Raw genomic sequence first — 288,358 nt, 5'->3', positions numbered from 1 at the left:
TGAGGTGTTGGTTAGATTGGCAAATCCGTTTGATCAGTTTTGATAGCAGCCTAAGCTACCTAAGTCTGAATACTCTTATCAGTTCAGATTAGAGCAAGATGCCCAATTAAAACAACATTTTTTGAAGTTTGTGTTTTCAATTAGAAATAAAAGCACCTTCATATCAGTAAGACAAATCTGTAACTATTAAATTCTCAGTTAGCTTTTGCATACAGGAGCCCATCTGAACTTTGCCCATTCATCTAAGCATCCCTAATGCGGCAGCCAGTAGGAAGGATATTTCGGTGACTCTCCGCTTTGCTTATCAAAGTAACAGGGGTATGGCAGTGAAGATAAAAAAAAACAGCTCTCCTATAAGTATCCTGCAAGAAGTAGGACATCCAGAAATTTCTAGGAGTCTACTCGCCACTACCATCTTTCCAGAAAAAATGGTGCTGTACGGCCAGAGTAATAGCAAGGCAAAACACCTGGAAGAGGAATATGTGAGTGTCCCTTTTTGCTTGCAGGTAATTGACTTGGTGGCAATACAGAAAGAAATTCCCCTGGAAAAAGAGAATTCTGTCAATAAATAAATTTAAAAACCTATAAAGAGATACACAGGAAAAAAGAAAGGCAGAAAAGCTGTTAGTGAACACCTTGCTCCTCCTGACACAGGGATGATACAGACTCTAATTCTGTATTGTACTTGTTGCGCCTCAGTTCCTGAACTGATACTCCTGACTGTGGGATACTTGGAAAGTAATGGGCACACAGTGAACAATCCAGACTCGATAGAATTGATCAATTTGTGAGCCAAGGATGTTTTGTAGGCAGCAGACTTCAAGGATGCTTTGCTTGTGGACACATATTTAGCTAACGGTCGCAAGAGCATTCCAGATGCCTTTAGAAGACCTTGAACAGAATAAACAAGAAGACAAAAAAAGAAAGATGCCAATTAGAAGAACACAGGTGCGCATTCCACGATAAAGGGAACTTGGCAAAGAACCTCAATTCCACAGCTTATCTTGACCAATTAGACTGAGACAAGTTTCGCATGTTTTAGTTAATACAACCAATTATGCCTTATGTTTATGCGCGTGTACAGTGTTGTTATAACCAATCACTAGGTGTAACTAGGCGCGTGGACAGCTCATGCTAACCAATCTCTAATTTGCTTATGCGTGAACAGTAACTAGAATGAACATATAAACCGAGCTATCTTGGCAATAAAGTGGCATCTGCTTGATCATCATATTGGTGTGCTGTCGTCCGTCCCCGCACGGAATTTCCCTACACCTGACAAACCATGGTAGGCCTTTATTTCTTTTCTATATCCATACTGTAAACCTGTAACACAAAATGGATCTGCTATATGTATCTTGTCGATCTGGCCTCAAAAGCCTCTTTCCTGAAAACACTGCAAAATAGAACTCTGATTTAATTATGCATGGTAGTGCTCGGTAATGTCAGACATGAGCACAGCATCCAGTGATGATGATGACAGCATTATTAAATTTCTCAGGACAGACTTCCTAGATGATATGTTTACAAAGATTTTGACCCAGTCCTGTGAGACCACTAATCTTACTGAGGATCCTCACAAGACACACACATTCAGTAGAGACTACAAATGTATTGGAGGGCTCCTCTCCCATGCTTAATGGAGGTTACTTTTCTTTCTGCAGTCATTAGACATCTGCATAGGTAACTGGATTGATCTCCCAACCCCAGCCACTCAGGAAGCTGGAAAACGCACCAGTGCAACAGGACACTTGAATTTCCATTCTACAAAAGGCTGGTGTAGAGGTGGTACCTCCAACACAAGAGGCTCAATCCAAGATTGAATCCTCATTTAACTTCCTTTTTTTAACCATCCCTAAAAAGCTTCCACTGATTTTTAGTGACAATTTTGGTCAACTTAATTTCCTAGGAGGAGAAGGAGCCTGTGTCTGCATAAGCAGCAATTTTTTGTCAGCCTGTTAGAGAACTTTAATATTTTGGGTTTCATATGCTCACTTCTAGCTTCCCCCACATATTCTTACATTCAGACTTCTTTTTTAAAGCACAGAGGCATAAAAAATGTTGCACAATTATATACATATGTGTAAGGAATAACTCAGTAAATTTGCCATAATTTATAAAAGGAGCAGAAATAAGTCCGTGTCTCCCATAAGATATGGGAGACAAAGATACCCTGCTTTTCTCATTCGAGCACTCTTCAGAAGCTGGAAAAGAAACATTAAAAGTAGAAAATAATTCATATTTAAGATTAATACCTACATATTGTTTTAAGGTTGTAGTTACGTGGTTTATGGCTACAAGGAACTAACCAGCTATATGAACGCAAGGATGTCGGTCAGGCAATTTTCTCTCTGCCATCACTGATCCAAATGCACCAGGTACCCCTAAGCTTTGTTATCAGCCAGTGTTTGCTGCAGGGTTTGAAATGAGTGGTGGTACCAGTCCAGCTACCCAGAATAACAGGCCGTGTTGCAGGTTCATGAGGCCTTTTGGATCACAGTCTTTTCTCCTGGTGGAAACAAAGGTAAAAGGGTTTTTCTGGAGAAAAGCGCTTCCCTCAAGTTTCAGATGACTGACACCAGACCAAGTTCTAAGCCTTGTTCTGGCCTTTTCCCACAAATGAGGTTAAGCCTAGTAGGTTTTATGCTCAGGAATGTTGATACATAGCAAATGTTGAAGTATTCTTTGCAGCATATTTGGAAACTCAATTTTAAATTTATACTGGGAGAACATTTGCAGCAATGTTGTTTGGAGAGCTTATTCCTATTTTCCAATAGGAGAATACTGTGCCTAACCAATGCATTTTATTGTGCTAATGGAGGAGGAGAAGAGAGTTGGTCAATTACATTTGAAAGTTTTTAAAATTCACAGAAGAAAACAATAATACAGTTTCTAAAAAGTGGAATAAGCTCATAATTTGCTTGTGGGTATTCCACAAACAGGAAAGAGGCCAAATTCGTTTAATAAATGATTCACCATGAATCACACACCCAGTATAGACAAAAATAAAGTTCATTCACACAGCCACGACTCAGCCTTGATGGTTTCAGCTGTTGCTTTCTCTGTGAAGTGGTATTTCATTAACAAAAATCAATGAGGAGATATTAGGTCCTTTCTTATTATCTCTATGACTAGAGCAATACCATCTGCTTAGATCAAGGACCAGGAAGGAGGTAAGAAAGAAGGACCTGAAATGTAGGCTAGGAAATTTCAGTGCTCAGAGGTGAGGCAGGGATGCAAATAAACTAAAAATCATTCTTATACTGAAATTGTGTCTAATAATAATAGTGGACAAATACTGTCCTTTAGCCAATACTACAGAATGGCTAACAAGCTTACTATAGAATTACTGGGACTATTAATGGATTACTTCGTCTCCGAGATGCTCAATAGAAGCAAACAGATTATTAATGTTCCAGTTATAATAGCCACACTTCCTTTAATAGCGGGTCATTCTAACCTCACTTTGCTGATCACTCTTTAAGCCCCATTGTGGAATAAACCAGGTTGTCAGTAGGGTGAGTTTGTGTGTAAATTACTTTGGAAAAAGCACTGTGAAATAAACAGGAGGATATTAGCATCTGCAGACACAGAGCTTGGGGCTTGCCCAGAATTCTTGCACAACTGATGGACATTAACTTGCACAATTAAGGGTACAAGATCAGTTCCTGAAGAATATCTGTGCTCTGGATTTATAGAGGATGCATTTTCATTAAAGATGGCTGAGTATTAAGATGAAGACAGAGACAGTGATGGTGAACAAAAAGAACTGTGTATTTATCAAAAGGTTTGGCATAAATATGGTGCTGGTAGAGGGTTTCAGCTGTTTTATGTCTCAGCAACAGTTTAAACAATAACATTCATATCACAGAATGGTGTAGATAATATCTGCAATAAAACTGGGTCTTTTATGTTCAGAAGCAGACAAAGCCAGGAAAGCACATTGATAAATGAAGCTGAACCTTTGTATTTCGTTGTGGTGGAGCTCCCTCTAGCTTATGGCATTAACCCCGTATCTGTAAATCATATTTGCTTAAACTCATCCCTCCATTTTCAGGGTAGAAAAGGCTTCCGATTCTATATTCTTGGAAGCATTTATGACATTTATAATTCATCTGGAAAAAAAAAAAGCACCTAAAACGCAGCTGCTAGTTGAATGACATTAACAGGTCTGATGATAGTAAAGTTCATACTTTTAAAAAGAACAGTATAGGGAAAGATTTTCTGACATCTGGGGATGTTACTGTCATGAGCAGTGCTTTCTGCCTCTTCCAGCTTTATTTTCTTTTATTTTTATATGTACAAAAATGTATAGCTTTACCCACTTGGTTGAGAGAACTAGCCATTCCAAAATGGCAATGAGCAAGTTAAGTAGATTCTGCAAGGTAAATTTATTTGCTCAATGAATAATACTGCATTAAATAAATTAGTCTGAGTAATCCCAGTTCCTCAAAAAATTATCTAATCACCTTAATTTATTGACAAGAACAAATCATAAAAAGTGATTAAGAAGTATCTTAGTCTGATTAAAGGTAGGAGAGTAATCACCATGACTTTCCTTGTTCAGAATAAGAACATTCATTTGGTTTAGTTGCAGAATTCATACAGGTTCCCCTCTTTAGGATTTCTCTACTTTTCACGGCTGAATTAATGGTTGTAAATACTAACTGTACCTTTAAAAAAAAAAAGTGGAATGTATGGTGCATTATGGAAACATTGTTTTGCTGAAATGCTAATTTGGGGAGATTAAGAAGACATTTCTGAAGAACAATATCCAAAATCTGATGTGAAGCTTAAATAACTACTGAAATGATAAGCAGGCAGAGCTACAGGAGAAGAGTTAATTAAAAATCTCCAAGGCAACTTATATTCCTTTGTCACAAAATAAATGCTATGCTACTGATACTGTACCTGTAAACTGAAAACTCACCAGCTGCTGTAGCTAACCAGAGAATAGAAAAGGATTTACTGGTTAGCAATGTCCTAAATACCCTGCATTTTAAATGTATTTGGCCCCATTTCTTCATAAATATTGCTCCCTGGGTTTTCTATTTAACTTCATGACTACTTATCATAAGCTTCTTTGTACACTGAAAAATTAAGTTCACCCATGTTAAAATTAACAACAAAGAATTAACTTATTACAGACTTTGAATAATCTGATTCAATAGGAATGAATATTAAATTCACATTGAACACTGAGTGACAAAATAGATGCTTTATACACCTTGTTTGAGATACTAAAGCTTAATGAAAAACGTAGCTGTAAAAATCTTTAGGGCTGAAAAAGTCTATATTATTGCTCCCCCCATAAATTAATATATGAGATTCTTTTAATTTTTAGAAATTAAATATGCTATTTAGATGTTTTAGAATGCTGAGATTTTAGAAACTGAATGCTCTGAAAATTGTCTAATCAGAATGCTAATTTGTCTGCTAAACTACAGCATTGATAAAGAAATAAAATTTTTAAAATATGTTATCTGCTGAAGTTTACTCTTTATTGGCTAACAGAAAGTAATCCACCACAGAACCGGCTTTAATTCAAATTACATTTGAATGTATCTTAAAGACACGAGTGAAAAGAGAAAAAAATTATTTTGAAGGGAAACATTGCATATTTAGTTCAATTGTTTTTCTTTTTAAATATTACTGCTCTTCTCAAAGTGTTTTTGGTTTGTATATTATTTTAGAAAACACAACTTTAATCAAATTTATCTTCTCAGAGCTTAAAATCTTCTCTGAGTAAATGCAGTGTAATTTGAGTCATATAGGTGGAAGCACACAATCACAGCTGATTAGTGATGAAAAGTTAAAAGAAAGAAGGGTTATTTAAAAAGCATTTTTTTCTGTACCATGCAGTGTGAGTGTTCCTGTTTGGAATATCAGCATGACAAGAAACTGTGACAAAACCCTTTGATTTACTGTCCTAATTTTATATTAAGAATTCTTGCTTTTGAATGACTAGGTGTCACAATTGCATATACAGTTACATAGGCTTTTTGAATTACTTTTCCCAGATGCATTCCTATTACATGCTGAAATCAGCCTCTATCATCTAAGTTTGGAGGGGGTAAGAGGGCAAAAGTCTGACACTTGCTATCCCTAATAATTTAGGGGAAACGTCTAACTTAGGAGCATTTAGTCTGTATTTGATCTAATGAGATTCTTGTTACCTTCTTGTTTTAAAATATATCACACAAGGTAAACTTAATACTGAGTGCAGCTTGCTATGAGGATCAGTAAATACAAATTCTTTTGAAATGTGTATTAGACTTGAAACTAAAATCTTAAGTGCAAATAGATTTGATAGTCATGCATGGGAAGAATCCAGAGGCTCTTTTTATTAAACATGCTAATAATAAGACTTACGTTCCTTAAATCACACTCAATACAATTAGTATGGATTAGATTTGTAGCAAATTCCTAACTGCTAGCCTTTTTTAATGATCTGCATTATAACAGAAATTGCTCTTATGATTCAAAGAATGAAAATTAGTTATTTGAAGCCTTAAGTTTTTCCATAAAATATAAATAACATGATACATTGAAGTACTTCAAAAGCAGAATACAGAAGTCCAACAAAGATATGTGAAATTATACCATGGCAGTGCTATACATTACAATACTTTGCTTCCATGAAAATACCCTATTTTTTTAATTACCACTGCAATAAGAATGCTTTGCAGTTGATTAGGCAAAAAAAATGTTTTACTTTGTAGCCTATGCAGAGAGATGAACTTTTTATACACATGCTCACATTCAGCTTTAGTTTACTGTGAGCTAACACTAATTAATACATCAGAAAATTAGAAAAAAAACCATGAAAACAACAGACAAAATGTTGCAGCTTAAAATCAAGGGGCTTGGATTGGAACAATTTGGCACCATTCAAGTGTGTTTATTTTTTAAGGTTTTTTTTTCACTGAACATTTTCAGACTACGTACAACAGTTTTTATTTTTTTTCTTTAACGACTTGATCTGTATTTAGGTGTGCAAGTGACTTTATGTACAAAACATAATTGTGAAAGTCTTCGCAAGTTTATATTTTAAAAGACAACTGTTCTCACACAAACCAATATTATCATTTTATTCTGTATGTTCATTTTAAGGATTTCTTTTTATTTTCAAATTTCTGTTAACACTAAACCTGCAACTTTCTGCTTCTTGCTGTGTATTTCATCACTAAGACTATGGTGTTCCTGTGACTGAGAAACCTAGAGAGAAATGCCCATTTTCTCTTACTTGCTGTACTTCGCTTGCCACAATTATTTTGCAACTTCCACAGTGAATTTCTAAGCTATCCATAACACTGAGATATTTGCCCAGGGGATGACACAAACCAGGGCAAGATACAGCCTCTGAGGAAAGAGAACATACATGCATACATCCCATCAAGTATATTATTCATGCATCCAATCAGAGACACAGTAAACCTGTGAATAAACAAGAATATGGAGACCTAGGGAGAAAAAAAAAAAAAAAGAAAATGGAAGGACCACCAGAAGGGGCAGTCCCAGAGCTCCCCGGGGAAGGCAGGGCTCTGGGATGGTTAATCACAAGTTCCTTTATATCATCTGTTGCAGATAAGGGGTGCTTTGTAACTGAAGAAGGTAACTAACACAAATTTTTCCTTAGCTCCACAAATACTTTGCCCTACTTATGCCTTTTGAGGTGTTTGCCATAGGTAGATAAAAATTACCAGATCAAGCGGGATCAGTGGTTGCTCCCTCCAACACTGGCCATCACAGCCAGTACGGAGAAGCCCCCAACACTGTCCCACAGAGAAGCCTCTTCCCAGCTCCCCACTGATGGTCTGGCACATGGCCCGAGGGACAAGGTCTGCATCTCCTCTTGTGTTCTGGATGTTCTAGTTACCCACACACCTTTCAAAGCTTCCTCTGACTTCTGTAACAGCCCCAGGATCTTCCGGTGGCACTGAGTTAATGGGTTAATAAGATAGCTTTTTAAGAGATGTCACTTTTACTCAAATTTTGGCCAAGCCCAACAGGTAAAGCACTCCTGCCTCCTCAACAGCACCGGGGCAAATCCAGTGTTCCCTCCATCCGCCGCCCCACACACCTGCGAGCATTTCCCTTGTGACAGTGGGAATTCCCTCCTTTCAAATGGTGCCTCTTTTCAGGTTTTCAGTAATTTCTTTTTAATACAAATATTTAATACCTGCCACAGCCAGGATGTAAAACTTAGATTGTTAGACTAATCTGTGCTCTTACTTGGTGAGTTTCTTTGTGCTGGTTCATGGCATGTTTTTTATTCTCAAGTTACCTTGCTAGCTGTAAATGAGATTCTCCAGAACAGGGGTTTCTCCAGAAGGAGGGATAGAAACAGCAAAAAGTACTGTGGGCTGATATAGCTAAGGAGTCTGCCCGTGACTTCCACGGTGCAAAAGGCTCAGTGTAACGCTGTACCACTCATGGATGGAGGAACTATATTTGCTCTGCAGCCTGATTAGAAATATTGGCAGAAACTACTGAGCATTACCCGAGATGTGACTAGCAGGGAAACGCCTTCAGACAAGCACAGCACACTACTGGTGAGGGGTTTTTTTTGCAAGGCAAGGACCTGGTTGTTTAGTAAATCAAGCTGCAACAGCTCTGTTGGGGAAAGTTACTCTGCTTTTGAAACTGGAAGTATCTGTATGCCACAGAGAGTAACAGTTTTTGTGCTATTGCCTCAAATGTTTTGCTGTGTTCTTTGGACGTGAGAAAACATTTAATCTTGGAAAGACTTAACCTTTCTGGGTGCAACAAGTGTAAAAGGGAAGTTTTTGTACAGGGAAAATGAAGGGTTTTCATCTTGTGGGGAATTAGAAAAAACTGCCCTGAAAAACAGAAAAACAAACTTGACATCTCAGTTTTTCAGGTATTCCCATCAACTGGATGAAAATCAGTGAATTGTTCCATGCTGTTCTGTAACAGCAATAATTTTATATCTTGGGCTTCTCTAACTCTGGCATACAGTGGGAGTTAAACTGTTTGAACAACCAAAGCACTACCACTTTTTCTTTAAAACACATCTTTTAATACTTAAAAGCTAGAAAGGTCTATAGCAGATAGTTGCAAAAAGTATGAGGGGGAAATAGAGCTATAATGATGCAGTGAGCAAAGTCCGGTGGCCAGAGATACTGGGATATTTTATTGACTGATATCTGGGGAGCATTATTTCTGTATGTGTTTTCTGTTTGTATTTTGTGTGGCTAATATGGTTCCTTTTTCTCATTCTAAATTTTCTCTTTTGAATGAGACATTCGGCGGCTGTGTTTTAACATTCAACAGCATTTTGCATGTTGGAATAGTCAGAAGAGTATTCCTAAAAGGCAAGCATCAAACCCATACCTCATGCCTTAAATAAGAGACCCACTTTTCTGCTCACAAATTTTGACATCACCTATGTGCACTGCTAACTTAACTTTTCCGTGAAAACACATTTTTATGCCATATGCAGGTGTCATACATTCAGCAAAACTAGCAGGACCGTCACAGATTACATAATTCGCATCACTTATGGGTAATGCTTCTAGGACCCCCGGGGAATCTTTGTTCTTGGCTGGGCTCTTGCCCCACTTCATTCTCAGCTGCTTTGCTAACTGAACTATCCTGTATATCAGTTATCCCAGCTGGGTAAGCACAAGTCCTGCCCCTTCACATACTCCGTGGCCCATCCCTCAGTTTCTAAAAGCCTGTTGGGTCAATTTGTCCAACTATAGTTCATCACTCGGTTTATCCATAAAATTCAGGAAAGTCTGAGATGACACTGGGTGATCAGCCCACAGCACAAGGAATCGGGCACATCTGGGCCCAGCCCAGGCCAGACAGAGAGGCTGTCAGGGTGAGCAGGGAAGGCAGTCACAAAAGACTCCTTATTTTCACTTGCACTTACATCCCAATCTTAACAGGTTGAAGCAGTAATAGGCAGGTCATAGCTGAGCAACATACTTCTCTGCAAACATTTGCCTTAAGGGAAGCAGACTGATTTTTCTTGCATCCTCTGAAATGGGATCTGTTGCCACACAAAGCTGTACTTGAGTTCTTGAGAAAGAGGTTTGGTTTAAAACAGGATTATTCACAGGCAAATGCAACTTTAGAAAAAAACTGTTTTATTACAGGATGTAAGAAAAAGAGATGCAAGATACACTGACCTATTAGTCCTACCCAGGCTGAAAATCCCAGCAGATGAAGGCCAACTCCTGAAGCCAGCCAGAGTAAAATAACTTGCTTTGACTGTTCTTGATTAACTCCCTTTGAGGGCACAAAACATCATTTTCCTAATCAGCTAAAAGGCATTTTAAAAATGGACTAAGCTAATGGAGGAACAAGACTGTCTTGTTAAAAAAAAAATAATTGTGTCCGCAGAAGGAGCTAATCTTATGTGGGAAATTTGAAGTGCATTCCTTTATATGCATTAATTTTCCAATATAGTTCAGCAGAAGGAAGAGGTAAAAATTGTCCTCGAACTTTGTGTGACAGCTCCTCTTTCCCAGAACATCAACAGGCTGCAGCAGGCTATATTCCTTGCTGCTGCCGCCAGTGCTGCCCCAAGTATAGCCAGCTGACACCAGGGAAAGCCCCTGAGGTACCAGCCTGTGGGACACAGAGCAGTCACATCACAGCTGCACCCTAGCACTTTCTGCAAAAATGCAAGCTCAGAAGCAGAGGTTTACCTGTGACCTTTGAGGATTATGATGAGCTTAGCGACTGTAAACCACTTCCCAGCGGTATGCCCTCAGTGATGCTCTGGATGGGCTAAAAGGCAGCAGTGGGTGAGTGGAAGCATCTCTCCTTTCATTCCATAAATTCATATGCAACCCTCAGTCTGTGGCTTAGGATGTGATAATTGCTTAACTGAAAGATTACTGCTGGGAGCAAGGTAAGGACTGTCATTTCCCTAATGCTACTGATTTTTTTTAAAGTTTATTAGTATGTGTAGTATCATCTCTTTGGGTTATTTTTCCTTTGTTATTAAATTCCACATAAGCTAACAACTGAATTGTAAATGAATTTATGCTGCAAATTTGGCTTTGACTGTATTAGGCCATTTTCTACTCGGTGACAAAGAGAGCACTGATGTTTTACTCGGTGAGCGAGTGAACTTTATAATAGGTGTGCTAAACAAAGTTACTGCTCTATTTTAAGCAAACTGATGTCCTTATTGCTCTGTGTCAAAGTCTGCTGTGTGCTTAACTACGATATGCCTAAGGTAACAAGGAGTTGGAGTTCTGCTGTGTTAGGTACTATACATTATATCTTTTACAGTATAAATATAAGTGAAGTTTGGGTTTAAGAATTCAAATATTGGGAAACAAGTGAATAGAAGGTCTTTTTCCCACTGACATGCAGATTAGTCCAAACATATTGTAAAACAGTGTGATGGTAGAGCCAAGCGGAAGAGCAGGAAAATTGTCCCTTTGGAAAATGGTGAATCTTAATAAGGGACATAAGCTAAGGCGCTCCAGTTTTCGTACAGCTTTACTTTTTCTTAGGGAAATCATAACCATTCAGCCGTCTTCAGCGAAACACGCGGGATTTTGTGAGGAGTTTTTTTACATTCAGCAACCAGGACACAAAGCCGCGAGGTGCCCACTCCCGCAGAGGTGAGCCCAGCACACCCTGGCCTCCAGCCTTCGGCCTCTGCTGGGGGGGAAGGGGCTGCCCCCCCGCTGCCAGCACAGTGCCCAGCCAGCGGCCGGCTGGGGCTGCAGCACTGCTGCGCCCATGACCAGCACCGCTTGCTGGGGTGCCTGGGCTCTCTCCCACCGGTGGGAGCGGGCAGCTGCAAAGCATCCTGAGAACCAAAGCCAGTGCTTAATCCCCAGTCAGCGGTCTCCCAGGGGTGCCTGATGGAGAGGAGACCCCCGTGGATTGTGGGGACAAGCTGGGGCATCCCTGGTGCCTGGGCTGCCACCGCCGCTGGGACACGCTGGGGACAGGACTAACAGCCCCCGCGGGACTGGGGGTTCGTTCAGTGCACCCGTCGGCCTGAAACATTTCCCGGGTGGATGTCTCACCAGTGGGCTGGGGCACACACAGGCAGGTTCCTGGTGAGACTGCATCCCTGGACGAATCTGCAAGTGACAGACTAAGGCATATGCACTTGTGCAACATTTTTTATTTGGTGTAGGTTAGTATGGTAAAAGTCTCATGTCCTTGTGCGTAGGGTCACATCAGCCACTTCCAAAACGCAGCCACAGCTCAGACAGCTTTTAGCAGCTCTTTACTAACTGCAGCCTTATGGCAGACACCTCCACTCTCTTCAGCTAAATCGGGTATTACAGACACTGTACCTCTTAAATATCTCTCAGAAGGCAAAGCTTTTAAAAATAAACAATAACTGCTAAAAAATGTAATTAAATTTAATAAAATCTATTTCAAAATTTTGTTTCAGATTTGTTTCAAATCTGGGTGAAAGTTCAGTACTAGGCGCAATCTAACCTGATTGATCAGGGCATTTTTCTTTCAAAAATATCCTTCAGTATAAAGTTCAAAATGACTGTATTATCATAAATAATATGGTGTTTATTAAGGTGTGAATTATGATATTAATAAATTTTCATATATCATTATTAAATAAGTTGCCAGCACATTCTGGATGAAATTTCCTAAAAAACCCCAATGAAACCCAAGGTGAGAACACAGACACTGAGCTGGAAAGGTTAGGAAGTGGATTTAATCTCTCTTTTCCCTGGCAGTTCTACCTAAGCAGGGTGATAAACAGGAAAAAGACCCTTTAAAGACTCCCGTGACCTCTCTGTGCCTTACACACTGGAAAAGACAGCTGACCTGTGCTGGAAAGTGCTGTAGTTTTGCAGAAGGATGAGAATTCTTTGATACAACCTTAAAATCATACCTCAATGTTAATTTCTAAAGAATAAAGTCAAGAAGAATCAGTATAAATTCAGAGACAGTTCAGTGTGACTGAAGCTAAGAGATACTGTGATGTGTGATTTAAAGAGCTCATAAAAGCAGACAGCTGGCTTTAGAATCTATGGAAAGCAATAAAGCAGTTAAAAATTCTCCCAGTTGTAAGGCCTATAGATTTCCTTATCTTAAATTCTTTGGCTAAACCCCTGGAGCAAATTGCGGGGCTCGTGATGGGAGTTTTGCCTTTCAGCCTGGGGGCTCCAGGGGCAGTTTCCCGGCCCCTCTCTCTGACCCCCCTTGGTGCACAGTGTCTCCACTATAGGGGAGCTTGTCTTGGCGGCAGTGTCTAGACATTCCCAGCTACTATCCTTCCTGACAGTCTCATGCCAGTGGTAATTTAAAAATTGTTTGGGATAGGCTGTGCCTCATAGACACAGGGAGCCAATAATAACTCCCAGTTCAGTGACCCTGGTCGGAGCATCAAAAAGACGGTACAGGCAACCTCAGTTCAGCATTGGGTCAGGAATCATGACCTCCTCTGACCTTTCTTGTAGATTTAAAATTGTTTTGAGAAAGAGAAGAATAAAAAAGATACAACTCCAGGCCGTTCTAAAAAGCACTCCAGCTTCCTGTACTGTGCACATGCGTCTAAGTAACATGTTTAAACAGATGCAGCTCTGGCAGACCTGAAAAATTAGGATTTAGATACTTTGTACATTTTTTTTAAATGGAGTGCACATTGCTTGTATTTATTTTGAAAACTCTGAAGTGAAAAGACAGTGTATGAAAACATCATTTTCACTATATTTAATAGGAAAGCCAAAAAAGAAGGGCAGGTAAGATTATTTTTAAAAAATGGAGAATGAGCTAAGCAAAAAAAAAAAAAAAAATCACCTTATATGGATTTTTCAGATGTATTACAGAAAACACTGTCCGGTGGATCAGCTGTGTATACCAGATGAAAAAAATTAACACTGAGATTACTAGACAAATTGCCTTGTAAGAGTAAAATGCATACAATTGTAGGCTGGTTGGTTTTCAAAGGTTTCCTTTGTGTACACAGTATTTGCAGTCACAACCAATAAAACAAAATATACTAGCACTTTATTTGTGGTTTTGGTTTTGGAATTGCATAATGGTGACTAATATTTTCTCAAAACCTACTTTATAGTGTTTACTTAGCAGAATTTTCATGCACTGTACCTGGAAAGTATGAAATGTACTTTGTGTGCTTCCAAAGAGTTGTGAAGTCTCAGGAAGAGGTTTACCAGTTTATGGAAAGAGAGCAGAGAGTGTTTCTCCTCTCTGGGTTTTTATGCATGCTGGTACAGATCAGAAACACGTTAGCCGGGAGAGCGAAGGGAAGAGTAAAGTAACAGGAGCTCTCAAAGAAACGTAAAAGTATAGAGCGGGCAGATGAACTGCAAGCTCCAGAAGAACTACCTACAGAGGCAAACTCAGTTTACCACCACCAAGGACATCAAGCCTGTTGTTGTTTACAAAAGAAAAACATACAAATTTCTGTTACAGAAATGAGACTGTCAGCAAAGCTCAGCGCTAACATGTCATGTAGGGCCCTGGGCTCTGTGCCATTCCCAGACACAGCAGCATGTTCCCAGCATTCCCACTATGGAGGCGGCATGATCAATTAGCTTCTGATCATGTCCAAACCATCAGCACTCTTCTCACTGGCTGTGCACAGCTCCATCCTAGAAAGGCACAGGTAGCCTCTGTGAGCTGTTCATCTTGAACTAAACACTCCTTGGAAATATGTCAGGAGTTCTTGCTATGTCAAAGTTATTGCTTAAGACTCTCCTCAAACACGGGCTGCTGTCTCTATACTTTGAGACAGCTGATTATATTCCATTTATATTCTAAAGTTGTCTCCTAAAGCTTTAGAGATACACACTGATTCCATTTTTTGTATTGAAATGTTACAGCCCGATCTAATTGTGGGAGCACAGGAGACAGGGGCCCTACAGTCACATCTGCAATTTCCTAATCCAGTCCTGGCAAGACTAAACTTTTGCAGCATAAACCATTCTTAGAGGGCTATTCCTCACTGAATTCCTTTATTTAACTAGAGACAAGTTTTTCAGCATTCTCACTGTGAGGAACTATCGGCCTAGAGTTTAAGCAAATTTTGTAAAACCCATCTCTTAGGTAAAATTCCTGAAGACTTCCTATTCCCATAGACCAGGACAAGAAAGGGGTTACAAGGTCTGATGTCATCTCTGAGTGAGCTGAGACACGGTATTTGTTTGCGAGAAGCCATTCATATTGCAAATCCTTTCTAATTTTTTTCTTCTCCAGCCTCCTCTGGCAGCAGCAATCACTGTAGAAAAGCAACTCCAAGAAGCAGGCAATTCTGGTAACCTACCTTTCTTAGTACACAATCTGCCACGGGCCTGGATCTGCTCAGCTCTTAATGATGCAGAACTCACCCAGCATAGACCTTTGGTATCCCTTTGTAATCAGTAGCGGCAATTTAAAACAATAGCTGTATGGTTTTTTCCACCCTGTTTGAAGTATCACAGCACTAGCCTGCTCTTTGATGCCAGAGTATGTGCTCACTAGGGTGTGCAATGTCAGTAAACTGATCCAAACATCACAACTCTCAAAGACTGAATACAACTAAAAGCTCTGGTTCCCATGGATTCCTTGAAGCTGCAAATTAATTATTAAAGATTACCTGAAATAACTGTTCTCTGTGCACCCAATTATAAAGTCATATTGCCTGTCTGAGACAAGTACCACAGGAACAGAGCTCCCCAGCACTTTTATTATGAGGGTGCTTTCCTTCCCTTGCGACCTGTAGATATTGCCATTCTTAAATGGGAGTTAGGGGAGAAAATAACGGAATTCTACAGGCTAAAGTGATCACTGAATCATAAGGAACTCGTACAGGGCCTGTGTCAGGCTGCAGTCCAAGTGATGGCCAGCGCTTCCTCAGAAAAGGAACGAGAATCTGAAAACCATCAGTAAAAGGAGGAAAAACAGTCTTGAGTCATACATCTCCATATATGAGGACGTAGCACTGTGTGCTAAACAGAGGTTGCAGGGGGCTGGGAAGCAATTATGACTAGCGTCTGCAAACACAAGAAATGTGCTTCAGTGTAATAGAGCCAAGCAGGCACTGGTGCGCTGGGCCTCTGGCTGAGAGGCACATTCTGGCACAGGATTCATAAGCCTCACTCGTCCCCAAAGGTCTGTCCCAGGTCTCTCTGGGTTCACATCTCCCTCATTATGCTGAAAGTTTCCCCCCATGGCCGCATCAGTAGATGACTGAGATGATTTCTGAAAACAGAAGACAGTCTTTTGAGCAAACCAACAATAATAACAACAATAGGAGTAATAATAGGAGTTATGATGGCTCTGGTAACTACTGTGTTACTGGTGCTAATAATTAGTTGCTGTAATTTTAATATAGTAGTAGTAGTGTAAATAATTAAATCTGCACGAGAACATCCACCAGGAAACCCAGGCAACCAAAAGAAAATCACTTCTAAAACTTAACATCAAATTGATTAGTTTTTAAGGCCTGAATTTCTGCTTCCCATGGGGGTTGATATGAGAGAGAGAGGTTAGACCCAACTAGATGCTATTGTGTTTCTATGGCAACGTGGTGTTTCAAGTAGCCTCTGCCATTACCTATGATTGGTAAAATCACTAGACAGTGTATAAAGTGGCCAAGAGAAGCAGCAGCCAATAAATGCAGAAAATCCTTAAATCAAAGAGACACAGAAATAAGAGATGGAAACAACCTGTTAGATCATCTTGCTCATTCCCTGAGGCCCTGTGCAGTATTATTAACAGTCTCAAGAACCTTGAAAAATCCTAAAAATTCCATCCAAGACACTTGTAAAAACTTACTGAAGGGGAGAGCAATTTCTCAGGAAGTTATAAAAAATCTTCCTAATCCACTTTCAGTAAGTGTGCGCGCACTGTACTGAGTATGCTTAGGCGTCATGTTTTCTAGCATCTGAGAAGTGGGATGCATGGGAGAGGCTTCAGGGTACTACTTACCCTAACACAAGTATTTTTGCCTCCTTCAGTGTCACCTATATTCCAGAAAATTCTCCCCCCCCCTGCCCCAGAACAGCTTTCTACCCCAAAAGCAGAAGAACTGTTTTGAAGATCCTGCAAAAGCCTTTGCTAGTACCTCTCCATTTAAGCTGGTAGGTTCCATGTGTCACACTGATGAGCTGCAGAATAAATTTCAAATAGAAAGAAGACATTTTAGGCAAGTAGTTGTGTTACAGTTATAACTCTACATCTGCTTTTTAGTGACAGTGCAGAGCAGGATTAGACTACCTTGAACCTTGTGAGTCACGTGCTTGTCCTTTGTTTAGCCAGGATGCAGCAGCACCTTCTGGAAGCAAATGAAGGCCATGTCTGATAGCTTCTGACTGCCCCAGAAGTGCCACTGGAGAGTACAGATACTATGTTAATATGTAAAAGGAAGCGTGAAGTGCAAGGTATCAGTTTGAATCTTTAATTTTCAGGGCCACCTTACCCAAATGCACGGGTGGGAAAAACCCCTGGGGTCTTGGCCTCCATTGAGCACAGGTGAGCACACAGACAGAGATAAACATGCAATTTTGTTGTCATGAAGCCCACAGTAACACAGGTTTGTCTCTGTCCATATGTCACTCACATACTATATCCCAGGCCATCAGAATATAGCATACAAGATAGAGCTGGTTTCAGAGCCCAAACAATATCTCACCCACAATATGAAATAAAAGCCTAGAAAAAGGCTTACCAGCATCTCAGAGAATTCAATAATAGTAATTAATAGGTTGTTTCCATGCAAGACTGTATGTGCGTCACAGGAGATCCCCATAGCTGGACTAGTTTTACAGGGAGCCAAATGGGCCTGATGAAACACAAATAGCCCACTTCACCGAGGGGATGCTTTCTCTGTTCAAAGGCGGGTCTCTCCTCTCCATCCCAACCTACCTTCCTACTGAGGACAGTTTTTGACATGCTTCCTCGGGGCCATAGTTTACACTTGATGAATGACACCCCAAGGAAACATTAAAAGCTTGAGTGATTTTGGAAATTTTTGGTAAACCTGAGAGCTTGCTTTGATGTGTCATAATGCTCCAAATCTCTCTTACAATCTTATGAAAAATTTCTATGTGAGACAGGCAAAATGTTCACAATCAACTGCATCTAACAAAGAAACACAAGTCATTTTAATTGCAGAAATTATCCGCTTTGACTTTCTGGGGCAAACATGAGAATCTGATGAGGTGTTTACATTGCCTACCATTTCTATGTACTTCAGCTTCTGTCTGCCATGTATTTGAAAAAACCCCAACATATCCTTTGATTATCTCAAAAAATTTAAAACAAAAAAGAGGTCAGGGCACTAGTTGAAAAAAGTCAACCAATTGTTAAATAATGCAGACGAGAACCAGATCAACATAGCCAGTGATTTCAAGCAGCCAGCCAGAGAGGAAGAACTTCTTTGAACATACTGCAGAGAACTGTGATAGGGATCCTGTCTGGATGAGATCAATGCACTGATGTCATGCCAGACTTTAATTCTGTCATGTGACACATCAGCTGCAAGAAGAGAGTCAGGAGAAGATGACTAATAGGAAATAAGGGAAAAAATAATTAAAAAAAAAAAAGGAAAAACAACATCTGCATTTTTCTGCTTGGTTTTTACTCTTATTGCTTGTGCTAGTTATGACTTTGCTGTGTTACAAAAAGGCACTCACAGATTAACTAGGTTTAAGTAACATGCTGGTACTAACTTGGAGTTTTACAACAGTACGCAGTGGTGCAGCTTGCTCTGCTAATTTTAGGTTTCTATACCCAGAATCGTCTTGGTGCACAGGAAGCCATAGGGAATGCCCACATCTTCCAAGTGCCAAAGCATCCCAGTGTGCTGGACTCTGCAAAAGCACACACATTCCACTCTCAATAAAATAAAAGAAAAAAAATTCAAATGTATCATTCAGGTGGTATAAGACTGGAGAAATTTACAAATTTCTCATTATTGCAAAGCATTTGAAGGCTTAATGGTGGAAGACGGTGCCCTTCTACCAAGAGTGATTTAGACCTAGGAGGCCAAATACTGCTTTTACATAAAACTATGTCGCTGCAGAGTAATTCACTAAAGCCAATGGGGTTAATATATGTTTGCCCAGGTTAAGGGAAGATATGTCTCTTCCATAGGTATTATATGCTGTCTTCATACAGAGCTATGACTGCAAGTGTGATTTCATCATCAGCACATATAGATCCTAAAAGAGTGCTACCTTTATCTTGGCATTAGATTATTACTGTGCTACATAACACAGTTACCCAGGTAGCCACATTTTCTATGTCTATAGCTATGTATCTACAGTAATGGGTTAGATGTCACTATACGTTTGAGAACAGGCTGAATATTGGCAACATGAGGTAGGGGCAGGACTGTATCTCCTTGCTGCGCTCCTCTGCCTCCCCCAGCCTCTCCCTGACTGCAGGAGCTCAGTGATGTGCCAGGGCAGCACAAGGCTGGCTCTATTTTCCAGTGGTCTGCACCTCCTGAGTGTCAGCTAGGCTGCCTGGGTACATCTCACTCTTTCCCATCCTGACCAGGGCTGGCAAGGAAGAGGCCAGTCACCTCCACGCAGGAAGGTGCCAGGAGGATAGTTCTTCTGTAGCTGCTGATCCAAGCTATTAAATCTATCAACAATTGGGCAAGCAGGAATAATGCTCAGCAGCTGACACAGAAGTGCTGGCATCTCTGCACATGCTTTGTCTTCTTGAAACCACATATTGATCACACTTGGCCTCTGAAGAAAAGAAAATACGACATCTCATCCCATGTTTTTATTCCTGTATTTTATCCTATCTGCTGTTCTTTCCGAGTGTGGGACCCTGATTAGATTCATATTCAGGACTGACTCCTCTTCTGATACAGAAATGTGGACTTCGAGGCTAGCCCAGGCTGGGATCACATTACCAGGCCAGTTGCATTCCCAGTGGAAATGAGTCTTATTTTATTTACAGATAAAAAATAAAAAAGTAGTATCGTCTATTATCCCAAGGGCGTTGTTTACATTAATTTAGCAACTGCTTCCAAGGAGCTACAGAGTTCAAGAGCATTGCTAAACAGTGAGAGCCCATCCTGGATTGAGTTACTGACAGAATTACAGCTGACACTAAGAACTGCTTGAAATGTCTTGAGGGGAACTGCAGACAATGGGCTGTATTATTTAGCAGAATAAAGGTGAAGTTACAGGGGATACTTGAGACCAAGAAAGGCAGAGTCAGTGAGTCTACCACAAGCATCAGCTGTGGTTATACTAACCCAGATCAAGGAAAGGAGGAGTTAAACTCAAAGCAAGCCAATTTGCTGAAACTTCAGTGATTTTTATTCTTTCTTCTCCCAAGATTCAGCCACGCATTGGACTGTCAGACATTTTCTTTGCATACTGTTCTATCAATACCTTCCTTTCACATAAATAAAGAAGTTTCCAATGCAGAGAATCTCCTTCACTCTGAAGCTGAATGTCTTTCCCCAAAGGCTGAGGCTCTAGATAGTCTCAACAATCTTTACACCAGTCCTGCCAAGAGTGAGATAGTAGAGGGTACAAACTGATGGTCTCCTCTGGGAAATGGCAAAGCCTGGTATTAACACCATTCCAAAGAAAATGGTCAGTCTGCACAGCATTCCTGTACTAAACAACATTTTGAAGACACCATTTTATCCTCAGCTAACAAGGGCTGGGTACTCTGAGGTCAGACAATATTGTTGCAGATTTCACCAGGAGCAGCTCATTGCAAGCTTCTTAGCAAGCTCCCAGACCATCATTGCTCCCACAAGCCTGACATGCTCCATCATGGAGAAGTGCAGGACTGCAGGGCTGCTGACACTTGTGCTGAGAAGGGTGGGGAACCCACTCCAAAGCCATCCTTCCATCTTCTAAGTTCATGTGCCACAGGCACATTTATTCCCCTTTTGAATTTGCATGCAATAAACAGTCAAACCAGCAAGAACGTTTCTGGTGAGAGAACTCAAAACTACATGGAAGTGAACTTCCACGCTCATATGCTACAAGTCTTTGCACCGGATTTCTTAACTCAATCTCTATGAGAAGGAAAATTTAAAAGCACCACAGAAGCTGGCTGACCACTCCCTGTTAAGCAGCATAGCTTGAATTCCAAATATTTATAATAATCAGTGCAAAAGATGGAAAAGCATTTGAGTCAGTCTTTAAAAAACACAATACATTCGTGGTATTTCACAGGCAGAAAATAAGAATAAATTTGTCAAAAAAATTATTTGCTGGAAATTATTCTCTAGAGTCCTCATATTAGCTAAAGAAACCAGGCACAAAAATGCAAAAAAGAAATGAAAATGTTTAGTTCAGGTTCTGATACCAATGTTTATTTACCATGGGGATACTTTACAATTCTCCCATTCCAGTGGATGTGGTGAAATTCCTTTTCAAGACAGGTGCAATATTTTCTTGACAAGTATCAAGTGGAGTTAGTAATATGTTACCAATAGTGTTGAATGAATCTCCTGTCTGTAATTAGCTATTAAAGCATAAAAGTCTTGTGCTCTGCTAGTGGGAGAGGTTTATTGCATTGTGGGTAGGGACAGTGGTCAGATTTTTCCCATTTCACACATACATGTAGCTCTCAGCTAGATATATCTGCACTTGGCCATTTTGTGGAGCACTATATGAAATTTAGTCAGATGAGTTTCTTTTACTGCCCCCATGTCAGGGCAGTTCTCAGCCTCTTGAGAAAATCTGCAGAGAGCAGTAAAGCCCAATTGTCCAACCAAGCTCAGCAATTGTGTCAAAGCACTACCAGGGGGTTCAAAATCATTTTTCACTCAGTGTTTCTCATGAGTAGTCACTCTCTACTTTACAACTCTTCTCCTTTACTGCATATATGCACCGTTACTATTCTAGCACCGCTCAAGATTTCTGAGCAGAAGACAAGAATTGCCTAAATGACAATTCTGTTGCTTACTTCAGTTGGGGCATGAGCTACAATTAGCAAAAGCTAGCAATATGTCAGAATTAAGTACATGTCCCACAGCACCTCTCAGCAGAAAGAGAGCGCAACAGCGGGTCATGTGATCCCATTACAAATTACTTCATTCTCTACTTAACTGGCCTGATAAGGAAGCCATAAAAAGGTCTTAAAATCACAATTTTTTTCTTTTGCACAGAAGAGCATTTCCAAAAAACACAGAGATGGAGCTGAAGACTGAATTCCAGAACTGTCAGAATCAAGTAGGAAGCTGTCTGCTGTGGCTAGATTACTCTATAGAGAGGCCTGTGTTTAAAAAGCTGCCTGTTCCTACAGCTTTTTACAGTAAACCACAAAAGAATAAATTTGCACTAATAACCTTAAGGGTTCAATTTCCACCCGCTTATATCATGACGCTTATAGTTAATGCTGCTAGTTTCTTTTAACTTCCTGGCCCTAAACCTCCATCTGTAACTAAAGCAAAACCCAGGCCAAATAGAGCAGGCTAAGGATAGATGGATAAGACGGAAGGAACATCCAAATCCATGCAGTCTGCTCCAAGTCTGACTTTTCACCTCACTGGAATGTCTCTATTAACAGCAATTTCCATATTAAAGTCTTAACTGAATGATAACCTTCCCATATTCACAAATACAAACTGTAGCTGAGTATTTGCTGCTCCTCTGTACTGTGCCTTCAGCTACTTCAGCACTACCTCAGCCTCATCCATAGGATGAGCAGATACCGTGGTTTTCCACACAGATTTTGTGAATTTGCACTGTGGTGCCTGAAACTCAGGGGTTGGGCTCCAGCAGATGGGCACTGGTAAATGCAAAATCTTCTATTTTGAACCTAATTTCTATGCAATTTTTAATCTGAAACTTCACAGTCCTGGTCCCCATATTGTTCTGTACTGCGTTCTTTGTCAACGTAACCATTGCAAGTATCACAAAATACATGACAGCCTTTGTAAGTAAAAGTGGCTCTGTCCTGGGAGTCTTGCTGTCAAGTAACACCTTTACTGCCAGCCAGCAGCCACGGACAAGAGCAGCCCCTCTCAGTAATGCACTGCGCTTGTGCTTCATATGGCTGCTGGATCCTGGGGTGAGGCCCCTCCTGTTCAGCGCTACAGGAGGGAGGCATGCTTCTGGTAGCCTTTCCCAGGAAGCTCAGGTTGAACTTCTTTTCTTCTTGGAGGCCATGGAAAATGTGGACCCATTTTCTTCTGTTCCCTGCACAAAATACTGACAGGAGAGAGCACTAGGGAGAGCCTGCCCTGGCGACACCTGACTGCACCTGCTGCAGCCTCTGGCAACCGAATTGAACCTGCACAACCTGTGATCAGTATTGCACAAACACGTAAGCACAGATGCAACTGGTGTAACTCCTCTGCCAGCCTCACGTGCCAGGGTCTGTGAATGGGCAAAAAGCTGCACTTGCAAATACATAGAGTACAGTCAGAAAGGCCATCCTCACCCACAGCAGCGGGGAAGAAGCTGTGGCATTTGTCAGCAGCAAGTAAACCATTATCATCCTAACTGCTGAAAACCCAGCCTTTCATGAGTTGGGAGCAGGGCGATTGCCTTCAGAAATGCTTCCTATGTAGTTATGCTTCAGCAGCAGAAACTTTTCTCTTTGCAGATCACCACCCCTCCCTTTAATTCCTCCCTGCCTTTCCTCTTCTCTCCTGTCTTTTCCTTCCCCACCTTCCCACAGCAGGCCTCGGCTCTGACAGAACTCTGCAGGAAGGCAAGAAGGAATCCCTCCTCCCCTCCATGAGCAATGGGAGATCATTTCTCACGTATTTTATTCCATATTATTTTGACATTCTTAAGTTAAAACAAGATCGCTTGGCACTCGAGCCAGCAGAGCACCATCTCCCTTTGATCGCAGGTCACTGCACAGCTCCTGCTGTGCTGCCTCACAGTTTGTGTTCAGTAGCTGTGCTGGGAGCGTACTGAAACAACTCTGATTCCAGGCAGTGCACAGTACAGATGGTCCTCTGCGGAAGTCACACACAGCAATGAAAATCAAAGAGAAACAACAACGACGACAAAATCTCTGAGCCACACAGAGTGAAAGGCTGTTGAGACCAACTTGGTATTTCTGCAGCAAAACAAAGCAAAAGCCCCAGAATGTTTTGCCTTGCCGAAACTCCTCGCATCTAATATTGCTGCCTTGCCCAGCCCAACACTGTCCAATTATAATATTTTTACATAGAGACTGGTGAAACAGCAACTGCTGTGAACTCATATACATCATATCTGTTACAAAATTCTGGGAGTGATGCTGAAGAGTTGTCCCTCTACCTCCTGGCAATTCAAAGCAGTATTTGACATTTTCGTATGGAAATCATGTGCTGGATGTTCAGCAAGATTCAGAATTGGGCAAAACATTTGGGAGAGCTGGCAGGCATGCTGTGCTGCATGCAGCCCTGGCAGGATGGGCAGTTGCTCTTCCGCAGAAATGCGGGAAATCTTTACAACAACAACAGCCACGCTCAAGTTCGGCCCCAGCAGCCTGAGCCACCGGAGAGGCAGTGCGAGAGTTCGGCCAAAGGCTCCCTCAGCCTTCCTCCCAGGCTGCAGGGCAACGCGAGCAGCAAGGGGAAACACGGGCAAGACCTGAGCTGCCACGGCTACGGCGGCGTGGTGGGGACGTGTCTTGGAAGATGCTCAGGCCGGCGATGGTGTAAAACAGTCACAGAAGCTTGTGGCCTGACCTGACCCGCAGCGCCCTGCCCAAAGGCTCCTCAGCCACTGCCGCTGAGGAGGGACAGCCACCATCCTCCCCACGCCTCCCCTCCATGCTGGAAGGCAGCAAGTACCGGGCTGTCCACCACAGCACGGCCAGGAGCCGCCGGAGAACAGGACTCCTGCGCTGCCCCGCCAGCCCGCTCCAGTCCCACTCTGGGAGGGCCCAGGGGTTTTCGGTCAAATGAGAAGATATTTTACTCCCCCTGTTTATTTAAACACAATTATTTGACTAGGCCAACCTGGTGAGATCAATCTCTCATTTACTGGGATGACCTATCTATTCAGTACATAGGTCTTACGGAAAAGAGCAGGGCTGGCCACTGCAAATCTATGCTGCTATTGTGGTGTAGACTACCCGCTACCGTACCCACAGAAAACCTTCCAGATTTAGCGCACATGTTCTGGCATGCCATCTGATCCAAATTAGAGTAGGCCTGTGCTGGGTTCCCTTGCTCAGCACTGAATTCCAGCTGCGGTAAGCCACTAACGCTGTTACACCTAGTCTCTAATTTGAATGCATTTTACATTTCAATATATTATGTCTGAACGTTAAAAATTTCCACAAGAGGTGGATTTTTTCCTACTCCATCAAGTCAACCTGCAGCGCAGTCAGCCTATAGAAAGCCAAGATTTGATATAAATTGTCCCCTCTCCTGCCAAGGCCTATAGAAACAGAAGACACACTGGAAGGGAGGGTGGCCACAAACACAGGGCCTGTCTCTGCCACCGGGGACACAAGCTCCTTGTGGTCAGCGATGCTTCTTAGAAAAACTTTTATTATAACAAGACTTTTTGTCAAAAAGGCTGTTCTGATGAACCTTAATTTTTCTGTCAAGGTTTTTCAACTCCGAGGATGAAAACGTCCACAGAAAAACTTTCTTTTTAGAATTTTTTCAGTTTTGAACATTTTAAAAATTTCCTGTCAATGTTTTATAGAGCCTGCTTCATTTTTTTGTTATTTGCCTTTTTTGTTTTTTTTTTTTTTTTTACATATTTCATAGCACGTTAGAAGAAGTAATGTGCAACAAACTACCATCTGCAGGGCCTATAATGAACCAATTTGGCAACCAACCTGATCTTGAAAAATAAGAAAGATATTGTTTTACTTAGAAGTAAATAGCAACTGTCTTTAATGAGTTTAAAAATAATAGAAAGGTTCACCTACTTTATTGCATCATTATCACATCCTCAAAAACAACCAACCAAACGAAAACAATAGGGAGAGACAGCTAGAAGACCTGTGTGACATTTCAGAGAAGGTGGCCCAGCCACGAGGCTTTGTGGGTCTTTCTCTGACAGACACACAGGAGACCTAGGACATCCCTGTCCCATTCAGACCAGTTTTCTGTAAAAATCAGTAGTATCTCTGGAGCTGGATCTCCAAGAGCCACACACCAATGTCACCTTTCTCCAACATGCCAAGGATGGCATTAAGATTACTTAACCAGGTAAAGGCTTCCTTACCTCTTTCAAGACATATGCAGCCCACTGGATGGAGACTTTCAAGTATTCTGGTGCCCTGGGAAGTTTTGTTTGCTGTGGCAAAGTAGCTTTCTCTCTTACCACCATCCCTTCTGGACATTTACCTTTGCAACAAGCCCATGCCTTTCAGTTCAGGATTGTTGCTGTTAGACAGCCTTGGAGGAGTTTTCCCGGTCTGCTGGCCACAACAGCTCTTCCCTGCTAGAGAGCTCTTTGTGTTGATTTTGTCTCACTGCCCCCCAGCACCAGCACTCCTGAACACCTACCAGGTCATTCCTGGGACCCGGAGGCCGTAGGACGTCATTGGCAGAAACTCTTCTCACTTCCCTCACCTCCAACCCACCAGCACATGGTTGTTCATAAGTCAAAGACTCAGCAACTTGTGCCAGCCCTCTGAATTGTGAAAAAAGCTGAAAGTACTGAGGAAACACCTGGCTTGGCTGATTTACAGGTGCAAGCTGATTGCCTATGTGACTTTAGAAGCAGATTCCACACACCCAGTACGTACACTTGGTCTGACAGCCACAGGTTAGATTTTAATAACCAAATATCCATGCACTGCTCTGTGGAAAGCTCTAGACACAAAGTCTAGGTAAGATACTCAGAGCTTAACTAGTACACACACTCCCAAATTTATCTGCAGGCTGTATGGTAGGAGTGTCACCAAGAGCGTTCTCCTGTGCCGCCCTCTCCTCCCTGCCCAGGGCACACAGCTGGTAAAGGGTCTGTGGTGCAGATTAGCTTCTGTATGAATAACTCCATGAGGTGCCTACAGTACCACATGAAATTAAAATGGAAAGGCAGTCTGTAGAAGGTCAGCTTTTCGCTCAGGTCAAAGAAATATTAATGAGGAAGAAAGGTTAAAAGCAAAGTAAGGAACAGGAGAAATAAATGCCCATCTTCACAGAAGCTAAGGGCAATTGCAACTTACAAATTTCAGAACTTGTCTCAGATGATAATTAGGCTTAACAAAAGAAAACAATGAACTTCAAAGGAACACAAGTGGGATGTTAATTGCACCGTGCTTATCTAAAAGTAGTTTGTTTTCCTTTCAGCTGCCCCCTGTGCCCTCATTTAGTAGAAACCTGGTACTCCAGACAAAGAAAATATCTGTTGAGTTGAATCTCTCCCCATCCACAGCAAGGAGCTGTACTCTGACTCTGGTTAGATCTGGAACTGCACTGCTGGGAGTAATACTGACAGCAAATTCACCGAGTCTTCCTGTCCCAGCACCTTTCTTGTCTCACTTGGCATCAGGGTGGATTCACATCCTCCTGTTAGAGACGTGCAGTAACAACGCAACTGCTTCCATCTTTGGAGCATGCTATTGCCCCAGAGAAAGTTCTTGTTCACCTGCAGATGAAGTAACATGCAGCTAGTGATTTTGGAAAAGGTTCAAGAAAGAAAATCCTACACCAATGACTACAGCTTTTGTTTGGGTTTGGTTGTTTTTTGTTTTTTTTTAATGTTTGACACAGCCTAAATGTTCATCTCCAAATATGACATGCAAGAAAGGAAGCAGGTGCAAACCACACTCCCAAGTGATGTTTCCCCCATAGTCAGGGAACAAAGGGACAGTCTTACCAGGCTGCTGAGGCACAGCAGCCACTCACCATAGCATCAGCACAGCAAACTTCCTGGGGCAAAAGCTGAGTTAGGATTCCTAGAAAACTGAAATAGAAGGAACAAGTGGCACACAGAAACATCAAATTTAGGTTTTGGAAGTTCAGAGAAGCGTGTTTAAAACTTGCAGACTTAGAAGTCAGAGATAGTATCAGCTACACACAGCTGATCATGCAGCATGCATGTTTTGGAGACAACATGATGCAGATTAGAAATGTGGCTGGTGTCAAGAAGTACCAAAGGCCAGCTGCTTGCTAAGGGATGGGACCCAAGCGTGATGGCATGGCTGGCAGGTTAGAGACTTTTTTAGCCAAGGCCTGTCCTGGAGTACCTGAGCAAGGTGGGCAGAGCAGGACAAGCCCGGAGATAGCAGCCAGCATCAGCTAAGAGTCCAGATCATCGGGCAAGTCTGTGGCATTGAGGAAGTTCCAGGGTCAAGCCACAGAGTCAATCCACAGGTCATGGTCAGGTCCAGTGAAGGTAACTAGCACCAGAGACATACTTTCATCTGCATCTGCAAATTTCCTAGTGCAAGATACTTTCCGTATTAGTTACATTAATTTTGGGAACCTAAAAAAAGGGAAAAAAGAAATCACCCCCAAACTGAACAGGTTGTATTTTAAAAAATTAAACACAGGATAAATAAATAATAAAGAATAAATAAAACATGTGCTGATCACCACCCACTCAGCCCTCACCCCACTCCAGTCAGGGTAAGGGTCAGGAGAATGGCCAGCATGAACTGCACATAAAATGCTAAGACAATTGCCAGATCCTGCAAAGCTTGGAGGGACAAGTACAAGGATAAAAGTGATGGCATCTCAGATAGAACACTTCTTCCCACTCCTCTTCGCCTGTGCCTGTAGGTACCAGCTTTGCCGGAGCCAGAGGTGGCTGAAACGACTCATTTCCAGCACGAGGACTTTACTGAGCACTGTAGCACAGCATAGTGCTAAGCCTGCTGTGCGTGTGCCTGACCAGCTGGATCCAAACTCACGTTGTCTTTCCAGTCCCTAGCCTACCACGACACACACCATCTGCAGCAGCACTCTGTGCAGTCACACGAGGACAGAGTCTGTCCTCCCTGTGCAGCTCTCCCCGCAAAGCCAGTGCAAAAGCCCCTGGATCTGCTGACTGAGAAGGTGTGAGGGGAAGCACAGGGGCTGCCCCTTCAGCCAGATACCTTCTCCAACAGCCTGCTAGCTGGAGAAAGCACCGATCTCCAATGCCAGCTTCTTTGAGTCTGCAGATGATTGGATCTCTATTTCAAAAAGAAAATGACAGCTGTTTTTTTCACTCACTGCAGCTGAGTACTGCAGCTTTACGCTCAGCAGACATGCAGGAGGGAAAATAATTTTCCCTGACAGTGTAGGCCAGAAGAATGGCAGAAAATCTCTCTTACTAAGCAGCTTACTGGTTAAATGTGAGCACAGGCTCCAGGAAAGTGAGGCCAGCACGGTGGGTAATTCCCTGAGATAGGGAGTACATGACAGTGGCAGCAGCAGCAGGACCTGCTGCTGATACCAAGATGAGACTCACAATGTTGGGATGGCAGGGTTTATAACAGCAATCACAAGGACAGTGAGAGTGATGCGAGTGTAAGAAATGAGGGGATAGGACAAATACAAGGTTCTGGTTTCTGTAATTGCAGGTAAGCAAATTATAAAAATAATAGTAATTTTGAATGTTTCAAGAGGTTAAATCAAAGAGATAATATTTAAATCATAAAAATGTAGCTGATGAAATTTTACTTGAAAACTATAATGAAATCTTTGCAACCAGTAGCTTTTGTTGTATGTCTGCCAGTTATTCACATTGATCTGCTAATAACAGGATATGGAATGCTTTTCATCATCAGAGAAGCTGTAGTTATTAGTCAACCTTAGGGTTGTTGGTTCAGTTCATTATTCTCAATTATGCTAATGGGAAAGCTGATGTGCAGAAATGAGGCTGTTGATTTTGCTGGGATTGCTGGAACTGAGGAGTACCAGGCACCTCCCCAGGTCTTTGCTCTTACCAGCTGCTCTTGCTGAGCTGGTCAGAATGTCCCGGATCCATGGACAGGAAACGGAGAGTGCTTGTTTTCTCAGAAAGGTGAAAAAAGGTCCAAGCTAGGCCCAAATATCTTGAACAGTATCCCCCACCCCACCTGCTGTTCTTCTGAGCTGTACAGTGGAGTTTATCTAGGAAGCAGCTGAACCAAAAATAGCTAAGTCAGGGAACATTTGTTTTTTTAAAACCTTCCTGGTTGCAGCCAAAATTCTTTCAACTGACCCAGCTGTTCAGGTGCCTTTGTGGAACTGGGATTAAAGGAGTGATCAGGTGGTCAGCAGCTCTGAGTTTCATTCTGCTGTTGGTCATGAGCAAAGGTTCAGTATTTGCCTTGTTTATTTCATCCCATGAGCTGAGCCTCAGAATAAAGGAAACAATGCCTGCTGTCTATAGATGACGTGCAAAAAGACATCACATTAAGCTGTGTGTGTTGCTTGCAACTAGAGAGATTACATCATGAGCTTTATTTGGTCTACTGAATAATATCCATATCCTGTAACCACTGGGCAAGGGGGCAGACAATAACAAAATGAAAATCAATCAGTAAGAAATACAGGTAAAGAAGTCATTTTATTGTGTGGCATTCCTATCAGTAGGCTACAAGGCAAGGCACTTTAACAGGATTTAAAACGGGGCAGGTAAATTGGCAAAACCCCAAATAATATGGGCAAATACATAAGCTTAGGCAAAGATGCAGAAGAAAGCATGCTTTGATGTGTAAAATGACTCTCTGTGGAGTCCCTCCTGAATGCTGGTTTTCTGCAATTGGCATAAACTGCAGTGAGAAAGGTTAGGCGTAAGATATACACACTGGACAAGTGCCCTGGTAAGGGTGGGTGGCAAACCTAATAGGGCAACGCTTCTTCTGGGTCTGGCAGACAGCATCGTAGCTGAGCTCAAGTCAAGAAGCTACTGTTCTCTACCAACCATTTCAACAGCCAAATTCTCTTTTATTAAAAGTATATATATTTTTTTCATTTATTCCCACATTAGAACTTAATCTTCCCCTACAGATTCTTCCTTAGAGCTGTTCCTATTTGCATAATTAAAATGAGGATAGTAGAAGCTTTTGTGTGTTTTGGTTTGGTGTGGGTTTTAGTTTGGTTGGTTGTTTTTTTTTTTTTTTTAATAAAAGGCAGGGGCACCACCTAACGGTGAGTTAGAACCCTTGGCTTTTTCTTTCTGCAGTTGGCTAGTTGTTATACCAACATTAACGCTACAGATAGCAGAGAACAAAATCCAACTGTTTAATTGAGTTTGAACTGCCAATTACTAATCCTGAACATTGGCAAGGTTGATCAGGGTACCTTATATTATACACAAATGCACACCCCCATACCCTCAGCCCCTGCACATAACTGATCTTAAGAAAGAAAATAAAGCAAAGAGGGTTTTATGCCAACTGTATGTTAAATTAAACTTAATTACTTAGAAACTAAGTTATTCTAGTGCGGGACAAAAAAAAGCCCTGACTATAGTCCAGGATTTGTAGTGACCACCCAGCCTCTCCCTATTGTGCAATATTTCAACTGGAGACCTGCAAAGGGGACAGGCACAGGTCCTCTGATAAGTCATTAAAAATTTTAAGTTAACTTCAAATCGGGTGTTTATCTTGATAAATTATTTTTTCTCATGGGCTTCTAAGTTTAGCCCAAGGATTTTGCTTTCTGATGTCACAATAAAAACAAAGAGAAAACAAATTAAAGGAAAAATTGCTCAGTTAGTGAAATCCGTGTGTCACTTCTTACCACATAAAACTGAATCTTCTGCTTTCTAAGGCCACTAGGAAATAAAAAATACAGTCATCAGTCCTGAAGTCCCTAAAGGTGTAGAGATTGCATGGGAGTGGTGCTTTTGGGAGCTCTAGCATATTTGGGATTGTTGATTACAGTTCACACTAAGATTAAAGTAACTTCTAGATGAACATTCCTCACACTGATAAATTCAGCAGAAGAAAACCCTTAACAGCTCACCAGTTTAATTTCTGTACATGTAAAATATTCGGGGATGAGAAGGTAGCTAACATAGCTACCACACAGGGAAAGGAACAGCCAGGAGAATCCTTAGTAGGGCAGCCTTGCTCCAAGCATACTCTGGCTAGACTGTGCAAAAGGGGCACAGGAAAGGCAAATTTAGAAGGTTTATACCCTGCACTTACAATATATGGATCAGGAAAGGACCACAGGAGGCGGTGTATCTAGGACAGCAGGCATACTAAGCAAATGTTACAAAATTTGCACAGTCTGGGCAACAGTCACCCACTTTCACTGACAGGGCTCACACACGGCAGTGTTGTGCTGAACACAGAGCAGTGCTGTTATTTGTCCATGCTATAATCCTGTGATTGCAAAATCCACTGTTAGCTCCACAGTGGAAGGAATGAGAAATCGAGGACAGGAGCAAAAAATTTAGAAGCATCCTTAATGTCCTTAGAAGTTGCCCAAACGAAACAGCAAAGTTGTCACTGGTTAGCCAAAGAAACATGAACACCCTACTTACCTCAAAGCTGGTACAAGCAAAACAGAACTGCAACATGGTTTTTAAAAATAAAATAAAATAAAGCACAGATGCTGCCAAAGCTGGTTTCTGAAATAAATATTCTCTGTGTAACAGCTGCCACCCACAACCCTAGCTTCTCAATGCCCACTTCATCAGATGCAAGTGGAGAGAGGGAAAGGGGACCTAAGCTCTGTACCGTGCTGTCACCACCGAAGACAGGCCATGAAGGTGCACAAAGGCAATATTTAAAAAATAAAAATTGGATTTGTTATTTAAATAAAACTTCATTTAAAAAATATTTCTCAGTAAATCTGACAAAATTTTAATTCAACTGTAATGATGTCATTTATATTACAACCTATGTTTTTTAGAATCTACTAAAGATATATATTTTAAAAAAAACAATATCCCCACTACGTATGATAGCTGTGACAATTTTAATCAAATAATCAATCTGATGGAAGTTAGCAGAAGCCTTTTATACATGCTTCCCTAAGATTGTGGGAGTTGCTGAGTTAAAAAAATCATAATATTCTGTAGTAAATGCAGCTACATTTCAAACTATGGATGAAACACCTGTGCATGCAAGTATCTATGATATTTACATTTAGCCTAAGTGCAAATCCAGTGTGGAACACTGAGGGAACATAGGTGTTTCAAATTCAGACTGTGTAACAGTATCAGACATAGAATCATAGAATCATTTCTGTTGGAAAAGACCTTCAAGATCATCGAGTCCAACCATTAACCATGCCCCCTAAACCATGCCCTGGAGTAGCCTGTCCACTCGCTTTTTTAATACCTCCAGGGATGGTGAATCATTAAAGAGAGGGAAATATTAGCCCTCAGCTCAGGTTTTGGTGGTCCATAACAGAGCACCTGTATTTGAAGTCACTGAGTATCAAAGGACAGAGCATGCCTATTACATTATGACAGATTGATATTCTTGCATATGAACTGTACAAATCTCAGAGTTAAAGAAAGAGCATTCACTTTAAAAAATGCATAAGGACAAAATGTGGAACTCCAGCCCAAGCTGATTAATGGTCTGTAGAAGCCACAAGTTTAGAAGAAAAGTCATTGTTTTGTGTCTTTAAGCAATACTGTGAGGTCACTAGTTCTTGTTCCTTCCATCAGAACTGGTCTGCCACTGCAGAAATTTGCATTTCATCGTTTTCCTCAATACATAGGCTACCACAGAATAAACTGATTTAAAAGCTTGCTTTTAGCAAGGTGCAGTCCTCACAAGCGTCAAAGCCCATTTACGCTCACAGAACTACATGTGGTTAAGTAGCTGTTACAGGTTGGGCAGGATCAGGCAGGCTCCTCTTGCTAAATGCTGTATGCATGCATAGTGAGATCCTGTTCTTGCCCCAAGGAACTTTAAAGGAAAGTAAGCATCCAGACTCCCCAAAGTATCTTCTGCTTTAGTATGGAAATCAAGCTTTCTAACACCTCATCCTTTTTCAAGGTAAACCTATCGATTAGGGTGACTTCTCATAGGAAATGTTACAAGTCCTGTGTTTCTCTCTACCTGACATGTTAAGCAACTGGCACCTTCCCTGTATCATCACGTAAGCAGCTAAAGGAAATTCAGGAGCTAATCCAGTCTAATGCCATACACTGCCTTGCCTCCCTGGGTAACTGGCACCTGACTGCATCTGTCACAAACCAGGAGACTGCTCTGTCTCTCAGGGCTGGGCTAGAACAGCAACTTGAGAAGCTCTTGCAGTAGCTGCCTGTCACTATCTGTCCTGTGACTAGAAAGCATTCTGTCCGAAACACTTTTGCTTTTGTGGTTGGTCTTACATGTAACATCCCGAGCAGGGTAGATCAAGAACTCCCTAGTCCTTATTATTTTTCACAATGTTAGCAATGTTCCCTGCAGATAGTGCACAGAAAGGATGGGAAGGAGGGAAGAGCATTTCTCGTGCTTTTGTGAAATCCCAGTACTGGTAGATTATGTCTTTGGAGGACTTGCAACTGAGTAAGTATAATGCAGATCAAGATATTTAGCAGCAGAGTCTGTCTCAAACACAGGGAAAGTGTGGAGTAGGGAGAGATAGACAGTCTAAACAGCATGTTCTTCTAATTTATATAGGAAGGAATTTATTCTGTGCACTCTTCCCTTCAGCTTTAGATGAACCACTGTTTTATAGCATGCTCATGGGAAATGCAGAGATTACTCCATTTTCTATGGAAGTTGCGAGGCACAATTCATTTCGTGCAGCTTTGCCAGCTTACCATACACACCTTTACAGGACTGTTTGTCCCACTTCGAAGTGCCCCTCTTTGGGAGCTACAGGGAAACTCATACAACTAACCTAACAATTACATCAGTAAAATCCCATGAGAAAAAGGGAACCTTTAGGTTTTTGCATTAAAGGCTTTGGGTCACATTTTAGAATTTGGGAAGGAACGTGGTTTCTTAATAGTTTCTCACAAGTACTCATCAAAACCTTAAAAATAAATACCTCTTCTCCTTATGCTAACTGGGCAAGTCTAACTCTGGACAAACTTTAATCACGTGTAAATGTCACTAGTATAGCTGTGGTGGATTATTCACCAATACCAAAATGCTTCTTACACAATAGCCCTTTGCCACCCATATGCCTAGACCTGCTTTAGCTTCCCATCTTTTCATAGACATTACTCTCCAATTAACTTCTCCCTGTTGTGTGTGAGGTGTGGACAGCTTCTGTCAGGATCAGTAACTCCTGCATGAATCTGTCTAAATGTTTGTTCATTTTCTAACAACTTCAGTGGCTTTCTGAAATGCAGTCCCCCCATCAACCTCATTTATTTAGCATGATGTGCCAAGGAAGTGCTTTCATTTTGACGTAGTCTGAAATTCATAACAAAAATGTCAATTTTCTTTTTCTATAAATATGACATGGACTATTTAATCTCCGAGTATTACACTGACAAAACCAGCTGGGAAGTTCCTGTTGCTTTCTTCTTTGGCTTCAGAGATCTACTTGTCAACCAAAAGTAAAAAAAAGGCCATAACTCCCTATTACTGCAGCAAGCAAGTGCTTCTGGAGTATAGAGCTAGTGCCCCTGTTACTGCCGCTAAGCATGTCTGATCTGCTTTCTTTCTCACAAAACCTCCTTCATAGCCATGTTAAGATGATTACCGCCTGCTCTGACTGAAGTACAGTGTACCTCTACTACCTTTTCAAAAATGCCTGGCTTTGCTTGCTATATTTGGCAAACAGGGACCTAACCTGATTTCAGCCTCAATAAAGTAGAGGTATGGGCAGCTTGCTCTCTTTTTGGAAGAGGATTGGGGGACTCTTGACCTGATATGACCTTCAGTTTAGTGCTTTTTTTATAGCTTTATATTGCAAAACGAGTTTGGATTTAATGAATTGGTTTTACTACCAACAGGGTTTAAAATCTGCATGTCACCTGCCTGCACTGCAGCAGCAAGCAATGCTCTTCACTGCTGCAACAGTCAACTCAAGTTAGGTCACAGCAGGTCAGCAAATAATCTCCAAAGCATTGAATAATTTAAAGGGTAATTCAGTGGTCAACAAATGTCAGACCTTTATAATTCCATAAATCATCTCTCCAAATGATCTGTAAATTGCATTAAACAATGAATTTTACACAGTTTCGTGTGTCCTACATAAGTATGGATTTGAGGCAGGTAATTGTGCATGCTCCAATTGTTCTGATGATTTATATCACAAGGAAGCCAAGCTGACTATTGTCACTTGCATGCAAAACAATGTTTAACAGTGTCCTACCAAAAGATAATTCAGTAGGACACCATCTCATGAACCCAGAGGCTCCCACAGTTTGAGGCTGCTGTGTCCTTAGGGTTTGTTGGGAACAATTTGTACTAGATGACCTTCATTTTTTTTCTTGATTTGCTTTGAAAAAAGTGAAGAATCTTACAAGCATTAAAATCATGAGCTGCACGAGTTCTCTACACTGTGCAATGAGTTCTGTGAACCACTCATTCAATTCTGAGCTGAATCTGAATTTTAAAAGTATTTTCATCTAAATATACTGACACTATTTTGATTTCCTAAGAAGTTTTTCTTGAGCATGCCCAATGTTATGTAAAAGTTTCTTTTAACTAATCTTCTTTATATTGCTTCTTTAATCATCTGAAGTGATCATGTTCTTTTTCTGTGCTCTCTTCCAAGTAAATTAGTCTCCAACAAGTTACTGTGCAAAGTCACGGATATTGGGGTACAGACAATGAATGGGCAAACCCTGAAAAGAGAAACTCAGTGATACCATTTCCACCTCAAGCAGAGTAAAGGTGCCAGCCTCAGTGTCTCCTCTGGCCCTAGGCTACGCAGGTATTATTTCAGTCTAACAGTCAACAACTCTGCTAGCTAGTTACAGCTGATCAAGGCAGACATAACATTCCTATAGCAGAGTTTCCTCACCCCAGAAATGCCTACTGTCTCACTGGTCAGCACAGAGTCATTTTATGGGTGATAAAGATCCTTTTTTCTGAGGCTCATTAATAGACTCCACAAAGCGTAGCAGACAGTTCTTCATTCTTTTTCATGGTGCTGATCTTATGTTCCCATTGCTATTATAGAACAATGAAATCTAGAAGAAACTAATATATCCATTTATTTAACCTAGAAAACTGATGAGCAGATTATCCAAGGTTACTGTACCTGCTTCAGAGATTAAACATCATTTGGAAGTCAAAGGGCAACTATTTATCGGCTGCAATGTATTTGATTCAGAGCCTTGAGCAGGATTATATTTCTCATGGGTATTTGTGCTAATTTCAAAGGCTAGACTGACAGACAGTGTCTGAAAACAAAAGTATAGAGGGATGGATTTAAACAGAATGTTTTTCTTTCCAGAATCCAAAGTGGCCTTATTTTTCAGTTGCTGGACTGAAAAATACTTCCACGTCCTTGGAGGATCAAGGGCTATCAAAACAGACAAAAGGAAGATCTGTGGTTTAGTGGCATCACAGTTCACATGGTTCATATTTCTACTAAGCTCACTGTGCTGTTTCACAGACCATGTGGCTTGAGATTGCTTTCAGACACAAAACTATGCACGGAAGTACAGATTTAGATACAACCTAAGATACATCCACAGATATTTGGTGCTTCTGAACAATCTGTATTGAATCAAACCTGCTTATATTAAAGTATTAAGTACATGTTGTCTTTAGAAATTTTCAAAGGCATCTTTGGGAAGTTGTTATGTGGAAAATTTAAGTAATAGCTTTAGACCAAAAGGACAGTGTGCCATCTGAACAAACAGAGTCTGCATAGTATCTTTTAGGGTGAAGGACTCTTTCCCTTGTAACTACCATAGTAGTATCATTGGATCTTATTATTCTAGCACATGCTGCAAACAAAACACATTTTTCAGTTTCTTCTTCATTAAAACAACCATTTTTGCATTTATTCAGAGCTCCCAATGCAGTGTTGAAGAAAAAACAATCTGGAAGAGAGGTCTGAGATGACTTTGGGAGTAGGAGAAAGTAGAGAGTCTCTCTTGAATCCTGAGAGAGGACTGCAGTTTTTACCCAACAAATGATATGATGTGAATTGAAAGTCTCAGTTGCTGTGTCATATAAATGTTGTGGGTTAACCCTGGTAGGCAGCTAAGCCCCACACAGCCACTCACTCACTTCCCCGCAGTGGGATGGGGAAGAGAAGAGAATTGGGAGGGTAAAAGTGTGAAAACTCATGGGTTGAGATAAAGACAGTTTAACAGGTAAAGCAAAAGCTACATGTGCAAGCAAAGGAAAATAAGGAATTCATTCACCACTTCCCATCAGCAGGCAGGTGTTCAGCCACCTCCAGGAAAACAGGGCTCTACCATGTGTGCTGGTTCCTTGGAAAGACAAACACCATAATTCCAAACGTCTCCCCCTTCCTCCTTCTTCCCTCAGCTTTATTGCTGTGCACAGTGTCATATGGAATGGGATATCCCTTGGGTCATTTGGGGTCAGCTGTCCTGCCTGTGTCCCCTCCCAACTCCTTGTGCACCCCCAGCCTCCTCGCTAGTGGGTCAGTGTAAGAAGCAGAACAGGCCTTGATGCTGTGTAAGCACTGCTCAGCAATAACCGAAGCATCAGTGTGTTATCAACGCTGTTTTGGTCACAAATCCAAAACACAGCACCATAGCAGCTACTATGAAGAAAAGTAACTCTATCCCAGCCAAAACCAGTACAATAAAGTAGTTGTAAAATTTGTTGGCCAATCATATGCAGTCATAGTAGGTGCTAGGAGAAAATAGGGATTTCTAGGAGAAAATGTTAAGCAATTTGGAAATAACTTAGCACCTCCTCCCTGAGAACCTGCAGTGAACAAGATCCAGCCTTAGCCTCGCAATGCATATCTGAGATGGAAGCATTGTGAAAGCTTTGGCTAGATTTGAGTCATTATTCTAAGCAATAATAATCAGCGCTGTGAGCACTGCTTGTAAATTAATGACTAGCTAAAAGAGTTGGCTCAGAACATGAATTATAGCAAGTTATTAACTCCGTAAGTCCCTGAGTCAATGTCATGACTGCTACGACACTTTCAGGGTTTTCGTTCTGTTTAGGAGTAAGGCTTGCACAGCTCTATTCCGCAGTGTCACCTGACAGCAAAGGCAAAACTGATGGATGTGTGCATTACTGACACAGGCATCCTTCTCAGTTAATTCCTTCAGGTCATGCCAGTTCCAAAAGCTCTTTTGCACAACCTCTGACCTGATCCACTGCCAAAATCCTGGTCAGAGAGAGCTTGTGTCATCATTCCTTACAGTACTCATTACCTAGAGAGAAGTAACACTACAGCCAAATATAGTGCTCCAGCACTCTCATGCATCTTTTGTCTAGACTGTGAGCTCCTTGGAGCCCACATTCTCAGCAAAAGTGGAGGAGACAGGATTCAGGCACAAGGTTCTAGCTCCATAGCTAAAAAATCTTCTTTGGTGCTTTTCAGTCTTTTGCAAATTTTGGAATTCCCAAATCTGCATAATGAACAGTTTAAAAGGCAGAGAACTGAGTCTGGACTCCTTTTGTTTTGCACAAGAACTGCTAAAAGCTAGTGACTAGTCAAAGCCAAAGAACAGATTTATGCCGATCCTGGTTCTGGGGTGCTGGGGTGGAAGGTTTCTTCTTCCAAACAGCTCTGATCACAGTTGCAGAATTTAAGATGCCTTGTAGGATGCTAGACCACACACTATTCACATTTGAGCTCTGCCAGCATCACCCTAGATCTGCCCTCTGTTCTCTGCAGTGGACTGCTGGCTGTCACGAGAGTGTGCCATGTACAGCCACACACCTGCAACCTGTCAAAGTAAAGACAAAGCAACAGAGAATGGAATTTTTCAGTGTAACACAAGGAACAGCACTCTTCAAGAAACAGGCTATTGTAGGGTTTCTTCACCGTACCTGCAGAGTCCCTGCTCCTTGTTTCCATGACTATGGTGTCAGCCATCTCAAGAGAATCCCCTGCAATGCATTCTTACCAGCACTTCTGAAATGATGTGTCTGGAGAACTGCAGACTGGTTCAGATCACTCTAAAGCCCCCTTAGTGGTTAGTGCTGTGGGACATTAGTTCTGGATGACTAATTATTTGGTTTAAAAACAGGTCTTTTGTTTCTTGGGCTATAAAGACAACATGACCACTTTCTGTACTTTTGACCCCAGGGAAAGAAAAGCCACAGATAATAGAATTAAACCCTCATTTCACTTGAGATAATATTTGTGTAAGCTCCCTTAGTAAAATGTCATGTACACTGCCAAGTCTGCAGGTTATCACTTCCACAGTTTGAGTGTTTGGAGACAGGGCTTGGAAGTAGGGGGTATTTGGGAGAAAGCTCTGAGAATTATAAGAGCTGTAACCGTAGAACTTTTTTCCTACTCAGCCCAACGTTTCCTTCAAGACTTGAGCTCAGACGAAATAATGGTTAGGATATTTTTTATTGGCCCAACACAGAAACATTGTATAAGGTTTCAAGGCCACACAGACGATTTTCCCCCCTTTAGTAAGGCTCTCTGTAGTCTTTGCAGGGAGAAGTATCAACACATTCAACTGTGATTCCAATTGTGCTCTTCTTTCAAGGGATTATTTTAAAATTCTAAGCACCATCAAGCAAGAGTGTAAGTCCTCCCCATCAGCACTCCGACTTTTTTCCTCATAACTCTGAAATCACACCAACAATAATAAAGCTTCCTGGCCAAGTGTTAGTTTGAGACATGTCATTCCATTCCAGGGAAGAAATAAGCTCTCCCTCCCTTTTCCTGCTACAGTTCTGTTGTGTTTGGATGCCCATAGGGTTTCAGGTAACCAAGATCAGACTCTTCCATAACTTGGGAGCCAATCCTTCCATTTCATTCTCCCTTCCCCATCATGTTATCTTTCTTAAAGCAGTATCGCTTTGTAAATTGCAGTACACATTCTGCAAAAGACACTAGTAAAGAGAGAATTTCAAACTCTCTTTGACATAAGTAGCACTCTGAGCAAGTTGTGCGATCTGGTAATACGGAGCTTTTTAGAATGGTTTGACTTGTCCATAAGGAAATGGGAGTTAAGAAACTTAGCTTTTAAAAGTACAAGTCCATTCTTTAAATATTCATTAGATCATCAGTACTTCTTAACTGCAGAAGACAGCTCCAGTCTTTCCTGTGAAGGAATCGAAAATACCAGTTCTCTGTTATGCCTGTCCTCTATTGAATCTGAATACACTTTTTTAGGGTGCACATGTTCATTCAGTAAATATACCACAATATAATGTCTTCCTTAATTCACAGCTCCCCACTGTTTCTGCTTTTTTTTTTATCTCCATGCAGGAATTACAGAGGCAAACCACTGGACTGCTGTGTCTTCACGTACAAAGCTGGCTTTTGTGGGTAGGCTGGAGAAGGCTGCTGGAGCCAGCAGAAGAAAAACAAGAGACAAAGAAAATATTAGCTCTGCTTTGTGCCATATGCTTTGGTGTCTTGTTACAGAATAGTCAGTCTAGAGTGGAAATCAGAGTCCCCTTGTGATGCCACAACTGAGACAAACACCACCTGCATACTGTGTCATAACTAGGGCATATGCATATATGGATCCTCATTCATTCAGCATCCCCCTCACAGGCTGGTGTCTGCTTTGAGCAGCTCCAGAATGCTTGTTTGAAATACTTGTCCAAAACCACTGAGAAAGCGGAGCTGTAAATAGGCTCTGGGAACAAAATGGGCAAGGGTGTGATGAAGAAAATTTGTAGAAAGCAATTAAAGCAACCTATACTGTTATGACTAAGCTGCAGAATTCTGGGATTGGAACAACATGAAAAATACTGGAAGTGCAAAGATCCTGAAGTAATGCTGCTTAGGTCTTCTTGGAGTTTATTATGCTTCTGGTGGTGGCCAGTCCAGTATTACCTGCCAAAAAGCAATATGACCTCGCATACAGGAGACTGGCTTTGCTGCTCATGGCCAAGTCAAAATCAGAAGCACAACCCAAAAGTGACCAGGAACTAACTTTTATTCATTTCCATGAGAGATGGGCACTTGTCTGTCAAGACAGGCAAAGCCCCAGCTCTTGGGCAGTGGCAGCTGGAGTCTTTACCTTCCATTGGTCTAGAATGCTTGTGTTTCTAACCATCATGTGGACCATGTACTCCAAAACATTTCTGCAGTGACTTGATGCTTATGTACATATATGTGTGTATATATATATAGGTGAACACACACAAGATTTGTCTGGCATTCTCTCAGGAATTTGGATAGATGTTAACGGAAATTATAGGCTGTGCGTCACTTCTATTACTCCAATTTAAATTTGGCACACAGCCCACCACTGCACCCCAAAAGTAATTGCTAGATAGAAGAGTCTGTAATCTGGTAGGAGAGATGTACAATAGACCATTTTTAAGGACATAAGAAGGCTTCTGTGGTTACTTAACATATACTATGCTATAACAACAAGCCATACAATAATCTCTTACTAAAAAGGAAAAGACTAAGGATTGTTTGAACAGAAATCTTGAAAAAAAAAAACAAACTATAAAACTTTCCACAGCAGTTTAAACAGATTCTTTTTAAAATCATACTGTTAGTAAAGCTTTAAAATTCCACATGAGAAGGGTTATTCAGCCAAAATCCCAGAGAGCAGTTGTAGATAATTTCTAGTTGTCTTACTGTTCAAGCAGAGTCCTTCCCAAGGATTTCCACTACTCATCCTCGGTTTCCACCCCTCCAACAGAAAAATACATGAATGATGAATCTTCAGGGGGTTTTTTATATTCCAGATACTTAATATTGAGCAATACGCAGGATCCAGAAAAAAGAAATCTTCCAAGTCTTCTTTTTCAGCCTTAAAAATGCTACAGAGGATACAAACACTATTTCTTCTCTTTTGCAGGTCACTTGTAACAGACAAGCTGCTTGTGATGCATTCCATGCTGGGACCAGCTATAAGCCATGCATCTGCTGAATTTAGGAATAAAGAGCTAGTCCATAAAATGTGGAATCAGAGGAGTGGCCTCAGGGGCATAATGGTGCATTACTTCTGTGAGATCAGAGTGTTTCACTAAAAGATATATATTGTTACAGGAAAAGGGCTTCCATGTTTTTTGATTCTGTCATTATTTATTGTTTGCATTGCTCGTTCTGCTATGCTAGATCACACAGCAGAGGTAACCTGAGAGAACTCTCTGCATCTTGCTCTGGAGCTCACATTATTTGCCACTGCAAAGGAAACTTTTGCTATTAGAGTAAGTTGTGTGCAGGAACATTTAAGCTGTTGCTCATCTAAGATTCTTGGGTCTCCCAACAAGTGTGAAAAACATTCACTTTAGGAATAACCTTGCTCACAATAATATTTCCTCTGTGTCCCTTTCTCTCTTCACTAGAGAGACATTCATGCAAGCAAGGCCTTTGCAAGTAGCACTGTTGTTAACTATCCTAGAAAATCACTTTACAAAGAAAAGGATTTCAAACAAGTTTTCTCACTGTAGTTATAATGACCACAGTCTGTAACTAATTACTTATATCATTACTTCCCTAGCTGAAAAATCATTTAAAGCAGGAGGTCTACCCAACATGAACTAGAAAGACTAAAGTGATTTCTTTTTTTAATAAGGATATTTACTGATGAAATCACTATTTCTTGAGTGTCAGAAGTGCCACAAGCACTTGCTTTGCTTGGTTAAGATGACTATGATGACAGGACATGGCAGCTGCAAGAGACAAAGAAAGATGGGGAATACCTGAACAAGTCTCATCTTAAGTCTCTTACCAATTGTAAAACATCAGGGAAATCCTCTCTGTTGGCAAAAGAGCCTGCCTTGCAGTGGGACACTGCTGCTGCAGAGCTCTGCAGAAGGAGGACCTGGCTCTAAGGCTGTGCCCCCAAGGGCCTGCCAAGCAGGAGGCAAACCTTCTGGGCAGGTAAGGCACCAAGAGGATTGCACTGGTGTGCGAATGTCAAGACACAATTTCCAGAATACTTCCATACCTCAGTGATTTTCTATGTTGCTCTTTCACATATCCACTCTTTGAACTAAGACACCAGAATAAGGTATCCAGCCTCAGCTACAATGCCAAACACAAGGAAAATAAAACCTCGCCATTTCCACTTCAGATTCCATGTTTAATATCTGCCATGTTGTGCATGCTTATGACATTCTGCTTTCCTGAACAAAATGGCAGACAGTACCAAACCAGACAACATACTAGAGTCTGTTCTGCCCACATTGTTACTCTACCCAAGCAGACTACGATGGCTGTGCCAGAGTGGTCAAGGCTCCTTCTGTTCTCTTTTCCCCTGCCCAGCCACAGTCACTAGCAAATGCTAAGGGGAAATATATAGACCAGCCTTCCCCAGGATAAATCCCCATTTCACATCAATCCTCAATTATGGATTTCCATGTTTTCTCATAATAAAAAAAAACTCAGATAGTTGACAAATGTTGTTTTTCATAACCCAGGTGATCAGCATTAATGACAACTTTTGCCTTCTTATTGACTGAATCTCATATCAGTTGATGCAGATCATTCCTGTGACTGTTGCCAGGCTCACAGACCTGTAAGTTACCTAACTAATCCCACTTATTTATTACTTTCCATGTTGGTATAGAGCTTACTAGCTTCTACCTTCAGGTACTTCCCACAGAGCCTATTGTGGCTATTCATTCTGAGCTGGCTGCAACCTCCTTGCTTTGCTTCCCAATAAGTTCACAGACAGGCGTTGCTCCTTGCTACCTCTTCATTAAACAGTTTGAAGGAAACAAACAGAAAGAAGGAAGAAAAGTAGGACACTGAGTGACCTTGCCATACAGACAACATAATTTAACATTAGTCCCAGACATAGTTCCAGGTCTTACCTTTTTAATATCAATGAAGGGCAAATATCCATTCCATTCTGCTCAGGCCTTAATTACTAGAAGTCCCCAGGCCCTGGGAGGAACTACTAATCAGCTGACTGTTATCAGCCTTAATTATTTACTAGATACACCTGAAAACTGTGACATTTATAAAGCAAGAGACAGTGACCCCTTCCCTGTGTGGTTAGATTTCCTAAGCTTTTTCTTCTCCAAGGTTTCCTCCATAGTATAAGCTCATAAGTGTATCATTCCTTAGGTTTGTTGGGTAAAAAAAATATGGATTAGAAGCAGCTTGAATTAATTATTAATTAAACCATCGCATGGGATTTATGTCCAGAAATAGAAATATGTCTCTTTAGATTCAGGTGTCTGTATACATTCCTGCAGCCTGATTTGCAGCTTACTGCTAAGTGCCATTTGGTCTTTCAAATGCTCTTTGAATTGGTATGATACCTGCCCTTTCTGAAGCTGGCTCTGATAGTCAGGCTAGGCAATATGTTTCTGCTTAATAACTTCACACATACAAGCAGCCTTGTCCAAAAAGGCAGAGCAGCACTGAGTGACAAGCAGGGATGGATTCCGCATGTTGGAGGGTGTCACTTTTACTAGGTAAATCAATACCACATTTCCCTTCTTATCTTGAAAGCTATGGGAGGACAAATTACATTAGCATGGATCTCTGCTTTGGCTCCTGCAGAACAGCAGGCCGCAGTTGTACAAACCTTTGCCCTGATATGCTGTCAGTCAGCTATTGGAAAGGCTGTGGCAGGCTTGAACATGCTCTGCTAGAACATGTTTGGGGTATTTTTTGTGGATAAGATACAGAGGCAGCGGCTGCATGTACACTGGGGAGCCAACTGTGGATCTTACTGCTGGTAAGTTGTCCCTGTTGGTTTCAGCTGGCTGATGACAGATAAGACCAGTCTCACCTGAAGCTGGCATGACCAGAAGCACCATGAACACTAACTCTGCTCTACCTCTGCTATTTTTTGGCTCCTCAGAAAGTCCACTCATAGGTCAAGGGGGGATTTCTGAGCATGAATTCATAGTTTATCTCACTGCCCAGAGATGATTCTGGGAGTTACAAACTATGCCAGAAAAAAATTGGCAGAAAATATACAGAATGGGATTACTAGATAATAGCTAAATCTAATACACTGGTTTCTTTTGTCCCTTTTCAGCACTGGCTGAATTCTTTAAATTTAAATGTTTCTGTGAGGAGAAACCCTGTAACTTCTATCCTGTATTCCAAGTCCTTAGAAGATAGAGGTGTCAGTACAGTTTGTTCCCAGACTTTTACGGAGATTAGATTGGATTCAGTTATGCCTCTTAAAGCCTGGCAAAGCTAGTATTGTCATTGAAGAAGAAGGTGCCTTATGGAGATGCTGGTTCTGGAGGCACTGAGCAGCAGTGGAAGCACGATCACCAGCTATCATTATTGCACACCTGCAGTTGCTGCTCAGCATGCAAGCGAGGTGGTGCATGCCTTCCACCTTCATTGGGTACAGTGCTAAGTCCTGCCAGAAAAAGCAGCAGATAGGCAGGTGGATCTGCAGACTACGTAAAATGCCCAGGAGAGTGCATACTGGGTGGGTTTGTGCTACGGATCTAGTTTGTAAAGATGATACTTTCTATATAGAAAGCCTTGTCGCTATCACACAAGGTATCCTTTATTTCTTCTGAGCTGTACTTGGCATCTACAAACGGAGTTTCTAGGTAAGATGCCAAAATGAGCCTCATCTGTGTAATCCCAGATCAAGTGAGGGCATTCAGAAGATTAACGTAGGAATTTTCTCTACAGGGCTTCTCCTGGAAAGACCCAAAACACATCCTGTAACTCTGGTTTTCTCTCGTTGTTTAGGTCCCCCATTTTTATTGTGGGGCAGGCTGTAAGGAACAAGTCAAGAGGTGAAGTGACTTAGCACCACAGTACAAGTTCAGTCCACCATGCCGGTCCAGCAGTAGTGTCTTCTCACTGAGAAGATTGGTTGATCAAGGGCTTCTCAGTGGTGCCAGGTATGAAACCAAGCAAGGGTCCATTTGGGTTGGAGTAGCCATGCTAGGCAGGAGCATCCATCTTGGACAGGGAGACCACACGTGCATCAATAAAACACCAGTGACAATGGCACTAAGGACAGCTGGCACAGAGCCACCTGTGTCTGTACTATTCATCTCAGTCTGCAGAAACATTGGCCACATGGAAAATGCATAGTGGGAATGGTTCCCTAATTACATTAACTTCCAAACCATGCTGGGGAATTGAAGGGAGAATGCTAGCTGGCCTAAGCCAGAACTGTGCCAAGGACCACAGTTCAACAGTAGGTAGGAATGAATTCCAGCACCCTGAAGTGTTTAAATACTGGCATAAATGTAGCCTGTATTGACACTTTCCATCCCGTGTCATTTTTTCCCCTGGGTAAAGGGGACTCAGCAGCATCCTCCCCCAGAGGCAGCTGTGGGTACCTCCTACAAGCACTCATGCACTGTGCTCCATCTATGGCACAGCTCTCAGCCACAGCACAGCTGATGTAGTTGTGTCTAGTAATATCTTTGATGAAGAATCTTTGCCTTCAGTGAATATACAAGATGAGTGTGATTTTTGGAGGCTGTGGGAGTGCCATGGGACAGAACTGTTTCAGACTGAAAGTTATTATTGGAGACTGTGTGTAGGGTTAGGGGTTAAACATGAATTTGTATTTTATAAAAGCGCTTCTCCTGCACTGACTTGTCAAATATTGACCTCAGGGTCCTATATTTCCCATATTAGATTGATCATCTCACATATTCTGCTAAAATAAGATTTCAAAACCTGGTTTAGGTGCCTGTGATGTCACCAGGAAAAATATGGAAAATCCTAACCCCAAGTCCTGACTGAAATAGCAAAGAGGATATGGTATTTAAATCTTTCTTTTAAGATGCATTTACCATACATGCCTGCTGGATAAACAACATCTGAGATTTTATACTGCATTGGGATTCTTTGTGTGTTTTTTGGTAAAAGTTTCTGCGCCACATTTGAAGGCATTGGGTTTTTTCCCAAAACAGATATGGATGCCCGAATATAGTGCTAGAGATTTCACTGAGGCAATTCATTAATATGCTGATAAGAAAACAGGTTAGTCAATGCCTTCTTTAATACAAATGCCATATGAGAGGATATAAGACATAAAACCTGCATATATATATGCTTGATATTAAGTTGGACACTCAGCAAACTAGTCAGAAAATGTAATTGCAGCAGGGTGAAATGCAGAAAAGTGGTCTGTACAGCCACAGCCTCATCACCCATGGGGACATATTGTATCTGCCAGTCCTAATCCACTCCAAAAATCAGTGCTGAAAAGGCCAAGTCCCTTCTGGGCTTTAAACAAAGAAATCAGATGCAGAACGAGAACTACATCCATTTTGCAAAGATGAGTACTGGGTCATGGGTCTTTATATTTTTTTGTAAAGAAAACTTTCCTGAGATGGTTATTCCCATGAACAGCCAAAACACGCATCCTTCTGACAATATAATTTGAAACTCCAGAAACATCGTTCAGGATCAATCCCCTGTTTACATACAATCTTTATTTACTTTGATTTGGGGTTTTGGGGGGGGGGGGTGGTTTTGGTTTTGGTTTGGGTGTTTTTTTCTTAGCTCAAATTTTACAGCACTAAAAAAAAAAAAAAACCCTCAGTATTGATCCTTTAAGGTTAAGAACTTGGTGCACTTAAATTATTCTAACCCAGAGAGTTTGAAATTTATAGTCCCTCTTGAACCTCCCTGCCTCACCAGCTTCCTTGGGAGGACCCTGCTGCAGGCTGCACGCCAACTGCAGTAAAATTTAAAGAGGTGAGAGAGAAACTTCCCAGAAAATATAAACATTTCATGGAAATGAAATAAGTCTTCCCTTATAGGAACTCACCTCAGCAAGCTTTAGATAAATGGAAAGGTATTCAGAATTGTAAGTGGATATAAAGTGTGGTGTTTTAGATACATTTGTTTATGAGCAATGCAGAAATGCATATTGTCTTAAGACGGTAGAGTCAAAGAGCAAGGGGCTGTCAGTCCCCCTCCCCCTGTCCCGAGGTCAGCAGCGAGCACGAGAGCACAGGCTGCAGAGTGGGTTGGCTCTGGTTTATGCCTCCCTCCAGGGTGGATGGCAGCCGCGCACACCTTCGCCCCCCCGGCACCAATCCCCCGCTCGCTGTAGCCACAACACTTGAACTCATGACATCAATACACCCTGCGAGGGAGCCGAAATATTCCCCGAGTTCAGAGATGGGAGACTCAGAATAATAGCAACGAACAAGGCACTGGAAAGTACTCGCCTTCTGTGTCCGAGGTCTCTGGCTGACACAACACAGAAGGCTCACATGGCTGCACAATAACAACTGTGGAGAGAAATAAAGTGTGAGCATTAGAAGGGCTGTAAATTCCTCAGCCCCACTTGCTGGGCACCGGCTCCGGAGGCCTGCTCCTCTTGCAGCTTTTCGTGACCCACGTTTCCTCAGAAATCTCACCACGTCCGTGGAGGGGCTGGGAAGCTGCTGGGAAAATGACATGCTGGAAGCAAGAACAGGGATTTCAGAAGGGAACCTTTTTGCCTGGAATGTGCTGGAGAATTCAGGTCCAGTGATGGCTCAGAAATGCGAGGGGTTTGATGCACATCCAGTGCTGCTGTCTTCCTGAAGGTCTCTGTCATGACCTCAGAAGAAACCTGCCAAATGGATCTAAATATTGCTTTTCTGGCCGTCCTTCTCACACAGTCACTCGTTCATTCAACAGTGACTTATGCGAAGGTAAATATCATGTAGGTGTGTGCAGTCCCAGCCTCATGGGCCCGCTGCCAGGTAGCGGAGTGTTTGCTCACACTGCGCTCTACCCCAAGCAGCAGCTTTTCCTTGTAAATGCTTAACTGACTCCGAAGTGTACCCACAAGAAACCATACGTTCACTTCTGTACATGCACAGAAATCACAGATAAAGTCATGCCCTTATCAGGCTTGTCACACATAATAGGAAATATAGGAAGGGAAAGCTGATGCACTGGATAAATCATGCAGTTTTACCAACAGTTCCCAAGTTTTTAAAAACATTTAGCAAAGTCTCTGCAGTTTAATCCTTCTAAGGTTTCCTGTGTCACTCAGTGAATTTTAACTCTATGCTACTGCTGCAGACATTGCTTATGTGGATGTGTTTCTGTGAGAATTAACATCAGTGAAAGCAGAGAAGTGATGCTGCACTCCAAAATGCCATTGAGTGTCACAGGACAGGTGCTCGGGATGTTCTGACGCATAAAACAAGGTAATTGCTGTCCTTCAAACTCCAAACAGGGATATCAGCTAAGGAAGAAAGAAGGCAGAAGCTTCTGAAATACAGATCAAGCCAATGAGCCATGCAGTTTGGAGATGCCTGCGACTGAGCTTTTGGAAGTTTCTGTGTAGGAAGGCAGCATGTGAGAGTCTGTCTTTGAAATCAAGCTGGAAATTTTCTCCATGTTTCTTCCACAGTTGGAAAAGCTCTAACTATTTTCTAGTAAACACACATACACATACATACACACACCATGGCTGATTCTGGGGTAAAAGCGCTGAACTGGGAAGACAACAGTGAGTTCTGCTGTGGGCCCAGTAGCACCCTCTCCATAGTACTGGGTTGATTACTTCAGGTCTCATTCACATTTGAAAGAAATTGTGTGAATTTGACCTTGGTTGCAGCTGACTCTGTCTCAAGCTCTTAATCTCTGTGATCCTTGGTTCCTGTTCAGTCAAGCAACACCAGTTGTATTCTCACTCCTTGTCTTACCTATTTAGCTGCGCACCTCAGGACAAGGGACTGCCTTCTACTCCTGTGTTACAAATATCCAAGGACCCCTTTGTCTTGGTCAGGGCCCCTGAATTCTGCCCTTATTATGATTGCCACTTGTGCATTATGAGAGCCGATTAGGCCACGAATTGGATGTTAACGATGTAAAATAAAAAGAAGCAAAAAGTCACAAAGCCTGGCATTTCCACACATTGTAACCGACTGGAATGGTTTCTGAGGTTGGGTTTTCCTTTCCGAGTTGTTTCTACAAAAATGTAAAAAAACGATTCATTTAGAAATTTAAACCCATGCAATATTTGGGCATAGGGAATACATTCTGTGATTATTCAGCTCAGATTTTTTTCTAGAGGTTTTTTTTTTTTTTCCTTTTCGAATGTTTGTTTCTTACATACCAGCCCACCTCAGACAAGTCCTTGCTCAGCAATTGAAAGCTGGCTTCACGTTTACTGGCATGACTAAGAGTTTTCAGAAAGTTCTTTTTAAAGGAGTTTTAAGAGACAATAAGCAGCAAGCTTGAAGAAAAAGTTGTCAAAACACACATATGGAAAGGAGACAGTGTCACCCCACTCCTTGTGCATGAAATTGTGGGGAATGACCCTAGGGAGAAGCATCACAGGCCATAAATCTTCATTTTAATCTTTTAGCCAAAAGCCATATCTTTCTAGTCAGCTAATCGCATTTTGACAGGGTGTGCAGCTGAATTTCTGTAAAAGTGAAGTAAGGGATACTACAGGAAGATTCAGTAGTTTAGAGGCAAAATTCTTCACACCAATGCCTTTGAAATGGGAGCACTAGTGTTTTACGTCTGCTCTCTCAGAAAAGCTTTATCGTCCACAATTTATTTTAGAAGTTTTATGAGTGAAGTTACAGATCAAACAAGGATGTCATTGCTTTAGCCAAAAGCAGACAGGGTACAGACAGAGGGGTTTGCAATGCCCCCCTGCCCTCCCCATTCCTTGTACTTTAAAATTTAAACCTGCAGCCTCTTTGCAATCACAGTGCTGTCCCCAGCCTCCATCAGGGCTCTTTCACAGCCCTCCATCAGTCCTCACCGTACCAGTAGTTTGCATCCCGGGCTGCCTCCGGTTCTGTCATTCCCTGCACCCTGGACCACTACCTCCCAGTGGGGGCACAGCCCACAGATGCAGGTCTCCAGCAGAGACAGGCATGTTACTTTAATGGCTTGAATAATCTGTGCCTGTGTTGGCAAAACCCAGCTTGAGACCTGTGCTGGATGTCTGACAGCCCTCCACCTCACCGGTGTGACCTTCCCTGGACAAAGGAGCTCTAACAGAGAAGGGTGAGGACCCCAGTGCTGGCAGATGGGCACACAGACACCCAAACGCATGGCTAGCAAGGGTCTGTTAAAGAGCAGCAGCCTCAGTGCCTGAGCTGCCCACAGAGTCATAGCCAGAGCGGTACCTTTCCCCAAAGCCAATCAGCCCACTCATGTACACTATTTCTCTTGGCCTTTACTCCATGCTTATGCTTGTGTTTGTTCACTTTCTTTGCATTTCTTCTAATGAGATGGAGTAACTGGTTACCCTTGTGGGCCTGGCCCAGAGGGGTTTCCTGTGAGCACAGAGGACTAGACATGTATGGGTTCTCAGGAACATGTTTTAGCATTTCTGAGAAGTCATCACTTACAAATTCTACTGCGAAGGCACAGGCAACCCCTGAGTGTGAGCATTGCATGAGAGGTGAAAGAAGCCAGGGCTTGCTGTCACTGTTTAATGTATCTGCAGTATCCTGAAGGCATGCATGGAGGAGGCAGAGGGATAGCAGCAATGCTGCAGCTTCACTCTTTTTTTGTGACATATTACATCCAGAAGAGAAAGAATTGCCTTGTAGGGAGCATAAATCAAGGGCTGCTTTCAGCTTTTAAAATAAGGTAAAGTTTGTATGAATATAATTATAGCCTCTGATGCAAATAAAACAAGATGTGACAGATACAGAAGGCTGCCACTACTAAGCTACTGCTATAAAACTTCAGTAAGTGACTAGCAGTTGGCAGGAAGTTCAAAGAAGATTTTACTCTCCCCTGACATTGATATTGTGTCTAAGATGTCTCTTTTTAAAGCTTTTTGTTGAATTTTATATACTTTTTAAAACAATGATTAGTTAGGATTGCCTTGAGCTGCATCATTTAAGCCAAATTTATTGATTCCAAAGTACCAAATAACTTTCTTCAGTCACCAAAAAACAAAGGTATGTTCTTTGTGGTATTTGTTTCTTGACAGTGATGTTACATTTTCATAGAACAAACATATATTCTATTTTCCAAATTCAGACTAGTTGAGGTTAATATTTAACTTCTCCCGAAAGCCAGTCTTACTGAACCTCTCTGAAAGACTACTTTACTCTCCATGTCCCACAGACAAATACATGGAGCTTCTATACATACACACAAACATGTATGTTCACCCAGCAGCAATGAAGAGTTCAGTTCCCCCACCCCCTGAACAGCTCCCCATGGCTACTTGGACCCTAAGACAAGAGGAGCTGTCCTGATCCCCCCAGCTTGGGATGTCCCCAGACCACTATCTTTGGAGTCTGAGAAGGTACACCTTGGGAAGAACTGCTATTTGCGTGTTCTGGTCTTATGGCCTTTCGTCAACATCCATGACAGCCGCTGTCAGAAACAGGACCACAGCCTTTGGGTCCGATCCAGTATGGCTGGGCACCCCAGTGATCATTAGTGCCAGGCTTCCAGGCAACTGCTCTGACCAGTAGCCTTTATTTCTCTTCCATCAGCAAGATGCAGTTTCATATGTCTTTTCACGAAAATACTCGTCTATAATGAGGCATTTCAGAATTTGCAGCTGTAAATTCCAAAGTGTCCTTGAGTTTGGGTTGTTTTTTTTTTTAATAGCGTGCTTTCCTTATATGTGTTCAAATATGTGGGCAATGTTCTCTATAAGGTGTGCAGGTTTCATAAATAGATACAGCAACATTATTTATATGCCAGGTAAAGTAGTATCAGGTACACAATATCTAGAGGACTGTCCTGTCAGGAATTTGCAGGATTTAGGGATTCTGCTTCCCTCTCTGTTAGAAGTTACCCAACTGTTCCCCATTTGACTGCTAAGATACTTGCCAAGTAATCAATCACCATGAGTCCTCACAAAGATAACGTTCTGAGCAAGAGTAAATTATAATGATGAAGTCTCCAAGGGAGTATTTAAGCAAACTATAATTACAAAAGGTTACTATCTATGACACTTTCAACTGCATATTCCTTATCACCAAGTCTCCTACAATTTGTAACCTTAATTTATAGCCTCCTGGGCTACATTTGTCTTACAAGTTCCAAACTTCTCTGGTCTGACCCCTAAAATGCTCAGAAATTAGGTTGCCTGATATACATTCTATGTTTTGTAAGGCCAGATGCTGTAAGGATCATAATCACCATCACCATAGTGGTGATTTAATAAGCAGAGATGCATAATTGACATAGAGGTTTGCAGCCATGGGTTGCATTGCTTTTACTTCAATGAATATTTATTTTGTTGGCACACATTTTCCCCTTGCAAATAGAGCATGGCGCTGGCTGCATTGTTCTTCAGTAGTATCTCTCTGCCTCTCTGTGACAGCCTCTCTTTTTGTGTGGTAGATGACCTTTACATCTCAGGGATGTAACACACAGGTGCGCCATGCCGTGTGATGCCATCTTGGAAAGGTTACTTGTAGGCACAGCTATTCCCTGCCCAGGCCGTGCCATCTGCATGCTCAGAGCAACATAGAACAAAGCATCAGTTTTTGCTCCCTAAGTGGGGGAGTTCTTACTCTTCATCCTGGGACAAGGTTTTCTATGGTGAACTAATTCCAAACAGAACCCTTCCTTTTGTCACCTGGATGCAGCAATTCCCCACGTCACTAAAGCAGATCTTTCCATACAGTGTCATGCACATACGTCAGCATCAATTCTGCCCTAGCAAATTTCTCTGAACTGTTAGAATGGGCCCTCAGAGCTACACAGGACACAGAGAGCGCCTGCACAAAGCTATTTGGATGAGTCACTCCCAGAGGGGAATTAGAGTCTTGATGCCACTCAATGCAAATGTCAGCTTTTGTGCTGACAGACTAGGAAGGTGGTGCCTATAAATCTCTGATCAGAGACAACTAGAATCACAAATTGGAAGATCCTGCAGAAACCCATCCAGGCACCCACAGGCTTGACATTTCTGCTCCATTGCCTTTACTAGTGTTAACCCTAAAGCCAAACTCCAGAAGGCAGGTGTCTCACCTCAAGCTGCACAGCATAGTGGATGCAGGGAAGGATAGGAAAACTAAGAGCTTGCATGGGTCAACATGCTGGTTTAAATCTCAGGTATAATAGAAGCTGTATTGTTATTGTTTGTCTGTCTTAGGTCATTGCAGCAAAAGCGAGGGGAACATTACCATGTGAAAAATGGGATACATGACATAAGAGATGGTCATACCAGTTCCTGCCATTCTCCTTTATCTCTCGCTACTGCAGGCCATTTAGTCTTCACCTCCACTGCAATTGTGAGAGCCATCTAAATCATAGCTGCTTTCACTCTGACTAATATGACTTTCACCAAGACATTTGCTGTTTTGAGCATAATAAAGTTTTGCAAAATGCCCTTTTTTTTCAACCTTACTGAATAAGACTATCTAGTAACCTAATACTGGTCAGTGCCAAAGAGCAGGAAGTCTTCAGCACTGCCAGCTAAATGTCCCTCCCCACACCCCAGCAACTATTCTAGTCCGAGATGGTATCACAGATCTCCTGAAGGAATTAGAAACAGAGTCAGAGTGACAAAGGCAGCAGAGAACAGCCTTGGGCAAAGGAAAACAAGAAGATCTAATGCACCTACAGCATGACAGCTGGCAACAACTTGCCCGTTGATGCTGCCACTGCAGAAGCTGTGGGCCGGTGCTGGGAAGGCCATGTAGCAGCTGTGGTTCACACTGTTCAGTGAAACAATTAATGCAATCAATTACTTTCCAAGAATGTCTTGTCTAATGAATCACTGGGCCATTAACCTGAACAGTTGTAATGTATATTCCCAAAGTCAGTATTGCTTGAATAATCCCCAAGGGAATAATTAGAAGTACATCACATGAAGGAATGCGTAATGCATTACTGGATCCTAATAAATACAATGACTCCCTAGCATATTGTCAGTGATTTAGAAAGGAGTCAGTGGATGGAAGACAAAGAGGAAGATAGAGTGGCGAGATGTATGGGTAGCGATGTTAATACCTTGCTATGAGTTTAGAGAATTTGTGTATCTCTTTAATGGCATTAAAACTGAAGATGTGAAGCAGAGAAGGAAGGAAGTTATTTAAATTCAATGGTCAGATTGTTTCTAGATATGAGATTTAGTGCTCCCTGTGGCTAGCCTACCAGTCTGACTTGCTCCCTATTTATTGTAGATCCTGGTGTCTACATAATCCATACTTCAGTCATGATACTTCATGCTTAGGTTCCTTTCTAGTTAGCCAGGTAATTCCATCCTTGAAGCAACGCAAGCAGAGCTGGCTGAGTCATTCACACAAGGGATACTCCAGGCAGCAATTATGCATGAGAAAAGGCAAATTTCCCTTCCTCTGTCCAGGACAGGCTTCTAACACTATCCCAAAAGCCTCCATCCACCTTTGTGCCGCGGCACAAGGCACAGAACATTCACCCTCTATGTAATGTTTTAAAAATTATCTAGCCTCCCACACCTTTCACTACTATAGAAATTACAATTAGGTGGTTTGGGTCTATAGAGCATCCAGAGGAGACATGACCAACTTCTCCACAGTATGGATCGACATGCTCTTCCCCAAAGGATGCTAGCCATGAACAACACACACATGAGCCAGTTGACATCACCTGGGCTGGATGCCAGGGTCCTCTTTCTGACATGGCCCAGCAAATAGATAGAGTTGGACATAATAGAGCTATAGACACAGCAGAACGGTGCCTTAGTCTGTCTACCTCAGTTTCCCATCCTTATAAGCTATTATGGGTATTAATATTTGTATAGGTCAATATTAAGGACCAAGCTAAGCACTGTTACAGTCTGTATCCCTACACAATAAGAGCTGGTAGGCACAGTAGGATAGAGATAGGAGCAGCATAGGAGAAGACATGTTTATTTGAAAGCTTATTTGAAAATGGGAGAAGGCGGACACTGACTGGCAAAACTGACTGACTAGAGGTAGCGTCCCAGCCCTAATAGCAAGTGGGGTATGGCAGTAAGATGCTATAAACTGTGATGGACCATGGAGAGAAGTCAAGTAGCACACATCTGAGGCAGTGAAGAGAGCCAATGGAAGGATGAATAAAGAGCTCAGGTGAAAATTATCTTTGCAGCTTGGGCAGGGGGGCAGGAAAAGGAAGTCTAGAAAAGCAGGTTGCAGTATTGGAGTAGAAAATGATTAGAGCTTTAGTAAGAATTTTTAAATACTAAATCAAGTTGAAACTAATTAAAACAACAAGTGAATTCCTGCTATCTTTCCAGGTACCTACAAGTCTGCCTGTTAGGGCATCATCTTGTATCTACTTTTTTACAGTACAGGTAAATGATTTTCTGTCATCCTGTTTATATTCATTATGAGCCAGATGTAAAAAGTGCTGATGCCATGCCTGTCAAATTCACCAAACTATTCAGCAAACTCAGAGCTACTGCCTATGTGCATGGAGAAAACAAACTCAGTTCTGGGGGACTGTTCTTGTCTCTCAAATGTTCCATGAACTGTACACATCTGCTGGGTTTTCAAATGGTGATAGCAAAGTTCATTCCTGCTGAATGTTGGTACACAGTTGGATAACCAGCAGCCTGTTAAAGAAGCCTTATCCCACTTATCCTGCTTCCTTCCCTCTCTCTGTCCGCACCTCCCCACCCCCCCATTTATTTAATTTCAGATCAAATAGATCAATATGATGCTTGAGCCAAAGCTTTAAGGCAAGCACCTGGTCCTCCATAACAAGCAGAATCTTAGATGTTACTGTTGATATAAAGCTAAATCTCAAAGGGAGTTCCAACCCTAAAGGGCCTTTACCAGTGAGTTCATAGGATGGGGAACTGGTACCAGCTGAATGTCCAGGGCACATGAAAGGTTCTCCTACCAATGTTACTGGGGGGGGGAGAAGCCAAAAACAGGGAAAGAGAAAAAAATGAGGAGACATTTTTCAGCTGCTGAACTTTTACCACCATGTCTAGGGGAAAAGACATGTCCTGCCCTGCTCCATCAGACTTGCTCTGCAGTCTCCTGACTGCTTATCTCAAGGTGGTTAGAAATGTGGAGAGGTGCTGCTCTGGAACAACGAACACAGCTTTTCCTTGGAGCAGAAGCCCATGTCTGCACAGGGTCTGCCGACGATGCTGTGCTGGTGGGGCCTCAAAATCTCCAAGGGGAACAAGGTTGCCAGCCTAGCCCTGGGCAGGGGGCACGTCAACACTGTAGTCACCATTCCTGCACAATAATAGGGGGTGGGTGCAGGGACTGGAGCATCTGCATGTCCATGGCACTAGGAATCATTTATTACAAAATTAAGCTAAGCTGGCTCCTCATAAAATCCTTTTGGTGGAAAAGCTCCCTTTACACAACTAAGACTGTGAGAAGGCATAAATAATTCACTGTCCTGTATCTTTCTTACTGCAGAAAAGATTTCAGGTAATACTGACGTTATAAGAACATAAAACCAGAGATATACATCCACCATCCATGGTTTTTTCCTCATAAGGATGAAGAGTACATTAAGTGACCTTCCTTTCCAATAGGATAAGAAATCTAATGCCAGCTTAAGAAACTTAAAAGTTGTTAGCAGTTATATATTACTGGCAACATATTTTACACTAGGCAGCTATGAAAAAAAGTCATAAAAAATGCAATTAAATGTCTGAACTGTTGCTATTTTGGAAATTAAAACAACACACAGTATCCTTGCTGCAGCTTATATTACTTACTTATGACTTGTGCACAGTTATTTTCACCAGTTTAACCATGCTTCTTTTCCATAAAAGTCTGCTGTTAATAGGTCCTTTGGGAACCCTGAAAATAACAAGATCTGTAATAAAAAAATTAATAACACTGAGAGAAAACTCAAGTTAGAAAGGCTTTTTAGAGCACATTAAAGGTTCTATTTAAAAAAAAAAAAAAAGAAATATTTGCAGAGAAACACCCCAGTGCTCTGTAGCAGATAAATCTGAACTACCATTGCTGAGAAGTAAAAGAAGGGAAGTCCAGTCTTCAGGAGAGTGTCATGACTTTACTATGCGCGTGATTTTGTGTTTATTGAGAATACTACTAGACTCTCTGATGTTGCATTAAAGAATATTGTTCTCTTGATAAAATCATACATAATGATTATGGGGTGCCAGTAAACATCAGTCATGTTTACATTATTTCTACATATAAATTTTTCCTGTACATGAAAAATTCTGAAGGTAGCACTGCCCAATTCACTAAGCAGAAGGTAGAAATCAGATTCATTTAAGGTTACAAATATTCCAAATGGAGAACATAAACTAAGGGAGAGAAGGAAAGAGAATTATACAAACAAAACACATTACTGAATATTACCAACTGGTAGAATGCTGAATTCTGAACTTCTGTGGTTTCAAAAGATAATGGTTTGCCCTTCCCTGTTGTTCAGAATTTGTCACATATTTGTTTAACTGGGACGATGATGAAGGGGGTATATGTAGCAGGACTATGAAGAGGTCTAAAGATTTTACTGTTTCCAATGGAAATGGTAAACTGATAAGGCAGAAAAGGCAGCGTTCAGCATACATTTCTATCCCAAATGTGAGAAAAATTCACCAAAAAAGGTTATATTGATGGAAGGTGATGAAACAAATTTCATCAGAGTGAGTCTGAAGCTTACTAAAGAGCAATAATTGAAGTCAGATATTTTTAAATCAGCAAATCCAAATAATTTGCATCCAAGCATTCAAGAAGAAATAAGTAAAGATTAACTGGAACTTTCAATGCTAATTCTTTCAAGAGGCCTTTGAACCTTTGGCTGTCTGGAAGAAAATTAATTTTTTATTTAGAAACAGTATATGAAGTAGTCCAAGGGTTTGTAAGCCAGTAAAACCAGTCTTCAATTTCACCATTATTTTGACAATGGTTGAAAGTAGACTTAGAATCAGTGCCAGCAAAGTTAAATTTATAGAGAAAAATTCTGAGACTAAATCCATATTTTTTCCACATGGGTTGCTAAGATTGATACAAGTGCTGCTGAACAAGGCTTCACTACAATAACTGACTTGTTATAAGACAAAATTTTAATTTAGAAACAAAAAAACCTTGAAACAAAAGAATATGAAACATGTAAAGTGGATTGTAAATGGATAATGTCAAAATGTGTTTGTTAATAGGAAACCATTGCTTAGTAGGCATGGCTCTAGAAAGGAGCTGAAACTGTGTAAATTCAGGCTAAAATTAAGTCAGTCATGGTTTTCGGAGGTTTTTTTTTCCTTTTACTATGAGGAAAGCTAAGTAACTTATTGAGAGTTGTAGTGGACTTTCCCTAACAACACTTTCTTTCTATTGAGATTGTGTGTTCTTACTGAAATTAACTCTTTAGTTCTACTGTCATGACTTTCAGGAAGTCCCATGTCTTATGCTCTGTAGGAGGTTGAAGCCGTTGATTACCATGGTCCCCTACAATCTTTATAGATCGGTGACCAAGACACAGGATTCACCTGGCCAGCAACACTGCTACCTGTGTTTACTTTCCTCTGCTGCATATTTTCTTAGGCAGACATTTGCTTGTATAGTGGTCCTTCTGCACAGCAGTGCAAACATCAAGGACATACTTACAATTGTCATTCATGTCACAGGAGTCCAAAACATTCACACAACAGTGGTGTCAAAATACTAGCTTCTGAGAATAAAACTGCACATCACAGCTTCCCCACCACAGAGTTTTCCTGAAAGGTTTCTCACATACTCTCTCACTCATGGTCCACCCTTGCTGCATCCTCACTTGTTCCAATAAAATTGTCTGTAAGACTGCACCGTGAACTGAATCTTTGGAGTGACCTGGGTTAGAAATAACCCTCTTCAAAAAACATGTATAAAACAAATAGAGTTAAATTAAGGTTGCAATTGAATTGGGTAATTCCCAATAGCCCTCTCAGGGGCTACCCAAAAGCTGCAGTGTTACTTCCACCCCTTTTATCCTGACACAAACTGCTCCTAGCACCGGGGTTAGCTAAGGAGTAGCAGTCTAACTACTGCTGCATTTGGGAAAAGAGACAGAGGTGAACAGTTTTCTGTTTCACACTACTAACAAGCTTGGCTGGCATTTGTCTGGCAGACTGTGGTAGCTCTGGGATATTAACAATTACTTTCCCACAGACCATCAACACTTAATTCATCTACCTCTTTGCTGCCGATTCTAACCTAAGATTTCTGGATCTTCCTGGGAGTGTGGCAGGGGTTGATGCAAGCAAGCTGAATTATTTTGGCTGCTAATAAAAATTCTAACATTTGTACAAGTCTGCAATGATCACAAAAACGTACCTGCATAGTATATGCAGGAGAAAATAGAGCAATCTTTGATGGGTCTTCTAGTGTTGGACTTCATGGCTATTCCTGCTGCAGATACTGTTGCTGCCTTTCTCAGGATAGAAAACGTGAGCAGGATATGAGACAGGAGCAAAGCTGGGAAGTATCAGTCAGTAGGTCTCTCAGTATGCCCAGAGGAACCAGGGAGGGAATGAGATGCACTTAGAGAAGTGCTGGAAGCAAAATCCACTTCAGGAATAAATCAGTGGCCATTACAAAATGAGTAATAGTCTAACTACTTTCCCATCTCTCAACTGTTGTGGGAAACATGAGGCAGCTGTGGATGCATTACACATACTTCTTGTGTTTGAAGATTATGAGGATTTGTTACCACATCCTCCATTAGCCACTGAGGTTAACAGCGCTGAAAGCATGCAGGGAAACCCATGCTCTTGGTGGAGCGATGAAGGTGCAGCACTGTAAAAACACTCCTGTCTCATATGAGGGTGTGCAAGCCCTCTTTGTCCAGCCATTCTAGGGGAAAGGATCCCTCAGACATTTGAAAAACACGAAAAACCCACTGTAGAAAGGATGGTGTAACATGTTTGGAAAAAAAGTGATCTTCAGCAGCTGGGTGGTGAGAGGAGCACCACAGGGCATTTGTCTCCTCCTCTTCCCCAAAACGCCAAGTGCCCGTCCTGTCTCTTTTTGAAGCCAGAAGCAAAGCAAGGAAAAATCACATTTATGCTGGATCCTTTGGCTGTGGTCTGTGGTCAGGGTTTTGAAGCCTAGACAGACTCTATGTTTTATCATTCTTTTTTTTTTTTTTTTTTGCAGCCCTTCCTCTTAATCCAACATAACTACTCAAGCGATTAAAAATAATTACATGAACTTATCACACCCAAAAGAGGTCACTATCAGAAGCCAGTTTTGTTTATTCTTGTGTCATCCAGACTTTGTAATGTAAAACAATAATAGAAGAGCACTTTTGTAAAAGCACATGCAAACTCCTTGATGTGATGGAAACAACTCTGAGGACAAGCTGTAAAAGCCCAGATGTGTGAGAAGTCTTACTCTGCAGCCTTTTAAACTGCAGACTTTGGTGTGAGATATATTTTAATAACTAAAACACCCTCTGCAAAGATGAACAAAGACTAATAGACTACAGCATACTATACTGCCATTAAAGCTGCTATTTTTATTATTCATTATCCCAGCACCCCAAACGTGTCAGGCAACAAACAAATGTGAAAGAAAGTATTAACATACAGGTTACCCGAGGGAGAAAATTTAAGGATTGCCCTACTAATCCTGTTAAGCAAGAAACTTTATGTGATTTGAACTTTATTACAGTAGGCAATGAGAAGTGCTTACTAAATACTCATTGTACATGAGGTGGCCAAACATCTGGGTTTATAATTTTATAACCAAACATTGCTGGCAATGTTTATATAGTCCTGCAGCAGTGGCATCCAAGACCTAGATCTCTGACAGTTGATGTCAGCTTCTATGGACTCAGAGCAAAACATTGGTACCAACAAAATTAAAAGATTAAATGATCATGGGTTATTGAAACTTTCTCTTGTTCTAAAGAACGTTGTGTGTAGCTGAGAACTGCCTTGCTACATGGAGAAGCAAAATGGTTAACTAGTGAACTGACATCTGGTGCTCCAAAAGAGCCAAGAATGTTACTGCAGAGGTCACAAGGTGAGTTGCATAGTCCCCGAATAAAATGAACCAGGAGATTTCACGTACAGAGTATCACATTTCTGAGCATATTCTTGACATCTTGTCATATACACATCACCACTGTTATAAATGGGTCGTAATAGCAGTTCCCTTTGAATGCAGTGCTTAAACATACAGTATTCTTCCAACAAATTCCCTGGTTTTGAAGAGATTTGAAAGCCATATATTTTTAAAGCAATACGCTCAATATGAATGAATAACAAGTCCCTGCAAGGTGTAGACAATGACTAACCAATGGAGGCAAAGACATTTGTACAATTTCTCCCATCTTTTTATTTGATTTTTCTATTCATCTACACATCTACCTGGCAAAACTGACAGCAAGAGAGAAGCATTATCTATGGAAACTGTTTTTGAAATTATGAGGACGTAAATGCTCTTTGAGCTCTTAATGGTATTTAAATGGAAGAAATACACTCCATGTGCTGCAGAGCAAAACCAGCACACTGCAGAAGCCAAGAGAGAACAGACATGGCTTGGTGTGAAGGCCTTGGCCAAGAAGCACGGCTGGCAATGACAGTCACTGTCTGCCACCCCTTCGCCTGCCCTGTACCTCCCTGTGCTCCATGGGTGTCTCAGTCTGTCCAACAGCAACGGCTGTGCACCCATTAATACCCCAGGTACTGAAGTAAAACCAGCAGTAACACCACAAGCACAAGGTGAAACGCATTCATTTTTTCTTATGGGAGAAATTTAAAGTAATATATTTGGGGTTGCATTTGTGATGCACTGAGTGCAGAGAGTTTGCTGTGCTGGTTCTGCTGATATACAGTAATTACCTGAACTGCGATCATGTAATCATGTGACTGAGCAGTTTGTCTTATTTAATACGGGTGTATAAATACTAGGCTGTTTATAACCTAGCTGCTGGAGACAGCCCTCAATTATCATCTAATTTCACCTTTCCTTTTGTGACTAATTGCTGTGCAGTCACAGCTGGCATTCATGAAGAAATGCCAAGAGTATAAAAACCCCTTTCTACCCTGCTGATGAGGTGGCTGAAAAAACTTTCACTGGGTGGTAAGGAGGAAGAGAAGAGAGCACACTTCTCTGGATGGAACAGTGAAAGCAAAGCCAAGACTTGTAGTGCAAGATTATATTTTTTATTATATCATCTGATACAATAGGATCAGACAAGCTTCTGGGTACACAGGCATTCTTCATGTCTGAAATAGCAGCATATGAGAGACAACAGAAGAGAGAAATTCAAATTGGAGAGGAGAGGCAAGGTGAGGTGAAACCTTCTCCTCCATATGATTCTGGCAGTCGGACACTCCATGTGTCTCATCTGATTTTCCTTTGCAGTGCTAGTTTCTTCCTAAACACACTGCTTAGGGCTTATCCTACCAGAAGCAACAGTTTTTAATATCGCTAAAGATGTGAAAGAAACCGTGGATCTTATTTCTTTCACTGTTTAAAATCTGCTGAGTATCCCATGAATTCCATGGGATGACCAAGGCAAAAAGCCTTTCCTGTCCTCAGCTGCATTTGTTCTTACATTATGAGAAAGGATAAATGTGAGAGCATGATTTTCTGTGGACTTTTTTGACTTCTCATTATTACATTCTCTCTTCTTCATCTCTTCTCTTAACAAAACCAAGTTATATACAGTAAAATTGAACCCTTTTTGTTGCCTGCCTCTGGACTCATTGGTCTTTGTATTGTATCATTTTAAGAATGAGAAGGGGACAGAGTAGCCCTAGAGCTTGGATCTGAGTAATGCAATCATAACAGTTTTTAGTTTGTTTGCCTAATTTTTATTTACCATTTTTCCTTGACTAAGGGCTGCACTTTCTCTGCAGAATTTGCTCTCCCAAACCATCTGTTCTCCTTCTTGCCAGCAGCCAAAATATATTCTCACTCCTCTAAGTCTGAGGGCACCCAGGCATCCTACATCCACACTATCTGCACTTCCAGAGATTTTACATTGCACTGACTCTGCAGACTTACTTGAATGCCACTAGCACCTGGTGAGCCCTCCAAGAGTGTGATCATAGTCTAAACAACATCATCTCTCTGTTGTGCTTTTGCATCTATTTCCTTTGCTGTAAGCCTTCTGTCACTAGCAGCAGCAATGCCAAAGGCACCTTATCACCAAAGTAAATTGTATTTTCTCAGAAAGTATGTCAGTAGAATACTTCAAAGCCACATTCATTATAAAATTCATACTTGATCCCAGATAGTGTCCCTTAGGAAGTTCATGTGTATTTGTTCCAAATTGTCTTTTTAGTTCAGTTTCTCTGTAACATTTTCTCTGGCAATCTGACAACATCTACTGACCAGCAGTGACACTACAAATCCAACAAGTTATTGATGGTTTTATGAGTTGTAGCTAAGAGACATCAATTCAGCTAAGGTGTAAATAGCCTTCATGGGCCTCATAAAGTCACCTCTAACATCTGCTCTGCTTAATGCAAAAGGCTGAGGGGAAGCATTGCAGTTCCAAGCCTCTGTCACAGGACCGGGGTACTAGCCAGCGATGACTGCAATATGATAGATACTCATTTGCATATGCCAACAACTACCCTGAGTGCTGAATAAATGCTGGAAGACATGACAGGGCCGTTTCAGTAGAATGTCAGGGATCAGCTATAAATTGTAATTTGACTACTTTTCAGGCTTATGATAAGGGAGACTAGCTAGAATTTTACTCTGCTAAACACACCTTTCTTCCCTGTGATACCAATAGTGAACCACCAGAGTTAAACTACCCAGGGCAGTCTCCTTACAACAGGCCTAAGCCAAGAGTGACCAAGACTTGCATTTTGTGAGAAAGCAATGAGGATTAGACTGGACTCTTTCACAGCGCATCCATCTACTATCCATAAAAAACGTTTAGCAAAGCCTTTTTTTTTCAAGCTTACTAGCTATTTCATTCTTGCAAAAACATTTCCAACTCAGTAACTGCCTAAACAGAAAAAAATCTGCTATATGGTTAAAACAAGAGCCATGCAGGAAAAGCTATTTTTCTAGCTGCAGTGTGGCAGGAGTCCTGTTGGTAACATCTGTAGTTTTACCCATGGTGAAATGATTGGTTAAGGAGACTATGTGCCTGTTTTTTCCACCACAGTACAGTCCATTTCCAATCCACTCTGTGCTAAGATCTGAGGGTGCAGATCCCTCCCAGTGTTTTGGGTTTGTACTGGGAGCTGGCTCTTCATCACCACTGCTTTCTGAATATCTATTGTCAACGCTGACAAATGTGCAAGTCTGCCTTCAAACAAGAACTGGAAATATTACTGGGATTATCTTGCATGTCAATGTCACTATCCAGTCACTTAACAATCACTCAAAGAAATGATATAAAATATCACTTTTTTACATAGATGAATAATAGAGTGTTTGTCAGTCACTTCTAGGCTGACTGAGCCCCTTTAACTCTCTGAAACTAGAGTCCTTTTTTTTTTCTAAACCTCCCGAGAAAATGTTGACAAAACAGGCAATTTTCTGTAATTTCTCTGTGAGCTTCTGTCAGCACGAGAGGCAGTCAGAACCCGCTCATTTCAGATAACACCATGGGGTAACCTTTGACATCCACCCCCTCGCTGCCTTCGGAGGCTCCTCTAAGTGCAACAGTTGTGTCTTTCAGGTTGCAGGATGCAGGCCCACAATTTGGGCTCTTGTTTGCTGAAGGCAGCCTTTGTTTCCCAGCTGACTAAGAAGCTCTTATAAAAGGGATAAGAAATGTAGTTAATAGCTTGAGAGTGGCCTAATCATCGGCTGCTATTACCCCTCCAATATTAGGGAGGATGACAGACCTATCAATAACAGAGCCCCAGGTGAGGTACGGGAGCTGATAACGTGAACTTTGGCTTGATCTTTGCTCTGCAGAGCACAGCACTTATTTGAAAGAGAAGCCAGCATCTATTTTTTTCTTCATATTGTGCCAAAAATCATTCAGCTGAGCAGCTTTTGTTGTGTTTTTCTATCTTAAACCACAGTGATTTGACCGATTTCATTTATAAGCAAAGATGAAAACTTAAGAACTCTCCTATCAGACCACGTAAGCTGGAGATAACACACCTGTGTGCTTGTGTCCACTTACGTGATGGTAAAATGAGAAAGCAGGTCTCCATGTGCTCCTTGTCTTTATACACATGTGAGTGCAGTCACATACGTACAGAGATTTGCACACGCATGCATCACACACATACTGGTTTCCAAGCAGTTAGTGCTTCCTCGAGTAAACAATGTATGAAAGCTAAACATACAGCAAATGCACCATAATACCATTTTAGGGTCATGACAAACCAAAAACACAAGCAAAAGCTACAGACTAGTGCAACTGGATATACTCTTGGTTGAAAACAAGGCTTGGACACACTGTACAAGAGTCTCTTTTAGTATCATATAATCTCAGAAGTTATTAGCCTGGATCCAGTCTCCGTACATCCCAGTGGCCAGCACTGCCTGTTTAGGAGGAAGTGCAGGAGCTCTGCATTAAGAGGCAGGAGAGACATCGTATCTTTCTTGCTCCATATTAAGTCACATGCTACCCACTATTTAAAGGTACATCTTCCACATGGGTCTTTATCAACAATATTCATACAGCTCTTGTTAAAATCTGGATATGAAGAGCTTCCTGTGTTGCTGAGCTCCATACCCCTGTGTGTGTTCAGTCACAGTGAAAGTCTTCCTGTTCTGGAGATACAGGACAAGAAAGCCACATTCCCCTCCAGATCTTTGTCTCAGCTCCATGTTCTCATCTCATTCTTGGAAAGCATAGATCACAGTGCTGGACAATCAGTAAGTGTCCCTCAAAAACATCTCTTACTGGTGCTCAGGGTACACTGCACTAAGGCTGGAAATGGGACCTCTATCCTGGTGTCAGAGTGGGGAAGGTACATTTCAGAGTACGTTTTCAGTGCTGCCTGGAGAAAGCACCTTTATTTTGCTGTTTTTCCACTGACTGCTTTTGTCCCGGAGGCTGACAGCCAGCCAGGGACCTGCCCTCCATTCCACCCCCACATAAATGAGGTTATGAAGGTCTGCCAGCTTGGGGAGCTCCACTTCCTTGGTGGGGGGAAAAGGAAGAACGTCTGCTTCTTCCACACCTGGCTGGAAAAAGAGGGAAGCAATCTGATTGTAGTCCTGGCTGGGGCACCTCCCTAAGAGAGAGGGGACTGGGAGCAGTGGGAGTGGGGAGCTGAAGGTGCAGGGCTGATGGGAGGATAAGGGAGCTGGGGCAGAGTGGTGGAGTGGTGATTCACCAACCGCTCTCCTGGGTGCATTCTCTGCCCCCAGTCTAGAGGGGAAATTAGGATAGGCCCTCGTCACCACAGACTTAGTTCCAGCCCTGCGGAAATTGGTGGGAGTCCCTCCCCCGGTTGCAGTGAGCCTGAGGTCTGGGGCTGTAAGCAACTGTTGCTCAAGTAGCTGGTACTGGGACTAATTCACCTTTCATCACAACACTGAGAAACCCAGAGTGCAAACCACAGAGTCCTTAGCAGGCAGCTGCATGCTCCCATTATGTTGCACTGAATGAAGCTTAGTATTTAGAAGAGATCACAGCTAAACAGGTTTTCTTCTTTGTCAAACTATGTTTTGTTTGGTTTGTTTAAAAAAAAAAAAAAAGATTTCTGTTTAATCCTTGTCTTTTGAAATAAGGGAACCTATAATATAGCCAAAGTGGATGCTGTTTTTAAACAGATCCAATCTTTTGAGAACAGCTTTGTTTTCGTCAGGTATTTAACTGGAGTTTTGTTACTAAAGCTGGACTTACAGTAGCTAAAGCCAATATAATACTTTCCCGAAATATTACTCAGAACTGCTTAGGCTAATATTTCCAAAGCCAGAATTCTTTAAAAAGCTAAGGGCACAATCTCAAATGGCTCAGAGCCACATACCACAAAGTCTGACGCTAAAACTTTTTTTACTCTAGGCAAGTTCTGTGTTCTTAAACTACTGTGGCAATTCTTGCATCAACTTCTGCTATGGCAGCCTTTTCCTAAGCATTGGGCATGGCAGTCTGAAAAGCATAAGAATTTATAATCCTAACACTCATGAGAGGATGCAGTGAACAGATTGGGATCTAAACCCAAGGAAATGTGAGCCCAGGAAGAAATAATCCCTTTGAATGCCAGCAGCATGCAAAGGTGAAGGAACCAACCCAGCTGCACTCAGGGGCCCTCTGTGATTTCCTGGCTCAGAGGATTAAGCTGTTCTCTGCAGGGGGACTGCTTCATCTAGCTACTGCTGCCTTGGTCTAGCAGCATGGAGGAGAGCCATTTTGATCTGAAAGATGCAGCGGTTCCAGACGTTAAGGCCCGCAACAGCCGGGCCCTGCACGTAGAGCACCCCGACAGTCACAGCGCTCGCTGGGCACAGGAGTCCCATCTCGGCAGAGCTAGCCCCGGCCTCGCGTCCGCTGCAGCGATGCCTCAGCAGAGGGCCAGGCACCATCTGCCTTTTGGCTCTAAATGGGGCCAAAACCCTGACACACCAGAAAGGTTTAACACATGTGCCTGCAGCAACTCCTGCCGCCCCGCAGCAGCCTGGAGGTCCCAGTCCCTTGATGCGGAGCTTCAGAATGATATTGGGCCTGCAGCCTTGCCATGTACACAGCACAGCAGCATGCATGCAAACAAGGCGTGCAGAAAGGCACGGGTTTTTTAGAACCGAGGACGAGCAAGATGCTGACCGATTTGGCTGTGCTTTTCACACGCAGTTCAATCAACGTGCATCCTGGGAGCTGCCACATCTCGTCCGGCCTAGGATGTGCATTTGGAACATCCTCCTTTGTCTGCTAAACTCAGTCTGTCTTCTGTGAGTGAGGCAGGTTTGATGTTTCCATTGTGCTGCAGCAATGCCATTAGTTATATTAACTACCCTCCGCCCAGAAATGACAATCCAGCATATCTCCAAATTAGCCTTTTTATTGAAATCAATAAAGAAGAAAACACATGACACTAAACTATTTGGTGGCAGCTTTGTTATAAACTCATTACTGGAAAAACAGCAATTGGACAGACCTTTAACCACTGTCATTGATTCCAGCACAGCGAGAGTGATCTATTGAGTTAATCAGTGAAGTTACTGCGGTTAGCAGTGTGTGTATGCTACCCTGCTTAGGACGCAGCCAGACGTCTAGAAAAACTCCCCACGCGCAGGATAATTGTAGGCCAGGTATAAGTCTCACAAAAGCAAAAATTACACCACCACCACTCCCCAAACAGACTGGTTTTAAGGGCAGTATTTGACATTCTAGGGGAAAAAAAAAAAAAAAATTAAAAATTGCAATTCCAGTGCCCGAATGGCTGGCAACAGTCACTTTGGCTTCTATAGCTGTTTAGCCTTGCGGGTGACCTGCTTATGCATTTCCCCAACACCACGTCTGGCAGTGTTGCAGGAGTCAGACCCGCTCACCCTTGCGCTTGGGTGTTCAGCCGATGCCTTTGCACAGCCCGTAAGGTCCAGGAAGACAGCTGGTAGACTTAAAAAGCAGGCCCTGCATAAGCAGCTCCCAGCATACTCCGCAGTTTATGCAATTCTGCAGAGATGTGCTTTTAAGAATCCAGCAGAAGTTTCAAAGGATACATTCATATAGGTGATTTTTGCAGGACTGACCGTTTCTGACCCTCACTGCTAGTGCCACACCAAAAGTTTCAGCCCCTTGAACACTGGTAACTCTCAGGGCTATGTATCTAAGCAAAGGTTAACATTGTTTTTTTTCCTCCAGTGACTAGACTTTTAAGTTCCATTTGTGTTCCTCAGAATTCCTTTTTCATCAAGGTTGCTGAAAGAAAAGAGACAGCATCAGTATTAATACAATGCTCTATGTCTCATTCCTGGACTCATGACAGAATTTAGACAGTAAAACACTTAAAATTAGATTTGTTTCACAAGAAAGAATGAATTGAATTTTTACAGGTATCCAGTATCTAAGAGCTTTAAAGACCCAGCATCTGATAACAAATTATTCTTGCAGGAGCCTGGTATCAGCTTATTCCTAAATACGTATTTACTTGCAGGCATTTGGCATCAAGCTGCTTCTTGAAAATACCAGGATATGGCATGTGATGCCAAAGAGGTTTTTTACATTCTTTTTGTCCCTGGTGCTCCCAGATAAGCATCTTCTCGTAAGTGCCTGTGCAGTTAAAAAGAAAAACAACAAAAAAATTCAGACAGAAAGCAAACCCGTTGTGTAAAGAAGAAATGTCTGAGAATAAGGCACATTTTTTGAGACATGTGACACAGAATTTTCTTCTTTTCCCCCTCAGAAAATCTCTGTAACAACAACCACAATTTAGAAGTGAATTTCAAAGTGCTTTCAGCCACATTTACAGTTTATGTGCAGCTGCCTTTGACTTGCTACTGAAACAGGGTGGGACAGGAGAGCCTATCTCCCCTCAGCTTCTCAGCATGCTCTTTGGCATCCCACCGGCTCACATGGCAGTTGGGTCTGCTGCCTGCCCAAGACATGGGTTCTGTCCAACACCAGTGACAGGCAGGGCAATGATATATTTGCCAAAGATACCATCTCGACAACAAAGATACATGCTCCTCCCGATTGCTGTATTAAAGCTGAGCTAAAATATTTTTCTGCTTTATAGATTTTTTTTTTTAATGGATTTTGCCATACAGACACTAACTTCTTTTTACAGAATTTTGTGAGGATACTTAAATTCACCCTAGGGAGAATTTATTCTATTTACTCAAGTGAAAACCAACTATTTCCCTTGGGAACTTTCTGCAGTTTTCTCCCTAGGATGAAATTCACTATTTTTACATGAAAACATAGTTAACTGTTGCCAAAGTTGTTAAGTTGGTTTGTGTTTTACAAAATAACTATTTTACATGACAGTAATAAACAGCATTTTTTCCAAGAAAAACAGCAAGCAAATTGAAGCAAATCTGAGGACATATACTTATAAAATTTTCTAGAGATCAAAAGCACTTCAACTTTCTTATACAGGAATAAATGCACATAACCTCAGAACGCTCCTCTCAGAATGCCAGAGAAACTAAAGCAAGACAATTAATCAGACCAAAACTTTCCAGGAAGATTACATCTATTCCATGGACTAACAAGGGAGAGCCCAGCATCATAATAATACCAATTTTTTTCTCCCTGTAAACAAAAAAATAAGTGTCAACAGCCTCCTGGGCAAGACTAAAGGTTTTTCACAGAATTCTAATCACTGCCACATGGTTGAAATTTCTTACCCAGTTGAAAACACACTAAACTACACCGGTTGCTTTGGCAAGTCAACACACAAAACTGGAGTTACAGGAATTCATGCAGCCACACAAAATTGCCTCCAAAAAGAGACTAAAGTTGATATTGGTAGAATAGGAAAACATGCAAATCTAGAAGCAACAGTGTAGTGATTTTCAACTTCAATTATTTGAGCTAGTAGAAGTGCATGTGCAAGAGCCTCACTATTGAACATAACGAGCATCCTCAGCTCATCAAGATGCACTGCCACACTCAGGGAAACCTGATAAGCACAGCAATGTCATAGCCAGCTGCACACCTGGGGAAGGTCAGCAGTAATTTCATTTCCACAAAGGCAACACTCAACAGACTGGCAAGTTGTTCTAGGACCTGTTTCTGGATAGGTTTCAAAGAAGCTCATTCAAAATAGCCACTATTTATGAGAGGGCTTTGTAGACTCATTCTGTGTGAGCATCTGAGCTGCCTCAGCTTCCCCATGGTAGAAGACTATGGCAGTAGGAGTCCATCATGAAAACTGAACAAGTTTTCAGCTTTTCGGTACCCTTCCTGGAGCCAAACTTTCAGCATTCATTTAAAGAATTCAGTCCAAGGGAGGGAGTGCCAGACTCCAAGCGCTCCACTAAAAACTGTTCACATATTTTTTCACATAACCTTTTAATGTGAAATCTATACATGGACGACAATAGCTCTGCCATGAATTGAAAGAGAGCTGCTCCCTGTTAGCTTCATCTTAGCACTCTCATTCCTCTGCTCCGTTAGAAAGCACACCTGCCAGTCACCAGGAGAGCACTTTGGACCACCGCGGGGGAGGACTGCCCTGGTGCCCTGGCCCCATGGCTCTAACTGGGCCCCCGGGGAAGACAGGAGCTCTGCTGGATTCCAAAATGCCAAACAAGTGCTGACTTGGTAGTACCTTAAAATTTTGGTTTCCCTGGTTAAATTGATCTGATATTTTTTTCATGTTTCCGATTGCTAACATTTCAGATTTGCAAGGCTTCTGCTTATCATACAGAGTAGCATCTTTCTGCCACATAAGATCTGCATGGTATTTTTCCTCTACAAAATTCATACTTTAATGGCCTTTACAAATATAATTTGGATAAAAAGATGAGTCAAGATTTCTAGCACTCTAGATAGATAGCAACAAGTTCGTGACTCACAGTCAGGTCTTATTACGACTAAAGGGCTTTTCAGCTTATGGTACAAGAAAATCTTGCTCCCAGGCCATTCAATACTATACTGTGACCGAGGTACTGTAGTTTTCCGGTAGCAACAGCAACAGACAGTCTCTTACCCATATGTCCTGTGCTAAGATCTTTTTTTTTTTTCTCAGCCATCTGTGCATTATACTGCTCCTTCAAATTTTCTCGTTTCATATCCCCTGGCATTCAAAACTTTCAGTGGGATTCTTGTTTCTTCTTGACTCTCTGTCCTGAAATGTTATTAATTTAACAGTTTGATTCTGTACATCCTCAGTTCCCAGTGATCAAAGTTGCAAGAACTTAAGTCTGATCTGCATCGGACTTTTAAACTGTGAAGTGCTTTGGGATCCTCCAGAATCAGAGCAGATAGACCACAGCTGATAGTATCAGCTCCTGAATGTCCTTTCCTCATGCAAAACTACAAAACTTACAATGGAAAATAACAAGTTCTTCCTACTTTTTCCTTGAACTGTTAAACTGACCATGTTGCTGAACATCAGTATTTAGCAGATAGGAGGTCAAATAATTTTTTCAGAGCTTTATTTCACTCCTGAAAGGATGTGACAAGCAACTAGTCATATATTGGTCCAGTATTCCCTTGGATATCTGGGAAATTTGGGAAAGACTCAGAGGGTTCCCAAGGTCAGAAACACAGCCAACAGCAGCATACTGAACATCTTGTCAAAAAGTTCCTAAGCTACGTGTTTTACTTTAAAATTATATCCCAGTTTTCAAGTTCCAGGATAGTGGCTTCTCTGGAGACAGTTTGGGGGTGTCATGCTTTGATCCCTCTTTCAGTTCAGAGGAAAGGAAACAAAAGGCAAGGAAAGGATTTTGTTAAATGCCCAAGCCCCTCTTATTCCCATCATATTGCAGAGTCAACTACATCCCATTTCAAAGTGAAAGAAAGGCGATACTGCTGTAAAGTGCACAGACACAAACCCTCATTTAATATTGGAACAGGCTAATGTACTTATCGTGGGAAATAGATAAATACAAACCTTAAAATAGCTCATACAGTGCACTGTAATGTGAACTGTGTTCAGATATAAATATAAAAAAAAAGTGTTGAAAATACATATGAGGAGAAGCATACAGATACTGTGTATTCCAAAACTTCTAAATTTTGGTCACTGCATGATTTTTTATCATCGATCCCATATCCAGCAAAATTAGATTTACTGTCCTTGCTTCTTACAAAATTACACAGAGGCTGCTGCTTTATTCCTCTCCAGGACAGTAAAAAGCAATAAAATTCTTGCAGATTTCGACAGCAGGCAATTCAATAAAAGGCTATGTATATTTTATAAGTACAATAAAGACAAGTCTATAGCTGAATCATAAATGGGTTTTCATTTGGTTGGTTTGTTTTCTGTAAGCATCCTTGTTGGAGTCTGTTTTCAACACAGGTTGGTCTTCTCAACACACAGCCTTCCCTTTTTGGGGAGAAGCAGAATGAAATTTATATCTTTATAATGTATTATTTAAGTTTTGCTCAAGGGATTTTGCAATGTGTGTCTGTTTAAAATTTAAAGGTGTTGTGGAACTCAATACTTTCCTGTTCTTGATTAGTGCTATAAAATTTTACATATAATTTTTTGTTACATTGTAAAGTGTATCTATCTTATCATTGTGGCATTCCCTTTTTTATGAGCAAACAATAAATATTTGATACATACATAATTATTTCCTAGACTTGCATCAATGCTCAGATTTTTTTTTAATTCTGCAATAATATAAGATAACATGGAGATTAATGGATTGGTGTATTTCTGAACAACAGCACTACAATGGATTTAGTGACAGTGCCTGTCTGCTAAAATATAAAATTTTATACAAATGTAAACCACAAACTTAATAACATGCAAATGAACTGCCCTGCATAATTACAGATGTGTAAATTTTTTCTTGTCACTTGAAGAAAGAAATTTAAAAGCTATGAAGAAGCTGGACTCAGATTAAAGAAAAAATATGTTACCATTTCCAGACTCTAGGACAAGGTCTCCAGCACTGGAAATCAGTAAGAGGTTTACCTGAGCAGGGAGTGTGGCATCAAAACCCAAGTTTCCTGGAGAAGGAAACTTTTCTATGCATCTACATAGAATCCACAGGTACCAGAGGTTGCCCTTCTAAGTCATCTGCTAGTTAAAGTCTGACTCATACATCAAGATACTAACTATTGTCATCTTACTAGATTAAATGAGGATACAAACTCTCAGAGTATCTGAACACTACAGGACAGACCTAAATACATTTTTTCACTGTCATTGTGCAGCTAAAGTCCTTGTTGTGCTTACTGTAAGAACTGTATTTATTTATAAATAAAGTTGTTGTTATGTTTACCAACAGAAAGTGATGCAGAATATCTCTGTCTCAAAATCAAAATAAGTATGCTTTGGGAAGACACTTGTGTCAGCCCATGAAATGTCAAGGAAGAACTCTCTTTTAGTTGACTTATTAGAACATTGTATTTCTTATTATAACAGAAAAAGTGTGAAATCCACCACCTTAAAAATAAACTATTTAAATGAATCACAGCAGGGAGTATAGAGGAGGAAAAAAACACACTATTATTAAAAAAAGCATTCAAGGGAGAAAAATTCTAAGCTTAGAATGATCAAGACATGAGCGGGGGGAAAAAAAGAAAAGAATGAGAGCTATGGACTCATCTCAGGTTTCTGTTTCCAAATTGTTGGTGATTTGAAACCTGCTCCTAAATACCATCCACATCAGACCTAGTACTCAGAGCTTGGCATGTAAGTGCTAAACCCTTCCTAAAATAATTGCAGCCTTCTGCTTTCTGCCAAAATCTAATGATAAAATTCTTCTTTGGCATTGTTGTTTTGCTATTTCAAGACGCGTAATCTGGTGACTGTATATTTCTATATGTTTGTGACTTTGGTGGTTAAATGTTAGGGGTCTTTACATCAGAAGTGTTAGACCTAATTGCTTTTCTCCTTTCCAAATAATTTTTATCTATTCAAAGCAGATATACCACTGAAAAAACATTGAGTCACACTGGGTCTATACACGTACTGGCACTTACATACCATGCAGGACAGCAGTGATTCAGGCCCAGATCTGCGAGTGTGAGCCTTGCCAGAACATCCCACTAGCTGGCCTGAAGAAGCAAATAAAACAGAGCAATCAAAACTACACCTTGATAATTGGAAGACTTTCTACAACTTAATTAAATTTTAAAAGCATAATAACTGATAAATGGCATTTTGGCCCTCAGCTGATACACTGTGGGGAAAAAAAAAGAGGACTTGGTAAAAGAATGGAGAGTGCTTTGAAATTGCTGTCTTAAACGTAGCGCTGGGCACTGGAATGCATCACACACCATCTCCCCAGGGCAGGGGGACTCAGGAATTCGGTTTCCTCTCAAGGATGGTTCTTCTGCTCTCCTCCAAGAGAGGACAGGCTGACTGCTGGTGCAGGGACTGGAATGCTATAGAATAGGCCTGGCTACAGTTGTGCACCATACACCCTCGAGTACCACTGCAGACTGTTTTATACAAGTTACAAAAGTCCTGCAGACACAAGAGTTTCTGTCTTTTCAACTGTGCTAGTACAAACTCACCTTTCCCAAAGACTTTCCCACTAGAGATGTCATGGTATACCAAATGCAGGGTGCAGCTGCTTGAGAGACAGCTGTTTCTATTTCCTTTTCGTGTAAAATTTCCTCCAAAGAGCAAAACTTGACTTTTACTAGAAGGCTAGTATAGAACTGGACTCAAAGCTCTCAGCCCTTCCCTGTGACTGAGCAGTGGAACAAAGAAGCCTCCTGTGGCATCTGGGGAGCAGGGCATCCAGCTTCCCAAAGCCCTCTGCCCAACCCTTGAAACACTGGTGCCCACGTAAATGCTTTTGTATGGCATACAAAAGGTATAGTAAAACATTTCCTTAGCTATAGTGTTTTCAGCAGAGGATTTTCAGGCCATAGAAATGCCCCATGTAATGCCCAAACTCCCACCTCTTGGAACTGCAACTGCCATAAACCTTGCCCAGTCTGCTAGTGAGCACCTAGCAGAGGCATCATCTGAGCTGGGGAGCACTGTGTCAATTTGCAGCAGTTCTAAACTTACTCATTTTCACTGGACCAGCTCTTACAATTATTGATTCAAATTCATTCAGGGTTTTTATAACCTCTTACAAATGCACATTTCCAATACTCGGACATGGATATGGAAACAAGTTGTTGTTGGCAGTGTTACACTGAATTTCTCCTCCTCCTCAGATTTATCTTGGTTGCCTGTAGAATACTCCACTGCATTAAACAACTTGTATTCAGTGCACCTTTAAAAGCCAGACGCAAGAGGAGCAGTTCCAAATAGAAAGAACCAATAAAGCCGTGTCCTAGCAAGAAAAGGAGGTGAAAATGGGGGGAAAAAGCAAATAAAAAATCCTCCTCTATTAGTGACCACCAGACCATCAGGAGGTACTGTATATAAGCCATGAAATTATTTTCTTCAGAGCACTGATGAAAATGTGGCAACATAGATCCAGTCTGCCAGCTCAGTACACCTGCCCCGATAAAGATGAAACCTTCTGTGCCTCTAACGAAGTGCAATAGTACATGCCTTTCCTCTTTTCATTTTGTAATTGTACACGAATTGCCTGTCTCAGCTTGAAAATAAATGGATTCTATGAGATGAAGAACTGTCCGTAATGACTGACACCTCACACTAATGACTGACACCTCACACCAAAGGACACAGCTTCACAGAAGCACATGATTTTTCCCTACCTGCAGTTCAGCCCATGGGTCTAAATTCCATTAGTGAAAGATGGACATAACAGTGATTTTTCACACAGTATTCTCTCTCAGCAGTGTAAAATAACATCAGTGCAACTGCACGCCAGGACGCAAAGCCCTAATTCATAACTCACAGAGTCCAGCTTAGTCCAGCAATCTATGCCAAGCAACTAAGAGTTTCAAATCAGACTTCCCTTCCGGGAAAATTAATTGGGGGTGGGGGTGTCATTTTTTTTTTATTAGTTTTAAGAAACACTTATAAATTATTTGATTCTGCAGTAAGAGAATTTAATGAGTATTTCCTTTAAAGGGCTAAGCAGTATACTAAGTATACTAAGGAGTATTTCAAGTATTTGGCTTTGGAGATCACAAGCATCACACTTCAAAATAATTTATTTTGTACAGATATGCTGTTTCTATTTTCCAGTAGTAAAAGGAAATGCTGTACATTATTTTTGGATGGTTTAGAAGTAGACAAAAGCAAAAATTTCCAACTGTTCAATTCAATGTCAAGAGCGGCCAGATGGTGCCACATGGGAATAAAATAAGGGTCACCTCAACAGCACAAGCTTCTGGGATGGTGCAGCCAAAGCTCTGGGAATGACACCATCTGTGGTTTCCTGCTGACCTCAGTGGGCCCTAGAAACATATGTGACCATCAGGACTCAGCACATGAGCAGCAACCAGGCAGCATCCCCAAAGGCTGCTAACAGCAGGAACAGCCAACAGGCAAACATTCTTTTAAATTAAGTTCATTCTTCTTAAAAAACCATGAAGAGAAATAAGCTTATGAACCACCTGCAGCCGCCATGCAATTGGTATCCAAGGAATAATCAGTCTGTAAGTTGGGCCAGTTATTTTATCTCTGCAGAAGAACCTTGGTAAGAGAAAGAGGCCAGCTGAGTTGCCAACCAGCTTTTTAGTCAGCATTCTGCTTCTTGCGTTCTCAGTGCATTCATTTAGTAAGCACCAGAGGAAAAAAAAAAGAGCTACCAAAAACATCCACAACAAAACCAACGTGGATGGGAATCTGACACATTTATCAAATACCCAACTTCAGAAAGATATGAACGGTATTAGCACCACATTCACCAGAATCAGGAGGAGGGAGGCCAAATATGTGCTGCCAAATGTGCAAGCTCCAGTGCCCCTAGCTATGAGCAAACCTCTTCAGTTGGACCTCTTAACACAAACATCTCAGTAATTGAAGCTGCATTTTTGCGTAATACTTTACAATTCTATTATTACCATTTTAATGCTGGTCATAACAACCACTGGTTATAACAACCACTAGCGTTAGGGCCCTTGTTTATGCTGCAATTAAAATGCAAAGTAAACTTGGACATGCTAGTAATAGACAATAAAATTCTAGCATTTGGTTTGGTATCCACAAGGCTTTTATATTTTTGTTATGGCTGCAGATCCCGAACTGAAGCTTCACACTCTACAGGTGTCTGGAAACACCAGAAAGTGCCCAAAATGGTAATCTACTTGCTTATATCTATTACTTTGATCCAAACTTTTATAACCTCAGGAAAAAGTAAAACATACAAAAATGTAGTTAATGCTGTTTCCATTTGCTTCCTTTATAAACCAGAAATTTTGATTTAATAAAATAGCCTTTACCTTGCAGCTCTGCTCTTGGAGTCAGTGCGATTACACGGTAACTGCAGAACTGGTCACATGAAGGAAATCCAAAATGCTTTTCAGGCCATGCTCATGGTTAATCATAACTGGCATTGCAGGCAGATTTTACCTTTAAAAACATGGTTTTTTTCTGAAGAAAATGCAGGAGCAGGAAATCAGAAGCAGCTAGCAGAGTAGCTCTTAATTCCCCAAATCCTGCAAAGTAAATTATTACAGGAGTTCACAGCACAACAGTTCTGATACTAACGCCAGAAGTGAGTGCTGTCTGTCTGTTAACTATATAGAATGATTTTGTCTGTATTTCAAATCCTAATCGTATATTCCTCATACCACAATGCCCTTCTCCCACTTATTCCATCCACCAACTGTGCTGCAGCCAGCTGCCATGTGCTGCATCCCTTTTCAACAAATATTTGGGCAGGAACATCCTTTGTTTATTCATTACTCGGCACTATGGGATCCTGAATCTAACAGGGACTGCCAGTGCTAATTCAGTGTAAATGCTGAGCCAATATAATATTCCAGATCTTTCACTGACAGTGTTATGCAAAAAAGCAATGTAGTATACATTCCTTAAACGTGAAGAAAATGCAAGACTTCATGACTGGCAAAGAATCAGATGGGACAGAGGATAATGCTTTTTTTTTCTAAACATGTTTAAGATTCTGTATCACATAAATGTAGAAATAGAGATTTTAAAAAAATCCATCTAAAGAAGAGTTTAGTAGCATCCAAAATTATGAGGGAGAAGAAGAGGGTTTGACCTGATACTCTTCACCATGATCTCAGAATTCTACTCCTTAGTTCAGAGCTATATCAGACATGTATCCCATTCCAGCTGGCTTCTATTAGACAATGCAGAGTCAGAGTTCTTTCAAGGAAAGGGTGGGAGAGGAGTCTGGCAGGTGAATAATCATCAGCACCTGACTAATTTAGCAGAGAAAGTAGCAGGAGCTTTTAAGAATTTCACTGAGGTCCTGGTTTGTGGCATGAACCTGGCATTAGTCAGGATATCTTCTGAACTGTGAGATTGGCTGCTGTGGGCTTCCTGCTGGGGAATTACAGTGCTGTTGTAACCAGAGGATGGAGTTTGTTGAATCAGGTATCAATTGCATTTGTGATGTTGACTCTTTACAGAAATCTGCCATTTAAAAAGTGGAGTAGATGGTTGTTTTCTATCCAGATGCTTAGCAAAGCTACCTGGCAGGCCAAGCAAGGTACAGAGTTAATACTATGGTAGTCTAGAGAGAAATTCCAAAATACATCTCTACAAAAGTGGTTTGTGCAATCAGTTACAGTGGAAATTAGATTACCCGTATGGTAATGTTCTGAGGCTGTACTTGAATAGCTTGCCTACCTGTAGGGAGTACTTGACTCCCATACCAGGAGCAAACTGAATCCTCTTTCCTCTTGTCTGCATGCTGAATATAAAACAAGGACTGCCAGGGCAGCCAAGGAAGCCTCTACTGCTGTTTGTGCTGCTGAAGGTTGGGCTGAGTTCTTTTCTGTTGTGAGTTTCTTTCGCATCTGCTCTATGCATCCTTATTCGCTTTTTGCAATGCTTTGCACTTCTAACTGTGGGGTCACGGTGTCCTCTACACAGGCCAAAACATATGCTTCAGTTAGCTGTTTGCCACTTCATCTCTCAACTACAGTTTGTCATCTAAAAAAAACCCACTATGGAAGGTGGCATAAACTTGCTCTTTAACAAATTAAGTGTTTTCTGCTTGTAAACAAGGAAAGAAGTTTTTGCTTCTGTCATCTTGACTGAAAGCAAATTGTATCAAAAAAATTCTTGATGGGTAGTGTGAGGCGGCAGAACAGTACCTGACACTGCTTGTTTCAGAAGCACATACAAAAAGAGTTTCCAATAAACTACTCTTTCTTTTTTCTTTTTTCTTTTTGACTCAGAGCTGAAAGTGTTGGTCTCTGCAGCCAACATCAGGAATTTGGTCCAGGACAGGTGATTCACCACCTGTCCTGCAAAACCATAAGACATGAAGTCTTGAGATAATCATTCCCACTAGTTTGATCAGAAAAAATTTTTGGTCAAGCAAACAGCAGAGCAGATAACAAAGACAACTTTCAGAAGACATGACAAGGAGAGATAGGAAACTTCTATTAAAATCCATTTAAAGTGTTATCGATAGCTTGATAGCCTGTCAAAGGTGGAAGAACCCTTTTCTAATCACACAAGGGCCTGCTTTCTTGACAGGAATTTTCTCTCCAATGTACAAAATGTTAAGGAAAACCTGTTAATGTGATCTGTCAAAAGCACATGGAGCAACACTCTGCCCCTGGCCCCAAACTTCCCATCTGCTGTTAGCATGATGATTCGGTCCACAAGACTGCCCACCAGCAGCAAGGAGCAGCTCAGATGCAGCAATTGTCAGCTGTGTGCTGCAAAAATTAGAAAAAAATAAAAAAAAAAAAATAAAAAGGAAGAAAGGAAAAAAAGGAGGGGACAGGCATGATACATACTTAGGATCTCTTTTGGGCATCAGCTGAATGGACACACTGTATAAATTTGAAAGCTTTTAAGGCTTCTTCATATTGACTTTCTGATTTTTAGAAATACTGCAAATCCCGCATAAATTGGAAGTGGACTATAAGATTCCCCATGGATCAACCTTGTGTTAGACAAATCCAATGACAGTAAAACTCGAAGTATAGTGGTAGGGTCATGGTTTCTTAGCCTTGTGTCTTTAGTGGTTTAAGTGTCAAGTTAGGAAAAATGTCCATCTAGCTGGTAACTCTTCCGAGTTTAACTCTGATCCAAGAATTCCTTTTTGAGCAATTTCTATGATATTAGTATTAGATAAGGCTAACTATGAAAGTCTAACATAGTGAGGATCTTGGATTTGCCTGCTGTCTATTTCTGAACTGTGGGTTGAACATAGCCTTCTGCCACCAAGAGACACGATTAGATTATCAGGGCTTAGAGCCTGCCCTGAGATTGCTCTGGAAAGGAATTTGTCATAGCTCTCAAAAACACTACATGTAGGCATATGTTCTCAGCCAGCTGAACCCACAATAAATTTCTGTTCACAGGAGCTGGTTCTCAATAAAGGAGAATCAGCTTTTAGAAGAAAGAGATGGATGGAATGAAATAGGAATGCAAGAGGTGTACAGTTTACAGAGGTTTCCCACCTACAAACACACTGCTAGAAAATGCTAAGTAAATTACATTACTTCTATACATCCTGAAAAAGTAGAATATATTGCCTCTTTATGAATGAACATTAGGAAGGCAATGAAGAAGATGGAGGATGAACTGAAAATACTTGCAAAAGTAGGTTTTTTTATAACAGAGAATTCTAGTTTTGATATGTTTTTTGAATGCCCTTCTACTGTTCTCTTCTCTACTATTAATTATGTTTGAAATCCCTTTCCAGTCCTCATGTACAAAATTTCCTTGCTGAAACTCCTTCTCAAAACCCTTCTGGTGAAGACAGCATTGGAGTATATGCCTCCTCATTTCAGTAGCAAGGGGGCTGTTTCTCATTTTACAGGCTAGAAACTGAAGCTCAGAGGGGCTACATGGCTTGCTCGGGCAATCTAGTACAGCAGGGACTTGTTCAGCTCTGCTTGAGCTATGGGGCCACCACAGAGCAGCCTGCTCCGTGCAGGTGGCCAGTTTCAGACAGAACTCAGCACATAGCAACTGACTATTTTGTCAGATTTAAACACCAAGAATAATTTCTAGCTAGCAATTTTTACAGTCACTGGTGGGAAGGGAGGGGGAGGAAAAAAAGTCTGCAGCAAGCTTAGACTTATTTTTTAGTAAATGAAGCAACATCATATAGGAAAGTGATTCAGTAGCACCCTTGAAAGATAACCAAGTTCACTTGAATTGGTTTCAGTATTGTTTGCAATTATCCTATAGGGCAATGGGAAATCAAAACCAGTAACAAAAGTGACATTAGAGAGATGTCACTTTTTTAAATGTCAGCTTTTAGTTGTCACTTTGACATGTTCTTTTGTGTGAACATGAAATTTTAAAGGGACAGTGTCAAACCAAAATGAAAACCTGTAGCACTCTCAATCCTTTCCTCTCTCTCTGAGAGCTGTGAATAGTATAGGAAAATCAACATAATGATCAAAAGCAAGACCACTTGCCTTGCCTGCCATTTTGCCTATTTACTTTTTTTTGCATAGTGCAGTTCCCACTGGAGACAGTTTCATGGTACACCATGGAACATTCTGTCACTTTAACATCATAATAATAAACCATCATTAAAAAATATAATGGTATTAATATTTATCAGTTTTGATTAAGACATAATTCCATGTCTCTCTGGATTTGTACATGTGTTGCTTTATTTATAATTCCTACCAGCTCCACTTTGGACCAGATTGGATATTGACCCTATTTCTAAACCCCTCCATTATTAACCTGTCAATAAATTAGGATGTTTGCCCCAGTTCACACCAACATCCATCTAGGCTCACATCGCCCAGTGGGTCACTTCCAGATACATACTGCAGAGCTCCCCAGCACCCTGTTGCAGCCCTCAGCTGTCAGCAGCCCTTGGGTGTCCCAAGCCAGAAATGCTCTCTGTACTGACTGCATGACAGGCCTCTGGTATATTCCCTTCCTTGTCCAGATAAAGGCATCCTGATCTATTTAACCATTCTTACACAGAAACCACTCACTACCACTGAACATGTTTGCCAGCATCCTCTGTGCCTCTTCAAGATTTGATATCACACACAAGGACAAAACACCATGGTGTTTTCTCTTTTATTCTCTAGTCATTTTCTGAGAATTTCCAAACATCCTGTCAGTAATAGAGGTCTTGATTCTGCTTTGTGCATTAATCTTCAAAGACCCATCTATTATAAACTATGATCTGCTTCCACAGTATTAACAGTTACTGCAGAGTCCATAATTACATACGATTTGTTTCTCCTAACGGGTGCCACTTAAATTTTATCTACATTAAATTTTATACAAGATTTTATCACAAGTTGTTCAGTATCATGAAGTCTTTCTAAATCCCTTGCCTTGTGGGTCTTTTTTTTTTTTTTTTTTTTTTTTCCCCCGAAACTACCCTGATCAATTCAGTATTATCAGAAAACTTTGCCACCTCACTGTTCAACTCTTCTATACAATTTATAATCTGGCAGATGACAGATGCCTCAGCACAGACCCGTGGTGTCCACCACTACTGGTTTTCTTCCATTAAGAAAAACAACCAACTATTTCTACCTTAGTTTCATATTTAAACAGGTATTTATCCATGGGAAGACCCGATCTCTCCCTTTGTCCCTTGCCTGCTTAATTTCTTTAAAAGTTTTTGGTGAGGAAGCTTGATAGATGCTTTTTGGAAATCCAAGACTGTATTGGACTCATGCTCAATGACTTCTTCAGAGAACACAAACAGTTTTGTGAGGCAAAAGATACACTGATTTTTTCACTGAGACATATTCTTCTGTGTGTATAATAAGCATTTCATTATTGTTTCCACCTGTTTTCCTAATATGGATCTCAGATATATGTGACTCTAGCTTTCCAGATTTCTCCTAAACTGCCTAAAAATTGGTATCACATTTGCCATTTCTGTCCTTCTGATACTGAAGCTGTTTCACAAAACAGATTGCAACTGCAGTCAGTAAAGAATGAATTTCCTGTTCAAATTCCTTTAGAATTCTTTATTTAAAACTTATCTGGTTTTGGCAAATTTTTATTTTTCATTTTTTTTACCTGTTCTACAGCTCTTTCTAGGACTACAGGCATTTCAGATTGAGAGAGATTTTTTTCAGTACATCCCTTAAAAAACATGAGTTTAATGTGGAAATCTCCCTGATTGTCACAAAAAAATGTAGATGGAAAAAAAAAATCTAATTCTCTGCATGCTCTTAATCATTCATTGACACTGCAAAATCTATCAGCCTTCCTGCTCCTAGTGTATTGGAAAAGGGTTTGTTGCACCTTCTTTCCTCAATGTCTTTTATTTTGACCTGCCCTATTGTACTTTGAGATCTAACTGACCTGAGTTTATGATCTTTTCTATTTTTATCATTTGGAGATGACTTCAACTTTTTGAAATTAAGTCTTTATGAACAGCCTCCTTCAGTCTGCTGTTCAGCCCTGCTAGCTTTCTTCTGGTCCAATAGGGCATCTTTAATAACATTCATGCCACGTGGAAACATTTTATCCTTTTGAGAGTCGATTTTAGGGTTTTTTTAATGAGGATTTGGGCGGGGGGTGGTGGTTATATAATATTTTAAAAAAAAAAAATCCTTCTGTTACAGAATTTTTTGGTTTTAAGGTTCCTGCAAAAATGTGAAACACAAATGCATTTTGAGCTCCACATAGCAGTAGACAAACTTAGCAAAACTTAGCAATGGCATCATAGCCTAAGGTGTCATTTACTCAATCTACATGATGGTAGGAGGAATCACTGGTTGTTTCCTGCTCCTCTCAGCCAAATTTCCATCAGCATGTCGCCATCACTCTTACCGTCCTAATCACCCAGTAAGTAGTACAGTCCTGATGCTAGATTTTTCCTATCTAGATCCCAAATTTCAATACAGGGATTTTATATTGTGTTGAGACAGGTTAGTTTATCTGATTTGATCCTAAGCTATTTTTTATATATTCTGCGCTCATCTGTAAGTTCAACAGTTTTTCCAAAACACTGTACAATCACACTGTACAATGTTCCTCTGATAGGTTTCTAACTCAAATGTTCCAGGGTCTCTCCTACACCTTGTTTCACTTGTCCCCATTTTTATCTGCCCATCTTTAGTACTGAGGCCTTCTCTTTCCCCTACTCTGCCATTGTGTTAGACGTTCTTCTTCTGCAGCAGCTGCGATGTTACACAATTGTTTCCTTTTCAAATTTCATCTGAAAATAGGTCTTTCCACATTCAAAACTTCCTTGCCCTACTGCTTCTCATTCCCATATATTGCTTAATTTGCTAACGTGTTCTAATAATGACTACAAAGGACATCTAGGTAACTGTCTTGTACTAAACATTGGCTTTCCCTTTTCTCATGTCTGTAGTAAAGTTCTTATTAGGGTTCCTATTAATGTAGGAAGGATACAGACTTAAAAGCTGTGAATGTGCTCTATTAGACTTGAAAATACATGCACAGACCAAATTTTGTTCAGATATAGTACCTGATAAAACAGGCATGGTTTCCACCTCAAAGAACTCATTTAGACCCTCTGGAACAGCACGCGCTCTCTTCCCCTCTGTGTTTTAACATGTTTTCTTGCTCAAGCTAAGTCACAGAAAATGTCTCTTGTTTTAGCTTGGGTGAAATCTCAAGGAGACATGGGATGAGGCTTCCACAGGCCGTGAATGGACCGAATCAGCATGGTGCTGCTGAACACTCATCCTCGGCCATGCTCCGCTGGTGGTGCTTTGCCTTAACAGCGCAGCAAGTTTCTGGTTTAGAGCTTCGACCATGGAAATGGGAGACAGATGCAGGCTCCCTTACGGTGTGAGCGCAAGGCCCGCTCTGAGGGTACCCAGGACGTACTTCCTCCCTACGCAGTGTTCCTCCGGGTTGCTGCATTTCAGTGACTAGCCGAATCTAGCCGAAGTCTTTGTGGTGAATTTAAAGATCTAGATATTGTCGTCTGTTTAAAAAAAATAATAATAATTAAACATAATAAATACTAGTTTGGGGAGGTTTTATTCCGGGGGAAGAATCCCTGCCCCCGGCAGTGACGTACACGCTCGGCCCCTGCCCCTTCCGGGAGTGTGCGCCCCGGCCTTGGGCGCCACCTGCTGGGCCGGGGGACTGGCGGCCGCCCCCGCCCCGCCTGTGGCCCTCGGCGGTAACGGAGGGCGTGACGTCATCCCGGCGGGAATCACAGACAGGCAGCTGCCGTTGGCTGACAGAGTGCTAGAGGTTCCCGAAGGAATGGCGGTCGTATCCTAAATTCCTGTCCCCCTTTATGCTGCTGAAACATGACCACCTAAAAGAGATTTGGTAACTGGCGACACAAATACTGGCAAATTAAGTTCCCTGACACGAAGCCTTATAGACGTACATAATGGCAATTTCTTTTCCTTGGAGACTCTTTTGCAAGGAACACCCAGTACTATGTGTACAGCTAAAATTAAAATAATCATTATTTCCAGGTAAACTCAGGGAATTGAAGCAGGACAAGACTGGGAAGTGTAGAGAGTCACTGCTTATGCCAGGCATCTCCAAGACTGAAAATTATTTTGCTGGGGTTTCACTTGTAAAGCTGACTCCATCGTGTCTTCTTTCTCATAAAGTTGAACTGAATGAGAAAGTTCTGAAACAAAAATTGGTAGTACCCTTGCTCAGCTCGCCAGTTTCTTAGAGAGGCAGCACTGGTCTTTTGCTGCATCCTTAACAAGTGCAAAAAAATGCTATACCACCAAGCATGACCAGAGGCCACACCTGAACTCCCTTTCTGTTTCTTAGAGCAAGAGTCTCACAAAGTTTCAGTAGTTTACTTTCCCCAAAATGCCTAGTATTCAGTTGCCTCTCTTAGTGTCCTAAGATACTGTCCAAAACTGTGTTAACTTTTTGTTTTGAGACTTGATTCCTGATAGAAATAGAACAACTGGCTGTGGAGTTATGAATTCCCTTACTATGCTGGCACAATAACACCATCACAAAGGCCACAGACCTGTTCGGAGAGTTCAAAGTAGTCTTTGATCTATTTTTATCCTGTAAATCGTTCTTGTGGAATCTCTTCTTAATTTTGAAAAGTTAATGTGCTCGTGGCATGGCCAGTGGAGCGGTCTGACTGTGGAACAATTCCTGTCATGTAGCAGGTCAGGTATCTGACCTCAGCATGTGACGAACAGGAGTGAACAGCCAGAGCCCTGCCAGGACAGCAGAATCAAGTACTGCTCTCTGGTGGTCCCCTCCTAGTAGTGCCTACAGCCGCGTTGAAAAACTCATCCACAAAGATCAGTGAAACAAAGAAAAAGGAGGACTCTTCAGGGAAATTTTGTGGTGACAATATTATTCTTCTTGACTGCTTATATTAGAAAATACATCAACTCCCAAATCAAACCGTAGAAAGAAAGTAATCTTTAAAGCAATTATCCATTATCACAATCCCTGAGTGGCAAATGTATCTCTTTGGTATACTACACGTGATGCTGGCAACTTTCCTGCTACTTCTTTATTTTCCTGTGCTCGATTTTGCATTAAATTTGCTTTCTGAAGTAAGTGCAGCTAGAATTGAACTGCAGAAACTGAGCCCCCCCGATCATTGTCATTAAGGCCAGTTTTCAAGCAGGATTAAATTCAGTAGATACACTCTGGGTAATATGAGAAATTATACACAATACACTGTATGGGTATTCTTCAAATTCTAACTTAATACATTCTGGCTTTTCATCACTAAAGCAACTTCTCAATTCTGACAATATAGATAGAACAATACTTATCTAAGTGTATATAATATACCTTAATACCCAAAGCCAGCAGTACTATTGGAGGATGTAATGATTGCCCTTTGAATTTCTCCAGTCATCATACACAAACTTTGCTTGAAGCCTCCAAAAGGAAGGTATCTGTCCTTCCTTATATGTTAAGTTTGGAGAATGATCTGGGAATGCACATTTGCACTTAAACTTCAGTTAGAAAAGGAAAAAAAGAAAAAGAGTCCATTAACAGTCAAATTAAATGTTTAATTCTGAGTTAAATTAGAGCTCCTTCTTCATCATGCATGAGAGTATTTCTCCTTCATCCTGCTACTTGGGACAAAGCTACGTGAATCTGCTTTCCCTTACTTGTCAAAGCTCCAAGATGAACATTCACTGAAATGGATGGCAGAAGTTACCTTCTTGACCAGTCTATTGCTTTGACTCACTATTTCCCCCAATATAGCACTTAATTACACACCCAATATTGGTTCAAACCCCAATTTTCCAAAGATGCAGAAACAATTGAGTCTTTAAACTAATGTCACCAATGAGAGTGTTGACAGCTTGTTTTGAGAATCCAAGAATGCTGTCCCTGGGCAAACAATGCAACACATCTTCTTTATACCTCTTACACACATTCATGCTGCTGCTGGCACAACACAGGCATCTGTAATGCTAACACACACAAAACATGCCATCACTCTTCTTATTTTGGCTTGACTCCTATGTGCCTCCTTCTAATTCATAGACACTCTCTCTTTCTCTTAATCTACCTCCTGGACAGAAAGCTTGCAAAATAATGCTGGGGTGCCTGGCAGTTTTGCCCACGAGAGGATTCAGAATGAGCAGAGCAGCTGATTCTACATCCCTCCGAGACCACTTTCACAGCTTCTGCCTGCCTTGCTAGAGACTTGAAGTTTGACTCAGCTCTAAGACTTTGTTCTCATGGCCAGCATAGCAACAATGCACAGTACTTAGGGAGCACTTCCTGAACCATCTGTTTCCTCAGTTCAACTATTTCATCATTAAAAGAATTCTACAAATAATATTGGTCTAAACCTCGCACTGAAATAGTTTAGGAATGAAATGCACTTTACCAGGGTGTATCATATCTGTCCATCCTTATGTATCTCACACATACCAGTAGATTGAGGGCAGTCCAAAAAATATATTTTTCCTCTGCCAATATGTAAATGGTACCTCCAGTGTATATAGAGTGACATCACTCTCTTTTACACAGAACAATTTATTAACAGTGATTTTATTAGAGATGAGTTTGCTATACATTCATCTTGTGCCGCGTTTCTACACATGGAGTTCTTGCTGAATGATTCTTGGTTCTAGATCATGAGGAAACCAGAAAGGTGAACGCCACGTTAATCCAAAGAAACAGACTTGAAGAATGTGCAAATCATGTATTTAGAATGTAGGGAGAAGGCAATATGGGATTCAGACCCTCCTTATATATATGCGTTTAACTCCCACTCAGAAAATTACAGGAAGTACTCAAGAGTTGTAAGAAGTCTTAACTTTAAAATAAAAACATGTATTTTAATAAATGGAAAAATAATGCCTCAAGGCATACCAAAACAACTAGTCATGTGGTAGAAGCAGACTTAAACATAAAATTTTCTTGTGGATAAATTCCTACAAAATTGCATATTATATTTTTTACCCTTTCCCGCGAAGCACATTAACCTGCCAAGGAAAAGAAAAAAAAAACAGAAGCTGCACTGGGGAAGATTATTCTTCTGCTCCAAAATGTATCTATCTCCTTTGCTCCTTTTTAAGGCATTAGATTGCATTTGTTCTGTGACACGTGTACAGTAACCTGCTCTTGACGGCTTGTTGGGATTGTGCCTCTTTTCTTTATGTAACACAAACAACTCGTTTCAGAGATCTGGTGCTCGTTCGAGAGTTAATGCTTTCCATGATGTTGGTAACAAATCGTAGCGCAGGTATTAGTCTCAGCCTTGTATTTCTCAACAACTGAGAATTTTGATGAAATGATAATGCCCTCTTTAGTTGCTACTACCAAACGTTAGCTTAGATTTAGTTTTGCCAAACTGATTTACTCTCTGGCAGCAGCACCGTTTGGCAGGGCGGACCAGAGGCCCAGTGCTAGACCGTCTGCTTCCCGATCTATTTCCTGTGGGGCAACCAGCTAGGTGTTCAAAACCACCTCCTGTATTCAGAGCCCCGCTGAAGACGTGGTACCCCAGCGAAGCCATACTGTCATTTATTTCTCCCGCGGGGGTCTCGCAGCCCCTCCGGGGTTTCTCGGCAGCTCGTACGGCAGCTCTTACGTCCCGAAAGAGCGGCTGGCGCTCGCTCTCTGTCGCTGCTCCCGGCGGTACCCGCTTCGGCCCCCTGCCGTCGCCTCTTCGGCGAGCGGAGGCTTCACCGCACAGTCCCAGGGCCTCAGGTACCGGCCAGGACGGCCGTACCCAGACCCGCCGCCCCGGGCTGGCGAGGACCAGGGCCGCCCCCGGCGCTCAGGGGGTGCCCAAAGGCGCTGCGCGATCCAGCGAGGCGCCAGGACCGCCCGCGGGACCTGGCGCCGGGAGGGCCCGAAGGAACTCTCCCGGCAGAGGCGCCTTGCGTCGGGCGCGGCCGCGGCTCAGCTGGCCCGCCGGAGGGACGGCCGAGGGGCTCCGGGACGCGCCGCCTCACCGGCGCGGGAGAAAGGCGCGGGCGCGGTGAGCGAGGGCGCGGGCGCCGTCGCTGCAGGCGGCCGTGCGGCGGCGAGGGGGCGCGCCGGGGCCCCGCCGGGCCCCGGCCCGCCGGCGGCGCGGCCTCCCCGGGCCTCGGCGGCCCCGAGCGGCGCCGCTCACGGAGGCTGCGCCAGCAGGGGGCGCCGCCGCCGCGGGTGCGAGCGGCGCCCGGTGGCTCTGCCGCCGCTGAGCGGCCCCGGCGAGGGCGGGGCGGCCCCTGGCGAGCAGGAAGCAGAAGGGCTGACCCGGGCCGTCATGTGACCGGGATGCGGAAGCTCTCCGCAGGAAGGGGGGGGCTGCTTCCGGCGTCGGCCGGGCTGGGGCGCGGGGGCAGTGCCGGCCGCACCGAGCGCTGAGGCCGGGCTCGTATCCCGCTATGCGAGAGACTCTGAGGCCCGCAGGTGAGACGCGGCCCGCGGGAGGCCGCGCCGCCGCCGGGCCTGGCTCCGCGGGCCCGCTCTGGGGCGGGGCGGCGAGCGAGGCCCGTCCCTCTCCCCGCCGCGCTGGGGGGGGCTCCCGCGCCGCTTGGCGGCCGGGGCGGCCCTCGCCGGCGGACGGCGGGGCCGCGGTGGGTGGTCGGGAGGCGGGTGCTGGACCCGGCCCCGGCCCGCTCCAGGCAGCGTCGCTGGGCGGGGCCGCCCGCCGCTCGGCCGCGGGGGGCGCCGTCGCCGGGGCCGGGCCGGGCCTGCGGCCGCGGTCTGCGGCGCCTTCCGGAGAGGGCCCCGCCGGTGCGCCCGCGGCAGCGGGTGCTGTAGCGTTCGAGGTGCTGCCGTGGCAGGTGTAAGAGATTAATTTCTTTGGAAGCTCTGCGTGCGGTGAACTGAGGGAACTGCCCACTGGCGCTTCTTGAAGTAATTTTATTTTTAAGCAGCTGACGTGTGCGTTGTGTGTCTCGCTCGGTGTTGCAGCATGGAGGCTAATTATTTTTTTTATTAAGGGAAGTAGAAAGATTTTGCTCTTTATGAGCTGGGGATAAAGAAAATGCAGAAACAGAACAAGTAGTAAAAGCAGGAAGTGAAACCTCTTTGGAAAAACAAAGTTTTCTTGACATGTGTGGCTTTATTAGTAGAAGATATTTTACTTACGTTTTGATGGCTTTGGTTTTCATGAGAACTTAAAATACACAAAAGTCTGCTCCCGCCTGGAATTGTTTCTGTGGTGGTATGCCGATCCCTTGCTGAAAGATGGCAGTTTAGACTAGCAGTAATTATGTAAGGTCTGTAGACATGTCTCTCTTAAATTTCAGCTGAACGTATCCTGAAGGCTTATCTTTTTTTGGTAGGCAAGTATTGAAAAATATAGTCTAAAATCTGAGAATATTCTGAAAGGAGGTGAAGAACTGCGTCTGCATAATAAAAAAATAATTAATTTTTTTTTAAATGTAGGTATTATGTAATGTACACTAGGTGTAAGATGACTGTTTGAAATACTGAAATAACGTTGTCAAGTTGTTTTAAGCAAAGTGGTAGGAAAAATTAACAATTGAACTGCCAGGCATAGTATTCTGTTGCTCTCTGGGAAAACATCAGTAGCTGACTTGGTCTCCTGAAGTGGATTGGTTGTATGGGTCCATAGCAGGACCAATGCTTTGAGGAAAAAAACTGAGGGGTGCTGAAAACAGTAGATTTAGAGGTGGTCTTCTGCTATTATGTAGGTAACAACTTGAAGATCATCAGCTGAACTGCAAGCTTTTCAGAGATTCCTTTTCCAGGGAAGTAATTTAAAAATCTGCTGTTTCTAATAGTCCATTGGATTTACTAAATAAAATTCTGAATGTTCAGACTTCTGAACGTTCATACAGATTGTTCTGGGACTAGCTAAAAGTGGTTATAAATGTAGTAGCGTTCAATCCAAATTCCACATTCACACCTGAGGTATGACAGTTTGGTAATTCACATCTGGTGAGTTGATGACTGTCCCAAGACTTTTTATTTCACTTGAAAGGTGGAGAAATGGTCTTATTTTCTGTTTTGCACTTTCATGTGAAATTCCCATATACTTTTGTGAATACATCTCAAGAAGCTTGTTCAAGGATATCCATAATCATTTTTAGCTTGTCAAATACTTAAAGCAAGCTGTGAGGGCTGAAGTTGAGGACTCTCTGAGGAGTAATGCTTTGTGATAAAAAGGGCTTTCCTGTTTCTTAACACTGTTAGTCAAAGCACTTGAAAGTAGTTGTGTGCTAGATTTGCAAGTTTTAGTCTGTTTCCTCAGTTGATGCATCCTGGTTACTGTTTCAGCAGAATGTAACAGCTCACCCATGATTCACGTGAGGCAGTATTTATAGGAAAACTGCCTTGTGCCACCAAGTATTTTAAAAAAAAGATTAAAATTAGGACTGATTCTCATCTTAAATCTGAGGATCTCAAGGTGGTTGGTAAACACCTCTTAAGTTAACCAATTGTTTCAACCATTAAAACAGTAATGATTTATGAAAATGTAAAAGTGAACGTGATTGTATACAGCAAGTTATGGTGCTCAACTACAAAATTTTTCGTAATTTGACTGTCCCCCAATGGGAGCTTTATCCAGTCCTTTCAGTTCCTCCTCCTACCCAGCATTGGAAATTAGTGTAAGATTTGAAGAAGGAAGGAAACTGGTCAAAAAAGGTACCTTTTTTCTTTTGACTATTTTGCTGCGTTTATTTATGTTTACACATGGGTTTCATAAATAGCAGGTTATTCTTCCCAGTCTGTTTTCTTCATAGACCTTCATAAGAGAGTCGGATTGATACCATACTTCTATTGAAAAATTAAAAGGAAATTTGAAAGCATAATATTCACAGGTCTGCAGAAGATACCAGTTTCAATGTTTACAAGGAGTTTGGGCCTGTATTTATTGAAAAGTCTTGATGGCTTTCTGACTCCCATGCTCTCTCCTCTGTAGAAAACCTATCCAACTTTATGTAAGATAACAGTGAGAAGTCTCTGTTCACCTGTGCTCCATATGCTTGTCATCCTTTTCTAGCTCTGAAACTTTGGAGACGGAACACAGAGGTTTTTGGGGAGTGGGGGAGAGTTGTCAAGAATGTGAGTTGGAAAACAGATCAGAATGGTAAGGAAGGGATTATGCAACCATGAGCTGTTGATTAAACATTGAGTGATTTACATAATCACTCCTGTGTAGTCTGCCTTTTGTAAGCAAGCACTGCTGCTTTTTCTGCACTTAGTAGTCATACATTTGTGCTGATGTGCCAGCATTTTAACACAGTACACCAAATGAACAGTTTTCTTTTGATGGTTACATAACTGTACGGAAAGTACTATGGTTATTGTACAGGCGTCCTGTAGCAGGGATTCATAATCATATTTTCTAGATCCTGTATTCCATAGACGTACTTTCATTTTGGAGTCCTCCAACTGTTTGTAATGCAAATTCTATTTTTGCACTGTATTAACAAAGTGCTTTAAACTCTGTATGTATACACTATCTCCTAATTTACTAAGTATTCTCTCTCAGGTCTGCAGCCCCATCTGTTAAAACTTTGACACTTTCCCACTTAGGAGAAACAGAACTTGACAGAGGAAAACTGCTTGCTACTCCATGGCTCTTCTGGAATTCCATTGTATTCAATTTATGCATTATCAAATTGAAAAATTGCATGAGTTTAGCTTATTCAGGCAGCTAATGTTGGTCTTTCATAGTTGCATTTAAATTTCTGTCATTATTTCTAATGATAATAACATGCAAATTTGTCTCAATTTCAATTTAAAATTTAAAGTAGACATTTTAAAGAATTGTATTACTGCTTAAAAGACTTAACTTTGTAGTAAGACATATGGATCCTATGGGAATACAAACATTAAAATCTGTGAGCTCTTACCTGAGCTTCTAGCATATAATTGTTGCATTGTTACAAATATACAAGGCACACACAGAAAAAATTCTGTACAGCAGAGGTATCACTTTCCTGATTAACATCTTAAATTCTGTAAGGTTTTTCTTTAAGTAAGGAATGTTATAACAACATCTGAAAAAGCTCAGAATTAAAAGATTGGATTATAGTCCTACAACTGTACAAGATGTTGCTATTCCACCTTTCAGTTAATAAAACGACAGGGAAATACCACTAGAAGAGTCATAAGCCTCATTCTCAGTAGGTTCTGTCTATGCAGCCTTTGTCATTGTATGAATCAGTATGTTGGCTTTTGAAAACTTCATTTAAAGTGGAATATTTCATAAGAGTACAATCAGTCTTTATTGGGGGATCAATGAGATGATTTTGTTGGCAGTTGAAATGCAGAATCTTTCATGTGCTGTTATAAACTCTGGGACATCCTGGAGTTAGAACTCTACTGCTATAATTTCATTAAATAACTGGTTTTGTTATCCTAAACTCAGGCTTGAAATGCTTAATCTATGTCAACTGGGTAACATGCTGTTTGTAGTTCCTGCTATCGTTGCCGAGTCCTCTTGGACAGAAAAAACACAACTAAATGTGCTGACATAGCAATCTGTGGCCTCAGTACATCTTTCGGAAAAGAGAGTAATGAGGTGGGGTGGGAGAAATAGAAGTACAGCAGTAACATAGGTTCCAGAAAATGTTGGGTTGAGTTCCATATGAGTCTGCTTAGGTGTTACTTGTTAAAGAAAAAAGTGTAGAAGGAAATGGAAAGATCAATACTTTACTAAGCAGAATTTCTGTTGTTTTTGTTTTGTTTTTTTGTTTTTCTTGCAGCACAACACTAAATTTGTAATGAAATGGAGTCTGGGTCAAGCTCTTTTCGAGTGGAATTTCCAGATTTTTCTAGCACCATTTTGCAGAAGTTAAACCAGCAGCGCCAGCAAGGACAATTATGTGATGTGTCCATTGTAGTTCAGGGCCACCTCTTCAGAGCCCATAAAGCTGTTCTTGCAGCTAGTTCACCTTACTTCTGTGATCAGGTTCTCCTAAAAAACAGCAGGCGAATAGTCCTGCCTGATGTGATGAATCCAAGAGTGTTTGAAAACATTCTTCTGTCTACCTATACAGGTCGGCTGGTAATGCCCGCTCCAGAAATTGTTAGTTATTTGACAGCAGCAAGTTTCCTTCAGATGTGGCATGTAGTGGATAAATGCACTGAAGTGCTAGAGGGCAACCCAACAGTTCTGTGTCAGAAGATGAATCATGGCAGTGATCATCAGTCCCCGAGCAGTAGTAGTTACAATGGCCTTGTTGAAACCTTTGAACTTGGCTCTGGAGGACAGACGGAATTCCACAAAGTGCAGGAACTAAGGGATGGCGAAAATGAAGAAGAGAGCTCTAAAGATGAGCTATCATGTCAACTGACTGAACATGAGTACCTTCCCAGTAATTCTTCAACAGAACATGATAGACTTAGCACTGGAATGACAAGTCAGGATGGCGAAGAAGGAACTAGTGATAGTGCAGAGTATCAGTATACCAGACCTATGTATAGCAAACCCAGCATCATGTCTCACAAGCGGTGGATCCATGTGAAACCAGAAAGATTTGAACAAGACTGTGAAGGTGTGGATAATCCTTATGATGAACACCAAGTTTCTGAATCCATGAATGCCATTCAGGCGGATCATTCAATCCAGTCTTCAGGTGTTGAAGACTTTCATATAGGTGACAAAAAGATGGAAGCAGAATTTGATGAACAGGCAGATGAAAGTAATTATGATGAACAAGTTGACTTCTATGGCTCTTCTATGGAAGAATTTTCTGGTGAAAGGGCAGATGGAAATTTAAGTGCCCACAGACAGGATCTTATGATTGCAGCAGGTTATGGTGAAGGCATTGAAATGGCTACAGGAATTAAAGAAGAAACATCCCTCACTGGATTCTCACATGCTGATAAGCTGTATCCTTGTCAGTGTGGAAAAAGCTTTACACACAAAAGTCAGAGAGATCGGCATATGAGTATGCACCTTGGTCTTCGACCTTATGGCTGTGGTGTCTGTGGTAAGAAATTCAAAATGAAACACCATCTTGTAGGCCATATGAAAATTCATACAGGCATAAAACCATACGAGTGTAACATCTGTGGGAAAAGATTTATGTGGCGGGACAGTTTTCATCGGCATGTGACCTCTTGTACCAAGTCATATCAAGCTTCTAAAGCTGAGCAGAGTACTACTGAGATGAACTAAGACATTAGTGCTTACATTTGTTTAGTAGAGTAAGCAAAATAAACTAATTATGCAAATAATGTCTGGTACTTGCTATTGTAAATTCTCAAAAAACCAAGTTCTAATGATTATGCTGGTATAAGCAGACCAAACTTTTATTTTCCACAGTATTACTCCAGGTGTTCAATGTGTGAAGTGCAAATGGTTAATCTGAAAGGTGCTTGCAAAATGAGGTCTGTAAGGTCTTTGTGACATTGATTGTAATCACAACAGTATTTAGAAGCCCTGTTGTTTTTCTAAGTCTTCTAAACTCACAGTAAAACCCAGTTCTAAATTGACCCAAATCCTTCAAATACTTAGATGAAGCAGGAATTCAAGTAGCCCTACTTAGTGGAAAAGAGAACTAGGATGACTAAACCAGGTTATATGATTCATGTTTTAATGAAAAAAAATTAGAATTCCACCTCAAACTGGAGACTGCCAACATACTTAACGTGCATCATTAGATAGTGTATATCATTAAACAGCCTTTGCTGTATTGCTTAATGAAAGGCTGTGTTAAAGATGGTTTGGCTTTCCTTTATCTGTCTTCCATTTTTTTTATCCATCTTTAGTAAAACAAATGTCTAATTTTGTGCTGATTTCTATTTAGAATCTGTAAAGCACTTAAATATAGTTGAGCACTATATAAACTTTGATCTGTATTAAGTATAATTTGTCTTTGCTCCTCTAGGGTCTAATGCTGTATGACTCTTGGCTTGACTTGATTTTGATTGCTACATCGTGAGAGCTTCTAGAAGTGTGTGTAATAAGTATGGCTTGTCAAAAAAAAGAAATAAGATGTAACATTTGGAACTTACCCAAACCAATCAAACATTTAAACTGTAGTTTTCTGTTCAGATTTTTGTGGCTTACTACAGTAGCAAGTACCAAACTCTGTGGATTCACGAATTTACTTTTTATTGGTACAAAAACTTCTTTGAGAACTTCTATATAGTTTTAGAAACCTGTTTTAGGAAAATTATTTAGTCATTGATAGGTATTTATACTTTTAATTCTTTACTCTCTGAATAGTAAGAACTATAATACAGATTCTTGGTACTGAACTACTGTGACTAGTTACATGTGATCACAAGCAGCCAGAGTTGTTTACCTCTTCAAACAAAGTTGCTTGTGGGAAAAAAAGTAGAAAGTACGGTATTTGGATCTGTTAATGGTACTGCAGAACATGGTACCATGTTCACGTCCGAAGTCTGGATTTTTGCTGGGAAAGTGGCACTTCTGCTTCTTTAGGGTGAGGATCTATATGCTGGGCTCTCATTCTTGGAGATAGATGGAGGAGTGTTTGTAGTTCTGAGAGATGCTGCCAGCTCTGCAGGTAGAGTGAATGCATCAATTGTAAAGGTGGCAACAGGATTTTGGGGTTGAAAGCTTAATGCAGTCTGATGCAAAAGCAATTAACCCTTCTTTGTAGTTTACTGAAACATATTATAAAAAAGGAAGGAGCCTTTAGAGCATACAAAGACTAACAGAAAGGGGTGATGTCCAAGTACAGTGCTGGTAACATGGGGAAAAAAGTTAACCAGCATCGAAGGCCTAAGCCTCTCTGGCCCCAGTTTATGTTTTAGATACTGCAATATGCAGGATAATGTACTTAAACAGATGACCCTGTATGGTGACATTACAAGGAAAAACACACAAAGATAATTACTACTAAGATGCTTTTTTGAACTCCCTGTTACAAATTGTCTTAAGATACAGCCGAACTGTATCCTGAACATGAATGTCTGGTACAAGCGGGGGGTTTACTACTCAGTGGGCTGTAATTACTGTAACTTCTTTTCTGGCATTCTACTTACAAACTTTAATTTTTTTAAGAGGCTCTTAATTCTTAATCTTCTAATGCTTCAGATATTTTTCATATGGAATTTTGTTAAAACAGATATTCCCAAATATGATGAACCCATTGCTGGCAATGGGCATGAATGGTCAGCACCACAGAGTTCCTATTCTTAGCACTTAATTGAACTCTACAATATAGCATGGTGGCCATATATAACCCTTGTAATCAAGGTAACTAAACAGGGATTTGCTCACTAACACTGTAACCTGCTTAATGTATAGAAGCACTTTGTATTTAAAAAAAAAAAAACAAACCGTAAAACTTTATAAGTATGTTTTTTAAACTTAGAAATTATATTCCCTTTATGGTTTGTTTCCACACTGCTAACACTGTCTTTTTTAATATTAAAAAAAAAAAAATATTATAATGCTTGCCTGTTTACATGAGTGTAGAGGAAAGGGTTCTTGCACTCAGTGGCCCTATTTTTCCATTCTCCAAGGCCTTACTACATACAGGGTGTCATTTCTGCAAGTACCATCATCACATTTGAGGGAAGGTATTCTCATACTCATTTCAAAGATGATCTTGTATATTACATTAGTTCTCAACCCCTTTCAAATTGTCACTTCGGTGTTGCATAAAAAGGTTAAGGCTGCCTCTTCCCATTTAACCATAAGAAAGGCTGGTCAGAAACACCAGGCTGAAAACCATGGTCAAGCAAAAAATTATTTGTTAAACCCAGACCATCCTACAGAGCTGCCAGCAAAACTGTTTCTTTTACCAGCTTGGAATGACTTTTATATGGGACATTTCAAAGTTAAACATTACTCATATTTGCAGTTAGATTACTTTGAAATAAAGCTTTAAAATAAAATGTACTGCGAGAGACACTTTAAAGGTTTTATAACAGGTCCAGTAGATCATATTATAGAACCATGTCCTTTTTTAATGACTTAGCATGAATAGTAACTTTTTAATATTTGCCTATTACTGTTTTACCCCATATTATGACATTGTCTTGAAAGTCCAACAAAAGTTGCTCCACTGATTTTGTAGTGCTTGGCGTTCTGATGTTAATTTACATGAAACCAATTGATTGCAGGAAAATACTGATATGATTGTCATGAGATCTAGTTGAGAGAATTGATGATTTAAGGGAAGCTTGAGATACATGTCTAAAATCCTTACTTTTGCTTATTGCAGGCAAAACAGTTGACTTGTGGTGTTTTTCCTCAATTTAATTTATTGCCCTTTGACAAACTGCTAATCGCCGATTCAGGTATTGGGGGGGAAAAAAGGTAACAAAAAATTACTTAAACACTTAAGGAAACATCTTTCCTCCCCCTTCCTCAGGCTCAACTTAAGCCTAACACCTTTCCTCCCTGCTTCTGTTTTCCTTGTTTTCACCGAGAGTTGCACTCAGCCTATGCCAATTCTTTTAGTGAGGTGACAGATCACACAGGAGTTTGGGCTCATAATGCATACTGGCTTGTCTGATGCTCTTCATTTCTTAGTGGGTGTCCTCTGCTGCTCTGGGCTGGTCAGTGTCACTGTTCGTGGTGATGCTGGGCCATAGTCCCTTCAGGGATGTGCCTGTTCCAGCTTGTGTCTCCTATGGGCCTCGGTTACTTCAGAGGTGTACCTGCTCTGGCATGGCTTAGCTATAGGCCAAAGTCCCCTCAGAAGTGAATCCTCTCAGGCACGTAGTGAGTCCTTCTCTGGGTATGTCTCTATACGTGTCCTCAGTGTCTTCTCCATGTGTTGTCCCAAGAGCAGCTCTTCAGTTTCTCTGCATGTGTTTCCAAATGTGTTTCCCCAGGAGTATCTTCTCCTTATGTGTCTCCGTGTACCTCTTGCTAGCAGCTGCCACTCTTTCTTAGAGTATGTTTAAGCAGAGGCACTGTGTGAACCTCTGGTTGAAGTTTTGGCATGCAGTGGATTGTTTACATCCACTTCAGTGCAGGCTAGAACCTCTTTTGACTAGCACAGGTTGCAGTTCGCAACCTCTTGCCACATGTCACCCTTGCAGCCCCCTGCTACTGAAACCCTGCAATTTATGGCCAATACAGATGTACATAGTAAATCAAGATATGCAGATGCAGCTTCTGTCAGGCTCTTAATCTTGGCTAATGAAGTGGTCTTGTTCAAGATACAAGAAATTATTTCTTGTTTGTGGGGAGGAGGGAAGCGATCCTTATATATATATAATATGAATGCATATGTGTATGATGAATTTCATTAATCTTCCCTTAAGCTTCATCACTTTTAATGATATGGCCTAGAAACATCTGTGCATTTTTATATTGCTCGCTGTTGGCTGTAGTAAAGTGAATGTCTTCTGAAAAACAGAATTATTGTACACACAGGAAGCTTTCAGAATTTCCTGCTACTGTGAAGCCATTCATTGTCCAATCAGTGGTAAGAACACTTAATGATACTACAGCTAAGTTTCTTTTAATTCCATTTTGTACCTAAGATGTTAATTACCATGGAATCTGTGTAACTACCATTCTGAAAAATTCAACTATTAGCAGGGTTATATGTCTGCTTAGGTGTGTATCTGACCCTCTTGAGGGAGAAGGTTCCTGTTTCACACACCACTGTTGGGGTTTTTTGTTGTTTTGTTTTTTAAACATTACCTTATTTGTTTTATGGGTGAGCAGGTAGACTCTAGAAGGTACTGTCAGTACAATTTTTGGTCTTAGCTTTTTTTCATCTGAGGCGTTTCTGGGGTTGAGTAACTTTGTCCTGTATCAAAAGCAAGGCAGATGATCAAAGGCTGATGTACTGGGTTTCTCATTATAAAAAGAATATTTGATGTCCCTGTGTTACTGAGGCAGAAAGAAGGGAGACACGTCAGGTCTTGTAATCCCAACACTTTTGCGTTGGTGCCAGAAAGGTGACCTGTCTCTGAATTATGAGAGCCTACAGCAGTGTATTGAGTATTTTGCTTTAACAGAATTAGAACCTTTCTCAAAACAACAAAGGAAAGTTGTTGGGGTTTTTTTTTATCATTTAAATGCTTCATTGGATAGCTAGGCTTGTTTAGCTATAAGCTGTAAACTGTCAGTGCCCTAGGGGAAGATGCTGGAAAACAAAATGGTATATTTTTAATGTGATTAAATTGTAAGTTCCAATTTTTGCTTGAAGCCTGTGTCTGTTGATTGCTGCTCCTTTTTTTTATTATTCATGGGATTCCATATTTCTTCCAGAAATGTAACTGTTTATGCAAGTCAAGTGAATCTTCCTTAATGAGCTATAAGTTTTTATTCTAAACAAGTCATTTATAGTAAATTTGCATATCTTGATATTTTGTGAGATGTTATGCCTGTATTGCAGAGGTTGGATAGTTTTGTCTATAAATATTGCTGTCCTAATTGTACAGCATGGTTTTAATTTAATGTTACTGTTCAATATTTTCTTCTTATAGAAGAGTCCCATGCCCCTTTTTTGTATAACATGTTTTAATAAATGTTATCTGTCAACTTTGTAAATGTTTTCTTAAGCTTGAATGAAAGGAATGCATGTCTAGTACTAGTATTTAATATTTCACTTTTGCCAAAACGATAAGTGCTCAAACAAGTACAAATCCAAAAGTTGTTGATATATAACTTTATTAAATATATAAAGAAAAAGTGTATCTAGTAATGTGTCTTCTTGAAATATTGAGAACATGCCAGCCTAGCCTAAGAAAACACTAAACTAAAAACCGATTTTTTATAACACAGTAAGTTGATGAATTTGTGGAATTGGGCCCATTCCTTTGGTGCTTAGGTAATTAGTTCCCATGTTAGTCCAAATTTATCAAACGGGAGTTACTATAACAGTTTTTTGCAGAATGGTCATCTCTGAAGTTACAATACAGAATGTACAGGCTGATAGGAAAATTCCAGAACACTCGCTTCATAGTAGCAGCAACTGCATGCCCAAAAAGCCTACAGGTAAATTTGAAGGAGGTACAGATAACGTGTAGATTTTTTTTCTTGTCCAAGTATGAAAAATTTCATACTGTGAAAAAGTATTAAAGATTAAGTTTCCATTATCTTCCTGTGTGAATTCCTCCTCTCCCTGACTAAATTTAGGTACTTGAACTGAATGACTTACTTTGCCCAGCATCCATCTATTAGTCCTCATGGAACTGTCATAGCTGATGCTTCTTACTCAGCAGCTTAATGCTTGCTATCTAAACGAAAAATGAGCTCACTCATTTAAAGCATATTCAGCTAATTCCTGGAGAAATCAATATTTGTGTACACACTCCTCGGTCTTCAGCAACTTTTAAATGGAATATGGTACAAGCAAATTGATTTGCTATTGCTGTGGGTTACACTTACTGAATACACATAAGAACAAGCCCAAAGTACTCTCTCTGTTCAGAATCAGTCGTTTGATTTTCTTCGATATGAGTGAACAAATACCAATTGGTGCATCTGTTATTTAACTTTGTTATTTATGCCTTGGTCAGGATGTCGTCGTGTGTGTCGTCCCCCCCCCCCCCGGCTGCTATTTTATCCGACTACCATTCAGTGCCTCATTTCTGAAGACTGTCTTCCATATGTTTTATGGGGAGAGAAAGACGTACCTCCCGAAGACAAAACGTGATGTCCAAAGTTAGACCACGTGGATATCCCAGCGGTACCTACTGGCAGCAGTCACTGACTTTTATCGAGCAGCACGTGAACTGTCTGGTAAAACAGTGAATCGTTGCCCAACGTGAACTACAAGCATATGCAAGATAAGCTCAAAAAACACGTGCATGCTTGCTAAAGCAATTTGTGTAAGTTATAAGGGCAGTGTAGCACGGGTCAACTTTTTAAGTCCTCGCTTAGGGTGGTCAGTAAAGGTGGTAGTTCACAGCTGGGGGGTAGTCCTCTCCTAAAAGCTTCCTCGCTGCATCTCCGTGCGCCCAGACGGGTGTGCCGTCTGAGGCGTGCCCGAGGCCGCGGGACAAAAACGACCGGTCTCTCCAAAGGCGGGAGAGCGCGCCGCTCCAGAGAGGAACGCTTCTGGTGTCATGCTGAGCTGCTCGCAGTAATCTCTGACGCCTTTGTTCTCATTTGTTTTAAATCCTCCACTACCGGTACCTTTCTGAATGCGCGTTACGTTAGGAAGCCAAGCACCGTGAGAGCCCGAGGGACGGATTTGCCCGCGTACGCACCGATCGCAGCAAAGGCTTGAACTCCCGTCTGTCTTCGTGCTGCACGGGAGACGCCGGCCCTCCCCGGCCGCGGTGCGGGCCTCAGGTTCGGCGGCCGCCGGGAGCGCGTCCGGCCCGGTGGGCTCCGCGCCGCAGGGACCGGCGGGCTCCCGAGCGGCGCGGCGGCCCGCGGCGAGGGGCCGGCTCCCGGTGCGCGGGGAGCGCCCCCGCCCGCTGCCGGCGCACGTCACCAGGAAGCGGAAGCGCCGCCAGCGGAATCGGTTCCGGGTGCGAGTAGCTGTGGGAGCGGGCGGGAAGCGGCGGTGGGAGCGGGCAGGAGACGGGCCGGGCCGGGCCAGGCCGGTGACCCACCATGTGAGAGACGCTGACAGCTCCAGGTGAGCGGCGGGCGGGCCGGCGCGCCGCTAGCGGGCGCCTGGCCCGAGGGCCGACGCGGTGGCTGCCGGGCGGGACGGAGGCCGTTCTCTGGGAAGGGGGTCCTGGCGCCCTGACAGGGCCCCGCAGGGGCGGTGGCCGCGGGCCGGGCGGCCCGGTCGCGGCGCGGGGCTCGGCCGTGGGCCCGTGCCACAGCGGGCGAGGGCTCGGCTCTGCGGCCGGCCGGCTGTCGCGGGGGGCGAGCCGCGACGCGGGCCGCCGGGAAGCGGCGGCAGCGGCTGTGCTGCCGCGACCGATCCCGGCTCCGCCGGGGTTGCTCCGCTCCCAGCCTCCTCTGCCAGAAGCTGTCGTGCGTAACCCGAGTCTGAGTCTCTAGTGTAATTTTGGCTTGCTGGTAGGCAGGGCGAATGCGCCTGTGCCTCGGTCTTCTGCTCAGCCGAGCGAGGCACGAAATAACTGGCACGGTGGGCTTGGCCCGCTGAAGCGGGCTGAGACCGGCACCGTCTGTGGTGGTACTGCCAGGAGCTGGCGGGCCCTTCAGCGGCTGCTGTTCCCTTAGAGGAGCTGGAACCGCTAGTGAAGCCCCCATCTGTGTAATCGCGAAGGCCCTTTGAAATCCCTGCAGGTGTGCGTAGCACACAGGATTGGATTTATTTTAGAGTAAACCAGAGTTGAGAGTGAATTTAGAACGAGCCTGAACAGCCTCAGAAACGTTGATAAGGGAGAGCCTGGTTGCCAGGGGAAAAAAAAAAGCGGCATAGGACTAGCTGTACTACAGTTGTTACGCGTTACAGGATTCTCATAATCTGGAATCAGGATGTGCCTGTGCTTCATTGCCTGTTCAATGAGAGCTACAAAATGCTCAGTCTATCAGAAGTGACGGACTGGGAAAATTCTATGAAAACGTGTTCTTCAGGCTGCTTTAAATCTGCTGCAAAAAATGTTGCTGATACCTAGAGAATATAGCTATTCCATTGCTTAGAGGAAACATTGGAGCCAAAAAGTTATGATTTGATGACGAGGTTTAAAAAGAAAAAAAAAAAAAGAAAAGTAGAGGGATTAAAATGCGTAATACTAACCAAGTATTCCCTTGGTAGCACATCATTTATCACTGTAATAGCAGAAGGTACAAAAGCCCTCTCCCCCTCCTCTCTCTCCCCACTTCTTAAAGTTCTGGGTGTATATACATTGCAAGTCTAATGCTACCAGTTGGGGGGTTTTCTTTATACTGATAGTGGCTTCTCAAAGCATACATCTCAAAGATGTCAGATGTTTTCAGAAAATGTGAACAGTAACTATTTAGGATTACGTAATGGGTATATTATGAAATCTGTGCACAAAATAAAAGTTTGTGATCATTAACTGTAAGATCTTGCTGATTTAAAGTGTATGTATCATAAATATGCCCCTTTGTTTTATTTATTTGACACAATAATTCTGCTGATCTTGGCTATCTCCAGTTTGCCTCCTAGTAACTTTTTTTCTTCCACATTCAGAAATAGATACATACCTGTAACTCCTTTTGTAGTAATTTGACTTCTAGAGCCAAAATTTAGAGATTATTTGTATTAAGGCTTCTAATCGTTGGGTGAAACTTTGTTTATGCATCAATAGTTGTTTCATATTTACTCTTTTAATCACTTCCATACAGGCAAGCAATTGTAAGGAAGACAATTTGAGAATAAGGGACGAAGGTGGCCCTTGGACTTCAGTTTCACAACTGCTTTCTTTGGATATTTGCTCAAATAAGAGGCTCCTGTTTGTTTTTTTTCTATGAAATGCTAAATATGCAGTTCCAATAATTTCCCTGCTGCACCCTACTAAGTATTGAGAATAGGTTTGTAGTGTTATTGATATCAGCATGTGTGTATTTATGTGTGTGTATGCATATACATACATATAAATTAATTGTTTTCAATTTTGATGTTAAAATCATCCACTCCTTCAAGTGGTTTTCTATTCATCATGTTGTGAATGTTGGTGAGGTAAAAATAAATCCTTTTCAATTTTTATTAGATAAAAGTCTGAAGTTAGTAAAAAATTTTCTGCAAAGAGTGTTGGGGTTTAATGTATTGCTCACCCATGCAAATGATGGGATCATGTTCTGTGACGCTTTAGGAGTCTTTGCCTGACAGACATGAGTTTTGCTCTTGATTTCACTGCAGATGTTTAGTACTTTGAGTGGAGTGTTACCTCTCTGTCTGCAGAGGAGGGCTAACGATGTTGGCTTTCACTGTAGTGTTCTGATATCTACTGATGAAAGTGTGCAAGAACTAAGTTTTCTAGTAACTACATTTCAGCCTGTACTAACTGGCTTCAGTTTCTGAGGAAACTGGAGTTTTCCTGCATTTTTATAAGGTAATGTAATGAAGTTTCCAATTGCTGTGTAGTCTCTACTACTATAACAGATTCTGTATTTTAGTCTAAAATAGAAGTGAAGCAGACTCATTTTCAAAGCTGTTTTCCGATGAATAATAAGACATACACACCTTTTAATGTATGCTTTACTACACATAATTCACTATTTCAAGTTTTGGCCAAACTGTCTATATTTCCTTTGATTCCAATGGGCACTTTTTTAAGCTTAGTTCAAGCTTTCCCAAAACTTAACACACGTTGTGAATTAAATCTTTAGAGTGATTTGTGAATGGTTAACATTTGGAGGAACGAGGATTTGAAATCCTATTTTGTTACAAAAGGAACTAATTGCTTCCATAGCCATTTATTTTTGAGAGATGTGGTCATTTCCATAACTTTTGCATCACTGCTATTAGACTACTAGAAAGGTAGTTTAGTTTTCATTTAGGGTTTGGTTTTTCGTTGGGGTTTTTTTTGATGGCTTTTGAATCAGGAATCAACCATACTGTAGACTGTTCAAAACAGTACTGAGCTTAACAAAAGTATAGGCCAGGAGTGTATATGTAAACATAGGCTTGTGCTAGCTGTTTTTAATCATACTGGCAGTTTTATTTACTTGTCAGAGGCAAATCTAACAGAATGATGTGTTGAACTGAGGAGGAAATGGTTTTGAGATCACTGTAGATGTAAAAGATGCCGTAAATAAAGTGCATTTTATCCTGTTGGAGAAGCTGCAAACAAAACAAAACTTCATGCTGCAGCAGAAATATTAACAGAATTTTCTGTTGTGCTGTAGCATCTCTTAGGATCTGCATATCATCTCTTTGATGAACTTCCATCTGAGTCCATGACAGTCACTTATGTATTCTGAGATACCAAAATTTCATGTTAACAGGCGGCATTTTCTCTGGTTGTACTTTCCAGTGTGCCTAAGTTTAAATATATTTGAGGGAGTTTAAAAACAAAGACTGCAAATCAACCTAAGCAGAGATTTTGTTTGATTTTATTCTTCTGCGGATAATAATGCTTCTAGAATTCGGCTTTGTAATTCTTTGGAAACCAAGAGTTCACAAAAGAAGAGTATAAGTAAGAATGATTTAGGAAATGATCTTGTTTGACATGACAAATACTTGAGCAGTAAGTCCATACTTGTTTAATGTTCCATTCAAGGGAAGCTTTGAAAGAAGATGGATGAAACTGTCACTTTATGTGGTCAAGCAGATACTTGCAATTTTACCACCAATCTTAAAGCCTATTGCTTTGTGTCATTAATTTCTTTGGCTTTAGTTAACAGGCACGTGCTTGTGAATTACTGCTACGAGAGAACATCTAGGTGGCCAGATTCAGAAAGAGCAAAGTTTTCAACAATTTTTTTGCTTACTGTAGTGCTGTGGTTTATGTGATAAATGTTATGCTAAAGAGCTTTTAAATATTAGTTCTATGTAGTGCAAAGTTTAGAAAAATCTTGTTAGTACACAAAGACTTATTTTATATATCCCTTCCATTAAGCTCCAAGCATTAAGTATCAAGTGGAAACATTCCCGCAATCATCCTTTCTGTGGTTTAAAAGAATTGTTTTAAATTTATAAATACATATGTCTATGTATGTCTATGATTTTAGTGCATAAATTACATGGAGAAGTATGTCATTAGGTGTATTTTCTGTCACCAGGAGGATGCCTCTGGCAGTGTGTTGTGTATACCACAAAATAGACTGCATGGATGAGCTGAAAATATACAAGGCTCTACTTTTATTATTTATTGTGTGTGTTTCTGGAAAAACTTTTGGTGCAATTGATTTTTAAATCTGCAGAAACGAGTAGTATCTGATTATCTCACTCAAGATAAATATAAAATAATTTAGTCTCCTTCATGATCTTTAAAGGCTGGAGAGTTCTTAAGAAAATGGCTACTCGAATTTAGGAAGAATTGATGAAAAAGCAAATGCTATGTATTTACATAGTACTGTTTATATTATTATAAGTGTGTTGTAGTTCTGCACAAAACTATCTCAATTGTTGGGATAGTAGCTTTTTTTTTCTCCTTTTTTTTTTTTTTTTTAATGACTGCAATATTAAAATCTGTTTTCTAGCTGTAGGGAAGCTTACCATACTTTGGGGGCCAGATTTTCAGTGAAGCAGCAGTGCTGTGTGTCATGCTACATAAGGCCATCCAAGGGCACTATATGTTGACTTTTAAAAGAGAATATAATACTTTACTGTTATGAGAGGTATAAACTGGTAAAAAATTATATGATCCATTTCTTCCCTGTTTCCAAAGATTATTTAAAGAGGACTGTCTTAGAAATGCCCCTAGACTGTGACATATCTGATTGCAGTTTTTCTTTCGTACAGCTAGCATTAATTATTGTGGCTGCTGTGATCTGAAGACTAAGGCAAATACAAACTGAAAGGAGTGAGAGTGATGAAGATTTTTGCCCTAAAACTTCCATGATCACAGCTGATTGGGTTGCATTCTTCGGTTAAAATTCCCTTGAGTGGTGATACATTTTTGCAATGATGTCTTAAGTTCTCACAGATGGTGCAGTAAATACTGAATCCTACAAAATGCAGGGGAGGAGTGTGCTGATTTATACAAATACCTGTTTCTGTTCTTGCTTTTTCTCTGTATTCTGAGCAGTAATGTATGGAGTATCCATTCTTGGTGTCACGGAGCACTTTTTTTATTTTAATCTTAATTTTCTTTATGATCTTCCTAACTTTTCTATGTACTTTTCAGACACATGCTACAACAGTAATGATTTGTAATATGTTTTTTTCCCAAGGAACCCATGTTGCAGAACTAACTAAAGAAAATGCAAGGGATCTTTTCTCACACCTTTTTGTGAGTTAAAATGAGCATTATTTGTCTCATTCACCTGTCTGTGAGAACGGTGAATCATACATCAGTGAGTGAAAGAAATTAAACAGGTGCAGACTTAGAAGCAGAAACTAATACGACGTTGGCAGACATACAACTTCGTGTTGTAGTTATATGATGCTTCCCTGCTGCTACTGTATGATGTCAGTAAAATTAAATACCAAATGTGTTTTGTCACCATCTATTCTTGTTTTTTTAAGTGAAATAAGAGCTTTCATAGAACATAATTTTTAAAGTAAGTTTCTTTTGAAATCTAATGAGAAATGTTAAATGCCTATCACTCTCATGTTCACAGGTTACTTCAATGAACACTTTTGTTTGAAGATATAGGGCAGTGATCCACTACTAGTGAATTCGTACTATGGTCTACGTTTGCTGTATAAGACCCTGATGAATAAATGTAATGCAGATGCAAAGAGAATTGATATGATTCTTTTGAGTGTGACTGGATCATCTCCTACAGAAATAGACAGGAGGCTCAACACGGAGCCCTGCTACGACTTAGTGAACTTAGTGTCCAGTTCTGGCCTGTGCTTTAAAACTAGAAAGCCTTCAGCCAATTTCTTGGATACATAATATCTGTGAAAACCTTAAACACTTTGATCTACTTATGCAGGAAGGTTGAGGGAGGACCTATTCATAGGCAGGTGCCCAGAGGTGCACTTAAGTTTTACAGGACTTTTAACCTAACATTACACTATCCCACAGTCAGGGATGGAAGCTAAAGCAAGACAAAATGCATTACTTTTTAACAATGAGAGTACCTAACATTGCTATGAGTTGTCTTAGTTCTCACTACCCCTAAAATGCTTGAGTTTGTATAATACAAATAAAATTGTCTTCATTCTGAACTACTGTACTGTGGTCTTGGACCTAAAGAACACAGGTTACCTCTGTATGTACTGAAATATCATGGAAGGTACTGGATGTGACTTCTGACTACACATTAATTTTTTTTTTCTTCACCTCTGCTAATTCTATAAAGAATTGTTATGTGAATTAAAGTAATTACAGTCTCATTGCTTTGGGAAGCAAAGCTTCCTTACGACTGTCTGGTTACCTGTAGAGAGAATTTTTTTCATTAGAGCGTACAGTGGATGTGTCCAATGTTAATCTGAGTTTTCAGAGTACCTTTCTGCTTCAGTTTAACACTACTCACCTCACGCCAAAAGAGAAGAGGTTAGGGAGACATTTCAACTTGGAGGAAGCTGTTAAAAAATTGAGGGTTTCTTATTAGCCTTTTCAAACTGTAGTGATCTTCCAGGACTGTTTCAGAAGTACTTCAACCATAAATCGTATTGTCTTGAAAGAGCTACTGGCCTGCCAGCATTGATGAATAATTGAGTATTTTTATGGTACAGTACCCTGCTGAACAATATTTTGGTTAATTCTACTGGAATTTGATTATGGAACTGCTAACTTGATTCTGTATACAAATAAAATAAAACAAAACCTTCTTGTGTATGGGAATATAATCTGAAGATTACTTTTATTTTCTAGATAGTGACACTGGGGATTTACGTGAATAAATAAGATCATTCTTCTTCTAACCATTATTTATCAATAAAACATTGCTAGTGGTGCCTGCTTCTCTGATGTGTGTAATGCCCAGATTTTTTCCCTGGGTCTTGCCTTCCTAAATTGGTGCAAGAAAGTTGGGGTGCCCTGGTACTAACCCCAGCAAAATTACTGCAGTCTTAGTGCTGTTCCTGCTACAGTCCTGCCTACTCCTGAATGTGGTGTTCGTTGGCAACCTCGTCAGTTCCAGGACCTCTTCAACTAGAGATTTCAGAGTTTGGCTGAAAGCAAAAGAAGGGTTCCCTTCTGTCAAGTGCTGCTGTTGTTCAAAATTCATGTTATTTAACCCTAGCTTTCTACAGATGTTTTCAAGATCACAGGAAGCATGCATCTTCAAAGGAAGAAACTAAGGTGGAAGAGTAGTCACAAGTGTGTGCTGTAGCTTGTTCACTTTCTTTTTTAAGAGCAGATGGGTATAGAAACTCATTGTCCACTGCTTTTTGGGCTGTGTTTTGTGTACTTGATCTGTTTGTTTGCTTTCAAAGCAATACTGTATGTTCCTTTGATGCCCATTTCTGGTTTTTACTGCTTACCTGCTACACTTGACAGTGAGACTTACAGACCTTACTCCACCATCCTCTCCACTCACTATGAGGATTTGTGCTGTTTACTCCTAACATTTTAAGGAAAATAAGCTGCTTTGTTTCCCCAAAGAAAGATAAAACAACTCTGAGAACAAGGATGTGGAATTGCTTATAGATATAGATGCCTATGGAGATAATTAGATGTTCTAACAGAGTTGTGATGTGCAAGGATTGCTGAGGATCCCTTTCCTCTTGGTGTACCTCTCTTCCTGGTTCTCATGCTTTCTCTGGCATGTGTTCACAGTCCATTTTCAATGTGTGGCCATGTCCTAGGGAGCATGAATTTATCTAGAGATGCTAAGATGCCATGATCAAAAGAACATAATTTTTTTTCTCCATAGTAAGGCATAAAATGTCTGTCTTCTTTCTACTCAGGTGCCTATCCTTAATTCATTCCTTCTGTCTGGACTAGGGCTAGTGGTGACAGGTTGCATTTTAATATTCGGTCTAGGACTAAGTTTTTCCCCATTTCACTGAGTAAGAGCCCTTAGGGAAGTATGGGGCAAGGAGGAAGGCCGCTTTCTATGTATTGACAAACTTTCTGTACATTCTAGACTCAAAAAAAAACCGGTGTAATTTCTGATGGGATTTGAGTGAGGCTTGACCAAGATCTGGTTCCTCAGCTCAAGGATCCACAATGATGAAGGAATGACAAGTTATTGTTCCTGGGGACTGGTCTTGCAGTTTGTTCACAGTCCTCAACCTAGGTAACTTGTCAATTCATGTCACTTCAGGTCAACAAAAGCTCTTCCTCCACTTAGCAAAGAGAAGCTTAATCAGGAATGTCCTGATGTTGCGTCTGTGCATAGCTCATAAGCCCCACAAGTTCAAGGTAGTGACCTATGTTGGGTTTGTAAGGAAGCCTGCTGCCCTGTCAAATGAGAGGGAAGTTGACAAACATGTATCCTAACTGCTGAGACTTCTGTCTTCCCAATGGAGTGGATTCATCTGCTAGGGACTTGAACAGTGGTTCTTTGCACAACATGCAGGGATGCTCGGAATAACAAGGTTAATCTTGCCGCTTAACTACACCACTGTTAGATTGGGTTTTGTTTGTTTGTTGTAATGTTTGATTTCTGACCTATGTCTGACTTGCATTGGTTCACAAGCTCTGAATCATTTCGTAGCTTTGTTCGCTGAATAAAAGAACCATCCTGCCAAAGCTATCTATGTACAGATGGCTGCGATCGCATCACTTCCGTTAACCACCTTTTAGTCCTTATTTCCCTCATTGGATATAAGAGCATATAAAACGTCTTTTCACCTGCTTTTACATAACAACTGTAAAAACTCAGATGAAGTCTGGTTTACCCATTTTAATCTGTGACACATTGGTAACTTAAAGAACATGTTTAGCAACTCTGGTAACCTGATTTTGAATGCTCTGGGACAGTTTTTGACAGTTTTCTAAATCAGACATAATGTTAGTCAAGTCAGGAAGCTGGCTATCTTGTTTCTCTACTGAAAAGAACTTCCATTTGTGAAGATTATGAATGTTAGTTTTAAGTGACAGTCAGCTGATATAGCTCCAGTTCTCCCTTGTAGGCTTTTTATCATATTCCTACCTGTTGATTTTATTTTTAGAGTGCCTGAATTTTCATAATTTGATTTAAATTGTTCATATGTCCCATTACAGCATGTAACATAAGACATAAATAGAAAAAAAAAATCTACTAGTATGTTGTGATACATTGGACATGCTTCCTGCATCAGAAGTCAATGGATGATGTTGAGATCAATTTGTTCAATTGGAAAAGCAGGTACGGTGGCAATATTATGTGTTTAGACTTCTGCATTAATAAGAACAATAATAGCAATAAAAGTCTGAAGATTCTTGGGCGCTTGATTAGTGGCCCAGTCTCAGAAATGTGAGGTGATATCTGCTACAGATAGACACTCTCAAGGGAACAAGTGTGTGTGTGTGTGTGCTTTTTATGATAATACTCTATGAAACTGGTAAAGTGCTTTTCTTTAGATCTTGTTTTGAAATGTATAGATTTCTTTAAAGCCTCTTGGAACATCCTTTCCCAGTCTTTCAGGCAAGTTTGAGTAGCCATGGCTTTTGGGTTAGGTTAGAATTTAAATGCCAAATCATTTTAGCTAGGAAATCACTGCTGTGTCAGATGAGTATCGAAGTTCACATCATGGTTTATTTAAAAAAAAAAAAAATCACAAAAGGAAATTTAAAAAAATTGAAAGTCCATGGGTGGCGCAAACAGTTTTCCTTCAAATGCTGCCTTGCACATTGACACAAATTCATTATTCTCTGGGAACCGCTGACACACTGGGTAAATATCTTGGAATTGAGTCTGCACTTAAATGTTTCTTTTCACTAGGATTTCCTTGTTTTGTGATGTGACTGTTGAAAGAGTGATTTTTACTTTTCTTACAGAATGACTGAGATTTTTTTTTAAGGAGGTAAATGTTTAAACAGAAATGTCACTGGTATAGTATATTTATCTCCTCTGAAATAAATTTGGCATATCTAGACCTAAGGAATATTTTTTTATATATATATATATATATATTTGTGTGTGTGTGTATATGCACACACACACTCACATATATGTGCCTGTGGCTTTTCTTTAGCAGGTTTTTCAAACTTCATGAAGTACCTTCCAAAAATCATTCTTGGGCAATTTAACAATGCAGTTCCCTGCAAGTATCAATGTAGTATCTGGCTTGAAGACCTGCTGAAGTTTCTGAAGTTTTTAACTTGTCCAGTGACTATAAAATTAATATTCTTTTGGGAGGGTGAGGGTATTGTTCTGCTGTTCTTACCAGCGAGGGAAATTGCGAAGTTCCTTTTAGGACATAGGCTGTCCCAGGGAGCCTGTGGTGTTATTATGAGCAGTTGAATTGTGAATGTTGCAGTGGGATAATTCAAATTATAGAAATGCAAGAAATGGGTAGATTAAGACTCTATTTTTATTGTATCAAGTATTTATACTGTTTTGTTGTAATGCACCTTAATCAGATCAATGTGGTGATTTAACTTTAACATGTGCAAGCATTTATTTTTGAAATAGAAAACTCTGTATTCATTCTCAGTTGTAAATCTTCTCATTTTTCTTTCAGATTACTCTTTACATCAGTAGAAATGGACAGCAGCAGTTTCATTCAGTTTGATGTGCCCGAGTACAGCAACACTGTTCTGAGCCAGTTAAATGAACTCCGCTTGCAAGGAAAGCTATGTGACATAATTGTGCATATTCAGGGTCAGCCATTTCGAGCCCATAAAGCTGTCTTAGCTGCCAGTTCTCCCTATTTCCGTGACCATTCAGCATTAAGCACCATGAGTGGCTTATCAATATCAGTTATTAAAAATCCCAATGTTTTTGAACAGCTGCTTTCTTTCTGTTACACTGGAAGGATGTCCTTACAGCTGAAGGATGTTGTTAGTTTTCTAACTGCAGCTAGCTTTCTACAGATGCAGTGCGTCATTGATAAATGCACACAGATACTGGAGAGTATTCATTCAAAGATCAGTGTTGGTGATGTTGACTCTGTCACTGTTGGTGCTGAAGAAAATTCAGAAAATCGCAATGGAGTTAAAGACAGCAGCTACTTTGCCAATCCTATTGAGATATCTCCCCCCTATTGCTCTCAGGTGCGACAGTCAACAGCAGGCAGCGATCTTAGGATGGAAACTACTCCAGGCAAAACTCTGCGTAGTCGTCTGCAAGAAGAAGGGCATTCAGATCGGGGAAGCAGTGGGAGTATCTCTGAATATGAGATTCAGATTGAAGGTGATCATGAGCAAGGAGACCTGATAGTAAGGGAAAGTCAGATTGCAGAGGTGAAAGTTAAAATGGAGAAGTCCGACAGGCCAAGCTGCTCTGATAGCTCTTCCCTTGGTGATGATGGATATCATACTGAAATGGTGGATGGAGAGCAAGTGGTAGCAGTAAATGTTGGTTCCTATGGGTCTGTCTTACAACATGTTTATTCGTTCACCCATGCCTCATCACAGGCTACAGGTGTGTCTGAAGCCTTCGGAAGCTTGAGCAATACGAGTCCTTCAAGGTCAATGCTGAGCTGTTTCAGAGGGGGTCGTGCACGCCAAAAACGGGTATCCGCTGGTCACTTGCATAGTGATGTTCAGGGCTTGGTGCAAGGGGCTGACAGTGAATCCATGGTGAGTAACCCAGGATATGAAAATAGTCCACGGGAAAGAAATACAAGAGGTCATTGGTATCCATACAACGAGAGGCTAATTTGTATTTACTGTGGGAAGTCTTTCAACCAGAAGGGGAGCCTTGATCGACACATGCGATTGCACATGGGAATAACTCCTTTCGTGTGCAAATATTGTGGGAAGAAATATACCCGCAAGGACCAACTTGAGTATCATATTCGTGGTCACACAGATGACAAGCCCTTTCGCTGTGAGATCTGTGGAAAATGTTTTCCTTTCCAGGGTACACTAAACCAGCATTTGCGAAAAAATCACCCTGGGGTAACAGAAGTAAGAAACAGGGTAGAGTCTCCAGACAGAACAGAAGCGTTTGTGGAACAGAAAGTAGATAATGATGCTTCGGCTTCTGAAGCTATGGATTCTAGTATGGAAATTCATGCAATGTCTAACACATCTGATTAAAATATTACTTCTAAGTGCAACATAAACAAGCACATTACTAATGTATTTTTTAAATCTTTTATTCTTTTAGTAATCTTCAGTACAAGTATAACGCCTTTTAATTTTCCTGACCTTCTGGAAATCAGTTTGAAATGGTTTCTGGAGAAGACTACATAAGTATTCTTTGTTTTTGAAGGAGGCTGGGTTATTTGTTTTTTTTTTTACTTTTGAAGATGCTCAAAATATAAAAGGCAATGTACTGGGGAAAGGATAGGAAGATTCTGCTAAAGTGTCCCTACTGTTTGATCTGGCAAGACACAAATTCCAGTGGAGAAAGATATTAGAATAAGATTGACAGCTCTGCTGGATACACCAAGAAGCTGTAATCTCCCTTATTTCTTAAATCCTGTTGCTCGTAATGAGTTGCACAGCAGTAGGGAGAGAGAATATTATAGCTTTGATTCCTTCCTTGTGTCACGATGAAATCTGTTTGCTTTTACTAACTGTTTTTGGTAGTTAGTCTGTTTATATATATAAATTTGCTTTATATATATAAAATGCTTTCACTTTTCCTATTCTGGTTGAGGTGAATGTAAAAGTATGTCAAGGTTTATACCATGTACCACTCTTTCAACTGCTAGGTCTCCTCTCTGCTTAGGATTTAGGACTTCGGACTTTGGGAGGATGGTTTTGGTTTTAAAAGAATGTTGTTTGGTTTTCATTTTATTACACTATTACTTTGTGTGCAAAAGTGAGCAAAGTTAATTGTTTTAATAGCTTTGCTTTATAACATATGTAAACCAAATGCCATAAATCTATTAAATTATGGTTAAATTGTTGAGGGGTTTTGTTAGTTGTCTAGAACGCAAGCTGGACAACCTGTGGTGCTGACCTTTTTATATATATAGAGATAGATATATCTATATATATATATATATATATATAAAAATATTAGCAAACCTAAAAGTAGCATTGTGGTTTTAAATGTGTTTTTACTGGCCTCAGAATCTACCTTCATTTCGTACTGTAGAACCATACCAGGTAATTAAATTTAACTTCATCACTCTTCATGGTTGGTTAAAACCTGAGAGAGATGTTGTAGTTTAAACTACAGTATTTCCAAGCAGTGTTTTAATAGGTCTCTTTACAGAGAGCTGTTTTCAGGTGCACATTGACTTCCTACTTAAAGCTCCAAGTGATATGTCAGCACTTGGAATTTGTACTTTTTTTTGTATAAAAAAAACTAATACTCTATGGGAATTTCGAGCAATATGTCTGTTATTTCATGTGTGAGTATTACAGAGTTGCTATGGCTTCCCTACTATTTTCAGTGGTTGTTTTCTGCATAAAGGAACTACCAACAACTTTAAAAATACTCTAAATCTTTTTGTTTCACCAAATGTTTTTTTAATATGGTGCTAACTTCATCATTTAGGTCAGTATAATATATAAAATGTGAAATATAATGGTAACAGTTAAGCAAAAGCAAAAAAAACACACAAAAAAACCCAAACAAAAACCAACAACAACCAAACAAGCAAAAACCCACCCCAAACAAACAAACCACAACAAAAAAAACCCAACAATAGCTTAAGAGACCTCAAAAGCATGAACTGGCAAACACTACTGTGTAAAATTCTACCTGATGAACAGATTTAAATTAATCACACGCTTCTTTAAAATGCAGGTTTTATATAATTGGGCCTTATGTTTGTTTAGTAAATATTGAAAATACATCTGTGAACATGCTGTTTAAGTCCTGAAATTTAGAAAATAAAAGCTCATTCCTAAATTATGGGAAAGCAAAAAGGTAGGTTTGCTATCTTGTAAAGCTTTTTTGGCTCCTGTGAAGTCAGGGCATATTTGTGCAGTAACTTTATTAAATACACTAGTTCTTAATATTGTGACAGTCTGCAATAAGAATTAATTTCACTAAATACAGATTTACAGTATAAACCCCACCTGCTCCATTGGAGCAGTTTCAGTTAAATTCAGTACATAATTCGCCTCTTTGTCCTAAAACTGCGTAAATAAAGAGGCAGAGGGTGGGGAGATACTTCTCTCCTTGAAGCAACAATACAACTTTTGTTTCCAGTAAGGGAAAGTATGTCTGTGTCTAGGGAAGGTAGTCTATATGTTTACCCACTTAAAAACATGTTGGTGTTTCTGATACTGTTTTTTTCCTAAATGTTTGTTTTAAGTAATTAAATGCAAAAAAAAAAAAAAAAGTGTTTTGATAAATTAAGTTTGAGACATGCAAAATTCAAGAAATGTACAGTTATTCTTAACCCTTTATCTTGGACCTGTGCTGTGGTGCCTTTGGTGTGACTTTTTCCATGGAAGTATGAGTTGAGGATAGCAGGATATGGGTACTAATTTTATATTTCTTGAATTTCTCTGTGTCACAATCTTAACATTATTTAAATCTAGTTCTTTGTATTTGTAAATGTATTAAAATGGTTTGAGTTTACCAAAGAGTGACTTATCCAAAATTGTCTCTGACAAAAACAAACAAAAAACCAACATCACACTGATTGTACAGGTTCAGGTTCACAATATTGTAACGGGACTGTTAAGGGGCAGGAAATAATCACTTTTTCTACAAAATCATGATTCAGCAGTTTGCAAGTTCTGCTTGCTCCTATTCGTGTTGATATGCCATTTACCCTTTCCACTGCTAGCAGTGTTAATAATTATCAAGCCATAACACAGTACTGTAAAGTTCAGCAGTGCTTCAAAGGATGCATATGTAGGTGAGCATAAAACATCATCAGGCATTACATTTACACTTACAAAGTGTGTGACTCTGGTAGAAAACGAACTTCAAACCTGGCAACAGCAATTAAATTGTGCCTTGTCACATAATGGTATGCCAGGATTAACATTGTCATGAAACATGAAGCATTATCTGACTGAAGTTCATTTCACAAGTCCACCAAAACAGAGTATGCTGTGTTATTTTAAGCAAATTATGGAAGTACTGTACAGTGTCTTGTGTCTGTACAGTTTTAAGTTAGCACAGAGCTGTTACACATTTCATTTACAATAAATGCAGAAGTCAATAAAATATGTGAAGAAATATTTGACAGCAAAATAAATCATGAAATTATATAGGCTGGTTCATAATTGAGTCTCTTCTTAATCTACCTTTTTAATTATAGACAAATGTGAAAACAGTGACAGTGTCCTTTCCTCTAGATGTTTAACCTATTATGACAAACTGTGAAAATAAAGGATTTTATACCTTTGCTAATGTTTGTGGGTTTAAACAGTTTTTTAAGTTTTCTTAATCAGTTATCTTCCATATTATTTCTTTTAAACTTGTAAATACATTTAGGAAATAGCTTTGTAAATACTTACAGTATATTAAAAGTTCAGTTTGGTCAATAAGGCCTCAAGATTGGCTCTGCTTTTTTAGTGTGAAATCTTTCAATAGCATAAAGGATACTGTCAATTCACTGTTCAGCAGAATATACTGTAGGCCTAAATTGATAGTTCTTAATGCAGTCTTCCCAAGCATAAATTCATGTTTTATGCTGAAGCCTTTGGTTTACTTTTAGCTAAAACAATGAGGCCTCTTAATATATTTAGGCTGAATTATGGGAAGAACAGCAGGAATAAAATCAAGGGCTGGGAAAAGATTGAATGAGCTTTACCTTTAAATATATATATATATCTTATTTGAATTTTTGTATTAGTTTACTGTGATTCTTTTATTGTCATTTTTCTAAACAGGTTTCACATGAAACCATTGAAAGGGACTCAAATATGCAACACCTAATCTATTTTCCAAGGGAATTTTACCCTTGAATGGTGCTTTTTGACTGGTCAGGGTTATTTATTAAATTTTATATTTGAAAGTATTTGGGGAATTATGTAAATTCTTTATATGAATCTGTTTATTTCATGAATTGTAAATTTCATAATACTCAGTGATTGAATTGGAAGTTTAGTAAAGTCATTCAAAATGTTCAAAGTTTATAATCTGTGTGCATTTTACATATATTTTAACAAGTGCCAGAATAGTTGTATTTAATATTGTAGATTTAATACTACTTGCGCATCCCTGTGACAGCATTAACTTAAGTTACGCAAGTTTACATTTTAAAAAAAAATGCTAAACAAACAAGTAAGCCTGGGACATGTGTTCCTGTATTTCTTCAGGGGATGTGAAGCTAAGTATCAGTAACTGAGCAGGTTTGCTTCTAGTTTATGTAAGTAACTCCTGCTATGGTAGATACAATAAACTGCTGTCTCTCCCATTTACATATGCTATGAATTCAGCCTTTGGACTTGTATTGCAAGCCTCTGGTTGTATATCTGATTAGAGGTAGAGCTCTTGCACGATTTTAACAGTGTTTGTTTCTGACTGAAAAATTGTATTTTTAAATAACTTTTATTTGTATGGTTGTTTTTCATGATAAATAATTGAACAGTTTGAATGACTTGACTTGGTGTCATTATCTTGCAATATAAACCGGTAACCTCACAACTCCACACTTCATCACCATATGAAGTAAATGAAGCTAGCTAAGCTGATGCTGTAACAATTAATAACTTGCCATTAAGGATTATTTTATAGCATGAATTTTAAAATATTTATTCAAATGATATTTTACTCTTGTATTCACTTTGTTTTTAGATTTGTGACATGAATATTTCAGTGCTGCTTTATTTTGTTCTGATGAATTTGTTTCTCGCTTGTAAATTGCTTTTTTTATGGTATAAAGTCAATGGGAATTGCTGTTTGTAAATTAAAATGCTTCTAGAGCAAATCTCTGGTGTCAGTGTCTACATATAGATATTTAATTACCAAGGGACTTGCATTTTAGATACTTTTCCTCAAGTGTTGTAAAAAGTTGCAGTTTAATACTCATGTACCAACTAGGAATCAAAAATCTTTAGGGACAAACTACTCTTGAAGTTTCTCTTTTTTACCAGTATTGCTCATTGAGTTCTGAACAGACGATCATTTGAGTTTTGCGTTCCAAAACCTTGTCCAACTCTCAAAGCAAAACAAAAAACCTGGCCGGGTGGTGTCCCTCTGTCTTAACACCAAGCCAGAGCTAAGTCCGTTGGGTAGGGAGGTAATGTTTAATTTCCACAGCAGCATTTGCATTTTATGTTATGCCATACGTAGCAGTAGAGCTAATACTGTTTTCAGCAAGTGTAGGATACAGCTCCTCCTAGCCCACAAGCTTGAATTTAACATGAGTAGCCAGCAACTGCTTAGTTACTTCAGCTGATAGCACAGCCTTAACTTGTTTCTTGCCAGCTGGCTGTTAACAACTCTTTAAGTGCCTTTGTAACAAACTGCTTCTTGGAGGAGTTAATATATCCTCAACCAATTGTAAACTATCACTGATTTGCTGAGATTCCCAGGACAACTGGAATTTTGCAGAAAGATTTTTTGCTTTATATTCATGAAAACACAGCTGATACTATTAAATTTGGTTAAAATTTACCAACACTGTTGCCAGTTTTTCATTTTGTATGAGATGTGTGCCAGCAAAGACTTTTGTTCTATAGTAAAGCTGAATTAAATTTAAATGACTTTTAAACTCGCATGGCAGCAAAGGATATGTTTATATAATGCTAATGCAGCTGAAGGATATAGTTACCTTGACTGGCTCTGGGGTTTGGGGTTGTGGTTGGGGGGTTGGTTGGTTGGTTGGTTGGTCCCCTGAGACCCTATGGGCAAATTCAGAATTACAAACTATTTTAGCAAAATATCTGTTCAAATCCCCTTGCTTGTAAGGTCTGAAAACTCAAGTAATGCAGAATAGGGGTAAACAGGACATGACTGTTAGGAATAAATGCAATGTTGTTTTTACCCAGAGAGCAGAGAGACAGAACATAGCATACTTCTTATATTCCCCTCCACACTTTTGTTCTGTTATGTTTTGTTTGAGTTGGTAGAGTTGCTCATCTTGTCAGATAGCCATTGAGGTTAGAAATAAGATACAGCAAGGTTGTGTCCATGGAACTTGATGCAGTTAATTTTTCGAGCCAAGCTGCTCACCAGTTCCTTCAGAAAATATTTGCTGTGTTTCCTTCATTACATGTTTCTATGCACAGACCAGTAATACAAGGAGCTTTAGCTGTTTCCTGTGCAGACTTGTGAGTTGGGAAGAGTGTGAGCTGACATGATCCTCAACAACTGCGTTATAAACGTCATAGATTTGTTTACAGCAGAGTCTGCGCACTGGATGCTGGCTCAGATGTTACACAACACTGGGCACCTTGTGGAAATTGCCTTTAGTATGTGAGTACGCAGAAGGGGCTGCACAGCGGTATCAGTCACAGGCCCCAGTATCTCTTAGTTATTTCTGTTTGAAGGCAAGTGGAAAGTTTCCTCCTTGATATGGCTGGCTGCTTTTTACTTGCTTTAGTCAAGCAAAACAAACATGCTGTATTTTGTTTACAATGCTATGTAAATACAGTCTAAGTTCATAGAATCCTAGAATGGTTTGGGTTGGAAGGGACCTTAAAGATCACCTCGTTCCAAGCCCCCTGCCCTGGGCAGGGACACCTTCCACTAGACCAGGTTGCTCCAAGCCCCATCCGACCTGGCCTTGAACACTTCCAGGGATGGGGCATCCACAACTTCTCTGGGCAACCTGTTCCAGTGCCTCACCACCCTCACCAGGAAGAACTTCTTCCTTACATCTAATCTAAATCTACCCTCTTTCAGTCTAAAGCCCTTACCCCTTGTCCTATCACTACATGCCCTTGTAAAAAGTCCCTCCCCATCTTTCCTGTAGCCCTCCTTTAGGTACTGGCAGGCTGCTATAAGATCTCCCTGGAGCCTTCTCTTCTCCAGGCCGAACAAGCCCAACTCTCTCAGCCTGTCCTCACAGGAGAGGGGCTCCAGCCCCCTGAACATCCTCATGGCCCCACTCTGGACCTGCTCCAACAGGTTCATGTCTTATGTTGTTTCTATTGCTTCTTAAGTTATGGAGTTCCAGATAAATTTACCCTTTAGAACAGATACTGTTCCTAAGGGCACCAAACTTTTTGGGAGTGATGGGGGAAGGGGAAGGAATTAGGAACTTCTTTCCCATAGAAGCAGTACATGTCTGGTGCTTCTAGAAATGTGGTTTTCAGTAAGAATGGGATGTATGTCTTCACACCATCAGAGCACCATGCACGCATGTGTGCAACAGCATCTGGATAGCGTGCCCTATAGCATGAGTGGTACTGTGAATTATAAAAGTAACTTAAATTGTTAATGAAATAAAACATTCTTTCCTTTAAATTGCATTTTTTTCGGTACATTTAAAAATTGTATTCTTTTGAAAAGCACAAAATTGTAGCAATAGCAAAATGCAAATATGCCACTATGGGTAGCGGTAGACTACTGGTCCTGGTCACCTGTCTCTGAATGTACTGGAGTTTGGTCAAGGGCATTAGAGAAAAGTTGTACTTTTATGAAGGCTCATACTTCTATGTCCACCGTGCAAACTGAGCTTTTTTCCTAGTTACGTAAAAACTATGTGTATAGGAGCTAATAATGCTGAGTGGGCTCGAGATCTCCCTTTCTGCGAAACATCTTAAGTTCTGGCATCAGAAAAAAAGGGTAAAACAGTATCAGGGGAGATCTTCTGCTGTATGATAGAGTGTAGCAGAAGGCTTAGGGAGGCAGTACAGAGCTCTGAAAAAGTGTCCGTCTGTACTGCCGTGGTACTATAAATCAGACACATGTTTAAGAAGGACATGTTCCTACATGACTTCCCTAGAAGTCTTGTACTGTGTATAACAAAAGACAACAGATGTAGACAGGAGAAGAAAAGATAGAAGGAGTTTGGTCAGATGGGCAACTTGCAGTCACCCACAGTGGACTTTTTCTGACATTGAAACAAAGGAGGGTTTTAAAGGATGATTTTTTGAGGCAATTTTGCAAGGTTGATGGAGAATTCATCAGTATGAGGCAGTATCAGAGAAAGTACAAAGGTGCTTGTTTGAAAACATGGTAAGCAGGCAAAGGACAGTGACCCTGGCTAGATATAAGTGAAATGTGATGATAAGAAAATAGATCTATTGAGGATTAATGGAAGAGCCTGTAAAAGTGAAGATACACAATTGCTTTTGGAAGAGAAAACTTGGGAAAACAATGAAGGGGTATGACCAAAGCAACAAGATCAGAAAACTGTCTTTGTAGGTTTGAGTCAAAACTTGTCAAGCTAGTCAAATAAAGCTGAAATGATGTTACAATCAAATTTTCGCATTGCATAAAACACAGTGTCTATCACTTCAAGATCCATTCATAATACATCAGAAGACTTCACAGTACCTGAATAGTCTTTCTTAAGATTGGCTTCTCTCCTTTTATAGAGAGAAAAAATATTCTGATACAAAGACGGGGAGTTCCACTGTACTCAGATAGGAGATGACATAGGTCAATTGCCAGTGTAAACTGGCTGGTAGCTTCAAAGGACCCCTTCTTTGTCTGTTTTGTCCACATGAAGATGTAGAAATAAGAGGAATTGTGGTGGCGTATATCAGATTACTTTAAGATCTAAAAAATGTCTCTAGACTATCAGAATAATTCTGATATTCTTTGCACTTAACACTCAGAAATTATTCAGGTTTTTCTTTAACTCCCTTTTTTCTCGCTAACCTTAAGCTGCATTTTTGTTGCATTGGATTCTAACTTCATCTAGTTCTACCTAGGGATACACCATTGACCTTGGGTAGTTCATATTTGTTTAAAGTTGCAATCCATGGCAATAATTACAGTGCCATAGTACAGTATGTGTGGTTAAACTTCAACTTATCTGCTTGTTTAGAGTTTGTCCCTAATAACTTGGAAAATACTTCAGGCTATTTCAGCAGAGATATCCAATAAAAGAATTGTATTGCGTAAACTGAAGTAACTTATTTCCAAAGCATTAATTTGGTAAAACCTGAAAAAGGTTTTCTCTAAATCAGTTTCAAGCAATGCTGACAGACAAATGCACACACCAAAAAGTTTGGTTATTGAAACTACTTAATAGTTCATCCTTTTAAATAACACACAGAACTTCTTGATCCAAGATAACACTAAGCCTGAACTGCTTATCAGAAGTACTTTCATTTGTTTCATTTTTCCTACTTTCGTACATAGTATAACTTGCTTCCCTAAACCATGTCTGTAATTTCAGTAGAATAAATATTATAAGCAGGGACTTATGTTTTGTTTTATGGGTATCCACCATTCTAAATCTACTAGCTATTATGTATAGATGTTCTTGTAATATAAGGATTTACAGGATGTTGCTCAGGACTGCTATATATCTCCTTTGCTGGAAATTACCATTTGTGTAGCAGAGACAGGAGAAAGAAAGATGTGGCCATTCCCATAGAGAGCCTTACGAGGGGATGGGATAAATATCAGAGGATAGTAGAATTAAAAAGCAAGTAGAAATTTTGACAGAGGTTCTCTCAAAACCCTTTAAGATGCAAAGTTCTGTTACTCTGAATGGAATATTAATTCTGAATTTAATTACTGACAATTTCAGTGTCAATTTGTACTTATTTGCCCAGTGCCCGTGTATCTCTGATGCATTTTGATGGTTTGCTATTTATAATGCTATTATTAATGCTCTTTATAATAATTTATAATCCTCAGTATCAATACAGGCTGGGGGATGAAGGGATTGAGAGCAGCCCTGCAGAGGAGGACTTGGGGGTACTGGGGGATGAAAAGCTGGACATCAGCCGGCAATGTGCACTCGCAGCCCAGAAAGCCAACCGTATCCTGGGCTGCACCAAGAGCAGCGTGGCCAGCAGGTCGAGGGAGGAGATTCTGCCCCTCAGCTCCACTCTGGTGAGACCCCACCGCAGTACTGCATCCAGCTCTGGGGTCCTCAGCACAGGAAAGACATGGACCTGCTGGAGCGGGTCCAGAGGAGGGACACAAAAATGATGAGAGGGCTGGAACACCTCTCCTGTGAGGAAAGGCTGAGAGAGTTGGGGTTCTTCAGCCTGGAGAAGAGAAGAGCTCCAGGGAGACCTTATAGCAGCCTTCCAGTACTTAAAGGGGGCTTATCAGAAAGATGGAGAAAGGCTTTTTTAACAGGGCCTGTAGTGGCAGAACAAGGGGCATCGGTTTTAAAATGAAAGAGGGTAGATTCAGATTGGACATAAGGAAGAAGGTTTTTATGATGAGGGTGGCAAAACACTGGAACAGGTTGCCCAGAGAGGTTGTGGATGCCCCATCCTGGAAGTGTTCAAGGCCAGGTTGGATGGGGCTTTGAGCAACCTGGTCTAGTGAAAGATGTCCCTGCCCATGGCTGGGGGGTTGGACTAGATCTTTGAAGGTCTCTTCCAACCCAAACCATTCTGATTCTATGATTCTATGAATGCTCTGAAATACCTCAACTTTTCTCATCTTTGCTGGCACATCTGAATTCATCATCAAGGGAAAAACAGGCTCTGAGATTGAGTACTTGTTAAAAAGGTGTTATAATCACCACTTTTAGCAAAGCGGGAGATAGAAGACAAAGATTTTGTGAAGAAGTTATGTTAAGAAACTTAGGAAAAAAAATGGTTTAGGTTAAAAAGAAACAGTTCTGTTCAACTGATCTTTGCGTACATGCAGATACACTCCACATTGTTTAGCTTTTCATAATGCAAACTTCTTGAAAACAGCTTGAAGGGAAGCTAGAATGGCCAAAGAACATGACATATCATAGAATTTATTTTCTTTCAGCAATAATCATGCAGGAAAAATGGAGCCTGATCCCCTGGATGCTTCATTTCATTAACTATATGAAATAGCATATTACAATTGTATTGTGCATGGATTTAGGAAAAATTTAAATTGAATATTCAATCAAATGTCAGTTGAACTATAGACAGAAACATTTCATTAAAATTTTGGGAAATTACATGGCTAATGGCATTGCCTAAAGTGACATTATTTGGCGATCCATTTTGCCAACCTTTTCAAATAACTCAGTACAGCACAACCCTAAATCTCTATGCGGTTTTTTCCACCAGAGGGTGCTGGCCAATTTTTTAAAATGTAAGTTACGCAGGGATAATTTAAGGTGCTGTACATAGCAGAAACCTGAAACAGGAACTAAGAAAGAAGCTTCCCATCTTTGTTTATTAAGATAGCCTCAACAGGAGCAGCTGCTGAGTAATTCAGTTCTTAGCCGGGCAGTGTTTATATCCTCGATTTCAGAGGGTGTCCTGCTGTAATGCACAAGACCTATTTAGGCAGTGGACATTATCACTTTGCAGTACTTGAAGCACCAGTTTGGAAACTCTGACTTAGATTCTCGTAATTATTAGGATAAGAAGTAACTAGCTTTCGGATTGGTTTTTTCTGAATCCTTGTAGAAATACCAGTAGCTGTATTTTTTTTTTTTTTTTTTTTTTTTAGAGAGGACTGTAGCCCATGAACTGGAATGTTTTAATGTCCTGGCACAGTGATAGAGGACAGAGTGGAAATATTTTGCCAGAGAGTCCTGTACTCTTGCTCTAGCGGGAGCTGATGCTAGAAGTTTCAGAGGAAAGTGCACGTAGCTTAGCAATACCAATAGGATGAACTAGTAAAGAACAGTCTGTGCCTATGAAATGGCTGGAGATTCATATGAAATTAATTTTAATTCTTCGGCCATTGGGGGGTGGGAGGGAATGTAGGGAAAATACCTTTCCATATAGTGCATTTGGCTTTGATGTGGATATTGGGAGTTGTGAGCATCAGTATTCACAAGCAGATCCCAAACCTATGTTTAAAGTTATTTTTATAGTTTATTCTCAAACTGAATCTTTCTGCTTTGGAAAGAAAGCTCATACATGTTTAATTGGGATGTCTGAAGATGTTCAAACTGCTTTGAACTTGATAGTCATTGAAGACCTTTAGTAACTAGGAGACTGGAAAGACAACTTCTAAATGTATTGTGGACATTGTGCAGTCTCTCAAAACTTCCTTTGAGTAACCTCACTAAGCTTTTGTTCTTCCACGTACAAAACTTCAGTCTGGTGGACTGGAAAGCAGTCCTGCATGTAGCTACCAGTCCAGAGAGCAAGTGTTTTCCCTACGGGGATGCTTGCAGACTGCCTACTCACCGAATATTGCTTTTAGAGAAACTGTAATTCGGAGAAAGATGCGCCTTCCTTTTGCCATGTAGCTTCGAGGGCTGAAAGTCACTGTACCACGTCTAAAAGCGTTAAAGCATTTAGCACGTGTGGCAAATTGAACTGTACATAGTTTGGCAGAAACGTTCTCACTTCCAAGCATCTTCAAGAAGCCCGCGAAGCCCTACTTGATTGCCTTGGAAGAACACGTCGCTGTCACCCCAGGCGACTCCAGCACCATCGCTTGCACGGCAGCCCGCCCCGGGTTTGGTTTGGGGGTTTTGGGGCGTTCTTCACCGATTGGGCAGGACGAGTTACGGGCCGCGCGGCAGCAGGTGGCAGGCGGGTAAGAGACAGCCGATTTTTCGTCTCCGCGCACAGACTGGGCGGCGTCTCCTCGGGGAGCAGCTGGACTTGCGGCCCGCCGGCAGGCCCGAGGACGGGAGGGAGCACGGGCACGCTGCTCCGCGGGGACGGCGCTGGCCTCCCCGGGGGCCCGAGCTGCTGGGGGGCCGCGCCAGCGCCCTGAGACCCCGCGGCCCGGCTGGTCCCAGGGAGCCGCCGGCCGGGCCGGGCTGGGCCGAGCCAGGCCGAGCCGAGCCGCCCCTCCCGGCCCGCGGCCGCCCCAAGGCCAAGGACGGCGCAGCGCACCTGCGGGAGGCGGCTCCTGCGCAGTGCCTGCGCGCTCGCATGCTCCCGCCCCACCCCGCCCCGCGCCGATTGGCGAGCGCTCCCGTGCGAGGCAGCGGTTGGCCGGCAGGCCCGTCAGTCCGGCGCGCCCCGTCCCCTCCCGTCGATCCCCCCCCCCCCCCGGCCGGCCTGGGCCTGCGTCCTCGGCGGCTGCGGCGGGCGGGGGGCTCGGTCCGGCGGGTGGGCGGCCGGCTCTGCGGCGCTGAAGGCGCCCGCCCCTCCCCCCCCCCCGCGCCCCGGTGCCGGCGGGGTCCCCGCGCCGAGAGGGCTCGCGGGCGACGCTGGGCGCAGCCGTCCCCGGACAGGTGAGACGTGGACGAGCCCTGCTGTGCCTGGAGGATAGGTGGGACCCGGCCGCTCCCGCCCCGCCGGGCTGCGGGCCCGTACGACGCAGCCCCCCTCCCCCCCCGCGCCGTCCCCGCTTCGGGCGTGTGCCGCGGGCGGAGCTCTGCGGCGACGGGCCCGGCCGGGAGCCCACCCTCCGGGGGCGCGCCGCTTGTGGGAAGCCCGCGGCTCCCGGCCTTGCGGGGGGGGGGGGCGGCGAGCGCGGCGCGGGGCGCAGCCCGTCTCCGGCGGCGGCGCGCGGGCCCGGCGCGGCCCGCGGGCAGGTGCGCGGGCGGAGGGGAGGGGAGGGCCGCGCCGCGTCCTGCGGCGCGAGGCCCCGCCCCGTGGGTGCCGTTCCGGGGCTCGGGCCCCATCGGGCTCTGGCCGGGGGCCGGCGGCTGCGGCTGCCCGCGCCGCGCGGCCTTGCGGCGGCCGGGCCGGGCCGGCAGCCCCTCGGTGAACGGCCTCTCGGCCCGTCGCCCTGCCGGCGGTGCGCGGGCAGCCGCGTGACGTTCCCGCTCTGGGCCGTGAGCCCCCCCCCTCCCGCCGCCCCGCGGGCGCCGCTGGAGCGGGGAGGGGCGGGGCTGGTCCGCCGCGAGCCCCGCGCGCCTGGGACGCGGGAGCGGCCACCCCTTTACACAAGGGGCGGGGGACGCGGCGGGCAGCGCCAGCGGCCCTTGGTGGGGGGCGAGGGGGGGAGCGGGCGAAACCGACCGGGCTTGGCCGCGTCCTCCGCTGGGCTTCTGGGATGAAGGGGGAGAAACCTGTTTGCGTGTCGTGTGGGCGGTGGGGTGCAGGTGCTGTTAGGGAGCTTCGGTTCAAATGATGCTTGATCTGGCTTCAGCACGCCTAAGGTTTTTGGCACGTGGTGGAGAGGGAACTGTTGTTGAAATTCTCAGCTGTAGAACCGCAGCGTGCCTTTGGTCTGCAGTCTGTTGTTGTGAACCCAAGACAATGGAGCATGGGTAGTCTCTTGCCGTATTTATCATTGAAAAAAAAATTAAATCTGGGTTGGTCCCCCTCTTACAATGTGGTGGAAAGACACTCCTTGCCTTAACGACTTTATAGTTGAATGTAGCAATCCATGCCTTCTATGTCCAACAGATGCTTTTAAAGTCAGGTTTGTTTTTGTGTTGAAGGTTCACGCTGTGCTTAGTAGTTATTCCTCATGTGTGAGAACGGGAAGAGTATGTAACAAGGACGGAACTATGTGCCCTTGTTTGTTCATTTTCCATATGTTGTCTGTCCTGCGTGGCGTAGCACCAGTTTGGAAAAAAAAATATTGGAAAACTCTTACTTTAACCAAGTTAGTTTATTCATTTTTCTGTTTGTTCACCTTATTTTAGTAAAGGGGTGACAGCTAGAAATCAAGATGGACAGTAGTTATGAGCTTTGCTTTTTGTTCCATGTAAACTTTATTTCCAGGCTCTCAGCACATTTTGTAATCAAACTTTACATGTGGATATGATAGTATGTTTAAAAGCATTACTAATGAGCACCCTAGAAAATGAAAGGTATTTTAATTTATTGTGTATACAAATGTAAAATATCTTTAAAGCAAACTTACATAGGAAGCACAGCTTTTGTCAGGCTATGAGGCTGAGCAACTTATTCTTTAAAAAAAAAAAAAAAATCTTTAAGTGACCATACTTGCTGTATCTTCTATCCCATTCAGTGTTTTCTGTGACTAACAATGGTGAAATTGAATTCTGCTTGCTTATAGCTTTTCAGTCTCTTTGGTTAAAGTAATAAGTTGTATTGACAGCAAAAGCTCATCTTTCCTAACTGCCAAAAACTTATGTTTTTTTTAAATTAAACTTCAGTTTGCAACAACATTTCTCTAAAACTTTTATTCTGCAAATTTTTGCTCCCATTTTTCATCATACATGGGGTATTAGCCCATGTGGAAAGGGGGCGGGGGCGCAGTGGTCAACACAGAGATCATCCCATTTAAAAATCATGCGTTCCATTCCTATGACACTTGAGAAGAGTGACACTTTTCATCAGCAGCTCAAACTGACTTAGTTTCAAAATGGAGGTGTTTAGAAGCAAAAATGAATAGATAAAAATGGGAGTAGGGGAACTAGATAGCAATTGTATAAATTGGAATTTTTGAAGTACCACAGATAAAAAAGTAACCAAAGATTTTGGAGCCAGTTGTGCTTACTAGAAAGCAGGACAGCAAGTGAAAAATTGGTACCTATTCTGGGGGAAGCAGGGAGGAAGCCTAGCGATATGTTTGTCTATTGCTAGGCAAATTTGGGAAAATCATTAATGTCTGTATAATGCAGATTTTTTTTTTTCTTCTGGTAAGAAACAGGATGTCGTATCAGACAAGAACTATGAGATATTTTCCAGTACTAAATGCCAGACACTATCTCCTGAGGAGAAACGGTTTAAAAGTCTGAGAACCAGATTTCTTATTAAATTGCTAGATAGAAGTTGAGATCTCTGGCCTGCCAGTCCTGATTTTGAAGACTCAGAGTTCTAGTGTTGAGCTAACAAAAGGCAAGTGCTCCATGAAGCTTATTCCTCAATGTTACCTTGGTTATCTGTAGCGAACAAAATAACAGGGGAAAATAGGATGGGCTTTATTTAATAGTATGTTGAAGAACAGAAATATTGGGGTGGTTAGGCAACAGGGTTCTGTGAGAAATTTGTCTTGCTAACTAAACCTAACTTTGTTCTTGTGTGCAATTGTAGGTTGAATTGACCAAGGTAACTAGGTAAAAACTATAAATATGTTTACTCAATCAAGCACTCTAATACTGTGTGATACTCAGGTTTAGAAAATAACAATGTATTATCCTTTTAGTAACCAAATGCAATAAGCAGATGGCTTACTGTCTGTCAGCTGTACTGGTACTAGCTGCTTATGAAAGAACCATTTTTTATAAGAATATACAGGGAATTGCGCTAGGTCTGACGGTGAGTCCACAACTTCATCAGTGATCTGGCAGTAAATTTGTGAATGCCGTGGTTAACATTTGTAAATAACATAACTTCTTAAAAAAAAAAAAAAAAGAACAGTTAAGACAGCCAGTCTGGACAGGGTGAAGTAGACCACTGGGCATGCTATGTATTTGAATAGAGTTTGTGTTAAGGTCAAACAAACTTTTATGTTGAAGAAGATGAACTGTAGGCTTCGCTTAAGGTACAAGGGAAGGTGTTTTGAGGAGCAGACGTTCTGCAAATGATGCAGGCAGTCAAAATAGGTAAGCAACGCAACAGGAACTCTCAGTGCAGTGTTACAGGAAAAAAGGATTAATTCTATAAATAAATGGACAAGGAAGTAGTGAACAGAATTAGGAAGAAGATTTTGAGTTCTGAAGTGTTTTGTGAAAATGATACTGGACTGCAATGCACGATTTTGATATTCTCCTTTTAAAAGGAAGGTAAAAGTTCTGAGTGCCCCAAAATTAGCAGTAAAAATGTTTTAAGAATTTGTGATGAGAGACTTAAAGAGCAAGATCAGCCTAATTGATTAAATGCAGGATCAAGGAGGGTCTTGAATACGAGAGATGTTTGCTGCAGTCAGCCTCTTCAAGACAGGCAAGAGAGATATCTACGAGAACATCAAAGTGATCAGAAAAGTATTAGTGGTAGGGATTTATATGAGGAGACCAAAGAACAAGTATACAGTGAGTGTATGTCTTGAACAGTGTGTGGTGTTCCATCCCCATCCTCAGAAGGGTGTGAGGAAAATTAGAGAAGCTACAGAGCAGGGCAAGGGGACCGAAGTGAAGGATGTGGTTGACTTACAAGGAGTAAACTGTAACTTGACTAGGAGGAGCCCTCAGCCTACAAGAGGTGTCTGAGAGAGGGTATGGTATCCTTCTAACGTCATGACTGGAGTGTTGGAATGGAAGGAAACAGGTTCTTAAGGAGGGGCAGGCAGGGGAGACGAGGAGGGGTTGTCATCGTCTATGTCAGTGACCAGCTGGAGTGCATGGAGCTCTGCCTGGGGCTGGATGAGGATGTGACCAAGAGCCTGTGGGTCACGATTAAAGGGAGGGCAGGGACAGGTGACTTTATAGTGGGGGGCTCCTACAGGCCACCTGACCAGGAAGACCGACTGGATGAGGCCCTCTATAGAGAGATAGGAGCAGCCTCATGTTCACAAGCCCTGGTCCTCGTGGGGGACTTCAGCCACCCCGATACCTGTTGGAGGGACAACACAGCACAGCATAAGCAATCCAGGAAGTTCCTGGCATGTGTTGATGACCACTTCCTTCTCCAAGTGATAGGGGAGCCAACAAGGAGAGGTGCTGTGCTGGACCTTGTTCTTGCCAACAAAGAGGGGCTGGTGGGGAATGTGAAGCTCAAGGGCAGCCTTGGCTGCAGTGACCATGAAGTGGAGGAGCTCAAGATCCTTCGGGCAGCGAGGAGGTTACACAGCAAGCTTGCTAGCCTGGAGTTAAGGAGAGCAGACTTTGGCCTCTTCAGGGATCTGCTTGGTAGAATACCATGGGGTAAAGCCCTGGAGGGAAGAGGAGCACAAGAAAGCTGGTTAATATTCAAGGGTCACCTCTTCCATGCATCCCAACAAAGAGGAAGTCAGGCAAAAACGCCAGGAGGCCTGCATGGATGAACAAGGAGCTCCTGGACAAACTCAAACGCAAAAAGGAAGCCTACAGAGGGTGGAAGCAAGGGCAGGTAGCCTGGGCGCAATACAAATTGTCTCAGCAGCCAGGGATCAGGTTAGGAAAGCCCAGGCCCTGATAGAATTAAATCTGGCCAGGGACGTCAAGGGCAACAAGAACAGCTCCTATAGGTATGTCAGTGATAAAAGGAAGACTAGGGAAAATGTGGGCCCTCTCTGGAAGGAAACGGGAGACCTGGTTACCTGGGACATGGAGAAGGCTGAGGTACTCAATGACTTTTTTGCTTCAGTCTTCACTGGCAAGTGCTCCAGCCACACCGCCCAAGGTGCAGAAGGCAAAGGCAGGGACTGGGAGAATGAAGAATCACCCGCTGTAGGAGATCAGGTTTGAGACCATCTAAGGAACCTGAAGGTGCACAAGCCCATGGGACCTGATGAGATGCATCTGTGGGTCCTGAGGGAACCAGCAGGTGAAGTGGCTAAGCCACTATCCATCATATTTGAGAAGTCGTGGCAGTCCAGGAAGTTCCCACTGACTCGGAAAGGGGAAACGTAACCCCCATTTTTAAAAAGGGAGAAAAGGAAGACGTGGGGAACTACAGGCCAGTCAGTCTGAGCAACCTGGTCTAGTGGAAGGTGTCCCTGCCCATGGCAGGGGGGGTTGGGACTTCCGTTCCAACCCAAACCATTCGATGATTCTATGAATTGCGAAGGTGAACAGGAAAGATTGGTTTTTTTTCTTATCATCTTTAATGTGAGAACCAGAGGGCATAGACTTATAGTCAAATTTGACTATAGTCAAATAAGACTAACAATAAAGCTAGCTTTGGGAGCAGATATTTTTCACAAAACTGTTCATTTTCTCACAGGCTGCAGAACTTTAATGTTGTAGATGCTCCAAGATTTGCAAAAAACTTTGTATATTTGCAAAGCAACTGGATAAATTCGTAAGAGGGAAGTCTAGAGGGACTATTAGGTGCGAAGATTTTTATCTGTGACTTAGAAAGTCCTTGAACTGCAAATGATGATTGCAAATCAGGAGGGTCAGTTTAGAGCAGGTTGCTCAGCATCATCGTGAGTTTTGCATTTTGATATTCCATAACCTCTCTGGGCAACTTGTTCCAATGCCTAGGCGTTTTCATTGTGAATGTTTTTTTTCCTGATGTATGATTGGGGTTTACCTTCCTGTGACTTGCCTCTGTTGCCTGTTGTCTTTTCATGGCTTGCCTTGGAGAAAAATCTGGTTCCATCTTTGTAATTTTACATTAGGCCATTAAAGCCAGCAACAAGATCAGTCCTTAGCATAGTCATTTTGAGATTAACAAACCCAGTTCTCTCAGCCTCTCCTCTTGCATCTGAGCTGTCTCTTATTTTTTGTCAATGAAAGCCTAACTTTCAGCTGGCCTTTATGTCATGTATATTCTATTTCCTGAGTAATATGCTAGATACAGTCTTCAATCCAGATTTGTTTTCTGAAACTACATTAGGATGGCTTTCCAGAAAATTCTCTTATTTCAACAGACTAATGCTTGGTTTAATATTAGTTTAATATCTTCAGGTTTATCTTATAAAATGCCATCTTCAAGTGATAGTAAATGAATAGTGGAAAGGTTTAGGTTTTGGGTGGTTTTTTTTTATACCAATTAGTGTTTTCGGGTTTCAAATGTTGAGTGAAAATATCTGCAACTGGTATGCGAATGTAGACTTTTGTGTTCTAGCAAAGCATAGCTGATCCTTTACCAAAGGAAAAAAGATTGCTTAAATAACACAGTTAAATTATGCTGCTTTCAATGGTTTTCTTTTATGACTACATCTGTTGATTTCATAAGCAATCAGAAATAGATATTCAGAAGTATCACACCTCTTAAGTACAAGAATTTTTAACTAAAGAAGTAAACTAGTTTAAGTATGTTAAAAAAAAAAAGCGTGTATTTTCTCATGTTTGGATCTGAAAGCAATTTCGTATTTTGCAGAAATTTCTCCAAAATAAACATTTAGGTACGCTCTTATGGAACACATTGCACCAAAGAAATTGAGGAAGATAGGTTAACGGAAGCTTTAATACTTTCTTTAGCAAGTAATACGAAATGTAAGGCTTTTGCACTATCTTACAGGTACCTAAGACATGGTTTGGGATTATCTAATTTTTATAGGTTTTTTTCTGATTCATGTCATTCCTTCGTATATGTAGTCCTAAATACCTTGGCTCAAAGCTTTTCAGCAACTATCATGGGTAACCGGATTATTGTAAAAAAAAAAAAAAAAAAATTATTTTTTACTGAGTTTGTTGTGTGAAACACATGCTTCCACTTGAATGAATGTTAGTCTCTTTTAAAGTTTTTCAGTTAATTCGTGGTGAGGTGCAGAGGTCTTCTTTAATGCAGGATTCCAAATATTGATGAATTTTTCCCAACAAGAGGCTGTTTTCTTCCCTGTTAATGTTTTCATGGACTTCTGTTTGCTGACATCAGGTGGCATGTGTATCTGTTCCTGATAAGTTCTTTCTGTCTGCCTAATGATGTCTGCAATATCAAATGACCTTTGACTATTAACGACATAGGGGAGGTGGAGAAACAGGAAGAATTAATGCTGCCTAATTGAAAAGTTCAGATACACTGGAGACTGCCAGTGCAGAGTTTGGAAAGGCAATTTTTTCAGATGTATCAAATTTTTACTTGGAAAGTCAGTTTTCAAAGCCATTAAGAGTGAAAGAAGTAGATGGAATAGAGCGCATGCAGGCACACACACAAAACAAAAACTTAATTGCCAGGGAACAAATCTGATTAACAAAGCTGAGATGGGATGTGAACATACATTATGTCTGTAATTTTCATTGAAATATGTAAGTGGATGCTAACTCATTCATAACTTGTCACATCGATTCTTTTATGAGTGAGGATCTTTTGCTCATGCAGGGAGTGCCTGCTGTATGTATACTCAGAGTTTGGATGAGTTTTGCGTGTAGGAAGAGAATACTACTTTTCCACCAAAAGATGCGTGCTTTTGATGCCTGTAGGAATTACATGTATTTAAAGACTAGAAGATACACATTTTTGTAAGTGGAAGTTCCTTAACAATAGAAGGAGAATGGAGACTGCAGTACAGGCACAGTAGTAACACCATATGATCTGCAGTGATTTTTAACTTTCTCAAAGCAACATGGGCTTTAATGGGATTGTCATGTCGGTTTCCACATGAAAGTATCCATCTTTGAGATGATTTTCTTCTCATTTGGTGTATAATTTTCTTAAACATTAGCTATTACAAAAGTTGGTATAAGGCAAAAGAGGAGAAAAGGGAAGGGCTATGTCTAAATATCACCAAAGCAAGTTCCCTACGCAGTATTTTCTCAGGTTTGTTGCTGATCAAGTTTGGTGGAAGAGCTGTGGCTTAATTTGCTGATACAGAGAAAGAATGGTTGTATTTGGTTTTGCGTCCATTCTGCTTTGTTTAGTTAAGTCTTGAGGAAAGCAAAGTGAGAACGAGTAGCATTTACCATTCATAAAGCACCTTGAAAGAAGTGATTAAAACCAGTAAGCAAACCCGTATCAGCTTGGGCCCTGTGTTGACTGACAGAGTGAGGAAGAGTTACAGGTACATATTTGGAGAATATTTAGTTATGAAATTCCTAATACGTTGCTCTTCCCTCTGCGATGAATGCTTTTTAGTTCTTTTGAGTTTGGGAATTTGTCACATACCAATGAAACTAGAATGGGGAACTAGCCATCAAAGCTGGGAGGGAGAGCTAAGAACAAAAATACCAGAGTGCATGTTTCAGGTGAGGAATGCACAGCTTGAGAAGAACTGAGTTATATAATAAATGTCACCATAACCCTGTTTCCTGTTAATTTACAGGAATGTCATGCTTTTAAACAAGAGATAAACCTGCTGAGTAGCGAGAGTAGACCCAACAATGGACTGATGGAAGTGTGCAGCAAAATGGGTTGAGTGAGTGCAGAATTACCTTATTCCACTGTAAGTATGCAACTGTAATTAAAGTAGTAGGTATTTTCCTGTTTTCACTTATGTTTGATACCAGAGATGACAGAAGAGTCTGTCAGTTCTCCTCTGTTTAGAGAACCTAGAGTCGTGTTAGTATTATGCTGTAAGACAGCAGATAATATATTCCTTTTCCTGTGACTGTTTTAACTCTCCTGAACATGTATCTTGTCCTTCTATCCTATGCAAGTTAGCAGACTTGTTTGAAGGGTGATGGCCTTTGAGGGAGGACTGCTGGAGAGAGAGCTGCAGCTCCGTCTTGATACAGATCAAGATGGTACTGGGTTCTTAACTTGTGGGTTTTTTATCATTTATTATTTGTTCTTTGTTAAGGACAAGTATTGCTTTTGTAGTTACTGTTGTTAACCTAGATATATTTTTCACTTTGTTCCCTTCGACATTATGCAAAAGTGCTTTCTCCCTTTTTTCCTCATTTTATATAGTAATCTTTCAGTTTCTTAGAATTTGCTAGGATGGAGTTTGTGTTCATGTTTCATTTACATGAAGTCATGGCCAGTTAACATAGGGTAACTATGTTTGCATGGTTACAAAAGTTGATTTATTTTTTTTTCCAGGTGCCAACAGGCAGCCTCCACGAGCTGCTTTTGTAAGGGCAACTCCTGCAGAATATCAACTGCATGTAGTCTAAATTAAGATAATGTAATGCATCACAGCAAAACTCCCCAACTGCATTATGGGAAAGAAGTGGCCACTGAAATAGCAATGTAGTGTTCTTTCACTGTTCCGGGAAAGTAAGGCCAGCAGTTCAAGGACATTACTTCTAAAAAGTGTCAGTGGGAGGCTAGATTGGAAAATCTGGTCTGATAGCCTTCTTGAATTGATGTGTGTATTACAGTCAAGATGTCTTCACACAATCATCTGTTGGAATGAGGACTGCTTCCAGGCCAATTCATTTTAAACCAGTCTTCTGAGATGCACAGGGTAGTTCTCTATGCTAGATTTACTGTCAAAGTTTAGAGGAACCCTGAGACAATTGAAACTGGTAGTCTGATGTTCTCGAGAAGTGTCTTAGCTAACTGAATAATCAGCTCTGAGACCTGTACGCATAAAGCATTCAGATTCTTGCACTGAGTACTTTAAAATTTTGGAACGTGCATTTCTATATCTACATTGGATTAGCTTTCAGTTTAGCACTTCGATAGCTGATGCCTTAATCTTGCTTTCAAACTTGACAATATGACCATAAAGATGTTAAAGGATTTCTTTATCTCAAAGCTTAAGATATGATACTTTCTTTTAACCTCAGCAGGGTCCAAGACGTGGCTCTGTTGTGCCAATATACGTGCCCTCCTATAAACACACATCTTCATAGCTCTGGGGAGATAGCTTTTTTTTTTTTTTTTTTTTTTTTTTTTTCCCCACTCCCATAGCTGCTACTGCCCTGAAAAGCTGCTAGTACTGCATACCTGCTTGTGTACCTGAAAGCCAATTTGGAGAGGCTGGAGCTTTTCTCAACTTGATACATATTCTCTGGACAGTGTATATATCTATGTGGCTTGTAAATGGCCAGCCATATTGCATTCAGCGAACTATAGGGATTCTAGCATATGGAATCTAAATGTTCTGCTAAAATAGTTTCTCTGTCATCTAGGAGTATTTGGAAGTCAATTAGCAAAATGAAGCAGACTGAATTACTGGTCTAGGGTGTTGGGAAATTATTTAGCTACTAGATTACTGGTATATATACTGTTTAAAGCATTCACTGCTGAGTTTACTATATTGGATGTGGTGATTTCTACTTCTTTATGTCTTGTTTTTTTTTTTTTTTTTTTAAAAGGACAGACTTTCAGAATTCTGGGCTGTGTATTGTTTATTCTTCATCTCTGAACCATTCCCACAGCATGCAGTTATTTACACAACAAAATAATTATTTAATCTTTGTATTTAATATCTATTGCAGACGTCATGTCAGGTTGGCTTTGGACTATTCTTACTTTCTTTTTATTTTCTAGCTTCCACTATGTAAGTTTGTAGGGGTTTTTTCACTAGTCAGGGCTTCCCCCCCACCATTTCCCTGTCAAATTTTTACTCCTAGTACCATTTTTGAGATGGGTCTTGAGCAGCATCACTGACTTGTTTCTTTTTGTTTGGACTGAAAATTCCAGATAGGTTTTGTAAAAATTCTAAACTTCTAGTGCATTTGAACCTTGGCGTTCAGTCCATGCAACCTCCCTGACTCTTTTCTGCTGAGGCTAATATCCTTTTCTTAGTTTCTGGCCATCCCGTCATTAGACAACTCCTTGTTCTATAGCAGAGGGAAACCGATTCATCTTTTTCTCTTCATTGGTATGCTGTCACTTTCTCTGCTTTTTCTACATGGTCATATTCTCACATAAGTAATTTTCTTGCTGATTTTTCTGACCTTCACCATCTGTTTTTGGCAGATTTCTACAAACCTTGAGTTTTCTATATAAATTCTTTCCCTTCTCATGTGTGTTTCTTAATCCCCATCTGTACGTATCCCTGGCTTATTTTCCTGACTGCGGATCCTCTTGTGCATAAGTATATATACAAATAACTCTTGTCACATACCTACTTGGGTAAGTGTTTTGCAGTTTTTGTTGTGTAGTTTGGGTTTTCCTTCCTCGTTCTGTCATCTCTGTCTCTTCAGTAGGTGGTTCCTTCCTAGGTCCTCGTATTTAAAGATGAATACAGGAATGTTTGACTCATTCCTGTCAACTTGCAGCCAAGAAACACCATCATCGATCCTTTGTTTTACTAGACTTTAGTGTCTCTGTCAGCTTTTTTTGGGTACAGACTGTCTATTACACCTTCTTGGAAGCAGAACCCACTCTTGCAATGAGTGTAAGCCCTGTAACCAGTAATGATGGCTGAGCTGCTCCTGTATGCCTATCTTTTTTCCGAAGTTCTCTGTTGCAGGAGCCTCAGATTTACAGTTGGCTTCTGGAATATGTTAACTGAAATAAGTAGACATTTACACTGTGTAAAGTCTTTATTGTACTTAAATACTCAAAATAATAAACATCTCTGTGCTTCAGTTTGTACATCATTTGTGATCTTTGTTTAGATTTACACTGGGACTTGTAACAGTTAAATTCTCTGAGTCATCTAATCTTCCCTGTGCGGCAAGTGTACCGATTCTGCTCACTCCTCCTTGCCTTTCCCCCATCCAAAGAGAGCAAGTGTTCCTGTAACTGAACTGTCCCCTTTGTCAAGGATGTTCAGGATAGGCCTCATCAAGTGCTCAGAAGTCCATCACTCAGCAATTTTCTAGTTACCTACCCAAAGGATTCAGACCTGAAGAATTGGTTGGTTCTGGATAGCAACCATTATTTTGTTTGCTTAAATGAATAGTCATCAAAGCTTTTGCTTCACTTTCCCAATTTATTGCTCCCTGTTATTCCTAAGAAATAAAGCTGCAGTATTTTTTTCAGAACTCAGAAATGCTCATGTCACACTGTAGTCCTCTTCTGTTCTCTTATTTTCTTGTGGTCTGTAAGTCTGTCTGTTTCTTGTTTTATGCTATTGGCCCATTTCCAGATAGCACTGTATTACTTCTTGTTTTGTTTGTTGTTGTACTGTGCCTCATGGAAAGACTCTTGTTCCTTGGTCAGTGATGAAGGCTCCTAGGACTATTGTAAATTGACCTCCACCACCACAGTGCTCAGCATTAGTTCAATGAAAAAATGGGAAGGGGAGGAAAAGGGAATTTATTTCATCCATTTGTCTTCCATTAAGGCACTCTTCACTTTTGTCTTGCTTTTTTTTTTTTTCTTTTTTTTCCCCTGTCCTTCAGCAGAAGTTTTTAGGAAAGGGAAGAAAATAATCCAAATTCTTCTTAAAGATGGTTTTGCCATAAAATAAAGGGACCTGCATCTGGTTATTGGTTGGCTGCTGTGATACTGTGGGAAAGCATGCTGGACTGCCCTAGGAAGAGCATGGCTAGCACGTTGTAGGATGTGATCCACCCTCTTTACTCAGTACTGGTGAGACTGTATCTGGAGTGCTGTGTCCAGTTCTGGGCTCCCTAGTTCAAGAAAGTTACGGACTTACTGGAGTGAGTCCAACAAAAAGCCACAAAGATGATTAAGGAACTGCAGCATCTGTCATAGGAGGAGAGGCTGAGAGAGCTGAGGATGTATAGCCTGGAAAAGAGAAGGCTCAGGAGAGATGTCACCAATACAATATATATAGAAATATCCAATGAGAGGATGTAAAGGGGATGGAGCCAGAATCTTCAGTGGTGCCCAGTGAACGGAAGAGGCAATGGGCACGCATTAAAATAGAATAGAGCACTGGAAAACACATGGCATTCCACCTAAACACAAGAAAACACTTACTGTGAGAATGATCAAGCACTGGAACGGGTTGAGCAGAGAAGTTGGATCATCCATGGAGATAATCAAAACCCGACTGGACATGGCCCTGGGCAACCTGCCCTGTTTGAGCAGAGGCATTGGACTATATAATCTCAAGAAGACCCTTCCAGCCTCAGTGGTTCTCTGAAAAGATAGTTTATTAAGATTGTGTGTATTGCAGAGTCTGAGAGAGACAGCAGGCTTTCTAAACTGACTTTCTGCAGGTGAGGCAATAGTTGTGGTGCATAACTCTTCATGCTAAAGAGGGAATATTTATCACAGTCCTACATCATTGGAGTACAGGTTAAATCACAGGCAAGGTAGTAACGGAAATCGCTGCCTCCTACACTTTGCAAATCTCTGCCAAAATACTTGCTTTTTCAGCCAAAATGATTTGGCAAAATTAATACAAGTATGAAAGTAGTTTGGAATGATGGAAACTGTGAGGGATAAATTATTGTCTAGCCCTGAGTAAATTCTCTTCTTCAGGACTTAGGGCAGTACAGTGCAATCTAGCATTGTCTTCTGAATGAATGGCTTCACATCAGCCAAGTTGTGACACTTTTCTCTGTATTTATTTCCATTATTTTTCTAAGGGATGCTGTTCAATAGGTTCTCAGAGTAAAAAACCTAAAACCTAGAAAGCGCTTTTTTCCATCTTCATTTGTTAATCTATCAAAGATGAGTACCTATTCTTTTCTGAGTTATGATTACATGTTAAAACAGAAGATTCGAGGCGTTTTGAAAGCAGGCCTGTAATAACTTACGAGTCGCTGCCACCTAGTGGTACATTGAAAACTTTGACGTGTTCTAAAACTCGATTAAATAAGATTTGGAGAGGAGAGTCTACAGGTTTTTACGGTTGACACAGAATGAGAGATTCCAATTGCAAAGTAGCAAAGGCTACTAGATTTCTTTTTTTGGAGTAGCTTATAGTCATTATTCTTCATTTAAGAAATGCAACTTTTTTTTTTCTTCCCCATTTATGGTAGAATGTGTCATACTCCTGCTGACTTCTAACATTTGAATACAAAACCAGCTTATTATTAATGGAACACTCCGAAGCCACAAAGGTTGTCATGCTTTTGTGGCAAATATTGCAAATACTAGTCCTTGCTAGTTCCTCTCCATAATATATTGTTTATATACTATTTCAAAATATGTTAATGATGTTTTGTGTGACAGGCAGGGTGTCTTCTAATCTTGAGACTGGTACTAAATATGAAACTTCAAGTAGTTTTGCTGAGAAATTTAAATCAGAATGCAATGTTTGACTAGAAATTTTTATTTAAATAAATACATAAATTCAACCTTGATGTAAAGATTTCCAGACATGAGTAAAATTCTACAGTCTATGATGCAGAGTTCTTCAAATGGTTTCTAATTATTAGAAACCTGCACTCTATTTCTTGTCTTAATTTGTTTACGTATCTAGACTGAGATCTTTCTATTATGTTTACTTTGTAGGATGTCACTTTATTATGTTTCTTTTGCTTATACAAGTAGTGTTGATCATTTCATTACTACTTGATGCTGTAAATGATGGTAGAGATAGCAGAATGGAGGGAGAAGAAGAGAACGCTTAATAGTTAAGTTGCAAGTATAATAAATGGTCATAGAGTGAACTCAATTATCAGTGGATATAGTAAAGATAAGGGGCATAATCAGGATAAAAATAGCATTGCACATTCAAACCTGCGTTGTCAGCTTCCTGCTCTTCCATTGTTTTAGCAACTGAGGATCCTGTGAGATATTTAATAATTTTGAAATAAATTTTGACAGTTTAGGAGCATTATGAAGAGCCTTTTCGTTATGAGATCGTGCATACAGCTCTTAAACTATAAGGCTGAGACTTTGTGTTCATTATAATTTTGAAAAATAGTAAGACCTTATTTTATTCAACTTGTAGAATGTCAGCTTACCTTTTTGGGCAGTGATTGCCACAGATTTTTTTGTATCCAGGTTGTCCTATGACAGTAAGTTATTTTGAACATCCAGGTTTAGTACTGTTGTAGGGCAACCTGGCTATGACAAAGGAATCTGTGGCAGTCTAGTGTAACATGTGACTAGTGAAGTGGAGTGTATCATAAAAGCATGACCTGAGCTTCAGATCTCGTTTTTAACCTACTGTTAGGTATAAATCAAATCAGTTGTGTATTCATAAAACCCAAAGAATTTGGGACCTGGATTCTGAAGTTGTTTCTTAAACTCCTCATAGCAGCTGCTTCTGCCCTTGTGATAGAACTCATTTGAGTTTACATGCACTAGAGGGGTGGAAGTAGGAGAGCTGAGACAATTTCAGTAGGAGAAATCAACTTGAATCTGCTTTTCTGTGAGTTAGACTTGATTCATGGGCAGCTATTGGGAGGTGCTAAAAGAATCGGGTTTTTCAGCCTGTTTGCTCAGGAATGATGCATGTTATTGAAGAATATTTGCTTCAATGATTTCAGTTTGTGGTCAGCTAAATCAGTGGGGTTAACACGTAGTTAATCCACAGCCCCTTAATAATGTTTAGTGGTTTTGGTTAAAATCCTATTTCAATCTATTGAAGATTGACAGGTCTAGTGATCCTAAACCTGGGACACGCTTACTTTGCTAGTTCTGCTCAACTTCTGTATTTGTGCTGGTAGTATAACAGTGATTGGTAAAAACTGCTGCACTGAACTCTGGAGTGCCGTTTCCCTTCAAAAGGTATATCGTTGTTGGATCTTGTCACAGCCCAATATAGGCATTTATATACTAAATTATAAATATTATTTCCATTATGTTTTCATTATTATTCATTAACTATAGTAAGAAGTTTCTCAGAAAAGAAGTGCATCAAACTACTAAATTGTTCATGGCATATTTTATCTATAGGTGGTACTGTTGCCTAAAGCATAATGAACTATATTAAGGACTTATCTGGTGAAATGGATACTGAAAATACGCAAGACAGTTTTCACTTAGGAGGATGGTTAGTGATATAAATGTAATGGCTTTTTAATCTTATATAGTGTAATTGCTTTTTTTTTTCTTACTAAACTGTTAGTAGCAATTATTATTTAAATCTGGGCTTTTGAATACTTTCAAATTTTTCATGTTGTACAAAATAGCCACCAAGATGTAATGTTGAATTATTTCAGAAGGATGTTGGAAATGAAAAGAGCTTTTTCATATAAAGCATTGTGACTATTTAGACAACTGTCCAGTCTCATACGTGCGTTTGTGCATGGATTGTGTATATCGTGAAAGGGCTCGGATTGGCATACAAAAGATTGCTGTTTTCTGAAGGAAGTGGGGTTCGCATGGATCATTTCTGCCTTTACTATAGGAGATGTGCAGAAATCATAAGTGAGGGGATGAGAAATGGGGTTTGAGAGGTGATGTTTGACTGGACAGGGGCACTCAGGAAAGTGAAGATACGATGTAGCGTTGGAATGTAACTAAACTTTTGGCATGGGATGCTGTCAGGAATAAAATGGTTTTACACCAGTGTTGCTCAGTGCTTCTGAGGTTTGTGCATTAACTTTTCTCTAGGTTAGCAAGTATCCACGTGGCACTCAGTAGTTGCTTCTTTGAAAGATTTAAAGAACTTCTCTAGAAATCCTTCCAGACTGGCTTGCTCTGTCACTGCAATGACAAAACAGCTGTAAATTGCTCAGACTGAGAAGGATTTTGAAAATTTACTTTTTTTTTCTGTTTTTAATATTAAAATGATGATACTAAACAACAGATACTTAGTGAGGGGAAAAAAGGTATGTAAATATCTAGATATGGAGAACAAGCAATGCATGGGTTTAGATACCTTGATGCTAATTGCCTTTTCCTCTTTATTTGCATTACCACAAAAAGATGGGACTTTTTTCCACCCTTTTATCAGTCTCTGGGCTGAAGCTGGATGTGATGTAGATGATGATAAAAGTTTCACATCAGTGGCTGAATGCAAGCACAGGGGCACAAGTATAACCACATTATTGTTTCATCCTGTTTTCATAATACAGTCCCATTTTCCTCTTCCAATACATTAACTCTGCTGTGCTAACATTTTCTCATTTGTACTCTACGCCCACAGCATCTGAATATGACTTTGTTTGTGGTTCATCAAGGAAAGAAACATTCTAATGGTGAACATCTGGAGGAATAGTTTTGGAATGAAGAAAGAGGAAAATGAGTGCAATGATGAAAAACGATTCAGAATTGAATATGGAGCTCTATATGGTCTATTGTAAATGTGTCCTTAGGTTCAATTGCCAATGAAGTGGAATAGTATATTGCTGATCTTGCTGTAGGTAGGAAGCAGGATTCTTTCACTATTCTTCATTCCCTTATCTTGGTTGATGACAGCTAACCATTGTGATGTTTGATACCAAATTCTGGAAGGCATGTCCTCTGAGCAGCGGCTGAGGACTTTGGGTTTGTCTAGTTTGGAGGAAAGATGACTGAGGGGTGACCTTATTGCTCTTTACAGCTTTCTGAGGAGAGGATGTGGAGAGGGAGATGCTGAGCTCTTCTCCCTGGGATCCAGGGACAGGACACGTGGGAATGGCTCAACATTGAGTCAAGGGAGGTTCTGGCTAGATACTAGGAAACACTTCTTTACTGAGAGGGTGGTCAAACACTGGAACAGCCTTCCTAGAGAAGTGGTTGATGCCCCATGCCTGTCAGTGTTTAAGAGGCATTTGGATAATGCTCTTAATACCATGCTTTAACTTTTGGGCATCCCTGAAGTGGCCAGGCAGTTGGGCTAGATGATCATTGTAGGTCCCTTCCAACTGGAACTATTTTATTCTAAATTTATTTTTTTAAAAAAAGGAAACCCAACTGGTAACTTTCCTTGGTTCCAGCCAAGTTTATTAGTGCCCTGACAGGGCTCTAGTGATCTTTAAATGTCTTCACTGAAGCAGTTGTGCAGCTAATTTAAGCTTAAGAAAGATCAGTTATTTTTTGGTAGAGACTGTATGTTTTCCGAGAGAGAAAAGTGTGAAGAGAAAGAGAAAAGTAGAGACCGAAATATGTTTTCTTAAAAGCATGCTGCAGCTGTCAGTTCATAACTCAGTGATACTAGGAAAACTGTAATGAACTAACAAAAGTAGTAAGTAAATGGGGTTGGAAATCAGCTAAGACAGTTAGCTTTTGGAGCCCAGAATGGCCATACCAGGTCTGATCAAAAGCCCATCTAGCTCAGTATTTTTTTCCTCCAACAAGAAAATCAGTAAGAACAATAGTCATCAGTAGTTGCTTACATGGTTATTCTCAAATTTGCTGAGAGCAGTGTGAACAGTTAGTAACTTCCCCAGATTGCTCTGCTAGCATTCAGAAATTAGGGCACAGGGACTTCCTTGGCCAGGGGTGGTATCTGTGCTTACGAGTTTTTTAGTGAGTTTCCTGTGAGTTGGATAACTAGTAATGAGAATGAATTTATGGTCTTTGTAACTGGATTACATGCATATTACTAATAGCAATGCAAAATTTGCATTTCTGCTTTCAGAGAATGTTCCTTCTGTGCCATAGATGAGAAAACTTGACAAATGCTGGTAAAATAATGGTTATAGGGATTACTTTTGTGCTCAGTTTTGATGGTGGTGTTTTGGTTTTTGTTTTTTCCAGTTTAGTTGTTCTTGAACTGTCTTCACTTTTGCTTCAGAGAGAACTACATATCTAAATGGGTTTGTTAAGTTGGCAAAGAAGAACAGACAACCTCTGGTGGTATGTATGTTTGCATCCTGATTTATCCACTTTGCTTCTGGCAATCTATGAATGAGATCTACTGCAATGTACCCGTGAACCTTCCGTATGAACAGATAAGGTGTTTTCTTTGTTTTGTTTTTTTTTAGCACTGTTTGTGTAATGCATCATTTTAATGATTAACCTGCGCAAGTTGAAAGAATTTTTGAGAATCAAAAGCTATGAAAAAGAATTATATGTCTTTTTAGTGACGTTTTACCTTTTATTGCCAACACGTTGGACCTTTGATAATTTTCAGAATTTCAAAAAATTATTTTTAATCTTGTTGGAGTGAAATATTGCAAATATGGGGGAGTAGCTTTTATATTAATTATTTTTGATATCTTTCTGTATGTAGTCTGACAGCCTTTTGTTACAGTAGGCTTAGTAGTGCCTCCAGTGTTACTTAATTTGCAGAGTAATAACTTCTGTGATAGCAGGTGTGGAAATACTTCAAATCACCAGGTGATTTCAGAAGAATAAAAACTCCTCTTTGGATTTGAATTAAAAGGGTAATTGCTCCCTATGACTTTCCTCAGAGCAGCAAAACAAATGGGTGTGTAGAGAAGTATTTTTTCATAGGAGATGTGAATCTTGGAAAAAACCTGTGCACATAGGAAAAAGCAGTGCATTTTTAAAGTTTGTGTTATATTTGAAACATTTTGGGGGAAAAAATCTATTTTGGTCCTTTTTAGAATGAAAGTGTGTAACCCTGCAAGCTTTTTCTATATACTGAATGTTGAAAGGCAAAAGTTTCGTTTCAGATATTAAAGCACTTTTGTCTCTTTTTGGTTTAGTGAACGTAGAAACTTGGAGTACAACTGAGCTTGGACAGGGTACAAGATCACATATGGGATTTTTCTTTCCCCTTTCAGAGCATTTTTGAGCCCCCGCACACTGGAAAGCCTAGTCAGAAAGACGGAGAAGGAGGAGACGAGAATATTTTTGTGGCCTTGATGTAAATGCCACGTTTTAAAGAAATTACATCATGAAAATTGCTTTCCACTTCAGTATCTCTAAGGACTGTTAACAGGAGTACCTCCAGACCTAGAAATACTTTGCAGTCTGTTAGTGCTCAAAATATGAGTTAATTTTATCAGGACACAAGATAAAGAAAATTGCTTCTCGACTAGTTTAACTGAGGAGATTCTGGCATTTTTTGAAACATGGTTACTGATTTGTTTCATGCATGCCCGTGAGATTGTGGGGAGAGTTGTTGTTGTTTGTCATGTAAGGCCTTGAAGGGATGACAGGTGGGGTGAAGACCTCATCTTTCTCAAGGGAGTAAAATTAGAGGTTATTTTTATTCTCAGCTGCTTGCTTTTCCACCATTTTCCTGTTTGTGTGATCAGAGTGTTGTGGCAAAGGGTGAGGATGCAAAGGGAGATGTGGCAGTATCCCTAGCTGCATATTTGAGCAATTGCAGATTTTGCTAAAAGAATACATGTACAGGAGTCTCTGGCAATAGTTGCCCTGGGGTTCATCTGTGCGTGCTGTGGGGAAATGATGAAACAACAATGCTGTTTGTTTTCTCAATTTAAAGTGAATCAGAGCTTGAGCTGACTACTTGGTAATTCTGTAAGCAGTTCTTGGTTTTTGTGTGTGCACATGCTTATAGGCGTGCAGAGACACACGTGAATAGTTCTGCTCTTAGTTTGTATGTGCATGCTGTATCTGAAAAATTTTTACTAGCTGCCTGCTAGCAGCATGCTTGAAGCGTGTGTAAATTTTCGGCAATGTTGCCAGTTCTTCGCACAGTGAAACAGGGCTATGTGGTGTCTGTATTTTAACCTGTCACTAGCAGCCAATTTAGGTTTAATAATTAAAAATAGTCAGGTAGTTTATAGTTTTCACCCCATGGGCATAATACTGATTATTTAATTTGGGAGGAAGAGTTGCTCTTTCTTTTGATGAGACAGGTGTTTGGATTCAGCAGTCTCTTCTGTACAGTCCTGCGGGTCTGGACTGTGTTACCTTTTTTTATACCCATCTTAACAAGCTTTCACGTAAGGTTCCGTTAGGATTCTCAGGTGTGAATCTTGCAAAGCATTGCTTAGCTGACAAAGTGAGAGGCAGATCCTGTACTAAGACCTTTTCTGTAAAGAATGTTAGCAATGGATCATGTCGAACACTGTAACTTCAGTAAGACTTGTAAACATCCATGCCTGTCTCCTTGTTCACTTAACGAGCCATTTCATTGTAGTCCTAAGAGTCTGTTAATGTATTCCTGTAAGATTTTTACGATGCAAGAGTAGTCTTAGATTTGAGATTATGTGGACTCTGATTCATGATTCAATAAACATAAACTTTAAATATATCATTATGATGTATTAGGTGATAAAATTCTCAATCATTAAGATAAGAGCATAATGTGTCATGTTGAATGTTTAACTGAAGGACTTTGGCAGGTACTGTGTCATTGTGCTAATTGTCATTGGACCATTAATGAAAGCGGAGCTTTAACCTGTTAAGCTAGTGGTTAGTGTGGATGCCCAAAATGTGCCAAATACAGTATCTGTGTGAAGCCTGGTTTTGCTGTGTTTGAGAGCAGAATTTGAATTTTGGTTCTGGCTTTTACTTCATTTCAGATGAATACAGAGAATGTTTGTCTCCAAACAGTATCTTCTAAAGGAACAATGAAATCTCTTGTATTGTTGAGGTTTTTAAACTTTATTTATTTATTTGCATGAATAAATTTGCTTTGCAGGAATTCTGTTTTCATCATGTTGTCTCACCATTGCTGGCTGAGCTGAAACTTCCTGCGTCTTGGGGAGAGCATGTATAAAAGGAATGACCTCATGGCCAATGTGATGGTCACCTCCGCCACTCCAGAGGTACAGCTCCTTGGTTTTTGTTAGCTCCTGTATCGAAATGGACATTTTGGCTTATTTCAACTTTCACAGAAGCCCTTTCCACTACTAGTTGTGTCAGTCCTTTTTCTTACGAATGGTGTAGTATTTGACAACAGAGTAATTTTAGAACACTCCATGGCTCTTGGTGTCCACAGCCAATTTTTTTTATTGCTGTTGATGATGATTACTCATTTAGACTGGTTTTAAATATAATTTTTGACTTGTTACTCTATAACTTATGGCAGCCATTTATCATCAATGAGTTAAGAGCAATGTAATGTATCATCTAAATGGAGCCAGTGAGAAATATATCAGCTGATTTTTTTGGAATTTACTAGTCTACTAGTAAGAACGTGCTCTGCAAGATTTTGTTCATTTTAACCCTTTGTATCCTTTGGAGACCAGGCAGCTCTGTTGTGCTGTTTCCATAAACTACCTAGTTCCGTGTTGACCTGGTGTGTGCAGCTAACAGCCTTACTTTCATGTACTATTATGATGAGGTATTCTAAATCGGCTACAATAAAGCTTGCCCAGTAAAGCATACATTTTAAATGTATGATTGGAGGTACTTTTTGCTTTTTAAAAAGGGTAACACTTTGATGAAATTCTTCCCTGCTTGAAAAATTCTACTTCTTAATCTCTTAAGACAGCTGAAGAGCTGCATGAAGCAAGTTTTTCCATCATAGTGGTGCCTTTTGCACACACAACTTGATCCTATTAAAGCAGTTGTCCTGATTTTCATTAAGCAAATCAGCTGTTTCAGTAGTGAGCTGATCTTTAAAAATCTTATAACAAAATAAAAATACATAATACAGCTGTGCCCTGCAGAAGATCATTTTCTCAAACATAGTATGAATGACCTCAGACTAACAAAAATAGTTTTTCATTCTCTCAAGATGGGGGACATTTTGAATTGGGTATGTAAACACACAGTTTTGAAATTCCTCTTCAAAATAATTTATATATAAAAAAAAAAAAGACTTTCTGACACCGTTTTATCAGAACAGAAATATCTGTCATAGATCAGAGCATAAGAAGTCTCAGCTGTTTGCAACCCAGGGTCTTCCTGAGGGGAAGGTCCTGTTTGCTACCTCTCAATGTATTTGTTTTCTATAAATTTACCTAGTCCTCTCTTTGAATCTGTGTAATCTTTTAGTTTATACAGAATCCCACAACAAGCTGTTTTTCAGCTTAACTATATGCTGTGTGAAGACCTGTATCCTCTTATGCATTTAAAATCCATCTCTAATTTTAACTGATAACCCCTTCTCCTGGTGTTAGATGAAGCAAAGAGAGACCCTTCCTGTCTTTCCCCTTGCTTATTTTGTTGGTTATTGTACTTCCTCCCCACAACCCACTACCTCTTTTCTAGGTTGAAGATTTCTAGCATAGCCAGTCTTTCTTTGTAAAGAAGCCGTTCCATACCTGTGATTATCCTTGTTGCCTTGTTCTGAAACTTTTCCGTTTCTTTGGTAGCCCTTTTAAGATGGAGACTAATACTGCATATGTATTCCAAGTTTGGGTGCATCATGGATTTATAAAGGAGCATATGCATACTCCGTTATGTATTTTCTCTTTTCCTTTTCCAGACTTACCAAATCTTGTGAAGTCCCTTTTCAGTTTTTCATTGCCAGGTTTTTATTTTACCAGATTGAATAAATAAAGCAAAGATCCATAGTCATCAACAAACTGTCACCTCATTGTTCACTCTCTTTTCCAGGTTGTTGAATATATAATAATCATCACTTATCTATGCCTAATTCTCTGCTGATTCACATGTTCTCAGTGCTTGTAACAACTGTCTTGTAACTAATTATTTATCGTTGGAAGGATAGTCTCTGTGGTAGGGCTGCATAGTTTCCTTACTATCTTTGGAGTGAGGAACCACGACAAAAATCTTTTGGAAGTCCAACAAGACTGTATTAGTCATGTTCCTTTACCCACACGTCTGTAGATACTGAGGCAGTGTTATACTCTTTTCTCCTCTTTCTAAATACTAACTTGGCGATTTCTTGATACAGCATACCAATCTGTGTTTCTACTAATTCCCCTTTATTCTCTTCTTGGGTTTGCCCAGTACAAATTGTCAGGCTTCCTAATCAGTAGTTCCCCAGATATTTTGTAGGGAAAAAAAAATAATCATCATCTAATTTACCACCTTCTAGTTCTTTGCTACGAAGTCAGTTTTAAGTGACAATTATGTGTCACAGTTAGTTAAGATGCCAAAACATCTCGTTTTGACAACAGTGTTCCAGCAAACAAATAACCTCAGTGAGGTAAGGGTTAAGATTTTACGTGCATATATTTTTATTCAGTATGTAGTTTTAAGATTAGAAGTAGAAAAATAATGCTATTATTATTAAATCACGTTATTCCTGAAGAAAGGAAAATGAGTCACAAGGGCCTACATCTGAGCCCAAGGACAGAAACTTCAAAAGCAAGGCAAGGCACCAATTTTTAAGGCAGGACACAGTACTAGTCTAAAGTACCCTGGAACTAACATTGGGTTAAATTTCAGGACGTGTAAGTTTTTTCTTTTTTATAACGTTATGGATAGAGCAGCATGATTTGGATCTACCCACTCTTTACCTTGCATATTTAATTTAAAAATTTCCATTGAATATGAATCTTCAAAATCCCAACACGTTTCCTTTTGTGTGACAACTCTTTTATCTAGTCTCTGATTTTTAAAATGGCCTTCTAAAGCTGGCATTTTCATAGAGCTAAATTTGTATGTCACTGTAGTTTTTGCAGAAGAAAGTTAGTTGGAAACATCTGTGAACTGTGCTAAACTAAATTTTATAATTCAGTGTCTGAAGCTTTTTGAAGTTCATACGTTTTCTTGTAATTTCTTAGTATTTTTACACATACTTATTTTCTGAATTTGACATGAAATTCTGCAGATAAGCCTGCTATTTTTTCTTTGTAGGGTAGTAGCAGCTCAGATTCTCTGGAAGGGCGAAGTTCAGATTATGCCAATAAAAGCTACGATGCAGTTGTATTTGATGTGTTGAAAGTAACTCCTGAGGAGTTCGCTGTAAGTAGAAATGTTATTTTCGCATTTAAGCTTGTATCACACTCAGGGCTTGCAGGATATTAAAAAACAAATAAAACTTTTTCCTTAAAATAAAAATCTTTTAAATGAACTTCCACTGTTCTTGAAAACAAATTTCTGATTATATAAACTTTAACAAAATAAACATGTCATGGGATTTAATCATTCAGTACTGACCTGACAGAGCATATTTGTTTTTCTGTGTAAAGCCATTTGAATTTTTTCTAGTGTTTTAGAAGACCCTAGCATAGGTTTAAAGATGTTAGTTATCCACAGTCTGATTCTTTTTTTTTTTTTAATTGACATCACAAATACTCATCTTTTCTGCTGCAACATCAGTTTCTCAGACAAATCAGTTTCTTAAAAGCAGGAAAGAAGCTTGTAGAGGAAACAATTTGCATTCCTTAATAACAAGTTTTCAGTACTAAACTGAAAGCAGAACTGCAGTTTTGGCAAAAGTCCAACACAGTTCTTGTGCTTGCCCCCTTGTTCTTAATTTATATGTTAACTTGCTGGGGAGCAGGAGGAAGGGAGAATGAAAGCTACTGAACCTAGTGCAATGTTTTCATTAATGTTCTGGGCATCAAAATGATGTTTCCCTCATTTGGCATAAGATCGTATAATACCCCTTCACAAAAAAGTCCTGGAGATATGCCTACATTATTCCTATAAGTTTGTCACTTTGGAACAAATTCTGATGAGTCTTTTTTAACACTAATACGGTGTACACAGATGAGAGCTGTTGTTAGGTAAAAATATAAAACTATTTGGCTGGCAAATCTGCATCAACTCAGTTAAAAAATGGCCTGATGCTTTTGCTCCTATTCATCCAAGTTCGGATGATCCATGGCCAAGGACTACCTTCAGAAATGAACAGAGCTACAATTTAGACAGGCCTGTAAAATTACACAAAAATAGAGATACCTAATTTCATCAGAGGAGACTGAATATTAAGTCCAAAGACAGCCCAGAACATAGTGTGTAGTCTACACCAGCAAAAATGAATTTGTGGTGATCTCAGAACTGTATGTATTAAATGATCAAGTCAAGGTAAGATTGCTTGTAACTTAAAACTCATCAGTTTTCTATTATGTTCATAATTCCTACTGCTGTTGGTTTGAGACAGAAGCTTATTGCTGAGGGTGTTGATTTAATGGTACACTTTAAAAACACACACATACGCTTGCACATGCACCCTTATGTCATTGTAACGTATCTTTGAACTCTGAAGGCCAAACTTCTGTAAGTTGCTTTTCTCCCTCCAGTTCCACTTTCCGTCCGTAGCCATGAATCAAGCAAAGAAATGAAAAACGCACCAACCCTCAAAGAAACCAAAAATTGAAATGTGTGTTTGTAGGACTGGCAGTGAGGCTTGAAAAAGATTATATGTAAACCCTAGTGGTAGGGCTGTTTGTTTGGGATTGGTTTGTTTGTTGATGTTGATTTTAATATGGTCACACAAACTTTTAACACCAAGGCTTTCTTAGCCAGAGTAGCTATTCTCCTTGTGCCACATCAAAACATTTTCATTGGTTTACCCTGATCCTCTCTTTTTATTGACAGCCCAAGTAATGTTTACTGCTTCTGTTCTGTCCAGAGAAACAGATAATTTCTTTTTTCAGTAAATAATAGCAACCAGTAAATTATACATACCATTTCTTGTTACTCAAGACTGTAGTAGTTTGAGTGTTTCAAATAACTTGAAACAGTTCAGTTGGGGAGAATGAAAAAAAAAAAAAAACCCCACAGGTCTGGGTTTACTATGTTAGCACAATTTGGTTACTGGACATTAGGGCAGAGATCTGTAGAAGGTGGGATTGCTGTATTGAATATAAATATTTAGAGAAAGAGAATGGAGCTAAGTTAAGATCACTTCCAAATTTAGTGTGTTGCATTCCTTTTTAAAATTTAGAAGCGGCAGAGGAGAAATTCCCTGGTGGTAATCACATATATAACAAAAAGACCAGCAGCTTGTCAATACTACTGAATTTCATTTTCAGCTTTTTTGGTGATTTTGATTGAACCCATGTCTTGTTGAAATGATTACCAATTCTTGCTGAAAACTTCCTTATTAATGGCTTATAGTCAACTTTTTGTGCCTCTGCTGTCCATCTTATTAGGACACAATCAAGAAGCTGCAAACAAGCATTTGTGACTGCAGTTTTTCTAGAAGCAGAGCAAGATCTTAATGACATCTGAGTTTGTAAATACCCAAAAGTTACTCAGAAGTATAAATGGCAAAATTGAGTGCTGCTAAGAGTGGTCTGCTAGGGCTTCGTGGCAAAATCTTAGCATAATATAAAAGCAAGAGATGGTTAGAGAGTGTAGATTAACCATTTATGGAAGGAAATTTTTTTCATGTCTATCAAATTTTATAGGCCTCATTAACTTTTCTAGGCTCATGTCTACTAATAGTAGAAACCTTATTAAAACTACATTTAAATAGATAGTTATAATTCTTAATTGGTGGAATCAAATGAGCACTCTGAGAGGGGATTAGCAAGTTTTTGCTGTTTTGGGTTTAGCGTAACAAAATGGCCAGTAGAGAAGCTTTGCTGCGGAAAGATCCAAAGAAGTGTCCTTTGACACTTTCTTTTACATGTTTACATAACTTCCAAATATATAATGTCATTCGGTCACTGAAGCAATTCAAGTATCTTATCACTCAGGTGCTAAAAATGTTCTATAAATGCTTTTTTTGAAAATGATTGGCTTTGAAACAGTGTTACAATGTCTTATCAGGACATATTCATCAGTGACTGAAAATCTGTGTATGACGCCTTTAAAGCATATTCCAGTCATAACTAATAATGCCTCATAATGCTTTATTGCCTTTCAACCCAGCGAATGTAAAATGTATGCTGCTTTCTGTGTGAAAGGCAAATAATTCTTCCTGCCCTTCACTGGCATAACAGAAAGACTCTCAAACACAGGTTTTTCCTCTTAGACTGCTGCAAGTACTGAAAACCTTCACTTAGTTACAGCCAGTAAATGTAGGAGAATATAATGACATATTGCCACTCAGGATGGTGGAGTTTCTGCTTGTGGTGTGTCAGCCTGGACAGGGGAAGCCAAATTCAGGACTGGTCAGTTCTGGTCTATGGAGAAAATGTGACTGTATGGTTTGTAGTTACTAAAGGGCAGGTGTAAATACATGATTGTTAGCTCTTCGTATTACCTTATTTAAAATTTTATCTTTATTGCAGAGCCAGATTACATTGATGGATATGCCAGTATTTAAAGCTATACAGCCTGAGGTAGGTTATCTTAAACTGCTTACATCTTTGGAATTCAGTGCCTGAGGAAATATGGCCATTTAAATAATGCTTTTTCGTTCAGAAATGCTCAACTTCTTGCACTGCACTAATATGCGTCTAGGCTTATTCCTTGTTACCACTGTGAATCTGTAACCCACCCTGATTTATTTTGATTTGTCATCTATTACCAAAAGAGATGACTGCATTTCTGGAAGTCTTCCTGTCCTGCTTATGTTGAGTGTTCAGGATAACAAATGTCAAAATTCTCTACTCTCCCTTCAGCTCCTGTTTTCAGTTCACCTCCTATTTCAGCGTTTGACCTATGCCTCTAGTCGTAACCTGTATTTTAGGCTGCATCAGCCGCTTGGTAAAATTTTTAATTTGTACTATCATGTTTAAGATTGAATTCTGAGGGAATAAATCAGCCCAGACCCTTCAAAGTTAAGGTATTAGTGTCCTTTAATTTTTTAACCTTTTAAGAAAGACACAGAAAGAAACTTGAGGCCTGTTGAGAAAAAGCAATCGAAGTTAACATAGTCATTTGAAAATCAGAAATAAGAACTTCAGAAAAGAAGAATGAAGGTAGTTATCAGAATATGTTAAATTTCCATAAAAGTGATGTTATCTCAGTATTTTGATGAAATAAATTTATTTTCTGCAAAAGGTACAAGAATTGCATGTTTCCAGCCTCAAGTTCTTTAATATAAGAACATGTCCTTAGATCCATTATGGTTTATTGTCTTCTTTTGCCTATATGGAATATGATGAATACATAAAGGGCAAAAAAGCCCCTATAATATTAGCAAAACTGAGTTTTTGACAACATCAGAAAGGGCAGTCCAGTTTAGAAGGTTCTTAGTAGAAGCTCAATCCATCTAATTTGGTCACTAACAAAACAACTCGTTGTATATTACAGTGGTTCAGAGAGATTAGCAGCCTTCTATTTTGAAAAAGTATAGGAAGGAAAATAAAAATTCATCTATCTGGTGTCTGGCCTTCCTGTCAGATAAATTAATTTTTTTTTCAAGAACACCAAGACAGTTTTGTAGCTGAAAACACTTTCATGCTTCTGAAATTATGTGTGCTCTCCAGACAGTCAGGGAGTCTCTACTGGGCGGGGGGGGAATGACAAGTGAACAATGCAATAAGAAACCAGCAGTACCCGTAGAAAAATCTGTTAACACAAAAATATCGGTATTTACAAACAGATACATAGATACTTTTTCATGAGAAAATTTTGTTAAGAAAAACATCTGTTAGAACAAAATGGAGGTTTCACCAAAAGCAGAGGTAGTGTGATACTCTGAGGAGACGAATGAATACAAAATAAAGTACAAAACTATAGATGTTCATATTTAAAGTGAATTTTGCATTTGCTTTAATTGCTATGAAATATCTGTGCCATAGAATTTTATAGCAAAATAAAATAATGATTAGCTGTTCTTCTCTTCCTTTGTCATTGCTTCATTTCGCCTTTCGGAAATGAAATTTCCTAAAGTGCTACTCTGATTGGCAGATAGATGTAACTTAGTGAGAAATGATCAGAAAAAAACCCCTTATGTCATATTTTGAGTTTCTGCTAGAATACAGGTCTGTGTATAAGTAGCAGGTGCCACAAACTTTTAGTTTTTAATTGTATTTTCTGGCTTTCTTCTTGCTGGAATTACCAATTTAATTGTTTGCCAAAAATAACCATTCTGAAATTCTGCCAACTGTAGGACTAGGTTTTAAAGCAAGATCTAGTCTGTGTGTTTGTCATCTACCTGCCTCTTATTAGGTAAGTTATTAGACTAAGAAGGTTAAAATTTTCTGTTGGGATCAAATATTAATGTATAGTTGGTAATTGTCTGCATTTCTTTGAGGCCTGGTAGCCTTTTAAGTTAAGTTGGTGTATTTGTTCTTCTGTGTCCATAAGCTTGGATACCCTTTGATAAACTACCCCTTTGAGGCCTGCAGGGTTTCACGTAGATGACTGCTGGCTGTTGCATTATTCGTGGGCAGATGGTTGTCTGCCATTTTACACCGAAACTCTACCTTGTCAGTCTTCCTTTGGTGTTCCTGTGTTGCGTGGAAGAAGGAAAGGCCAATATTCTGGTTGAAACCTGTGTTTTGTCATGTCCTCGTTTTATTACGTCACTGGGCATGATGAAGGCAGAGTTATGGTTCCTGCTTTTCCTTTCATGCTTGCTTGTGCAAGGTGGTCACAACTGCTCTGCAGAATCAGCTTTTGTATGCAGGAAGTGATGGTAAATACGCTGGTAGGTGAGTAAGAGTGAATACATCCAGTTTCCTGTGCTAGAAAGGGGGTTGTGAATAAAGCATGGAGAGGTTGAAATGGTTTGCTAGATGTTGCATAGGTAAGTTCCAGGGCAGAACTGTGCACAGAGAAGGTCTCCTTAGCCAGCAACCGTTGGGCTGGTAACTCACTTTAACTTTACTAAGTACTTTACTTTGACTAACTTTAGTGAGTTACCTGTTGAATTTTGTGTTTGCAGGAAGAGCGTTATATTGTTTTTCCTTCAGGTTTTAGTCTTTAACATGAGCTTATGTGTGGATGGAAAGACTTAAGACTTTAGAGTTCTGGCTGCTCAAACACACAAATATCCTTTAAACCTGGCACTTGCTGAAGCTTTTTTCTGCTTTTTGTTTGAGCTATTACTAAAAAACACATCTGCATGTTACTTTGCAAGAGTTCAGTAAGAGGATGTCTGATTAACAATTCTATGCTCTCCAGCAGAAATAACTATGCTTACATTCTAGGTTTCTATGTAACCTTATTTATTTTCAAAGTCCTGGAAATTGCAGTCTCCACAAATTTCAGGGTTTTCTTGCACGCTTGATTGGAAAGTTTCTTGTGACTGTGTGCATTGAGAAAATTGCTTGCATCCTTCCATACAAAATGATGAAGTGTAATTCTAGAACACAGTACATTTTAGCAGTATTAAAAAAAATCAGCAGGGGCATGTTGGATCACTTACTCTTATCAACCTTCCTATTCAGTCCAAATTTTAAACCTAGTCAAATGATTTTACCATGCACGGGATTTTCCATTGTTGCTCACTAGCCCTCTGGCAACTGCTTAATATCCTTAGGTTACTGACCTCTTCCACTTTTCTGACAAATGTAAATTTTGCTGTCCCTAGTAGAGTGACTGAGATTTTTCCACATAAACATATAATTTCCAGACTCTTAAGACCAGACGTGCGCTGATCATGTGGAGAATCTGTGTCTTGACAGATGTGAATTGGCATTTTTGTCTGCAGAAGGCTTAAATGCTGGAAGATTGGGAAACAAAATATGTTTGGAACTGGGAATGCTTTTCCTGGTGCTCACACAGGAACATGCAGACCTCCGCATCTCGAGAGTGTGTTCCGTTTATCAGAATGTACAAAGTGCTTTTCAGAGGCAGAATTCTCTTTGGCTGACTCTGCCTTTTCATGCAAAGACATCTAAAGTTAATAGCGTACATTTGGAAAGTTGAACATTTTAATTGAAACAGAAATTTGTGGTTCTAGAAACAGAAGAGTGATTTAGAACTGGTGTTATGGAGAACTCATTTCCAGTATGTATGTATCTACTTGTCAGATCTGAATATAAGGACTGTATAGATATGTGGTAACTTGAATCTGTAGTTACAAAGAGCCAGGCTGTCTAAATATATTTAGAACTGCCTGAAATAACTATTGGAAAATGGACACTTTCTTTCTGGCTAAATCAAATTTGTAGTTCCAATTTCAAATGTCTTTTGATACATAATTTAACACAGTTTATTTAAGGAGAAAATAATTAATCTGCTTTTTAGCTCTTCTGTTTACTTTATACTTCCCACAGGAATTTCTACTATTTATTTTGCAGTTTAGGTGAAAGATTATTTTTTGCCATAGAGCACTGGGATTTGATTATGCATTGAAATTGATTGGTTGTGGTTACGGCTATACTACAGCATTTGTGATTTTTCTTCTTATTTTGAACTGGGTTGACTTTGAAGTAGTCGCTGTAATGAAAAAGCATTCAAAAACCTGTTTCACATACTGTGACTGAACTATGCAGCCTACTGGCAACTTTTTGCTTTATTAGCACCAAAGTACTAATCTATATTCTTAAGGACATGCCACACTTCAGTCAAGTCTGTCTAAACTCTCATGGCTTAAAAAACAGCCAAAAAAATAAATATCAAGGCCCAAAATAAAACAAAAGAATTCTAACCCCGACCATATGTCCACCAGAAGACCTTCAGATTTAAGACTGTTACTGTCCAGCCTTTTTCAAATGATAGATTCTCTCGGTCTGAGTATCATGTATGGAGATTTCAGATTTTTTGAAATTAGTTTGTAACTACTGTGAACAATAATATTACAGTTCCAAAATTGTGTTCTTCAAATGCTTTAGATCTCACGTTTTAATTTAAAAAAAAAAATAATTAGAGATTGAATATGCTAAACTGTGGTGTATTCATGGAAGTTTTACTAACTGTAATAATGAGGATGACATTCAGGAATAATAGCTAGGTTACCATCGCTAGTTGCACAGCTGAATTTTGTACTCTTTCACTACTTCCAGTGTTGCTTACTGATACGTTTAGCTTTAGCTTCGGTTTTGAAGCAGATAAGATTATGTACTAGCAAAGTCTTTACTCCTGTGTCTGCTGAGTACTCATTCAAGGCAACCCTGGACTGAAATAATCAATGCAGAATGAAACTTCAGAGAGATGAGTTTCAGCTGATTGCTTAGTCTCTCTGTATCTGAGCATTAATAATGATGTCTGTTTTTTCTAGTATGAGGAGAATATATACCAATCACATCATTTATGTACATCAGGAAAACACAGAAGTGTTTGGTTAGACTAGTTGTCATTGACTTGGTGCCTTGGATTGGTTTTAGTAGTTATCTGATAGATGCTTCTGTCATGTATCAGTTTTTACACTTTTAAATGTTTTTAAACATTACCAATTTTTTAAGGCAATTTTTAAATGTGTTTCCTAGGAACTAGCCAGCTGTGGATGGAATAAGAAAGAAAAACATATCCTTGCTCCAAATATTGTTGCCTTTACTAGGAGGTTTAACCAGGTAAATGATTTGATTACTGTGATGAACAGGTACTGTTTGACAGTTGACTTTGAGTATAAAGTGAAATAGAACTACTCCTATGAATTAAAACTCCAGAGTATTTTTCTAAATGAGAATTAAGATTTTAAAATGGCAGCTCCTGTTTTCAATTGCTTTGCCCACATTTTCGTGTTGTTCCTCTAGACCATTGGTTCCTAATTACTAGTTCCTAATAATTTTTGCTGATGTGTCATGGTACAACATTAGCAATTCTTTTCCTTCTTTTTCTGTGTTTCACCTGCTCATTCAGTTATCTTAATGTCGCCTCACTTCTCTACCTACTTCTTATATCCAGTGGTAATGCTTTTGGGTAATTGCAGCTATACAGGTGAGAACTCATGGGATCAGAACTCTTTTCTTTCCTTACTCTGTTTTCTCCCTGGAGCATAATGAACTTTACAAATAACAAAGTCCTTTTTTTGTAAATAAATTCAGTTATATCTGTTTACTTTATAGGTCAGTTTTTGGGTTGTACGAGAAATATTAACAGCACAGACCTTAAAAATAAGGGCAGAAATATTGAGCCATTTTGTGAAAATAGCTAAAGTAAGTGCAAATTTCTTGTACTATCATTCAAAATCTTACTTCCTTTCTGTTTGTTTCTGCACTACTCCTATGAACCATTGTTGGATTAGAGGGTAACGTTCTTTTTTAGCATATCTGCTATGTTGTACCACATGAATAAGATAAAGGCATGACATCTATTGTTTCTACTTGGTTAAATAAAACTACCCAGTTCAGTGTGACTTGTCTTGTACCTTTACCTAACAAGTTTAAAAGTGGTTTGTCTTGCTGATGGCCAGATACGTGTTGTCAACACTGAACATGATTGTAAACTGCTCTGGTTTTTTGTCTCCCCCCATTCAAACTTACCTCTTATGAATAGAAATCTCTTGCTTCTAAAACGGCTATTGTAAGACATATATTCCTACTTGTAACATGTAGGTGCTGAGCACTGCATTTTACAAGTAATTTGTAACTTTTAAAAAAATATATTTATTTTTAAAAATAATTTTCTGCTTCAAGACCTGTGGTCATTCTGTTTTGTATGACCCTGTGTGACACTTACTAATATTAGTAAGAAGATAGCACTTGGATCGAAGGCCTGAGTGCTAATCTTGTACATATGAAATTGCATGTGTGTGTAGGTAATTAGAATAATATTTTCCATGTAATACAAAATAAAGTTTTTTGGTATTGTGAGTATTTCCAATCAGTTTACTTAGTAGTTTTGTGCTTAGGCAGAAGAGAATGTATCTGAGTAAGTTCCTGGCACAAATGCATAGTCCAAGTACTAGGAGAGTGGTCAACTTGGAGGTGCTAGATTGTTCTTAGAAATAAGAGGTTTGGTTTTGGTGTCCGTCTGTCGTCTGTCCCGCCCCCCCCCCCCCCCCCCCCCCCCCGGAAAAGGAAAACACTGCCCTCTCTTTCTCTTTCTTTAATTTTTTTCCCTTTCCTTCTTTTCCCTCAATAACATCCAGATCTTCCTCAAATGCTCCTGAGCAATGAGTAAATTGATCACTCCAGCCTCCTTTTAAGACTTACGAAGAAGCTACATGACACAGTTCTCATTTTTATATCTTTCTGGAACTATGTTGTAGGAAACTTTATAATCTAAGACAGCTTTATTCCAAAGTATTATCTCTTTTGAGATCAATGTGTTTTGAGTAATTGTCAACACAGAGTGAATTTAAAGTATGTTGAGGTGAGGAAAATTTGTCGTGTAAAACAGATCACAAAATAAAAAGTTGTATTAATTCTGAAAGGGTCATCAGCATCTTTGGTTGATGTTTTTGGCTTGATTAAATTTTTAATCTCCAAAATGATACTCATTTTCAAGAACAATGCATCAAATACTTTTTTCATATTTTCTCTTCCTGAAGGGATAGCCTTGGAAAATAACAAATTCAATTTTTTTAAAAATCTTACTCTCACAACAGAAATGTCTATTCTTTTGAGGGGTATATTTGGAAAATTTGCAACTTCTAAAGTGGTCTTAAGAATTTTGCACATTGACAGAATTGGATAACATTGTTGTCTACAGTCATTGATGAAAACTTTGTATTTTATTAATGAAAAAATTGTATTTCATTAATGCAACTTTGAGATTAATTAATCTTGCTTCCTTTTTTGATGTGCTAAAGTTGTTATTCCCTTTTTTCAGAAGCTTCTAGAACTGAATAACCTTCATTCTCTTATGTCCGTGGTATCAGCACTGCAAAGTGCGCCTATCTTCAGACTGACCAAAACCTGGGCTGTAAGTTATTCCTTGACGATTGTCTTTTCTGTCTTGTTTGAATTCTGAGGCTTTCTGAACTCTTCTGAATTGTCAAATTGCATACTCTGGAAGAAGATTCTTCATATTCTCATTTTTGTGGTACCATCATAGCAGAAGTAGTGATCTGTTACATGTCTTGTGAAAGTAGAGTTTAAATGGCTGCATGTTTTTGAACAATCTTTTTTCCTGTAAGAGTTTCCTGTTTTCCTGACTAGGAAATCTAGAAGCCACAGATTATATGCTCAAGAGGACTTTAGTTGATAAGTAATCTTAGAAGACCCTCATATAGAGTGTGTATCAGTATCCCATTATCCAAATCATTGTGTGTATGTCATTAATACATTGCCTAAAAGGAAGGGAAGAAAAAAGACCTGTTACAAATGTAGAAGCATTAATTCTGCAATTATTGTACAATGCATTTCAGTTTTCATTTATTTCAGAAATTACAAGCATTGATAAATCCATTTTCAGAAATTAGGTCTCTTGAGGGCAGAATTTCTCATTTAAATTTACTGTAAGTTTTGCTATTTCTATAAAGTGGAATACACAATTACAATATAGTCCAGCTGTATGTAATCTGTAAATATACAAAGGATTAGGTAATTGTCATTAATTTAGTATTCCACCCAACGTGAATCACATTAACTGTTCAGAATTGATAAATAAAGATGGCTATACTTTAAATTTTCTACCTAAGTTTATTATGTCTTTAAAATGCCTGTTACTTTTTTATGGTTTGATTGCTCAGAATTAGGCTATAATCTAATAAAAATGTAACTGCCTGCTGGTTTGAACAGCTTGATGAAGTTGGAACTTAAATAGGGAAAATGGCTCACGTGTGAAACTAAGTGTGTGAATAATTTGACTTAGACCTAAAGAGGTGTAAGGCTCTTTGTAGGCACAGTAGTTCAAAAATACAATACAGTGCAGAGTCAGGGCCTCAAGGAGTTCTCAGTGCTGTTTAGAAAGAAAACAACAAAATTACTCTGAAATCTTTTCACTCTTGTTCCTTTTATGTTACTTTTTAGTAACAGCTGTTATTTAACTAAGATGTGGTTGCGCACTGTTCCAGAATTGCAAAGGGCCTCAGGGCTCCCATTTACAACGCTGTTTTACTGATGACTCCTGTCAAGCCCATCCTGTTCTGAGCAAGACTGAATGAAGCAGTTAACTCATGCATATCAATTGCAGTGGGTTTTTTTTTTTTTATAAAAATGGGCAGACTCACAGTTCTCTGGAAACACAGCAGCTAGGCTTATGAGCTCTGTAGTACAAGTGTTGGAATTTTACAGAGGAAGAGGTGTATTAAGAAATGTGCTATGGAACAGCTGTCTGTTGTCAGAAAGTACAACTGCAAGAAGCCACTGTACAGTGCCATAATTCTCCACTCATTCTGACTCAGTTGGCTTTTAAAATAATCTTTAGAATATTGCTGGTGTTTCTAAAAACAGCTGAAATCGGGAATGTGTTTTTATAACTACAGTTGCACATTTTATGTTTACTTTTCAATCTTCTGTCACTTTAGGATCTTCTGCATTACTAAATATTTTTCTGATCTTCTGCAGTAAGTCCAGTAATAGAAAACAGAGATTTAAGTATCATAGTGATTTATTTTCCTTATACTTTTTTCAAAAAAGTTTTGTCATACTTTTAATAAGGCACTGTTGAAATGGCACAATTTGCCTTTATTTGGAGCATTTTCCATTGCTATTTCTACTTTCAAATTCAAGAGGATTTTTAGCAATTCTGATAAACTATGAGAATGTTGGTGACTGTATAATAGTATATATTTTTCCTCTCAAAATTTAATATTGCTGAGGTTATTCATATATATATATCTGACGTAGTGATATGTGGATCCTTGATAAACTATTTAGAGATAATAATCATTTGTTCATAGCTTAAGACTTAGGCTGAATTGGCTCCCCCCCGCCCCCCTTAACAGCATGTTTTCAAACATTGTGCTGGTTTGGGATGATGAATTTAATCTTAACTTGACTATGCTTTCCTTTACTGTGGGCAATTCAACAAATTTTATTTGTTGTTGTCTTTGTTCGGATTCATCTTTTAAAATATTATTATCTCCTTCATTTTTTCTATGGAGCTTTTGAATCGCAAAGACAAGACCACCTTTGAGAAGTTAGACTATTTACTGTCTAAGGAAGATAATTATAAAAGGACACGGGAGTACATCAGAAGCTTAAAAATGGTTCCTACTATTCCATATTTAGGTGAGTGTGAACAATTATTTATCTGTAGCTCATTTTGACTGACAACTAATGTAGCATGTTGTGCACCTGAAGAATACTATATATAGAAGGTATGGTTCACTTCACGTTTAGAAAAATTAGTTCTGGTGGAGGTTCTTAAGCTATACACTGTTTAGGATCTCTGATCTCTGACTTGTAGAAATTTTGTGCATTTTGTTTACTGTCCTTTTGATGTCTTCAGAATTTACAAGAGCACTGGGTTTCAGAAGGGTCTTTGAGTACAACATGATTTAAGACCTTGTACCCATAGCTTTCATTTTTGTTGGACTGTTTTTTCAGATACCTCATAACTTGGTATCTCTAAACTGGAGTTGTTGGTTTGTGTCAGTTTCTTGTAAGTACTTTGAAAAGAGATACAAACTGAATAGTCAATTCAGTTGATTGGCTTGTCTTTCCAGTATTCCCTTGTATTATTCATGTAGGCATACTATATCATTATTTCCCTAGTGGCTCTTTTAACTCGCAATTCCTTCCCATTACTGAACTGTGCTAGCATTCCTGAGGAACACTGCAAAAACCAGATTCCTCCTAAACAAGGCCATTCAGACACTGTAATGTCTTTCTAGTAATGATTTTTTTAAAAGAAAGAGTTAATCTAAGAAGTATTTAACCATGTCTTCTATAAGCAATATAATAGAAACAGTAAGATAATTTATTGTAATTATTTTCTAGTGCCTAAGAAAAGACAAATACAGTGCTTTTTCTATAGCAGTCCACGTATGCAAAGCATGGTCCTGTTGAAGTAATTGTTTTGAACATTCTGTAAATATTTTAAAAAAATTCAACTAAGTCTGGAATTTCCATCACAGATATTCAGCACAAGTCCCTAACGTTTGACAAAGTTATAAGTAACAGAATACACCATAAAGAGATGTCTTAAACATTTTAAAGTATTGGTATAACCACAAACTCCACTTCTAATGCAAATTTTTTCCTCATCTAACATCACTCTGCCTTGTGCTTCAGCCACATGAACTTCACAAAATCAAATGTGAAGTACACCTTTACCTAAAATACCAGGAATGGCTGTTTTTCCTGACGTAGGAATTCCAGTTAATGATCTACAATTAGAGCCGCACATATGAGAAGAAAATTTAAGTATCCTAGGAATAATACATAACAGTTCTTAAAGAACTGTTGTATTCCTAGACAGCTTCTCATCATTGTGGTATTTCTTACTTTAGCATGAGCAAACCTGACACATTCACAGAATTTCAAAAAGATGTATGAGGAAAACTCTTTACTTTTTGCACAGGCTTTTTAGCGCCTCAAGCTTATTTGTAGTCTTAAAGTATTCAGGGGACTACAAAAAAAAACCTTTACATGGGTGTGTAAGCACTCAAACCAATCAGTAGCTTAATCTAGTTTGCAGTAGGCTTTTTAGAATCTTCATTCCTTTGGCTTTTTTGCTGTTTATTCTGTTGATTTAGTGCATATACTTCAGAAGAAATCCATGACACGTGGTATTGTGTTTATTTTAAATGGTTTGGAGGTAGTGTTTTGTTTGGGCTTTTTTGTTTGTTTGTTTGTTTCCCCCCCCTCCCCCAGCAAGGGGTACAGATCCATAAAAGTAAGATCCTTTCCAAATTGTCATTTGCAGAACTGCTTTTGTTCTTTACCAAGAGACTGTTAGAGAAGAAAACAGATTCGCCAAGCCTTGTTGATGAATACATTGTCATGGACAGCCTGATTTAAAAGCTGAAAAGGCAGTTTATTAGGTTAGGATGTAGAGGATATGAACAATTGCTGGGAATATTTTACTTATTGTATTTGTATTTATGAAGTGGAAGACTGGCATAAATTCAGGACTGTAAAATTTTCATCCATTTGTGTACGATTTGTATACAGCTGTCCTGCCAGTTAGTCTATTAAGCTGTCTTAATCCTTCTTTGAATGCATGAACTTTGAATTCAGGCTTGGTTTGATTTTAGTCAAAGTTAAAATCATAAAATGCTATATCTTTTCTCCTAATCTCCTCTTCAGGGTTGTTTGCATAGGTCCGTAAAGGCTATGTCTACATGACATACCAGAGCTCACCTCCATTTATTTCAAGCATGTCCAAAATTGTCATCTGGATAGACTTCTCATATCATGCAACCTCTTTGCATTAAGCTTTTCTGCATGACAGCAGTTTTCTTAGTGCTTACAGGTGATGGTTGCTTTTGTATTGGTTTTGTGTTTATGCTAATTTTTGTCTGGGTTTTTTTTTTGCCTGAAGTATATAAATCTTGGTAGCTTTAATGATCACTGAAAGCAGGATTTTGTTTCTTCCCTGTGGGGCTTTCTCATTAGATGTGCTCAAAATATACCTTATCTTTTATCTGCATCTGTAATGAACAATGTATAAGTCTGGAGAGCATCTCTAGCTGGAAGTTTAAGGGGAAACAAGGTCCTGGTTTTTCTGATGATCGCTAATGAATTTATATAGCGATTGGGACCATATGTTCTGCATGGATGAGATACATGCCAGATAAGAATTGTCCCAGGTACCCCCCTATATTCTTGTACTCCAGCATCAACTGTAGTGCTGCTATGAGCATTCTAGTAGTCTCTAAGATGTAACTTGTTTTCTGTTGATGTTGTGCAACTGAGGTACATCAGTAGGTCCTGTAAGGTTCCAACTCTTGGATCCCTGAGGATTCCAGGACCCAGATTAGGTGGTGCTGTGGCCTGAGGGAAGATTTTAGAAAACTTTAATGGTAGCTAAGATAGGTCTTAAACCCCAGAGTTTATTACACCACATGAACATGCTGTGGGAGAATTTTAATTTTTCCTGCAGAAAGGTGGAATGATTGCTTAAAATTTGTACGTAGTCTACAATAAATATGTAAGAATTTTTTTAAAAAAAGTATTTATTTTATAAAGCAAAAAATGGGGTCTATTTGCTTTCTTTCCGTCCACAACAAAACCGAAAGTGTGAACAAGAGACCATGTCTTCACAGGCATATAGGTGTTTAACAGCCTTCAGAAAGTATCTAAGAGTAAGATACCTGTATTTCTGAGAACCCGCCTAAATGATGCTTTTACTCATACTTTTTCTTCTCTACTGTCCTGAAGCACTAGATTATCTACTAGATCAAGAAAGTGTGCAAAACATATTTAAAAGTAAGACTTTCAACAAAGACAAAAAAATGAGGCTCTGTCATTGGTATAGCGCAGATTTTGAAAAATATGTGCAATTTGCATTACCAAACAGACCTTTTAGAAAAACAAAAAACAGGAAAGGGTATCCATGAGCACTTTTTTGTACACAAGAGAAGACATGTACATGCTTTTGGAATGAGTATTTCTCTCGGGTGCTAAATAAATATATGTGTAGTTCAACTTGAAGATATATTAAAAAGGAGATGTACAGTTAAAATCCTGTCCAATGTTGATAGTTGCCTTTTCTTTTGAGACATCCACAAAGTAGCCATTTGACGAACTGGTTTTTTGTCAGTATTTCACCTGGGAATATTTCTGCACACAGGTCGTTGTTAGTGAATGTAGTCCAATATAATGAACTATTTTCTGGCTTTATTAATAATTTAGGGTGATGCTAAGCTGGACCTAAAAAGGGTAAATGTTTTTAAAGCACTGAACCTGGATAACTAGAGCTCAAGAATTCTCCATAGGCTTTCTGGGCCAGAATTGCTGTCTCTGTATTAGTGACCCTCAAGGGATTTCCATTCCATGAACTCATGCACTCTCTCTCTAAACACATATAAACTCCTTGCATCCACAGAACCCAGGTGGGAAGGATTTCCTCAGCTCTGTCCAGTACCACGTTCTTTTGCTTGATTTGAACATAGCATTTTCTGCCTTCAGTAGATAAACCCTACCTTGTTCTTCATGCAACTTCTTGAGGCTACTTCTGACGTTATGGACTTCAGTCATTATCTCTGTTGTCGTCATGCTAAATATTCAGTTACCTCTCTTCCAAAAGGAAGAGTCCTTGGATTACTTGATCGTGCCGTGTACAGGTGCCACTTGGCCTTCTTGACAACCTTCTGTGGCAGTGTTTCAGTTCTGTATCTTTTTTTAGGGGAAGAGAGTGCACATGGACTGCTCACAAAGTTCAAGATAGACGTGCATATTAGATTTATACGGTGACTTCAGAAAGTTTTTTGTGTTCTGCCTAATAATTCCTAACATTCTGTTAGCTCAAAGTTTAGTAGCCATCAAAAAAGCAAGTTGTTTTCAGGAACTATTTCTTGTAATCCTAAAATCTTGCCTTTATTGGCAATTACTTGCTCTTTTCTTTTTATATGGAAAGTCATGACATTTTTTTCCCCTGTATGTATCACTGTCTATAGATTTTTTTTTCATCTTCTGTCTTATTGTCCAAGCAGTCTGTCTCATAAATCAGTCTGCAGTTCCTCTCAGTCAGCCCTTCTTTTTGCTCCCCTCAATTAGTTAATATCATCAGCAGATTTTTGTTCCATTGTTCACTCCCATTTTCAGGTCATTCATTAATATGTTGAACAGCATGAGTCCCAGCACAGATTCCTGTGGATAACAGGCAGCACTGCTTATGTAAAATATTTCTTATTAAGTAAATTTGATGGCCATCCCTAATGACTGTATTTTAAAAAATGTGTTTAAAAATTGGTATGAGTTATTGAAACTTCTCTGAAAATAATTTCAGGTTTGAAGGGATGTTTAGCTTATCAAAGGAGAATATTCAAAGGGGACTTTGTTTCAGTGAATAAATATCTTCTCGGGGGACACAATATTAGGAATGGAAAAGCTGCTTTAATCTGTCTGTTTAAATGGACAAGTAGACTGATAGATCTATGTTAGGAGTAAATAGTGAACTTAAAACACTGAATGAGAGTGACGAAGCCTCTGAAGATATGCAGAGTTCATGGGGCTCCCGTTTCATGCTGTAGAGCCTCTTGTCTCTCACTGCAAGACAGTTACTTAGTCATGAGATATCAGTTCTCATTCTATCTGGGGCAGTCTGAGATTGTTTGAGATGTGCTGGAGAACATGCTGGGAGTTAAACAACTGCTTAAATTGTCCAAATACTCTGGTTTATAGAATTGGCTCACAGCCTTGTGTAAGAAATGCTTTAGTACTATCCAGTTATTGGGACATCACTCCAAGTCAGTTTTAATTAAATTTAAAATGAAAATATTTCTGAAATGGACAAAAGTGTTACAAGCCTAATGAGAGACATGGGTAACAAAAGCGGAAGGAAAGAATCCGCATGTTGCTGAGTTACAGGGTTGAATCTCAAATTCCTACTGGTGTCTAGCCAACCTCCTTTAGACTTCCTGTCCTCCTGCATATGTTGTACCTCAGGTTTTGTACATGACAGAGAGCCTGTCCCTGGTGATTGCAAAGACTAAGCAGTGTTGCTGCTCTTTTAAAGTAAGCAGTTTTTTAAGTCTTTTAAAGTGCAGCTGAACCTTTGTGTAACCAGATGAATACAGGAGACAGCAACTGGTATGTTTACAACCTCAAGCTATGAATGAGAGATTAATATATTCCTTACTATGCTTAAAACTACTATGTTAAAACATCCAAAAGTTGTTTTCTTTTCAGACAGATCTTCTGAGTTTGGTTTGGTTTTTGTTTTGTTTTTTTTTTTAAAAAAAAAAAGAAGAGGAAAAAAAAGAGATTGGCAAGGCTGTGGTTTGGACTGTTGGAAGCATTTAGCCACAGTGTGATCTAAGAAAAAATAGCAGTCAGATTGTTTAGAAAATTCATGGGTACAGTGGCTAGCTACAGCTTTTTCCTGTCTTGACTTTAGGTGATCTTTTAGGTTGTATCCGTATGTTACAGAAAGGACAAAGATGGGTATGTTCTGTTACCATCTACAGGTTTCACTGACTTGTGCTGTTTTGTTGGGTTTTTTCTTGCAATATAACAATGGGGATAATGCTGAAAACTTTGAATGACAATAGAACAGTTTCAGGAAAGAACTCTTCTGAAATACGTGTATAAGAGAATAATGAGTTGTCTTCTGGAGTAACTTAAATCTTGTGAGATAGCCTTTTGTCTAAATGCTATAGGTGGAGCCCCACTGTTTTGTTCCTGATATACAGATAATGCATTAGTTAACTGCATTTTCTTTACTGTTCTGAAAAAGGTAGAGATATTTCAAAAAGTCAGAAGAGCAACCTAAGTTTTTAGGAGGTTTGCAGTTGCAGGGCGATTTCTACAGTACTTTTTGAAATGAAGCAGTAGTACAGGAGAATCGAAGCTGTTAAAACTCTTCTCCATTGGGTTGCAGTTCTCTCCTGTATAAACTCGCCTGATGTGCTTTTGCTAATGATAGGAAAATATTTTGTATGTGATTTTTTAGACAGTGTAGTGTTGTCAGAGATGTACTTCTTTGGGGAGTGATGAAACAAGAATGTAATTGAAAGAGTTGGAAATATTTACGGAAAGAGGGGAAAAACTAGGACCTTTTGCAGTTTGTAGTACTGAAATGCTGGGTCTAGTGCAAACTGAGTTCTGTTGTGTGAATTTGAAAAAAATAGGCATAGTGAAATTTTTCAAATCTGTGATTCTGCCAGTATACTTGCCAATAACTTAACTTTACTGTGTAAGTTCCAAATTCCCTATGCTTAATTGGTTTTGATGTGCCAGCCTCTGGGTTTGTTTAAAATTATTTTAGACAAATTTTATGCAAAAAAATGCCATGTTAAGCATTGGGATGTGGGTTTTGGTTTGTTTTGGGGGGTGGGGGTTGTTTTTTCATATTCTAGAGGGCTTACCTGACCAAGCCTTAGCTAAATTATGAAATAATGATATGGTCCTTACTGTTGTCCTACTTCAATGGTCCACACTGAGCCAAGCAAAGATCCAATTGGTAAATACCTTTTCTGAATAGAATCTGGGTAGTAACATAGACAGCTTTTTCCAATGCCTTTAATTTCAGTAAATCTGTATGTTTAAAACGTTGCCCTACAACACTTTTGGAAAATATTTTATTATGATGTAAATACAACTTTTAAAATATGATAGGAACAAACTCATTAGGTACAACTGGATGTATATTCTTGTTCATTTGGACCTTGTTTTCTGCATCTTTTCCTCTCCCTCCTTCCCACCCCCAATTGGTTTGAATGTGTCAGATATCCTCAGTTCTTCTTTGTCAGCCAGCTGAGCCACAGTTCTTGTTGTGAACGTCACTCTTAGCCCATGATACAACAGCACAATTTTTTTTTCTCTCCTCCATTTTCTAAACTATTCTGTTCTCCAACTTCTTTTTGCTAGTGAATTTGTTAAATATAAGTGTAGATACACCAAATTTTCTTGTTCTACCCTATCACCACAAATCCTGGTTCTTTCCTCTATTGTAAGGCTTTTGACACTGTTTCCCACAGTCCTCAGTGACAAACTTGTGGTTTGGTATGGACTAGATAAGTGGATAGGAAGGTGGACTGAAAACTGGCTGAACTGCTGGGCTCAAAGGGTTGTAATGAGCAGCATGAAGTCCAGCTGGATACCATTGGCCAGCAGTGTGCCTCAGGGCTCAATACTGGGTCTGATATTGTTTTAATGTCTTAATTAATGACCTGGACAATGAAACACAGTGTGCCCTCAGCAAATTTGCAGATCATACAAAACTGAAAGGAGAGGTTGATAGACAAGACAATTTTTCTGCCATTCAAGGGGACTTCAACAGGCTGGAGAAGTGGGCAGACAAGAATCTCAGAAGTTCACTGAAAGGGGAGGAGTAATGCTATGTACCAGTATAGGCTGGGGGCTGACTGGCTGGAAAGCAAGTGAGTCGGAAAAGGACCTGGTGGGTGTCAACCTAAGGTGGCCAACAGCATCCAGGGTTGCATTAGGGAAGAGTGTAGCTATCACGTCAAGAGGAGGTGATTTTTCCCTCTACTCAGCACCAGTGAGGTCACATCTAGAATGCTGTGTCCAGTTCTGAGCTTTCCAGTACAAGACATGAACATACTGGAGTGAGCCCAGCAAAGGACCACAGAGACGCTTAAGGGACAGGAACATCTGTCATGAGGAGAGGCTGAGGGAGCTGAGATTGTTTAGCCTAAAGAAGAGAAGGTTTAGGGAGCAAATATCAATGTCTGTAAAAATCTGATTGGCAGCTGTAAAGAAGATGGAACTAGACTGGTCTCTGTGGTGTCTAGTGAATGGACAAGAGTCAATGAGCCCAAACTGAAATACAAGAAATTCCATTTAAACTTAAGGGATAAAAAACATTTTTATGGTGAAGGTGGTCAAACACTGGAACAGGTTGCCCAGAGAGATTGTGAAGTCTCCGTCGTTGGAGATATTAAAAGCTTCACTGGATAATGCCCTGAGCAACCTGCCCTTGATGAGCATGCTTTGAGCAGGGAAGCTCGACTAGATGATCTCCAAAGGTCCCTTCCATCCTCAGCTATTGTGTGTGACAAGTACTGCATGTCAGTCAAATGCTTTATTTTTGGGAACTTCCAAGGCTACAGGCTGCAAAGAATCTCAGGATACTTCTTAGGTAGATCACTCAGCCTCTTCAGATCCAGGCAACTTTAGCACTCTCAGTCTGTTTCTCTGTATCTCTTTTCTCTTCCTCAGAAAAGAGAAAGAGGCATCTTGAGCTAATGAGAGAAGTGACCATTTTTAGATGAAGACTTTAAATTAAAATTTCTGTGTAAAGTAGACCAGAGATTTTTTTGTTACTTTGGTTTGGGTCCACCCTACAGCTAGTCTATCCTTCACCCATCTTTAGATGAGAATTTGATGATTTCTTATGATCCTAGTTGCAGTTTTCCTCTAGCTATCGTCTGTGTTTCTCAGTGGTATTTTAATCTGATGCTTATTTTCCTTACAGGTTAACTATTCAAGCTTACCATTATATGGTCTGTCCTTCATCTTTCATTGAAAATAGCATCTGTGAGTGGTATCATATTAGCTGAAAGTGTGGGGGAAAGTGAAGTCCCTATGACCAAGCATTCTTTAAAAGGCTTTTTCTTCCTCATATTCTTTTCCAGGGAGGAGGGGTCTAGCACAGCTAATCTCATTTAAGAACTTAGCTTGCCTAAGTTCTTTTCTCAGACATGGTATCTCCAGGTCATCGTACACTGACTTTTGTGCACTATCTTTTTTTAATTTCATGGACAAGACTCTAGGTAAATCACTCACCTTTTAGGTAGAAAGGTTAAGAAGTACGGTTATTTTAACAAAAGACTGTCAACCTGGACATGGGTTTAAAGCCTCTCATGAGTGTATACTATGGAGGTGTATCTGTAGCCATATCTCCTGCTACAGAAAAGCACCTGTAATAGCTTTTCCAGGGAATGCCCCATTCTTGAGATCTGCACAATGGATACCTGAAGTTCTATGCATTCCTTCACCAAGCCAAGCATGAAGTAGCACTTGGAAGAGTATCTTTAATTTGCAATCTTCATACAGCTTCTGACAATCCTTTTCATGCAACCTGTGAGTGCAGGGAGGTGATGTTCATAGTGATCCATGTTTTAAAAGTGGGCAAACACTCCAGAATAGTTACCAGTAGCATGAAGTTCTTCCAGACTAAGACACATATGGCTAAAACATTTTTTTTTCTGCCCCTGTATCTTACTCCATGGATTATGTGTTGTGCTGTACCTGGATATGCTGTGGTAGCATGTTACCAAAGAAGCGCAAGAAAAGGGTGGAGTATGAATGTGACCTAAGGATATTGCTATGCTAAAGAATTTTCAGGAAGTTTTGATTATGTAGTTATAGACATGTAATAAGTTGAATGTGCATACATACACACCATGCACATTGAAGAACTCATAAGTGACTCTTGTAAGGTAGGCGTCACTGTGTGTGCATTTTGTTCTGACAAAACTAGTGGTTAGTTGTAGATATCAGCAGGAATTTTACTGCCTTAATGCTACAATCCTAACTGTTAGAGCATTGTGGCCAGGCTCTAGAGCCAGTAGATGCATTTAATATTTCTTACCTAAAACTTAATTGTTTTCCCAAGTCCAGTAGATAAACCAGTGGAAGATGAAGTTTGAATACTGTTTGAAAATTTTGGGGTTTTCATATGACCTACAAAAAGTTCTTCCCCCTTGGGTTGTGTAGAAATTCAGTGTTTTTCTCAGCTGAAAATTGCTTTGCTTTTGATGTTGCAATATTTAGACACTTCACACACATTAATAGTAGTTGTGTGTAAGAGTTGATTTGTATCATGAGGCAGAGTTGTGTGACGTTAAGTATATATCTTCTTTGCTATGAGTAATCTGAACTAAAACAGGATGAAATCTGAACGTGTCAAAATAACATTTGTTGCTTTATTAAAGGATTACAATATTACAGGGGTAATCTAATATATTAATAACCCTACTTTCAGTTATATACAACACATGCTACATCACACATCAGTTTAATGCACATCATACTGTTGTAAAGAAGTGATGAGGTAATAAGGGAAAAAGTGTGCAAGCATGTGCACACAAATGCACAGTAAGTATCATACAGGCTTACTGAAAAAAAATTGAACTTCTAGAGGCTTTTGCTCTCCCTCTTATATGCATTCTTTAACATATTTTTCATAGTAGCTGCTGTTTTGAAATGGGTGTTATAACAATCTGTTCTAGAAACCTGTCTCAGAAGAATATTAGAATTATTCCAGTCTGTGTTTCATAGTTGTGACTGACCTCTAAATATAGATGAGTAAATCTGTTTAATAATTTGACAGTAATATGTTATAATTGTGAAATATGGTAAATATAACTTCTCTTGGCTACAGGTAACTTCTTTATATAATTTTCATCTACTGGCTAAGGATATTAAATAGCTTATATATTGGTATCCATCATTTGCCTGCAAAGTTGGATAGTCCCTTTAATTTATATCCAGCCATTTCTGATTACAGAGGCTACACAGCAGGTAATGACTGAAGTCAGGTACAAAATACTGTGACAGTTGTTGCGTAGTATAACATGTTGGCTATACAGCATGTTATATCTGTTGTAAATCTGGATTAATTTCCATATGCAGGTAGCTACTTCATTTTGGTAAGAAAAATCATTAGGGTTTTTAATCTAAAATATTTGAATCAAACGTAAATTCTGATTTATAGGAGCAGATTATTAAAAATGCTCAAAGTGAAGGGGAAAGGCTGGATTTATCACAACAGTAATGGTTTGAGTATCTGCTCTCAAAATCAAATTATATAGTACTACCTTTATTCATGGCAGTTAACAAAGATTAAATCGGAATAATCACACTAATGTACATATACCAGCTACACAGTTCAAAGGATACAATTTCCTGTGTCAAATGGTTGCTCATAATAATAATAATAAAACTCTTGCTGTACAGTTTGTAATATTTCCTGTATTTGAGAATATTTATACATAATATAACATACAAAAATATTTAAATGTTGTGGCAGTATTTTTACCATCCAAACTTAATTTACAGGGAATAAAAACTGGAAAGTTATCTACAGTCCATCTAAACTGCCAGTTCTAAAAGGCTTAATATAACTACTTTGAGTACCAAGAGGTGTTCTGAACGTTACGTCATTTCAGTTCCTTTTTTTTCTTCAGCTTTTTTTCCCTGGAATGATTCTTGAAAATATAATATACAAGCCCTCACATGTTAGCAATAAATGTACAATATCTTACATTCCTCATTTCTGAAAAGATAATTCCAGGTAATAACATCATAGCTTTACATGATTTTTAGAATAAGACAGCAAACCAAGAGAATTATTTCAGTGGAATGTGTTGGGGTTAGGTCTTATCATCATAACAACTTTCTTTAGTGAATATGATCCCCCCCGGAATTCAGCCCAGTATACACCATCCTGATACCGACTGCGGTAGTGTCCTCCACGATACCAAACTCCATTGAGATTTGAATGAGCACATGCATTGTACCACCATCCTCCCTTCTGGTAATGAGCACAATTACCTGCAAAAGAAAGCTCCGATTCAGTCTTAGGAGTAAATGAAAATTCTTACAGCAAGCAAGCAAGCAAGCTAGCAAGCTAAGCACAAAACATTTTTTTTTTTTTTTTTTTTAAACTGTGTGTTTATACATGTAGATATTATGTGGTACGAGGTGAATTTAGGCTTCTTCAGGAACTAGCTCTGTAGTTAGGTTCTACAGATAGACTCAGTAGTGTTACTCTCCCTTGCTGGAAAATTTGTTTGCATTACTGTCTCAAATAACTCCCCATAGCATATTTTACAGAAATGATAAATATTTCAATGAGAATTTTTGTTTCAGTGTTAGTACATATAAGGGTTGACACATCAGTTTGTGCTTCATAAGGTACTAATTGACAAATCTCTAAAAATGTAATTTCTTTTTTGTGTTTGACCATAAGTATTTTTCCTTTTTAAAAAAGAAGGGGAAAAAAACCAAAAGGGGGCGGGGAGGTGGGAGCAAAAAAAGCAAGGCAGCTGAAAGGGACCTTGTACCTGTGTATACATCATGGTCCCGGTCCAGCGTGGTGAACTGTTTACCATTGTGCCAAGTGAAAGAATCTCCCGCATTGCCATTGTAGCGTCCCAATCTCAACTTGTAATATTCGCTTTCTGGCTCCAGTCTGAAGCTAGCATACTCAGCAAATACTTTTCGACCTGACCAGTCTTCCATTGTTATGAGCAGTTTGTAGTTGCCTTGATTTGTTAACCAATAAATATTTTCTAGTCCGAGCCAATATTCTCCATCTATATTACCGAATCCTTGCTGTAAAGGAAGCAAGAGAAGCATGTTAATATTAATATTGTGCATCTGTTTTAGTGGTAAATCTGAGTGTATTCTTAAGTAGAAAACCACAGTAATTTATTTTATAGACTTCCTCTTCTTGTGTGGAACACACAAGTTCCTTTTCAAGTAAGCTGTTGGCCAGACTCTAAAATCACCTTTTAAATTAACTTTACCAATAATTTTTAGAGGGTAGAAAACATTAAACTGCTCACTTGTCCTAACCTTGTATGTCTCCCAGTTCCTGAAAAAGTTGACAGATCCATCCAGCCGTCTCTGAATGACTGTCCAGCCACCAGGGTCATGCCGTTGATCACACCAGACCTGCATAAGCTGGTTTGTGTTTTCTGGTTTTACAAGATAGATGGAGCTTGTATCATGGCCATCTTCTAATGCTTGTAGACAGTCTCTCCAGGGCCCTGTGTCAAAACAGGACTCTGCATCAAAAGGCAATCGAGCATATCTTTAATGCAAGGCAGTATTTGAATTGGTAGCTTTTTACAGTAGATTTGCTTTTGCTGAATAGTGCGTTTGTTTTTCCTCTTATTGAAGGTGCGGTGTCCACTAAGTGTTTTCAAACAGATTAATTTGTCGTAACTTTTATTTCCAGAACATTTCACAATGAATTAGTGATAAAGGTAGATTTAGTTAGTTAGTTAAAAGCAGCTGCACTTAAAACATTGATTATATCTTCAAAGAAACTAAATATAAATGACTCCATGGATAAGTATGAATATTAATTAATTAATATTAATAATTTCCTTTAGAAATCAAAATGGTAAGTTTGACTTTGTTTCTGTCTTTGAGAAATTCAGCTTTTTAGATCCCCAAAAATGTCATTGGCATGGACATTAGCAATGGAACCAGCAACATAAATTAAGAATGTAGGTGTTACTCTTGCCACCTTAATAAATGACAACACAAAATAGAAATGTAAGATTTGTAAGATGGAGTGCCTGCTTACATAGTGAGAGAAATTTTAGATAAATGAGAAGATAAAATACTTCATATTCACAGGAATTACAGATAATGCTCTCCTGTTTTCAGGAGAATGCATTTTTTTCCTTGAGTTTAGTAGAGCCCATAAAGAGCTTACTCTTTTTGAAAGTATCTTACGTTAATGATTTTTAAAGAAATTTTATCCAATGGGAAGATAGTTAGATTCCATTTTTATGAGTCTGAGAAATTTAGATATAAAAGATTTAGGAGTCTGTGTTGATATCTGCAGATAGTCTCCCCCAGCTGCTTCGCTGCCGAAGCAGAAGAGTGAAGTCAACAAGAATCCTCAGTATTAGAGACCCTTGATTGATTTTTACCCCACACACAAACACTGAAGGAGGAAGGCTTGTCAGATCATCTCGTGAGGAGTCTTAATGAAGCGTATGTTGCTACCAAGAGTAATTTCTCTTGTAAATTATTTCAGTTCATCTACCCTTTTTCATAATTCACTGTCCAACACCTGGCAATGGTAGTGCTACCCTTGTACTCAGTAAATGAGTTAGTAATAAATTTGTTTTATAGAAACAACCTTGGTGTTGTGGGAGGTTGGGGGTTTTTTGGTCTTTTTAACTAGTTAATCAAAAAATCAGTGTGCCAAGAGGCAATCCAAGTTGTTGGTCTGTGGCCATGCTGTGTTGTCCTTGTTTCCTTAGTCATATTCACAGACTAGGAGTGCTGCTTCTAAGCCCCTTCTACATTTCTGTTGTGGCTAACTGTTCAGATTTCTGGCAATCTAGATGTAGATGCAGTACTCAGTGACACACTTGCATGGCTTATTATGAGAGGTTGAAGAAGATAAATGTAATGAGTGCTGGTAATTTAAATTGCTCTTGTTTATTTTATCACAACGTGTACGTAGTGGCACTTAACTAAAAACAAAAAAAGAACTTGTCTGTTCAGAGTCATTATTGAAGAAACTCCTAAAATAGTCAACCACAGATCTTTGATCTTGTCTTCATAAAAATAAATATATAGCAGTATATGATGTAGTGTTTACAGCTTTCTAATCTTGAAGTTTCTTTCTAGGCCCCGTGGCAACAGTGCTCTACGGTACATGATTCTTTTCTCTGAAAGTGCTTTAAGATGAACATAAACTATTATAAATACTTCAAAGCAGAGTTTGCTACTACTTTTCCATGACAGATGTTTTTTCGTCAGATACTAAACTTTCCAAAATTTTGACTAAGGTGTTTAGTCTAAGATTTGTCATCTGCCGTCAGAAATGAAAGGGAACATACTGAAGACAACTGGCCCCAGCACAGATCTCTGTAAGACACCACGGTTAACTCTGCCTCATGAAAAAAATACTTAATAATTAAGGGATTTTTATCATTTATTTATGTGAGGCTCTTTGTACTTTGTAGCAGCTTTATTTAAACACCTTTAGTAAGAAACCTGTTCAGTGCTTTCTGGAAATACATAGGGACTGTATATCAACCAGAACTCTATCTGCATAGGCACTGAGCCCTTCAAATATCTCTAAAAGTGATATCAAATTGGTATTACAAAACCCAAGTTGATTCTTATTCAGGGTGATTGGATGATGGTACATAATTCAGATTTGTTTACTGCTTGTTATACTGTTCTTAGCATATTTTCTATCAATTAGTGGATTTTTTCTTTTTTTTTCAGTGTCACATTTGCCACCTCTCATTCCTCACATACTAAGGCAATTTTTGGTGAGAGACTACACAGTAGTTAATTGTTTCGTATTCGGTTTCCTTTAGAACTCTTGGGGAATGTGCTTTACTCTCTGCAGTTTGTTAGTATTCACTTCTTTCATTGGCTTTATAACCTCTCTACCAACATTTCAGTTTGAGATAAATCCTGCAGAGTATCCTCTTTGCCATTAACCTAGTCAACACAGGAACCTCAAAGTGTCCCCTCAATGAATACTCATATCAAAATGAATTTAGATTTTCAACTGTTGCCTTAATTTCTCTGACTATATCTTTTTATCTTTCCCTATAAACTTCTAGTCACGCTTCCTGTTCCTGATGTGTTAGAAAACAGATTTATTATGCCTTTTTTTCCTTTTGCAAGTCGTTCTTAAGATTTTAATGTGTCTCTATATTTAACCTGACTCTCTATGTTCTTTTCTTATTTCCTGATTTGTACATGGCTTTAGTGCTTTGATGTTGTCTTTTCTTACAATACTGCTCTTTTACCAAGCTGCTTAACCATGACAAGATTTGCTGGTCTTCTCAAAGTCTTTTATTTTTGGATGGATGGATAGGTCTGAATTTCCAGTAGGGTATCTTTAAATAGTCTCTATGGTACTTGAAAACATTTTACCTTTTCAGTTAACACTTCTAGTTTATGCATTGGTGTTACAATATTCTGCTATTTTGTGTCATTTGTGTCTCCAAATTTCTGATTGGCTATCAAATCTTGCTAACCCCCCCAACTATCTAGTTCTTGGAAATTTTTTTTGTTTGTTTTTGTTTGTTTGCTTTTGTCTCTTTGGGTTTTGGGGGGGGGGGTTGTTTTGTTTAAGTGGTAATATTTGTTTAGAAGCATATATATGTTTGGCTTAGCCTCACATATATATTTTGGTCTAATATTTCTGTGCCCTGTTTAAATAATCTGTCTTTCAGATTACACTTCAGCATTTCTTACTTGAATTTTGTCCACTACTCCTATCCAAAGATTTTACCTGATGGTACAAAATCTGCGTTACTTCACCTAAAGGGTATATCAGTTTAAACCATCTGCTTCATTAAGCCATAATTATCAGTATGAATATATATTGTCTGTGTTCTTATTATGTATGTTCATTTTTGTATACTACTAATGCCTTTTTTGAAAAACTCTGTGACCATATAAAATTAGCAATACACTGTATGTTAATACTGCATTGACCTTAGCATTACTGTTTGCTGTTTATTATTTAACTATTTAACTTTATTTTTTATAATGCAGCATGGATTTAAAATGTTTACCTAAAGGTTTTATCTGGTAGAGTATAATAAACTGGTTGGTGTGCATGTTTTCCTAGGAATAATGTCTTCTATAACAATTGCACAAGAAAACATACATTTCGTAATTGATATAACTAGCTACTAAATGTTTTGTTCCCAGAAAAAGATTGCTGGGTAAGGATGATGAATCAAATTCATTCAGTTTTCACGTTCAACTTCCATTTGTCTTGTGTCTAGTCATCTTCCCATGTTGCATTAGCAAATGTATACAAAGCAAGAGTTTTTTGATAAGCTACTCATGTAAGTCTGTTTTATACAGCAGATGTAGCAGTGCTTCACATAATAGTGTTTGTCCTGTTGTGTGTAGAATTCTGCACTCTAGTAAATTGTTTTTCAGATCTAGTTTAATTTTTGACACTGTGGGCTAAACTTTTTGATGTTATAAACTAACACTCATTGTAGATAAACCACATCTGCTTTTTTGCATGGGCATATTAAAACTTGTAGTCGTTAAGCATTAATGTGTAAAGTAGTTGGGGTTTGGTGAGTCATAGCCCTACATCCCACCCCAAACCTCTGGGTAATAACTCCAAGAAAGGAGTTGTTGTTAGTGTCACAGCTAAACTATTTCATCCTGAAGTCTTTTATTAGGCTTTTAGCTCTTTCATGCAAGTCTGAGGAGCAATGTTCCTCAATAGGACTATAGAAATTTTACTTGGAATTCATATTTTCCTTAGTAGAATGGAGTAAAATACAATTGTAGTTATTTTGAACAATCTCTGTTGTTGACTTTAGGTGACTTACTGGCTATTTACTGATTTTGTTGTTAATTTTTCTGTAGAATTTCAGTGTTGCGTACATGTTCAGTTTTGCAGACAGAATTAAACTTACCTAACTTATTCTTTGGGGCATGAGTGGGAAACAAGAATGCAGAAATAAGAATTCGCAGCAAACTATTTATGCATAAAATTTCAAATTCTTCTACTCGGAATCAAAACCAAGTATTTTTTTACGTTTTCCTTTATTTTTGCAAAGAACCAGCAACAGGAACGTTGGGGTGTTTTGTGTGCCTCATAAAATAAGACTTTCTGGGAAATGCGTGGATCAAAGCATGACACTAGTCCTTGCAGAGAAATTAACTTGTCTGTTACAGAGTGTGTATCTCTCAAATTACTTTATATCCAGTGATGATGCCCACATTTTACAATGCATTCTTTCAGTTTCTTTTCTCTAGAACATTTTACCATGAGACTGAGGTTTTTTAATTTATCTACATCATGTTTTTATGATTTACTGCTAATGTTGTTATGCAGTCATCAGCTTTTGTCATCTTGGAGGCAATAGACTATGATGTCTCTGTTGAAATATCCAATGCTTCAAATATTCCTAATAAATTTTTAACAAGACGCTAGCTATTCTTCTATGCCTTACCTCTCAAATCTGACACTCTATTTTTTGTTATTTGGCTAGTTGTTTTGGCTTACTTTTGTGAATAAGGAGAAAATATTCAGTTGTACATTTAAATCACGCTACACAGTAAATTACAATAGCAGGTAGGGAAAGATACTTCAGACATAACAGGGAAATACTTCTACATGACTGTCTTGTTTTAGATCATAGTCATAATAATGTTTTGTTCTGAAGTACCTTCCTCTGAGTGTAGGCATAGGAGCCTAGTGTCCTAGGATTGCATAAAGTCATTACCGAAAGGGCCACTGCTCTGAAGATTTTAAATTATAAGTAACTTATGAAGTAGGTTGTTTCAGAAGTATTCATGTAGAAAAAAGATGAGCACTTTATTTTATGGTAAGTGATGTGTGTAGAACTCTCTTAAGTTGGTTAAATTCATTTCTGTGGCAGTTCTTATGCTCTCCAATTCAGATTGCTGTTTTGTGACTGAGGTAAATGTGACTGCCAGTCATATTATTGGTTGGCCAGCAATAACAGATATTGCCCCTTTTAAAAAAAAAAAATTGGGGAGCAATTGTGTAAAATTTCTCTATAGTGTATGTGCTGCTGTTAGGAGAAAAGGACAGTTCTTTTACTAGATACATCTGTCTGGTAATTAGTGTTTTTATAATAATAAAATGTAAATCTTCCTTCTGAAGTATAAGCATACTTTACAAACAATGGTCATCTTATCTTCCCTTGAAAAAGTGAGAGCATCCTGACTTTCAGATAGGTAGTTTTGATAAAATCACCTCTAGGGAGTCAGGCAGGCCTTTGAGACATAGTACCTTTGTAACCTGAACAGTACCTGTTCACTGGCACAAATGTATTTAGCTACAAAAATACTTTTGTAGTATTGGATGTACAGGATGAAGACAGAGCTGTATAATGAAGAGACCACACATTTACGTTTACTGTAAAGACCAGAATAGGTTTTGATAACCGATTGTGTGAGGTGTATTGTATCGCTTTGGACTTGCACCCACCTTTGCCAAGTTGAAGAATGTGAAATAAGTTTTTAAAATTGTGTCTGTGATTTTGCTAACCCAAACCACATGATTACTCTCCCAACCCTGTCTTTTTGTCTTGCATCTCCTAAATTTCTGTCTTCCGCAGTCATTAATTCTGTTTGGATTCTTTAAAAAATTCTCTAATCGTATTTTATTTCTTGACCTTAACTCAAACAATTAAGTTGTACTAAACAAAATATTTTCTCCAATTTTTTTTTTCATGTGTAATTTAAAAAAAAGAAAAGGGAAGGGGGCTAGGATTAGAATCATAGAATGGTTTGGGTTGGAAGGGACCTTTAAAGGTCATCTAGTCCAACCCCCCCCTGCAATAAGCAGGGACATCTTCAACTAGATCAGGTTGATCAGAGCCCGTCCAACCTGAACTTGAATGTTTCCAAGGATGAGGCATCTACCACCTCTCTGGGCAACGTGTGCCAGTGTCTCACCACCCTCGTCGTTAAAAATAATTTCTTCCTTATATCTAGTCTGAACCTACCTTCCTTTAGTTCAAAACCATTACCCCTTGTCCTATCACTTCAGGCCCTGCTAAAAAGTCTGTCCCCATCTTTCTTTTAAGTCCCGTCCCGTCCCCCCTTTAAATATTGAAAGGCCACTATAAGGTCTCCCTGGAGCCTTCTTTTCTCCAGGCTGAACAATCCCAACTCTCTCAGCCTTTCCTCACAGGAGAGGTGCTCCAGCCCCCTGATCATCTTCATGTCCCCCCTCTGGACCTGCTCCAACAGGTCCATGTAATTGCTCTTATGAATTAGAGTTTCATCTAATTCTGCTTTGCACTGATATTTTCACACTGCATAATGTTTCACAGAATGAGATGTCATATTCCAAGCTCTTATATATGTCTTTTATGGATTTGGTGAGACTCAGTAATCATCCATAGTGCTTAATGGGGAACAGGAAGCTTGGATCCTTGTAGCTTTTAATTAATTTAAAATCATTAGTACAAATCAAAGGGAAATGAGATTTGGTTTAAAACAGTGAAGTAACTTAAGCCTCACTTTCTCTGCAGTTTATGTGCATAATTAACTTAAATGTTGTTTGGTTTTTGATACTTGTTGCCTGCCTCTTCCAGTGAGTTACCAACTTCCAACTGTATCTGTTGGGAGAAGAATACAGCAGATAAAAAATATATAGCAAGCTTTTGGAGTCTGTTAGGGATAGGTTTTTCATAGATATCTAAAATAGAGAAAGCAAAAAAACATGGAATAGATTACATTTGATCCTAGTAAGTAGGGAAGAACTGATTGAAAATGTGAAATGGAAAGCAGTGTAGGTGATCTTGATCGTGAAGTAATGGAGGCCACAGTTCTTAAGAAAGGAAAGTGAAAAGCAAAACAAAGAAAATGAACTTAAATACAATAGACGTCAGCAAAATCAGAGAATGTGCAGAGAAAATGCTTTAGACAGTTAGTCCAAGAGAAGAGTTTACAAGTTTGTTAAAAAGTCTCTGAGGACATTGCAATAGATTTTGCTATTGTAGAAGGCAGCTCGGGAAAACGGTAAGAAACTGACCTGGCTAAATCATGACCTTTCCAGTAGCTTTGAAAACATGAAGAAAGCTCAGATTAAGTAGATGCTAGCTCAAAGTATTAGGCATGGCTGGTTGTTCGTGGGGGTGGTTTGTTTATTTGTTTTTAACAAAACAACCACCAAAAAAACCCCAAAAAAACAAGTGTGGACAAAATGTACAAAATGAAATAAAGCTACTGAGAGTAGTAAGACTGTAGTAAGTCTGTGATCAAGGGAAAATACTGGTCTGCTACTTTGTGAGGAAGGAGAGCTGTCAACAGATTAAACTGAGAAGGCATTTAATATTTTTCTTCCATTTTGCTTCAGTTTTCATTGCATAGGTTGGCTAGGATCAGATGGTGAGTACAGCCACGAGCTTTGGCAAAGGTTGAGAACTCAAGACACAGTACAGAAAGGATTGGATAAAATATAGGTGGATTTTTTTCCAGTGGCTGGGCAGTTGTGGTGGTGGTGAGTTTTGTTTGGTTTGTGGCGTGTTGGTTGTGGGTATGGGGGGCAAGGGATGTGTTTTTGTGGGTTTTTCATAGTTCATTCCAGACACCTGGCTGAACCATCATTTACAGCATTAATTGTGGAGAGGGATTCTGTTTGAGATGTGCTTTGTGAGTGAAGAACATTCTGGAGGATGAGGAAAAGGTACTAAATGTTCCTTGCCCCAACAGAAAGGTGGGGAGAGGGGAGGAAGATACCCTGGAAGTGAAAGGTTAAATAGCTTAACTTCAGTTGCTGGAAATTTGCTTGAACAAATCAAAACTGCTGCAAACAAGAAAATAAGGAGGGAAATTAATATTATAATGGATTTGTGCAGCAGAAATGTGGGACTTCTTTTTCTGGTTAGTTATATAGATAAGGGAGAAGTAGCAGATGTCAAATCTTATCTTAGTCATGGACTTTGGAAGGCATCTCTGGAGATCAACATGAAAAATAACTGGATAAGCAGCACTTCCTCAGGTGAGGGTCTAGGGGTTCTACAGCGTTGCAAGTTGGTTATCAGTCAATGTTTTACTTTGCAAAGAACGAAAATGCTGTAAAAGTACTATACACATGAAGTAACTTTTCTATTCTGCTATGTGATGGTGAAGCCTCAGCTCCAGTTTGGGTACTTAAAGGAAAGAGGAGGGTGTGGACCAATTAATGAGTTTTCAGAAGAGTGTAAGAGGAAGGGGAAGGGTCTTAAAAGAACACTCGAAAGACATTTCACTTACAGAAGGGTAGGGAAATACTGTACTAAGCTTGAACCTACTTTGAGATCAAAGTCAAAATGTAATTATTGAAGAGGCCATCCTGTAGTGTATTGCTCCAAAGAAATTGTAGTAGACCTGATTTTCTCTTGATTAACATAGAACATTAGAATCATGATATTTTTGGCTGAGGTTCTGCATGCCACAACACAAGCTTTGGTGAATTAATCTCTGGCAATATTGTGAAATAACTGCTTTGTAGCAAAGTGTTTTAGAGACTGTGTTTAGACTGAAACACCTGCTCAGGTTTCTTTCATTGTGGATATTTCCATGGAGAGATGTTTTTTGTTTTTTTGTTTTTTTTGTTTTTTAAATGTGGCAGTTGCATTATTTGATGATTCTTAAGAGTTTGACAATGTCCTTTGGAAAATGTTACAAATAGTCTTGGAATATATTCTGAGTGCAGTTCATGAGCTTTAGTTTCAGATGTCTGTGGGTCCCCTATCTTTTTCTGAAGCAAGTACATGTTGCCCACACACTGAAGAACAGAATTCTCTTGTATGGGACACATAATACTTGAACTATTTTTTTTAAATATGTGGGACCATAGGTGAAACTGGATTCTTTACCTGTCATTTCTTTATTATGTAGATCAATTGATCTCTAATGCGATTTCAGATGCCTCTAATCTTGCTTATGGCAGAACTCCCAAGACTCTTAATGAGGGCTGTATAATATCCCTTACTATTCCACCACTTGCTTCCCTTTGCTCATGTCTTAAGAGTGCAAGTGCCCTGTGTGAGGTACAGAGCAGATACGTATTCCTTTTTGAGTTACACAAGCACAAAAATTATCACATGCTAGATCAACAAACTTGTAATAACTTCATAAATCTTTACACAAAAAGTGTCAAACCCCTTCAGATGTCATGAATTTTAGCAGTTTGGTCTTGGGCACAGGTGAATAAAATTTAGATGGTTGACTGTTGATTAGTAATAGTTTTCTGCAGCTCCTTTATCTCATACATGTAATATAAATGGTGGGTTGGTCTTGGCAAAGTAACATGAGAAAACTCTGTGGGGCTATTGTGTCCGAATCTGTTAGACATTCAGAGTTCATTTTTTTGCTTTCTTTTTGTGCTTGTACTACAACATGTATATTAAAAATACACAAGATAGATACACAGACAACGTCAGATCTAAGAAATCTCAGTTAGTTCAAAGTAATTAACTTGCATTTATTTTGCTAAATAAATAAATTCTGTCTGCATTTTTGATATTACAATTAAAATGTTGTCCACTGCATATTAGCATAAACTAATGTAGACATATCAATAATATTACTTACCAGATGGTTTATCAGTTGAAGTTGGAATACTAGTAACTGCAGGCATGGTTGGTAAGGTAGGTGGCAGAACCTTTAAGTTCTGATCACTCTGAATCTCATTAGTAGATATCTGGTTAATAATGCGATTGTAAGTAGGAGGCTGGTACACTTTATTTGGTGGCTGTGGAGTTTGTGGCAGTGGCTTTACAGATGGCATTCTTTGACAGTGTTCTTCCAGTTGGGCAATTATTATTGACTGATTATTGGCAATTGACATCAAATGTTGGTACTTGTGCTCTAAGTCTTTGTATTTGTTTGCAAGCTGCAACATATCTGCAGTTTGGTTCAAAATCTTATTCTCAAGCTGAGAAAGTTCTAAGGCATTGTCACGTTTTCGGATAATTTCATGTAGTAACTGCATATAGAGTTGTGTGACACGAGAATTCATATTTCTGCTCTCTTTTCTTAAGAGTTTAACCTCATTAACAATCCCACCATCCACCTCTACCAGTTGCTGGAGAGTTTCTATTTGTCTCTTTTGTTTAAGTAGTTCATTGTTAAGTAACTGTAATTCTTGTTTATTTACCCTGTTTTCAAGTAGAACTTCAGGCTCCTTAGAATTAACACAAATGGCACCTGTCACTCTCTGTTGAGGTACAATAAAGGTGTAAGTGCATTTGTCCTGTGGGTCACTGGAACGCTTATATCGGTTCATATAAATGAATTCTTGTTCTGTTTCCTCGTCATTGCCTTCAAATTCCTGTGTTTTGCTTGCAGTAGCTCCCACAACAGTTATTAGCATTAAACAGATGAATCTTCTTGTCATCATGATCCTCTAGTTCTGGTCAAATATTCTTCTGCAAATAACTTTTTAAACTCTGTTTTAAAATAAATTTAACAGTAAGTAACAAATAGGAAATCAATGCAAACTTACAACTGATAATCTGTTCTAAAACTTACAAAATATTGCATAGCAACTAGCATGTCTGTGTACAAATGAGATATTTTTCTTGTCCAGCATGAACTTATGTTGGCTGAAAGGGACATCATGGGGAATAGTATCATTCTATGGCCAGAACCGTAGTTACTAGCTGATAGTTTGTCTAAAGCCTGCCAAGAACCACAAGAAACTAAGTAATAAATACCACGATTTGAAGAGTCCTTTCTTCCAGGCAAGTACCACAAAACTTTCCAAGATTGGTGTTTCCATTTAAATATGAATTACATTTTCATTTCTTACAGTTACAAATATAACCTTTAAATGTAAACAGAATGTAAGTTAATATGTGCTGTTAAAAGTTCTAAAAATATCAAATAGCTCATTTGCAGTATTTTATAACTGCATGCGTATTGCAGGAGATATAGCTTAGGTGAAATGTAACAATTTTACTTTAGTCAGCAATAGTGAACCTCAGAGTTTAAAAAAAAAAAAAAGGAAAAACTTACTCTACATTAGTCCTTAATAATCATAAATTAAGAACTCTACTGCCCAAATATCACAGACAGTAAAATCTGTTGTTTTTCCAGACTAGTAGAATTTACAACTAAAATATTTATCGTGACTCTCACTGGACATTGTCTTTACACTCAGCCTGGTCATTTCACTTCATAGTCTCTTCTTGGAAGGGGAGAAACACATGCATATGTGCATGGTGGACAAAGAAGACCCCAGCTATTAAAATTAGCTAGTAGTGTTTATTGACATACTGCAACAGTAGCCTTTTGGTGAAATTACGCTTAGTTCTCAGAGCAGATTCATATTCAAGGTGGAAATTTCAGGCCATCACAATCTCTTAAAAAATAAGTCAATACCAGAACTTCATAGGCAACAGTTGTCTTGGAAACATGAGCTTAGCATTGTCACTACTGCCAGGAATGCCCTTATCACAAATCACTCTCTTATCAGCTGCTTGAACAGCACTTTGATATCGTGTATTTCTAACAGCTTTTTGTTGTTGAATTTTAATAGGCATGTGTATATATAACCTAGTTTTCTTAAAATAAATAAGGGGGGGGGCAGTATGGAGCTTTTTCAGTGTATAAAGCCTGCTTGATACTTTTTAAATCAAGGTGGTGTTACCATCATATTTTTCTTTGCTTGTAAAACATTGCATGTGGAATAACTATTCAGTGTTTAAATAACTGTCACCTTACTCCTTGGTCATCTTCAGTACAATGAAATTTTTTAAATGATGTGAAATGATAGTAACAGCTGTGAGAAACTGGCATGACTCCAGCTGAGCGCAACCAACATGGATAGGTAGATGCTGGCAGACATGATGTATGAGGGGCAGCAGAAAGAGCTAGGTTTGTTTAGCCTCCAGAAGAGAAAGTGAAGGAGACATTTGACTGCTGTCTTCAACTACTTAATGGCTGTTTTTAGAGAAGATGGATTCTTTTTGGAAGTGTGCAGTGACAGTGTAATGGTCAATGGATACAAATTGCCTCAGAAAAAATTCGTTTGGGTTTTTAGAAAAAAAGAATTTCACAATGAGGGTGACCAAGGACTGAGCAGTCACCAAAAGAGGTGGTGAAATCTCCATTCCTGGAAATATGTAAAGTTTTGATTTAGGCAAGGCTCTGAGCAGCCTGATCTAATGTTGAAATTAGCCATGCTTTGCAAGACAAAGGTGAGGTCCCATCCAATCTGAACTGTTCTATGATCCTAGGCAGCTGCTGACTTCTAAGAAATTTTTTTTAGAGTATCAAGGTAATGATAGATATGCATGCTTAAATAATTATTCATACTAAGAAGAAATACGGTTGTCAGTCATTCACATTTTTCTGTTGTTTTGAAATAAACCATAGAAGTTTCTGTAAATGCTTCTGTAAATGATTCAAACAAAAGTGACCAGGACTTGATCCTTCTTAAAGTTTTTGGATATACATTTTTGCCTCAGTTTCTTATTTGGAATAAACTCATTTTCATTTTGCAAACGAAAAGAAATTGTGCTTTACAGAACTTGTCAAGAATCTTGAAAACTTGTCAGATAAAAGTTGGGAGTTTGACATGGTTTCTGTAAGTAAAGGAATGTTATTTGGAGCCCTGGAAAACAGGGAACATAAATTCACCCCAGACAGCTTTAACTTGCATAATCAGCATTTGCACAGCAGGTCACACTTAGAAACCCTGGCAGTTTTCCAGGCCTCATACTTCTGCACAGATGGACTGTTTTTGCAAATGTCTCACCTACATATAGGTGTAAAATGGGTTTTATTTCACTGTTTGAATTGAAATATCTCTTTCCCCCCTCAAAAACTGTAATTATTGTGACCACTGAAAAGAAACTGATTTTTTTCTTCAGAGTTCACTTGTGTCTTTGTTACAGCATCTCATGTCTTTAATTGAGCACAGGATTTGGGGTGCACGTTCTTTTCCAGGCTGAAGAAATAGAGTAACACATAACAGTTTGATTTTTTTTTTCCTTCAACTTTTTTAAGAACTGTTTAAGAAAAAAATGGAACAGAGTTCATCAGCCTCATCTTAACACAGCAGTTCAAACATCTTTCACAATAAAATAGAATAGACTATTTCTGTTGGAAGGGACCTACAATGATAACGTAGTCCAACTGCCCGACTAATTCAGGGCTGACCAAGTTAAAAGCATGGTATTAAGGGCATTGTCCAAATGCCTCTGTCCTGGTTTCAGGACGACAGCCTCTTAAACACTGACAGGCATGGGGCGTCGACTACCTCTCTAGGAAACCTGTTGCAGTGTTTGACCACTGTTTGCAGAAGGTAAGCCATCAGTGAATGACATCAGCATGATTAGACTGTGCTGAAATGCTTCTCTCTCATGATCTTGCCTGCATGTCACCTTTTCTAAGGTGTTCTTCCTATAAGAAAAAACATTGGAAGGAAAAGTACATTGGTAAGAGAATGCTCCTGTACAAATAGAAACAAGAACCATAGTGTCTTCAGATGTCCTTCTTCCTGCAGAGTCTGTTTATGAAGTGATCTCTTAAGTCTTTTATTGTCTGTATTTGTTCAGCTAAAAAATAAAGTGTTCAGAATGAGGCCTATTTGTTGCATATTGTGATGGACTACATAACATAAATGGCATTTCTTCTTTTCTGCAGTTGGATTCAAATGAAGTTCAACATACTTGTTTGAACAATTCTCAATGATTAATCTTTCAGGGAGAAAAAAGCTTGCTGGAGGAAGTGGGGAGGGAAGCCAGAGAAACAATTTTAAGGAAGGACTTAATGCTTTTTAATATCTCCCTCTTCTTTTTGAGTAGGAGAACATCAGATTCTTAGGACATCAGAATTCCTTCCCATGGGAGAGGAAGATCTTATTTATTTGATGGCTAGCACACTAGCTTTCAGTTTTCTTCTGTTGCACTTATGCCAAGTAATTGCTCATACTCTTCGTACTTAACTAGTGCCGTTGCTTGCTGATCACTCGGTTCTTCCTGTTTCTCTGGCTTGGCCCCCCTCTTCCTCTCCCCTTCTCCCAGTAGCTCTTCTGCAGTGGACTGGGAGGGAACGATATTACTGGGGCCATATTTGTCCCCAGTGCAAAATTCCACTTGGGTAGCTGTAGACTTTTCAACCTCACCATTGCACAAAACTACATGATAGAAAAGCATGCTTTCAGGTTTGGTACAAATTTTCTTCATGACTGGAATACAGCATGTCTGTCTTTTATCCTTGTGCACACTGACAAAACTTCAGCAAACAAGCATACAAACAAAAAACGGGAGAAGTGAAAGCAGCACACTTAAAAAGAAAGATAGGTGTCATTTTAATTAAAAAATATTGAAGTAATTTCATTTCTAGATTGTGGCTGTTCAAGATTTGTGTACTCGTAAAAGCACTTTTCATGGGAGTTGAGTTGGGACAAACTTGCCCTAGTGCAGATGCACCTAAACCCAATTTTGTGTATGTTTAGCCTACCTGGCAGTATATATTGCTTTATTCAGGCAAAATAATATTTTTTTTCTGTTTGTCTTTTGCCAGTGTTTAACTGCATCTGTATGAAGACTTTTGGCGGCATTGTTGTGTGGGTTATAATCATAGTATTTTTCATACTCCTAGCCAGCATAAGCACTTTGGTTAAAATTTCAGTTTGTAGACCAAATGTTGGCCTATCTGTGTATATAACTGGAAGTAGGTAATAATAAGTTGGTTTGTTTGCTCATTCATTGTTTCCCCAACTGAGGATGTTCCCATGATCTGGTGAAAAAATGAGGAAATAAACTTTCTGAAAGGGATATCGGATGTTTCAGCATTTGATGTTTTTCCTGTCCCTTAAAGGGAAAAAGTAAATAAAATCTTTCTTCGGCTTTGCTTTGAAATATTTTTCTGTCCTGTACTCTGTCATGCTTATATGGGACTTTTGGTTAGTCAAAATATATTACCTTTTGATTGTTATGAATATCTTGAAATTTATATGTGATATTTCAACAAGACTCGAGTATTTTACCATTTAAAATTATACAGGTGTTTCACATCCTGTAGTTTAATCACCATCGTGATCCTGTAATGATAAAGGTTAAAAATATTTCTATGTGCAAAGTATTACTGTTTGGCAAATGTTCACTTTTTTTTTTAATCAGCTTGCCTTAAAAGGAAGCATTAAAGGTAGCAATGTCAGCATATGGTCTTTTTTTTTTAAGCTACCTATAACAAAATACACATTTCATTGTGGATATTCCAACATGTATACCTTTTTTTATTATTTGCTGGTTCTGATGCCATGCTTCAGAGGGTCTAATTTTTACAAAATAGACTGATTAATTATCTCTTTCATGTTTTATGAAATGTTTTACCTATCCTTGGGATTTTTGTGTATAAAAGAGAATGAAGGTATGTCTCCATCAGATGAAGAATATGACTTATGATAACATAATAAAGTATCATTAAGCTTACTTGAAAATGCTACTGGTAGCCTTTCAATGCTATGGCTGTTTCTGTTGGATGAAATTTGTTCATAAAATAGATGTTTGTAGTATTACTCTGGAAAGAAAGGAGTTTATGAAAGCCTGAGTATATATTGTCAACACTATTGTATCTAGATCTAAAGTGGTTTTGCAATGTTGAGTCTTTCAGCCGCTGAGAGACTGGCATCTTGTCTCTGGGAGTTTATACTATGTTCTTTTTGCAACTACACTTTTCAGTGTTGTGCAAAAAAAAGAGCTGAGACTATAGGAAGACCACTGGATGGTAGCTGAGCACTGAACTTTATTATGCTTTACTTTGGATTACAAGTCAGTTCAAGGAGGAAGTGTTTTGATTTTTAAGGAAGACATCACCTGTACTATAGCATTTTAGAGAAATACAAAAGCAAAATAATGACCTGTGTAAATCTTGTGTGGAAGACCTTAACTAAGACAAATGTGGAAAATAACTGCCTGGATTTCATACCAGAATATAAATTTTGTATCTTAAATCTATTGGTATGGGTTACTCCTACAGATAAGGAACATAAAAGAACCCACTAGGTAAACGCCATAGAATTGCTTCTTGTTGCCGCTCTTGTTTTTCTATATATAGTAAACTGTTATTAAGCCAGAGGACTGTTGGTATGAAAGTGTGATGCACTGAGCTATATAAATGCAGGTCTTGTACAAGTGAGACATGACACTGTGTCTACCCTTGGAGACTACTTTACAGAGAAGGCAATTTTCTGTGCTAAAACTAGGATGTTACACAAGGGGATTTCTGGGGACTTCAGTAACTATTTGAACTGCAGTATAGTTGAATTTATTGCAAAGATAATCTAATTAAAAAAAACACTACCAATTTGGTTTGAGGAGCTAATACATCAGAACCTGGTATATGATGAAGATAGCAGCAATTCTCACTTCAAAAAGTTAGAATAGATTTTTAGTGTCTTGTATGTTGCAGCTCAGGAACTAAGGAGGCATTTTTAGTTCTCTTGGGCTTCAGTTATGATAATCATTGCAAACAAGGTGAAGGAGTAGGTCTCCTGTGCGACTTTTTACACTTAAGCAGGAATGCTCAGTAAGCTGTCAAAATAAAATAGGAATTCTCCATTTAAGTCATATCTTTGGGATAACGATTTGTTGTTTTTACGACAAACTGCTACCATTTTCTATCATTGTCACTCAACCTCCCTAAAAAGGCTCCCAGAGTATTATATCCCTTAGAAAGTCGATGCCAGAATTTGGGGGATTATTTTTTATTATTTCACTCTATTTTCTGTATATAGTTTTATTTCAGTGTCATATTTTCTTGGGGTTTTGGGTTTTTTTTTAATAGGTGACTCATCTCCTTAAAGAGTGGATAGGCAAGGTCCAGCACTCACAATTTATTCCCATCCTTGTAAATTGCTCTGACTCAAGGGTTTGTAGTCTAGAGGTTGGATTGTTAAGAGTGCGTGCAGGTCTAACATGCCAGAATTGAATGCACCATAATTAAACTGATACTTCAGAGCCTTTTAGAAATAACCTAGATAGGTGAAAAAACACATATATAAGAAGGATGAGATATGCACTTTTTGCACAACACTGATACTTTCTAACATTTCCCTGTATGGTTGTTTTGACTTAGAAGAAAAAAGTAGCAGTGATATCCTACATACAGATGAGTTTAGCATAGCAAAACAAATCGCTCTGTTACAAAATTCAGTTCTGTGGGTTAATCAGTTCTTGTGTGCTGGTCATATCTAATATAATGAGGCTAGCAGTCATTTGATGGGCTGGGATCGCTTTTCCTACATACCTTACATGCTATGGTACCTTTTGCGCAGATTCCTCAAGCCTTTAGATATATAAATGAAGGCACATTCACAAAAGGCATAGTGTTAGCTATTACAGCATTTATTCTTGAAAAGATAAACTATTTTATTTGATTGTGAATTCACACATAGTTTGGTAATTGTTCATTCTAAAGAAGGAACATGAAAAACTAGCAACAAATCTTCACTGTTTCTTTAATACTTTTGTCTTTGGTATTAAAAGGAGTTTTTAGATTAGTGCAGTTTTACATTTTAATTGGATTATAAAAGCAAATGGAGCAAGTGTGTCAAAAATGTAAAATCCTACTATAAAAAGATCAGAGGGTTTGGTTTTGTTTTTTGTTAACAAACATTAGTTTTTTGCTTCTGCAGAGTCCTTTGATAGTCAGTGTTTGTGGACTTACAGTTAGCTGGCATGTTCCAGGCACCAGGCCAGTAATATGATCTGGATTTCACAATACCATTGTGATAAGATAGAGAAGCATGAATTTTCTGAAGCTGCTTTCTTTCTTACTCCCTGCCCCTCTTCTCAGAGCTCATGCTCTGTTCTTACTCCTTCTCCCAAACATTCTGTTGCATGGAATTATATTAATCCATCCTCTCAATTTTTCAGGTAGTCTTCATATTTAATGTGATTTATTAATTTTTGCTTTTTCCTAAGGAGAGGTACTTCCACTGGTACAGGTTTTCTTTTAGAATTAACTCGTGCAGTTTCATTTTTAGATGAAGATTACTGCTGTGAAAAACCTGAACACTGATTTTTTTTCAGCTTTGTTAAAAGGAAACAGCAATTCACAGTGAAAATATAGCACAGTAGTATCTATGCCACATGTATTAGGAAAAGCTTTAAAGTTTTGTTTGAAGTTTTAAAGTAAATATAATAGGGGATAGGGAAGGGCTGACACATAATAGCATGCAGTTTCAGTTATGAAAACATGATGTAAAACTAAGTTGAAAAAATTTAACTCCAAACTTCTGGGGGGAATAATGATTTTTGGGTTTTTGCCACTAGTTATTTGATTCCATTGTAAGCAGTGCCACACTGACAGAAACCAATTAATTGCTTAGATACTTTTATTATAATGCATTTTATACTCAGTTTTTCTGTCCACTTAAAATTGTGGTGAAATTCTGGTTCAAGCACTAGTTCATTATTCTTAAAAGGAAATACTTTTTTCACTGAGGGGAATGGATGACTAAAGAAACACTTCAGAATGTGAGAGTTATCTTAATTAGGTCTTGGAGAACTTTTGTTTTGAAATACTATGAAGTGCTGCAAAAAACTTCAAAAGATTATGTATCTTTCGTTGCCATGTAACTTTTTTCAAGTTTTGGCAAAAGATAGGGGTTTTTTAGTTACAAGAAGTACAAATTTTCTTTCTGGATTACCAAGAATTTTAGTCATGTTGTTTGTGGATTGTTCTTTGTGCTTTACTAAAGTTCTGTCATAGATGTGGAATGTAATTATTGAGAGAGCGCACTGCTTTTGTTGTTGCTTCCCTCAACAGTGGCCTCACCTTATTTTCACTTAATCCAATCACTACCAAAAAGTGCTCATACTGTGTGTGCTCATATGTGTGCGTGTACATTGTCCATAACAGCCCTTAAACAGATTCACATTTTAATAAATGTGACTCATTTTGCCCATGAAAAATAGTAGTTAGACCATATAGTAAATATTTAATGCTTACACAATGGTATTCATACATGCTAGGCTCTTTTTTTAAATGAAATTTTTACAAAATCTTTCAAATATTTGTTTTATAGACTCTGTTGAAGTTCCAGGAACTTTTGTATCTCCTTGATCAGACATGAGTGTAAGAAAGACTGAATGGAGATTTCATAATTTTTAACACAGGTAGTCCTTTAGAAAAGTTACCACAGAAATTAGTATGTCCTAGAAAGTCTGTTGAAAAGTATATGCGTTTTCAGTGAGTTTGAGGAAGCGTGAAGCCCAAAGTTACATGTAGAATTAAATAAGATTAAAAGAAGATTTCATATTCTTGAAAATAATGGCAAGGAGGCTTTTCACTGCCTAGCATCATAAAATGTCTCAGCTATCTTTACGGCCATATTTTAGTATGTTTTTTCCTTCCCCCCCCCCCCCCCCCCCCCCCCCCAATAAAAAATGCCCAGGCTTGCTGCGTTCTGTTAGGGAGCAGTAACGACTTTGACAAGCTTACACACTCGCTCCTGCGAGAGTCCGGCTGGCTGGCTTTGCAAAGCAGTCAGTCTTTGGACCCTGAACGGACAAGACCAGCTGCATACTTTAAACGCAATCCATCGGTACTATCCGTGCTTACCCCGTCTCCTTTGGCTTCTTTCTTCGGTCCTTTACAGTCCTCTCACCGAAGGTTTCCAGAACAGCTCGTCCACAGGAGCTGTGACATCTCTCTTGGCTGGTCGTGTCAAAAGCGTAACTCGTCAGTGACCTGACGTCTACAGCTGGGCAGCCCTGTGCGCCGTGCCGGGGTTAGAGAAGGGAGTAACGAGGGGCTCTGCACAATTCCTTTTTTTCTCTTTCTCCCTTTTTCTTCCTCAAGACTTCTCACAGCCTGGCCGCCCGGGCTCGGCCCCGGAGGCGCGGGGAGACCTTCCGCGGGGGAGCGGGCAGAGCTCGACGCTCGCCTTTCAAAGCCTGGAGTCCATCACTCCGCGCGAGGCTGAGGCAGCCTTACTTGAACTTCAGCTCCTTTGTGGCAGGCTTACGTCCTGGTAGGGGAAAGAAACGCGAGCCCGCACCGAGCTGACACGTTCTGGTTGGACAACCTTCCTTCCTCCTCCCACAAGCGCCGGGGATCCACCAGCGGCAAGCGCCCTCGGGCTCCCCCCGCCTCCGACCCCGCCGCCGGCAGCGGGGCTGCCCGGGCCCGGGCGCGGTGACCTCACGGCTGGCGGGGGGCGGGGCCGGGCGGCGGCGGCGGGCGCTCCTCCGCGCCCTCCGCGCCGAGGGGAGCCGGGTTCCGCCGTCGGCCCTGTCGTCACGGCGCTGGCCGCGCTGAGGAGCGGCTTGGCGCGGGGGTTTCTCTCGCTGAAGCGCCGTCGTCGGCCGTCACGAGCTCTGGCTCGCGGCACGAGCCGGAGCGGCGGAACGGCTGTGCCGCTGCCGTGATCGGTGACGGTCCGGCGGGAGAGCCGCCTGCCCGTTAGGTGTGAAAACGTTGATCTGCAGAGTTAGGAAGAAACGCTGGAGAGCCTGTCTGAGGAACGTGGGTTTGGTGTTTTAGCTGGAATGCGGTGTCAGAATCTGTAACTGCGTAGGATTCGTCCCCAAAACGTCCGCGGGGGGGGGGGGGGGGGGCGCGGGGGGGCAGGGCTACTTCCTGCTTAATAATCGCTTCACAGTGTGCTTACTGATGTAGAGAGAGGGAGTGTTTTTCGTCGCAGACGCTGAAGCAGTCTCTGCTAGTTTTTACTGACTGGTCTGGTCCTCCTCAGTGTGAAAAGAGAGACACAGCAAGGCTGCTTTATTCAGGGTAGTGCTGATGCTCTCCATTTTTGCCACTTCCTAGGTCATCCCTAACAGGAAACGGCATGTTCCCAGACATAAAGGAAAACAGAATTGTCCAAATTCAGGCAAGCTCTTAAAACAATCTAATGAAGATTGAGAGTCCGCAACTTGGGTTTTTAAATATTTTATAACGTTTGCTTGCTACTCGCATTAGTAATGTAAAGCATGTTTCTTATTTGATTGCCGTGAATTCTTACCATTTCCCTAGAACCTTTCTAAAAATTTGCTATTACAGAACTTTCTGTGTGTAGAATACTTCTGGTTATTGGCTATCACCTCTGGTTTTAAAGAAGATTTTTTGAATTAATGTAAAATTTGTCTTTAAGGTGTATTTATAACTCACTGGGAATGTTGCAAAGAAATTACCAAAATTAGAAGTGAAACTTCACAATGTAAAGCTGTTCACTTTTTTAGCTACCTTTCATGAACAGTTCAGCAAACCAAACTGTTGTTTCACTGTTGGTGTATATCATAGCCATCTTTAGAAAGCTACACCATACTGAAATAATGTACTTGTTCATAGTTTTTCAAGCAGTTTTAAAGATCTTTGCGTTTTGAAAAAACAGAAGAAACCAATATGAGAACACTTAGATTAATCAAAAGAGGTTTAAAAATACGGGATTAAAACAAACTCGATTCCTATTCAAGTTAAAACGTGGACAAGTAGTGGCTATTCTAATAATTATTTCCATCTTACAAGTGAGTGTCTACTATGTCAGAAAAAAACACATCTAAATATATTACACTAGGAATTCAGTATGCCTTGGGCTTAAGTTTCTTGTACTTTTACTGTATGGCCTGGGATTCCTACAGGGAATATTACCGCCTCTTAATTAGTTACTGTTCTTACATTATTATTTTCTAATTTAACTCAAAAGCTTGCTCCTTTCTGTATGTAAAGAGAGAGGACACACAACTAGGGACTGCAGTGGTCATTTCAGTGCTATTAAGTAGTGTAGTCTGGATACTTAGCATTAAAGCAGTCTAAAGCTTTTCCAATGCACTATTAGAATTATTATAATAATTAATATTAATTATTAATAATATATTAATTGGTGCATAATTAATATATGCACTATTATTATATTCAGTTTTATACTGAAAAAGCTGGTTTAATTGAACCAGAATGTGATAATTCTATTCATTTTTGACAGATTTAGCAATAGGCCCATTAAATTTTCTTTCAACTTGCATATGATTCACACTCCTTCATTCCCAAGGCGCCTTTTCAGCTTACAGCTGTAGAGAGTTTCTCGAGGGAAGCGGGGAGCAGGAAGAGTGCAGGGTGCGGGTTGCTGTGAGTGTTTGCCAAGATACTGAGGTGGCTATTTCCTGTGCTGATCAATTTCTCAAATTCCTGACTACTTACAGAGCTAGGAAGGTGATTCCCTACCTAGATTACTACTTGAGTGTTTCATTTTCATTTAAAAATGAACACTTTCAGATTCTTTGCTTTTGTAGAAAAATACAGGTTCCTAACTTGCTGTTATGCCCCAGAGCACCAAGATTCTTGGAAATACAAGAGTTCCCAAGGATAAAGTTCTTTATTTAGGACCATATTTATAAATCATCCATAACCACTTTTAAGCTCTTTAACGTATACTTAAGCTCCATTGATTTTAGGGTACTTAAATAAGTGCAGTTAAATGCCTAAAAATTTTAACCAATGAAGGAGACTAAGTAGAGACTTCTCTTGTGATGTGTTTTTTAGTCATTAATGTTGTCTTACGGATAATCATGTTATAAATAAAAATATTTGAAAGATCAAAAATAGCCAAACCCTTTTGCTTTGATCGTCGTCTTTTCTGAATAAGAAACAACATATTATTACACAGATAAACCTTACGATTAAGTACTGAGTGCTTTTTTGTCTTTTTAAAGCTGTCGGAATAGCTTGTTCCTGGAAACTTTTGTATATGGGTCATTCCAAATTTTGTATCACAAAGCCGCCTTATTTCTTCAGTCTGTTGCAGGTTTGTCTATTGGGAAAAATAAAGTTGCGCCAACTTGATAGGTGACAGGAAGCTTTTATTTGGATGTGCCAGGTGTTCGTAGGATATCTGAATTGTTTGGATAACACTAGGTGTTTGTCCTTTGGGAAGGCTTGAAGAGAAAATTGGAATTAGCTCTCGTGGGCATTCTGCTTGGACCAAATGGGAATGCCTTTTCCTTGGATTTGTAATACTATGCAGCAGAGTTCATTGCTTTTGTTAAAGGCTTTAGGCTGAATGACGTGATTTCAAAACATTTCGTAGTTGTTCCATTTGCTTTTGATACTAAGAATTTCAGAGATCAGCTTATATTTAAATCCCTGATTGGAGAATAACAGATCCTACTAATAGCAGGATACTAATAGCCAGTTATTTCTGGCTGTGAAAGCTGACAGTTGTCTTCACCAGAGTAATTCAGTCAGCAAGGAGTGGTCTAATGTTAGACTTGGCTTTGAGAACTGGTGAAAATACTGTAAACAGCTGGTCATAGAAGTTAACTTTGAGTCAGTGATCAGAGCTCAAGGTAAACAAAATAGATAAGAATGTGCCAATCTTAAAAAGGCAAACTTTGAGAAATCAAACTGATTAGTTTTTCAGACAGTGTGCCGTTCAATTGCTGAATTCATTTGCCACAAGATCTTTTGAAACCAAAAATTAAAATTAAAAAAGTGTGTGTGGAGGAATAGCGGGAAAAAGAAAAAGTGAACAGGCAGATTCAGAGCAAAACGTTGTAAAGAAAAAATACCACCCAGACTTAAACACAAAAGTGTTTATACAAGATCTGTCTCAGGAAGTCCCTAAACCACACAGCTCACTGCTGACAGGAAGCTACATCTGGAAAACAACTATTGTACCTTTGCCTTTTTCCTATATTCTTTTTCAAAGCATTCTGTGTTTTCTGACACTGGATAGTATATATTTTAAAATGTTGAAATGAATCATTATTACAATATTTAATCTTCTGTAATATTTTTTTCCTGATTCATGGGAAAAGCATTAGGAAATAGTTGGGGTTTGGGGAAAAACGAAAAAAAAAAAATACTGGCCGTTCTCTTGAGAAAATCTGGTTTGTTCAGAGGGAAAGCTTTGCTAGGAAGCTCTAGACAGCTTCAGAACTTTTTAAATTGTTTCAGTGGGTAAGAGAATGATTTGCACCTGTCAGAGGTGATTTGGGGCATAAATTCCTGAACATAATTCCATCTGAACTGCTGGTAACTTTTTCTTTCACACACTGGTATCTTATTTTGAAAGTTGCTTGGTTTATGCTGCACTTATTTGTCTTGGTTATCTATATTAGGCTTCATTGCTACAGTGACAAAGGTGGAATGATTAATTCCAGTGATCCATTAGGGTGAGGTTATTCAGGAAACACCATGGGATTGTTTCCTTCTTTTAGTTTTGGGATGGCTAAGTACGAAGCAATGATAATACTTTATTTGAGTGGCTGAAAGTGAGTTAGTTGAGTTAAGCAGGTTTCTTTGGTGTTCAGGTAATAGTGACTTTGAGAAGTCTCAAGTGTTTAGAGACACCCTTGAGTGGCCTTTTTGATTAGCAGCCCTGCTTCTAGAAGATTTTCTCTTGAGGTCACCAGTGTGCTTGAGTGAAGAAGAGTAAAACTTTATATAGATCAGCAACAGTCTCTGTTTGCATGAGATGCAACATGATGGTAGGCTGCTCAGTTGAGGATTTGATATATCAAAAGGTAAGAAAGAATGTCTTTAGGAATTTGTTTTCTTTGAAGCACTTTAAATCAGCTGTAAAACTGAAAAGTCAGTTCACTGAAATTGTATTACTTTCATTTCCTTTAAAACTTGTGAATTCTTACCATGCTGAAATGTCACTGTAGAAGCACTAGTATTTCTAGCTGTCTCTGCCTAGCACTGGTAGAAAATGCCTGTCTGTCATATTGGGTCACTATTATATTCTTTGTATTCTTAACAGGACTGATGTTACCCCTTAGTTTAGTTTAAAGTCTCTTTGGAGAATAGGACTCTCTACAAAGAAAGGCTGCCATGGTAGACCTGAGAAACCATGGGAAGGTTAATGAAGTTTGAAAAGGCTGTTCTGTAGCTGTAACACTCATAGAAGTAATACCACTGCAATTAAAAGCATTGGCACTTTGTTAGTGACGTATCCTTCACAGGAAGACTATTTCTTTTCCTTTATTTCTAGAAAAAAATTCAAAACTGTATAGAACAATGTTAAATATGAAAAATGAAGTGCAATTTAGTGATTTAAGTTAGCAGAGTGCTCTGCCTGAGGTAAACGTTTCAGTGTTGAGCTTTTGATTAAAGAAGCAAATTACAGTTATTCTTCTGATCAGCAAATGAAGCTCAGGAACAGAAAAACTTCCATCCAAAACTACTCAGTGAATTAAACTCAATTCACAAATAGTATGGGGAAGACTAAAATCCCATTTTTTTACTAATTTATTGTTTGGTGAAAATAATTACTTAACTCCAAGCTTACTCTTTCTTATTTCATGGTTGTTAATACTTAAAAGAATTGAAGAGTTAGATTGAACATTTTGAGACACATGTACTTATCTTGTGCTTTGGCTTTGTTCTTAATCTTTGTTCTTATGACTCAGGACACAAAATAGATATGACTGAGAAAGAAAAATGTAAGCATTATACAATCACATTTGTGGATAGAGCTATAATGAGGAACAGGCCGTTGTCACACACTTGGACCAGGGAAAAGACTGATTCTTTCTAAACTCATCCAAGAACTAGAATGCTCACAGCTTCCAGTTTACCAGCTTTCTCAGAGAAAACTTCAGTGAAAAAAAGTAATTTTTTTTATGCGCCCAGTGAATCTTCAGTAACTTGCCTTATATATCTATTTTCCTTTCTTCTGTTTATTTATTGTAATCTTTCACTTCTAACATATCATAATGCTGTAGTATAGCATCTAGTATAAGATACTTTTGAACATCTCAATTAAAGATCTGCATTTCAGAATGTACAAACGTATGCAGGTTGATAGGGTAGAGTGAACGAGCAAAAATGCTTAGTGGAAAGGAAGCAAGATATTATATGGCCTGGAAAGGATTTTTGTGTTTTAACTGTGAACCTTTTGTTAATAGAGTTTTCTAAAGACTGTTTTACTTATTAAAAATACTTAATTACAGAGCTAATAAGAGACAAGAAAACAGCTCTTCTTGTACTAATGACTGCATGAAACAGATGTGGGCTTCAGGCTTAAATATCAGTTGGCTGTATGAATGTTTCCTCATTTCTTACAGCTCTCATTAATGGGACTAACTCAGGAACTAAGTCAGGTCTAGAGACATGACACGCTTTGTGCGGCCATAGTTAAGACCAGAAACAATTTGATGAACCACCCAAATGAGCAGCTCGAGGAAGCTGCCTTGTTAAAATGTATTCTTACGGATTTGATGCATCTTTTTTCTGTATGTTAGTCTCGGTTAAATGTTGGTTTTCATTGATACTGATTACAGCTTTTCTGTAACAAAACACATGCACCTTATTACAAGATGCCCATTTATTCTTTGACTCCAAAAACTGAGAGGGAACTTTAGGGTGGGATTGGATTTTGACTAAGCTAGACCTCTAGAGCGAAAGGGGTAGACTAGTGTTTAATTTACTACTTAGATTCTTTTTGCTGTTCCTGTAAATTTTGTGAAAATAATTGTTTCCTTTTTGGTGCACACGTTAAAAGTAAAATTTATTTCACTGCGTTAAGAAAGAACATGTTCTTGTACTGTGCGTGTGTTTTGTTTGCATGTGCCGAAATGATTCTCCACAGCATACTTAGGTTTTACCTAAACACATATTTTACAAATAGCATTTTTCACCTTCATATTACTGTCAAAAGTATAGTATTTAGTAAGGGCATAATTTGCTAAAGTACCTGTCACAATTGGTATTCCCTACATAGGTTTCTGTCAGCATGCGCACAGTACAGTACACAGGCCAGTTCCATAGCCACATCAGCAAGTTACAGGGGATAGGAAGAAAATCACATAGAAAATGGGGCCTCAGGAGGTTCAACCTCCTACTCAATGCAGGGCTAACTGAAGAACTGGATTAGGTTACTCAAGACCTTGTCCAGCTGAGTTTTGTAAACCTCCAGAGATGGGGATTCACAGCCTTTCTGGGCAATGGTGTAGTGCTTGACCCCTCTTAAAATGGTTTTTGAGGGGTGGTTGGTTTTTGTTGTGTCGTCCATCTGTCTGTCCCTTCCACCTTCTAATTGGAATTTCCGTTGCTACAGTTTGTGTCAGTTGCTTCTTGTCCTGTCACAGTGCATCGCTGAGAAAAATCTGTCTCTGTTCTCTGCAACTCCCCCACATGCTCCTTTTTATTAGGGAAATAACCACAGCTACGTTCTGCGCCTTTGGCCCCATCTCTTCTCCATACTACACAAGCCCAGTTCTTTAGGCCTGTCCTCATCCGTCAAGTGTTCCTGCTCCCAGGCCATTTTAGTGGTCCTGTGTTGGCCTCTCCAGTTTGACCTCTGTCCTGTACAGAGGTGCAGCGGGACTGTATGGCAGTATTCCAGATGTGGCCTCACTGCTGCCAAATAGATATAAAAAACTTATCTTTAAAACTTTTAGGAAAATGAACTGTATTGTGTTTGGTTGCCACCTGTGTGCACGTAGTAATATTGCATTTTATAAGACGGCATGCTACTAAGCAACATTTCCTGGAAACTGCATGTTATAATCTACCTTAAAGGTAAATTTGTGATGTTGCTTTCTTAAAAGTCATAGATGGCTAGAGAGTTACTTTTCTCCTTGTAGGTCAGATCAGGGATATCAAAACAGTGGATGTATTCAAGCTCACAGCTAAGGCTTCAACGGGTGTTGCAGCTTCTGAGAAGGCAGTGTGATCTGAACTGTTTTTCTGGAGCTGGTGATCATTATTTCTCTTTTTAGGTGTAGAAGGAGCCAAAAGAAACAGGGCAGTTGTCCTGGTTTCGGCTGGGATAGAGTTCATTTTCTTTCTAGTAGCTGGTGTAGTTTTATGTTTTTGATTTAGTATGAGAAGAATGTTGATAACGCACTGATGTTTTCAGTTGTTGCTAAGTAGTGTTTAGACTAAGTCAAGTCTTTTTTCAGCTTCTCATGCCCAGCCAGCAAGAAGGCTGGAGGGGCGCAAGAAGTTGGGAGGGGACACAGCCAAGACAGCTGACCTAAACTGGCCAAAGGGATATTCCATACCATGTGATGTCATGCCCAGAATATAAACTGGGGGGAGTAGGGCTGGTGGGGGGTGGCAGACCGCTGCTTGGGAACTAACTGGGCATCAGTCAGCAAGTGGTGAGCAATTGCATTGTGCATCACTTGTTTTGTATATTCCAATTCTTTTTTTTTTTTCTCTTCCTTCCTTCCTTTCCTAGTAAACTGTTCTTATCTCAACCCATGAGTTTTACTTTTTTTCCCCAGTTCTTTCTGCCATCCCGCTGGGTGGGTGGGGAATGAGCGAGCAGCCGCATGGTACTTAGTTGCTGGCTGGGCTTAAACCACAACAGCAGTATAGGAGATGCTATTGGCAGAGGGTGGAATTAAACGTTGTATCAGTGCTGGAATTTTGTTTCGATTTTTCTTGAATGAATGCTTAATTTTAAAGATGCTCATGCCTTTCAAGGGACTTGTTTAGCAATAATGTAGTTACTCATGATATCCCATTGTTGAAGCTATTGCTGGTGAGTAGATCTGCTTTGGCACTCATGCACATACTATAATAATGACAGTGTAGTTTCCATTACTATTGTTACCCATTTTTTAAAAATGTATTTGCCATTACTGTAAGAGTCGGTTGGAACAGATCTTTTAATACTTTATGGAAGTACTGTCTTTTAAAAATACAGCTACAAACTGATTTTAGATTGTGTTCTGACAGAGGTAACAGACTACAACTATTTTCACTTTTTTTTTACTAATTGTACATAATACCATCTGTTATTTGCAGTTACATCTTGTTTGCCATGAAGTAAAATAATTTTCAGAACATTCACTCCAATTATTGAATTATTTGTGGTTTTGTGTTTGATTAATGGAGGTAGAGTTGTATATTAGAGTTATGGTATGCATAGGTGTTACATTGACACAGTTTTTGAACCCATGAGGTACATTTGCCTGAGTGATCCCTAAGTTTTATTCAGGTGAATACTGTCTACACTGAAAACTTACTGAAGTAGTTATTCCAATGAATGTCTCAATTTGGATGTGATCATTCCTGAGGAATGCTGGGCCTGTAATAGACTGTCTGTTCCAGAGTAAATATTCCAAAATAGTTTGTCTATGCTTTCCAGGTATAGACAAGCCCAGAGTGGTAATGTGGCCCTTCAGTAGTGTTTTCTGGTTCTGAAACCAGAAAAGAGAGAAATTGATGTTTGTATAGTAAGCATATGCATGATTATTGGTATGAGAAGTTAGTTTGATTCAATTAAAAAATTACATATAATCTAGAAAACAGCCCGGTACAGAACATCTTTGGGGTTTTGGTTGATATATTGCTATTTCAAGTCAAAAAATGCTGCAGGCTTGCATGCTATGCATACAGCGCTTTTTATGCTCAGCATAAGAGGTAACACTGTTTCGGTTACAATATTGGTGTTGATTATCTCTAGTTAAAATAATTATTAACGCGTTCTTGCTTATTCACCAGACTAGCTTTACAACATACTTAAATGTGTGTCCTACCAGCATCAAATTTTAATTTTGTTAGTTGATGTTGCGGAGGTTGATCGAGCCAAAATCAGGTGCTCTCTCTAGCTGTACATTTTTATAAGGTCAGTTTTGCTTATATCTTATGATAAAAGAGATTGCTTGAAGTACTTGCTTTATTTGCAGTTAAAATCAGTGGCAGTTGTCTGCTTGTACAGGCATAGCTTTGCTACAACAAATTAGTCCATATAACTGCTGTACTCCAAACTGTCCTACAATAATACATGTGTAGGCATAGGCTAGCACATTTATAACATTCATCATAGAATAATAGAGTCATGGCTGGAAGGGACCCCTGGAGATCATCTGGTCCAACATTCTGTTGAAAGCAAGGGCATAGGTTACGTTATCTAGGGTCCTATAAAACCAAATCTTGAATATTTCCAGCAAGAGAAGTTGCACTCCTTCTCTGGGCAACCTATTCTAATGTTTAATTGTTCTCACAGTGAAGAATTTTTGCTTATATACAGACAGAATTTCCCCCATTGCCTCTTGCCTTGTTGCTGTGAATCACTCTGAAGAGAGTATTTCCACCTTCTCTATAACTGCCTTTTAGGTACTGGAAGACTGGTTAGATCCCCTTCCTGCACCTTCGCTTCTCTGTGCTGAACAGACCCAATTCCTTTAACCTTTCTTCCTCTGACAGGTTTTTACAACCCTGTAGCCATCTTGATGGTCATCCATGGGACCATCTCATAATTGTTTAATGTCTCTCTTGAGACATTTTAATCATGGATACATTTCTGTGTGCTAATGGAAACAGTAAATAAGATACTCACTTCAATAGTTATTTGGATTTAGTTCAGTCCATGTTTTAGTGTTTGTAGTATTAGTGTGGATTTTGCCAAGCAGCTTTGCTGTTCTAACAAGAAAATGTAGACAGAGGCTATACTCTAAATCCTTTCCAATGAAGCCGTACTGGGGACCAGTTTTGAGATTCTGATTTAAATATACATATGCAAATCTGCATCTGCCTCCCTATTGAAAGTGTAAATAATAAGCAGAGGTTCTCAAGCCTATCAAGAGCTGAAAAGTTAATTAATTGTATTGTTTACAGTTTCAACATGAAAACAGTTGTGGTCCATATTTTCATGTCAAGCTACTACTGGCAACTCTCATTGTAGCAACCATCGTTAAAATGCTTTAAAGCAATTTAAATAATTATTTAAAGCTCTAATTAATATATTTGTAACTTATTTAAGAAAGGCATCTATTTTTAAAGTTTCCCTTTTTCCTTTACTTACATGAGGATTTGTATAAGGAAAATTCTCTTCTTGGTGTGTTTTTAAGGTGCTTCTCATTACTCTCTTTGAAAGACAAAAGTTTGAAGCCATAATTATTTTCCCTTTCACGTAGATGAATGTTCAGAAAATAACAACAAAAAAAAAGACTGGCAAATACAGAAAATGTATCTTTCAATTCATCCTTTTGTTGAAGAATTAATGTTCCAGAAAGCAATCATATTAGCTAATTCCTCTCTTAGTAACTTTCTAGCAGCATCATTACAGGCATTGCTTTTACCTGTGTTTTTGGAAAAAAGCTTTCGTGGTATTGTGAGTACTCTCACTCTCATTAGACTGATGATATGCAAGGGAAGATGCCAGAGAATGGCAAGAATGGCTGTTTTGGAATTTGGAAGAATCATACAAATCTTTTTAATTGAGAATGGTTTTTGTCTTTTTGAGTCAGCCTCATTACAGTTCTGTATTTGTGCATGTGTGTGATACTGATGCTATGTTCTGGCTAGGTGGCATCAGATAGAAATGATACACCTGGTCATAATCCCACCTTTACTTTCCCGTGAGTGATCCCATTCACTTGGCCAGTGTGCTGGCAATATGTATTACAAATCACATGTTGTTGCCTTGGCAAAGATTTGTCTTCAGTTGTTTTTAGAGTACTCGAGTCCTACCAAGGTTAACCAGTATATACATTTGGTTTTGTAGAAAAATTTTCCAGCCCTTAGTCCATGGAAAATATCCAGTCTTCTTGAAACCAATGATACCACAAAACTGTTGGCTCTTCTGACTATGAGCTAATCTCCTAAGAATGGTGTCTTTGGTTTTACAGGCTGCTGACTGTAGTGATTTGGACTTTCTACCACTTAGTTAATTGATAAGTTGCTTTCGCTCTGTCCTCTGCTTTATTTAGTATGATACAACCACAATACTGTATGTGGGAAAAGGCTTTCATAAATACAGCTGACTACAAATTGGAAACATATTTTTTGTCTCTTCTGGTTTTCCTATCAAATTAGTGTCATTATTCAACTTTGGGGGAGAAAAAAGGGAAAATAATTACTTTTCATAGGTTCCCTTCTGTTAGGCGTGCCATTTACTGCATGTCTTGTAGGTGCTGCTTCCTGTACTAAAAGAATGCTCTATACCCAGACATCCATGCCACACTGCAGCGTATGTGCGTTCAGGGGCTTCTGGGTTGTGAATATCTAGGGAACTAAATCTGTTCATTAAAACATTTCTCTTTTTGTTATTGTTCTCTTACAGCACATGTTTGTGGTTGTCACAGTAACAGTACAATTGAGCAAACAAATGTGGAAGATTATTATAGTACTTGATCAAAATGTTAAGTAAGAATAACAAACTGAAGTCCCCAGGCTAATCTGAAATACTTCCCCATCAGCTAATTATTTTTTGCTGCAAAATAGTGAATGTCTGACTAACAAAAATACCATACAGAAGCTGTTTTCTAACAACTGCATTTGCAGAATTGCACAGACCCCTAGGAGAGCACTATGCACTAAAGTATATGTCAAGTATACAGTAGTGGTGTGCTTTAACCACTTAATTTTGGGTTTGTTAGCCCTACTATTTCACAGGATAGTTTTATATCCATTATAAAAAAGAATAAAAGAAAAAAAAAGACACAATTGAGAAAGATAAAGATTGAAAACTTGTATCAGCACTGTTTTTTTACAATCAGTTTTGCAACAGCGTGTATTTGTGAGACAATTCTGGGTACTGTAAGTTTTGGATTACACCTTGTGCCTGCAGATGGCCATAAACCCCCAAAAGAGATTTGAAATTCTGAATTCTTAAGAATAAATGGTGCTGATACTTCTACAGGCTGCACATCATTACATATTTTGTATAAGGAATTTAAACCCCACTTTTGTTAAGTCCTCCCACTCATAATAATTATTTTCATGAGGTCTTTCTGACAGGGAAATGCTCGCTCTCTCACTGAACTTGTGGAAAATAGAGGATAACAATAACTTGCCCAGGTCAAAGAAATCTCTAACAGAAAATTTGAACTCAGATTTTCTGACTTCCAGGCAAATGCCTTAAAAAACAGATTTCTATTTGTTTCTGCGGCTGTGGTTTAAAGTAATACCATCCCAGCTTTTCTCTTTGGTATAACTTTGTACATGTGATTTACTGAACTGAAAGTATTTTGTCTTTCATAGCATGTTATGTCAGTCTGTCTTAATGAGGAACAAATCACACACCACAGCTGTTAATGAAAATTTTAAAGCTTATATGCTTGAGTTGTTGTTCATCAGAATTGGGTGAAGCTGAATAAGCACCAATTTCAGAAGGCTTGGGATTATTTTTCTTAAGAGCACATTGTTAGCACCCATCAACTCCAAAGTGTGCTTATTTATTATCTGCCTCAGTGCTATTTTCTCTTTCTCAGAAGCCTTGAGTATTGAATAAAGAAATACTAGGAGAAGCTTAACTGTGAATTAGGACACAAATGTACAGACTTAGGTTTGCATCCTGCTGAATACTGCAGTTCTCCATAAATACTTTTTCAATGAAATTTAGACTTGGAAGTTGCTGTCTGGTGGATAAAACACTCAAAATGCATTATCTGGGTGTCATTGACCACTACATTCCAAGGTGACTTTTTTGTTGTACTTTGGTTTCCCTGTCTTTAAGCTGTCAATAATATTACTGCTTTGTTTGAGCTCTGCAATAAAAATTTAAGAGCTAGGTGTTACAGTTCTTTTTGCCAATTTAAAAATAATCGGTCCCCTTTACACAGTGTGATTTCCATTGATAAATTTAGTTCTGGATTATTTGGCCATGCTTTTCCTTAGTCTGTGTTATTATTTCCATGATACCGTAAACTAATGAATACTGTGTTGTCCGCATACAATATCCAGCTGCAAAATTAGTTCTAGTAACAATGGAGAAAAGTCAGTATCATTGGAAAATGTTTTGCCTGTGGAAGCAGCTGCCCATGAGCTCACCCTCTGGAAAATATCCTGATGGCTTCACATCTTAGAGAGCTTTTTTCAGTGCACAGTAGCACAAATGTAAGCCAAGGTTTGAAAAGCTAGTGCTGTGTGTTTTCTTTGGCATATGGCAACCCTGAGCCTTTCCTTTGAGAAGCAGGTCTTAAAGTCTTTTGCTGAAGGGAATAATTTTGTGATTCTCTGAGCAAAATAAACTGATTCTCATCTATTCCTATTATCACATCATATATGTAGAAGAGTTCAAAATGCCACTTCCCAGATGAAGGCTGGTAACACTGAAAAAAAAAATCATAAAAATCTAACCATCATTCTTGCTTTAAAAGGAGGGAGGGAGAGGAACACCATTGAAAAGGTGTAGCTTGATGTGTATTTACAAAGAATTATGTTCTGTTACATTCCAGAATGTTACATTCAGTTTAATTTTTTATTGGCATCCATTAGTTTGGTTTCTTTCTACCTGTAACCCACTACGCACAAAAAGCTCATTTCCTTACACTTTTATTTGGAATTTACAGGACCTGTGCTAACCCCTCCCTCATCCTTTTTGTTGCTCATGTATCTTGTTGGTCCTCATCTGTATAGTGTCATGGCAAATTTACTGTTTGTCCTGAAGAAATGCTTACAACTGCTGATACAGATCAAGAGGGTGTTTATACCCTCGATATCAATGAGAATAGCTGCAAACTTGCTCAAAATAGCTAGAAAGTAGCCTTGAACCAGGGTGCCATAAGGCATGTTGCAGTGTAGAGGCTCTGAGCAGATAGAGTTTTTACAGCCTTTACTCAACATTTTGATGTGCCACTTGGCAAGAGGAGATAGTGAAGAGCTGCTATATGGAATCTAAATCTAGGTAGGAACTCCAGGTCATGGAGAAATCTTGGTGACTCAGTCTGGTTTTACTTGGCATCGGACTGCTACAGAGCCATTCCAGTACTGGGGAAATTGGCGTTCTTTCCTTCATTCTGATGTGTAAGGTGCCTGGTCCGTGTTGACAGTGTGTAAATGTTAGAAACTCTCGTGTGTTGGATGATGGCTGAAGCAGCTCCCAGTATGGCTGGACCCCTTGTGATAGGTAAGTTCAGAAGAGCTGAAAATAGTAATTTAGGTTTGGGTGTCCCCACCCCCCAAAATAAATGTAAGTAAGACTGGGATATGGAAACAAAACAGATATAAGCAGAACCAAGGTGCTATTTGTGCTTATCTAGTTTATGATTCTCTAGTATGATGTGAAATCTAACATGAGATGTGAAATCTGAGAGATGTGAAAGCTACTGTGAGATGTAATAAACTTGTATGTGTACTCATAACTTTCACAAGAGTGAGAAGGGAAGAGCAGGTGCTGCTGATCTTGACAAACCTGCAGGAAATTGGCTTCTAAACAGATGAAGTCTTTTTTTCTTTTTTTTTTTTCCCCTCTGCTTTCATATATACTTTGTTAACCCAGACATTCTTATAAACAGCAAAGACCAGTCAAATCCAAACCAAGAAACCAGAAAGGAGAGTGAGAGAACGGAATGAGCATACAGAAGAGGGACAAGCTGTGTTCAGGCCACACTGGGGACGACCTTGTGCCCAAAGGAGAGATTATTTCTTCTAGGTTATTTTTTTAACAATCAAACTCATGTCATTCAATAGGTTACTTACGGAGTAGATGTACATGCAGTTCACTGACTTGCTGGCAGAGACTGCTAGTCTTCCTGCAAAGCTGAGGAAATATGGGAATGTGGAAGCTAGGCAACTTCTAAGGAGTGATAAGTGGAAAGAATAACGCTGTCGGATTTTTAACATAAAGGTGTCAGCAAGCACCAGCAACCATCAGCAATAACTCTTGTTATAGTTATCAGTAGGCAATCTGTTGCAGAATTAACTGTGATCTCTTAGATTTAAAATATTGTCCATGATAATGTATAATTGTACAAAACTAACTATGATGGCCTTTTCAGCTAATATTCTTAAATGAAAATCTAATTTTCTGCGTCCAAGCCTGTGGACACAGAGACAAAAATATACTGCTGTAGGTAAGTTAACAGCTGTACTCAAAGCATACAGAGAAAGCAAATTCAGTCACTCCCTCTTCCTTTAAACGTCACTCATCTTTTGGCTTGTGATATTATTGTAGTTGAGGGAAGCAGAAGCGTATCAGCATACTTAATCCATAGGCCCAGAACCCCAAACTACTAACACAGATTACAGAAATGGACGCTATTTTTGTTAGAACAAATAAAACAGTTACTGAAAACATACATAACTTCTAATGATACACAGTTCTATGTTTCTAGAGATAGAAATGTGTAGAGATGGAAACAAAGACAAGTTCAGAGTGGTTTTTACAAGGTACTTTTTGGGAGAAGTCAGTAAATAGCCCAGGTTGCTCTTAAGCTAAAAGCATTAAGACAGTCTGAGGCATATGAACCTCTCCTTTATAAACTGTACGCGTGTCTGTGAGATATATTACTTCTTCAAGAGAGAGCATTTTTAATATGGGAAGAAGATTTTTAAAGGACTGGTCTGGACCAGTGAAGGAAGTTAAACTAGACTGTAAAACTTGACCTGATTTCTAAGCATCTTTTTTCTTTGTTTTCACTCCAGTGTGACTGGAAATTCCATTTGGCTTATATGTTGTTCTGTTGTTAATCCAACTCTATTCCACTTATTTACAAGGACTAAACATCCTTTTTGGTTTTGGTGGGGCTATCAAATTACCTTTGGCCACTGGAGCACTCTCCTATCTATCATGTCAGTGGGTCTGACAGGGATATGGTTCTTTCTTAGTCCAAATTCACAGGTTGGTGGGGGCTTGAGAGACAGTTTAGTCATGGCCTTATGGTTTCCTAGCAAAGCATTAACAGTTCGTAATGAACTGAGTTTGTTCTTGCTTATCACTGCCTCTATGTCTGTTTCTTCATTTTTCAATGACAGTTCATGTAATTTCTACACCCATTCGTCCCTAAGCAGTGGAAGGATTTTCCAGAATGCATGAATGAATAGGCTAAAAACTAAAGAAATTAGATAGGCACTTGCAGCCTGGCTAATGCTGGACATAATCCACCGTCACCCAATGACCCATTTATTTGTCAAGGTGGCAGAGATCTGAAGAAACAGGTGTGTAGCAAGCACAGCACTAGTGTGAAAAAGTCTTGCAAGGGATTTCCATAAAGTATTCCGAAGTCTCAAGGTAGAAACGTTAATGGAGAGCTTCCAGACAGCACTTGAGAGATGCAAAATTCCGCGGCAAGACTGAATCTGAGCTATAAAACTATGTGACAGTGAAGTATGGGGTGTACTCAACATGTGAATGAGGTTTTGCTTATGCAGATACTCAGTACTTACTAAAATCTTAACAAAATTGCCAGTCTGTCTTTTTTTTTCATAAGCTGTAAAGAAGAAAACCTTAGTAAGCCACATGGCTTTTCTTAAATTTGCTAGACTATTGCTGGTGGTCTGTAACTTAGAGCTCTACATGATAGTAATGAGACATTACTAGAGAACACATAAGAACATTTTAATTTCCGGAAAGAATTTATATTTTCCCAGATGGAAATCTTATTTCCAGGGTTTTGGTTTTTTTCTAATCTGAGTAAGTTTGAGGCATACTTACTACCAGGAGATTACATAGAAATAATTTGTTTTCACTGCACAAACTTAATACACTTCCAAAGATCTGATTATTATCAGTAATTAATGCAAGCATACTGAAATTCTCTCAGGAGCGTGTTGTTTAGGTGTGCTCCATGCATTTCATTGTACTGGCTTTCCTTCCCTTTTAAAAAATTGCACTTGACTAGCATAGTTGCACTTCCTGTTGTTTTAATAGTTGAAATTTATTGAGAAAATTTAATGTTCTAAAGCTAGAAGAGTGAAAGTGAGCCAGCTAGCTATTTTCCTGAAACTAAGAGTGCTATTTTCAAGGCAAGGCAAGAAAACATGGAGTGAAGGGGGAGTCATTAATTATAAACATGCTCAAAAAACAGTATGGAAAATCTAATGTGGAAATATGATAGATTTTTATGCTGCACAAGTTATTTTCCTGCTCAAAAGAATGTTCCTTTCTTTGTTATGCAGCAAAGAAGGACTAACTTCCCTGCAGGGCTCACAGAATAGTTTAGGAATATATTAAATTAAAGTCTGCCTTTCAGCTGACCCTAAATGTTTGAGCAATCCTTTAAAGAAAAATCAGACTGAGATAATGTTTTTGACACACTAGCAATAGCTGCAGTGATCCCTGAATGGAGCACATACAGTGATTTCTGTTCAGTCTACTTGAATACAGCATTCAGAGCAGACTCAGTACATTTTGTACAGCACTTTCTCCCTGCATTCATAAAGGGTTTGCCTTCTAGGACCACTGAGGTCAGTAAGATTTATGGAAAATATTTAATCTGTGTATCATTCATGCTTTCAAAAGATACTGTATTTACTAATCCTCCTTCTCAAGCTTTGGAAATACGCATTATCTCTTTCAAGGAAAGAATTTGGAATTTATATATTAGGAGCTTCAGGCTGGCTTCAAGAGAGGTGGAAGAGCAAATAGCACAGGAATATCAAGTCCCTGAGACCTGTTGGCAATCAAGTACTGGGAATATGAGTCCCAAGACTTGGACAATCTATAATAACTTGCAGTCTGAGCAAAATACGCTTATACAAGAATCTTTTCTCTAATGGGTATTTTATTTTGGGCTGCTTGCTAACTTAAGAGGAACTAAAAACATCTTTTTTGTGTATTTTCTGAACTGGAGTAGCAACTATAAACTTGCAATACTTTTGTACTCAGGACTTATACAAATGGTAAAAAGATGTTCCTGAAAAGCTATGGTTGTTTTTGCAAAGGATAAAATGCACCAGGTTCCATCCTCCCTGCAGAGCTTCACAGGCACGTTCTGTTTCTGAGACCATCCTGCCCATGTCTGAGATGCACTGAAATGCTGTGCTGTTGTTACAGATCACAACACAGTTCTCCTACAGAACTGAAGTTTTATCATGCATTTCTGAGGAAGTTCTCAGCTGAGTTTGATGTGTGGAATGGAAAACAACAGTATACAATCAGAAAGATACCGGTAGTGCTTGCTCTTATGCCAGAGAATTGTGATAGTAGGTTGCTTACATTCACCTGATAACGGATTTGCTGAAAAGCCAGAAATGTTAGTGAATGTCAAGTTCTCAGGCTGACTTACCTTTTTCTTCTTGAAAAGGTTTTGTGAAGCTGATTTAATTTTCTATTTTATGTTGTTGTTTAGAACATGCAATTTTTCTGTTCTTACTCAGTTTTTTAAACTGGTAATTTTGATGCTGTGGAAGAACCTGTGTCAGGTTCTAGATTTCACCCATTAATCAGATGAGAAGTTTTTGTTTCATGCATGAGAGTTCATTAGTGCATTTACTTCTGTGCAATAGAATTTCCCATTTGCTAGTCTCCTAATTTTATTTGGTAGCAAAATGAAGGGCAGTTCTCCAGCCCTGTGCATCAAATTCATATTTTGTTGTCAGGGAGGGGCGGCTTATAAAGAAGACAGGCCATATTCTTCTCAAGAGGTGCACAGCAAAAGGACAAGAGGCATTAGTCACAAGTTGTAACATGGGAAATTACAACTAGATATAAACAAAAAGAAAAAATACTATCAGAATAGTTAAGGAGTACTGGATTAAGTTGGATCGGAGAGTTTCCACCCCTAAATTTACAAGGCTATTAGCAACCTTTTCCAACTTTGATTTAGCCCTGCTTTGAGCAGGAAATTGGGCTAGATTGACCTCTGGAGGTCCCTTCTGACCTAAGTTATCCTATGATTATTTGTGCCAGCACAAAGCATGCGTAAAATGCCACCAGATTGGAATTCTAACATTCTAATTCTTCTCTCAAATAATACCATTGTCCTGCTATAAAAAGGTCTTAGAGCATTTATAGATGTGATATGTTTTTACAAACATTTCTCTCATCATTCTTCTTTTCTGAGTTTTAATTTCACCCACCTTCTCTGCAGACTGAGATCAGAAAAGGAATTATGTATGTGAACTAATAATGGTATGAAGGAAAAATAAATGTTATTGGGATAGAACTTTAATTTGGGGTGTTCTGGGAATGTTTTAAAAAATCATTATATCTGGTTAGTCCAGAAAGAGCGAAGTTATCACTCACAGGAAATACTGATTTTTATCTGAAACAATTAATATTTCTGTAATTTTTAGCTCATAGGAAAACAGTATCTTCTACCGATCACTTAGTAACCCCTAGTACATAAGATGGTTTGCAAACACATAGAGCACTCTTCTTAACCCAGTCCCCAACACATACATAGAGGATTAATATAGTCTCCTGTTTCTTTAATCTACTTCTTTTCTTCTACTAGTTGAATTTGCACCCAAAAACCTCTATAAAACCAAGACTTGCATCAGGTTAGCTTTCTGGGATCACAGTACTGTGTTTGGGCTTTTTCAGATCTTGTAGTTTGGTTTTGATTTCTTCTGTGATTTGGAGGAATGTGTTCCAGGGGATATTTTGGGACGATGTGGATGTTGAGTCAGACTTCTGTGACACTATTCATAGCTATTCTAATATTTTAGTTAATATTGGTGTTCTGTGATGTTTTAAGACATTTTTCCATAGTTCATAGGAATAGAAAAGTATAAATCTTAGTTTATTGTGGCAAGTGTCGGAAAGCATATTCTGACAGTGCTGTTACTGAACTGTTAGAAGAATATGTGAATTGAATGATAAGGTGAAATGTTGAAAAAGCTGCAGTTTACAAAGCTGTCTCAAGGGCTTATGCATTACAGTTGCCATGTGCTATTGTTTCCAGTGGATTCTGCCTCAACAGAAACTTTTTACAGTGTAGTTTCAGAATGATTCTATTTCAGGTCTAACAGAAGATTAGAATATTTCTACTTAGCTTGTATTTAAATAAAATAGTTCTTGATGGAACATGATCTGTTGCTAACTAATGTTTGGTGTCGATAGCCATGAGGTTTCAAGATACGCAGAGAAAGGAGCTGATAAGAGTGGATTTTAATAGACCCTTGTCTCAAAACAGGTAAATAATATGTAGCTACAAAATACAGTTTGGCCATGTTTGTATCAACTCAAAAAAAATTAATTAATGTGTCCCCACCTTTAGCTAGCAGTCTTTATACGATGTGCAAAAATCAGATAAAGGACTACTGCTCTGAGCTGCCTCCGTTGGTCCAAGCTTTCATGCTATGTGGAGTGCTTAGTAGAATCATAGCAAGTGACACGCATCGTTGTGCACAGCTTTTTGGGGTTGTTTTTTTTTTAATTCATACAGAATCATTAAGTTTTGAGATGCAAAAAGATTGCGTTAGTCTTTCTAGAACTTAGTTATATTTTGCTCTAAGTTCACTGTGAGCTGTGGTTTCCTCTTTGAAATGTACATCCAGCAGAATCTGATCTGCACTTCATTTTGTCAGTAGAAGTAAGAATATTGAAGACTGCATGTTGAGTGGTATTACAGTATTTGGGTTGCATCCACTTCATTATTATTTACCACAACTGGCAATGGCTTTGTGTTTGTGTAAGTTTTGTATAAATTGCTTGTAAACCTGTGTTCAAAGTTATAGGATTACAAATTTAAGCACATAGTATTTCCTACAGGTTAGGCGTGCAGTTATGGGATTTTTTTTTTTTTTTTTAATAAAAAAAGTAAAACCTATATTAAGAATGGATGAAGCTGCACTTTTTTCTTTCTTGTATTGTCTAGTTTGGGTATGTCTGGCTGTTGCATGGCTCCACGAAGAGGCAAAAGAGCATCAAGTCTCCTTTATACGGTGATTGTCCTCACTTACTTCAGGAGGTCTTAGTCACGGAGCGCCCATGTGGCCAAGGTCACACTGGAGATGAAAAAGTGTATTGCTATAACTCTGCCTCAGCAGACTAACTATTCCACTTCCCTGAGAGATGAAGTACTGTGCATTATGACTTTGTTCCTTCCTATGGTCTGCACCCAAGGTCTGATCAACAGAGAGTATAGCTGGAAGTTCTAAAATAAATTAATTTTACACACACACTCAGAGCTTCTGTACTCCTTCCCTGCATTCATACAACTGAAATACTAAAACTGATTAAAGTATCCTCACAAAAGGCAAGAGTGTTAGTCTTCCTCATCATTTAAATGCATTCAGTTAATTACTGAAGTAAATAGATGAGCCTTGCATTATGCTTTCATAGTAGCTTTCATGAGTTTTGCAAGACTGTGTTGCAGAATTATCTTTCAATTTTCCAGATTTAAAAACTAAAACTTTCTAGGCAATCTCAGTGATGATTCAGTTTTCTCAAACTTGATGATTGTTTGGATTGTATGGAAGTATGTAGTATGTACTTCCTGGGCAGTATTTTTCCTTTGTGATTGCTTCCTAACTGTTCTAGGGCTGTAAAAGAAGCCCACTACAAATCATAATGGTATGTGTGAAACGGAATGGCATGTGTTGATAAAAAGCAGCAGGGTGCCATGCAAGAAATGTTACGCTGTATCATGAACTCATTTCAGCCTTAAGCCTGCCTTTTTCTTTCTTACATAATTTGTAAAGGTAAAAGTACTGTTCAACAGAGACTAACTCTGCAAAATACCTGCCTACCAAACATTGGATATAGGTGTATTTTTTATGATGAAGATAGCTGACATCTTGTCACACACAGCTTCTGTATATAATACACTTCTTTACCAACCAAAAAGTGACGTTTTGTCTAGTCAGCCAGTGCTTTGGAAAAGTGCAATACGAGTAAGAGCAGTCAGCATTTTTGGCAACTACAATAATCACCATCTTTCTGTAATTACTGAGAAATCCGGGCCTAGGCAAATAACTATGCCATTTTTTCAATTACAAAATTCATAAATAAAACCCTTTCCTTTCTGCTTTTTTAAATCATCACATAATCGAAACCTAGGTATCATCTCCTGTTGTCTTCTAGCAAATGCAGCTTGGAGCCTCAGCCAAAACATGCAGTAATATCTTAATGTAGTAAATAGCGGCAGACCTGGAAGGCACTACAGTGCAGCGCTGAACTCTACTTGTTGTGGCCAGACGTTGTCGTGCTTGCCGCCAGCTCCATGCAGACTGCCTGTACCGTCATCAGGGGTTTCTGGCAGCTGTCAGTCTTTCTTTTTTTAGCGTCCTTTTTATGGTCCTGCAAATTGCTCAGCCTATATAAGTGCACGAGTAAAATCTTTTCTGTCCTTTTTTAAGAGGTGTCATAGAACTCAAGCACTAATTATGAATTTTTTCGACACGCAAATCCCAAGCTGTCCTTTGTTTAATGGGCCCAGACCATAGTGGAGGTAAATAGTTGCTGGCTGTTATATTCATTAAAAATTATGCAACTATTTCTGTTTGAAACACTATATCAATTGGTTGATTGATTTGTCTGTTTCAGGAATTTATCTCTTGGATTTAATCTACATTGATTCTGCATATCCCGCTTCAGGCAGCATTATGGAGAATGAACAAAGATCCAATCAAATGAACAATATTCTCCGAATAATAGCTGATCTGCAAGTCTCCTGTAACTATGGTTGGTAAATCTTGTTGTGCCTATTAAGCCTAAACTAAAATTTCTTTAGTACAACATTGTGAAAGCGGGTTTCAGCCCTGTGTAAAGGCAACACGAGAGGCTAACGTTGGTAGAATTGAACACTAGTAAGTGGTATAGCTTCCGATTCTGTGCAGTTTCAATCTTACTGGTAAATTAGGTAAATAAGCATGTATTCTAAACTGTAAGAGCTATAACAGAAGTTGTGCAGAGTTTACAGCTACATGTGGACTACAAATAACATACTGTCAGGTACAGCTATTGCATTTGGGTTATATTCTGTTTGCAGCAGAGGCAGGTAGAGAGAATTATCTTAATATCTTTCCTTTCCTTTGCAGTAGATGCGATGTCTTTGGAGTGTAGAATGTGTTAATTTCATTATCATTTTATTGTTAGTATCCTGATGATACAAAACAAAATACAAATATTTAAATCTATACAACAGTTGTTAAATTGTGTGTTAAGCTTTTCCACACACCTCACTTGTCGATGAAGTGAGGAACATGAGGGGCTGCTTCTTTTTGTTAACAAGATTTTACTCTAAAATTCATTTCTGCAATTCTAGCCTGTTAGTGAAGCCTATGTCAAGAAATGTGCTGGTTTGGGGGTCTTGATGAATACTCAGCGTACTGTTGGTGACTTAGCATGACTTTTCATTGCTTAAATGTGAAACAAGCTGGAAAACCTTGAGAGCAGCTGTACAATTAATAAATTGGGAACATTTAAATGCTACGGTTTGGGGGAGTTTTGAATAGAAAAAAACTAAATGTTAGATGTGAGAAATTACTTGTGTATGCTTAAGTATCCAGCCCTTGTCCTTTCTTGCCAGCTTCAGTAACACAAAGTATTTAAAGGTGGGGACCAGGCATAATAATGGATGACTCTGAATAGCTAGATTATTCAGCTATCATGTTCTTATTGTGAGTTTCATTTTGTCTTTGAATATTTCGAATGACAGAGAAACCTATTATTTCACTAACCCTTTCCTTTTTTACAGTTTTGGCAGCTTTTTGCATTGCTATGCATTAATTTTGAATGCCTTTGTTAAAGTCAGAATGAAAATTAAAATATGGCCTTGAATATTCTGGAATAATGGGTGCCTTATAAACAGTTGTCTTTACGACAGCATAAAAGTTAAGTTAGATGCTACGAGGAATGTTCCTGTCTGTGCACCGTGCATCAAAGGATTTTTCTGTCATTCTGAACTTAGTGTCTTTCTTTCTTGGTATTCAGCATTGTAATTTTTTAGTCTCTTCACTTCATTTTCATATGAGAATCACTAACAGCCATGGCTGCAGGCTTTAAATTCCCCCAGAACAGTGAGCACAAAATTCAAGCAAGGTTTGCAAATAACTCTTTTCCACTTGTGAGAAAGCATATAATAAAATCCACTAGCTTTCATGATGATGAAATGCATCTGTTTTCTTTAACAACTGAGCATCACTTTTGCTCAATCAAATCTTTTTAGAGTCAAAGTAATATTTCTGCCTGATTTATTCTTTAGGAAGGTTCAAATCCTCTGTTTTCATTAAGATAACCATAAGAACCAGAAAAAAAAAATGAAAGAATAACTAATTTTGGATGACGTGAATGTTCATCTTTTTTTTGTTTCAATGCTCCACAGATCATCTCACAACACTGCCCCATGTGCAAAAGTATTTGAAGTCTGTCCGTTACATTGAAGAACTTCAGAAATTTGTAGAAGATGACAATTATAAGTAAGTACTATTCTTTTCTTCAGGTTTTGGGGAATTTAATGGAAAGATCACTTGGCTGTTAGTTTGATTAAGAGTTGAACAAAAAGCCATTGGCTGAAGATGTTTTGGGGTTTGTCTGGTGTTCTTAATATTTTATTAATAGAGCTGATAATACCAGGATGCCTGAGTAAAATCGAGAATGACAGTCTTCCTTTATGACTCTAACCAGATTTCCAAAATTAAATATCTTTGTAAAAGTTAAAAGCAGATGAAAATCTAGTCTTTATTCTTGTGTTGGTTGTATTCTGGGAATTTGTTCAGGAATCCTAAAGCCATCTCCAAGATGTCCAGGGTTGACTCTATGCTATTGGAAATAATACATTAAAAACATCTTCCAATTTCAAATCACTATTTTTAATAATCTCGTACTTAAGATATAAACCTGACAATTTGGGGGGTTTAAGCATGTCAAAGCAATGCTTACAAAAGAGCTGGAGAAGAGCTAACCCACACAATGCTGTGAAATACACACCATAGAGCACATTGGTCAATATGTGAATGTGCTGCAGTTAAAGGAGGTGATAATCCCTGGCCAATAATTCTGAAAGAACTTAAATCATAGGTCTAGCAGCCAAGGTTTTAAATAACTCAACCAAGGTAGATTTAATGCTATAAAATTAGCTATTGACAAATATAGTACCTCTGTTTAGGTGAACAGAATTAAAAGTATTCAAAGCAACCAGATGTTCAATAATACGATGGTGGTGTGAAAGATTTTAGAATATGTTTTGGAGAGCAAGGTTGCTAATGAACTTCTTTAAAACCAGTCTTGTTACCAGTTTTATTACTTCAGTTAAGAACTTTGTCTCAGAATTTGTATCTATGTAGACCATACATTAATAAAAGTGTTGCAAGGGTTCATCGAAGTACAAGATGATTTGGATATCACAGAGGAAGAATCAGATGGCCTGATGACTAAAATTATAGTGATACAAAAATAAAAATGTTACATATTTATTCTAACAGTAATTTATGGTGTTGATCAGTAGATGTCTGTCAGAAGTAAGATACAGGCATGAAAAGACAAATTCATCCCTACTCCCTATCAAATATAGTGTTTCTATAAAAATTAAATTTTTAATACTGGTTCAAAAAGGAGCTGGTGAGACCTTGTGTGGAGTACTGTACGCAATTCTGGCCACCCATGCTTAGAGTGGGTTTAAAAAATTGCTGGTGCAGTCAGGTGAATAAAGTCTGTTTTGTAACACCAGACTTAAAGAACTATGTTTGGTTTTAGCCTAGAAGACAAGAAGTTTAGGTAATAGAATCACTACGTATAAACACAATTGGGAGAAAATAGGGAGGGTAAAGAGCAATTTAAACTAAATTGTAATGGTAGCACAAGGATAAATGAATACAAAGATTTAGAAGCTAAATGTTGAAATATGGTTCCTAACCATCAGAGTAATGGAATTTTGGAACAGCTTCTTAATCGGAGTAGTGAGACAAATAGTTAAATAATTTTTAAGTTGAAACTTGATCAATTAATGAAGTGAAGGCTACCAGTTAGTGTTTGTGAAAAGAAAAGAGCAGATTCAGTGAATCAGAAGACTGTGTGTTACCAGTGTGGGGTCATGTACATATGAGCATAAAGAATGACCTACCGTAACCGTTCTACATCTCTCTGCAATTATAGCTGATATTGCTGGCATACAGATGGAAAATCCTACTGAGACAGTTCAGGAAAAAAAGGTGTCACCATAACAGAGACAAAAAACCACATGTTTGAGCACAGCATGAGTCAAGCAATTTGTCTTTTCTCTTTGATTTTGAACATAACTGCAGTTGGTGATAACTCCAGCTGCCAAAGCTGTTCCACTTGGCTCTGGTTCAGGCCACTGTGCATACAGTACTATTCCTCAGCCAAATCTGTCGATATGGATTCTTGCAATAAATGTGTGTGGAACTTTGCTTTTCCTGAAAGAATAATTCTAAAAGTAAAACCATCCAGGCAAGGTATTCTTTTGGAACTTCTCCGAGTATTATCAAGACAAACTTCAAATAGAGAGAAAACGTCCAAAATTTGTCCCCTTGCTTAGGGTAAACTTCAGCAAAAGAAGCTGAACCAACATTGGGTAGTTCACTGCAAAAGATCATACTTGGCTATGGTTTGACAGGTTTGTGCTTTTGTGTCTGGTTGATCACAGATACTAAGAATAGTGATGTTTCTGTAGCAAAATTATTCGGGGAAGAAAGAATGTGTTTGTATGATGTTTTCATAGCAAAATTTATCTGCTTCGTGGAATTAGAATTCCTGCCAGAGTACTGATGATAGAATGCGCGTGTTCTTTCTCTTCTCAGTCTCATGACTTTGTATATGTTTCACAAATAGAGATGCATTATGCAACAAATGCACATTGAACATGAACATTGTGCACAGCCTTTTGAAAAGCTCAGGCAGTCCAAGACTTGTTGTAAGGGTAGTCTGAGATTTAAATCTCAGTGGTAAGATTTAACAAATGGCCATTATTTATTAATTTCCCACATACTTCCATCCTTCATTAAAGTCGCAAACATAGAGCAAAATTAAACTGAGTAGTAATTGGTAAAGGTGAAGAATTGTAGTTAGTATAGGCTTTACAGCCCCTGGATTGGATTCAAGAAACTGGTCATGTTGCTTAATTTGATTTTTAGATGGAGTTTCCTGATAATGCCTGAATGTTAACATTATATATATGATAGCTTTCATGAACTGTAATATCTTAGGAAAAATAGATTAAACAAGTGGTTTCTATAATTATATGATACTATAACATAATATTTGGGAAAACTACAAGTCATGAGTAATTCCAGTTTAAATTTGAAAATCATTTTAACTTTAGCAGCAGCCTTGCTAATAATGCTGGAAGGTATTTGATAGATCTTAAAGATCATTTAGTACTTTTTCTTGTGATTTAGTTATTTGTGAGAATATTTCAATCAAATCTAGCAGTTTTCTTTCTAGGCTTCACTATGGCAAGGAAAAACTGAACAGAAGTCACAGAAGGTATTAGAAAGAGGGAAAGATTTGATTCTTAGCAAAGTACAATTGCTGCAATGTATACACCTTGGAGAACTTTGACCTTTTTTGACCATGTTTGTTTCATCAGGATAAAGCTTTAAATTAAAGTCTGTATTCATCAAAACACATCACAACTACCCTTAAAGAGAACTCTCATTCCTCTTCCATCTTTGTATTTGATAAGAAGGGTTTGGATTTTGTTTTGAATATTTGATTTCACATTTTCCTCTCAGTTTTCCCTAATGGATCTTCAGTTTCATAGCATTTTCTGGTCCCATGCCAGAAGAAACTGTAAGCCTTAAAAAGGCAAAGAGTGCTAAGTTTTGTTATAGTGGGAAAGAATCTCCTCTCTCTTTCTCTTTCCCGTGACCATTCTTTTTGAGCCAGGGACAGCATTAGTGTACTCTGAGGAGATGTGTGCTTGACCTTTTTCCGGGAGAACAGAACTATCTCAGTACCAGGCTGTCAGGGAGAGAAGCTTAGATGGTTGCCCTAAAATGTTTTGGCAGGATCCCAACACAACATTTTGCCAAATGAGAACCTCAGTTACACTGAAAAGGAAAATTTGGCAGCCACTTTATATAAACAGAGCTTTTCTCTACAATTTTTTGTGCCAGTCCAATTACTTGCTTTAGATTCGTGCTTGTCAGCAAGTAGGACCACTCCAGAAAACCCCTGACAATGATGTCATATCCTAAAAATAATAGATCTTTCTTGCTCAGCCCCATATACTGTTCTCTGCAGAAGCTGAGAAATAATATTTGCTAGGTACAAGACTAAGGGGACAAAAATAGGACCTAAAGCATCAAGATTCCTTCCAGTTGTACCCAAAATGTATTGCTAATCATTGTTATCTCAGGGCATCACTGGCAGCCGGTGGGCTTCAGAGATACCATGATGCAGCTGCTGCAGGATGTTCTTCCTCCTCCAGGAGTGTAAGAAGTGATCTGAGGAGAGTGCTTGTCCCCAGGTAATGCAGTTTTTCCCTGAGCTGGACAGTGCTATCCAAACATGGTGGCACCATGCCACGTCCTTTCCTGACCTGCCACGCCTTGCAGTGGTTCCAAAACAATTTTTTGCTGACCTTTTGGTATCATTAGGTCAGGCCTGGTATTCTCCTCAATTGTTTTTGGTCTAAATTGGCCTTGGCATTCTCCACAGTTGTTCTTTGAGTAAAGCCAGTTTGAAGACTATTGTTTGTATTGCCGTGTTATCTGGACAGGACCATCAGGATTGGAATCCCATTCTGTAGACAGCTATCTATCTATACATATAATTCAGTTCTTCAGAGCATATTAGGCAAGACACTGATAATCCAATTTACTAGTAAAATGATTTACAGAAAAATCAGTTCAAATTTAGATTCAGATAGGCAGGATGCTATGGGAAAGCATCCCAGAGAAATTAATAGGCAATTAAAACATTATACTGACTCCTAACAATGATGGCACTATGAAAGTGCCAGCTGCACCATATTGGTTTTAGCCTTATGATAACAGGAACTGTATGGCAGGTGCTTAAATTATAAGAACTTATAACAGTGAACCTTGGCCACAGTCCATCTTAAATGGGCCTCCCAGGCAGCTATATTCCCTGGACCTTTTCCAGGAAGATTTGTTGTCAGTGGCAGGGGTAGGGGGAAACCTTCACTGTTAGCCTGAGATTTGTAGTGATCCAGTCGCCATATGGATCAATAGCTATAGTTGTGACTTGGCTGCCTCTTCCACAGGACATTCTCGGGGACAGTGAAGCTTCCAGAAACTGTTTGACCTACTGTTTAAGTGCTACACAGGCAGCCCAAAATGTTTCAGATTTATCAGACCCATTTTGCTTCATACACAAATACTGGTCAGAAATGCCCTGAGTGACAGCTTTGAAGACTGCACTGCTTTATTGCAACTTAGATCTTCCTTGTCTGAAGAAAGATGAGTAAGTTTTGTTCAGCCTCCTCACGGAGCAGCTACATTTCTTGTTCATGTAAGGCTACTCTGTCTTCATTCACTTGCTTAATATTAGGGGAATTGAGTAAAAGTAGCTTTACTGTCCTAGCGGTAGTTTCGTCCTGTACTGGAGAGCATACTCCCATGAAACAGAACTATGTTCAAGACTGGCTACCTATTTTTTCTGCATTATGTTAGGTTCCTCTTTTCCTGCTTATCAGGAAGGTTACTCTTAAATGAGCTATATGGTGGCAATCAGTAGAAAAGTGTTATTTAAGACTAGGTTGGGATAGAGGTCGAGCTTACTTTACAGAGCCTCCCAGCCCTAACACGTTCCAGAAAACATTCTGAGTATCAGGCTTTAAAAAAAAAAAGATACTGTTTATGTCATCTTTTTAGTATCCAAGATCAAAGTCTTCACATACCCTCGCTATGCCTTGTTCTTTAAAAGCTTTGTCTTAATTCCCAGAGGTAAATTGATGGTTTGTTAACTCAGTAAATCTCTATGCTGATTTTTTTTCCTAGAGATTTTGCTTCTAGTTTTTGTTTCACCTTAGATTATTAATACTAACTCCTCAGTTTTGGAATTTCAGTTTCTAATGGGCAGTTTCTGAGGTTGATATCTAGGATTTATCCTGGCATGTGTCTCAGCTAAACTCTTGCTGTATAATTTTGGAATGTGGAAATTTCATACATCAGCACTTAGACCTTGCACTAAGACTAGGCTTCCTCACCATGGTAAAGCAAAGATTTTGGTTTTTAAAAGAATTGCTGAAAAAAAAATTCTAACAGTGCGGTGACATTGGATGAATATAGTGACTTACGAATTTCTGATCATATACAGGTGCAAACACAAAAAAAGAGAATGTCTTCATGAGTTATGAGTGGTTTATTAGGTATGCTGGAACAAAGGTAGTTTTTTACTTGTAGTAATACTAGTGAATATCATTGGGGACAGCGAGCTGTGAGAATATAATTTGGTATGTGATGGATATGAATGATGAATATTGGTTGTAAGCACATCAGGTGTCAAAGTCTGCACAGACCTATTGATAGTATCACGCTAAGCCTCTGAGGGGCCAAAGATTCTGACTCTGTGAGTGCTGTTTGGGCGACATTGCTCATGCTGCTGGCATAACTATATGCACATGTAGCAAGGTGAGAGCAGATGAGCATGCATGTGCATGCATGTAACCTGTGCTTCTCAGCGGAAAATGCAATGTCAGAGGAATTGCAAAAATGAATTTGGGTGGTGACAAACAAGCCAAGACTGGTTGAAACTGTACTGACTGCCGGTATCTTTTCTTTGAAATAAAAATGTTTTTTTCCCAGCCTTCTGCGGGAGAGGGGGAGGAGGAGAGAAGGTGGTCCAGGAATGACATCTCACTGTCAGAATATACTCACTTTTCTCACAGTTTATTTTAAGTATTTTGTTAAACATGTCAGCATGAGTATTTTATATCTACCAAAACTCAAATTTAGGCTCATATTTATTTGTTGTTCTTTTAATAAATCCTGTATTTTCCTAAGTTGAATAGCTAAATTGCATTTTTGTTATTTTCAAAACATTGCAGAATTCTGGTATTGTTGAAGTCAATGACCAAACTGTCAGAGACTTAGCAAGGGCAAAGAGTTCAGAGTGTACTTTAACATAACCAAACAGATAAACAACATTATCTAACTTCACATTTTCTAGAGAGATGACCAGTGGAGAGTGATGTAATCTCATTTTATGGCACTGAAGATTCACTTGTTGCTCTGTCAGTGAACTTTTAAGAGCAGCACACACCATGGGTGCTTTCTAGATTGTATAATGATACCATGCCTCTTTCTAAAACCTTGTTAAAAGCATAAAGGTGTTAGGTCTTACTTTCTGGTGTTATCTTCCCCTTTTCTTCTTTACAAGAATATTTTTAAACAGAAAGGAAGAAACAGTATAGCACAAGTAGTTGAATGGACGTTGATCTTACTTTTGTCAGATGTTCTGGTCACTAAAGAAGGTATAAGAATGTTCTTGCCTTAAATCTGATAGCAGGTCATGGCACTTCCCATTACGTACATATTCATAGGCAGTATTTCACCTGTGCTGTTTCTCAAACATGTAAGTCTTGGAGCTTGTTACGTAGTAAGCTAATTAAGTTGATACAAAATGTGAAGTTGGACAAGTGATTTGTGGCCTCCTCAGGTATATGAGGTAGTCCTGCCACAATTGCTCTGAAAAATACCTGATTCTGTAAATAGTTACCTGAAATGATAGACTGGACATGTTTAATGAGCACAATTCAGTTCAGCACGCTTAAGAACTGGAGTCTAGTCTGTAATCCTTACATATAGATTTAAATTCATTTTAGTCTAACAAAGCAAGACATTTTCAGGAGGATCGCATTACAAATCACATCATTGTAAAAGGGAGAAGCTGTTTGCTTACATGGACTGAATTGCAGTCATATCTTTTTGCAATGGGCCTATGAGACAGATGTTTCCACAGTGACCAAATAAATTGTGGCTGTTGCCACAGGGGACTAATAAAACTGAGTAACTTATTTGTTAACAGGATAAGGAAAGAGCATCAGAGATGAGTTCCTCAAAGCTGACAAACTAAATCATGCAGTTATCACGTGTGGGGAAGGATAGGCAGCAGCTCCCTTGTACAGACAGAAATAGAAGAAAGAAATTAGCAGTTGTGGAACAGTGACAGGTTAGCAGGGGAAGGGTTGTCTGCTTCTGTTGGAGAGCTACTGTTACGTGAAACAAGTTGAAATGAGTGCTCTGTTTTGCATAAGGATTTTGGTTCGTCAAATATGAGCTAACCCAGTATAATGAGCTTAATACCCAAGTTTCTCAATATCTGTAAATAGCACAGTTCTGCAGGAGATTCTTAAAACAAACAAAAAAAAATTTATAGCTTTCTGCACAAAAATCAAGCTCACAGCATGGGTACAATAAACCTCTAATCGTGGGGAACAGATCAGCCTTAAAAATGAACAAGAGTACCTACTGTGCAAGGGATGCAATTGGAACATTTCTACAGGCATGGAAGATAAATTCACAACAGGGCCCTTTTTACAGGGAACAACTTCATTAAGGTTTTCTGCCATTTTTCCATATTGAAAGGAATTCCCATATGATCAACATTTGAGTCGTGCACTGAGTTATATTATTGTGACCTTCTCATTGTCAGCTTCTAGGAGAGGCATGTTGCCACTTCCTGGTCACGAAAATCATGTTGACAGAAACAAAAGGTAGTCTGGAAAGGAATGATTCATTACCTACTTGAAATACATTACTTTGGATAGGTAAAAGAATCTAGTACTATCAGAAGAATAGAAATTCTGAAACATGAAAAGGGACTGTAGGTTTATTAAGTAACTTCACGCTAAAACATAGTTGACAATGTTTGAATCCTGTGGAGAATGGACTGGAAGGTATTCCCTGTAAAACTCTGTGTACATGGAAGACAAAGGTGTAAGGAAAGTGATAGTTAAGGCATATGTGATATTTTGAAATGCTTTCATAGGTTGCCCCACACACACCCCTTTTCATGTTTTCATCTAAAGTTAAAAAGACTTTCACTGGTGTTTGTATACAGTGGACTACTGCAGTGTAGCTTGAAACTTTCACAACTTTTTGCGTGTTTAATGCTGTGCAATGACAGCTGTCGGGGAATGCAGCAAATCTGCTGAATGCCTGACAGTGCATGAGCAGCGTGACCTTGAGCAGCTCGTGGTGTATCCTTGAGAGTCTGGAAAGTCCCGAACAAGAAAGTGATAAGAAGAACCGTCTTGGCGAATGCGCAGAAAAACCGTTACCCAATCATGAATTGTTAGTTACTAACTAAACCAATCATGTATGAACACATACCCTGAAGAAGGTTATAAAAAAGGCTTGTTAGAACAATAAAGCAGCCATTTTTTGGCACAATCTGATGTTTGTCGTGTCTGTGTCTACTGCGACAGACAGCAGTTATTTCTTTTGGTTTTATGCCTATTCCATTAAAATTTACTTAACATTGTAGTCCTCCATACTTTTTTGTCAATCTGGTACAGAACAAAGGACCCATGAATGTCAAGTTAAGAGTGCATAAGCTTGAGGGGTGGCAGAAGTCATATGCTCTGGAAGATCAAGATGTGTTGGAGTGCTGAGATAAGGCAACAGTGAGTGCATCATAAAACACATGGAGTGAGGCAGAGGGGCGTATAATATAACTTCTAATTATCTTCTTTTATTATTAAGTGTTGGTCATTTTACCCCCTTATGCTCCTTTTCTATAAGTCATAGTAACTAATATTTCTAAATAGCTATTTCTGAGGGCACATTTCCACATCATAACAGAATAAATTCACTTTTCATGAACAGAGGGAATAAAATGTTTGCTGTCAGGTTTGTATCTAAATTTACTAACTTTTGGAGGGTTTTTTTCAGGTGAAAAAGTATATGAATTTACATTTTTACACTGATAGGGAGTATAAAATACCAATTTCCGTTTCTATTTTCGTAGACTTCCCTCACAGTTTCTTATCAAACAGGTAGTGATTTACTTAAAAAAATTTATTGTTTTGTTACATAACAAAATAAATAACTACACCTCCAACAAAGTAGAATTCCTGCTTACCACTGCCAAAATAATTACTTTCTTCAGTTTCTTTCAACTTCTATTGAGAAATTTTTTTTGTTAATTTCTCTAAAAACTTGTTTTTCCAGATTATCATTAAGAATTGAGCCAGGTAACAGCTCTCCTCGACTGGTTTCCTCCAAAGAAGATCTTGCAGGTATAAAACTTCATTTGAAAATTTGAGTAAGGAAATAATTTTAATTACAGAAATCCTCCACTGAAGTGTATGGGAAGTATGGGAAAACCCATTTTATATCAGAGGGGGTTTGGAGGAATTGATCAGTATATGGGCTTTTGTTGCAATTACAGAATTATCTTGTAAGGGCTATCAGAGAATTGATTCCTTTCCATGCATATGCCCAGTTTCAGAACATCCTTGGTCCAGAACACCACCTCTCTGATAGTTGTAAAAGATCTGAATTTTATTGCAAATTTCTGCATAGCCAGCTTGTACTTGGGTTAGCAGTGTCCTTTGTCTTAAATAGTTTTCTTCCTCTATGATAGTCACCCTTGGAGGTTCTTACAGTAACAAATTATATCCCACATATCAAGACTGATTTCACATATATCAGCATTCATTTGACTAGGCAAAACAAATCCGTTGATCTTAAATGAACGAAAAAATCTGACTTCAGAAGTAAGACTTAATTTGCAGAGATTGTAGAGGAGCAATGTACTGTTATTTGACTTCCTGGGTAACAGGTTTACCTGGATGACAAAGAGGAGCGTTTTTAAGATGATTTGTTAGTAGGTTACACATTTTTAATAGGTAGCAGGAAACCTATTGGACTTTCCTCTGCTGAGATTAAAAACCCAGCTAAAGCACATGTATTGGCTTTGTGTGGCAAGGTTTTGGTAGCGGGGGGGGTTACAGGGGTGGCTTCTGTAAGAAGCTGCTGGAAGCTTCCCCTGTGTCCGACAAAGCCAATGCCAGCCAGCTCTAAGACGGACCTGCCACCGGCCAAGGCCGAACCAATCAGCGATAGTGGTAGCGCCTCTGGGATAACATTTTTAAGAAGGAAAAAAAGTTGCAGGACAGACAGAAATGGCGGCCAGAGAGAGGAGTGAAAACATGTAAGAGAAACAACCCTGCGGACCCCCAGGTCAGTGAAGAAGGAGGGGGAGGAGATGCTCCAGGCGCCGGAGCAGAGATTCCCCTGCAGCCCGTGGGGAAGACCATGGTGAGGCAGGCTGCACCCCTGCAGCCCATGGAGGTCCACAGTGGAGCAGATACCCACCTGCAGCCCATGGAGGACCCCACGCCAGAGCAGGTGGGTGCCCGAAGGAGGCTGTGACCCCATGGGAAGCCCATGCTGGAGCAGGCTCCTGGCAGGACCTGTGGATCTGTGGAGAGAGGACCCACGGAGCAGGTTTTCTGGCAGGACTTGTGACCCCATGGGGGACCCACGCTGGAGCAGTGTGCTCCTGAAGGACTACACGCCGTGGAAGGGACCCATGCTGGAGCAGTTCGTGAAGAACTGCAGCCTGTGGGAAGGACCCACGTTGGAGAAGTTCATGGAGGACTGTCTCCCGTGGGAGGGACCCCACGCTGGAGCAGGGGAAGAGTGTGATGAGTCCTGCCCCTGAAGAGGATGAAGCGGCAGAAATAACGTGTGATGAACTGACCGTAAACCCCATTCCAAAGTCCCCCTGCGCCACTTGGGGGGGTAGGTAGAGAATCCAGGAGTGAAGTTGTGCCCGGGAAGAAGGGAGGGGTGGAGGGAAGGTGTTCTGAGATTTGGTTTTATTTCTCATTACCCTACTGTGGTTGATTTGTAATAAATTGAGTTAATTATCCCCAAGCTGAGTCTGTTTTGCCCGTGACGGTAATTGGTGAGTGATCTCTCCTGTCCTTATCTTGACCCACAAGCCCTTTGTTTTATTTTCTCTCCCCTGTCCAGCTGAGGAGGGAGGAGTGATAGAACGGCTTTGGTGGGCACCTGGCATCCAGCCAGGGTCAACCCACCACAGCACCATACGTCTGAAATTAATCCCTGGAATTGACCAGTGCAAATTGCCAAGGTTGTCAGTATTGATACCAAGTCTCCCACTAACCTTGTTACCATATCAGTCTACTGAGGGACCATGATTCCAGGTAGTATTGCTGTGAGCTTCTTTGTCCAGAAGCCAGACCTGGTAATTCAGAGGTATTATCAATAGCATGAGTCATCAATAGATTGCTGATGTCTACATAAACAATTGCAGTTCGAGGGATAACACAGAGTGTTTGTTAGCATTGGAACAGAAATTAGATTGTGTGGTTTTTTTACAAATGCTTGCATTTTCATTATTATTTAATACATGAAGAAGGAAGAGCACTCCTTCAGTACAAATGAATCAATGCACTGAATAACATAGGAAATTCTCCTTTCAGGTTTCTGTGTGAACTAACACATAAATTTGAGACAATTTCATTGTGTGAAGTGGGAGGACAAAAGATTTGTAATAGCTTTTAGCAACATATAAAAAGCTACAGTACCATCCATAAGTTGACCAAAACAAATCTGCTGTACCAACAGTTTGTTTCTATGAACAGACTAAACAAACGTCAGACTATGTGAAATGTGCTTACTACTATAGGAACCATTATCTCAAAAGCTGTTCTATTTTAATCTCTTAAACCCAAATGGCTTATTTTCTGTCTCATTATGTTAAACCATGTGTGAATGTAAAAATCCCAAGGAGTCCAGACCATATCTGACGTTTGGCATTCAAAATGTCTTTTCTTCTCACCAGATGAGAGACAAAATGAATGAAAGAGGGAAAGAAAAAGGAAGATGCTAAATATGAAAGGAGAAAAAATAAATAAGGGTGGTTTTCCTCTGCCTCCCAGCTCTAAATGTTGGCTGCTGTGAAACCCTTTCTAAGTGTCAAATGGCCAGTCATTTATAGGGAACCTCTTGTTTGTTTCAGGATTGTGAATGCTCTTCCCAGAGTCAGATAAACATTTGACCTGGTCTTCAGTCCCTACAGTTCTAAGGAAAAAGGAATAAAATCTATAGAAATAATAATTTGCAATAAAAAATTCTTCAGGAAGGTGCTACGCCTCTCCCCCCTCAATGCTGAGAATTATTAATTGGTGTGTAAAATACAAGGAGGTAGTTCACAGGAGGAATTTTTTTTTCTTTTTGTAACTGGGTAAATTCAAAAGGAGTTCTTAATTAACACTTTCTTTGTACAGACATGTGTATTGGGTCTGGCTGGGATGGAGTTAACTTTTCCCATAGCAGCCCTCCTAGTGCTGTGCTTTGTACTTGTAGCTAGAAAGGCCTTGGTAAGGCACCAGTGTTCTGGCTACTGCTGAGCAGTGCTCACAGCATCAAGGCTGTCTCGCCAAACCCACCCCCTGCAAAAAGGCCAGTAGGCAGGGGGTGGGCAAGAGGTTGAGAGGGGACATAGCCAGGACAGCTGACCCAAGCTGACCAAAGAGATATTCCAGACCATACGACGTGCTCAGCAATAAAAGCTAAGAGAAAGCAGGAGCCGGGGGGGGAGCATTTGTTATTAAGGCGTTTGTCTTCTGAGGCAACTGCTCTGAGTGCTGAGGCCCTTCGTCCCAGGCAGTGGCTGGGCATTGCCTGCTGATGGGAAGTAGAGGATACATTCTTTTTTGTTTTCCTTTGCTTCTGTACGCAGCCTTCACTTTTCTTTATTAAACTGCTTTTATCTCAACCCACGAGGGGTTGTTTTTATCTTGTTTTCTCCCCTCCTGTCCTGCAGAGGAGGAGGATTGATAGAGTGGCTCAGTGGGCACCTGGCAGCCAGCCAAGGTCAACCCACCACATCATGTAATATTTGATTTTGCTTTTGTGAGAATTTGCTTATTCATACTTAAAACTAAGTCGTTGCTTCTCATATGATTATATGTTACATATGTAAAGCAGACATGCGAGTGAACTTTTTTCTCGCTTTCACTTTGTATTGCTCACATTTAAATGCTTCACACTAGGGTTTTGGTGTTAACATTTCATTAAGATGATTGTGGAATTTCTAACTTCAGTCGTAGCAGCATAGTATGTGATCATCACCAATACTCTGTAATTCTTAATCGAGGGCTTAGACTCTATTAGAGCTGTAATGGAAGGCAATTAAAAATACAGTTCCAAAGTTGGAAACAAGAACTTTGAACTCTCCTGAGCCAGGCAAGTAATATGGCTTTATACTGCAGTGAGCTCGGCTGGAGTCCACAAATATTGATCGGGACAATGTTCAGTAGTACCTACTCAATTTAATTATGCGATTGTATACTATCTGACAGTATTAGGAGAGGGTGAACTTTCCCTTCTGAATCTGCAGTGCCCCTATATTCTCTGTAAGGTTGCTTTTTTCAGAGTGAGAATTAATATGATGACTAGAAACCAAGTCTTGAGTCATTCCTATTGCTCCATTCTTCTGTTAGTTATTTCCTTTGAAAGCTTGACACACTTGTGGACTGCTGTATTTCTTGCTGAGCTAGAGGGTTCTCACCTACTGCCAGTTAGACAATGAATGCCACCAGCATTTTGTAATATCCACATGAATTTTTCAGTGACCTGCACCTATGTCACTGCAAAAATGCTACTAAAGGGAATCCAGTGTACTTTATTGAAAAAAAAAAAATCATTCCTGGAGAAGGTTAGTTAAGTAAGTTAGCATGAATTCAAATTGAAATTTAACTAAGCATGAAGGCAATAATTTATTGTTTATTTCACAATATTAATAAATAGAAATATAGCCATATGTTAGTCTTGAATAATTCTGAGCTAAAATACCCACATACCAGTAATGAGATATTTGACCATGGAGAATTAAAAATAGCACATTCAAAGGAATTCGAGTCAACTTTATATGGATTCAAATTATAGTTTGAAATTATTTCCACCTCAGTCATTGTGTGCCAGGAGTAAATCCTTTGCAGTCAGCAAGCTATAATGATAAGAGATGATCTCAAATAGTTTAGGCAGTAGTTTAATGTTCCAGTCAATAGTTTAAGGCATAGGAGTCTGAATGTAGTGATTTTAAGGTAAAATAAAGGTCCTTGGCCCATAAGGGCAGTCATCAGTTCAGTTGTCCTGATAGTCAAAATGTTAATATGTTACTAAGAGCAGTAAGTCTAAGGCATGTGACATACTGCCTTCTTATAGGTTGTCGTGTGTTTCCAAATATGGAGAAAAAGCTCGGTATTGTGGTAATAATTCTAAAGTCTATAATGGACTTAAGTGCAGGGAATAGTGTCGTCTTCATGTCCTAAAGTATAATTACTTGGGTTGATGATGGAAATGGATTTTCCTTCCCAGTGCTGTGACTTTATCTTCTACCCAACTTCAGTTTTCTCTTTTTCAAAAGAAGATTAACAGTTTACTCTAGCCAGGGACATTGTGGGTTTCTTTTTTTCCCCTTAAAGTATCTTTATGAGTGTGAGGCTCAATAAAAACAGTTAAACCCTTCAATATTTCTGTTTGCAAAGTACTGGAGAAAACCATGTGTCCATTTTCCACTTTGGTTGCCAACTGGTTTTCCAGCAAATTCAAACAGGAGGCAGACATCTGATTAAAGTTAATGTCTCACAACAAGCTATGTTTTGTATATTAGTGGCTAAGATGGTCTCATTTAATTACCAAATGCATATATAATTGTGAATAGTGCTTTCACAGGAAGATTTCTTGCCTTCCATAACGCTGCAGAGTTCTTGTCTGTTGCAAGTCGCATTTAAAAAGGAGCTTTAAACAGTTTAATTGTATGCTTTCAGGAACTGTGTGATTCACACAACTTCCTTGGCAGCAACTTAAGTCTGTTCATTCTGCCTTGCTGTGGTTTGAGAGAGAGAATGTAGCTGGAGAGCTTATAGTATGCTAACTGTTCACAGTTTCCAGTTGAATTAGCTGCAAAAGACATCTGTGTTCCTGTAGTGTTGGCTAGGAGGTGCCCAGCATTTATGGTACAGCTATTAGATTGTTTTGGAAGGTATAACTCAATACATTTTCCCAGAACAAAAGAAAAGATTTAATGTAATATATGGTAAATAAGTTAGCCGCCTAAGCAACTGAAGTTCTTTAGAATTTGCACACTAACTGTAGCTCAGTATAGAAAACTTTATGCATGTTCTTTGTCATCTTAATGTTGTTTTGAAGAGTTCAGGGTGCAGTGCTAATCAGAATATAGAAAATGGTTACTCCTTCTCTGAAATATAACGTGTTTATCCTGTCTTGGGAAACAATATAAAAAGATAAAATAATGTTAAAATAATTTCCATATCCAGAACATTATATCTAACACTAAGTGACTCAAAGACTGGTCTTCATGATTCTGTGATTTTTAAGGAACCCCTTCATTGAAGTTAGCATTTAGAAGTCCTTTTTAGGAACAGCCAGGCCTCAGCTGTAGGCAGCCCTTATTCTGGGGGTTTAATTGTGCAATAGTTAAGGATGGACCCTCACCCCCTCTTTTTTTTTTTTTTTTTTTTTTTTTCCAAGTAGGTCTTGGTATAATTCTTGAGAGGAGAATAAGTAGACCAGAGGTTTTATGTTACCACCCTACCAGGAATCTGGAGTAATTAATCTGAAACAGGTGTATTCTCTTTTTTGTTATTGGGGTGAAATTCGGCCCATAGTGCTGAGTCCATTCAGTTTTGCGAGCTGCTAAAGAACTTCTAATATTTATCTTAGTTAATCGGAAGCAGTAGATTTATCAGATGTAAAGTATGTGATATGTAGGAGTTAAAAATGTAGAAAATGTAGAAACAGAAGGAAGAAAGACTGGGATGTTTGCACATTTGTAACCCTCTGAAAGTAGGTATACTACACTACTGACGTCTGTACAGCAGTCCCAGCATTTTAGAATTAAAAAAAACCCACACTGTCATTTTCCATGTAAACACTGAGTTTGACATTTAGTTTTGCCTTTTGTTTTACTGGTTGCTTTGGCAACTAATAAATAGTTTGTGCTAAGTGCTTTAGCAGCCAATCGTTCTCTGAAAATGAGGATTGTCTAATCCTCCTGCAAGTGCTTGGTTATTGCTTCATGTGCATAGTGTCTGCTTTTCTTATGCTATATTTAAGGTAGAAATGGAAGAACTTAAAGTTTTCTTCACAAAAGTTTACAGACCATCCAGAAAACTTTGCTCTTCAGTTTCAAACTTACACTCATTTCCAATCTCTTCCTCTGTGATACTTTCCCTGCAAATTTTTGCAACTCGTTTGACTATTTTTGAAAGAAATTAGTGCCTGACAAATGTGTGGGATTCACATGTTGTTATCAACCACTAAATCCAGCCAGAGTTAGTGCGCTGTGGGTTTTTTCTTAACAGACCAAAGCTTCACAAAAATTGTAGAAGAATATTCTGTCAGAGCAAATATAGTTATCAGGGAGAGAATGGTCATGCTCAGTTTTTAACTTTTATCACTTCCTATTACTTCCTGTGACTCCCTTACCAAACAAGTCTCTTTAATGCCCTAGTTTACTGATGCTTATTTTAACTACTAAGCTATTAGTCCCTAGGAATGTTAAGAACATGTGAAACAGCCAGAAGACAAGGGGCTTTTCTGCTCTGGGTTGGGGGTTTTTTTGTCTCTTTCTTCACAGCAGTCACCTGAAATAATTTCTGCAAAAAGAAAGTTATTTTTTGGATGGATTGGTTAGTGTATTTCGTTGAACCCAAACTTCGGAGTTTCCCTGCAGCTGTGCTCTCACAATGGTTATGTCTTCACTGCTAGTATGGATGTCATCCAAGCTCATGGGCTACCCTGCAGATCCAGCTGCAAGCAATTCAGCATTTTTGCTGAAGTGTAAGTCAGGGTTTTGCACAGTCCACTGGTGCAGTGTAAGTAACACAAATGCTGACAATTAGTGATTTCATAAAAGTAATACCTGAAATTGAAAGTGTCACTTCTATTCAGGAAGCATTTGTAGGAAATACACTCAAGTGTGCTTATTGTGCAGTCAGAAGTACATCAGAAATGTGGTTAGTTGCACTTGATCTTGATAGAGTGGCACAGAAAAAAGTGCCCCAGGTTTCTGGTGCACTTGTCTGGTTTGCTGTTGCCCTTGCTAACTGTATTAAGCTTGTCATCTTGCCTGTACTGTAATGTCATGTTTCACTACATTATTAACATATTTCTACAGTCCTGCTCTTGGAGATACTGGATTAAGTACTAGTGGACAAACTCCTCTAGGGTCTATTTTGTACATTTTGACACTTAATATATTAACATAAACTAACGCCCCTCCGTGTCCACTTACTTGGTCCTTTTCTGCCAATTACAGCAAAAAAAAGTAAGCCAGAATTGAATGGTCCAAGAAGATTGAACTACTTCCTCAGACACACACAAGTTTTTCATAACAGCAGTGGAGACAGGGTGAACGAAGCTGCCCCTGCCTAAGCTGTACTTGCCCATTAAGGGACATTAGTATCCTGAGATAACAACCCAGCATGATTCACTGTTATACTTAAATTTATGGGAAGAAAAAGTATAAGTTAATATGCTCATGTGATTAAAAGTTCTGTTTCATAATCGTTGTTGATAGACATTACAGAAGATTGACATACATGTCAGTGTTTATTCCCTCGCTGCGAACCATGCTTTTGGAATTAACCTTTAAATTAGTGGATTTTGTTCATGCAAATTTGAACATAAAGCAAAGACTACATCGAAGGAGGACCACACTGTGTATCTGTTCCAAGCATTCTTGGCACCAGTAGGTGGTAGCATTTGTAAAAAACAAAAAAAAATCTGGGCCAGATTATTCTTGTTAGAGATTTGAGGAGATATATATGAGACAATAAGGGCTATGAAGAAACATCTTCTAATAAATTGCCTAATAATTGTATTCTGGAGTCCTGTAAACATAAAATAGGTTCTAAAAAATAGAACCTGGAAGTAAAGTGAAGCAAAAGAATACCATGTACTCTGGGTCTTTCTCAATCTCTCGGTTTTTGTTTGCTTGTTTAAGAAATTTGGGATGGAAGGTTACTTGCACAAAGCAAATCAGTTGAGTTTGAGGGAAGAAGAAAATGTCCATATCATGACTTTTTGGATTACTAAATGAAGAAGTTGTGAGACTTCTTTAAGCTGTTTTCTGATTATTTAGGAAAGCAAACCTGCACATTTCACCTGAAAATCCACTGAAGGCTGTAATAAAGGAAGGATCATTGAGAAGTAGGAGGGAATCAAGAAAAAAGAACAAGCTGTAGCTGGATAAGTGGAAGATAGAAATGAAAGAAGCGGAGAATGATTTGAAGGAAAATGTAAAGATAGCAGGATGTACTTTACATATATTGGAAGTAGAAGGCACTTGAGAAAATTGTGGTTCATCTGGACTGTCAGTGAAAGAAAAACACTTAGAGAAGGAAAGGACAGTGCAGCAAAGCCAGTTTATTTGCAGCAAACTTAAATGCAAAAAATTAAGAGAGAGTGAGGATTTGTGGAAGATTAAAAATATAAAGTCTGGAATGAAACAGTGAATTAATCTTTTTCTTCCTATGATATTTCTAGAATAAGAAATTCTTGAATGCCAAAGTAGACAGACTGATATTCTATAGCAATTATTGTCCTTAAGGTAAAAAAAAAAAATGCATTGCAGAATGAGGTTTCCAAATTACTTTTTATAAATGTATCTGTACCTTTTGCTGTTACGTAGAGTGGAGGTAGAGATTAGAATAGGACACTAATTACAGCAACAGGGATCATGTGGCAGAAATATAAAATCTTATTTATGTTCCCTTTACTCCCAGGGCATGGTATTAGAAATAGTTCATAGTCCTTTTGAAAAAATAACCAAAATCATCTTCCTGACCTCTGCAGCAACAGGCCTTTGCATACTGTTTCCAAAGAGAGCAGGCAGACTTCAATTTGTCTGACCAAGACACACCTCCCCCCCCCCCCCCCTTTTGTGGGCTTTTGGAGGGGCAGCCAATCTTGTTCTTAGTTTGCTCTTGTCTGAGAAGCAGCTGTAACATATATCTCTTGCATGTTGTATGTATTAATAGGCTTTAGTTGAATTATAAAGCAATACTCTAAAGGTTAAAACTATGCTTTTGCAATAGCCGTCATTCTAGATTTGGGTTTTTTGCGTCATTCTTGATTCTGCGCACAAAATTCTTCTTGAGTTCTTTACTGTGTGTTTTGTAAGTAGGTCTTTCTATTTGAAAGTTTTAATTATCACCCACTGACTTTGGTTATAATGGCAACAGTAAAAATTTACAGCGAAGATTTAACTAGAGAGTCTGTGGCTTGGAATGTTTTTATTAAGTTTTAGAAACAGAGCTGGTATGTATCAGTTTTACTTCTTAGCTGGTCACCAAGAAACGGCAAATAGTTAGACTGGTTTACCTTCCTGAAAAGTCACTCCGTTTTTCAGCATATAATATGCAACTCCTTTTCAGTTTTCTGTTTGGATGCCTAGTATTGGTTTATTGATAGATTTTTAGTGGAGAAAAATTGTGAACTGTAACTCCTTCACCCTGTTGCTTTTTTTAAAAGCTCTGGAGACTGTAAATGTTCACATGTTCTACTGAAGGATTGCAAAAGTAACATTCATTTATAACGTTTGAAGGATTATTCATGGAAAAATTATGCAAAGGAAAAAACAGTGAGATCCTTTGGGATATGTGTAAACTTTTCCAAATGTTCTTGCCACATATCTCTGAACAGCACTCAGCTCACTGATGAAGTTGTCTCACGTTCCCTAATGCAAACAAATTTTTAATAATGTTTTAATATTTTTATACTTTTTTTTTGGTGCATGTCAGCATAGTCTTGAAAATTATGCTGAGAAATAATGAAAGCCAAACTAACCCTTGTTCATGCCAGCTGACTGGAAAATCCTACTAAGAGTGCTTTGTCTCCATGAAAGGCAAAATAACAGAATAGCAATCAGGGTAACAGTATGCACTAGGAGTGGAGCCAGGAGAGTAAAGAGGAGAGTTAGCAGTAGCAGATGACTTCACTTACTGGAAAAAAAGGGACAAAATAACTCAATCTCAAATGAATTTAAATATTGGAATTTTGTTATCAGTAGTATCAGGCATAGCTTCACCAGCTAATTGCTCAGCAGTCTGGTATGTCCAGAAACATCCCTTGGTCTTTACAGTTTTCATCACTATCTCACCACTTACCCTCTTTGGCACACTTCTTGGCACAGGCTCTCTTGTCTCTTACCCCTTTACAGAAATGAGGTCATCTCCCCTGTGCCCCATAACTCATGCTGACACCCTCTGCACCCCAGACTTCTTGCTGAACTGAGTGTACCTTGCAGCACAGGTCCCATCTAATGAGAACACTGAACTTCACAGTTCTTTCTCAGACATTTGACAGCAGAGCAGATGCAAAGACTTTGTAAAGGTTTCTAAGCTCAGATTCTTTCTACCTTAGCACAGGGTTAACAGAGCCAAATTGTATATATTTCCTTCTCTTGCCTTGGAGATGAGGGAGATGCAGAACAACATAGAAAATGGCCACTCCAAACAGAGTAATACCAGCACAGCTGATACTTCTGTCATCATCTTATCCCACAAAGCATTCTGTTTTCTGTCATCAGAATCTTCACTAAAGACACCTAACTAGGAATTAGAATAAGTCCTTTACCTCCTTTCACAGGACTGATGAAAACAATTGTGATTGCCGTGTATAATAGCAAGGAAGCCAGGCTGGAACTGTTGGCTTAAGTTGTAAGGCTCCTATAACTATTTCCACAAATTCTGTCACCCTTGACACATCTCACCTTAACCAGGCAGTATTTTAACCTGAACGGAAGTCTGATTCCATAATCTTATTTTCAATCTGAGATATGCAGTCCTTTTAGACACATTATATCATTTGTTTCAGGGTTTTTTTTAACAAACTTTTTCTGTTCTTAAGCTGTCCAGGTAATAAAAGCTCTTGCTAAAATCAAGTTACAATGATCAATCTTTAAATATTTTTGTGTTGTATTCATATTAGTGCAAATTTCATTTCATGCTTCCTAAGTGGGGGTCTGATTTCCAAAAAAAGGGAGTGTAGAGTGAAAACTTCCAAAGAACTATTTTTGTTGGTAGGCAACATCTCTTATTTTTTGTAGGTTTTGATAGTGATAACATCTGAACCTATAAATACCTTAAAATACCTGGAGTAAAATCCAGCTGATTTTGATTTTGTAATGACTTGATTGTGTCAGCACAAGACTTGTTATTTTGCTGTTCTTTCTCTAGATGAAGAAGTTTTGGTGCAGTCTCCACGCTTTGTTTCGATGAACATTGTCTTAGACTGTTCAGTTAATTTGATTCTTATTGCTTTCAGCTCTGCGACTCTGCACTGTGAGAAACTTAAACCTTTAAACTCATGTGTATTAGAAAATTTAACAGTTATTTTGACCTGTGGCATAGTGTCTGTGCGAAAAAGCACTGCACCATACTGGTACTCCTTTAGGGCTGTGCCTTGAGATTGCTACTCTTTCACAGGCTGTAGTTTCAACAGTTTGTTAAACATAATGCTTCAGTAGCTCTTAGTGAACTATAATGTCATCCACTTAAAAGAACTTAATGTAAATCAGGATTTAGAACTGGTACCAGAGAGAAAGCTGAATGACACAACCGGAAGCAATAGAAAACTGAACCAGTCCTGGCAGCCAAATTAAGGGATGAGTAGTGACTTAATGCATTGCAAGCTGTGATGGTAACCTCAGAGTGGCCACATTAACACTGAAGTTTATGCTGAGTTTCAGACTAGACTCTTGCTGATACACGCTCATAATTTTCAGGAAAATTCTTTCAGCTGCCACTGTCTTCATACTGGGTCTCAGTTCCAATATATTTTAAGCTTCTTAGCAGGTAGTAAACACCTCAGTAGTCCTAAGTATTTTACTGTTCACAAGTTGAAAAATATCTGATGGAAAGGCACTACAAACAAAGCATGTAGAGAAAACTCCTTTTTGTGAACTTAGTTCATCAGAAGTGCTGGAGGTTTTCAAGTATAAGAACTTGTAATCATTTCTGAAACTTCTGAATGCATTTTGTTTGTCTCTGCGTAAATTTTAAGAATTTGTAATGAAAACTTGTGGTAAAAGGCTTTAGTGAAATACATGTGCTTGCTAGTAATGCAACAGACAAGATTTTCAGACCTAATAGTGAAATGCGAATTCAAACAGTTTTTACACTAAACTAGTCACCACCTAATCGTGCTCAGATTCATACTTTTTATATTCTAAGTTGTGCTTAGCCTCCACAGCAGAAGAGGAAAGTGAACCTTATCGTCTTTAGGGAAGAAGCTTCCAATGTCGTCTTACAGCCCAAATGCAACAAAATTTTAATTGAAAATGCAGCAGAACATTGTACTCAGCCCTATTCCAACCTCCCAGGCGTATGGTTCTGGTTGAATTTCTGGATCAAGTAATGATGAAAAGTGCATTTTTTTAAAACTGCACGTGGCCTTTAAACATAAGACCTTCTCTAAAGCCACATACGCCAGTGACTTATGCTACTGGTGTCATGTTTCACAAATTCTCAATTGTGTGATGCTAGCAAAGACAGGCAGGCAAAAGTGCTGTCCTGTATAAGATGGTATATAGGAATAAAGTAGAAAACAGGATTACAAACTGTTTTCTGTTTTTGTTCTCCCACTAAATTGATGATCTGATGAACAGTAGTACTGAAGGTTCCTCTAATGAACTTGTTTCCCCTCGGTTATTGCTAGAAACAGTTTCCTCTTTCTGCTTGTCTTGAGGCTGCTTTCATTGTTAATTAAACAGTGCAGTGACTGCTAGGGAAAAAACTTTGCAATTCTTTATAGTAAGTTCATAGTGAAATTCCTGGGTCTGGGTTGTGGGGAAATAAAAACACAAGTAATTTGGAATTAATTCCTATATTTCATACAACTTGATATAAGTCTATATTGCAGAGTGGGTATGGACAGTAAAGCAACTTGCATCTATTTGTATTATTTTTTGCCTCTTACTAGGACAAATTCATTACCGGTTCTCCTGTTTCTTCTTGTGTCTCATGAATCCTCAGTTCAAGGCAGAAGAAACTGATGAATAACTTCTGTGCTCGAGGAGAGATGGAGTAGCCTATATAACAGATAGAATCATTGAATATCTCAAGTTGGAAGGGACCCATAAGGATCATCAAGTCCAACTCCCTGCTCCTCGCAGGACTACCTAAAACTAAATTATATTACTAACAGCATTGTCCAGACACTCCTTGTACTCTGACAGGCTTGGTACCGTGACCGCTTCCCTGGGGAGCCTGTTCCAATGACCGACCACCTCCTCAGAATGATTTCTGTTACAAGTGTACCTTCACATCCTGTTGTCAAACTGTGCCCTGGAATATTGGGGTTTTGTTTGGGTTTTTTTTCTGTTTCTGTATATCACTAATTTGAGGCCAGACACTTTTGTAAGGATTCTGATGATAGTTGTGTGTCGTTTTTCACATCACAAAGTTTCTGTCTCTGTTGACCTCTTAACAGGTGGTTTTAGGTTAGAGGCCAGAGGCTGACTAAGGTAAGGTCGCTGGAGCCTCCAAGAAGTGGCTCCTGTAGTGTAGGGGAAAGTCTGTTTCGCTGCTACCTGAGCTGTACAAATTCTGGAGATAGATACGGAACAGATGGCCACTTCCATGACCACTATTCCTGCTTCAGTCACAAGCACCAATGCCACAACTAAATGTTTAAAAGTAGAATCTCAGCTGGTTTTTGTGAAGCCAAGAATGGCCTTGAATTCACTGAGGATGATGATAGGCCGTGTTGTTCTCCACTGTATTACAAAGTTCACTGCCAGCCTTTTGGGAACAGTATCAAGGAACTGGAACAAGAACAGCTTGTCCATGTTTTCTGTGAGGCCTCATAAAATCTGTAAAGTGAGATGAAGAATAATTGCAGTGAGACATCTCTAGAGCTCATAGATGATTGAGAAGTAAGGCATCTGTCTGGCCATTAGATACTTGAAAAGCCCTTGTTTTCTCTTACATGCTCAAGCTGTGAGTCAGTATGAGCAGATTGTTTACAGTTTATTCACAACATGGAGTTGTGAACAAAATTCAAAACATGTGTGAGCATTCCTGCTCACACCCGAAGTACAAACTGATTTTATGGCTCTGCATATTACACTTTGGCACATCCAGCTGTTGTAAAGGTGCCAAGACTTTTTGTAGGAGTTCATTGTTAAAAGTATGTGCAAAGCTGTTTTAAAAATTACTTCCAGACAGTTTGAGAATACAGAGATGAATTCGTAGCAGAAATGGATGGTGTAACCCTAATGCGCAAGAAACAGCTCTTCAGAAATGGTGCCTTTTGGTTATCTGTAACAGTTCATTTCAATCAGTGGCTAAACACACCAGCCTATGAAATTCCTGGGGTTTGCATCAGTTCAGTGTTAAATGATCTCTGTCTTTTAGGTCCATCTGACATGTCAGCAATTATGAAATTCAGCAGGAGACCCACGTGTCCTGATGCCTCAGTAGCAGCAAGTCTACCTACACCTCCTGTACCAAGGCACAGGAAGAGTCACAGCCTGGGAAACAAGTGGGTACTCCAGGCTGTCTCACATTGAGGCAACTTTGTGCATCACAGAGATTTAAGATAGCAGCAGAACACTCTGGTATTTGAGAACACTCTGGTATTTGTCCCTTCCATTTCTTGTATTGCAAGAGTGCTTCAGGCTTTACTGTGTATTCTGTAGGTTTTCTCTTGTCACTTGGTTATTTTTGCTGACTCTTATTCTCCACTAGTGCCAGACATTGGCAGTACTTGAAAGCTGCGTATCCACTTTGGTCTGTGGATTCCTGGTGTGCATAACTGATTATTTTTTTTTCTTTTGTTTTTTTTAAACATCTTGCTAATACATCTAAGGAAGCTTACTAGCTGCTTGGCACACCTTACCATTCAGGAAAGTTGTGACCTTTTGCACAGTTTTACCTTGGTAATATGGATTAGAAACATTTTTCTCTACCATTTACCCAGCTAAGTGAGAGCACCTGCTCCCCAGTTAAGGTTTCAGCATCTACCAAATTTCACAATTAACGGGTTAGGGTAAAAGAAGTTCACGTGACTTGTTCAAGGTCATAGAGTGTTGATGTGTTAGTTCAGCTTAGTGAAGGACCACTAAGCAGTGGCTTAGCTGGGGTCTGCTCTTTCTGTTTTTCTACCTTTGCCTCCACCCAGGGTGTTCAGGTTTTGTATGGAGAGGAGTCAAAAAGCTTAAAAATTCTTATCTGCAGAAATTTGATAACTGTTACTTACAAAGACCACAAAAATGTCAGAGTTGTTTTGGAAGTCAAGGAGCATATGCACAGCAGAGGGAAAGTGTGAGCAGTACCATTTAATTGCCTGCTGCTTAATAACCTATTGATAAGGCAAAGTCTGAGTGGAAATACCAGGAGCCAAAGGTTGCTATTAGATGACATAAGAGGGGTTGTGCATTTTTCTCTTTCCAATTTTCCAGCATGATGTGTCAGTTCAGCGTAGTGGAGAGCAAAAGCGCGACCTTCCCGACGGAGAAGCCGCGCCACCTCCTGGATGACAGCGTCTTGGAGTCGCACAGCCCAGTGCGCAGCCACGCTCTGAACTCGCTGTTCACCAATGGCCTTTCCATAGGTAGAGTCTGTGTGGGGAACTGGCATCCTGCCTTTCTGTCCCGGTGCTCTGGAAACTCACAGAGATACCCAGAAGTAGGGAGTTAGGAGGGTCATTAGCTCCTGTGCAGAGACTGGTCACTTTCATGGAAGAAAGTAGATCAGAACTGCTACTCAGCTACCTAGTCAACTTTATCTCAGCTTTCCTCAGTTACCTACTGGTGGTTTTGGTAAAAGTGGCATGAAGGAAGATTGTCTTTGTATATGCTTTGTATGTGGCACAGTGTTTGTCAGCTTTCACCAGGGGAAAAAAAAAAAGTGCTACTGAAAAGTGGATATATACTTTGAAAGCTACTTTTTCACAAAGAAAACTTTAATGATGTGTTTTAGAAGATGGGAGAATAGTTTAGCTGTGCTCTCTGAGACTTCAAAAGAAACATAAAATGAACTTGTGAAAGAGGATGATGACAATTACATTATGATATTATAATTAATAAAATAATTATTATTATAAAAACAAAGTGATCGAGCATCTGTGTTCTAAGCAAGAGAAAGCCACCTTTTAAGTGACTCAGGCTATTTCTAGAATAGGAAATAGGCTGTGAAGGGTAGCTGGTTACTTGACCAAGTAACCACTTGGTTACACCAAGAGTTTGACACTGAGATGATCTTTGAACTTTGGAAAATACAGGCACAGCTCACTGTGTTATACTGCGCATTAGAAGATCAGTCCTGGGCAAATTAAAACTGTGAGCTAAATAGCTGTGCCAGGGAAGGAGAGACAAATCGGTCATGGGCTTGGAGGAGAAACGGGGACTATCATTGTGAATACCATCATATTGATTTGTTACAGCTCCTAGCAGCAGCATACAGCTGGCATATCCTCTGTTACAGGTGTGCTTGCTTGTTGAAAACAAACAGTGATATCATGTCTAACAACTTTCATCGACTTACAGATGTTGTGGTAGAAAAACTGTCTTACAGAGTAACTGGATTGGTGTTCCTGACGTGCTCAGCTTTTGAAGGAAAAGCAGCATAATGAAAACTAAGACATGTAGATGTCTGGTATTTAAACACAGCAGTAACAATGACTTTGTTCATCAGTGAGATATTACAAATGGGAAGGATCATGTAAGCCTCTTCCAATTTCAGATTTTACCATGAATTCTAAAGACTTCAGCTTTGAAACATGATTTGAGTAAGCAATTTCCATGGTACTATATAAAGATTATACTGGTGAGCCACATACATCGGCTTTGTATTTTTCCCTTGGGTGGTTTTCTTACTCCTTCTCTGTACTACTCTTTTTCTAGATAGCAGTGAAAGCTCAGAATTTAGTGAGGAGCTGCCGTCAGGGCTTGAAAGGTGAGTTAGTCTTCATGTACGCTCACTGAGCACTCTACAGACTTAGCTAAGAAATTCATGAATGATTCCTAACATAGGTAAGCCCTAAATCAATAGTTATTTTTATCAAATTATTGATTAGTTAGGAAAAAAAGGCAAACTTTTTGAAATAAAGCACTGTAAATTTATTGTGTTTTTCTTCCCATGGACCTGAAAAGATTGGGAACTCTCTCTGTCATGTTTACCAAACCCGAACTGTTGAAGTCTCAGACTAGAATTTCCCTCATCAGATATTTGCATTCACAAACAGGGGTCGTTTATATGCCACGCTGGGGCCTAACTGGAGGGTACCGATCCGGAATTCTCCTAGGAGTCGAAGCTGTGTCTACAGGTACAGTTCAGGGTCTGCCTTACTCAGTGTATGGTGCTAAGCTTCCATTTGGGTCTCTGTGCTTTCCTAGCTACTCATGGGAGACATCCCCTCCTGCTTGTAAAAATTCCTATTAATGCTAAAGCAGGGGTATGGCCCATTCAGATGAAATTCAGTTTAGCTATTGATTTAACTATTATGTCTGGCTTCCATATTGCAGAAAACTAGCGTTTACTTTGGGTTTTATGACATTACAGAAGCAGGTTTGTCAGGAAGGCCATCTTTGCCTTCCGTGACAAATAATGATGTTAGAAGGTTACCTTCTTGATCCTTTCTCACAATTTACTTCCTGATCGGCAGGACAGCTACCCATAACATCTGTTTGTGTCAGAGGGCTATAGTATGATGTGTTGATTTAGTACAGTAAAGAAGTGTTACCTTGGACCCCAAGTAAGAGAGGGAATATTAGCAATGCCATATTTAGCAGGCACTCTGAATCTTGCTAGTCACCGAGACATGGACTTTTCAGAAACAGGTGATCCATTTACAGGCCAAAGAGAGGTGACGTGGAAAATTGTATATAGTTAGAGGGATAAAAATCATACATTGCATCCATACCTGACCTGGACTTGATAAAGTCTGTGGTAGTGGGAAGTGAAGAAGCAAGTATGAACAGTAAGGAAAATAGGGCCCTGAAACAGTATTCTGCAGATGCTGAGATTTAGTTGGAGTTTCAATCCAGTCAGATTTTATTTTGTATAAGTTAGTTTGCTTCAGCCACTGTAGAAATGTTGATATAATATGTAAATGTAAGTACAGCCGTTTTACTTGAGCTAGTAACATCTGATAGCAGCACAAGTTAGAAGAAGTTAGACAGGAATAAAAATGCATACATTATAAATAAGTAAAGGAGTAAATTTTGGAACAATATTTCAGCTATTATACCTGCTTCTGGAAAATACTCTCTTAATAAGTCCATGGTAGATTTGTTTCAAAAATGTATACAAGCTAGAAATAGAAAATATAAGAAGACAAAAATGTGAAAAGCCTATTAAATCCACAAAGAAGAATTATTCCCTAAAATACTTTTCTTACATTTATCCACCATCAAGTAATTCTAATGCTTTCATTCATTCTTCCTTTTCTGGAATCTTCTACCATTTCTATCAGAAAACTAGAATTGGCAGGAATACACATTAGCACAGACAAGGCAATTCCATTTAATCGAAGATGCACCTGCCAGTTTGAAGTGCTGTTCTTGCATAGGTGGTGTTGCTGTGTATATCACTTTCACCAGCATGTGCTTATATGACGCCATCATACTTGTTCATAGAATAGTGTTCCTTTCACAACTGAATGGTAGATCATACACGTGTCCTTTTCCTTGTATTCATTACTAGATGTGATTTAGTTGGCTCTGGTAAACTTCATTGGCCCTTGTATTTATAAGAATATCAGGGCTGTGATCACATGGCAATGGAGAGGTTAGCAGCAGATAATTACAACATATCATCACCTACCAATCAGTCTTTGGTTGTTATGCTCTTAATGGCTGTTTACATTTCTAACTTAGCCTGTACTTAGGTTCTTTCAGTTATACCACTTTTTCACTGTTGTATATGGGAAGCTCTGTGTTCATCCTGGGAAACGAAACAATATTTTAATCACTGTACAATAAACTATTTGGCATTGTTATATAGTTTTTCCCAACTTTTTTCCAATTAGCCGAGGTAATTTCCTACATTCCTTTTTTGATAGCTAAAGTTTATTTCAAGATAAAATTACATTTGTGGGAGCTCTTACTGCCAAAATTTTAAGCCATAAGTTTCCAGAAATCCAGATTATTTCTGTAATTTACCTGAATAAAACAGAAAATTGCCTGTTTTCCCTTTGACTTCGGGCCTCGATATTTATTCTGGTTTGGTTTTTTTCATGTCTCAGACATCAGAATAGAACCTTTTGTTGATTTGCTATTTTTCAAAGATCCTGGTTCCTATTTGATACCTAGGTCTGGAAAATACATATTATAAAGTCAAGTGTCAGATTATACAATATATGTCAGGCAATGCAGGAAAAATGTATTTGGAGCTAAATTATATTTCTTACTTCTTGTCCTTATTTATCTGCTGAAATACATACGGTAGTGTTTTGTCTCTCCAGCCCAACAGGGGCCTGCAGCTGCACATTAGGTAGTGCCACAGGAGTCATTACCATGGAAGGGCCATTAAGAAGAAAAACATTGCTCAAAGAAGGCAAGAAGCCTACTGTAAGTGATTCTAATTCTTCCTGTGATTCTAGTTCAGTAGTGGCTGTTTTAATTTCCAGGGTTAGATTAAACATGCAGCTTGATACCATACAAAACAATGTTCCTTGTTATTATCAATTGTAAAATCATTTTCTGTTCAAAGTTTTAGCTGGGTTATAACAAGGTTGTAACCTTTGTACGCCATTTGATCTACAGCAGTTTTGCTTCTCCCTGCATTTGTGAGTAATGTCTTTAGGTTGTGACAGCAGAGCAAGAGTAAAGCATCTCTACAAATCAGCATGCATTTCTGTGAGGGCAGAAATTCAGTATCATGGTGAAATGGGAAGGCTGCAGGCCACCCACCCATAGCACCAAAGTCATGGTAATTCATACTTAACCTAAATTCACAGATTTCACATGGTTCTGGTCCTATGCATTTGGTAATTTTTTGTTTTCTGCAGAGTTCGTTGATATTTTTTATGTGCAACCCTACTGTTCAGTGCTAAAAGATTTGAAGAATTGCAGAGATGTCATCTCAATAAATTCTGTTGATCAAATGCAGAAGTCTAAGATCTGTCCAGTAGAAGGCAGCACACTATTTTCCTGTGAAGCAATCAGTCCTGATATTTTTATGAGATACCTGAGTAAGATGGATTGTGTTCACAGTCAGCCATCCAATTTAGGTAGCTGGGCTGATTTACATCAGGAGACACTCTTTATCTAACTCTCCATTCCTTGCTCCTGAAATTAACTTTGGTAGCACTTGGACTTTTGTGAATAGATTTTTGAAATGTCAAGAGATATGCAGAGTTTTTCCTAATTTTTTTCCTTTCTGATTCAGCTCTCTTCATGGACTAGATACTGGGTTATGCTTTCAGGATCAACTCTTCTGTACTTTGGAGCAAAATCTTTAAGAGGCACTGAAAGAAAACATGTAAGCTTTAAATTTGTTCTGAAACCAAAATAGTATATTCATAAGCAGATCTGGAAGGGTGTTTGAAGTGTACTTGCTGTTCCAGGCTAAGCTGTATGTCTGCACAACTTTTACAGTCAAAAGTTAATCCCTACTACAGTCTCAGCTGTGAGTGACTTGTCTGTCTCTTCCAGTATAAATCTACACCTGGTAAAAAAGTCTCCATTGTGGGCTGGATGGTGGCACTGCCTGACGACCCTGAGCATCCTGATATTTTCCAGCTAAATAACCCTGACAAAGGTAGATGTTGCAGGATGGACATTGTCTGCATTGTATTTCTATGACAGGAAGTAGATTAATCTCTGTTAATGAGTTTGTAGATTACAGAACTCGCAGTGGCACTCATTTAAAAGACTGAAGAGGGAGATTTTCAATATAGAATTTTCAAGGCAGGGTACAAATGAAAGTGAACATATTTCTACAATATGCTGTGGTGCTTCTGTGGTGGCTACAGAGGTGTTGCTGTATCTTGGCAGTTACTGTAAGTTTTGCAGAAATTGCCCAGCCACTATGAGATTGCTGCATGTCCATGTGCCTGCATACCCTGATCTCTGAGGTTCTGAATAGCTTTCCTAAAATTGGTCAACATCAAATCTTGACTTACACTGAGGCCAATCAAAACATTATGAAAACTCTTCAAACATCAAACCATTTACCAAAAAAAGCCTTTTAAGTAATTATTAATTACTTTTAAATAATTAATTTTGAAGTGCCATAACTCTTCCACCTTGATTAAACTTCAAAAACTTGAAAAGATCAGAAAGTCCCTGGAATTATTTTGCACTTTGAGTGGTTACATAACAATTTTGGAGGCTTCCTTCACTTCTCATGTTTTCAACGTGGGTGCTGGATGTGGATTTGCATCTATTGTGTGGAGTGCATCTCTTGGGTGTTGACTGAAATGCAAGAAACAATTTCTAAAATAACGAGGCACAGAGGAAACTCTCAATAGGACATCGAAGAAAGCTAAGTTCACAAATATCAAAAACATTCATAAGAAGTTTGGCAGTAACCACAACAGTCTGAATGAGAAGAAAGCCAGGAGTAAATTAGCTGTGGCCTAAGTGGTCTTCTCTGTGGCTGTAATTTGGCCTCTCTGCCTATACACTCCTCTTAGCTTTGCAGGACACGTATGTTCTCATACTCCCTTCACACAAGGATTGTTGGATAACATGCCTGACATGGTCTCTATTATACGAGCAACATCCTGTTTGAATATTTGAGGTACAGATAAATTTAACAGTTTACTTCAGGACTTTGGCTTCTGCACAGGAATTAGAATCCCTTGAAACTACATGTCTGTCTGCAAATTTAGAGCCTCTGATTTTCTTATTTTTGTAGGCAATGTTTACAAGTTCCAGACTGGTTCAAGGTTTCATGCAATATTATGGCATAAGCATTTGGATGATGCATGCAAAAGTAACAAGCCTCAGGTAAGGTTGTGAAACTGACTTCTACCCTTTTTTTCATATTTTTCCAGGAAATCCTTACTAGAAAAGATGTCTCTTCTCAGTCTGTGTGCACACACAGTCCTGTGGGGACAGACATAATTCCTCATTTTGTATATTGATCCAATTTTTCAATAGGAGGAATAAAAATTATTTAAAACTACAGAATTCCCACCAAATTAGGATTTGTGCAGGGGTAGCTATAGGTGTGGTTACCTCAACAACATGTAACCTCTACACTCACTGCTTCAAGTGAGGTAGCCCCATCTCTACTTCAGAAGGGGCTTTCTCATGGACAAAGAAAGCAAACATGCTAGCATTTACTCCAACGACTGGGTCTGTAAGTGCCATTGAAGAAAGCATCCTAAAAAATGCCATGTTTGTCCTTTATATAGCAGCCTCATTCTTCTCTTGAAGAAAATGTTCATTCATAAAAGGATTTCCAAAGGTTATATTAATAGGATGTTCATCCATATAGGACCTAAAACAGGATGCAGCTTGAGAATCTTCTTTACGCACATGCATCCCTCCCATGCATACTGATAACTTCTTAGAATACTTTGGCTGGATTTGGTCTATGAATAGAAAAATCATCTGAGTCTTTATCTTTCCTTTCAGTTATGGGGTTAGCCTTCTTTTGGGCCTGTTTGGGACTGATTACACTTTTCACATTATATAATAAATGATTAGCCCACTCTATTTTGTAACTTTGCAGTTTCCCAATGCCATAATAGGCTCAGAAGCATTATACTGCTGAATAATTTACCTTCTTTTCCAGGTACCTGCTAATCTAATGTCATTCGAATAATTTGCTCTCCTACCTGGTGCGATTTCAAGTGCCAAACTGAAGAAACAGGCTATTGTTCTCTAAGGAGGAAGAGGAGAATGGTTTTCCTGACATGAGCCAGCCACAAATATTTCAGCACTTTCCTATGTAACTTGAAAGTGATTCTGACACAGCTTTTAAAAGCAGAAAGTGAATGTTGTCCTTAGGACCAGATAGAGTCTCATGCACTGAGTGAAAGCAGACAAGTTAGATGGACAGAAGATTAATCCTGACTCCTGCAGGATTCTAGAGCCCTCAACTTTTCGTGGTCAGAGACTGCCATGAACTGATGTTTGGCCACAAACTGAGCATCATATCTTCTGCCTATTCTTTTTTAAACGGTTCTTTTTATTGTTAAGCTGCTTTGTGTGACTGAAGAATATTTGGCCCATGTTGGGTTTCAATTCTTTCTAATGCACAGAATGATTGACAGTGTTAACTTGCTGCAAAGTGTCAATTAGAATAGAAAATTGTGGAACAACATTTTTATAATCTAAGTGCACTGAGTTGCTTGGCAATGTGGCTGCCTCAGATTTTGTATCAAATCTCTGGACAATTCTGCTGTTCACATTTGAGCTATTTGGGAAAAATGTATTTTGGCACAGGACAGTTGGTTTCCTTTTCATTCAGTTACATTACTCAGGAGTGCCCTGACAATGGATTTAAGGCTGTTTAAATTTATGTTGTGCTAAAGGTTGTCTTTCATTCTCTTAACTACTGGCTTAGTGGCTTACAAGTTTGTTTTTTTCTTCAGTCTGAATGTTGTTTGTCTTAAATCCCGTGGTACAGTAAAGCAAGTAATCAGGTGTTATGTATCACATGGCCCTGGCTCCTCAGAATGATTCCATATCATTGTTTCTGTTCTGTCTTTCTGTGGATGACTCAGCTCCACTCAATTCTAGTACGTGATGCACCTTTATGACATACTGTACTGGCACATGGTACTGCTATTATGAAATCATGGTGGCAATGAAAGCTAGGGAAGACTGACAGTGGAGCAAGTACAAAGAAGCCTCCACACCAGTGTCCAGAGATCAAAAGAAAAATGAATATAACAGAGGAGAAGGCTCAGAAAGAACTCTCTCTACATCCATAGCTGTATCCCTGCTGTGCCCTAGCACTCCTGTGGTCAGAGGGTTTTTCTGTTCCCATGCTAAGTGGAGCACTTTTTCTGTTTTAAACTCTTTTGCCATAAGGCATCAGTGTTCAGACTTCATCAATCACCAGAAAACCTCCTCTGAGTTTCCTAAGATTGCATAGAGGAGAAATTTGCAAGCCAACCTCTAGCTTACAAACCATGAAAAAATGGAAGTTAGTTTAGTTGAACAGGCCGTGTATTAGAACAAGCTCCCTGACATTAGGAGTATTTACTCTGTGGACTTGCATGATTTTCTAAATTTTGATTTTGAAACTTCTTTAACAACAACAACAAAATACCTGTATTGTTAAATGTAGGTCAGCTGTAACTTTTGTTAAGTGTTCATATTACCATCCTGAGAGTGAAGCCTAATACATACCAGCTTTTCAACAAAACCAGTTCCTGGCGACAACTGCATTTAGGTCCTGGGACATGTGAAAGTGTATGGAAAGTTGACAAAATTTCTTTGATAGCTCAGGAGTTGTGTGAAAAGAGTGGTAATACAAAATATATTTATACCTTTTTTCTTCTTTTTTACTAAATAAAGACAACTTTGAACTGGGAAAAACATCTGTATCTGCTAGGGCAGGGCATCCAATGCCATTAGAGACAGTGTAGAAGCTTTTGAATGTGGTAAAATCCTATCACCAGTAAATGGCTTCAGACTGTTAGAATATGATATAATCTGAATTATTCTGCACCTGTGGACTTTTGTGATTAGTTATCAGTGAGATTATTCATGAAGATGCAAGTGTTATGTGGACTGCCATTTTAACGAATGTGCCACCTATGACCACATGTATTGTGTGTTATTAGCATTCATAGGGTTTGAACCATGTGCAGGACAGTGACCAAAATGATGACACACTAACCAAAACAGAACTATTCGAGTCAAGAGTATTTTTTAAAGTTACTTTATTAGTAGCCCTTTCCCCTTAAAAGATAATAACCTGATCTGTCTTAAATATAAGCTTAATTTAAAAAGGAACACTTATTGGCATTAAATGTACATACATGAGAAGCATGTAAATATCTACCTACTCCTTTCTAATGTGGTGTAGTGGAAGTGAACACCAGTGAGGACTCGTGACATTTTTTCCAGCATATTGCAATTGAGATTAACGGATGTTTTAACAACTTTCAGTTATGTTTAACAAGCCTCCCTTGGAAAGAACAGTAACTGCTGACTGATACAGTAGCAATAGAACGTGCCTGTACACACTCAGAATTTAACAGCTTTTAGAATTTAAGGGTCTCTAAAGTGTTATATATGTTATTGTACGTACAAGAGGTAGAGCATTCTAGCCTTCAAAAATATACTTCTGTTCAAAATTATGAGCCATAGAGCCTGTTGGAGAAGTTACAAAATGGTCTATTTTCACTTGCTTGTAAAACAGATTCCCAACTAGAAAGGGAGCATATTTGCCAGAAACCATGATGGGCCCCAAACAGTGTGGCATGAGTGAAGGGCAATATTTATGAATGTTTCTTATACCCAGTCATTTGTCACTGACCAAAGATGAATCTCTGGAGAAACTAAACCATGCAATGTTACTCAATCCTCAAACTCAAATCCTACTCAAAACCTTGGAATTTGGAAATATGTCAAAAGTAACTTGAACTCACTCACACTATGATCATTTGAATGTAAAAAGCATTATATAGAAGAAAGATGAACGTAGCAAATAATAGTTTTACACAATAGTCAGGTAAAAACCTTTTCACAATTGTGAAATTGTTGCACAATATAAAAAAAATTCAGAATTATGGCAGTGTAAGAATATTATTAAAATATCTTAAATTTTAAATGAGATTAAGTATTAAACAGTTTGTAACTGCTGATTTGAGTTTTTATGCTGTCATTTGGTACCATTTGCTGTCATCTGATACTCTGAATTGAAAGCTGCTATTGAAATACAATGTACTGCATATCAGGACTGATTAATACAGCATTTTCACAAAAATACTACAAACCATAGAAGTTTTTATCCATCAAAGAGAACAGCTGCAATAGTTGTGTAAAAATAAACATTATCTCAGAATTTCTGTTTTCAAAATTGTGAAGATATAAAGTGTATGTAGGCAATATTATTAATTTGTGTGCAATTTTGATGTAATTCAGTGCCAAAATGCATGGTTTTCCAAATAGCACTAAAACGAGGCAAAGAAAGTAGTTTTCAAATTGCAACTTATTTGTCACATTATAATGTAAACCAATTTCAACATTTTGGTTTGTTTTGTGTGAAAACTGTTGCACTATTTTTGGCTGTATTTTCCAGCAGTCCACTGCATGCCATTTGTGTAAGGATTCTTTCTATAATTCTTGTGAACTGTCTCACCCATAACAACCCTGGCATTGGAATCTAGGTTTTTGGCAAAGTATTTTGTTACCTCAGTCTTGTATCAGGTTGCTGTATTTTTCAGTTTGTTACATTGATACTGATTGTTTCACTAATTAAATACTTTAATGTAAAAAAAAAAGTTTGTTTACTTCAACAGCAATTGCATTTGGTTGTAAGTTTAAAAATGTGCAGAGTATGTATGCTGTTAACAATAAAATATTCTGAAAAAGAATAGAAGTATAGAAGGAACATTTTAGCTCAAAGGCAGCAAGCATGTTTTATTTGTGAATGAATGGTAATACAGTTGAACAGACTTTATAGTGCACAGTGTGTAGCCATTTAATAGTATAAATACAACAAAATCCAAATTTCTAACAGAAAATAGAAAAACCCTCCAACTTTGCAGTTCTTTGAAGTGGGATTTGGAAAGTCCAAAGAAGTAGAGATGAACCTATCCTATTGTTTTCCTAAGAAATGTGTTTTATCACTGCCAAACTTGCGTGTTGACTTGGATCGCAAGGTAAATTTCTTTGCACTTACAATTAAACTTTATTTACACACTTGGATTCTCACCTCTACCCACTGAAATCAACAGGAAAAAATACTTACTTCATCTACTAATAAAATTATCTGCCCTGCGTTACACAGTATATCACTGTAGACATGTGTAATTGTATCTTCTCATATTAAAATCTGAAATTTCCTTTCTGATTTCAGTGATGAAATCAAGGTTCAGTCAGAACTTTGAAACACTGAGCACAGCTGACAGGGGTAGCCTAGCAATCAGATGTTCAGTAGAACTTTCTCTTGGAAAAGATCGATGTGGAAATGTTGACCAGTGTCCATCTTCTTTGATAACTTCTCTTCTTTATGTGTATCATTTTTCTCTCGATCCCATGTGTAAGAAATCAGGAGAGGAATGCAAGAGACCAGCACGGATAAGTTGAGACCTGCTGGTCAAACTAAAGGGCAAGAAAGAAATGCACAGGCAGTGGAAGCAGGGACAGGTATCCTGGGAAGAGTATAGGGACGCTGCCCAGTTGTGTAGGGATGGGGTCAGGAGGGCCAAGGTGCAGCTGGAGCTGAACTTGGCAAGGGATGCACAATAACAAGAAAGGCTTCTATAGGTATGTCAGCCAGAAAAGGAAGGTCAAAGAAAGTGTACCCCCTCCATGATGAACAAGACTGGCAAACTGGTAACAACAGACGAGGAGAAGGCTGAGGAGCTCAACAACTTGCAGCCCAGAGCCCTGAGGGAATTGGCTGATGTAGTTGCTGAGCCACTCTCCATGATACTTGAAAAGTCATGGCAGTCAGGTGAAGTCCCCAGAGACTGGAAAAAGGGAAACATTGCACCCATTTTTAAAAAGGGTAGGAAGGAGGACCTGGGAACTACTGACCTGTCAGCGTCACCCCTGTGCGTGGGAAGATCATGGAACAGATCCTCCTAGAAGCCATGCTAAGGCACTTGGAGGGCAGGGAGGTGATTCGACGCAGCCAGCGTGGCTTCACCAAGAGCAAGTCTTGCCTGACCAACCTAGTGGCTGCCTGTGATGGAGTGACTACATCAGTGGACAAAGAAAGAGTTACAGATTTATCTATCTGGACTTTGGTAAGGCCTTTGACACAGTCCCCCACAACATCCTTCTCTCTGCATTGGAGGGATGAGGATTTGATGGATGGACTGTTCGGTGGATAAGGAATTGGCTGGATGGTGACATCCAGAGAGTAGTGGTCAACGGCTCAATGTCTGGATGGAGATCAGTGACAAGTGGTGTCCCTCAGGGGTCCGTATTGGGACCAGTACTGTTTACTATCTTCATCAATGACATAGACAGTGGGATTGAGTGCACCCTTAGCAAATTTGCAGATGACACCAAGCTAAGTGGTGCAGGGTGCAGTTGACACACCTGAGGGATGGGATGCCATTCAGAGGGACCTGGACAACTCAAGATGTGGACCCATATGAAATGAGGTTCAACAAGGCCAAGTGCAAGGTCCTGCACCTGGGTCAGGGCAACCCCAGGTATCAATACAGGCTGTGGGATGAAGGGATTGAGAGCAGCCCTGCAGAGGAGGACTTGGGAGTACCGGGGGATGAAAAGCTGGACATCAGCCGGCAATGTGCACTCGCAGCCCAGAAAGCCAACCGTATCCTGGGCTGCACCAAGAGCAGCGTGGCCAGCAGGTCGAGGGAGGAGATTCTGCCCCTCAGCTCCACTCTGGTGAGACCCCACCGCAGTACTGCATCCAGCTCTGGGGTCCTCAGCACAGGAAAGACATGGACCTGCTGGAGCGGGTCCAGAGGAGGGACACAAAAATGATGAGAGGGCAGGAACACCTCTCCTGTGAGGAAAGGCTGAGAGAGTTGGGGTTGTTCAGCCTGGAGAAGAGAAGGCTCCAGGGAGACCTTATAGCAGCCTTCCAGTACTTAAAGGGGGGGGGGGCTTAAAAGAAAGATGGGGACAGACTTTTTAGTAGGGCCTGTAGTGACAGGACAAGGGGTAATGGTTTTGAACTAAAGGAAGGTAGATTCAGACTAGATATAAGGAAGAAATTTTTAACGATGAGGGTGGTGAGACACTGGCACAGGTTGCCCAGAGAGGTGGTAGATGCCCCATCCCTGGAAACATTCAAGTTCAGGTTGGATGGGCTCTGATCAACCTGATCTAGTTGAAGATGTCCCTGCTTATTGCAGGGGGGGGTTGGACTAGATGACCTTTAAAGGTCCCTTCCAACCCAAACCATTCTATCATTCTGTGAATCCCAATTCAAGGTAAATAAGCTCCACATAATGACTGGCAAAGAAGGTGCTTTAATTCTGAAGAAACATAATTTCACAAGCAGTTGCCTGAGAGATAAATGTTACCTAATGCGAAGATGAGAGCAAAACAAGCTGATATAAAATGGCTACTCTTAGAGCTGAAAAAGAAAGCACATAGCCCTTTCCTGGAATGGACTCCTTTTCCTGTTAACCCCCAGAAACAGGAAGACTGTTTCAAGACTTTTTTATTACTTTGTAGTCTTGGAAATCACTTTGATCAGTACAATTTTCCTCTAGGGTCATGTCCAGTGTTTCACTGTAAATATTTTATGAAGGAAGCATCAATAAGCATCTCTACATCTAACGAATGGTTCTTTTCACTGATAGCATCAGTGTAAATGGGAAAATTGATTGGAATTCCTCTCCTCCCCATAGGCAACAGGATAGAAAATAAACAAAGTGAGCACATTAGGAAGGAAAAGCAACAATCACTATATTCCAGATTGCCATTATTATTGTTCTAGAGGCAAATTGCAGGGGAGAAAGAGGACTACTTTCTGTATTGCAGTATTTCACTACGAGATAATATGCTTTTGTGATACAACATCCAAAGATCAGTACTGAAAAACTCATTAAATGCTTATTATGTCCAAGCCTCTGGTTTTGTAACCTGGGAGAAAAAAAACCCAAAATGAAATCTTTAATAAGTTTGTTCCTACTTTAGATGTCAGGCTGTACTATGTATGTGAGTGATAGCACTGGCAGTTGCATTAATTTTTCTTCTGCAATCAGTAATGGTTTATCAAATTCTGAAAATATACCAGACCTTTCCTGAGGGGCAGCGTAAAGAAAAAAGAAAAGAAGTCAAAGTCAAATGTCTCAGTAGACCTCAGATGTGAGAGCAAGTCAGATAAGCATATTAGGAAGGATGAAAACACCCATTTTGCATCAACTAAAACACAGTTGTGCATAAGGAAGTGCAGATAGTAATGAATTGGAGGAAGCATCCTTTGTATTTCTGGACTTTGCCTGTAGCCATGCTCCTGCTGCCAGAAATCAGCTTTTCAGCTTTAAGGATTTTTGTTCCAAGTGATTACTTGCTTCAGATGATCCATGCTTTGGGTTTGAAAGCATGATGTAACTGAACATAAAGCAAACAAGCAAGGTCAGAAAAAATAGGTTTGTTCTAGTATAAGTATAGAGAAAAGTCTATCCAATTCTGCAGAATAAAAAAGTAAACAACCAGCAAGATAAGTTACTTTATATATGATTTGTTAATTGATACCACTATCTTAATAAAATGATAAATATTTTTTTAATGCATAGGAACACCCTAGAACCCTGGAAACACTGGAAGTTAGTTGTAGCAAAATTGTTACCATTTCTTGTAATACTACAAAATTATTGACGTGAACCTATTTGACAAGAACACAATGAATGTATGCCTTGTCTTTTAGAGGGCAATGTCATACTCCTTCATGGGGCAAAGAGACAAAAATTGGAAAGCAAGGGACAACTAGCTGATGCAGAAATAAGTAGGTGAAGATTAAAAAAAAACAAACGAACAAAAAACCCACGAGCAAAACCAACTTCCTTTTAGATTACAAATGCACTTGAAAGCAGCAAAGAACAGCATACTTGGAAGTCCAACTAGTTCTGTTTGCATTGTTTAGTAGTGCAATTGTTTTAATTCTTTCAACAGTTGGGAAAGGGGGAGGGAATAGTTTTTATTTCACCCACCAGCCTCAAAGAGGGTATGTTTGCTGAGGAGTCTTGATCTTCAGATCCTGAGAGTGAGTGCAGGTGGCAGAGTAAAAGCATGTTTTAGCACACCTACAGAGTTATGAAAGTTATTTAATCAGTCATTAAAACCACCATTTTTGCAGCTAGTTTTTTGGATCACTGTGTGAAACTAAGCGCCTTATATGAGAGTTAATATAGTATACTGTTTTGCATAGACTGTTTGTTTCCTACAGAAGCATCACATACAGTGAACCCCTCCACAACCAGAGAGAGGTTCCTAGGTCCTCCAGCAACACAAGCAAGGATGTTCACATTATAGCTCAGACTTGTAATTAATTTTTAAAGAGCTAACATGAGACAACAAAGACAGTAAGGTAACACACAATTAAATTCCTCTTTTAGTAATTAAGTTCTCAAGCAGTCTCAACTACAAGAGGATAGTGGTTACTCACGTCTAACAAAGTAGGTTGAGCAGTTCTGAATTTCTATCACAGGAACAATGCAGTTGTCCTCTCCCAAGATCAGAGGCAGGAGCTTGCTAGTGTTAATAAAAGCCCTACAGGTAGCAGAGAGGCTGTCTCAGCATAGCACAGCCTGACCCGAGACTGCCCTTGGCACTGCTCTTGCCTTCTTAATACACAGCCTGATTCCATGCTCATGTAATCTCTTACAGGCATGCTCCATCTCCAGAGGTGCAAAAGACTGAATCCAATGGCATAATTACATTCAATTAGCAGTAAAATGGGAAATGTTAAGAGGAGAGCTAGCAATTCCCAGGCAGGGAATGTGCTGGTCAACTGTTAGGGGAGGCACCTGTGGGGCTATCCAGTTCCTTAGACATCTTTTGAGATCAAGCTGCCTCTGTCTTGCTGCCCTCTGTGTGCTCTGAGGAGGCAAAGAAAGGAGGAGATCTTTTAATGTCAGAGCTACCAACTTCTGTACCAACCCCTGACTCACGGCTACTGTATGGCAGGAGCACATTTGTTTCAGTGAAATGTTTCACTTTGGAGTGAGGACAACATAGCACACTGCGACATCATAAAAGGTAGGAAACAACAACAACAAACAACACCACTAAGGTAGGGTGTGTATGACCCAGGGTGAACTCAGATGATGGCTGATTAAGCCAAGGCTCTCAGTTAATACTTAAGATCACTCTATAAAACTGGGATCATCCTAATAGTGGTTGAAACCAGCATGCTGATATCTTGCAATTTCCCCTGCATCTATGTAAGCTTGCTGAGCTTCTATCTCAGTGATGAATTGTTTTAGGACAGCTATACCTTCACTGTAACCCCTTAGCACTATGATACACAGGCAGTCTAGCAGAAGGTGTTTGCAGACTGATTTTTTTTTCTTTTCCTAATTCTTCTGTGTCTGAAATGTTGTTTCAGTAGTTAGAGAAGATTGGGTTTGGGCTTGTGTGAATTTTGTTCTATTAAATGCTTGTCATTTTATTCATATCTCTCGAGATTTATTTAATTTTTGCTGTTACTTAGATTTCTGATGGTGGCAGGTTCCCTTAGATGGTTTTGTTTCTGTTTAATCTTTACAACGTAGAGAGGCTGGTATTTGTACTTTTTTTTTTTTAATTAATTTTTCTTTTCCTGACTCATTTTATTTTCTTATAGAGATGAAGGTAAAAAGAAAAAAAAATTTGCTTTTCTGTTTCTTTTCCTTACCATTCAATGAGTGTTATGCTGCATAGATTGAGCTTTATTATTGGACGAGGATTTTTTTACCCAAAGTTGTGGTGCAAAAGTGTGGCAAAATGGTAGCAGTCCTTGACTTACTAAATCCTGGGAACCTGATAAGTTTTCAGCTGGTGATAACTACATGTGGAAGATCACGGAAATCCTGTTCTGGTTCTTCAAACAAAAAAAAGTTCAGCAAGTCCTGTACCCATTGTTAGAAAGTGGGATGAAAAGCAAGCTTGGTGGTGTCTGATAGCCCATCTTCATTAGTGAGTGGGCTCACCTGCCTTCTAAGAAGCAGCAAGAAATCCTGTACCTGCCATTAGGCACTATTCAAACTGCAAGATAATTCTCTCCTGTCCTGTTTCTGGTGTCCAACTGAAGCTTTGCAGGCGACTGAAGAGGTTTTTTTCATAATCTATGTTTGTTACATAAGCTATTAATGAAAGTGTATCTTAATTGCAAAGGTATATTGCAGTCAAGCATTCTGTAAATTTTTGTAATGGTAGTAGGAGTTTTAGATAATGTACAGCAGCATTCCAGGGCAGTTCAGGTGTTATATCAAAAAACTATTGGACAAAAACAAACCAGAAACAGCAAAGCAAAATGAGAAATGAGGCAAGAATGTACTGTACAAGCAAAGCATTTCTGAGTATGTGCATGGCTTTTAGGTTTCTTTGCTTGCCCTTTCTACTCTTTAGCATCCATGTATCTACTCAGATTTAGAAGTGTAAGGAACATATGTATACTGCAAGACAAGCATGTGATCTGTAGGAAGCTTACACTGTGCAGATTACAATTCCAATATCCATATATATTCTTTGGTTACACACATTCACACTGACTCTTAACACACCGTAGGTTAAGGTTACTTTGCAGTGTCTTGTATATTTTGTAGTTTATACCAGGACTTTAAATTGCTGGTTGCAATTATTTTAAGTCTCTAGCATGGTGGCTTGCTCAAGCAATGTGGTATTTTTTTTTCCCTGTATATATTTATGGAAAGGGAGAGGTGATACAGGGCACACACAGACAGTGAACACAATTCACACTTGGGCTTACGCCCAACTGCCAAACTTGGCATGCATTATGAGGGGTATAGGGCTCCATCAGCCCTAAAGAGATCACCCAAGTGATGATTACATCTAAAACTTTTCTAAATTTGCTGAATTTTTGAACTGAGAAAAGGGGCAATGAGATAATAAAGGGCCTTAAGGGGTGGGTGGTTGTTGGGTTTTGTATTTTTCTCCTCCAGTTATTATTTTGTAAATGTTTCTCATGAGCTAATTTCTTTGCCTATGCTTTAAGGTAAATGGGCCAAGTGATTCCTTTGTGTCTTTAAGCGACCCTTTTAGTCTCCCTTCTTACCTGCCTCTGAACTTCATTGTTTCTCCCTTACCTTTTACTAGGCAGAATAAACAGAAATGCTCAGTGAACTTTCTGTTTCCACAGAAACACTGGAAACTTGTCCGTGTATTTCAGGATGTTTTTTTAACGTGTTCAAACATTCCTCTCTCTCTAAAGTTAATTAACAATTAATGTAGCCACCAAGGAAAGCTGTACCAGGAAAGAGGGCCATATCAGTACAAAGTCCAATTGACAATGGCTTGGTTCCTTCTCCCAGTTATTTACACAAAGTCACAAAGGATCAGACCAAGAGACACACCTCTTGCTGACTCCCACTCTTCCTTCAGCTTAGTAATCTCCTGACATCACGTTAGGGGCTAGGAGAAGAGATCTCCTAGAATGGAGATTTCCCCGAAGAAACTGTAAGTCAGTCAAAGATAAGTATCGAAATTTGGAGTCGCCTCCAACTATGAAGTGAGACAGTTCCTTTAGAAAAGGAGAAGAGGGCTCCAGGTAGGAGCACAAGCCCTTTGAAATATCCATAGTGCCCAGGGCAAATCGATGTAACTCTGGTGTTGCAGTACAGTTCTATGAAAGTAAATGTGGTAAATGTGAAGTCTTAAAGGTGAAAGAATTTTTTTCTCATAATTTTTTGGTTTGTCATGGTGTTGGTGGTTTGGTTTTTTGTTTTTGTTTTGTTTTGTTTTTAAGTAACTGGTCTATCTGATAAGCATATGTGTTGAGTTCTTGTACCTCAGTTAAAAAGGAAGTACAGTTTTAAAGCATTCTGTCAGGGCCGTGTGGGTACTAATTGCCCTAATGGCCCTGACCAACCCCACCTAAAACCCCCCACAGCCCTGCACCCACGGGCCCAGGAGCCCATTTAAGCTCAGCCCTGGGCCCTCAGCCCCTGCCTGAGCTCTGCTGTAGGAGGCTCAGGCCCACGTCCCACAGACCCCGTGGATCCAGCCCCTGACCGGCTTGGCTTTGCTCCTGCCTTGTCCCCACAGACCTGCCCAGCAGCCACTGGACCTGACCCGACCCGTGGTTTGGCTTCCCAGCTCGGCCTCAGACCTGCCGCATCCCACGGACTTGCCGCGTGGTCTGGATGGGGGGGGTTGACCCCGGACAGGGGTTTGAACCTGGCTGCGGTCCTGAGCGTGGCCAGCCCTGCTCGCCTCAGGTACTGAGGGACGAGGGACGGGGCCCTGGCTGCTGAGGCCCCTATCCTGCCAGCTGGCTTCTCCCCCACAGGTGCCAGCTGCTTGTCGCTTGCAGAGCCGCCAGCCCTCACTGCTCTCTGATGTGATTGTCTCTACGCTGAGAAATGGAGGCATCCACAGCTGCTCTGAATTCTAGCCCCAGTTTATGCCTTTTCTGAAGGAAAAAAAATGAGGAGGAGGGAAGCGGAAATGTGTGTTTCCCTCTAGCAAAAACAGTCAATGTTTCTAAAACTGCACAGTGGCATAGGAGGGTTCTGTAAGAACAGATGTGTGGGGAAAGAGGATGAGGAAATAGTGGGTTGTTATGCACAGGAAGAGAAAACAATGAGAGAATGGTGGTAAGAGGTTGCTTAACTAGCTGAAACAGGTTGTTTAGCAAGAAAAATCACACTTTTTTCTTTAAATAGAAGGTAAAAAGAATATGAGAGAAAAAGATGAGAATGAAGCTGCTGCCCAGCTGTGTTACTTCAGTCATCTTGATAATTTTGTACAATACAAGGATAAACTAATTTCACTTTTGTTTCTGACAAAGTTCATATGTATTGGTTGCAGTCACCAAAGAAGAATGTGCCACTAGTGTTATAAACTTCATTGTCATTATTACCTAAAGAACTTTCAGTACAATTAAATAAAACACACAAGAAGTGCAAGATGGTATAAAACACCACAGAGTGGATGAGATAGTGCCAAATATTTAATTTCCTTCTGAATTATGGAAATAATAGAAATTATTAGTGTAGGGAAACTACTAAAATTTGATTATTAGGAAAACACAGTTGGCAACCAAATTTAACTGAGAAAATTCTGTTTAATATGAATCTTCCTTGCGCACAGAAAAGCCTCAGACAGCTAGTTAAAATTGTCTTAGTGCAGACTTTTCTAGTTCTCACACTAAAACCAAAAGACTTGTTGAGATTTTAAGATTTCCAGTTAGGTGGCTACGCTGTTTGCCTGAAAGTACTGTGTGTACACTGCAGCCCTTGCAGCTCAAGTGCTTAACAACCTGAATCTACTCCGGAAGAAAAAACCAAGATGACTGTGGTGCTTTTAGGGCAGTGTCCCTCTTGACATCAGTCTACTGAAGATTATAATTAATATTAGATAGCTGTAGTATTATTCACTCTAAACCTTTTTTAAAAAACAGACAAAAAAACCATTAAAAACCTTACCTAAAGCTCTTATAAGCTATACATTTAGCGATAACCAGAGAAAAAATGTTATTTATTGGTGTGGTTTTGAAAACTTTGTTTTCTGTAAATAAGAAATTCACAGATTGTGATAGTTTTAGTGACCTTTATTGCTTATGCTGCTGAGTAGTAATGACAAGCTGAATACAGGAAAGATTCTGATGTCGGAAGGACAATCTGTGATTGAAACCATAGGAACAAGAAAGGAAGGTCCCTACATTGAATCCATTGAAGCGCGGAGGTAAAACAATGAGGTTCTGTCAATGCTATTGCCTTACTTCTGATTTATATCACAAGTGTCCAGTTCTGGAGTAGTGTCAAGAAAAAAGGGCATCCTTAGCTAATCTAGCCTGTTTTTAACATTAAAAATGATACCCACTTGTGCATAATGAGTATGTAAATGTAAGATGACCTTAATATAATGAATTAGGTAATTATCTAGACATGCATAGAAGCACTTTTGTTATATAAATTGTTTGCAACCAACCACGCATTTTGTTACCACTTTTCCTTGATCCTGATGTGTATATAAGACCCTCTTTGCATTTCAAGTGTGTGCTAGCTTTGTGGGGTTACCACCTAGCACCCGTCTCTGCGCAGACATGAAATAACTTTGGTGCAAACTGATAACTGATGATGCAGCCCTACTTTTCTATATCTCGTCATCTTTTCTATGCAAATATCACTTGCAAGGTCCTGCTTAGCTACTAGTGAGCTAATGACAAAAAGCATGGTTGAATTTTATTGGTTAATTGAGGAGGCAATATTAGAAGTATTTAAAGCAGATGAGGAGACATCTTCTGCAGAACAGAGTAACTTTAAACTTTGTGAGCATGTTAGAAAAACTATTCTGCACATGCAGTGTAATCTTAAAATTGGTGAATACCAATACTTGCATGAAAGGGGAAGATGTACAGCTTACACGACAATTTGCACAGAGCAACACAAGATTTTAACTTTAGAGAATGCATCATTATACATCGTTCAAAACAACTTCTTACATTTTTTGAGGCCAAAAAATAAAAAAGAACAGTTGAGCAACATCCTGGATTTGCAAATTACACCAGGCAGCAGTACTTTCATCATGTTCTACAAACCTAGTACTCTGAAGTCAGAATAGAGCTGTAACTAAAGTGGCAGTTTTGTGCATAATTAGAAAGTGGTTGTTAATCAGCTAAGATTGAGTGTATACAAAAGAGGACAGAACACCTACAAATGGTACAGACAATGATTAATTGTTCTGATGTGGTTTTGTGATGTATCACGCCCTCATGGACGCTCATAGAATAAAGCAAGGTTTGGTTTAGTTTGGTTTTGGTTTAATTTGCCTTCCATCTGCTAGATGGTTTAAGCATGTATAAATATTGAACTGTGATTGTATACAGAAAATCTTCACTTTGTAGTCTGATTCGGTAGCATCTTGGAGAACTTGAAGTTTCCATGGCAAGGTTAGTAAGTTCAGTAGTGCATCTGGTCCCAGTGAAGGGTCACAAAAGTCCTACTGAAATCAACTGCCAATTTAGAACTGGTCTGAGACTTGGCATCTTCTTTAGTGGCAAAAGTAGTTTACATTTAAGGTAGTCTCAGCCACCTGAACGAGTGAAAAGGTAATCCTTTTCAAACCGCTTTTCCTAGATAATGTTGAATACCATAGGATCCTACTAGGCTCTGAAAACACACTCTGCTCTGAAAACATTTTCATTGTGACTTGGGAATCAGGACACTGAGAGACTGTGACAGGATTACTCCTACCCAATACAAAAAAGAATGCAGCTTGAATTTGTGTTCACAGCAACTTTTTTAGGAAGAAGAGGGGAAAGGGTAACTCTATCGGTTTACAAGCTTCTCAGAATACCAGAAGGTAAAGAATGTGGGTTTTCACTGACATGAAATTTCTTCCTTCTTTATCCACTTCTTCAAAGTGATAAAATTACACTATATTACCATTACCGTATACCAAGAGCTGAAACTGTTGCACTGGGCCCAACTGTAGAGTAAAACATAATAAAGTTCAGAATGAGGATGTGTAAGAGAATCTCTCAATTTTTTTCCAATCCTGTATGAAAAGTCAGGTCTTCACACTAAAGTATGAAGTATCAAAACAGTAACTATTGCGTTTAAGAGAATACAGTTCAATGCAAAACATTAATTCTTTTTGGCAAATCACTGAAAGTGTGCTTTTTGTGTGTTTTGTTTTAGAGGAAGTGAATAGAAGACTGAGTGTAAAGGTCTGTTAAGTTCCAAACTGTGAAATTCAGCAATGATACACTGTGGAAAAAAGCATATTTGTGCTGTTGTTGCATGTATTATTTTGCAAGCTTTTTCATCTGCTCCTGGAAACCTCAGCTACAGAATAATACAACTAGAAAAATCTTCCCCCAGGCAAGAAATGCCAGTACAGCAGGTCAGCTTCGTAGGGGAAAACGTGCTCAAAATGTAATAACAGCATTAAAAGATAACAGAACTTTTATTATATCCCCATACTTTGATGACAGAGAAAGCAAAAAGTCACTCGTGTGATTGGGATTGTTCGCCATGAAGATGTAAAACAACTATACTGCTGGTTCTGCTGTCAGCCCGATGGAAAGATGTATGTATCAAAAGCGAAAATTGATGTTCACTCGGATAGATTTGGATTCCCTTACGGTGCAGCAGATATAGTTTGTTTGGAACCCGAAAACTGTGAGCCAACACATGTATCGATTCATCAGTCTCCACATGGAAATACTGACCAGCTGCCAAGGTTTGAAATTAAAAACCGCAAGGCTGAGACCTTTTCTGTTGACTTCACTGTATGCATCTCTGCCATGTTTGGAAATTACAACAATGTCTTGCAGTTTATACAGAGTATGGAAATGTACAAGATTCTTGGGGTACAGAAAGTGGTGATCTATAAGAACAACTGCAGCCATCTGATGGAGAAAGTCTTGAAGTTTTATATGGAAGAAGGAACTGTAGAGATAATTCCCTGGCCAATAAACTCACACCTCAAGGTTTCTTCTAAATGGCATTTCATGCAAGATGGAACACACATTGGCTACTATGGACAAATCACAGCTTTAAATGACTGTATATACCGTAACATGCGGAGGAGCAAGTTTGTGGTTCTTATTGATGCTGATGAAATAATTCTTCCCCTTAAGCACCCAGACTGGATGACAATGATGAGCAGTCTTCAGGAGCAAAACCCGGGGACTGGCATTTTCCTCTTTGAGAACCATATCTTCCCAGAAACCGTATCTACTCATGTGTTCAACATTTCATCCTGGAATACTGTGCCGGGTGTTAACATATTACAGCATGTTCACAGAGAGCCCGACAGGAAAGATGTAATCAATCCCAGGAAAATGATAATTGATCCGCGAAAGGTGATTCAGACTTCAGTCCACTCTGTCCTACGTGCTTATGGCAACAGTGTGAACGTTCCCATGGATGTTGCCCTCATTTATCACTGTCGGGTGCCCCTTCAAGGAAACCTTCCCAGAGAATCCCTCATCAGGGATACAACACTGTGGAGATATAACTTATCATTAATCATGAATGTTAACAAGGTGCTATATCAAACCATACTGTAAGCTCAAAAGTGAAACCTTGGTTGTAAGGAGGGAAAGTGGAGAGCTACTCGTATGGTGGGGAGGCAGAGGGTATAATTTAAAGATCATATTAAAATCACTTCCACATGAAGCCTACATCTTACAGAGATTTAGGACAACAGCCCTTTTATGTCCTGTACGAAGGTAAATGCATTTGATTTGTGAACTGAATCAAGGTATCCAGGGAAGAGAGTTTCAAAACCGAAAAAACCTGATCCCAGAAGAGTGGTTGAGGCCTCTGTCCACTTCAGAGATGTTTGCACATAGTTTGGAAGACCCCGATGACGTTGTTTTAATATGTCCTTGCAGTTAGTCGGTATGACATACCTCTTATCAGGGATACATCCCTTTGGAGATACATTATACATCTTTGGCTCTGGAAGTTAACTGTGTTGGTATGCTACAATTCTAAGTGCAGTAATGAACTTTAAAGGTGTTGCAACAGGCGTTTAATGCTATGTTCTCCCCAGCAATAAATGCTTTGTATATTTAAGGTCATCTGTTACTCTCTGGAGCAAAGGTCTGTCATTTATGGCCTTCAGCACTGGAAAAAATCCCGCCACAGAACTCGTATGAATGCCAACATGGCATTTTGTTGTTGGAATGATTCGACTAGCAGTTGCTGTCTCTAAGAAGTAAAAGTACTGGTGTAAACGACTGGATTTTATCATTATGTCATTAGTAAAGCTCCCTTTACTTTAAAAAACCTTGATTTGCATTTTGAAAATATAACGGCTTGCTTGTGTTTCTCCATCTTGCACAAGGTAATCAGGCGAGTGGGCATCTAAACGTTGGGGTTGAGCCAAGAGACCTCCTACCGCCAGGCACAGCACTACTGCCCTGCTCTCTCGTTTGCACTTGTCTGCGCTGCTCGCTCCCGGGATGTCGCGTGCGGGAGGGTCTCCCCGGCGCACGCCGCGGGGACCCGGGGGAACGGCGCTCCCGGAGCCGCCGGCGTCCGGGTCAGGGGCGGGGTGGCCCGGCCCCGCTCCGCCCGGTGGCTCTGCTGGCCCGCCCGGGCAGACCGGCGGGCCCGTCGCGGGCCCGGCCGCCGCGTCGCCCCACCTCGCGGTCTTGCGCGGGGCCTCCCCGACGCAGGCCCTGGGGGAACCTGCGACGGCGGCGGGAGCGGCCGCGGTTCAGCTGAGGCGGGCGGAGGCGCTGGGCGGTGCGGCCGGGAGGGCCGCGGCCGCGCGCTCCGGGAGACCGGCCAGCCCTGTGGAGGGCGGCTCGCCGCGGGCTGCCCGCCGCCGCCGGCCGACTCCCCGCCGATCGCCGGACAGCTTCCTGGGGCCGCCGGTACCGGCGCGGTGCGCCGAGCCTCCGGCCCCGGGCGAGCGGCTCCGCCCGCATCGGCGCGGGGCGGGGGCCCTTCCGGACGCGCGGCGGGGGCCCTTCCGGACGCGCGGCGGAGCAGCGGCCCGCGGGGTCTACCCCGCGCCGCTCGCTCTGCCGCCCGCAGCCGCCGCCGCCTTCGCGGGCGGCAGGTGACGGGGTCGGGCGTCGCCGCCTCTCCCCAGGCCGCGGGGCCTAGCCGGCAGAGGGGCGATCTTGCGGCGGCCGGTTTCGGTGCCGTAGAGGGAGCCGGCGAGGGGGCGCGAGGCTCCCGGCGGCGCCGCGTTCGCAGGCGTGCCTGCGCGCGGCCCCGGCGGCGGGCCGGGAAAGGCGAACGCAGCGGGCGGAGGAGCGGGGGGAGCCGGGGGGCGGGCGCGCTGTTGGCACGTTTGTCCGCCAGGCTGCTGGGGCCGAGGGGGATGTGGGGCTGCGGCTCCGGCTCGGGATCCTGTAACGGCATCACGGGCAGAAGAGGCTCGACGGGCTCGGGATTTTATTCCTGCTCAGGAAATAGCAAATAAAATGGTGGTCAGCCGTAGCGTTATTTTTCGGTACTGGTGCTAACCACTGCATGGTAAGTTAAAGGTATATATTAATCCTACAACCCAGTTTTTTGAAGTCTCTGCCTAAATACACTCCAAGCCTGGAGTTTAATTTTGGATCTAAAGAATGCGTAAGTCCTCCAAAGAGTGGTTTTGGCGTGTGCTGTGGGCTGACCCTGGTAGGCTGCTGAGCACCAGCACCCCTGACCCCCCCCCCCACCCCCCACAGTGGGATGGGGAAGAGAAGCGGAAGGGCAGAAGTGAGTAAACTGACAATTTAAGAGGTAAAGCAAAGCTGTGTGTGCCAGCAAAGCAAAATGAGGCGTTTATTCGTTCCTTCCCACCAGCAGGCAGGTTTTTAGCCATTTCCAGGAAAGCAGGGCTTCATCACGTCTAACGGTGACTTGGGAAGACATATGCCGCGATGCTGCACGTCTCCCCCTTCTTCCCCCAGCTTTTATTGCTGAGCACCGGGTCATACAGTATAGAATAGGCCTTTGGTCAGTTTGGTTCAGCAGTCCTAGCTGTGTCCCCTGCAAACTGCTTGTGTCGCCCTACTGGGACAGGGAGGAGCATGAGAAACAGAGAAGGCCTTGATGCCGTGTAAGCACTGTTCAACAATAGCTAAAACAGCAGTGTGTTTTAAACACTGTTTTGGTCACAAAGGCAAAACACAGCACCCTACGAGCTACTATGAAGAAAATTAACTCTGTCCCAGCTAAAAGAGGTACAGTGTGAAAGACAAAAAGGTGAAATAACAATCTTAAATGTTGTCATGCATTTTTTATTTTGCCTGATCTATTTCTTTTCAAAGGACACAAAGTCTAATTGTTTACAGTAGGAGAAATTGGGCTTAGGAACATACAGCAGATTATAACAGAGAAGTTTGTTTAGTGTACAGGGAAGTATGTGTCAGTTCTAATGGCACAAATTAAGTATACAGCAACACTGTATATTGGTCTGGTTTACCTTCTTTGTATTTAGAATAGAAATGGCCAGCTTAATTTTTTTTAGAGCAATATTTTGCGAATAGTGGAATAATACTGCCCTCAGTTTAATCCTTCAAACAATATGCTTCTGTCTTCAGAACATAGAGGAAGAGCATTGATGTTTCAAAGAGTCTTTCTGAAAAAGATAAGCTATCAAAAGGTTAGCAACAGACGATATAGGTAAAGATGGTAAATGATTGTTAGTCTTTGGAATTTTTATTTTTATTTAAGCACCAGTGGTTTGTGTTGTTACTTTTGGGGAACACCATAAAGCAGAGGATAGTGAATAACTTTTTCCAAAAATAATAAATTAATAAGGCTATTAGTAGTGGCTTTTTAGTTAGACCCTGGATAAACCAGAGATTAGGCTGTTTATTGTTCCTATACTAGTGAATCTAATACTGCATATTAGCGACTGAAACTTTGCAATCACTTCTCGTTAATTGCCCCTTATCCTCACCCTAGATCGGGAGATATAGTAACAAGCTGAGTTATAAAAAATTAAACTCCATGTAGACATTGCAAAGATACTGAAATGAGCAGCATAGAAGGTCTTCAGCTGTCTCAGTGCAAAGAAAACTAATTACAAGGAAGGCCACAATGCAGAGAACATGTGGGGGAGATTAATAATGACCTAGGAATGGCTCTTGAACTAAATTAGCACTTTGTTCCACCCTTTAGGAAGGACAGTGCTAATGGTGGAGGGTTAAAGAAAGATGACGGAAAAGAAGGTCTGAAAATAGAAGTTGTACAGCAAAGGTAAAAAAACCATTCCAGTTGGAAGGTGATAATAATTTCCATTCCAAAATTCTAAGAAGACGGACAAGCTATTGAAGAACCTATAATGGGTGTTTAATATAAATGTGTTGTGAGCATAGTGGTACAATGTGGCAAAAGAAAGCATGAGCGGTTCCTTGGTTTAGGAAGGGGAAAAAAAAGATTATTTAAGTATATGCAAGTTTGTAAGTGCAATCTTGATCACATACAAGGTTTTAGAGTAGATTTTAGAAGGACTATGACAAAAGAAATAAGGAGAAATGTGATTAATTTGAGCAACCTGATCTAGTGAAAGATGTCGCTGCCTACGGTGGAGGGGGGTTGGAACGAGATGGTCTTTAAAAGTCCTGTCCAACCCAAACCATTCAGTGATTCTATGATTCTAACTGGGGCAAGAGCTCTTTATTATGACCTTGCTGCAGAAGAAAACACATTGTGTAACAGCACTTGGCTGAAAGACTGGGTAGATGTATTAATCTTTGGCTGATGACAAGCTTAGATGTGTCTGTGCAATGTGATGCATCTGCAAAAAATGTAACCCTAGCATATATTAAGAAAGAAAATTTCCAACAATGATGAAAGCTTATCACTGTCATGTACAAATGGACAAGCAACAGAGATTTCTGGTCTCCTGTGCTATAGATTAATTGAAACTAGGCCAACTGCACAGATGCAACTGTCAAGGAAGAGTGTTTCTTATGAGATGGTATTAGAACAGCCTGTCTTGTTTAATGAAAAAGTAGCAACTATGAAGACTAGGAGGTGATATGACTGCACTCAATAAATGCAATAGGGAGGAAGAAAGGCTCTTTACTATTAAGGGGAATACTGAAAAAGAGCAAACTGCTGCAAAGTAGCCATTGATACCATTAGCTAAATTTAGTATTAAAGCAAATCTGCATAATTTGTATCATGTTCTATTTGCATAGTAATTGTAATTAAAAGACACAAAACCAGAATGAATTATTGTTGTTGTTACTGTTTTTATAAAAGAAACTCTTTTAAATATGCTGGAAGCATATTTTTGAAGTTAAAATTTGCCAAGTACTGTCTATAGCGAGGAAATATAAATGTAATGTTCCTAATTAATCTGACTTACATATTTTCTGACTACATATCTGTGCTGTTAATTTCAGGGGATCAAAATTCATGAGTCACATGTTGGGAAAACCATGAATTCCACTCCTCAAATAATTACATATTTCTTTTATTTAAGATTCTGTGTTCTGGTGTGTCTTGAGTTCTATATTTTGCTCTTTTTCTCTGCTTCTAGAACCTCCTGTTGTTTCAGATCGCTCTTACAGTTCCTCATCAGAATCTGTATTTACCTATTTTAATTAGGCCTGTAGTATGTTACTAAAAAAATTATTGCCCAAGAAATACAGATATACAGTATATTTTTCTAGTTCTCTCTAAGTATGTGTGTGAACTGCAGATATATTAACATGCAAGATTAATTTCCAGAAGGAAACTTAAGTAGGCTTAAAAAAATGACCTGAGCGCCTAGGTTTGATTCGCTTCAACAGCTCCACGCTCAAGTTTGTAATTTAGATTAAGTTCTTGGGAGGCAACTGTATGCTTTGCTCAAGAGAAGGAAAACTTGTTTTTCTGGTAGGTGTGGCTGCTGTTACCGACCTTAAAGAACACCAGCCATCTGAAATAAAATGTGTTGGCAAGTGTCTTAGATATCACACCAGCATTTTCCTCAGTACTGTTCTGTATTGAACAGTTCTTGCAATTTATCTTAAAAATATTTAAGTTTTTATCTGGTTAGAATAAAGACCTTGTATATTATACCTTAGCAAAAAATAAATGGAGGACTGAACGGAACTTCACTCAGCTGTCTGCTTTAAAAGGTACTTTTTCCTTTCTGATGGTCCCTGTTCAAAACACAGTTGAAAAGACATACTTTTTTTGTTGTTGTTAATTATTTATAGCTAGCAAAAGCAGAAGAAATAACAGGTAATAAATTCATTGTATTATTTAATGTGGACATGTTTTGATACTTCTTTAGGAAAAACTATTTATTCTATAAGACTGAATAATATTTTAAGTCATAAATAGGTAAGACTAAGGAAAAAATGTTAAATGTGACCTACTCGATGTTGTAAGAATGCTAAAATATATAACAACCTGGGAATAAGAATGCTCAGGGGAAACTTTTTGTCTGACTTCAGATTCATTAATAAAAAGACTTACAAAATTTGAGTTGTTCTCAGTCACAAATCTCCAGCAGAAAGTTGCATGACAGTAGCGGGCTCTTATCATGTATTTGCAGTTCTGCTTTAAATTGTAAGGACTTCTAGGGGCAACTCTCCATTTCAGAGACAGAAGAGTCAGTGCTGTCTGCTGCTGCTGTTCTGCTTTGTGCCTAGTGTGATGTAGTGAGATTTCTGGTGCCCTACGACTGTTGTGGTCTGTAAAGCAATTTCTTGGTAGCTAGGAAAGGCTGCTATAAATCGTATCAGCCTTGGCAAATGGGGCATTTTAAGGGGTGTGTTGTGACCATAGTTCTCCTTGCTTTGCTTTTTCAGGAAAGAGCAATTGTGAAAATGTTGCACATTATTCTGAAGGTGTGGGCAATTATTTTTTGCCTAAATTCAGTTGAGGTTCAGAAGCTAGATTGCTGTATTCAGAAGCTAGATTTTACTGGTTGGAAAATATTGTGTTTAAGCAGAAAACTGGACCCTAGGGGAATTTTTCAAGCCAAGCAGTGAAGTTGCCAGTGAATTTAGGCACTTCCAAAGTTATGAAGCTGCTGAGTATGATATCTGGATCAAAGCTATGGTTTTAGGTTCTTTCTAGTTTTGTATCTTTCTTTCTTTTCTTTGAAAATGCTAGTTTTCTGTTCTATCACAAAACAGTATCAAGATAGAGGCTCTCAAAATAGTTTTACCCAATGTGTGAAATGCAAAAAAAAAAAAAAAGTATGAAATATTGGGTTTAATTATTATTTTAGAATAGACTGAGTAATATGCTTTGGAAAAATATTTTTAGATATTTAGCATGTGCATACTCTCTGAAGATACTTAGATTACTAAATACTTAAGCAAGTGATTTTAAGAGTCTTGGGAAATAAATGAAAGGACGAGAAATATGAGATTCTTCCAATATCTGCTACACATATGACATTGCTACCTATTTTAGCTATAAAATATATACCTAGAAATCCGGGTCTTTTATTGGTATGGGTTTTTTTCTCAGCAGCTGGCTTTACGCAGCAATGACATGTCTACTAGAAACATTCCCTTCATCTTGTGCAATAGAGTCAGTTTACTCCATCTTGGCATTTTAACCCACACTTCTTGCTGGGAGTCGGGGATACTCTCTTCTACCAGTCCAGCTTTCTGATCTAATATGAATTTGATTAATCTGGGGCACTCTTCTTCCAAGAATCTCTGTGGTGCAAGCAGGCCTTCGAAGAGACTTGCTGTCACCTTACTGTTACGGATCATATCTGGATGCCTGAAGATGAATTTGTAGAGGAAACTTTAATCTGAGCAACATTTGCAGAAATGACTGCTTGGGAATGCCATGAACTCCCTGTCAGGCATTAACACTTGCTAGCATGTGAATGCTGCTAAAGACTTTGGCCACCGAGGTACTCAAGGATGCCCATCTGGTCCTGCAGCAGCAAGAGTTTTAAGACCTGACCCCCAGACCATGCCAGGAGCTGAGCCAGCATTAATGCAGTGTGAGGAGGCCCAGATCTCTAGCAAGCGTAAATGAGGCGACCTTCCCTTGCAAGCCCTGCCTTGTATGGTGCTAAGTAGGGTAGAGCTGATAACTGAGAATAAGTTTTATACCTGCATAGATTTCACCTGTCTTCTGCTGAATTGTATGAATTGACCTTCCTCTGTATGTATTGTCTCATCTGTGGTGAACTGCAAGTTAGGGAATTTATTTAGACTTTAGAGATTGTATCTATCTGGACCATCATGTGCAATCCCCAATTGCCATGTTTTTTATGAACTTGATTAATTCTCTATGCATTTAATTTATATATCTGCCCCTAACTTGTCTGTGGGAGGTCCGGTTGAGGGTTTTTTTGTGTACAATTTACATATACACTGTGTGGGGAAAAAAAAAAGCTTTTGTTTTGCTTTAAAAATGACTGCTTAATTATTTAATTGGATGTTCTGAAACTTGGATTATAGAAAATAACGAATAATGGCTCCTTGTTCTCCTGTATATAGACCTCTATCATATTCTCTCACAGAACCCTCCATGTACAGAAGCTGTTCCACACGTCCGACATAAAGAGGCATTCAGGGTGTCACATACAGCATCGTCCATCCCTTTAAAGGTGTGTTCTGTGATTGATTTTTCATAAAAACACAGTAGCTAAGTCTCTGATTAAGTCAGTGCACAGTGATAGAGATTTGCCCCCCACAGTGTCTGTGAAATTCTTGAGCAATGATCATGAGTCAATATTATCTTATACTACATATTTTCTTTTCTGCAGATGCAGCAGCATAAAGTGCAAGGACAAAGAAATTTGCATCCACGTTTAGATACATTCAAAATGTTGTGTGGTGGGAAAAAATCTTACTTGGCTACTGCTGTGTGCGTTATTACTCTAACTTCAATGGTCACACTTTCTTATCTTCAGTTACAGAGACTTTCTCACCTGCCAAAAATAATTCAAGAAGGTAGCAGATGTAGAGGGAAAATGACCAATAGCACAATAACAGCATTAAAAGATAACAGAACTTTTATTATATCCCCATACTTTGATGACAGAGAAAGCAAAGTCACTCGTGTGATTGGGATTGTTCACCATGAAGATGTAAAACAACTATACTGCTGGTTCTGCTGTCAGCCCGATGGAAAGATGTATGTATCAAAAGCGAAAATTGATGTTCACTCGGATAGATTTGGATTCCCTTACGGTGCAGCAGATATAGTTTGTTTGGAACCCGAAAACTGTGAGCCAACACATGTATCGATTCATCAGTCTCCACATGGAAATACTGACCAGCTGCCAAGGTTTGAAATTAAAAACCGCAAGGCTGAGACCTTTTCTGTTGACTTCACTGTATGCATCTCTGCCATGTTTGGAAATTACAACAATGTCTTGCAGTTTATACAGAGTATGGAAATGTACAAGATTCTTGGGGTACAGAAAGTGGTGATCTATAAGAACAACTGCAGCCATCTGATGGAGAAAGTCTTGAAGTTTTATATGGAAGAAGGAACTGTAGAGATAATTCCCTGGCCAATAAACTCACACCTCAAGGTTTCTTCTAAATGGCATTTCATGCAAGATGGAACACACATTGGCTACTATGGACAAATCACAGCTTTAAATGACTGTATATACCGTAACATGCGGAGGAGCAAGTTTGTGGTTCTTATTGATGCTGATGAAATAATTCTTCCCCTTAAGCACCCAGACTGGATGACAATGATGAGCAGTCTTCAGGAGCAAAACCCGGGGACTGGCATTTTCCTCTTTGAGAACCATATCTTCCCAGAAACCGTATCTACTCATGTGTTCAACATTTCATCCTGGAATACTGTGCCGGGTGTTAACATATTACAGCATGTTCACAGAGAGCCCGACAGGAAAGATGTAATCAATCCCAGGAAAATGATAATTGATCCGCGAAAGGTGATTCAGACTTCAGTCCACTCTGTCCTACGTGCTTATGGCAACAGTGTGAACGTTCCCATGGATGTTGCCCTCATTTATCACTGTCGGGTGCCCCTTCAAGGAAACCTTCCCAGAGAATCCCTCATCAGGGATACAACACTGTGGAGATATAACTTATCATTAATCATGAATGTTAACAAGGTGCTATATCAAACCATACTGTAAGCTCAAAAGTGAAACCTTGGTTGTAAGGAGGGAAAGTGGAGAGCTACTCGTATGGTGAGGAGGCAGAGGGTATAATTTAAAGATCATATTAAAATCGCTTCCACATGAAGCCTACATCTTACAGAGATTTAGGACAACAGCCCTTTTATGTCCTGTACGAAGGTAAATGCATTTGATTTGTGAACTGAATCAAGGTATCTTGTAAGAGTCCACAGTGATCGAGTGCTGGTTAAGAATTGGGTTCCTCAGATAAAGTCTTTACTGCAGCTTTATAAGATGTGAGTGCTGAGGTATAGTAAGAAGACAGATAGCTCTTTTATATGCCTATAAGTATGAAAGGGCATTATTCAAGGCCTAGGAAGTGACCATGCAGATATTAGAAAGTTAATGTACCGATTTCCAGCTTTCTCTCTTTTCCTTTTCCATTTTCATATATGTTTTAGCTAGTACAATGAACCTGTAAACTACCTGAAGAAGGAATGAATTAATTTTTGGTTATTTGTATCTCTGAAGTGCTTGGTGGATTAAAAAATACAGCTGTGCTTAGTGGTGCCTGTTAAAAGATGGCTTGGGACAGCATCTCCCAAATGAAGAGCTGCATTGGCTTTAACACTGTAACTCATTATAATCACAGAGGCAGGATGAGAAAACACACCACCTGTAGCACTGGAACTGTCACTTTTTAGAGGTATTTCTTCTTAAGGGAAGTGGGAATTTGTAGCAGAGCCATGAGTCATTTAATGATACCAAGGATCAATGCAGATGGTATTACTTCTGGAAGATGTAAAATGAGTTTGGTTTCAATTAAAAAAAAAATATCAGTACTTCTCAACTGATTCAGCTAATGCAAAAGTTTTCAACCTATGTACAAAAAATACAACTACAGTCATTAGTATCAAAGGTAACATTGCTTAATTCTTGCAGTTTGTATGTCACTGAGTACAAAATTTGTATGTACCATGTTGAGTAAAAGGTAAACAAATAGATTGTGAAAATAATTGAGCAAAATCTACCAGTTTCAACTCTAAAAAAATGAACCCCTTATATTCTTGGAAATAGTATTTGTTAAAGTGGTGATGTATTGTAACAGAAAACAGCTGTTGGAGTTTTGCTGATCTAAATGACTGTTCAGCTGGGTTTTTGAGACATGTAAGTTTAAGAAGAAGGGTGATCCCTCTTTTGTTACCCACAGCTGTTCTGAATTACTTAAGTGGTAGATACTGAGTCATGTTGGAAAGCTTTAACCAGAGGTAAGGGATACAGATTGATGTTGAAGAAAAAGAGGCTATTGTGAACTGAAAAGAAGGCTATTTCCAGATGGAAGGATGGATGGATGAACAACTACTTATGATACATAATAGGTTTTTTTCTCTTGAACCTTGAAGCCTCATAACAAACTGTTTATTCATTCACAAAAATTAGACATCAGGTGGATTTTTGTCCTTTATGTGATGGGTAAGTTGAATTATGTTGCTTCCTTATGTAGGTGTAACGGTACAGAAGCTGTGTCTTTTCCAACCTTTATCTAAAAATACTGCGAAGTACTTGTTCACTTCTGCTGAAGGGTCAGATGGAAAGCAAAGCAAACAAAAAACATTTGGTCACTGTAGTTTCACAATTTCAGTCATATTTTTTCTGTTTGCTAAGCCCCCAAAGCTATGTCCATTGTACTGATGTGCCAATGTGTCAGAACCTTCCTATGAAGGGATATCTGGGGGCACTGATAGTCTGACACTTTGGTGTGTGACAGATGTGTATGTTTGAGAGCAGGTATGCTTTTTGTAATTTCTACACCAGTGTCATGTTTTCATTCCTTCATCTGTTTTGTGGTGGCACATGGAGCTCTGTCATTAGTGGATTAGCATCGTTAGCTAATAAGTGTCCAGGTGGAACTTTTATTTGGAAGTCTTCAAGAGACAGTCTGTAAATAACTGTTTGCTAATTGTGTTTATAATAATAATCAGCTGCTATGTAACAGGCTAAAACTTCATTTATAAAACTAAAAGGGTAGAAGAGCAGTGTAGTGTGTATTGGGTGCTTCTCATCATGCTGTTCTGCTTGCATACTCTGGGAAAATGCAGAAAAGGAAAATTTACAGTTCTTAATTTGTTTAAAATTTTCTGCAACTCGTGAAATACTTGTGGCAGAATCCTTTTCCAACCACCACTTTGCAGCTTTTAACAGACTGTAGTACTTGCTTCACAGTGGCAGCAACATCTCCCAAAGTCTGTATCAACAAACTCTGGCAGCTATATTAACATCAAAGGTGCCTGCTGTGGTGGTACTATCTTGCTTGGCAAGAGGTTCATTTAAAATTTTAGCCTCATGTAGTTTAGAAGGGGCATCTGGAAGTCCAACTCCCTGCTCAAAGCAGGGTAAGGTAGCATGATATACTCAGGACTTTGTTTAGGTACGCTGGACGCACAGTCTCTCTGGGCAACTTGTTCCAGTCTTAAACTACCCTCACAGCGGAGAAGAGCTAGTTGGAATTTCTCTTCTTGCAATGTGTGACCATTGGCCCTTGTCCTGCTGCATGATGCTGAGATGAGTCTGACTTTGTCTTCTCTATACACCTTCTTATTAGGTAGCTGGAG

At 39.6% G+C, this 288,358-nt stretch overlaps 6 protein-coding genes and 1 long non-coding RNA gene across 22 annotated transcripts; 5 read left to right on the top strand and 2 right to left on the bottom strand.

Moving 5' to 3' along the window:
• Positions 1-69,487: 69,487 nt before the first annotated feature.
• Positions 69,488-91,084, bottom strand: LOC128154732 (uncharacterized). The gene is made up of 4 exons (XR_008239414.1): positions 91,023-91,084; positions 89,335-89,464; positions 76,059-76,129; positions 69,488-70,363 (listed from the first exon to the last, which is right to left on the bottom strand). It is a non-coding gene; the product is annotated as an uncharacterized LOC128154732 (long non-coding RNA).
• Positions 91,085-91,753: 669 nt separating this feature from the next.
• Positions 91,754-103,059, top strand: ZBTB43 (zinc finger and BTB domain containing 43). 2 transcript variants are annotated; one of them, XM_052814876.1, is made up of 3 exons: positions 91,763-91,904; positions 94,471-94,557; positions 96,182-103,059. In XM_052814876.1, exon 3 carries the CDS (start codon positions 96,205-96,207, stop codon positions 97,597-97,599), a length of 1,395 nt encoding a protein of 464 aa, XP_052670836.1. In that variant the 5' UTR covers positions 91,763-91,904; positions 94,471-94,557; positions 96,182-96,204; the 3' UTR covers positions 97,600-103,059. The 2 variants fall into 2 exon arrangements, with proteins under 2 accessions (XP_052670835.1, XP_052670836.1); XM_052814875.1 differs by lacking the exon at positions 94,471-94,557 and having other exon boundaries at positions 91,754-91,904.
• Positions 103,060-104,828: 1,769 nt separating this feature from the next.
• Positions 104,829-119,166, top strand: ZBTB34 (zinc finger and BTB domain containing 34). Of its 4 annotated transcripts, none has more exons than XM_052814879.1 (3): positions 104,839-104,956; positions 113,991-114,114; positions 115,433-119,166. In XM_052814879.1, the coding sequence occupies exons 2-3, from the start codon at positions 114,074-114,076 to the stop codon at positions 116,952-116,954; spliced, it is 1,563 nt and encodes a 520-aa protein (XP_052670839.1). In that variant the 5' UTR covers positions 104,839-104,956; positions 113,991-114,073; the 3' UTR covers positions 116,955-119,166. The 4 variants fall into 4 exon arrangements, with proteins under 4 accessions (XP_052670840.1, XP_052670839.1, XP_052670838.1 ...); XM_052814878.1 differs by having other exon boundaries at positions 104,866-104,956; positions 110,488-114,114; XM_052814877.1 differs by having other exon boundaries at positions 104,905-104,956; positions 106,606-114,114.
• A 10,624-nt stretch (positions 119,167-129,790) lies between these two features.
• On the top strand, positions 129,791-263,403 carry RALGPS1 (Ral GEF with PH domain and SH3 binding motif 1). 7 transcript variants are annotated; one of them, XM_052815980.1, is made up of 22 exons: positions 129,793-129,997; positions 138,475-138,594; positions 148,548-148,646; positions 151,372-151,498; positions 154,446-154,553; positions 157,778-157,828; positions 162,812-162,895; positions 163,391-163,480; positions 165,099-165,191; positions 167,317-167,443; positions 224,079-224,216; positions 225,859-225,952; positions 235,634-235,701; positions 250,888-251,014; positions 251,934-252,085; positions 253,377-253,428; positions 253,718-253,798; positions 255,938-256,043; positions 256,864-256,956; positions 257,130-257,235; positions 258,337-258,428; positions 259,222-263,403. In XM_052815980.1, exons 4-22 carry the CDS (start codon positions 151,442-151,444, stop codon positions 259,249-259,251), a joined length of 1,749 nt encoding a protein of 582 aa, XP_052671940.1. In that variant the 5' UTR covers positions 129,793-129,997; positions 138,475-138,594; positions 148,548-148,646; positions 151,372-151,441; the 3' UTR covers positions 259,252-263,403. The 7 variants fall into 7 exon arrangements, 6 of the variants coding, with proteins under 6 accessions (XP_052671944.1, XP_052671945.1, XP_052671940.1 ...); XM_052815981.1 differs by having other exon boundaries at positions 138,475-138,598; positions 148,553-148,646; XM_052815984.1 differs by lacking the exon at positions 163,391-163,480 and having other exon boundaries at positions 129,791-129,997.
• Positions 177,693-201,199, bottom strand: ANGPTL2 (angiopoietin like 2). 2 transcript variants are annotated; one of them, XM_052815987.1, is made up of 6 exons: positions 200,588-201,199; positions 194,274-194,416; positions 190,601-191,457; positions 180,371-180,564; positions 179,857-180,127; positions 177,693-179,344 (listed from the first exon to the last, which is right to left on the bottom strand). In XM_052815987.1, exons 3-6 carry the CDS (start codon positions 191,406-191,408, stop codon positions 179,145-179,147), a joined length of 1,473 nt encoding a protein of 490 aa, XP_052671947.1. In that variant the 5' UTR covers positions 191,409-191,457; positions 194,274-194,416; positions 200,588-201,199; the 3' UTR covers positions 177,693-179,144. The 2 variants fall into 2 exon arrangements, with proteins under 2 accessions (XP_052671947.1, XP_052671946.1); XM_052815986.1 differs by lacking the exon at positions 194,274-194,416 and having other exon boundaries at positions 200,588-201,196.
• An 11,533-nt stretch (positions 263,404-274,936) lies between the features above and the next one.
• LOC128154840 (uncharacterized) lies at positions 274,937-276,986 on the top strand. The gene is given in 3 exon segments (XM_052816003.1): positions 274,937-275,016; positions 275,019-275,209; positions 275,212-276,986. Coding segments are annotated over 3 exon segments (1,311 nt in total). The 5' UTR covers positions 274,937-274,967; the 3' UTR covers positions 276,283-276,986.
• Positions 276,987-277,571: 585 nt separating this feature from the next.
• Positions 277,572-286,858, top strand: LOC128154839 (uncharacterized). 5 transcript variants are annotated; one of them, XM_052816000.1, is made up of 5 exons: positions 277,686-278,437; positions 279,848-279,925; positions 281,217-281,799; positions 284,163-284,249; positions 284,409-286,858. In XM_052816000.1, exon 5 carries the CDS (start codon positions 284,409-284,411, stop codon positions 285,762-285,764), a length of 1,356 nt encoding a protein of 451 aa, XP_052671960.1. In that variant the 5' UTR covers positions 277,686-278,437; positions 279,848-279,925; positions 281,217-281,799; positions 284,163-284,249; the 3' UTR covers positions 285,765-286,858. The 5 variants fall into 5 exon arrangements, with proteins under 5 accessions (XP_052671962.1, XP_052671960.1, XP_052671957.1 ...); XM_052815997.1 differs by having other exon boundaries at positions 277,686-279,925; XM_052816002.1 differs by lacking the exons at positions 277,686-278,437; positions 279,848-279,925; positions 281,217-281,799 and adding an exon at positions 277,572-277,599.
• Positions 286,859-288,358: the final 1,500 nt, after the last annotated feature.

The sequence above is a fragment of the Harpia harpyja genome, chromosome 19, assembly GCF_026419915.1.
Source record: "Harpia harpyja isolate bHarHar1 chromosome 19, bHarHar1 primary haplotype, whole genome shotgun sequence".
NCBI classification, from domain to species: Eukaryota; Metazoa; Chordata; class Aves; order Accipitriformes; family Accipitridae; genus Harpia; species Harpia harpyja.
This window is presented reverse-complemented; position numbering and strand designations above follow the sequence as displayed.

Bases quoted from the DNA above. Each gene is read 5' to 3' on its own strand.
- ZBTB43 (XM_052814875.1), top strand. From the start codon at position 96,205: ATGGAGTCTGGGTCAAGCTCTTTTCGAGTGGAATTTCCAGATTTTTCT.
- ZBTB34 (XM_052814879.1), top strand. From the start codon at position 114,074: ATGGATGATGTTGAGATCAATTTGTTCAATTGGAAAAGCAG. The intron at 114,115-115,432 runs GTACGGTGGCAA...TTTTTCTTTCAG, and splicing joins TTGTTCAATTGGAAAAGCAG to ATTACTCTTTACATCAGTAG.
- RALGPS1 (XM_052815982.1), top strand. From the start codon at position 151,442: ATGTATAAAAGGAATGACCTCATGGCCAATGTGATGGTCACCTCCGCC. The intron at 252,086-253,376 runs GTAGAGTCTGTG...CTCTTTTTCTAG, and splicing joins CACCAATGGCCTTTCCATAG to ATAGCAGTGAAAGCTCAGAA. The intron at 253,799-255,937 runs GTACAGTTCAGG...TTGTCTCTCCAG, and splicing joins AGTCGAAGCTGTGTCTACAG to CCCAACAGGGGCCTGCAGCT.
- ANGPTL2 (XM_052815987.1), bottom strand. From the start codon at position 191,408: ATGATGACAAGAAGATTCATCTGTTTAATGCTAATAACTGTTGTGGGA. The intron at 180,565-190,600 runs GTAAGTAATATT...GTTTTGACACAG, and splicing joins TTCAACTGATAAACCATCTG to GGCCCTGGAGAGACTGTCTA. The intron at 180,128-180,370 runs GTTAGGACAAGT...CTTCCTTTACAG, and splicing joins GGAACTGGGAGACATACAAG to CAAGGATTCGGTAATATAGA.
- LOC128154839 (XM_052816002.1), top strand. From the start codon at position 284,409: ATGCAGCAGCATAAAGTGCAAGGACAAAGAAATTTGCATCCACGTTTA.